Here is a 288,358-nt window from a genome sequence, read left to right as displayed (position 1 = left end):
GAGATGTTATGTTACCAACACATAGAAATGATAAATACACAAGGTGATGGACACTCCAAATACCCTCACTTAGTCACTACACATTCTATGCACGTAGCAAATACTCACATGTAACCTGAGTCTCACTCTGTTGCCCCGGCTGGAGTGCAGTAACGTGATCTAGGCTCACTGCAAGCTCCGCCTCCCGGGTTCACACCATTCTCCGGCCTCAGCCTCCCGAGTAGCTAGGACTACAGGGACCTGCCACTACGCCTGGCTAATTTTTTGTATTTTTAGTATTTTAGTATTTAGCGTTTTGTATATTTAGTATTTTGGTAGTGTTAGCCAGGATGGTCTCGATCTCCTGACCTCACGATCCGCCCGCCTCGGCCTCCTAAAGTGCTGGGATTACAGGCATGAACCACCGCACCCAGCCCTCTTTTTCATTCTGAAGGCTCCCATGTCACCTAAAACTACGACCAAGTAAATTTGTATGCTTTTTTTAATTTCCTATTAAAAACTGTGGAAAAAAAAATAAGAAACCATGTAAAATAAATCTTCTCTGAAGGCTGAGATCAGACCCTAAAGAACAAAAAACATGATTATTTTGTCTAAGCAAGAGATGAAGAACAGACTTAAAGCGACAGCACTTAAAATAAATAAACCAGATCCTAAAATAAAAGATGGTTATAATTTTCTACTGAGAATCTAGTCTTCGACATTTATATTTCAAAATACCTCATTCTTTTTTATTCCTGAATGATCTTGGGACTCCACTGAGAAAGTAGCAACTTAAATTAGATTGGCAGGTGATTAAGGAAATGACCAAATTAATTTTTACCTTCAAAACGGTATCCCGGAAATTCTCAAATTTAAAAATTTATGGAAGCACAAATTGGTACTGCATGTAGACTTGGTGAACTGAAATTAGTCCTTTAAGCAATGAATGAGCATATCTGACAGCCCAGTGCTCCCATCCCAAAATAGCTTTATAGTTCTCAGTTCACCTTCTACATATAGCAACATTGAAAAATTGATTATAAAAATAGTTCTCCAAGGAAAGCCACCTGCTAGTGCTAGTAGTCAAAAAAAAAAAAAAATAGATAAAATAAAGAAGGCTAAGAAAATGATAGCTTTCTAAAGCCATAAAATAGAAGGCTATTTAAAATAGAATAGCCAATAGGCTACATGCTATAATGTGATAGTCATGAATGTGGGCATTTCAAAGTGCTATTAGCTATATCCAATGCTCATGGCAAATGAGGTATCAGGGCAGGGAGGGGTATAAAGAAGTCCAGTTATGGGACTTGTACTGTCTCATATATACATTGGTCTAAAATATCAATTAATTTAGCAGTAGGTTTTTTTTGTTTTTGTTTTTGTTTTTTTTGAGACGGAGTCTCGCTCTGTCGCCCAGGCTGGAGTGCAGTGGCCGGATCTCAGCTCACTGCAAGCTCCGCCTCCCGGGTTTACGCCATTCTCCTGCCTCAGCCTCCCGAGTAGCTGGGACTACAGGCGCCCGCCACCGCGCCCGACTAGTTTTTTGTATTTTTTAGTAGAGACGGGGTTTCATCGTGTTAGCCAGGATGGTCTCGATCTCCTGACCTCGTGATCCGCCCGTCTCGGCCTCCCAAAGTGCTGGGATTACAGGCTTGAGCCACCGCGCCCGGCCTAGCAGTAGGTTTTAAATGCCTCCTTGGTAGAGGAGGACCCTATTCATGAATATTAGATTCTAGAGGTGAATGTAACCATAAATCAAGTGCAGAGAGTGGGAGCAAGTACAATCTTCACATACTGTTATGTTGTGATACAGTGAATTTGAAAAGATTCAGCATATTTGACACTCAATAGTAAAGAAAAATTTAGTGTGGAGGCTTTAGGGGATAATATTGCAAAACAGTGAAAGATACAGTCCTTCTGGAAGATCAAATGAAGAGCAAATACCTGGAAGTTATCTACTACAGCGTCCAACAGGAAACTTCAGAGAACTATTTGGTATTCTCAATAAAATGTATTTTTAAATTTTCTACTATAGAATAATAGAGTACTGCTATCTGGAGAGAACAGGCCAGAATAAGAAATTTAAAATGTGATGAAAATGGTAAATTTGTAAAAAAAAAAAAAAAAAATAGATGAAATGAAAATGAAAAATGTAATGAGACACAGATGAACATGCAGGAGTTTAGGATTCTACTCTGAGAATTCACAGGGGCATACATGTCTGCTCATCAGTTTTCATTATTATTTGCATGTCTTTAGATGGAAATAGGTATACATTTTTAGGATATAAGCCAACCACTTGGTTATAGGGTATATGCGCATTCGATGTTAATAAATACTGTCAAACAATTTCCAAAGTGGCTGTACTAATTTCCATTCCCATCAGCAGTGTATGAGAGTTCCAATTACCCCCATCCTTGATAACACTTGATTTTTACAGTAGCTACTTTTTCAAAACTAGAATGTGTGTGTGTGTGTGTTTATTTGTATCAATTTCTGGTTTTAATTTGCATTTCTCTGATGCCTAGTAAATGTGACCAACATTTTATATGTTTCCTACCCCTTGGACATACTTTCCTGGGTTCACATCTCCCTCTTTCCCCCTCCACATAATAGGCTCCAGTGTATGATGTTCCCCTTCCAGAGTCCAAGTGATCTCATTGTTCAATTCCCATCTATGAGTGAGAACATGTGCTGTTTGGTTTTCTGTTCTTGCGATAGTTTGCTGAGAATGATGGTTTCCAGTTGCATCCATGTCCCTACAAAGGACACAAACTCGTCCTTTTTTATGGCTGCATAGTATTCCATGGTGTATATGTGCCACAGTTTCTTAATCCAGTCTGTCACTGATGGACATTTGGGTTGATTCCAAGTCTTTGCTATTGTGAATAGTGCTGCAATAAACATACATGTGCATGTGTCTTTATAGCAGCATGATTTATAATCCTTTGGGTATATACCCAGGAATGGGATGGCTGGGTCATATGATATTTCTAGTTCTAGATCCTTGAGGAATCGCCATACTGTTTTCCACAATGGTTGAACCAGTTTACAATCCCACCAACAGTGTAAAAGTGTTCCTATTTCTCCACATCCTCTCCAGCACCTGTTGTTTCCTGACTTTTTAATGATTGCCATTCTAAGTGGTGTGAGATGGTATCTCATTGTGGTTTTGATTTGCATTTCTCTGATGGCCAGTGATGATGAGCATTTTTTCATGTGCCTGTTGGCTGTATGCATGTCTTCGTTTGAGAAATGGCTATTCATATCCTTTGCCCACTTTTTGATGGGGTTGTTTGTTTTTTTCTTGTAAATTTGTTTGAGTTCTTTGTAGGTTCTGGATATTAGCCCTTTGTCAGATGAGTAGATTGCAACAATTTTCTCCCATTCTGTAGGTTGCCTGTTTACTCTGATGGTAGTTTCTTTTGCCGTGCAGAAGCTCTTTAGTTTAATTAGATCCCATTTGTCAATTATGGCTTCTGTTGCCGTTGCTTTTGGTGTTTTAGACATGAAGTCCTTGCCCATGCCTATGTCCTGAATGGTATTACCTAGGTTTTCTTCTAGGGTTTTTATGGTTTTAGGTCTAACATTTAAGTCTCTAATCCATCTTGAATTAATTTTCATATAAGGAGAAATAAAATCCTTTACAGACATGCTTAGAGATTTTGTCACCACCAGGCCTGCCCTACAAGAGACCCTGAAGGAAGCACTAAACGTGGAAAGCAACAACCGGTACCAGCCATTGCAAAAACATGCCAAAATGTAAAGAACATCGATGCTAGGAAGAAACTGCATCAACTAACGAGCAAAATAACCAGCTAATATCACAATGACAGGATCAAGTTCACACATAACAATATTAACCTTAAATGTAAATGGACTAAATGGTCCAATTAAAAGACACAGACTGGCAAATTGGATAAAGAGTCAAGACCCATCAGTTTGCTGTATTCAGGAGACCCATCTCACATGCAGAGATACACATAGGCTCAAAATAAAGGGATAGAGGAAGATCTACCAAGCAAATGGAGAACAAAAAAAAGCAGGGGTTGCAATACTAGTCTCTGATAAAACAGACTTTAAACCATCAAAGATCAAAAGAGACAAAGAAGGCCATTACATAATGGTAAAGGGATCAATTCAACAGGAAGAGCTAACTATCCTAAATATATATGCACCCAATACAGGAGCACCCAGATTCATAAAGCAAGTCCTTAAAGACTTACAAAGAGACTTAGACTCCCATACAATAATAATAGGAGTTCTTTATATATTATAAATACAAGTCCCATTCTGAAGCTTGCCTTTTCATTTTAATAATTTTGATGAATACAATTTATCAATTTTTGCTTATAATTGGACCTTTTTGTGTACCATTTTGAATACTATTTAAGAAATTTTTGCCTAGATTTCTTAGGCCAATTGTTTAGCATGTTTTCCCCCTCCCAGATGAAAATTGTCTATATTTTTTGTAAGAGCTTTATTATTTTATCTTGCCTATCAAGATCTATGATTCATCTAGAATTTATTTTTGTGCATCAAGAGTCAAGAGAGACTTTTCTATATTGATATCCAGTTGAACCAACACTATTAGCAATGAAAAACCTTTGACCATCAATATGGTCACCAATCAAATAACCACATATGTGAGTCATCATTGACATTTGTGTGATGTGGAATCTTCTTATCTACTGGTTCTGACCTAAGGCTAATTCCAGTGAATCTAGAACACTTAGTACAATCTTCAGATCACAGTGAAAGTTCATGGAAGCCATGTGACAAATGGAGTTACAACCTAAGTCCACCACACGGTTGGCCCAATGGGATGCTGAACCTATTCCTCAGATATTTTTTTAGTTTCTGTGTATATGGTTGGAATAAACAATCAGCAGCTGAGAAAACATCCACATTGGCTTCCTAATACATTAAGAGTTATTATGCAAAGAAGAGCCAGTGTATCTCCCTCTCCCTACCAAAATATTAAACCAAAAGTAATATATCTTCATGGAAAATTCTGAATTTAATGCTACCATAAATAATTTGAAAGACACAGGATTGATGACTCCTGTCATACCACCATTTGAATCGCCATTTGGTCTATGCAAGAAAACAACTGGAGTTTAGGAGATAGCATTAAATCATTGATAACTAGGTGATGATTTTACTTGGAGCTGCTCTTCCAGATGTGGTCTCTTCACTGTGATCAAATCACAGTTAAAAAAAAAAACCCTATTACTTAGTAGCAGATATTCTGGTAAATGCTTTTTTCAATCCCATGAAACAAAAATTACCATAAATATTTTGGTTTTATTTTAAAATTTATTTTTAACTAATAAATAATAATTGTACATATTCATGGGGTACATAGTGATGTTTTGGTACATATATACTGATCAGATCAGGGTAATTAGTATATCCATCTATCATTTTTTTAAAAAAACATTTTTTCCTGATCCTCTCCTTTGTCCCAGCCTCCACCCTCCAATAGACCCCAGTGTGTGTTGTTCCACAATATGTGTCCATGTGGTCTCATCACTTAGCTCCCACTTATAAGTGAGAACATATTATATTTGGCTTTCTGTTCCTGTGTTACTTCGCTAAGGATAATGACCTCCAGCTCCTTTCATGTCCCTGCAAATGTCATGATCTCATAATTTTTTATGGCTGCACAGCATTCCATGGTGCATATGTACCACATTTTCTTTATCCAGTCTATCATTGATGGGCATTTAGGTTGATTCCATGTCTTAGCATTTAGCATTTTGTTTTCATTTGGTAGGGTCAGAAGCACAACTTTTCAAAAATTTGACACAATGATATCTCACCTCTCCAAAACCAAAGGCTTCACCATCCCATGTGACATTACACTGGTCTACTGTATCCTGCTAAATGAACCTGATAAGCAGGAAGTAGCAGACACCAAGATGCATGCCAACAGATGAAAAACAAATTCTTGAGGAATTGCTACACTGTCTTCCACAATGGTTGAACTAGTTTACACTCCCACCAACAGTGTAAAAGTGTTCCTATTTCTCCACATCTTCTCCAGCACCTGTTGTTTCCTGACTTTTTAATGATTGCCATTCTGACTGGTGTGAGATGGTATCTCATTGTGGTTTTGATTTGCATTTCTCTGATGGCGAGTGATGAGCATTTTTTCATGTGTCTGTTGGCTGCATAAATGTCTTCTTTTGAGAAGTGTCTGTTCATATCCTTTGCCCACTTTTTGATGAGGTTGTTTCATTTTTTCTTGCAAATTTGTTTGAGTTTCTGAATTTGTTTGTAGATTCTGGATATTAGCCCTTTGTCAGATGGGTAGATTGTAAAAATAACCATCATTCTGAGCAAACTATGGCAAGGACAGAAAACCAAACACCACATGTTCTCACTCATAGGTGGGAATTGAACAATGAGAGCACTTGGACACAGGGCGGGGAACATCACACACTGGGGCCTGTCATGGAGTGGGGGGATGGGGGATAGCATTAGGAGATATACCTAATGTAAATGATGAGTTGAGGGTGCAGCACACCAACATGGCACATGTATATATATGTAACAAACCTGCACGTTGTGCACATATACCCTAGAACTTAAATTTTAAAAAAAGAAAAAGAAAAACAAATTCAATGTAGAGGCTGGGTCAGTAAAGTTTCTAAGGAGTCCAATGGTCTGAGTCACACTAGAATATCCCCTTCAACATGAAAGGCAATTTGCTGCACATTAATCTCACCAACGGAGTATTGATCAATTTTTTTGGCCCACTTTAATTTTAAGAGAAACAGGTACCATACTTGGGTATGACATGCTGACCTATTTATTGAGTATTCTAAAAGACTGTCAAACATGAGTGGGCTCAGAGCAAGAGAAGGCTTGTTGTTCATTGTTCATTGCAGAGCATGCCCTCTGCCATTTGAACTTATGACCCAGAAAGTCAGCAGTTCTCAGATTTGCACAATCAGAGTACTGTGTGAAAATTGTAGCAAGCCCCAGTAGAGTCCTCCTAGAGGATTTTGCTGTAATTATTCTTTTACTTAAAACTTTTTGGTGGCTACTGGACCTTGTAGAGAGTCAATGCTTCAGCATGGGCCATCCAATGAACACAAAAGTGGAGTTATCTATCCTGGACTGGGTATTAGCTGATCCTCTTAAGCCATAGTCTAGAGTGCCCAGCAAGACTCCATAATCAAGTGGAAGAGGCATATTATAAAATTGAATTCAAATAGATGTTAAGGCACAAAATATGAGTTTGCTTTCTATTCCCAGTGTGCATACTCCTACTGCAATGTCATGTTGCCAAAAACATGGGGTACACAGTGATATTTTGATACACATAATATCAAAACATAAGGAGGGCCCTACATTAAGTTGATTGAGAAGGAAAATATTTCCTGTTTTAGCAGATAACTCTGGATTATACAAGAGTAAATCAGAATTTCCAATAGCATGTTGTTGCCCACTCTATTCAAAAAGAAAAATGGTCTGAGGTGTGACTCTCATTTATTGGGAAATAGCTAAACTTTGTCCATATATATCTAGATAGATAGATAGATATGTTAAAAAGCTAATAGAGGAATTAATACCTGATTAACACAAAGCAAAAGGACATAAGACAGATAACACAAATAGAAAAATAGCAAAGTGATAGAACTAAGTATACCTGTATCAGTAATTGCATCAAGTGTAAATGGTCTAGATATCCCTAAAGACGGATTAATTTTAAAAAGGAAGACCTGTCTACTGTCTACAGGAAACACACTTCAAGCACAAAGGCATAAATAAATTGAATATAAAAGGATAGAATATCATACAAACACTAATCAAAAGAAAGCCAGAATGGCTATATTAATTTCAGAAAAAAACAACTTTAAGACAAGAAATATTATTAGATCCAAAAAGGAAATTTTATAATGATAAAAGGGTTAATAAATCAGGGAGATATAACAAATATAAAGGTATATGCCCCTAAGAGCTTTAATATACATGAAAGGAATAAAGTTTTTAAAAAAAGGGATAAATGGAGAATTCAAAACATTATTTTATAATATACCGCTTATAGTAATTGATCAAATGACTAGGCAAAATGTCATTAAAGATAAAAAAATATGAAAAACACTATCCACCACTTCAATTTAGTACTATAAATTAAAAGCCTTAAAAGTACACATTTTGATCAAATAATTACATTCCTAAGAATCTAAAGAATCAGAAATATGAACAAACCTGTAACACAAAATATCCGTCTAACTTCATTTCTAATGGTAAGAAATAGATATAACCTAAATTTCTTTTTTTTGTTTTTTAGAGATGGGGTCTCACTATATTGTCCAAGCTGGACCAGAACTCCTGGGCTCAAGTGATGCTCCCAGAGGTATCAGCCTCTCGAGTAGCTGGGTCCACAGGTGTACACCACTGTGCCTGGCTCTAAATTTTTAATAACACTGAATTTTAGGCATTGCAAATGATCATATGTATATACAAACACTAAAAATGTTTACAAAAATATGTTAACCTAAGTATTTTGTCTAACACTATCTGAGAAAAAGGTAAACTTTTAGCAACAGTCATAGGCAGGTAGTGGCGAGGTAAGGGAACTTTGACCTTCTGTAGTTTATATTTCTATATTAAAATTTCAAAATTAAATCTGTATGACTTTTTTAATCAGAAAAAAAGGTATTAAGAAAAAGCAAAATGTGAAATTGAATACACAGAAGAATTAACTATGTAAAGCTTAGCTTGAATACATAAAGAATATGACCCCTTCCCTTAAGAAGCTTAGAACTGTGAGGGCAGCTGAGAGATACTCAAGTATACAGTGATTACAGCTGCCATGAAAGTACATGATGCGGCACCTGCCTGAGATTGGGATGGGAGCAGGTGAGCAGTATGTGGGAGGCTTTGGAGAAACAATCTTTACGGAAAAGCTAAGACAGAGAAAGTTACTCATTTGACCCATCTGCGGCATTTGGCTGTTGACAAATTCCTCCTCCTTAATTTCAAACACTCCTGGTTTCATCTTACATGTCTGACTACTTCTCTGTCTCTTTGATTCGCTCATCTTTTTCTACCTACCTTTAAATCTTGAAGTTCCTCAAAACTTGGTGTGGTAGATTCCAAAAACGGCTACAATGCTAAGTAAATACAGAGATGCTGAGGAAACTGAGATGGCATGGGAGGAGCCTAGAAACAGTATACAATTCTTTCCCCCTTTACAATTTTGAAGTTCTAGATTATTATTATTATTATTATTATTATTATTATTATTATTATTTTGAGATGGAGTCTCATTCTGTTGCCCCAGCTGGAGTGCAATTTGTTATCACAACAATACGCAAACAGGCCAGAAGTGGTGGCTCATGCCTGTAATCCCAGCACGTTGGGAGGCTGAGGCAGGTAGATTACCTCAGGTCAGGAGTTCAAGACCAGCCTGGCCAACATGGTGAAACCCCATCTCTACTAAAAATACAAAAATTAGCCAGGCATGGTGGCGGGCACCTGTGATCTCAGCTACTCAGGAAGCTGAGGCAGGAGAATCGCTTGAAACTGGGAGACAGAGGTTGCAGTGAGCCAAGATCGTGCCACTGCACTCCAGCCTGGGAGACAGAGCCAGACTCCATCTCAAAAAAAAAAAGTTTAAGAAATCAAGTAATATAAAACTAATCATGAAAAGAGGCATCTCTCCTCCACCTGTCTGTACCCCTCTTCTCCTCCACCATCCTCCCGGTGTATTTCTAGCCCAGCTGTAAACTAATCATGATACAGCGTTTCCATCATTAGGAGTGCATTAAGAAAAGTCTTGTAATTACATTTCTTTCTTGTCCCATTTTCTGGATTTTGGAAAAAATTATTAATGCCTCTTTTTTTTTTTTTCCTAATTAGAAAGTCTCACGATCTCCCACATGTTTGCAAATCCTTGTGAAAACTATTTTCTGGGTGGGCAAATGCATCAGATAATCATTTCTAAAACCACACCCTCTCCGTTTTAAATTTTCTGTAGTTAGAGAATGATTTCTGACTCCTGAGGTGGGCAAGCGTGGTTGGCTGGCTTCTCAGGTGGGGAGGTGGGCACAGGACATGGCGTTAGAAGTCTAACAGAAACTTTCAGGTAACCCTCTCTGCTTTTAGTCCCATGACTTACCCTCATCCTCCATGGAGCCTGCTGCTACCAAATCCTGAACAGCTCTCAATTCTCATCAGCAGCGTTGGGTTTCTATCTTCCTCTGTTCTGCTTTCAGTCTTAAAAAAAATGTGTTTACATCTCCTGTCCGTTATTGCCTTTTCTCTTTCTCTAAAATCTTATGGTTTGACTTATTTTACTATCAATTTAGTGAGAATCGGGAAGGGCAGAAAGAGGAATGTCTTCAGTCCATCATTGAACAGCACTCCTATCCTTACCTTTTTAATCAACTTGTACCAAAGTTACCTTTTCTTCCATACAATTCCTTTCTCAGCTACCCATGTACCTGTGTGTGACCCTCCTAACCCATGTAGTCAAGTTCCCACTTCCCTTCTTCCCTCACCTGGCCAATCTTGATCTCCTATTAACCTTTTCCTGTGAAGTAACGTCCTGGACATCAGACGCAGACAAGAAGAAACAAAGGAAACTTGAGAATATTTTGAATATGGTGGTTGTTCTCTGAGAAGCCATCTGGCTCCTTCCCTCAAGGAGAGGCCACTTCCCTAACTCAATGTCCTCAGGAAAAAGTCAGCCTTAGTAACTCACCCATCATCCCTTCATCATGCAGGGCTCCCAGGTCACAATGAGGTCCAGCCAACTGACCTGCAATGCATTCTTATTCCTGGAATGTTGACATCTCCCTGGTAACCATTTCCATGGGTTCTTGCTTGTTTTTGGGTTGCCATTTAATAGAGAATTGAAGGCTGCAAACTTTTCTGGAATTCTTACTGAAATTACTTTCTTTTGGAGACATTATACTAATCCCATTATATAGCAGGCTCAAATTTCTAAAAGGGTCCACATAGTACAAAATACCCACATGTATGCCTATCTTCTGTACCTATACTCACTCCTTGGGTGCCCTCATCCCATTTATGCTTTTACATGCCACCTCTATGCTGGTGGCTCACACATCTATTTCTAAAGTCCTGGCCTCAACATGTGTATATTTGACTATCTACTCTACATTTCTACTTGGCTGTCGAATAGGTATCTCCTAACACAATCAAAACCAAGCTCTCAGTGCAGTGAACTTTAGCTCTGGTAATCTTATCATTATTAGATTATAAAAGATTTTTAAAGTTATTTTATCTGTACATATCACCAGCATCTGAGAAATTGACTGTATTTTGGTTTCTTAGCCATGGACTCATCAGGTATCCGTCTCATCAAGATATCTATCTTAGGACTGTTTTTGGAGGTCCGGGCTTTTATGACCCCATGGTAGATCTCAGGGACTTTTGTTTAAAACAAAAAAACACCAACAACAATAAAAGCAGGTTTTCTGAGCCATATTTGAAAATAGAAAAGGCTGCCAGGTATGGTGGCTCATGCCTGTAATCCCAGCACTTTGAGAGGCTGAGGCAGGCAGATTACCTGAGGTCAGGAGTTCAAGACCAGCCTGGCCAACATGGTGAAACCCTGTCTCTACAAAACATACAAAAATTAACTGGGAATGGTGGTGTATGCCTGTAATCCCAGCTACTTGAGAGGCTGAGGCAGGAGAATCACTTGAGCCTGGGAAGTGGAGGCTGCAGTGACCTGAGATCACGCCACTGCACTCCAGCCTAGGCCACAGAGCAAGACTCTGTCTCAAAAAAACAAAAAAGAAAGAAAAGAAAATAGAGAATGCTTAAAGAGTCGATGTGGGATGTGGAGGTGGAAGGATGGGAGGAAAAATGGTGAGTTCCTCAAGGGGTGTACATACCCCCAGCACTTGGAGATAAACAGAATATATTTAACCATTTATCTTAATTCTAAATATATATTTAAATATTAATATAAATTTCATTTAACATTGTTAAACAATAAAAGTTCTTTCTAAGTATAATTTTAAATGGCTGTTCTGTATGAATCTAATACAATTTACCTTCATCATTTCCCGTTCAGTGGATATTTAACTTGTTTCTATTTTTCACAGTTATGAATGATGCTATAATTAATATATTTTGTGGAAATCTGCATTTTGGATTATTTCCTTAGGATAGATTCTGAGAACTGGAAGTGCCAAATCACACAATATTAACAGTTTGAGAGTTTTCAATACATACAATCAAAGTGTAATACAAGCATGTAATTACAATGTAAAATTTAAACAAGTATGCTCAAGCATTAGACGTTTGCTGTTTGATAATTGCATACTTAAAACAATCTCATTGTTTTATTTTACATTCATCTGATTATTTTTTTGTTGGGGGACAAGGTCTCACTCTAGCATCCAGATTGTAATGCAGTGGTGCAATCAGAGCTCACTGCAGCCTGGACCTCCCAGGTTTAGGCTATTCTGCTGCCTCAGCCTCCTGAGCAGCTCAAACTACAGGCGCGCGTGCTGCCATGCTCGGCTACATTTTTAATTTTTTTGTAGAAATGGGGTCTCGCTATTTTGACTAGGCTGGTCACAAACTCTTGGGCTCAAGTGATCCTCCCGCCTCAGCTTCCCAAAGTGCTGGGATTACAGCATGAGTCACCATTTGAGAGTAAAATTTTTAATGTTTCTTGGGTAATTCTCTGAATTTTTCAGAACTTTCTCTTTTACTGAACTTGAGTCTTAATATATTTTTATTGATTTGTGTGATTTATTTATATACTAAACATGATATTCCCTTAGAGAGTTCTTAAAAATACTTTCCTTCTTTGTTATTGGTGTTTTAGTTGGTATTGTTTTGTTTTAAATTTTTAAGTCTAAACAAGTTTTTAATTTTCTTTAGGTAAGAAATCACATCAATCTGTCTTCTCTTTCATTGTCTTTGGGCTAAATATCCTGTCCAAACTCTGGATCAGAAGACTATTCATTTTTATTTACATTTTGTTTTTAAATGCAGTCTTTTAATCCATCAGAAAACAGGTGAGCATTTAGTAAAATAATTCTAAACAGACTATTTTCTAATTACTTTATAATCATTAAATAATCCTACCCTTTATTACTCATGTCATTTATCAGATAGTACATTTTATTGGTATCAAATTCTTCTGAATTATCATTGTATCTACTTATCTGCCAGTACTGTGCAGATATAATTGCCATGCTTTATAATAGGTAATAAACATTTTCAGTACAATCCAGTAAGCTTGTTTCTGCCTCATTATATTTTTTTCAGCATTTTTTTAATGTTGTTATATTTCACCTGTTTATTCTTCTAAGCCATACTAAAAAAATTGGCAATTTCCAAAAGCAAAAGGAAATCCAATTTAATCTTTATTGTAATTACATTAAAATTTTAAGTAAATTTGGGAAGAATTGACATTTCCACGTTAATCATGCTTTTCTTCAGAAATATTTTATGTGTCTACATCATTCAAATTCTTTTCTGTCTCTCAGATAAATTTCATCATTTTCTCCATAAAGATTCACAGGTTTCATTTTAGTGTTATTCATGGACATTTTCTCTTTTTTGTTGCTATTACAAACGGAATCTTTTTTCTATTTTAACTGCTAACTGGTTACTGCCACAGAAATTAGCCACAATAATTGTAACCACAAAAACTTTTAAAGTAAGTATTAGCAAATGCTCACTCATGTAAAGGAGAACAAAAATCTCTGTAAAATCCTTATTATGCATCTAACTTCAAGAGTTGTAATTTTCTGGTGAATCCTCTAAAATAAACTTTATATACCCCAGTGTAATTAAATAAGTTGATTTGTTCAATTATTTAAGCAATAAACTTTTGGATAAAGTATACTACTTACTAAACCAACCATTATTAGTTCGAATGACTGACCTGGGATCATCAGTTTTGCCAATGATCAGATCACGGAGCCAGTTGTGTACTGAGATTTCTCCTAGTCTGTGATAATAAAGCCATGCAATCTGCTTAAGGAAGAAAGCTTAACTTTTTCTCCTCTCTAATGGGGAAATGCGGGGAAGAGGGCAGGTGTCCCCCTTGTTTGAAGGTGGTATGGTGTCTAAGAGACATGTGCCATACAGAATAAAGGCCAGAATGTGTCCTTTCTCTAAGGGCACTTTTCCCATGAAAATGAAGTAATCTGGGCAGGCTGTCAATGACTGTCAATGGTTACATGTAACAAAATTTCAACTCAACCCAGCTTAAGACAAAAAAAAGCAATTTCTTGACTCCAATCACTGGGAAGCCCAACAGGAGAGCAGGCACACTCAGCCTCCTCCTCTCTCTCCCAGCTTCATCTGCCTCCTCATTTTTCCTTCCTTTCTGCTTGTCTATGCTTCTTCCTTATTGGCTTCACTCTCCAATGGAGATAAATACAGTTTATCTCTAACCCTAAAACTCATGTGTCTTCTCATATATTTGCCATGTGTATTAGTCTGTTCTCATGCTGCTGATAAAGACATACCGGAGACTGGGTAATTTATAAAGGAAAGAGGTTTAATGGACTCACAGTTCCACATGGCTGGGGAGGCCTCACAATCATGGCAGAGGGCAAAGGAGAAGCAAAGTCACATCTTACACGGGAGCAGGAAAGAGGGCTTGTGCAGGGAAATCCCATTTATAAAACCATCAGATCTTGTGAGACTTATTCACTACCACCAGAATACTATGGGGGAAACTGCCCCCATGATTCCATCATCTCCACCTGGTCCCACCCTCGACACGTGAGGATTATTACAATTCAAGGTGAGATTTGGGTGGGGGACACAGCCAGACTATATTACCATGTACTTCTCATTTTCTCTGGTTAACATCTCATTAATACAATAGACCAATATGAAGTTCTGAACAATGTCCAGATAATCCAAGTCCCTTCAGACTGTATTACAACAGAGGGAAAGACAGCACAGTCCAGATGAAAGACCATAAATGCACACTGTTGTTCAATCCACAAAAATTAAAACTGGTTCTCAACTTTCTTCTTGATAATGGAAAGAATACATTCACCATACTGATAGCTGTAGACTATTTATCCAACACTATATTAATGTGTTCTAGCAAAAGAATATCAGGCATTGCAACCACAAATGATGCTACTGTGTGATTACATTTGTGGTAGTCCACCATCATCTACCAGAAATTATTTGGTTTGTGTAAGATTAAAACTGGTGAACTAAATGGAAATATGATGGGAGGACCACTTTCACCTTTTTTAAGTCTTTGCATAGGGGTATTAATCTCTGGAATATACCTAGCTTGCAGTATTTTTTTTTTTATTTACTCTCCTGACCATGAAGTAAGACAGTTTCTAAGGCTTCCAGTTGGCCTCTCCATATAACCTCTCCTCATAACCCAAAGACCAAGAAACCAATATGAGAATGCTACCAACTTCCATATATGTCCATTCTAAGAAGGCTTTTCTTATTTTCTAATATAATCATTGAAAGTTAGAAATTCCACTCTTAGCATTACGTCTTACAATTTTGATGTTGTGGTTTCATTACCATTCCATTTGAAACATTTCCTAACTTGCCTTGCAATTTCATTTGAAACACATGGATTCCTTCTAAGTGTTTCCATTCTAATTAATTATTTTGGAAAAGGGGAAATGACTACTGAGTGGGTTTGTGGATCCTTTCTGAGCTGGACTTGGCCAAGACTCCATTCATTACCTAGATCCCATATGCCATCATTCTGAGAGACATAATAATGCTTTTGGTCCCCAGATATCAATGTCAACTTGGACCCTGTGTCCGAGAGTCTTCAAAATGTTGAGGTATTCCACTTTACACAGTGTGGGGTTTTCCCAGTGCAGCACTACCTGAGTAAACAGCCACCATCTTTTTGGAAAAGAACTTGGAAACTAATTAATGCATACACCTGCCATGGCACTTCTGCATGCTTCCTCACAGGAAAGACTTTCTCCTTCAGTCAGTGTCTGGGAAGTGACTCCATCCAAAAATTGGGCAAGAATGGTGAAATTTTATTGGGTTAACTGCTATTGGACTTCCTGATCATTCATCCTGCTTTATTTTTTTTTTCTTTTTTTCTTTTTTTTTGGTGAGACAGAGTCTCGCTATGCCACCCAGGCTGGAGTGCAGTGGTGTGATCTCGGCTCACTGCAACCTCTACCTCCTGGGTTCCAGTCATTCTCCAGCCTCAGCCTCCCGAGTAGCTGGGACTACAGGCACATGCCACCATGCCCAGTTAATTTTTGTATTTTTAATGGAGACGGGATTTTACCATGTTGGCCAGGATGGTCTCAAATTCCTGACATTGTGATCTGCCCATCTTGGCTTTCCAAAGTGCTAGGATTATAGGCATGAGCCACCACGCCCGCCCCTGATCATTCATCCTGATTTCTTTTGCTTATATATTAACAAATGAAGCAATACTCTTAGCAATGGTCATTTCTCTTTACCCTAGTAACATCATGTGCTATTAAACATTTCCATAGCTCTCTGAAGTTCAAGCCTGCCTGGCTACCATTCCAAGCCTGCTACTTATTGAGAGGTGAAGCCATCTGGACTTCCTGGGTAGAGTGGAGACTTGGAGAACTTTTCTGTCTTACAAGGGGATTGTAAAATGCACCAATCAGTGCTCTGTAGCTAGCAAGAGGTTTGTAAAATGCACCAGTCAGTGCTGTGTAAAAATTCACCAATCAATGCTCTGTAGGTAGAGGTTTGTAAAACGGACCAATCAGCACTCTGTAAAATGGACCAATCAGCAGGACATGGGTGGGGACAAATAAGGGAATAAAAGCTGGCTACCCCAGCCAGCAGCAGCCACCCCCGCCAGGCAACCAGCTGGGGTTTCCTTCCACACTGTGGAAGTTTTGTTTTTTTGCTCTTCACAATAAATCTTGTTGCTGCTCACTCTCTGGGTCCATGCCATCTTTTAGAGCTGTAACACCGCAAAGGTCTATGGCTCCATTCCTGAAGTCAGTGAGACCACGAACCCACCAGAAGGAACCAACTCTGCACACATTATTGCAATAATTGCACCCATTTCACTTTCAATGGGTAAGCAGTGCCACCTGGCCTCCATCTCGAAGGGCAGTTCTGTAACAGTCTCCTGCTATCAGTTCTGACCTACAAAGCTCTCAACAGAGGCCATAGCTGATCCTTTTTTGAATCCTGTGATCTGAACCTTGGATCAGTCTTCAGGGTTGTCCCAGATTGAGGCAAGTTGGCCATGCCTTTGTACCCCTGAATTGACCAGTCATTGACTGCAGACTACACAAACATCCCCAGGAGAAAGTGTAACTTTTGGTGGAGCAGCTCACTTCAGCCCACAATTCCCAAAAAGAGAGGGAGCTGGGAGCTGGAAGCTGGGAGCTGTGACCAGCTAGCACTCCCAGTAGCTGGGACTATGAGAGCCTTGGTACAGAAGCGGGGGATTTGAAAGTGCATGCCAGCATTTACCACAGCAGCATATATTTGAGGAATGGTAAAAAAAAATAAAAAATAAAAAATAAACTATAGTTTTTAGAGGGTAGCAGAAAGAGAAACGCCTTTAAAAAAAAAATTGACCCTGTCTCTACTAAAAATGCAAAAAATTTGCCAGGCGTGGTGGCAGGTGCCTGTAGTTCCAGCTACTCTGGAGGCTGAGGCAGGAGAATGGCGTAAACCCGGGAGGCGGAGTTTGCAGTGAGCTGAGATCCGGCCACTGCACTCCAGCCTGGGCGACTGAGCGAGACTCCGTCTCAAAAAAAAAAAAAAATTCGAATTACAGTCTAGCTCAAGCCAGCTGAAGCCATTTTCATAGAGTTAACAAATAAACAAATTCAAGAGATTAGGGACATAGCTCCGAAGTAGTCACTGAGTAACTCCCAAGGCAGGAAATTTTCTGTGATATTGTGATTTATAACAAGAAATACACATTTGGTCTTCATCTAGGTTCCAAATTTCAGAAGTGATACTTGTCTTTGTATATGTTAATGAGATGACTGATGGTGGGGGTACCCTTGGTAGCCTCGGGATGAGGGTTGATTGCCAGGGGAGCCAACCAAGTGATTGGAGGGTTGGAACTTTCAGCCCCACCCCCTTACCCCCTGGGAGAGGAGAGGGGCTGAAGGATGAGTTGATCACCAATGGCCAATGATTTAATCAACCATGCCTATGCAATGAAGCCTCCATCAAAACCCAAAAGGTCAGTGCCAGGAGAGCTTCTGGGTTGCTGAACGTATCCATATTCCGGAAGAGTGGTGCACCCAGCTCCACAGGGAGGGAAGCTCCTGTGTTCTAGACCCTTCTGAACCTCTCCTATGTATCTCATCTGGCTGTCCCTTTGTATTCTTTAATATATCCTTTGTAATAGCTCAGCAATAGTAAGTAGAGTGCTTCCCTGAGTTTTGAGCCACTCTAGCAAATGTAAAACTGAGGAAAGGGTTATGGGAACCTCCAATTTATAGTCAGTTGTCAGAATTTGCAATTGGCATGAGAAGTGGGAGGCAGCCTTGTGGGACAGATCCCTTAACCTGTGGGTTCTGACTTTCCAGGTAGATAGTGTCAGAGCTGAATCACACTGTAGGACACTCAGTTTCAGAGAATCAGTTGGTGTGGAAGAAAAACCCCACACATCCAGCTCTGTTTTGAGTGTGAGAGTAGCAAAAACAGTTTAGTTTCTCTTATCTCCTGGACCTTTTCTGGAAACATTCTTTCACTTCAGCTTTATGAAGAACTAGGGTATTTGGATTGCACACTGGTGCCCTGAAAGTCCAAAGATGTCCACAGATGTATTTTGATTGGCACACAGTGTTTTCTAAAAATTGAATTTGTTGCAGTTAAAATCAATACATCTTACAATAAAATATAATTGTTGATTTCTCTTGAAAAATTGCAGCTCTAGGAAAACTGGTCGAACAAGAGTACATTTTGAGGAGTAGGCTGCCCTCTCCCCAGTGTTATACTCAAAGGCCAGCACCCAGCCAAACTGGTCAGTCCCTGCTGGTGAAAGCTCTTTTGATTGCCCAGGGCATAACAGATCAGAGTTGGCAGAGGTTCAGGCTGCAGTGAGTTTGCACCACTGAGCAGCCAAGAGCCTGGAGTGTATTTTTTTTTTTTTTATTTCCTAGGCTTGCAAAGCATCCCTAGTAGAATTTGCAAACACTTAGATCCATCTAATTCTTTAAAACCTCTAATCTCTAAAGGCCAACCATGTAAACAGACAGAGGCTGAGACAACATGCCAAGGGTTTAAAGAGAACTGATCACATTTTTGGACAGTCCACAATATCCTCCTTTAAATGTAGTAATAAACAGAAATTATGCTATATCCCATAATGCTGCCTTCTGGGCCAGATTTTTTTTTTTTAATTTCCCCCAGATTATCTCCCACCCTACCATTTAGTATTAAAAGGTGTTTTTTAAGAACTTTTTCATTTTAAATGTGAGCATCTTTATGAAACGAGGAGTAGGACAATCCTCCTGCTCAAAAGAAGGTTGTCACTGGATGCAAAGCATGCTGTGCCATTCAGATTCCTGACATTCATAACTGTGCTGCATACTATGTATAGTTGACCAACGAGTTTTGAGTGACCACGTACTCAAATAGACAGCAAGCATCTTGCCAAAAGGAAATTTAAACGTTAAGAGCAATCACACCTAAATGACGAGGTAGCCAAGTAAGAAATGGCATGCAGAGATTCCCATCATTTAAGACTGGGATTGGGACACAGCCTCCTTAATGTGAACAGGGAAATTTGTGGTTACTTTTATTTTTAACAAAGCGCGTTGGGTTTTCTTCCCTCATCACAGAGAGGGACAAAATTCAAATCCTTGACCATGGTCTGAAACACACATCTCTTGAAATGAACAGCACTCAGAAAACAAACAGTGGCTCAGGCCTGTAATCCCAACACTTCAGGAAGCCAAGGTGGGAGGATCGTTTGAGACCAGGAGTTTGAGATCATCCAGGGAAAAATAATCAGACCCTCGTCTCTACAAAATTTTAAAAAATTAGCGGGGCATGGTGGTGCATGTCTGTAGTCCTAGCTACTGGGGAGACTAATACAGGAGGATCGCTTGAGCCCAGGAGTTCAAGGCTACAGTGAGCTATGACTGCACCACCGCACTCCTGGCTGGGTGACAAAGTGAGACCCTGTCTCTAAAAATAAATAAAAAGAAAAAAATAAAAACAAGCCATCAGGATCTTTATATACAAACCCCAAATGGTGACTAGTAAAGTCTTCATCCTAGGGGCTAGGTAGGTGTTTCCTAATAACCGTGTTTCTTTGGTACTAATGGATTTGGCTGATGCAAGCAGAACAAGGAGAAAGATGATGTGATGCCCTGGGAACACCAGGAAGGATCCCGACATTGGACACTTTCCAATGGTAAGATGAACCCATCTCACTGGAGTCTTGTGGGAATGAGGTAATCAAAATTATGCTATGGCCTATTATGCATAGAAGGATGAACAGATGTTTTTGATCTCCTCGGAGAAGCCAGCACATAGGAAAGGGTGCACACAGCATGCAGTCTCATTTCTGCAGCCTTAATGTGCATCAGTGTCACTCGTGGAGCCAGTCTCTCAGGGTGGGGCCCAGGAATTCACATTTTTTGGCAAACAGCATAGGTGACTCAAATAGAGGTCGTCTATGGACCCTGTTTGCATAAACCTTGCATATAAGTGAACCAGAAGGAAGAACCTTCTAGAAGTTGGGAGCTAAATCTCTAGAGTTTTCCTAGTGACCTACACAGTGTCTGGAAAGCAGAGGAAAGGGATTTGAGACAAAGTGGCTTCTATTTTTTGAGACAGGGGTCTGGCTCTGTTCCTCAGGCTGGACTGCAGTGGCACCATCATGGCTCACCGCAGCCTTGAACTTCCTAGCCAAAGCGATCCTCCTGCCTGGACCTCCCAAAGCAGTGGGATTACAGGGGTGAGTCACCACGCCCAGCCTCAAAGTGGCTTTTTTAAGCATAAAACCTAATTGGCTACATCAGCAGGAGGCCAAGGAGTAAAAATTATCGTGGAAAGAGGTCTAGAGTAAGAATAATGTTGTTGCAGTTCTTGTGTCCCATCATTTCTGACAGAGTAAACTTCAACAAATCATGTTACTATTTGTGTTTCTTTGGACATGATTTTCTCCATGAATAAAATGAGATTAGCCTACAATTTTTAGGTGCCCGGTATTTTCTATTGCTTCCTAACAAATTACCACAAAATTAATGGCTTGTGTATTAGTCCGTTCTCGCACTTCCAGCAAAGACATACCTAAGACTGGGTAATTTATAAAGAAAAAGAGGTTTAATGGACTCACAGTTCCACATGACTAGGGAGGCCTCACAAGAATGGCAGAAGGCGAAGCAGGAGGAAAAGCATGTCCTACATGGTGGCAGGCAAGAGTGTGTGCAGGGGAACTACCCTTTATAAAACCATCAGATCTCATGAGACTTATTCACTATCACAAGTACAGCACAGGAAAGCCCACTGCCATGATTCAGTTACCTCCCACCAGATCCCTCCCACAATACATGGGTACTATGGAGCTACAATTCAAGATGAGATTTGGGTGGAGACACAGTCAAACCATATCAGCTTGAAACAGCAACAGTATATTATCTCACAGATTCTGGTGGCTAGAAGTCGGGGCTTGGCAAGGCTGGGTTATCTGTTCAGAGTCTTACTGAGCTGAAATCAAGGTATCAGCCTGGGCTGCCAACCTAAATTCTAATCTAGAGTTCAGGGTCTTCTTCTGTTATGGACTGAATTGTGTTCCCCCAAAACTCATACATTGAAACCCAGCTCCCAGGGTGACTTATATTTGGAAGTAGGACCTATAAAGAAAAGGACTGGTGTCCTTATATGAAGAGGCGGCAGCCGAATGTGTTATCCCAGCACTTTGGGAGGTTGAGTCAGGAGGATCACTTGAGACCAGGAAGAATTTGAGGTTACAGTGACCTATGATTGTACCACAACACTCCAGCCTGGGTGACAGAGTGAGACTCTGTCTCTAAATAAAATATAAATATTAATGCTTTTTAGAAATAAAAATAAAAAGAGGAGGTGATACCAAAAATAATCTCTCCCCCTTCACTCTCACATGCTGCATGCAGAGGAAAGGCTGCAGGAGGGCATAGCGAAATGGTGTCTGACTGCAAGCCAGGAGGAGAAGACTCACCAGAAATCAACACTGCCAGCACCTTGATTTTGTGCTTCCAGCCTCCAGAACTGTGAATAAACAAATGCCTGTTGTCCAGGCCACCCAGTCTATGGTATCTTGTTATGGCATCACAAGAGGACTAATACATCTTTGAAGCTCACATAGTTGTGGCATAATTCAGTTCCTTGTGGTTGTAAGACTGAGGTTGTTTCTGTGCTGGCTGTCAGTCAGGGGCTGCCCTCAACCCCTAGAAGGCACCTACAATCCTCACCAGGGTCCCTTGCATCTTCAAGTCAGCAGTGGAGAAACTCTCACACACTGAATCCTCTTGGTGCTTCACAACTTTGTCTTCCTCTGTCTCTGACCTCTAGATCTTGATCTAGATCTAGATTTAAAAAGCTTATGTGGTTAGGTAAGTCTCACCCTGATAATCTGTCCACTTTAAGGTCAGCTGATATGGGACCTTAATTACATCTGGACATCTCTCTCTAAGCAGTCCATACATTTGTGTTTAATTAAACCACAGGGAAGAGGTTTAATTCCTGCACCAGGGTGCAGGAATCTTGGGGGCCATGTTAGAATTCTGCCTACCATATACCTTCCAAAAAAAATCAGCTAAGCTCTCATACTGTATAGTTTTATAATGTAAAGAAATTTCTTCATTTTTTATTTCATTTACAATGTCACATTTCTAGCAAACTTAAGATTAGAAACTTTACAATGGTACTGTATAATATGTTTTTCTCCTCAAAAAAATAACATCTGTGGTCATTAGCTTTTTAAAAATTGTTTACTTTGTATTTTCGTGGGTATATAGGTGTATATATGTATGGGGTACAAGATGTATTGATACAGGCATGCAATATGAAATAAACACATCATGGAGAATGGGGCATCCATCCCCTCAAGCATTTATCCTTTGAGTTGCAAATAATCCCATCACACTCTTTAGGCTATTTTTAAATATATAGCTATTATTCACTATAGTCACCCTGATGTGCTATCAGATAGTAGGTCTTATTCATTCTTTCTAATTTTTTGTATCCACCAACCATTCCCACCTCCCCGACATCCCCTACTGTCCTTCCAGTCTCTGGTAACTACCCTTCTACTTTCTATAACCACAAGTTTAATTGTTTTGATTTTTAGATCCCACAAATGAGAACATGCGACATTTGTCTTTCTGTGCCTGACTTATTTAACTTAATGATTTCCAGTTCCATCCATGTTGTTGCAAATGACTGGATCTCATTTTTTTTCATGCCTGAATAGTACTCCATTGTATATATGTACCACATTTTCTTTATCCACACATCTGTTGATGGACACTTAGGTTGCTTCCAAATCTTAGCTGTTGCTTTTTTTTAAAGAGATTAAACACAGTAGAGATTAAACATTAGTAGGGTTTTTTCCCCAAAACCTCAAAAATAAGCAGAGCAATACATTTGGTCTACTAATTTCTATCTTTAAAAGGATAAAACAGAAGATATTTAAAATCATTTGGTCCACTAGTTTTAAAATATTTCTTTAGCTGAGGTATTCTCTAATCAAGTGAAATCCTACATAGAACCCCAGGTAACAATTAGTCTGAAGTAAAAAATGGAGTCCCACTTGGTCCACAGTAAATATAGAAGCACATCTGTGCATAAAAATGATCTGAAAGTCACCAATTTAATTCTACTCCCCTGCTATACTGAGACTTTCAAGTGTAGAGACAGGATATACCTTGTCAAGAGAAGACTCTATTTTAAAATCAGAGGTAAAGTCAAACCTAGAACTCAGATTTCCCAAGTCTTGATTTCAATCATGTCCTTTGCAGTCACCATGTGTAGTAAACTCTGGTTCTTTCCCTGAATATTTCCCCCTCATCAGCTTTATGTATCCATCATATAATTATCGGAAAGGTAGATTAAGTCCACTTACAGAGAGAGAGCCTGATTATTTGAACCTAATCAAGGTAGTCCCTTTACAGTTAACTGGTTAAGGTAAACCAGACCTAAGCCACTATGTAAATATCATTCCTTGGGCCAACATGATTGTGTCAGAAATTAGCATACGACCCCATACAGGCCATTTAGTCCTGAAAGGAACTTTACTGCCGAAGAAAATCCCTGGCTGAGTGCAGTGGCTCACGCCTGTAACCACAACAACTTTGGGAGGCTGAGTCAGGAAGAATTACTTGAGCCCAGGAGTTTGAGACCAGCCCAGGCAACATGGTGAATCTCTATCTCTACAAAAAATACAAAAAAATTAGCTGGGCATCGTGGCACACACCCATAGCCCCAGTCACCTGAGAGACTGAGGTAGGAGAATCACCTGAACCTGGGTGGTTGAGGCTGCAGTGAGCCATGACTGCACCACTGCACTCCAGCCTGGGCAACAGAAATAGACCCTGTCTAAAAACTGAAAGAAGAAAAAAAATTCCTCAGTCTCTTGAATCAATAAAAGCCAGTCCTCACGAAGATTGATGCTAAGCTTTGAAACATCTCAGTATCTAATTAGATTAAGGTAATCAGCCAATCCTGCATGTCTTCCAGAAGCAAAAGTAAATCATCATGACCTGAGAAAGACAACATTGCCCAGCCTCAACTTTATTTTAATTTTTCATGCATCACATAGAGCATTCAACCTAAATTTGCTAGACATCAAATAGACAAGAATTGTCTGTAGTTAAGAAATAAACAGACAACAGAAGTAGACCCATGGAAAACCCAGATATTTCACTTGTTAGACACAATTTTTTAAATAACTGTGGTTGATATATTCAATTTAATAAGGCACGATGGAAACTCTCACAACTGAAAAATATTTTAAAAATCAAATGAAAATTTTGAAACTGAAAACCACAATTATTTATATGACTCAGCTGAAGATAGAATTAATGACAAAGAGATAATGCATAAGAAAATATTTGGAATGGATTATAGAGAGAAAAAACTGGAAAATACAAAGAGAGTTTAAGAAACCTAAGGGATATCATCAAAATGTGTAACAAATATAATTGGGCTTCCAGAATATGAGAGAACAATGGGAATTAAGTGATATTTTATGTCATCGTGCTAAGGATTTTCCAAAAATAATGAAAGACATCAATCTACATCAAAAGGAACTACAAACCCTAAGTAGGATAAATACAAAGAAAGTCATATCTAGGTACATCAAAGTAAAACTGCTGAAAATCAAAGGAGTAAATTTTTAAAGAAACTAAAGTTTAAAAAAAAAGTTTCTGGGCGCAGTGGCTCATGCCTGTAATCCCAGCACTTTGGGAGGCCGAGGTGGGCGGATCATGGGATCAGGAGATTGAGACCATCCTGGCTAACACGGTGAAACCCTGTCTCTACTAAAAATACAAAAAAAAATAGCCAGGTATGGTGGCATGCACCTGTAGTCCTAGCTACTCGGGAGGCTGAGGCAGGAGAATCTCTTGAACCCATGAGGTGGAGCTTACAGTGAGCCGAGATCGCACCACTGCACTCCAGCCTGGGTGACAGAGTAAGACTCCATCTCAAAAAAAAAAAAAAAAAAAAAAAAAAAAAAAAAAAATTACCTTCAAAGGAAAAAGCTTGGACTAACTTTTCAAAAGAAAGAATGGAAGTCAAAAGATGATGGAATATCTTCAAGGTGCTCTAACATAACATTTTATACACAATAAAAATACCTTTTAAAAGTGAAATTCAGTAAACTTATGTTTAAACAAATGAGAATTGAGAAATTTTACTACCAGCAGACCCATAAAACAGGAAAATAGAGAGGGAGAAAGAATGAATTGGAAAAATATAAAACAAATAAGATGATAGATTTTAACACAAATATTTAAGTAGTTATACTAAATTCACGCTGACTAAATATCCAACTACGAGTCAAACATTAGACATATAAACATATAGATTTAAAAAACAAAATAAAACTTTTCTCTATACTCCTTATAAGAGACACATCCTAAGTATAAAGACATAGAAAGGCTTAAAATTCATGCTGACTAAATACTCCAACTGGGAGACAAGCATTAGACATATAAACATATAGATTTAAAAAACAAAATAAAACTTATCTCTATACTCCTTATAAGAGACACATCTTAAGTATAAACACATAGAAAGGCTTAAAGCAAATGCTGTAATTAGATGCACTATGCAAATACTAACCAAAGGAGAGTTCGTATACCTATAGAAATACCATACGAAGGTGACATTCTAGCAACAAGCATAATTACAAGTGAAGCATAATTACAGGCATATAATAACAAAAAGACCATTTTAGCAGGAAGTTGTAACAATTTTAAATGTGTACACACCTATTGATATAACCTAAAAATAGATACATAAAACCTTGACAGAACTAAAAGGAAGTAGACAAATACACAATCATGATGAGATTAACATACCTTGCTGAATCATTGATAGGACAAGCAAACAAAAAATAATCCAAGATAGAAAAATGTGAACACAATTACATGTATCTACTAATATAGAACACTGACCTTAGCAACTACAGAAAAATCATGGAGGACTTCCCAAAATTAAACATAAGCTGGGTCATAGAGCAAGTCTCAAAAATTTCGAAGGATTAAAATCAATATGTTCTCTGATCATAATGAAATTAAACTAGGACTCAATAACAGAAATGCAACTTGAAATTACTCAGTTTTTTCAAATTGAATAACACATTTCGAAATTACCCATGAGTCAAAGAAGAAATAACAAAGTTAGAAAATACTTTTAGCTAAATTAATCATGTTCACAAAGATGCAAACATAATAAAAATTGTGACAAACAGCTAAAACCATACTTAGAAATAAATTTTTAGCCTTAAATAAATATCAGAAAATAAAAGAGACCAAAAAATCAATTATCTTATCCATACAAGGACTCCAGCCATTGAACTTTGGGTCCACCCACATTTGATGTAACCTCATTTTGACTTAATTATATCTGCAAAGAACCTATTTCAACTAAGGTAATATTCACAGGTATGGGGGTTAAAACTTCCACTTATCATTTGGGGGAACATCATTCAACTCACAATACTTAATTGAAAATATGGCCTTTCTGTCACATTTGTGTATAGATTTAATGCTCTCTCAATCAAAATTGGGCCAGATTTGCTGTGGAAATTGACAAGATGATTTGATTATATGGAAATAAAAGGGCCAAGAATAATCAAGGCAATTTGAAAGAAGAAAAAGTCAAAGAGCTTACACACATTCTACAATGTCTAAAAAATGTTGACATGGACAAGCATTAGCAAGAATGGAAGCAAGTGGAGCCCTCACACGCTGCTGTTGGAAGGATAAATAGGAACTATCACTGTGGAAGATTGTTTGGTAATGAGATAACACAAAGAATTGAAAATCACACTTCAAAGATTCAGAGATCTTACCCCACCATCAACAAATAATCACAAGGATACAGGTAATTGTGAGACACAGGAAAAGCAAGGCAAGATGGTTGATTACCAACGCCACTCTCCAGTTTCTTACTTGTCATGGTAGGGGGCCTATAAGTAATGTGTACGTGGCATCGTGTTTACAAATGGAAGCTCTTTTGGTTATGAAACATCTATACTTTATATTCTAATAATTACATTGCTTGGTTGACATTTTCCTGGAATCTATGTTCTGTAAAGACATGCATTCCAGGTACATTCACAAAAAGCAACATAAACTGTTCTAGTATATCCTGCTAAAAAGCATTCCCTAGATAAGGACTCTGCCACTAGTAATTACCATTAAGGTATTTGCCAGGAGGTCTTTCATTAGTGCATTTACTAGATGATTTACCTGAGTCACTTTTCCTTTTTTCCCAGGCATCCTCAATACAGGGAGAAAATTGATTGCAGAATTGCTGCCAACTCTTTCCTTCCCAGGTAGAATTTACAAAAGCTGAACATATGCACAACCTAAATGCTCAGTATGTCCACTCCTATATTCTATTCAACAGTAATTTATTATATGGGCACCAAAACACATGTAGCATGCTTTACACAACAATCCCACTTGTGGTAGGCTAAACTGGAAGCAACACAAATGTCTATCAACAATAAAAAAGAAAAATAAATTGTGGTATATTCATAGATGGAACACTAAATAGCCATGCAAATTAATGAATTATTTCTATACCTAACAACATGGATGAATCTTGAAAACACAATCTTGAGTAAAAGAAACGAAGCATCAAGGAGTGCATACTATATTATACCGTTCAAATAAAGCACCCATGAAAGGCCAAATTAAACTATGGTGTTTTAAGTCAGGTGATGGTTACCTTTAAAGAGTATTAGCAACTTGTTAGGGGAATGGGGGAATGGTAAGAGTTTCCAGGATGCTCATAATATTCCATTTCTTTATATGAGTGGTAGTTACATGAGTGGAATTTCACTTTGTAACAATTTATTGATCAGTATAGATATGATTTGTGTGTTTTTCTAATTAGGCTACCTAATTAGTCCAGGCTCACTCAGAACAATCTCCTTTTTGATTAACTCAAAGTCAACTGATTAGGAACCTCAATTACATCTCCAAAATTCTTCTACCTTTTCCACACAACGTAACATAATCAAAGGAGTGATATTGCATCATATTCGTAGATTTCCCTGCACTCAAGAGGAGGAGATTATACAAGATCATGGGTCACTGGGGATCACCTTGGAATCCTGCCAACCACAAGGGCCATGACTGGGAAAGGCCTCCAAGGGAATGAATTTTTTATGGGGAACTTGTAGAATGAATACAAGATTTCACCAGTATGATGGTTAATTTATGTGTCAGGTTGGCTGGGCTGCAGTGTCCAGATAAATGGCCAAACATTATTCTGGATGTTTCTGTGGCCGTGTTTTTTTTTTTTTTTTTTTTTTTTTTTTTTTTTTTTTTTGAAGCAATTAATGTGTAAATCAGTGGACATTGAGTAAAGGAGATTACCCTCCCTAATGTGGATGGGCATTATCCAATCAGTTGAAGGCCTGAATAGAACAAGACTAACTCCCTCAGACAAGAGGGAATTCTGCAGCAGATGGCCTTCAGATGGCAAAATCAACTCTTCCTTGGATCTCCAGCCTGTGCTGTAGATTTTGGACTTGTAAACCTTCATAATCACATGAGCCAATTCCTTAAAATACAACTTTCTATATACACATGTTGCTATAGCCTGATTGCTTCCTCCCAAAATGCAGAAGTTGAAACTTAATCACCAATATGATAGTATTAAGAGATGGGACAGAGCCCTCAGGAATGAGATTAATGATCTTATAGAAGAGATGCAAGGGAGCTGTTTGGTCCTTGTGCTCTCCTGTCCTTTCCACCATGTGATGACATGGCATTCATCCCTTCCGGAGGAGGCAGCAACAAGGCATCATTTTGAGAGCAGAGAGCAGCCCTCACAAGACATCAAATCTGTTGGTGCCTTGATCTTGGTCTTCCCAGCCTCCAGAACTGTGAGAAATAAATGTCTGTTTTTTATGAATTACCCAGTCTTAGGTATTTTGTTATGCAGCACAAATGTGCTAAGACACACACCCTATTGGTTCTGTTTCTCTGGAGAACCGTAATACAATCAGAAAACAAGTCAAGGGAAGGATTGTGGATGGACAGAACAGCAAATTCAGATACTAGAAGGTAAAAAGAAATATGGTTCTATTGCTTATAAAACAGCAGCGTTCAGTGTAGATGAAAAATAAGCATTCTATGGGGAGCCATGCTGTTATAAGATAGAGAGGTAGAGATAGGTTTTTGTCCACAGTTCCTGGTTCATAACTCCCATATCCCTTGCTACAGTCTTTTGTTATTATGTTGAGTGTATTAGGTTTCAGGGGCAGACCTCAGGAATCTCTTGGGCCTTCTTCTGCCTTCTTTTCACCTGCCCCAAGGCAGGACTCTAATCTTCCCCCAGCTTTCTGATTGTGGGTCTTAAGACCCTTCCCAAAGAGGGTCCTTCCTCATACTCTAAGGGAAAGAATGCTGACACCATGAAGCTTCCATAAAACTCCACGAGGGCTGGGTTTGGAGAGCTTCTAGACAGCTGAACACATGTAGATTCCTGGAGGGTAGTGCCCAGGGAGGGCATGGAAGCTCCACCGTTCCTTTCCCCATACCTCACCCCAGGCATCTCTTCATCTATATCCTTTGTCCTATTAATAAACCGGTAAACCTACGTAAGTGTTTCCCTGAGTTCTGTGAGCCACATCAGCAGATTAATTGAACCCAAAGAAGGGTCATGGGAACCCCAACTTTAAGCTGGTTGGTCAGAAGTTCCAGAGGCCTGGACTTGTAACTGGTACCTGGGAGGTGGTGGGGGGCAGTCTTGGGGACTGAGTTTCCAACCAGTGAGCTCCAACCTGTGCTGAATTGGAGGACGCCTAGCTGTGTCCACTGTGTGATGTGTGGGGGGAAAACTCCCCTATATTTGGGTCACAGAAGTCTTCTTGTATTTTGATGATTGTTGTGGTGGTGGCGTGAGAGCAAAGGAAGACAAAGTTTGAGAAGGGTCTTGCCTACACCTTTCTCAAACAGCAGCAAAAAGATGGGCAACATGGAGAAAACACGACTCTACTAAAAATACAAAAATTGGACGGGCATGGTGGCGCATGCCTGTAGTCCCAACTACTTAGGAGCATGAGGCAGGAGAATTGCTTGAACCCAGGAAGCAGAGATTACAGTGAACAGAGATTGCACCACTGCACTCCAGCCTGGGCAACACAGTGAGACTGCCAGGGAAGGGAAATGAAGGGAAGGAGAGGGGAGGGGGCGGGAGGAGAGGGGAGGAGAGGGGAGGAGAGGGGAGGAGAGGGGAGGAGAGGGGAGGAGAGGGGAGGAGAGGGGAGGGGAGGGGAGGCTACGCAATTTAACCAGAGCTGAGTTATGGGGGATTTTGCCTCCAGACCAAAGAGCTTGGGCTTCATTATTTAGACCAGTGTTCCCCACCATTTGTCTCATCGTGAAAAATACAGAAAATAATATTTGAATAACAGAATGGAGAAAGCTGCTCCAGCTTCCCCAGAACCCACTCAGTTGCTCAGTTTGCTGAGAGTATCATTTTCTTTTCACCCGTAAGAGCCACCAGAAGTCCCAAAGTGCCTTGTACAGGGCTGGGAAGTCATGCCTTCAGCAACGACTAGCCTTTGGATGGGAAACGTTCCCCTCAAGGCAATGCCCAGGGAGTGGGGAATGGGCAGGGGGGCAGGGAATCAAACTCTAGAAAAGAATGTGAGGGATTGTTTTAAAAATATGTTCATCAAAAGGAGTCACGGGTTTGGAAAAATTGAGAAAGGTTACATTCGATATTTTTGCAGAAATACATAAATGCTTACTCAAATCTAAGTGAGGGGCGATAGCATCAAAGAAAGAGCAGAGGATTGAGCTCAGGAGAGCTCCTGCAGCCAGCCATCCACCGCTTCCTCCCCAAAGCCAAGCAGTGTCCCCGGCATAACGGGAGACAGTATCAGCTACTGGTTATGGAGCTCCTACTAAGTAGTCTGCACTGGGCATAGAGCTTGATGCAAGCTGTCTTAGCCTCTCAGCAACAACAGGAGGTAAATTATGATCGGTAGCAGCTTGTAGATGAGGAAACTCATAAAGTAAGTTGTCCAAAAACACCAGCTAGTGAGTGACTTTGCTGGATTGAGGCTGCATTTGTCTGACCCCAGAGGTTGCATTCTTAAATCTGATGCCAAATCCCCACCAAATAATCCCAAGCACCAGCTGTGTGCCTCACAAGTCTAAAGGCTTGATGGCATCATTTCATTCATGCCTCCAGACAACTCCATGCATAGACAGCAGGGCTACATTACAGTTAAGAAGATAGAAAGCACCTTCCCCAAAGATGTAAGTGCCAAAATCAGACCTCAAATTCTGATCTCCCAAAAGTCAAAGTCTGAATTATTTCCATATTTAGTCTTCCTTTTTCAAGCGAGGAAAAAAATAAAAACCCAAATCTGGAGGCTACTAAGCAGACCTGGACTTGCTAATTACGAAGACAGAGTTCGTCCTATGTCTCCCTCCTTTCTCCACATCCTTCCTCACCTTTAGCCTTTTATCTTTACCCATCCCAGACTCATTTCCTTGAAGCACCTATATGCAAAACAATTCATCTAATCCCAGCTACTGGGAAAGCTGAGGCAAGATCACTCGAGCCCAGGAGTCCAAGGCCGCAGTGAGCTATGATCACACCACTGCACTCTAGCCTGGGCAACACAGTGAGACCCCCACCTCTAAAATATTAAAATTTAAAATTTTTAAAAATCCATCTTTTACACCTTGGTATACACTTAAAACAATACCTTTCTAGGGATATTCAATTTTTTTTTTTTTTTTTTGAGACGGAGTCTGGCTCTGTCGCCCAGGCTGGAGTGCAGTGGCCGGATCCCAGCTCACTGCAAGCTCCGCCTCCCGGGTTCACGCCATTCTCCTGCCTCAGCCTCCCGAGCAGCTGGGACTACAGGCGCCCGCCACCTCGCCCGGCTGGGTTTTTGTATTTCTTTTAGTAGAGACGGGGTTTCACCGTGTTAGCCAGGATGGTCTCGATTTCCTGACCTCGTGATCCGCCCGTCTCGGCCTCCCGGTATATTCAATTTTAAGCCTCATTCCAAACTGTGGAATAAACAGCCTCTTCCCTAGTTAGTTAGAGAATTTTAGGCAAAGGTAGGTAGAAATCGACAGGAAAGACTCCAGAAGTTTTGCCATCGATTGTCAACTCAGGTTTCTCTGGCTCTCTGCAATTGGCTAATAATTTTCTAAATAAAAATATTTAATATACATTCATGACAGAAGTTTTGCTTTTTCATTATTCGTTTTCAGGACAATTGGGAATAATGAGAAAAAAATATATTATCTAGTCTTCTGTGTTAGGGCTTCAACTCCCCCAGTATCATTGAAATAGTCCTGAAACATTCACCAAAACAAAACCCTGTTATTCTGCGCTTGGACACAACTTAGGCCTGTGCTGTTTTCTACACTGGTACAAATTCTAGAAATTCTTCTAAACAGAGGAATGTTGGGTGTTCCCAGCTACCGTGGAAAAGATCAGCCTTCCAGAATGCTGGAATCTTTTCTTCTTGTTCTGCTTTAGAGACATTGTCATCATTGCCTTCAGCATGACTTGCCCTTACTGAGAGTCAGGCATTCAATGCACACAACCTTTCATCCTCACACGCCAGAGCAACCTCAGGAATTACGAATTAGCTCATTTTATAACAAGGAATCTGAGACTCCTGCATCGAGAACCTGCCCCCTCTTCCACCTCACTCCAGACTAAGGGGCACATTAGATACATGGCCCTCAGGGGAAAAAGCAACTTGCCTAAATTAAGGAACAAAATTTGATCACTGTAGTTATCTGGCACCTGGTTGTCTAAATGAAGCTTTATTGACTGCTATCTCAAATCAAGTGTCCTGGAGGAGGAGGGCATAAAAAGGCACTAAGCTTGGGTAAGACACACATCACACAGTAAATGCCCAAACTGACTCTTCAAAACAAAGGGTAATTCTTTTTACGTTTCCATCCTCTCATGTATGCACAGAAGCTAATCTTTGCTTCTATTTCCTCCTTTTTATATTCTATTATATATTTACATGTCTTTATAGAATATATTTTTCCATTCTGTTTCCTTGTTACATCGCTTCCTTTTGATAACAATGTCAGAGAAGGAATCGTCTGGTGAGTTGGTTTGTGCATTTGTGAATTGAGCCTGCCCTCCAGTGGTGAACATAGAAACTGCAGACACACACAGGGCATGGTACGAGCTTAGGACATGATAGGTTACGCATGATTTTCCCACAGTCGTTTCTCCTTGTCTCTGCTAATTGCAACTTCCAGCTCCAAGACGAGAAACCATTTCTGGAAAACAGTTCCTTTAATCCCAAAGTGCACTTACCTTTGACTTTGTTGAGAGGAAGAGAGAAAGCAAATGCAGAGTGGGGTTTAATGGGTAGAGATGTCGGTGGAGAGAGTCAGTGCCAAGTTTTAGGTTCCCCTTTCTGCCCTAAACCCTCCTGATATGGTTTGGCTGTGACCCACCCAGATATCATCTCCAGTTGTAGCTCCCATAATTCCCACGTGTTGTGGGAGGAGCCCAGTGGGAGATAATTGAATCCTGACGGTGGTTTCCCCCATACTGTTCTCGTGATAGTGAATAACTCTCACGAGATCTGATTTTTATAAGGTGAAACCCCTTTCACTTTGTTCTCATTCTTTCTTGTCTGCTGCCATATAAGATGTGCCTTTCCCCTTCCGCCGTGACTGTGAGGCCTCCCCTGCCATGTGGAGTTATGAGTCCATTAAACCTTTTTACTTTACAAATTACCCAGTCTCAGGTATGTCTTTATTAGCAGCATCAGAACCGACTAATAATACACCTCCTTTACTTCTGCTATCTCCACGCACCGAGGGTGTCAGCAGATGCCTGTCTGTCAAAACTTCCACCTACTGCCAAACTTTTCCCACCGCCAACCTCCACCTACCACTGCCAGTGCTGCCCAAACAGTCATTCCCTCACTCAATTCCTTGTAAGCACACAGAACTCAAATTCGCCAAACTCATTATCTTTTCCCAAAAACTCATTCCTTCGCTGGGGCTTGCTCTCTCAGCAAATGGTACCATCTAGTCAGCCCATGACCTAGATATCTCACTGTCCCTGGGCGCTCCCATCTGACCAGCATGAGTCCAGCCCAGGAACCACGTGACTGTCCCCAGTTTCCCCATACCTCTCTTTTGCCACTATTAGTAAAGCCCTAAATGATCTTTCTGCCCCTATTCCTCTCCCATATGCATCCCTCACTCTGTTCTCTAGGTTCCTATCCAATTGACTTTGTGCAAATCTGTGTTCCTTCTTGACTTTTTTGGTGAACCATATTAGACAATGCAGCTAGGCATAATTTAAGGGGGGGAACAAAATATTTCTCACAATATGTATGAGATCAACCAAAAAAGTGAAAATGTAGGTGATAAATGTTTGTATGACATAGATGCATGTGTGTATGTGCTGTACATATGCACACACAGGCTCACACATAGGTGCCTCAGAGTGGAAAAGACCTTTCTTAAGATAATACAAATACAGAAGCCATAAGGAGAAGATCAATAAACTTGACTACAGACCAATTTTAAAATTTCATAAAGAAAAATTATATAATAAAGGTATGTGAGGGATTTCTTGGCCAAATATCAGAAGATACACCCTTTCCTTTGGTACATTTTAACATAAATATATGGCAATTAAAAAAAAAAAAACAGAATTCTGAAAGGCATCAGTCAAAATCTAGTATTCAAATGATAACTATCTAAGCAAATTATTATTAAGCAATAATCAGGTGTCACAAAAGCTGCTTTCTCAAACTTCTGCTCAGAGGGGCTCTTTTCATAGATCTGTCTGAATGATGGAGACCTCCTTGCCCCCAACTTAAGAAAGACCAACAGAAACGTCTGTCCACCACCCAAGCCCCAAGGATGAGAATGGTTTCTTCTTACCCAACAGTGAAGTTACCCAACCCCCTTTTAGATTCAAGTAGATAAGGAGGATGAGAGGACATTATAGCTCTTCTTACTAGGCTCACTTAAACTTGAGCTTTGTTTATTTTCTAACAGGGATATTACAGAGTAGTAATTCCTCAACGAGCAAAAGACCTCAGAAATTTGGAGTATATCTTTTTCTTCTGTTATTTTCTCTTCTTATAACTTGAGTAAATTTATTTTTCAGAATGAAATTGTTCAAGTTTTACTCTAAGAACGAAAAATGACAGTCTATGAAGACTCTGTCTCTCCAGGGAAAAAAAGACTGTCAAATGTATGATAAGGCAAAGAAATGTAAAAGGCCAATCCCGCATGCCCTGGCCATTCAGGATTTTTCCATAAAGAGTCTCCTCTCACAAATCCCAAATTGTCAGCTTGAATAACAACCTCTCCATGAGCCCTGAAGGCCCCAGGAGAGGTCTGACCTGACTTAACTACCCACAGACATAACACTGAGAAGTTAAAACACAAGAGAGCCCAGAACAGGGAAACCTTTGACACCAAACTCAAAGGACAAAGCTTAGTAAAAAGCTCTGTAGGAGCCGGGGACAGAAAACTATGCCACGCTTGAGCAGTGACCTCTGGGTAACTTAACCTCTCCTGACAGAAACACTTGATCCCAACAAGATGAGCCCCTCCACGAAAGCAGGAATGGTGGAGGAGAAATTCCCCTCATAACAGCAAAAATTACAATGGAGAAGGCTTCCCTTCACCACTGCCACCAGTAGCACCTCCCAGTTCTCTCACACATACACACACACACAGCCTTTCCTCTTTTACCTCAGCACCATAACAACCAAATTCAACATGGCTGCCTCTCTTAGGGGAGGAAGCCCACAGCATGTCAGGGAACTCTTGCTTCCTCTTTCAACCAACTTCTCCATCCATACCTAATCCTGATTCCTTGGGCTCATGTTGTTGAGATTTGTATACCTAAAGGCTCTGAAGTGACCTAAATTGAATGTTTACTAAATTAACTTCAAGGCCAAACTGCACACTGAGCCAAAACTCACCCTAGCTCTTTCCCATCTCAAATCATGCCCTGCTGCATGGTCTAATCTACCTCACCAAAAAGTTTTCAAGGAACACAAAGAACATTTTTAAACCCCCAAATCCTTCAGCAACTATATAACAAAATATACCAAATTGAAACAGTATGAAGCCCTCCAAGTCGTAAGTGGATAGAGAGAAATCAGGCTCCAGAAATAAGTCTTCTTACATATTATAGCTGAAAAAAAAATTAATCCCCAAACTTTCCCCCTCTCCAAAATTCTTATTCGCTTAGCCTTAGACAGGGGGTCTCACACTGATGCCTCGGAGCGTCAGGCCTCTGTTTCAGGAGACACAGCCTGAAATGTCACAAAACAAGTGCCTTCATCACTTCCCAAGTTGAATTAACCAAACTCAAGTCTCTCCCTTAAACTATCCAAAGAATCAAAGTAAATAGAAAAATAAGACAGCAAGCCCTACCACCCCAGGCACAAACTGTAGAGAACACAAACAAGTAACCAAACCGCACCATAGTTACTCCAAACAAATTATCTTCCCAAAATCTATTTAACACAATCCAGAATCACATTAGGAGAAATATACCATAAAAAGCTAACAGGGGCCAGGCACAGTGGCTCACACCTGTAATGCCAGCACTTTGGGAGGCTGAGGCAGGAAGATGACTTGAGCCCAGGAGTTCAAGACCAGTCTAGACAAGATGGAGAGATCCTAACTCTACAAAAAAAAAAAAAAAAGTTTAAAGCTAATTGTGATGGGATGCACATCTTTTGCGAGGAAGAATAATTCACCTGTACATACTGCATCCTCTCCCAGAAGGACATTTGAAACACCTCTGCCTTCTAACAAAATACATACTTTTTTTTTAAGGTGGTGCCTCCAAGTCTCCAGGTCCTCTCTGAAACTTCCCTGTCCCAGCAATGCCCACCTTATCTATTTTAAAGCTTTTTTTGTTTTTTTGTTTTTTTTTTTTTTTTTTGAGACAGATCCTTGCTGTATCATCTAGGATGGAGTGCAGTGGCGCAATCTCGGCTCACTGCAACCTCCACCTCCCAGGTTCAATCAGTTCTCCCTGCCTCAGCCTCTCCAGTAGCTGGGATTAGTTACCCACCACCACGCCCAGCTAATTTTTGCACTTTTTAGTAGAGATGGCGTTTTGCCATGTTGGCCAGGCTGGCCTTGAACTCCTACCCTCAGGTAATCCTCACACCTCGGCGTACCAAAGTGCTGGGATTAGAGGTATGAGCCACCACGCTAGGCCTATTTTAAAGTCTTTTAATGTCCAGTTTCCCTGTCCCTTTGAGCCTTGTGTTCATGCCACCTTCATACCTAACTGGTTCAGAATTCAGACAGGGAACAGTGACATTGATAAATGGGATGGCCTTCAAACAACAATCTATTAGCCATGGTAAGATCCCCCTTCCCTTCCCAAGCCCCATCTGTAAAGAAACACAGAGATGATATATTTCATATCTGTCTGACCTGCCTTATAAGATCTCAACTTGTCTACTAAGAAAATTCTTTCCTTCCTCCAGCTCAATTAACAACCTTTCCTTAGTTTTCCTTTCGCTTCCCAAGTATTTCCATTCTAAAGTCAAACCCAAAGCCTGATTTTTAAACCGTTCTATTTGTCCTGCAGTTTCAAGACAAACCTGATTCTTCCATTTCCTTTCATTTCCTTCTAAGTTTTAGAGTTTAGAGTAATTCCAATGAATTTATTCTCGGCAGGGCATCGTGGCTCAGGCCTGTAATACCAGCACTTTGGGAGGCTGAGGAGAAAAGATTGCTTGAAGCCAGGAGTTCAAGACCAGCCTGGGCATCACAACAAGATGTTCTCTATACAAAAAAGAAAAACATTAGCCAGGCGTGGTGGCAAGCACCTGTAGTCCTAGCTACTTGAGAGGCTGAGGCGGGAGGATCACTTGAGTCCAAGAGTTTGAGGCAGCAGTGAGCTATGATGGCACCACTGCACTCCAGCCTGGGCAACAGAGCAAGACTCTGCCTCTTAAAACAAAAAAGTTTAATTTTAATTTAAAAAAATTTACTCTCAACTTCAGCATAAAAAGATGAGGTAACCCCTACACTTCGATGACCTTCAGTGACCCTTGAGTTTATAACATTTGACACAAAACAATTGTAAAATGCAATGGTAACAGTAATTAAAGGAAATATGTGGGTTGTATGAGACCCAGCATCTCAAGGGGTAGTTTTTTGCTCCATAAATCAGTTTGTGCATAGGTTTTTCCTCTAGAACTGATGGATCTCTTAAGCATATTTATGGTGTCTCCCCTTAAAGAAAAGACCAATATCTTCCCTTTTTTTATTTCCACCGTTAAGCATAATATCCTACATGTCGAAAAGGCTGTGTGGGGTCAAGCGCGGTGGCTCATGCCTATAATCCCAGCACTTTGGGGAGGCTGAGGCAGGTAGATCACTTGAGTTCAGGAGTTCAAGACCAGCCTGGCCAACATGGCAAAACCTTGTCTCTACTAAAATACAAAAATTAGCCAGGTATGGTGGCAGGTACCTGTAATCCCAGCTACTCGGGAGGCTGAGACAGGAGAATTGCTTGAACCCAGAAGGCAGGTTGCAGTGAGCCAAGGCCATGGCCACTGCACTCCAGACTGGGTGACAGACTGAGACAAAATCTAAAAAAAAAAAAAAAAAAAAAAAAAGGCTCTGTGGACCAGGCATGGCAGCTCAAAGCAGGACTACAGGTGTGAGCTGCCACACCAAGTCCACAGCACTTTGGGAGGCTGAGGGAGGAGGATCACTTGAGTACAGGAGGTTGAGGCTGAAGTGAGCTATGATAGTGCCACTGTGCTTCAGCCAGAGTGACAGAGCAAGGCCCTCTCTCAAAAAAATAAAACGGGAAGAAGAAAGGGCTCCGTGACTTGGGAGGCACCCCTATGCCTCCTAACAACAACTGAAATCTGAGCCCTATATTCTATTGTAACCAATTCTCCCTGCACTTGTCTCTGAGCCGAGAGCAGGGTCTGGTTTCTGCCCAGACAGTAAGTGGTTGCACAACTCGGGAGGGTGCTTTCACCTCAGCAGGACTCGCTTGCCTCAGGTGTAAAATGAGTGGATGGAACTTGAGCTATCTCCAACATCTCTTCCAGCTCTGTGTTGTCAGAAGAATTACTCTTCCATCTTTTAAAGAAGTGCGTTTTTTGTTTTGTTTTGTTTTGAAGAGTCTCGCTCTGTCACCAGGCTAGAGTGCAGTGGTGAGATCTCAGTTCACTGCAACCTCTGCCTCCCGGGTTCAAGCAATTCTCCTGCCTCACCATCCCGAGTAGCTGGGACTACAGGCGTTCACCACCAGACCCGCCTAATTTTTCTATTTTTAGTAAAGACAGGGTTTCACCATATTGGCCAGGCTGGTCTTGAACTCCTGACCTCAAGTGATCCACCTGCCTCGGCCTCCCAAAGTGCTAGGATTATAGGCATGAGCCACCGTACCCGACCAGAAGTGTGCATTTTGACAGTTAAGATATTATACCTGTGGGAAGAATATAAGTCATTGTGCAACTCACATAAGAACTAACTTATTGATTGTTCACGTAGTGCAGTTAGCAGAGCTTCAAAAAGTACGTATGTCATTAGACAGGGAAATATTGAGTTTAAAGTAGGAAAAAGTGGTGCATGAATCTACCCTTCACTAGAAGTGTGGGCAGGCAGCAGGCAGCCTGAGGTGCCCAGTGCTTCAGAAGACTTAGCCAAAGAGGCAGAGGCTCTCAGGGGAAGGTGACATGGAGACCTGGGCCATCCTCATGCTTGGCACAAGTCTACCAAGGGGCAGCCTTAGTTCAGCAAAGAAGAGGGAGTCGAACTATTTACCTCTGACATGACCCAGGAAACTAGCATTTGCAGATTCCCTTCCTTTTTTCTGTAGGTAGGTCAATAATTCTTTCATAACTGTGCTTTTCTGTCTTGGGTTCCTGCACTTTATTGGATCTGACTGTTGCCTTTAATAATTCAGCCCACAGTGGCATCCTCACACAGCTGGGTTCTCTCTAAGTGTTCTATAAATGTACATACTAATATCTATGAGGCTTCTCAGAACACATCTGCTTCCCTGGACCTTCAAACACCCCACCTTGGCGAGAATGCCCTCTCTTCCAATAAAGGACTAGGTGTCACGGCATTTCAAAATACAAGTCCTGGATACACACAGCACACTGTTGGTTCAGGATATCAAAGGGGCTACTGGGGAGAAAAGCTATTAGGGACAGCTGGTGGGCCTGATTCTATAAAAGCAGGGTTAATGGCACATTTATCCAACAGCTAAGATCAGGAATTAAACCTTAATACTCTATAAGAAGAGCAAACAGAAACTCGATCAGGCTTAAAGAAAAATTGTGTTTCACTGAGAAGTGAAAAATAAATCAATTCTTCAATCACATTCACAAAGTTTCCCAGGGAGAAACTCCAGTGGTTTTTTTCTCCTATAGGCCCAAATTGTACTCACTGTACTCAACATGCACAGACACACAGACATGGACACACACATTCACATACACACACACCTACAAAATATTTAAATCCCACCAATTTCATTTACATACTTAATTATACCAGTCAACACTTTAGCTGCTGATAAATGCACAAAGTTGTGTTTCAAATTTTTTTTATTCTCTTTCTTCTTGCAACATTTCTTCTTGAGCACACTGAATGGTGTTTTTGGTTCGGTTTGGTTTGGTTTTTGGAGACAGTCTCTCTCTGTCACTCAGGCTGGAATGTAGTGAAGTGATCACGGCTCACTGCAGCCTCAACCTCTTGGCTCAAGTGATCCTCCCACCTCAGCCTCCTAAGTAGCTGGGACTACCAGTGCACTACCATACCCAGCTAATTTTTATATTTTTATACAGATTAGGCCTCATTCTGCTCCCCTGGCTGGTCTGGAACTCCTGGGCTCAACAATCCTCCTACCTCAGACTTCCAAAGCGCTAAGATGACAGGTGTGAGCCACTGTGCCCAGCTGAGTGGTGTTTTTTTAACCTCACTGAATACTCAAGTAATAGGTCTCTCATCTTCATCAATAAATCAGACCACATTTTTTCCATATAACCAATATGTCTCAATGTAGTGTCCTAGATCACTTCTTACAACCAAAAACTTCTCTCCAGAAGAGGTTTTCCATTAGCTTTAGACTCCATGTAGGATTTTCCTAAAACTCTGATGGAAACTCCAAGACAAATATAGAAAGTGTCTTTCTCCATGTAGGAGATGGAGTCACTTGGAAGAGATACCTGTTAGATGAGAATCTTCATATGGAGGCTTTTACTGTGAGACGGGGAAAGGGAAAATGCTAAATACAACACTCTAAGAGCCCCTCAAAGCAATAAACCCTCTAACATAAAAAGTCACACAACCGGGCTGGACACAGTGGCTCACACCTGTAATCCCAGCACTTTGGGAGGCTGAAGCAGGCAGATCATGAGGTCAGGAGTTCGAGACCAGCCTGACCAACATGGTGAAACCCCATCTCTACTAAAAATACAAAAATTAGTCAGGTGTGGTGGCCATCACCTGTAATCCCAGCTACTCAGGAGGCTGAGGCAGGAGAATCACTTGATGCCAGGAGGCGGAGGTTGCAGTGAGCTAAGATCTCGCCACTGCACTCCAGCCTGGGTGACAGAGCAAGACTGTCTCAAACAAAGGTCACACGACCATGTGCAAATAACCAGAACACACACAGAAATAATCCTACACCAACTCTTACCCAATCGCACATCCATCCACCACCTCAACTCCTTCCTCACGTCCCATCCAGTTGCAAAGACGTGACTGCCATCTGGTATGAAAAGACAATTATGATCTTGATTCCTCCTGGTACCTTCAGACAGCCGAGTTCTTTACATGTTTTCCATGAGTAACACAGAGATATCCATGGGCCTCTGCCAGTCACCCACAGGCAACTCCCTCAACCATTGCACATCAGTGCAAAACACTCAGGACTTGACTTCACTCACTTCCTAGTAAGCCAATCACATGCTAGAGGTAGGATCTTTAAGCCTGCTTATGAAAATAACACCACGGTTTGAACTATTCTTGGCTGAGGAGCCCAGGAAAAGTAACCTCCTTTATAACTTATTAACTAGTTAACATAAAACTTGCATTTTAGGTATCATAGGATTAGGTATAAAACAATGAAGTTAATATTTAAACATTGACGCTCTTACAATCATAAGTAGTCTGACCACCTTTTTAAAAAAAAAAAAAAAAAAAAAAGTCCCTCAGGCTCGAACGCAGTGGCGCCATCATAGCTCACCACAGCCTTGAACCCCTGTCCTCAAGGAATCTTCCCACTCATACCCCGAACTAGCTTGGAGTACAGGTATATGCCACCATGCCTAACTACAGGGATTCACTACATTGTCCAGGCTGGTCTCAAATGCCTGGGCTCACGTGACCCACCCTCCTCAGCTTCCCGAAGTGCTGGAACTACAGGTATGAGCCACCACGCCCAGCCATGTCTTTTCTTTTGGCTTGTAAGTACACACCTTATCTTTTTACAAAATGAGTAGCAGACAAGAAGTAACTCTTAAGCTATATGTTAGTTATATCTGCATGCATGTAAATCAAGTTTCAAATAATGAAATCATTTTAGGTGATCTCACAAGGTTTTTTTTAAAAGCAAACACCTATAATTTGTGATACAATGATGCCCCTAAATTTATACCATTGATAAATTGCTATCTTTGCTAAGATGTTATTTTAAAGTGAAACCTGCTTGTATCAACTAAAAAATAAGAACTAATCACGAACTAGGACCTCTGACAACAAAAGAAAATTCATCTCTCTTATCCTCCACTGCTGGCAGTCATCTCAGAGAAAATGTTTTTGGATTTTAGGTGTAAGAAAATATAGGAAGATCAAAGCAGGAGGATCGCTTGAGACCAGGAGTTCCAGACCAGCCTGGGCAACATAGCAAGACCTTGTTTCCACAAAGAAAAACTTTTTAATTAGCTAGGTGGGTGGCATCCAACTGTAATCCCAGCTACTGAGGAGGCTACAGCAGGAGGATCACTTGACCTAAGAAGTTCAAGGATGCAATGAGTTAGGATCACACCACTGCACTCCAGCCTGGGCAACACAGCAAGACCCTGTCTCAAAAAAAAAAAAAAAGAAAAGAAAAGAAAAGAAAGAAAGAAACTATAGGTAACTCTACTTTTTGCAACTAAAGATACAACAGGAACTTCCCCTGGAGAGCTTCATCATAGCAACACTCCACCAGCAGAAACACCCACCATTCTGAGCCTCAAGGAAACTGAGAAAGACCTGAAAGATAGTTCCCTCCTTGTTGCTGCAAAAGGCTAAAAAAAATAAAAATAGGCCGGGCACAGTGGCTCATGCCTGTAATCCCAGCACTTTGGGAGGCCGAGGCGGGCGGATCACAAGGTCAGAAGATCGAGACCACCCTGGCTAACACAGTGAAACCCCGTCTCTACTAAAAATACAAAATATTAGTCGGGCATGGTGGCGGGCGCCTGTAGTCCCAGCTACTTGGGAGGCTGAGGCAGGAGAATGGTGTGAACCCAGGAGGCGGAGGTTGCAGTGAGCCGAGATCGCGCCCCTGCACTCCAGCCTGGGCGACAGAGCCAGACTTTGTCTCAAAAAAAAAAAAAAATTAATAAATAAAAAAATAAAAATATAAAGCAAAGTTCTGGATCACCCATCCTCACTTCTTTCTAAGGCCTCTTAAAAAGAAGCTTCTTAAGACGTTTGCCCAGTTTAAAACTTTTAATAGTAAATGTTATTTAAAGCTATTTTAGGCCAGGTGCAGTGACTCACACCTGTAATACCGGCACTTTGTGGGGCTAAGGCGATCATATTGCTTGAGCTGAAGAGTTCAAGACTAGCCTGGGCAGCATGGCAAAACCCCGTATCTATAGAATATACAAAAACTAGCCAGGTGTGGTGGCACATGCCTGTAGTCCCAGCTGCTTGGGAGGCTAAAGTGAGAGGATCACTTTGAGCCCAGGAGGTCAAGGCTGAGTGAGCCATGGTTGTGTCGCTGTACCCCAGCCTTGGCAACAGAGTAAGACCCTACTTCAAAAAATAGTAGTAAAATAAAAATAAAGCTATTTTAGAGCACCGTCAGAAGGAATAAAGCTACTGTTTTCACTGCTGCAACTGTCAGAGGCGTTCGAACCAGAGCGACTCCATTTTGAGTGAGGGCTAGGAAAATGAGACTGAGATTTGCTGGGCTGCGTTCCCAGAAAATCAGATATTCCTACTCTCTAGATGTTTATGGTTAAGGGGACAAATGTATAATGTTTACTAAAACAGACCCAGACTTGGGAGTGTCCAGATATTTCGATATCTGGAGAACAAAGGCATTCCTAATTTTGCTTTAAAGATAATAATATCGATTCTTATACAACACAGTAATTAAGAAAATTAATCCTTTATCACATCACCCTTGCATCAGAACACATCTCCCCATATATACGAGTATTGTACCTAAGGTGGAAGCGTTCCTCCTCTTACTTTCAGGTACGTCCTACTCTGTCTATGGAGTAGCTGTCCTTTCACCACCTTACTTCCTTAATAAACTTGCTTTGACTTTGCACTGCAGACTCACCTTGAATTCTTTCTTGTGTGAGATCCAAGAACCCCCTCTTGGGGTCTGGATCAGGTCCCCTTTCCTGTAACACAACTGCTGTTCTGAAGCAACAAGCAGGGGTAGCTGAAGGTGACCTCGAACCGTGTGTTGCTCGAGATCACAGGTTCTGGCTTTGTAAGGCATGGCATGTTAAACCTTACAGCAGATGGCCTGGGCAGTGTCACATCTGCTGAAGACTTTTCCAGTCATCAGTTCCGAGACCAAAGTGTCCATCCAAGAAATGTAAGTTCCAACGCTCTTGGGAAGTGAACCTTCTGGTGACCCTCAGCAGGTGCCAAAATGCACGTTTGTTCTGCAGACAGATTCTCTTCTCATTGCTTTCCTCATGACCTTACCAGGAGAGAGTTTTGAGTTTGGATTGATACATACAAGCTATTGAACAATCGGTGGATTTCAAAGACGTGGAGGTTGGTGACTTACCACTCTCTGAGAGAACATTAGTCTATGCTACATAAACACCCTAGAAAATAGGAGACATCCACAAAGAACCCCAAGAAACAAACATTAAAAGGCAGAAGCCTGCTTCTCCCCAAGAAGTGGGTACTTGTTTGAAAGACAGTGAGTCGTTCAGAAATAAAGATGACTTTCAGATGGAGCCTGAGGGGTTCCCCTGGAATCTGCTTAAAAAAGCTTGAGTGGGCCAGGCGCGGTGGCTCACACCTGTAATCCCAGCACTTTGGGAGGCCGAGGCGGGAGGATCACAAGGTCAGGAGATCAAGACCATCCTGGCTAACACGGTGAAACCCTCGTCTCTACTAAAAATACAAAAAAAATTAGCCAGGTGTAGTGGCGGGCGCCTGTAGTCCCAGCTACTCGGGAGGCTGAGGCAGGAGAATGGCGTAAACCCGGGAGGCGGAGCTTGCAGTGAGCCGAGATCGCGCCACTGCACTCCAGCCTGGGCAACCGAGCAAGACTCCGTCTCAAAAAAAAAAAAGCAAAAAAAAAAGAAAGCAAGCTTGAGAAGCTTGAGGGCCTTAAAAGTGGCCCCAGAAAGGGGAGTCAGTCACTCATTTTCTCATAGATTAAGCACAAGGAAAGCCCTGGCAGGCACCATTTATCATGACAAAAGGCAAGAAAGCCTCTGCTAATTACAGCCCTAGGAGGGAGGCAGCACTCCCTGCCTCTACACTGGGCTGTCACACAAGTGAATCAGCCTCTGCTGTAGCCACCTGGGAGGCAGGTCAGGACCCCCGAAACAGCACTATCTGGAATAGCCTAAGACCAAACGGTGATCAAAGTATGCCCCTCGTATCCCCACAAAGTGCTCTTTCCCTCCTGCTTTTGGCTCCTGAGCAGAAGCAGAACAATGGCTCCTCTCACCTGAGATACAGGGATTTTCTAGTTTGCCTTATTGCTAGGACATTTCCGGGGAAGAAAAAAAAAATCACCTAACTTCCACCTCTATACACTTCACAAGAACAGCTCCAATCCCAATCCACTTCTCTAGCCTGGAACTCACTCCTGAATTCCCAATTCTCTCTCCTGTTTCCAAAGGCAGTCTCTTCTACATTGCTATCTGGATATCTTTTGGTGGGGGAGGGTTGTTGAGGTTTGTTTGTTTTGTTTTGTTTTTGTAGAGACAGGGTCTCCCTATGTTGCCCAGGCTGGCCTCAAACTCCCAGGCTCAAGTGATTGTCCGCCTCGGCCTCCCAAAGTGCTGAGACTACAGGCATGAGCCACTGCACATGCAGTCAAAAATCCACATGTAATTTTTGACTCTCCAAAAACCTAACTACTAGTAGTCTTACTAGAAGCCTTACCAATAACACGAACAGTCCATTAACATATTTTGTATGTTGTATGTATTATATACCATGTTCTTACAATAAAGCAAGCTAGAAAAAAAATGTTACTAAGAAAATCCTGAGAAAGAGAACATGTATTAGCATTCATTAAGTGGAAGTAATCATCCTAAAGGTCTTCATCCTCATCGTCTTCACATTGAGTATGCAGAAGAGGAACAGGAAGAGGGGTTGGTTTTGCTGTCTCCGGGTGACAGAGGCAGAAGGAAACTCAAGCAGGAGTGGACCCTCACAGCTCAAGCTTGTGTTGTTCAAGGGTCAAACCACTTATCATAAATCTGGAAGAAATTTGACACTGATTTCTACCAGGCAGGCCAGCACTTGACACCATGTTGCAGTTAGGGTCTAGGCTGGTTTTCTTCCACTTGTTCTATTATATTTACTCTCAGTCTTTCCCCATACCAATTGAGCTCAGGAGATTGACCCCCATGAGACAACATCAATGGGATCCTTTGCCTTCTGGCTTGTGAGAGGACGAGACCAATGGAAGGCACTGGGGAGTAATAGGGGAGAGGAATAAAGTTAACGGGTTTGTCACATGTTCTCACTCATAAGTAGGAGTTAAACTATGAAAACACATGGACAGAGGGAGGGGAACATCACATACCGGGGCCTGTCGGGGGATGGAGGGCAAGGGGAGGGAGAGCATTAGGATAAATACCTAATGCATGTGGGGCTTAAAACCTAGATGATGGGTTGATAGGTGCAGCAAACCACCATGGCACATGTATACCTATGTAACAAGCCTGCATATTCAGCACATGTATCCCAGAACTTAAAGTAAAATTAAATAAAATTTAAAAAAGAAAGATGGACAAAGGGCCCTAGGCAGTTAATTAGCACAAATAAAATACACACTGCCAATAAACAGAAAGAAAGAAAGAAAGAAAGAAAGAAAGAAAGAAAGAAAGAAAGAAAGAAAGAAAGAAAGAAAGAAAGAAAGAAAGAGAGAGAGAGAGAGAGAGGGAGGGACGGAGGGAGGGAGGGAGGGAGAGAGAGAGAAGGAGGGAGAGAGAGAGGGAGGGAGGGAAAAGAAAAGAAAGAAAGAGAAAGAAAAAAGGGAGGGGAGGCAGAAAGGAAGGAAGGAAAAGAGAGGAAAAAACAAAAATGAGAAAGGTCAGAGGGTTTATTTTTCCTGCTCCCTCCTTTGAGTAGCTTCCTCCTCCTCCCAAAGGCCAGTCTTTGACAGGCTGGTGTCTGCCCAGAGCTTCCCTCTCCAGATCCAGGACCATCCTCCCCTTGCCTTTTCTAGCTGGTGCTGTCAACTCCCCACAGTTACTAACCCGCAGTCCCATATTAGCATCAGCTAGCTTCCTCAAACCTTACCTGCACCTCTAGACATAGTCCCCTATTAAATCCTCTTCCAAATAACTAGTTTGGACATGCCATTTATCTCTTGACAGGACCCTGACTGATAGAGTTATTGTTGCCTGGAGTGAAACCAGGAAAAAGACTTTCAAAACGGGATTCTGGGTTGAGCTTATCATACATATTTGAGAAGCTTGCAAATAACCTCCTTGTTAACCTCCTAGTTAAAAGGAAGTGGGGTTCTAGTAACCCATGGCATGTGTTGTCATCACCATTACTCAGATTATCACAGGTAGGGATGGGATGAACTGCAGGCAGGAGGCAAGTTGCTGAAAAATAAACTGTCTGGGATGTATCATTGCTATGGCAACAATAGTACTTATAAAACATGTAGGGCTCATTATAAAGATTATGGGGGCCAGCTGGCTTTTTCTGATTTCCCTAGAGAGGATATCTAGGGGAAAGAAGAAGCTGGAGTTGGTAATCACTCAACTCAAAACAAACAGATAACCAGGCCAGGCACGGTGACTCACACCTGTAATCCCAACACCTTGGGAAGGCAGGAGGGTCACTTGATCCCAGGAGTTCAAAACCAGCCTAGGCAACATAGACCCTGGCACTACAAAAAAATAAAAATAAAAATGTTTTTAATCAGTCAGGTGTGGTGGTGCACACCTGTGGTCCCAGCTATTCAGGAGGCTGAAGTGGGAGGATTGTTTGAGCCCAAGAATTTGAGGCTGCAGTGAGCCATGATTGTACCACTGCACTCCATCTGGGTGACAGAGCGAGACTGTCTCAGTAGGAAGGAAGGAATGAAGGAAGGAAGGAAGGGAGGGAGGGAGGGAGGGAGGGAGGGAGGGAGGGAGGGAGAGATGGATGGATGGATGGATGTTGGTTAAGAGTCCTTTGTCTTACCCTGTAACAGAATGAATAGCTGAGGCCTGAGAACAAGCCTGTTTTTAGGAGATGTAGAGTTGAAAAACCCACTAAGTGCTTAGTACTATAATGTCTGTTCACCAAGATAAGGGTATTGGCTGGTGATGAAGGAGGGGGAGCCTGAGATAGGGAGGAGGTTGTCTAAGCAATCAGAAATGAGGTTGAGTGCTTTGAACTCCCAGATCTTTTTGAAACTTCCTTAAAAGTGGAATCAATCCCTCCCCACTCTGAGTTTCGCTGCCTTTTTCCTGGGAGAGAAAAAAAAAATTCAATGATAGTACCAGGGGTAGTTGCTTCAAAAATGAATGTTTCTTATGCTCAGGACCACACCAGAGCATCAACCATTCTTGTCTACAAATTCGTGATGAGAGTTTGATCCTAACAGAGACAAGACAAAGAAGTGCAATGTCTCCTACAGGATTCTGAAGGGTATGTATGGGAGTGATTTGAAGGGCATGGCACCAAGAAACTGAAATATATAAAGCTGGTCAGACTGCATGTATTGATATGGGTACATGTAACCCAGAATTAGAATTGAATAAACTGGTTTCAGTGCCAGGAAGTACTGTTGCCAATCTATTGGATTGGTTAACTGAAGCCTGGACTCAACAGTGAGAAGGAGTCAGTGAGGTTAACATGCTAAAAATCCTCTGGTTTACTGTAGAAGGAGGAATCCAAAATCTCAGCGAGGTGGAGATGTTGAAACAGATCTACTATAAGCAACCTACATAGCCCCTCCTACCCTTACCCACTAGAAGGACCTGAGGACACTGCCTTCATCGAGACATTAGGAAATTAAGTAATTCATTGATGAGAGGGGAAGACATTTGTTGGTGGGAAAGGCAGTAATCAGCATCTTTTAAAGATCTGCAGCAGCTCTTCTCCATAAGCCGATGATGATAGAGGGAAATGCTGCAGAAGAACCAATGCTCCCTGGCTTTGGTGGGGAAAATGGGACCCCAGTGTACTGGAGGACAGGCGGCAACCCTGACCACCACAGGCGAGGGGGACACAATGATCACTAAAGCCACAAGAACTAAGTTGTTATCGGAGGATTTAGACTCGTAGGATTCTGGGGTTGTCTAATAGATCGTGGAATCCCTGTCAACGAAAGGGGTGGACAGACTACAAGGATGCTGCTTGGTAATTATAAATGGAAAAATTCCAGGTCTGCTGGGCAGAAACCTCACTCTAGCTGCTGCAGAAAGGAATTCACGGCCTCTTAACCAGTTTCCACACCTAAGCAAGTTCACCTGGTTGGCCCAATGGCTCACACTTGTAATCTCTGTGTTTTGGGAGGCCGAGAGGCAGGAGGATCAGTTGGGCCCAGGAGTTTGAGGCTGCAGTGAGCTTTGATTACATCACTGCACTCCAGCCTGGGCAAGAGAGGGAGACCCTGACTCTAAAAAACAAATACATAGTATATACACCCAAAACTCTTTGACTGAGCAAGAACTTTGAGGAAGGATCCTGCAATGCAGCCACAGAGGTTCACCCTAAATCATCCCCCAGAGGGTCCTACTGCCATTTAAGAGAATATCTGGATATTGCGGAGAGTGAAATACCTGACCTTCTGCATTGTTAGCCAGTCATACTGGCTGTGAAGACCAGAGACCCATTCTATCTACAGTCAGTTCCCTAACCCCAGAATGTAGACTGGGAATAGATATATTTAGCAATTGGTAGACTCCCTACTTTGCTCCTCTGGTCTGCAAAGTGAGGGCTATTTTGGTAGGAAGGGCAGATGGAAACTTCTGGAACTGCTTCAGCCTTTACTGAGATAATAAACCAAACACAATGCTACATCCCCATAATTGCAGCAATAATTGCTGCCATCAAATATTTGAGAAATACAGTGATAATTATTTCATTGTTGTTTTGCTTTTAAAAAAATTACAAAAAACACATACCATAATTTACCATCTTACCCAATTTTAAGCACAGTTAAGTCATGTTATGTAGATTCACATTGTGTGACGGATCTCCAGAACATTTTCATCTTGCAAAACTCAAAGTCTATACCCATAAACAACAACTCCCTATTTCCCCCTTTTCCCAGTCCCTGGAAACCACCATTCTACTTTGTTTCTGTGAACTTGACTACTTTAGACACCCAGGGTGATAATTTTCAACACAACACCATTAAATGCATCTGTTTTCCCAATGCCAAAGCCAGCAAGGGCACAAAGATGACTACAGACTGTCACAAACAGCAGCAGATGGTGACGCAAACCACTGCTGCAATCCAAATGTGGTATCTTCACTAAAGAAAAGTTACACAGCTCCTGGAAATTAGCGTGCACTTAGCAATTTTTTCCATCCTTATTAGCAATATAATCAGAGGTAGTTGCCTTCATATAGTAGAAAGAACAGTATACCTTTACTATCTAGCCTCAGGGCTGTATCTATTTATAGATAGATATAGATACCAATATTCAATAGACAGACAGGGAATAAAAAGACAAAGAAATTAAATGTGGAAAATACAATTTAGTAAAAAAACGAAAGGATCAATCAGGAGATCTAAATCAGAAAAATAGAAATTCTTTGTAAAAAAGGAAATAGAAAATAAATTATCTAGAAGTATTTTTTCAGATTAAAAAGCATGAATTTCTCAATTTAAAATATCCACAATTTTTCATCGACACCATGAAGTTTTTAGGAAAACATACACTAAAGCGCATCATCATGAAATTTCAGAAGCCTGGGGATAAAGAGAAGATCTTAAAAGCCTCCAGAAGGACAAAACAGTTCTGTACACAGGATCAGTAATGAGGATGGTCTCAGACTTCTCAAAATCACTGAATGCTAGAAGGTAATGGAAACTTGTCTTCAAAATTCAAAATTTTCCTTCAAAATTAAGGAAAAAATAATTCTCATCCCTAGCCCCCAGTGTGGCTATGTTTGGGGATGCAGCCTCTAAGAAAGTAATTGAGGTTAAATGAGGTCATTTAGATAGAGCACTGATGTGACAGGATTAGTGTACTTCTAAGAAGAGACACCAGAGAGCTCACTCTTGCTATCTCTGTCCCTGTGTCCACTCATGGAAGAAAGGCTATGTGAGGACACAGCAAGAAGGCAGCCATCTGCAAGACAGTAAGAGAGCCCTCACCAGAAACAGAATCAGCTGGAACTTTGACCTTGGACTTCCAGCCTCCAGAACTGTGAGAAAATAAATAAATGTCTGTTGTTTAAAACACCCAGTCTGTGGTATTCTGTTAAGGCAGCCCGAGCTGACTAATCCAGAGTTGAAACTCATTCAAGTGTAAAAGTAGAATGAAAATATGTTCAAACATGCAAAATCTCAAATTAACCTGTGATATACCCTTTTACAAAAAGTTTCAGGGAGATGTGCTTGACCAAGTATAGCAGTAAACCAAGAAAGGGGAAGGCATGGAATCCAATTCAGGAAGAAGCAAAGGAAATTTCCACTGTGACAGTAGAAGGAAAACCAGTACTCAGACATCTTCTTGGAGAGAACTCATCCAGGTTGGGGCAGGGGAATCTGGGGCTACAGAATGAATGTCACCAGTGGGGGAAATGAAAAAAGAGAGAGAAGGGAGAGAGGAAAAAGGGAGGGTACGCGGGAAGGAGGGAGGGCAGGCAGGCAGGCTGGCCCACTACATTTTAATGTATTGTGGGGAAATTTATATTTTAACAGATACAGTTTGGGACTAAATTAAGTAGGTAAGGCCAAGCATGGTGGCTCACACCTGTAATCCCAGCACTTCGGGAGGCTGAGGTGGGCAGATCACTTGAGGTCAGGAGTTCAAGACCAGCCTGGCCAACATGGTGAAACCCCCTCTCTACTAAAAATACAAAAATTAGCTGGGGGTTTTCGTGGATGACTGTAATCCCAGCTATTCAGGAGGCTGAGGCAGGAGAATCTCTCAAACCCGGGAGGCAGAAGTTGCAGTGAGCCAAGATCATGCCACTGCACTCCTGGGTGACAGAGCGAGACTCCACCTCAAAATAATAATAATAATAATAAATTAAATAGGTAAATAGAAAGGTTAAAAATATAAAACAAATAGTATACTTAATCTATAGAAAGCAAAAAGTTGAATAAAAGTAAATGGAATTATAATACACTACAAGGTACAGCAAGGCAAAGCAATGGATACTATTTACATGGTCATCATGACAAATATTGATTTATCAAACGTGTAGTAATATTGGTAGAATAGGGTGTTACATGTGTGGAGGGGCGGGGGCAAAGTGTAAAAGTATGAAATCCTACCTTCTATCATGGAAATTTGTGGGAAGATAGGAAGAAGAAATAGTGATGTCTATGCATTATTTAGAAATATGGGGTTAAATAGCAAAAAGAATAGCTAAAAGAGTGAAAAAGAGAAGGTAAGGTGGAAAGCAGTCGGGCCTTGCCAAATGTTTTAATTTACATACTCTCAGCTTTTTTTGTTTTTAAATGTAAAAATAATTATAACAGAGCACCAAAGAAAGAGAATCTTCCTTCAGAATTATCAAACAACAATTTTTAATGGTAGAATCTAATCCTTCCTCTTTAAGTTCTAACAGGAACAATGTAGTTGATGGCAATTTTCTAAAAAGAGTAACTCTTTGAGTCCCGATGATTCTTTTACTTAAATAAGCAAGAAGTTTAGCTTTTAGGATTTTTTATTTCAGATATTAAAACATCAGCACAAACACTTGTATTTTTTTTTAACGGGAAAAAAAGAAAAAGGAATTCCCTCTGGTGAATTGTATGGGTTTAAGGCCACAGATCAGGGGTGACAATAATATACAATTGGCCCTGCTATATATTGCTATCAGAAGGTGTTACTCAAGGTCACCTATTCCAACACAAAATCTGAGGTTTTGGTTCCATGTCTAAAAATCCCACATTGTGAGACAATTTGGTTACTGAGGGGTATTTAATACAATCACTTTACCTTGAAGGATTCATCAAAAGCTGGTATTACTTTAATTTAGATGTCTTCTATTTCCCATTTATATTGGAAAGACTAAGGATATCATGATCATACTATACTGTATAGAAACATGGAACTCATGGTCCCATTTGTTTCTGTATTGAAAAAACACCTGCATTTTTTAATTTTATAAATACAAAGAATAAAATTACATCAAAATAGAATAAACAGTGTGCTTCATCCATGAAAACAACTTTTCTAAATCTGACATCTGGCTATGCCCACTACAACTATCTAATACAATCTATGTATCTTCCCCAAATTGGAAACCTAGAACACCATCCATCGACAATTTGTTAGAGTATAATCTCACTATTCTGCCACCCAGAATATTGGTCACAAGCTCAGTATCAAAGCATGATTTCATGGGGAATTGCTTGGTGATAAGAAGATCATTATTTCCTGATGATCAGAGACTAGATGCCAGGACCACATCACCTTTAATCCTCATAGAACGACAAACACTGAATTGTGCGGTGGCATTGTGCCAAACGCTTGCTTGGAAAGCTATAATAAGCAGCTACACAGAAGTCTTTATAATATCCATTTAACAAATTATTGATCAGCACATATTTGTTATAAACCTGATTCTGAAATATTTTTCTAAAAAATGTATAAACAACTTGCTCTGGGATACCATTCATGTATTTTCCCAACGTTCTGCATGCTATGATAAATTCTTAGGCAGTAAGAGTTGGCCCAACTCACGGTACCATCCACTCTCAGCCAGTGAGCAATAGCACACACCACATTGCACCACTGAGTCAATGAGAGTGCTATCTGTGTCGTTATTCCATCTACTTTGTGTTCTAACAGTTTTGACTCATGACAAAAATTGTGCAAGAGGCAGTGCTCAACACTTCTGAACGAAACAAAGGGAGACTATCATGGTGGATGTTAAAGAGGCAATTTTAGGCCAAGCATGGTGGCTTCTTCCTGTAATCCCAGTGCTGTGGGAGGATCTCGAGGCCAGGAGTTTAAGACTAGCCTGGGCAACATAGTAAGACTCCCATGTCTTCCAAAAATATATATCTCTGTATATATTTCCGGGTGCAGTGGTGTGTGCCTGTAGTCCCAGTTACTCAGGAGGCTGAGGTGAGAGGATCCCTTGAGCCCAGGAATTTGAGACTGCAGTGAGCTGTGTTCACACCACTGCACTACAGCCTGTGCAACAGAGAAAGGCATTGTCTATGGCGTGAAAAAAAAAAAAAAGAAAATTCATTGCATCTTAAGTGCTTTCAAAGAAACAACAACAACAACATAAAGAAAGATTGATATATAATCAGAGGTTGCTGAATGCCCTTTTACATTTGCAATGAATTATAATCATGACCATAGACTGACCAAAAATCATCAGCAGAGAATCAAGACTTGTCATGGCTTCACGGCTTCCAGAAAATTTGAAGCAGCCCGATGAGCTATTGCCAGTGAATGATGGAGGGAAAAATGCATCTCCACAGAGACCGTGTTATAATAATCCTGTCTGCCACTGACCAGGTTAGTGCTACCAAATTCAAAACATTAATTTCCCACTACTCTCCAAAAGACAGATACCCAGACAGCAGTGTGAAGAGTGGATAAAGGGTGGCAAGAACTGGAGGCACGATTAACAGTTTGGCTGATTTTTAAAATGGATTTACAATAGGGCTTTTATTAATCACGAGAGATGAAGGTATGCTGCAGTAATAAACTCCAAAATCTCTGATTGAACAAGATAAGGATTAATTTCTCGCTCATGAAAAAGCCAAAGTGTGTTGAAGGTCACACCACTTAAAACTGATGCCTTCCAAGATCTATGCAAAGGGGAAAGAAGAGCTGGAAGAGTGAAGTAGATTACATCACATCCATGACATTCCAATAGCCCGTGCCCCACTGGCCTAACCAAAAAAGAGACTGGAAAATATAGTCCTCCTGTGAACACAGGAAGGAAAAATGGGGTTCATGAGCCTCCATCAGTCTGTATCACATTGATGTTGTTGAGGACATTATTCACTAAGTCAATGCACTGCTCTCTTTGTACATCTCAGTATCAGGAATGGGCAACTCATGTTTAGTAAGGGGACTTGCATTTTCCTTGAGAAGGAATCTAGCTCTGTCACCCAGGCTGGAGCGCAGTGGCACGATCTTGGCTCACTGCCACCTCCGCCTCCCAGGTTCAAGCAATTCTCATGCCTCAGCCTCCAGAGTAGCTGGGACTATAGGCACCCACCAGCATGCCTGGCTAATTTTTTGTATTTTAGCAGAGACAACGTTTCACCATGTTGCCCAGGCTGGTGTCAAACTTCTGACCTCGAGTGATCTGTCTGCCTCGGCCTCTCAAAGTGCTGGGATTATAGGCCTGAGCCACCACGCCTGGCCTGGGACATGTATTTTAGCATATAATTTTACCCCAATATTCCTCTTTCTCTCCCTGCCTACCCCCAATTTCTTCATAAAATGCTTTGTTCTCTTGCTCTTTATTTTTATAAACTATTTTAAGTTATTTGGGAATGAGGTTAAATATCAATGATTTTTTTTTTAAATATGCCAAACTGTTAATCCTGCCTCCATTCCTGTCACCCTTAATCCACTCTTCATACCGCTGTTCGGGTGACATTTTCTAAGAAGCACATTTTCTAGTAAGCTGTTCAACGGATGGCTCCCTACATAGTACAGGATCAAGTGTCAAGTCCTCAGCATGGCACTCCCAGTCCTGGTGATCCAGCATCAGCCTCCCCTTTCTACCCTTATCAACTGTCATTCCCAATTTTGAACCCTGTGCTTCATCCACACATGCACACAAATCTTCCCATGTTGTCTAGAGGTTGGAGTAAAAAAATCTTGCATTTTTTTAATTTTTATTTTAACTTCCAGGGTACATGTGCAGGATGTGCATGTTTGTTACATAAACGTGTGCCATGGTGGTTTGCTGCACCATCAACCCATCACCTAGGTATTACACCCCTCCATGCATTAGCTACTTTTTCTAATGCTCTTCCTCCCCCCACCCCAGCCTCCAACAGGCCCCGGTGTGTGTTGTTCCCTTCCCTGTGTCCATGTGTTCTCATTGTTCAGTTCCCACTTATAAGTAAGAACATGCAGTGTTTGGTTTTCTGTTCCTGCAAGGGTTTGCTGAGGATGATGGCTTCCAGCTCTATCCATGTCCCTGCAAAGGACATGATCTCTTTCCTTTTTATGGCTGCATAGTATTTCATGGTGGATGTGTACCACATTTTCTTTATCCAGTCTATCAATGATGGGCATTGGGGTTGATTCCATGTCTTTGCTATTATGAATAGTGCTGCAATGAACAATGTGTGGATGTATCTTTGTGACAGAATAAATCTTGCAGTTCCTAATCATGACATGCAGTCATACCTCCACATTTGCCTATCATAATCTCTCTCCCTGGAGTACCCCCTTCTGCTTTTTTCCAACTTCAAGACTCATATCTCTACAAAGATTTTTTTTTCCAATGACTCTTCGCACTTTGACTACACCTCTAAGGTAGCCGCTAGCACACTCTACTTGCTATTATGTGTCTAATAGACTTTTCTCCCATGCTAGACAGTGAGCTGCAAAGTCAATGGACAATATTGTATCCATCTTAGAGCCTAGCACAAAGAAACTGTTTAATACATGTCTGGGGGAATGAAAGAATGAATGAAATATAAATGAAGGGAATATATTTATAAAACCTTGAGGATAAAGTACCTGACCCGAGAATAGACCTTGAAGTAGTTGAGATTCAACCACTTGAAGTGCCATTTTGTTATTTATAATAATGCCAAAAATATAAGAGAACCATTAGGGAGTTGTTACAAGTCGGTTAATCACAATGCTTTCAATGTATGTTCTGTTCAGCTCATTAATCTTGGTATTATCATTAGAAGAAAGCCCGCGTGTATGTGGTATGTCTCCAAGGGCAGGAAGGTGGCAAAGGGAGGTGAATCCGAGTGGGTGGAGGGAGGGGAAGGGTGGGAGGAGAAAAAGGTGGGAGGAGGACCAGGTGGGAGGGTGGCAGCTCACTCAGGACCCAGCGGGGCAGCACGATGAGGTGGGTGGCCCTGTTTCTGAACGGCAGCCCCAAGAACGGAAATATCCTCAGATTCTAAGCCTCCTGAAGGATTGTTAGGATTCCACAGACTGGCTGACATTAAATGTTGGAGAGCGGTACTTTACAACTACATGGAGCACTTTAGTGAATAAAGAACCTGACAGTATGCTGGTCCATATGTTTAAGGACAAAGGTGTCTGGGAAATAAGCAAGATCATAGAGGAGCTTTCTTAATTGACCAAAGTCCTGAGTACTTTGAACCCATTTTGAACTACTTGCATCATGGACAGCTCGTTGTAAATGATGGCATTAATTTATTGGGTGTGTTAGAAGAAGCAAGATTTTTTGGTATTTACTCATTGATTGAACACCTAGAAGTGGCAATAAAGAATTCTCAACCACTGGAGGATCATTCACCAATATCCCGAAAGGAATTTGTCCGATTTTTGCTAGCAACTCCAACCAAGTCAGAACTGTGATGCCAGGGTTTGAACTTCAGTGGTGCTGATCTTTCTCGTTTGAACCTTCAATACATTAACTTCAAAATGGCCAATTTAAGCCGCTGCAATCTTGCACATGCAATTCTTTGCTGTGCAAATCTTGAATGAGCTGATCTCTCTGGATCCGTGCTTGACTGTGCAAATCTCCAGGGAGTCAAGATGCTGTTCTAATGCAGAAGGAGCATCCCTGAAACTGTAATTTTGAGGATCCTTCTGGTCTTAAAGCCAATTTAGAAGGTGCTAATCTGAAAGGTGTGGATATGGAGGGAAGTCAGATGACAGGAATTAACCTGAGAGTGGCTACCTTAAAAAATGCAAAGTTGAAGAACTGTAACCTCAGAGGAGCAACTCTGGCAGGAACTGACTTAGAGAAGTGTGATCTCTCTGGGTGTGATCTTCAAGAAGCCAACCTGAGAGGGTCCAACGTGAAGGGAGCTAGATTTGAAGAGATGCTGACACCACTACACATGTCACAACGTGTCAGATGAGAATTTTAGGGGCTGGAGGAAGATGTACAAGATGAAAATGTTTTCCTTATCACTTTTCTTTCTCCACCCACTCAGTTGTCTTGAAGAAATAACACCGTAAGGAAATTAAAAAAAAAAAAAGAAAAGAAAAAAAGAAAACATTTAGAGGATTATGCTTGTTCTCAGCGGTGCATAAGGGAAAAAGCTGACTTTTTTTTCCCATGTTCTGATTTTCAACACAAAAGCACGCATTTAATAGATGTAGGGAAACTAGATATTGCTGCCTTTTGAACGGGGTAGGGGGGTTTATCTGGTTTTATGACCAGGAATAGTATCTATTATATTTGCTTTTAAATAGGTATGATGTGGAAATACCATCTTGGTTTGAGATGCGTTTGAGGATTTTAATTTATGGAAAGCACTACATATGCAATTATAGTTATTGAATACCTAGATGCAGTATCAATATTTAAATTGCTAAAACTTTATGAAAACTTGGAAAAGGTTGTTCAGGTTTATAAATAGCTTTAGTGATCCCTCCCCTCTTTAAATACCTTTCACACCACATGAATATGGTGAGATCAGACTCCCTAAGACTCTTTTCAGGTTCATTTTTAAAATGTTTACTTTTTAGGACAAAACAGTAGCTAAATTAAAGTAATATCCAGTTCTTACTGATTGAGACAGAGTGGAAAGAAAGACATCATTGTACATCACTGTCATTCCAAAGGTACAGTGGGACTCTGGATGGAGGAAGCACTTACCTATCACTACAACACTTATAAGTGAGAATTTCTCAGAATTTCATTCTAGGCAAGTTCCACTCAACGCCAGACCAAGCAATTCTATCTATTTACACTGTTAGCCTAGTTTTCTCATACAATCATCACAAGGATAGGAAGACACTTCAAAACCAAAAAAACAAGGTGCATCATTAATATTCATTTAATTCAAATACCAAATAGTTTATATAGGGCCAGCTTAGAAATAGATACTAAATCCAGAGCTACTGCAATCAAAGCATATATGAATGAAGATGGTAGAGTTGCCTGCTAAAAGGCAACATAATATAATTGCAGCTAGAACCCTACAGTGGGGAATGAGGAATTTTAAACACAGATTTGACTACAGCCACCAAAAAATACATATAAAGTAAAAATAAAGGCATTTGGCTGGTCCAAGAATCACAGTCAGCACCTGTGATTCTTTTACTTATATATTTTTTTAAACAAATTTTGGCCCAATTTTCTTGAGTCATTACCTCTCTGCAGCAGCAGAGGAAGGGCCTGTACCTCCCTACCAATGACCTGGTGTCCTTATTTCTACCCCAAGAGCAGGGATATTAGCTGTGTCCAAATGGATTCTGAACTCTACAGACTCATCAACAGGAGGCAAGTAATCATTGAAAACCACCTGTGTCTCCTTTGGGAGAATGACATATCTTTAGTATTTACATATAATTATTCTTCTATATGTACATATGCAAAGCTTTCCTTAACAGTAAAGGGTACATATGCATGGTGGGAGGAGATCAGACCTTTAAAAGTGAAGGAAAGCAACTTCAGAAATGAATTATTTTCTTTGCTTTTTATTTTTACCAAGACAGAGAAGTATTGTATTGAGAGATAATCTATTTTCATAATCAATATGTGCCTAAATTATATTTAAATCATTTCACTCAATCTATACTATATTTTCAGGAATTACAGAATGTGTTATTCATTCACTTAAAGGTACCTCTGTAGAAATAACCTAAAACTGCAGAAGGATCTGAAAGATCTAAACATAGTGTGCTTAGAAACTGCAGATTTTAGATCTAATGGATACTGCATTAATAAACGATAGAAGAGGAAGAAGAAGAAGAGGAGGAGGAGGAGAAGGAGAAGGAGGAGAAGAAGAAGAAGGAGGGGAAGAAGAAGGAGGGGAAGAAGAAGGAGGGGAAGAAGGGGAAGAAGGGGAAGAAGGGGAAGAAGGGGAAGAAGGGGAAGAAGGGGAAGAAGAAGAAGAAGAAGAAGAAGAAGAAGAAGAAGAAGAAGAAGAAGAAGAAGAAGAAGAAGAAGAAGAAGAAGAAGAAGAAGAAGAAGAGGAGGAGGAGGAGGAGGAGAAGAAGAAGAGGAGGAGGAGGAGGAGGAGGAAGAGGAGGAGGAGGAGGAGGAAGAGGAGGAAGAAGAAGAGGAAGAAGAAGAATAGGAAGAATAGGAAGAAGAAGAAGAAGAAGAAGAAGAAGAAGAAGAAGAAGAAGAAGAAGAAGAAGAAGAAGAAGAAGAAGAAGAAGAAGAAGAGGAGGAGGAGGAGGAGGAGAAGAAGAAGAGGAGGAGGAGGAGGAGGAGGAAGAGGAGGAGGAGGAGGAGGAAGAGGAGGAAGAAGAAGAGGAAGAAGAAGAATAGGAAGAATAGGAAGAAGAAGAAGAAGAAGAAGAAGAAGAAGAAGAAGAAGAAGAAGAAGAAGAAGAAGAAGAAGAAGAAGAAGAAGAAGAAGAAGAAGGAGGAGGAGGAGGAGGAGGAGGAGGAGGAGGAGGAGGAGGAGGAGGAGGAGGAGGAGGAAGAAAGAAGAAGAAAGAAGGAGGAGGAGGAGGAGAGAGAAGAAGAAGAAGAAGAAAGAAGAAGAAGAAAGAAGAAGAAGGAAGAAGAAGAAAGAAGAAGAAAGCCAGCACCTGTTCACAGGTATACTAGGTGATTGTAGCTGGTCTTGAATTCCCTAAAAAGCAGAAATCTGATTCCCAGGGCTGACCATGAAGAACGTTGCAAGGGGCAAAATGATTGTTGTCAGCATTAGACACACTCCTGCCTTCTCACTCCTTTGAGGGATGATGCTAAATGATACTAAGTGTTGGAGAAGGAATGCACTTGACCACCCAAGTCAACCCAGCACTGCATTCTAGTCTCTGCCTTTCTCCAGCAACTGGCTGTGTGTGATCAAGGACATCACTTCTCCCTGGGCCTATTTTTCTCCCCTTAGAATGAAAGGTGCACTAGAGATCTAATTCAAAATGCCAATTTTTATAGCCACACACCCAAATCTTTCTTTGTATTCTCTTTGACAGCAAACTCCTTCCTTGTGTCTCTCTGGAGGGCATTCATTTCGTACTGATTTCTTGCCTCCTTAGGTTTCTGGCCAAGTGGAGTTGAGCACATGGTTGCAATGTCTCTCTGCTTTCTGTCCACCTCCCCCAAAACCCGAGCCCCTAACTTACTCCCTTATTTAAAATCCCTTTTCACTGAATACCATGATAATCTTAGTGATCAGTTTCCATGATGAAAACAATTGCATTCTGTTTCTTAAAGGTTTGGTCCTGTTCATTTTAAAATTTGAGTCAATATTCCATCAGGTCTCTTCCTCTCCTTTGTGGCTCCAGGGGCTGAGGGTGAGAAGGTGAGGGATACTGTAGGGGACACAGTCTGTTCTCACGCACCTCCCCTTCCCTCTTTTCCTTGTATCTGCTCCTTTGGTCTTGGGGTAAAAACAGGAGCAAGAGTGAACTTGGCATTCCCTCCCAAGGCCATTAACTGCCCTCCTAGATCTCTGGTCTTTAGTGTAAGGTAGGGGGGTAGATGCTCCACAGGCCCCTTGGAGAGAGGGCTCATTCCCAAACACATGGGCTCTTAGAGTAACTGGGCCAATTGCTGCTGGCTTTAATGTGCATTAATTTAACCCATAATGTAGCAGCCCAGGGCCTCTGTAGCCCCAATCTCTTCTTCCCTCATGGGCAATTCTTCAGCCAGTAGGCCCTTGTAGTATCCAACTTCCATAGTTGGCAATAACCTGAAGCTTGAGGCAGGGAAACATTGACTTCCTTCCCACCTGCCACAGATCTCTCCCCAGAAAGCCTTTGTCCTGTTCCAATAACACAGCAGCAGCCCAGCAAGTCTGCTAGATAAGCAGATGCCTGCTTAGAGACCCTACTGTACGTTACTTCACTTGTTATTAACTGAACTGTTTGTAAGAATGTAAGGCAGCTTCTTCACTAGTGGTTCTCTTGGGGGCTTGCCTGCCTTGGCTTTGGAAAGAAAAAATCCCCACTTTCCCTCCAGCTTGAGGAGTAGAAGGACAGGAATAGCTTCACATCTCAAACATTGCTGTCCTCCAACAGGCAGCATTCCTCTTCCCCCTCCAGGTCCTCTTCTCATATCCAGAGGAGGGGGGTCAGGAGTTGTGGGAGGCAGTTGGGTCTGTTCTCTGAGTGCTTCCCAGGAAGCCCTGAATGGTGTGGCAGGTCCAGAGCACTAATTGTCCCTCCAACTTAGAGTATAGAATGCTTGCTGTAGTTTTTCCTCAACGTGAGCCTTACTAATCAAATTGAGAAAACAGGATCACGTTCAGCACCCTACAGCATCTTGTTACATATTCATGTATGTTAATACTGCATTAATATCTGACCAGGCCCACACTGATAATCCCAACACTTTGAGAGGCCAAGGCAGGAGGATCGCTTGAGGCCAGGAGTTGGAGACCAGCCTGGGTAACATAGCAAAACCCTGTCTCTACAAACAAATTTAAAATAAATAGTGGTCCCAGCAGTAGTCCCAGCTACCCAGGAGGCTGAGGCAGGAGGACCCCTTGAGGCCAGGAGTTTAAGACTGCAGTAAACTATGACCACACCACTGCACTCCAGCCTGGGCGACAGAGTGAGACCCTGTCTCTAATAAATAATTCTTACAATATTTCATTAATATCTGTCTTCCCTGCTATACTATAAGGCCATGACAACAAGACCCATGTATGTATGCTTTGCTCAAGATTGAACTCCAGCTGCTTAGAATACCTAGCCAAAACAAAATTTTTTAATGTCCAATATTTATTGAATGAATGAGTGAATAAAACTCCTCTTATAGTCATTTTGCCCCTTTACCATAGCTGATTGGACCAGAGCTGGGGACATGACCGAAGAAGAACCAATACATGCCAATATCAATACTATGAGCCAAGCAAATGATATCATGAGAGAACTGGATCCAAAAGACAGGAGAACTAGACAGCCTGTATTGAGTCATTATTGAGTATCTAGAAGGCTGCATGCAGCTCAGATGGGACAGCCATGTGCATGCTAAAATAGAAAATGCTGATCTAGGGCCAGGCACGATGATTTATGCCTATAATTTCAGCACTTTGGGAGGCCAAGGCAGGAGGATCACTTGAGGCCAGGAGTTCTAGACCAGGCTAGGCAACATTACAAGACCCTGACTCTATAAAAAAAAAAAAGAAAAGAAAAGAAAAGGTCCGGGCATGGTGGTTCATGCCTGTAATCTCAGCACTTTCAGAGGCCAAGGCAGGCGGATAGTCTGAGGTCAGGAGTTCAAGACCAGCCTGGCCAGCATGACAAAACCCCACCTCTACTAAAAATACAAAAATTAGCCCGGCACAGTGGCATCTGCTTACAATCCCAGCCACTCGAGAGGCTGAGGCAGAAGAATCGCTTGAACCCAGGAGGTGGAGGTTGCAGTGAGCCCAGATTGCACCACTGCACTCCAGCCTGGACAACAGAGTGAGACTCTGTCTCAAAAAAAAAAAAAAAAAATCAGCCAGGTGTGGTAGCACATGCCTGAGTAGTAGTTTCAGCTCCTCAGGGGGCTAAGCCAGGAAGATCACTTTAGTCCATGCATTCTAGGTTACAGTGAGCTATGATCATGCCACTTCACTCCAGCCTGGGTGACAGAACAAGACCCTGTCTCAAAAAAAAAAAAATGCCAATCATGAAACAGGGAGATTAGGAAAAGCAAAGGAAATAAACTACCTGGCCTCAGAGAAGAAAAGAGAATTCTCTTTCCTGACCCTCTAGTTGTTAGTTTTTAGCATCTATGAGGCCCATATCTACTTTCTCATTCCCTGAGAGAGTCCAGTGTCCTTCCAGTGATTTCTCTTTCAACAGAGTTGGATGCAACTATGGTCCTTGCAACAGACCATGACACTGAGAAATGGTGCTCCATGCCAGTGAATTCTCTAGGTTATTGAACTTGTCATTACTTGAATTGTTTGTAATAATCTTGTCTTTGTAAATGCATCCTACAGATGTATTCTCAGAATTTGCAGAACATAATTTAATATTTTTCTTAATGACTGAGTCACCTGTTATATTAAAGAGATAGTCCTTCAGTCTCCAAATTTGCTGCCAGCTGTCACCAGCAGAGCACCTTTTCTCTTAAAATGGTCCTTCTAATTCATTGCAAAGCTTTTCTTTTGAGGAACCAGCTCTTCAAACTGATTCTACATGGGTGGAGACTCCAACAGGCCACTCTGAGGAAGGGTTTGCTTCTAAATGGATAGGGTTCTTGGCAACATTGGGCTACCAGCTGCACGCTACAGCTTTAAAGCCACACTATCACTGTTCTAAACCATGTCTAATTACCTCCTTCTAGTCCTTCTTCCATTACAAACTTGTTACCTACATGCTCTTTTGCTTTGACTATTAAGAACTCACATACTGCCTGGGCACAGTGGCTCACGGCTATAATACCAGCACTTTGGGAGGTCGAGGCAGGAAGATCACTTGAGGTCAGAAGTTTGAGACTAGCCTGGCCAACATGGTGAAACCCCTCATCTATCAAAAATAATTAGCTGGGTGGGGTGGCGCATGCCTGTAATCCCAGCTACTTGGGAGGCTGAAGCAAGAGAATCACTTGAATCTAGGAGGAGGAGGTTGCTGTGAGCTGAGATCACACCACTGCACTCCAGCCTGAGTGACAGAGTGAGAATCCATCTCAAGAAAAAAAAAAAAAAAAGTATTCACATACTATTAAAGTTCTTTTCTTCAATATCAACCTCCTTTCAATGAAGAGTTGATCTCACTTTCCCAAGGGGCCACCTGGTTGTCTACAGAGAATGAAGCCCAAACCCTAATGCTTCCCTTTCGGAGTCCAAGCTTGATGCCAGCTGGCCTGCCATTAGGCTGCTCAAGTCAGAAATTAATTTTCCCTCCAACCAGCATGCAACTAAGTCCACTAGACATGCTTGCTTTTTTAAAAAAACAAAAAACAACCTTAATAGAGATGCCAAATCCAAACAAATCCTCGAGCTTCTAGGGGCAAAATTAAGCCAAGCTCATTAGCAATGAACCAGGCTCATCCCAACAAGGCTCCTGTTTTCTGATGGGTAGCTTGAGAAAATAAGCTCAAGGACAGCTCAGGACCACCAGGGGTAATCTGAAGGCCAGACCAGGATGCTGACCTCTAGTGTGGTCCTAAAGTCTACCCTCCTTGAAGATCTGGGATATCAGTTATCAGAACCAACGGCTCCAGGACCCAGGGAAATTAGGAGAACACCAGTGGCCCATCGTAAAACCCTCCAGAAACACTTTTACCAGTGTCCACTTTCCATAGGATCCACAATAATGTGAAAACAGGGCTGGTCTCCTAAAGCCCCGAATCAGCCACCATTTTCAGCAGTGTCTGTGCACAAGCTTGTATTTCTAGCTGAGCTGCATTTTCTGCTATTTTCTGCTATCTAGACCATAGGGGAAAAAGTCAGGAACTCATTTCTTCCAATATCACAGCACAATCTGGCCACATCAAGTGAAAGAAAATTCAGAGCCACTAATTGGAACTAAACTGGAATTCATACATATTCCCGTAAACCCCTGAGTCACCAGTCTTAAATCCCATACTGTCACCCTCCAGGTCAGAACTGGCTCTGTATAAGTCGCTGGTACAGACAACCTAAAGCAAAGGAATAAGCCTCAACGCCCTCAGGACACCAGAAGACCCGGGACAATCTGAAACCTAGACATGCCAGTTTTCTGAAATAAAATTTTGAGCTTCCTCAAGGCCAAGGACAAGGCCTCATTTTGCCCCTAAGTCCCAGTCTGGAACACTGAAACAGATCAAGAGTAACTCGATGGACCAAGAGCCAAAGTTTCTGCCTGCTGTAATCTTGAAGTAGAAGCCAGAGTTGCAAATTTCTCTACATATCTAGGTATTTTATAGGATAATTCTTGTAGACTAATAGATCAGAGATATACACGGGCATATATAGAATTTTATTGGCGTATGCAGAATTTCCTGGAGGAATTTTCCCATCAGACAAGGCTGAAAAGGATAGGGTAACTGACATGTGAACATGGCATCATGATGGATGCCAAGTAGATTATGGGATCCACAAAATAGTGCAACATGGGAAGACAGCCTTCCAGAATCAAGGGTCTTGTGCCCAGAAGAGAGATAGAATCAAAGGCATCAACAGGACACTTGAGAAATTAACACCAGAACCTACAGAGATGGGGTGTTGAAAAAGCTCTCCCAGAAGCCATCTGGAGCAAAGGAAGGGACACCTGTGTCAGGCTTGGTGTCTGCTATAGAACCTTCTACCGACTATGTAGGTAGATTTCTCCACTTAAGAACTTCTGAAAATCAGGAGCCCTCATAAATAAAAGTGGATTAGGGCCAGGCATGGTGGCTCATGCCTGTAATCCCAACACTTTGAGAGGCCAAAGCAGGTGGATCACCTGAGGTCAGGAGTTCAAGACCAGCCTGGCCAACATGGTGAAACCCCATCTCTACTAAAAATACAAAATTAGCCAGGCATGGTGGTGTGCACCTGTAATCCAAGCTACTTGGGAGACTGAGGCAGGAGAATTGCTTGAACTCAGGAGGCAGAGGTTGCAATAAGCCAATATTGTGCCACTGCACTCCAGCCTGAGCAACAGAGCTAGACTCCATCTCAAATAATAATAATAATAATAAAGTGGATTAGTATAATAAAAAGATACAGTATTAAACAAAACATATGAGGAAATTATTAAGTCTGGGCATCACCTCTAAACCATGAACTGCTACTTATTTTACTTTAAAGTATTATATAGCATTATGTGCCAGGCACCGTTTCCAAGCGGTTTACAAATGTTAACCCATTTACTCCTCATAACTGTGGAAATAAACAAGACCACCCAAATGAGAAAGCAAATGTGATTCCTGGGATTTGAATGTCGCCTCCAAAACTCACGTTGAAATCGTATTGCTGTCGTAACAGTGTTATGAGGTGACACCTTTAAGAGGTTATTAAGTCATGAGGGCTCTGCCCTCCTGAATGGATTAATGCCGTTATGGTGGGAATGGGTTAGTTATCGCAGGAGTTTGGCCCCTTTTTCTGTCTCACCCTCTTTTGTCCTCCTTTGCCATGTGCTGCTTTCCACTATGTTATGATGCAACAAAAAGGTCTGTCCAAGATGCAGCCCTTCAAACCTGGGCTTCCCAGCCTCCAGGACTGTGAGCCAAATAAACTTCTATTCTTTATAAATTACAGTCTGTGCTATTCTGTTATAACAGCAGAAAGTGGACAAAGACATCTACTTATTCAAAGCTTGCTATAGCAAAGGAGTCAACCACTATCACTTGTGTTTTGGCAGAGACTCAAAGGCATGCAGAAAAATGGCAAAGCTTCATAGTAAAAAGAAGGGACAGCTTCTGGTATGCTCTGATTGGAGGACGTTGGGATGGGGAAGCTATGGGTGGGCTGACTAGGAGCGGAGCATCCTATGGGGAGCATATTTAACTTTCCTTGGTTGGTTGCATATTGGAAGCAGGAACAAAACCTGGGGAAACGTCAGTCATTTATCAAGTCCTGGCCACTTGGGGCCAATTGTTACAGGGGTTATTGTTTGACTTCCTGGACTGTCTGTCAAGAGATCGTGGTCTGATTTCACACAAAGCTGACTTGCTTCATGGACCTAATTGGTTGGTTTTTGGGCTGGTTGCTGCAGACTGTAAGGGTGCTATTTCTGCATGTGGTCTGGCCATTGTCTATTTGTACCTTCAGCCTCTCATAACCCTGTAGAGGAAGTACTACTACTGTGCTCATTTTACAAATGAGGGGAGTGTGGCACGGAGACACAGTAAATAGCAGAGCCAGAACACAAACTAAGGCATTCTGTCCACAGAGTCTATCCCCTTAGCCCCTGCATGAAGGTGCCTCCAATGTGACTTGGTACTGAGTCAGTTCCAGAAATTTATTTTCTATGAGAAAGCTGAGTCTCTGTTCTTCTACCCAGTTGTTTGGGGTTCTACCCACCCATTTTTGTAGCCCAGCCAAAGAGAATCAGAACTTGCCCTTGGCATGCTAAAGCACCATCCTGTGTAATGTATTGTAATGCCAGTAATTTATGAGACTTTTTCTGTTTAGGGGTTTTTAGTTTTGTGTATGATTGACTCCCCTGGCAAGATTAAGAAAAAATAATTTTCACAGGCTGCGTTCCCTGGAGAGACTCTGAAACAGGGATTCATATGCAGTACGTTTATTAGAGAATGCTCGTGGGATTAAGCCCTGTGAAAGGAAGGAGAAGGGACCAGGACTGAGAGAGAAGCTGAGCAGCGATGCAGCCTCAACAAAGGCTTCAGCCCACTCCATGTGTTACCGGTGGAGGGTGTCCAGGTTCTTGGCATTTTGAACAAAGAATTGGACAAAACGCACAAAGCAAGGAAAGAATGAAGCAACAAAAGCAGTGATGTACTGAAAATGAAAGTACACTCCACTGAGTAGGAGCCAGCCCAAGCATAGAGGCTCAAGAGTCCTCTTTACAGAATTTTCTGGGGTTTAAATACTCTCTAAAGGTTTCCCATTGGTTACTTGGTGTATGTCCTAAGTAAATGAAGTAGGGTCTGCAATCAGTCTGATTGGTTGCAGAAAGCAACCAATCAAAGGCTGAAATGAAGTTACAAAGGTTACACCGTAAACAAGAGGCTGATTGGTTGTAGAAAGCAACTAATCAGAGGCTGAAAAGTTACAACGTTGCAATCCTAAGCAACCAATTAAAGATACTTTCAATTTTCCATCTGCCATGCAGTAAAAGGGGTGGGGGGGTTGCGAAGGAAGTAGCCTCTGGTCCTTTTGTTACTTAGGTGTGGAAAATTGGGGCTTTTCTTTGGATTTATTTCTAGGAAGTTGGCGTGAATTGGTCTTGGTTTCTGTGCCTCCAGACCCTATTGTCCTGCCTCACATGAGGTACAATAAAGCCAAAATGGACCTTCAGAACTGTCCTGCGTGGCAGCAGGAGCACCTGGCCTTAGATTCCTCCTAAATTAGTCACTAATGCAGGCTGCCCGCACCGAGAACAGCCATGGGCAATTTCCAGAGGGAGCTGCCAGCTGAGGGCTGTCTTCTGACAACGCTACAGAAAACAGGTGTGGAGTATGTTTATGTGCTGAAAATATTCTCAGAAAGGAAAAGCTTTAATTACTCCTCAGAAACTACAACTAATAAAAAAGAAAGTGCCAATTCCTAGTGGTGTAATTTGGCAGCACTAAGACAGAGAGAATCTTTGAGTGCTGTTGTGGTAACCTTTGGGGTTGAGTGAACCAAGAGAAGTATGAGCCCCAAAATGTCAGGGGTGGTGGAGCAGCCAGTTGGCTTCTTGCCCCAGCCTGTTCCAAAGATGCCTTGGGTACCAGTTTAATCCTCATTCACACCACAAACGTGGTGATTTCCTTACGACCAGTACAAGTGCATGAGACTTAGTTCCTAAACTGGAATTAGACCAGAGCATGAGCCAATCAATAATTTTTTGTAATTTGTGTATCTTATCTGTGATCACATTGAAGAGCCACTTTTCCACCTGCTCTGGGTTTAAATCTTGTGATCTTTGAGTCAGGGTCCTCTCCTTTGAACTCTGGCCAACTCAGGGGCAATCTGAAAAGAGGATGAGAAATTTCCCTGAGAGGAAGGAGGAAGGACAAGGAAATGGCAGAAGGATGGAGTGGGGGGACTGAGAGGAGAAAAGGAAAAGGAGAACAGAAGGAAAATAAGACATTAAAAGACGATGCTTATGCAATGTTCCACCTGAATACAGGGGCAGATTAGAAGACATTACAAGATTCTTTCCTCCTAGTAAGTCTAACAGTAAGTAGGCTTTGCAAGTAATTTCCAGTAGAGACCATATACCTCTCTCTCCATCTACCAAGGCTGGTTGTGTATTTGGGAAACAAAGCATGTTTCTACCCACCAGTGTCCTCCCACTAGAGAACACAGCAAAGCTTTATAATACTTGCTTCCTGTCCCTTTTAGCAGCTAATCTGCAGAAAAATACAAATTACACACTGATAACAAACCCTCTCCACAGATAATAAAGAAAATGGGCCAGGTGCGGTGGTTCGCATCTGTAATGCGGGCATTTTGAGAGGCCGAGGCAGGCAGATCGCCTGAGGTCAGGAGTTCAAGACCAGCCTGGCCAGCATGGTGAAACCCTGTCTGTACTAAAAACACAAAAAAATTAGCTAGGCGTAGTGGTGCACACCTGTAATCCTAGCTACTCAGGAAGATGAGGCATGAGAATCCCTTGAACTTTGGAGCCAGAGGTTGCAGTGGTGCAGAGCCAAGATCGCACCACTGCACTCCGGCCTGGGCAACAGAAGGAGACTTCATGTCAAAAAAAAAAAAAAAAAAAAAAAAGTAAAAGAATAAGAAAACGACTGGGAGACAAACCAGAAAGAGTGATACCCCATAACAACTGAGTAGTGAAAACTGAAAGTATTTTTCAACTCATACTGCAAGTAAAACTATGAAAAAGAATCCCCTTTTCAAGTGATCTGCTCTTTATAACAAAGTGTTAAACACACACATAAAATGCTTAACAGATCAGAAAATAGCTTTGAAAGTTCATATAGGAGTATTTTCATTTTCTCAAAACATTATCTATAAAAAAACTGTATACCATTTGTTGGAGAAAACAGGCTATTTTCAAAAGTTGCAGAGCCTGACATATACCTCTCACTTTCTAAGTATCCTGATAGAAAATCCTTCTATTTTCTGACAGATCCTTTCAGAATGTTAAGCATATGTTTCTTCCAAAAGCACATTACTTTGAAATTGGAATTTTTCCAATCTCACGGGTCTTTTAGCAAAACATTCAGGTCCTCTCGGCCGCCTGCTGACGTAGACAGCTGAAGCCTATAGGCTAAGGCAGGTTTTAGAAATTTGCTTTTTGCACTTACGAGACAGTTAATCCCATATTAATTTGTAATATGTCATTCTTACACAGATTTAGCTAAAACTCAGGAAACCTGAAATTCACACACTGGAAGGATGTTATAAAGTATAGAAGAACCATTTATAACTATAACTCGTTTTATGCAACAGGATAATTTCTTCCTCTTAGTTTTATTGTTTGGAGTTCAGCTTATAAAAGCTTAGAATATATGATGAATACCTACAACGATTAAAAATAACTCAGATGTGTCAAAGATTTGGCAACCAATTAAATATTACTTATACCAAGTTGTTCATTGTGGTCACCTCTGGAGAGAAGGTTTTTCATTTTCCTTTATTTTGGTGTTAGAAGTCTATTTGTTCATTTTCACCTTGCTATAAAGATAATACCCAAGACTGGGTAATTAATAAAGGAAAAAGTTTTAACTTACTCACAGTTCCATATGGTTGGGGAGGCCTCAGGAAACTTGCACTCATGGCAGAAGGCGAAGAAGAAACACGTACCTTCTTCACAAGGCGACGAGAGAGTGTGACGGGGAAAGAGCCCCTTATAAAACCATCAGATCTCGTGAGAACTCACTCGCTATCACGAGAACAGCATGGGGGAACCACCCCTATGATCCAATTACCTCCCACCAGGACCCTCCCTCCACATGTGGGGATTATGGGGATTATAATTTGAAATGAGATTTGGGTCGGGACACAGAGCCAAACCATGTCAAGACCCTCTTTCCTTTTTGCAGGGGAACTTGGATTTTTCTTATTAAGCCATTGAAGTGTTCTTTACATACATGAACTGGAAATTTCACTAAAGACATTTGTAAGGTTAAAGCATTTAGCTAAGAATATGCTGTAAGTTTTCACTGAAGGGGAAAAATATCAACAATTCATAATCCCCTTTTCTTTTAACACTATACTTTTTTTTTTTTCTTTTTTTCCTTGAAACAGAGTCTTGCTTTGCCACCCAGGCTGCAGTGCAGTGGTGCAATCACTTCTCACTGCAACCTCTGCCTCCCGGGCTCAGGTGACCCTCCCACCTCAGCCTCCTCAGTAGCTGGGACTACAGGCACATGCCACCATGCCCAGCTAATTTTTGTATTTTTTGTAGAGATGGGGTTTTGCCATGTTGCCCAGACTGGTCTCAAACTCCTGAGCTCATGTAATCCACCTGCCTCAGCCTCGCACCATCCTTTATTTCTAACACCATCACTAAGTCAGCCTCAGCTGGGGATAATACCATTACTTTCCAAATGTAGCACATTTTGCTTCTCTTTATTTAGAGTTTGATGAGAGTTATGTTGCTATTCCCCTAGACATAAAAAATGAGTTCACTTAGGCAACTCCATTTCCCAGACACCGTAAAATATTACATAAGAAAAACACACTCGTTCCATCAATATTCTGGGACCCTGGGATTTCACAGCCTGGTGTCTCCAATTTAGCAACTTCTCCATCTCAACAATGTCCTGAAATTTTATATGACCTATAACTTGTTCCATTTTGTGCAGTATTATGGATCCCCTGCCAGATATCCCCTGGCAGGAAGGGGCCCTCAGAATAAAATGAAGTACTGTCTCACCAGGAAGGCAAGCTCTGCAGAAAACGCAGGGATAATCAGCGCATGCAGTCTGTCACAGGCAGGGAGGGTAGAAAGAACCGTGGTTTCAACTGTGGTCCTGTTTTCTAAATGCCAGTCTCACAGAGGTGTGCACCCTTGCTGGGTGGTTTGTGATTTTAGTTCCTGAGGATAAGATTTTAATTTTCTTTTTCATCAAGTTTTGAAATGGTATTGGTCCACTTTTCCCAAGAGCACAGAGATGAATATAGATGCAAAAGAGAGAACGGGGCTGGGTGTGGTGGCTCACACCTGTAATCCCAGCACTTTGAAAGGCCAAGGTGGGAGGATCACTTGAGGTCAACAGTTCAAGACCAGCCTGGACAACATAGCAAAACTCTGTCACTACATAAAAATTTAAAAACTAAGCCAGGCACAGTTATGCACACCTGTAGTCCCAGCTACTCAAGAAGCTGAGGAAGGAGGATTGTTTGAGCCCAGGAGGTTGAGGCTGCAGTGAACCTTGATCGTGCCAAAGTTCCAAAACTTAATTTAGCCTTAGATTTTTCTCCATCCCTCAACTTTTACTGGCTTCTGTTTGGAGGTAGGGAAGGGAGTGTGTGGTTCCTCTGTCCCCTTCTCTCTCCCAGCCTACTTCCTCCCCCACTGGGAAGCTTCAGTTCCAGACCTCTCCACGGTCAGAACCACATGGTGGCGAGTGAGGAAGTAAGGGATTCTTGCTGGCCTAGAATTCCCACGTGGGTCTGGCTGTTCATTGCACGTAGATTATGGTGGTGCTTTCCATGGGAACTTCAGAAGTTCCCATGACCTAAAGAATCTCCTACCCACTCCTCCTTCAACCCTTGGGCATCCTCTCTCTGCTGGTCAACCCTGCCCAACAGGACCCAAGAGGATTCCATACCAGACCTCTCCCCTACTTGGCTTAAATGTGTCCACAGGAAATGACCCCACATCCCTTTCCCTGACATTCTCTAGGAAGGCAGGCTGCACCCAGCATGGCAGCAACCCTTCCTGCTCTGTCACCAGAGCAGCTCATTGGCCCTTCTCTGACCCTCTGGAGTTCCCACACAGGTGTGAGACCCCAGTCTTCTGGGTCTCCCTGCTGTGGTAAACACATTTCAAAATGATTCCATTGGCCTCATGGAAGCCCCCACAGGTTGGTGTTAGAAAACAATACCCTCTCAGCCCTTCACCGAAGGGACCATTTATCTGTGCACATGTGTCCACTGATGGATGAATAGATACAGATGATAGATGGATAGGTAAAAGAAACGACATTTACTTAAATGGGATCACATCATTTTTAACAAAACATACTTATTTAATTTCACTTGAATTTCACAGAAGGAAAATGAACTGGAATTGTGAACATCAACTCAATGTTCTTTAGATATTATTTCTTAAAATAGCCTTCAAAGGATGAGAAAAAAGATTGAGGAAAACTTAGTTTTCAGCCATTAGGGTCTTTTTTCTTACATGTTTCCATTTTAAAGATAATTAACTAACTCCCTACTATGAAAGAACACATCCTCCCATATCCTCTCTCCAAACTCCTTAGGCTTTTTTTAGATATATTGTTATTTACATTGTTTAGATTTATGTCACTTACTCCATATTCTCTAATCGTGACTCTTAGTGATTTTAGTAAGAGATATATACTTAAATGGACTCAATGAACTTCCAAGTCATTTTATTACAGCTTCCCTATTCTTTGTTTTGAATCAATTCTTATTTTTCTAGATTCATTGGGAAAAAATTTTCATGGAGGTTGTATTTTCTTCATGCTTTTATATTTATATTTTTAAGGTAACATATGCCAGAAGTCTTTAGTTAAAGGACATCTTTGCGGTGGCTCAAGCCTGTAATCCCAGCACTTTGGGAGGCCGAGACGGGCAGATCACGAGGTCAGGAGATCAAGACTATCCTGGCTAACACGGTGAAACCCCGTCTCTACTAAAAAATACAAAAAACTAGCTGGGCGAGGTAGCGGGCGCCTGTAGTCCCAGCTACAGGGGAGGCTGAGGCAGGAGAATAGCGTAAACCTGAGAGGCGGAGCTTGCAGTGAGCTGAGATCCGGCCACTGCACTCCAGCCTGGGCGACACAGCAAGACTCCGTCTCAAAAAAAAAAAAACAAAAAACAAAAAAACAAAAGGACATCTTTGGCCAGACGTGGTGGCTCATGCCTGTAATCCCAACACTTTGGGGGGCCGAAGCAGGTGGATCACCCCAGGTCTGAGGTTTGAGACCAGCCTGGCCAACATGGTGAAACCCTGTCTTTACCAAAAAGAAAGAAAAAATGAGCCAGGTGTGGTGGTAAGTACCTGTAGTCCTAGCTACTCAGGAGGCTGAGGCAGGAGAATCACTTGAACCCAGGAGGCAGAGGTTGCAGTGAGCCAAGATCGCACCACTGCACTCCAGCCTGGGAGACAGAGGGAGACTCTATCTCAAAAAAAAAATTATTTTAATAAATAAATAAAGGACACCTTCACTGAGTATATATTCTTGAGTCAAAATGTCTTCCCTCAGAATTTCATGGACACTGGAATTTCATTCCATTGTCTTATGGCATTCAATATTGGGGGCAGTGGGGATGTGGGGAGAGCAGCGGGGACCAGTCTGACTTTCCCTTTGTAGGTGATTGGCTTGTTCTGTTAGGATGCAAAATAGAGATAAAGAAACAGGCATAAAGTTTGTCTGAAAAGAATAATTTGAAAGTTATCACAGGAGCTGGGAAAGACAAGGGTCTTCACACAACGGCATCACCAGGGAACGGCTGTTGGTCTAGGCAGGCCCGAAGCATCCTCCACCTCTGTTCTAGGCTGTCTTCCTACAGAGGAGCAAAGGCCTGCGGAAGTATCACCCCAGGGCAAGGCAGTGCCTCTCAGACCCTTGTGGCTGGTGGGGACAGCCCAGATAGAAATCTGTCCCTTTCTGAACGTTCTAACACATGCAACTACTCTAAATAGAATTTAAAAAGAAAATGAAGAACATTTCAATCAAGGCCTATTGGATATCTCTCAGTGGGAATATCCAATTCATCAGAATAATACAGTCTTTAAACATTTGGGACAAATATCACTAAAACTAAAGCAGCAGTTTCTTTGATTCAGGCTTGATTTGAAGAAAATAATGCATATATACCCTCACGAGCCTAAAATTTACCAGTACATTTTATTTAAGGAAAAAAAAAACAAGGCCAGGTGCAGTGGCTCATGCCTGAAATCCCAGCACTTTAGGAGGCTGAGGCGGGAGGATTGCTTGAGGCCAGGAGTTCAAGACCAGTCTGGGCAACAGAGTGAGACCTTGGCTTTACAAAAAATAAACAAAATTAGCCAGACATGGGTGGTGTGTACCTATAGTCCCACCTACTTGGGAGGCTGAGGTGGGAGGATCGTTTGAGCCCAGGAGTTGGAGGCTACAGTGAGTTATGATCGTCCCACTGCACTCCTGGGTGACAGAGCAAGACCACGTCTCAAAAAAGAAAAAAGAAAAGAAAACCATGAGATCTAGGTAGTAGTAATTTTTAATAAGATTTATAAATTGAAATATTGTAATGGATTTCTAATGCAGCTCAAGAAAAAAATCAAGATTAAATAAAAATTGATTCAATATCTACAGTGACAAATTATTATAAAAGTAAGTCTAAGTTGGCCGGGCACAACTTAGGCTTATAACCTCAGCACTTTGGGAGGCCGAGGTGAGTGGATCATTTGAGGTCAGGAGTTGAAGACCAGTCTGGCCAACATGGTCAATGTTTTCCATGTACTTGTTTTAACCACTCAATACTTGTTTTAACCACTCAGGCTGATCCTCTCTGGAGTTACCTGTAATTCCTAGTTGTGGGTTTTCTGTTATCAGGCCACCCTTGCCCAGTCATTTGGCCAGGAGGAGCAGGCTTTTCTTGGAGCTTTTTTCTTCTATGCCCGTTGGTGACTGCAGGTTGGAGCGTCCTGCAGCTCCGTGTCCAGGATATAAGGGAGGTGATAAAGAAATCCAGGGAATTCCCCACTGTGTTGTTTTCCAAGTCCTGAGGTCCCTAAGCAGTCCACCTTCTTCTTTCACCTTTCAGAGCCTCCCACAACTTTCTGTGTTTTGTTCAGAGGTTTTTAGTCATGAGGAAGAGGACCTGAGGAGAATAGGGTCATTCCTTCTTTGGAGCAACCAGAAGTCTGAAAATTTTTGATGTGTAAAATTTAGTTGTTGATATGGCTTTTATATAAATAAGCATTGGTGAGAAAAAAAAAAATCCTGTGAGTGAAGATGTATAAAGTTAGGGAATAGCATACCCTCTGCAAAATATTCCAAACAATGAATTCAAGGAATTATAAATGAATGGAATACTACTCAGCACTATAAAGAAATTATTTATCAAGCCATGAAAAGAAATGGAAGAATCATATTACTAAGTGAAATAAGTCAATTTTGAAAGGCTACCTATTTTATTATTCCATCTCTATGACATCCTGGAAAAAGCAAAACAATGGAGGCAGTAAAAATCTCAGTGATTGCCAGGGCTTACACAGGAAGGAGGGATGAATAAGGTGAGCACAGAGAATTTTTTAGGACAGTGAAACTGTCCTGTATTCTGTATGATACTGTAATGGTCAATACATTTCATCATACATTTGTCAATACCCACAGAACGTAAACACCAAGAGCAAATCCTCATATAAGCTATGGAGCCTCGGAAATAATGCTGTGTTGACATAAGTTCATCGATTGTAACAAACATACCCATCTGGTGGGGGATGTTCATAGGGAGTGTATTAGTCCATTCTCACACTGCTAATAAAGACATACCTGGGACTGGGTAATTTATACAGAAAAGGAGGTTTAATGGTCTTACAGTTCCACATGGCTGGGGAGACCTCACAATCATAATGGAAGACGAAGGAAGAGCAAAGGGACTTCTTATCTGGCACCAGGCAAGAGAAGACTTGTGCAGGGGAACCCCTCTTTATAAAACCATCAGATCTCATGAGACTTATTCACTATCATGAGAACAGCATGGGAAAGATTTGCCCCCATAATCCAATTACCTCACACCGGGTCCCACCCACAACACGTGGGAATTGTGGGAGCTACCATTCAAGATGAGATTTGGTGGGGGACACAGCCAAACATTATCAGGGAGGTACTGCATAGGGGTACTGTTTTTCCAGGAGCACTCTTTACTTTCTTCTCAATTTTGCTGTGAACCTGAAACTGCTATAAAAAATAAAGTCTAGGTGTTTTATATTTTTTATTTTTAAGTGAGCAATAAACAGATGTCAACACTAAGATGAATTAGATACCGAATTATCTGACAAGTAATTTAAACAGATATTATAAAAGTGCTTCAGCAAGTAATTACAAATTCTCTTGAAGTGAAGATTTCAGCAAAAATGGAAGTTATTGAAAAATAACCAAATGGAAATTATAGAATTGAGAAATACAATAATCAAAATTAAAACTGTGTGGTTGGGCTCAATAATAGAGATGATAGAGGATAGAATCAGTGGACTTGAGGGTAGATCAATGGAATTTACCCAGTCTGAACAACAGAGAAAAGAAAGACTGAAATAAAATGAACAGAGAGTCTCAAAGACCAGTGGGACCGTAACAAAAGAGAACATGATATCATTGGAATACTTCAGGAAGAGGAGCAAGACCACAGAACTGAAGAAATTCAGTAAAATTTGGTGGAAGACATAAACCTACAGTTTTAAAAAGCTGCGTGAACTATCATAAGCAGGATAAACTCAAAGAAATTCACACCAAGACATATCATAATTAAACTTGTAAAAACTGAAGACAAAGTCTTGAAGGCAACTAAACAGAAAGCATCCATTACTTATAGGGAAATATCAGTTTGAATGAAAGTGGATTTATCTTCCGAAACCATAAAAGACAGCAGAAAGTGGCATAACAGTTTTCAAGTACTTAGAGAAAAAAGAACTATCACTCACAAATTCCATATTCAGTGAAAATATCCTTCAGGAACAAAGGGGAAATAAAGACATTCTCAGATGAAGAAAAACTGAGAATCTGTTGCTAGCAAATCTTTCCTTAAAGAATGACTAAAGGAAGTTCTTTAAACAGAAAGGAAATGATAACAGAAGAATGCTTTAAACTTTAGAAAAGGAGGAAGAACATCAAAACAGGCAAAGATAGGGGTACACATAATAGATGATCCTGTTCTCCTGAGAGTCTTAAATTATATTCGAAGGTTAAAGACAAAATAACACTATCGGTGTGATGATCAATGAATGTAGAGGAAATAGTTGAGACACGTGTTTTTAAAATGGGAAGGGTAAAGGAATGTAAATGGAGGTAAGTTTTCCACACTTGCCTTCAACTGGAAAAACACTGACACCAGCAGAACGTGACTCTTGACATGTGTATATGGTAACACCTAGAGCAACCACTAAGAAAACTCTACAAAGAGATGTACCCAAAATGCTATAAATAAATCAAGATGAAACCTTAAAAAATTGTAAATAATCCACCCAAAGTGAGAATAGAGGAATAAGAAGCAGAGAAAAGAAACAGAAAACAAATAATAAAATGGCAGACAAGCTTTAACACATATGAAAAGACAAGCTACAAACTAGGAGAAGATATTTACAAACCATGTATTCAACAAAATACTAGTATCTAGAACCTATTTTTTAAATTCTCAAAACTGAACAGTGTTTCAGAAATCCCAGGTCTTCTTTACAGACACGAAGTATTTCACCAAGTAGATATACAGATGGCAAGTAAGTATATGAAAGATGTCGAACATCGTTAGCACTAGTGAACTAAAAATTAAGACCACAGTGATATTGCACTACATACATACTGCATTAGCTAAAATTTAAAAAAAAAAAAAAACTGAGGACATCAAATGCTGGTGAGGATGTAAAGAAACTAGATTATACGCTGCTAGTAGGAATACAAAATCATATAGCCACTCTGGAAAACAGTTTGGCAGTTTCTTATAAAATTAAACATACTATTGCATTCTTTGGCATTGATTCATCTCAGAGAAATGAATAATAGGTTCACACAAAAACCTGTACACAAATGTTCATAGCAGCTTTATTCGTGATAGTTAGAAACTGGGAACAACCCTGATGTTTTTCACCAAGTGACTGATGAAACAAGAAATGCGGCATTCATACCATTGAAAACTAGGTGGTAATGAAAAGAAACAAGCTATTGATACGTGCAACAACTTGGATGAAATCTCCAGGGAATTATGCTGAGTGAAAGAGCCAATCTCAGCTGGGTGTGGTGGCTCATGTCTATAATCCCAGCAATTTGGGAGGCCGAGGCAGGTGGATCACCTGAGGTCAGGAGTTCGAGACCAGCCTGGCCAACATGGTGAAACCTTGTCTCTACTAAAAACACAAAAAAATTAGCCAAGCGTGGTGGCAGGCACCTGTAATCCCAGCTACTTGGGAGGCTGAGGCAGGAGAATTGCTTCAACCGGTGATTGGAGGCGGAGGTTGCAGTGAGCTGAGATCACACCACTGCACTCCAGCCTGGGCGACAGAGTGAGACTCCATCTCAAAAACACAAAAAAAAACCCGAAAACAAACAAAACAAGAAAGAGCCAATCTCAAAGATGAGAAACCATATGATTCTGTTTATATAACATTTTTGAAATGACAAAATTGTAGAAATGGAGAACAGATTAGTGGTTGCCGGGGTGAGGGATGGGGGTGGGGAGAAGGAGGCAGGTATAGCTATAAAAAAGTAACACCAGGATCTTTGTGGTGATGAAAATGTAACTTGACTGTATCAAATGTATCAGTGTCAATATCCTGGTTATTATACTTGTAAAATGCCTCCATTGGAGGAAACTGTATAAGGGAGAACACAGGATTTGAATCTACAATTGTCTTAAAAGTTCAGGCTGGGAGTGGTGGCTCACACCTGTAATCCCAGCACTTTGGGAGGCTGAGGCGGGTGGATCACAAGGTCAAGAGATTGAGACCATCCTGGCCAACATGGTGAAACCTCGTCTCTAGTAAAAATACAACAATTAACTGGGTGTGGTGGCACACACCTGTAGTCCCAGCTACTCAGGAGGCTGAGGCAGGAGAATCGCTTGAACCTGGGAGGCAGAGGTTGCAGTGAGCCAAGATCACGCCACTGCACTCCAGCCTGGCAACAGAGCAAGACTCCATTTCAAAAAAAAAAAAAAAAAAAAGGAGGCGGGGCGCGGTGGCTCATGCCTATAATCGCAGCACTTTGGAAGCCCAAGGCGGGCGAATCACGAGGTCAGGAAATTGAGACCATCCTGGCTAACATGGTGAAATCCCGTCTCTGCTAAAAATACAAAAAAATTAGCCAGGTATGGTGGCGGGCGCCTGTAGTCCCAGCTATTCGGGAGGCTGAGGCAGGAAAATGGCATGAACTCAGGAGGCAGAGCTTGCAGTGAGACAAAATCGTGCCACTGCACTCCAGCCTGGGCAACAGAGCAAGACTCCATCAAAAAAAAAGAAAAGAAAGAAGAAAGAAAGAGAGAGAGAGAGAGAGAAAGAGAGAAAGAGAAAGAGAAAGAGAGAAAGAAAGAAAGAAAGAAAGAAAGAAAGAAAGAAAGAAAGAAAGAAAGAAAGAAAGAAAGAAAGAGAATAAAAGTTCAATAAAACATTTTTCTGAGGGATGGGTTACCCATTCCTATTTATTGGCCTATAGAAAAATTAATGATTCGTTTCTAACCTGAGCACACTGCAATTCCAAGGAGGCTGTTATTCTGGTCCCAGCGAAGGACAGTCAACTTGTTTCAACTCCACAATTGCCAAAATGAATATATATTATAAATAAGTTTTATGTAATGCTTCCTAATCCTAATGGGGCCGCATGAAACCACCACCAATCATGAAAAGACCGGGAGGCTGATAGCTTGTTTTCATACTCTCTTACTAAGGTCAGGAAGAGTAACACCCTCTAAAAAAACATCATTAGTGTGCAAGGTCTAAAAAAACATCATTAGTGTGCAAGGTCTAAAAAAACATAATTAGTGTGCAAGAAGACAACATCCTGCTCTCGGCTGGGTGGCACTTTCGGCAGCACTCAGCTGATGGCTTCTCCTGAAGCTGTTCCTGCCTGGCATCGTTCTCTCATGGTTTTTGTGTGCCTCACTGGTGCTCTTCTCAGTGTCTTTTATAGGCTCTTCCTCTTCTGCCCAACATCTCCATTATGGAAATCTCAGAGCCCACTTCTGTATACAGAGCTCTTCTCTACACATAGTCTCTGCCTGAGTGAGCCCATCTATTTCTCAGCATGTAGATACCACCCTTATGTTGATGGCCTTCAAATTTTCCATATCCTGCCCATACGCCTCTAGCCTGAAGTCCATACTCATATCTCCAGCTTTCTACTCAATTATTTCACAGGCATCTCAACTTTCACATGTCTAAAACTGAAGACATAATTTACACACACAGAGACACATACACAAACCAGCCTGACCAACACGGCAAAACCCTGTCTCTACTAAAAATACAAAAATTACCTGGGCGTGGTGGTAGGTGCCTGTAGCCCCAGCTACTCAGGAGGGTGAGGCACAAGAATCGCTTGAACCCAGGAGGCAGAGGTTGCAGTGAGCCAAGATCGCACCACTGCACTCCAGCCTGGGTGACAGAGCAAGACTCCGTCTCAAAAAAAAAAAAAAAAAAAAAAAAAAAACAAGGAAAAAAAGAAAAAGCATGAGGGCCCATTCTGCTTAGGGGAAGAACGTAAAGTTCCAAGGAGAAGTGAGGGTACAGGAAGAAGGAAAGGAAACTTAAAGCAGAGCACAGCGTACACACACACCCCTGGGAATGTGATGGCCTGAGGAGACTCTGGGGAAAACAGGAATAGCAAGGAGATGGAATTACTTGACGAGGAGTGTGCAGCGGAAACGTCTACACGTGAATACACACCTCCCTGTGGAAATCTTTAGAAAAGTCCACACGGCTCTTACATTCTTACTGTGCGAATACATTCTCTTGAGGGATAATAAGTTCTCTCTTCAAACTAATGTGTGGGCAGGTGGTGGACAGAAGATTCATGCCTTTTTTTTTTTTTTTTTTTTTTTGAGACAAAGTCTTGTTCTGTCACCCAGGCTGGACTGGACTGCAGTGGCACCATCATAGCTTACTGCAGCCTGGAATTCCTTGTCTCAGGCAATCCTCCCACTTCAGACTCCCAAGCAGCTGGGAATACAGATGTGCACCACCATGCCTGGTTTGTTTGTTTATTTATTTATTTATTTATTTAGAGACAGAGTCTCATTCTGTCTTCCAGGCTGCAGTGCAATGGTGCCATCTGGACTTACTGCAACCTCCGCCTTCTGGGTTCAAGCAATTCTCCTGCCTCAGCCTCTCGAGTAGCTGGGATTACAGGCACACATCAGCATGCCTGGCTAATTTTTGTATTTTTAGTAATGACAGGGTCTCACCATGTTGGCCAAGCTGATCTCAAACTCCTGACCTCAAATGATCCACCTGCCTCGGTCTCCCAAAGTGCTGGGATTACAGGAGTGAGTCATGGCAACCAAGCTGAGGATTGGTGTCTTGACACAGAAACAAAGTATATCATAAAAACCTGGGATTCATAAAAATAAAAATAAAAATAAAGTCATGGGGAAATTTCTCCAGTTTTCCAGCATGCACTCAGCAGAGAGTACAAGTTAATTACATTGAGATTATTGAGGAAAGGCAGGAGGTAGCGATCCACCAGCATCTGGGATACACTGTGTGAAGGGAGGAATTTGAAAAAAAATAAAAAAAAAACCTTTCCATCTTCAGGATTAAATTAAAAGAATTTAATCATATTTAGCAGTATCCACATATTTAACACTGTTTGTTGATAGTAAAGTAAAAATTCAAATTATCTGAGGCCCAGCTGAAGTCCTAGCATTCACACAGAGCAAGAAATGACCCAATACACTTCAGCACAACAGAGAGGACCATTCTTCTTGAGAGCAGAGCCACAGTCCTGCTAATAAGAGAAATATTTTTTCTTTATATAGGATTCGACTGTGACGTTTATTTAAAACTTGCCTTATAGGCTGGGCACAGTGGCTCAGGCCTGTAATGCCAGCACTTTGGGAGGCCAAAGCTGGCGGATCACCTGAGGTCCGTAGTTCATGACCAGCCTGGCCAACTTGGCGAAACCCCATCTCTACTAAAAATACAAAAAGTACCCGGGCGTGGTGGCACATGCCTATAATCTCAGCTACTCGGGAGTCTGCGGCAGGAGAATTGCTTGAACCCAGGAGGCGGAGGTTGCAGTGAGCCGAGACCGCGCCATTGCACTCCAGCCTGGGTGGCAGAGTGAGACTCCGTCTCAAAAAAAGAAAAAAAAACCTGCCTTATATACAGTTGATTTGTTGATTGCCTAGCAGCTCTCCACACAGAAAAACTACACTGCAAGTGAATCATTGTTCACCTTCCCTGGACTCCAGCCTGAAAACTTCCGCAGAAGCAAACATACTTTTTCCGTAGGCTCAGGGACATGAAAGATGTACTCAGGTAGGAACCAGGAAAGATCTCTTCTTGTGGAATGGGTATGGATTTCGTGAGGGAAGACAGGGTGTTACTCAAATAAGAATCATAAAGAAGGCAGTATATAAGGCCCAGGGTAGGTCAGGCATTGGCGGCTCATGCCTGTAATCCCAGCACTTTGGGAGGCCAAGGTGGGAGGACTGCTTGAGGCCACGAGTTTGAGACCAGGCTGGGAAACAAAGTGAGACCCCTGGCCGGGCACGGTGGCTCACACCTGTAATCCCAGCACTTTGGGAGGCCGAGGTGGGTGGATCACCTGAGGTTGGGAGTTTGAGACCAAGCTGGCCAACATGGCGAAACCCCATCTCTACTAAAAATATAAAAATTAGCCAGACGTGGTGGCCTGCACCTGTAATCCCAGCTACTCGGGAGGCTGAGGCAAAAGAATCGCTTGAACCCAGGAGACAGAGGTTGCAGTGAGCCAAGATCACACCACTGCCCTCTAGCCTGGGTGACAGAGCCAGACCCCGTCTCAAAAAACAAACAAAAAAAAAAACACAATAAACAAAGTGAGACCCTGTCTCTATAAAAAAGGCCCACGGTAGGAGTCCGAGGGCAGGAGAGGCAAGGGACAGGAAGACCCAATCTTGGAACTGCCTGTAGGACAGCACAGGTCAACCTTTGGGAAGCGAAAAGGAAGGGGATCAAAAATAACCAAAAAGAGAAAAAAAAAAGAAGGAAAAGAGGATCAGCAACATCTGGAAAACACTTGACACCACATTAGAGTTTTCCATTTTGTGTCTGCCTTTGGCACTCGCTTCTGCCAACAGGCTCTAATCAAACACAAACAAAATCCTCCAATTCAGAGAGGCCGGAGCTTAAGCTGATGGAACAAGGACTCAAAGCTTGACCCTACAAGCAACTTAGAAAACAAAATGTACAAAGAGAGAGACACACAGTGCCAACCTCACCTATCATGGGCCAAGTAGAGTCGTTGCTGTGGGAGGCTCCTAATGGGGGTGGTCCAGGCACTTAGAGCAAGAGGCATGGCCTCTGCTGACCTTGGCTGCCACAATAAACACGGAAAAGAAGTCACTTGGCTCAGCTGTGAAGTTCTGGGCCATGCAACTGCCTTGAGCTACAGCTCTCTTGATGCTTCTCACAGTCACCTAGAAATTAAACTGGCAAAATAAAACCACAGAAAAGACAGGCAGCCCTATTTCTCCTTTTCCTAGGACTGAAAGATTAAAACAGAGACTCATAGCTCTCTGAATCTCAAATTCTAACACTGGAAATACTGAAAATTATATACCTATAAGATTAAACTAACAAGGGAAAGTGCCATACTTGTGGCTTAAAAGAAGTAGACCACTGGGAAATGGAAGTATATATTCCCCTATGAGATAACTTTTCTACAGGAAACATACAGAAACCTTCAAAATACCCTATTGCATTATCACTATAATTCAGAAGGATGTTGCATCTTAGATATAGGAGCGATTGGTTTTAGATATAAGCAAAATTGCAGGTGATAGGAAATATAATGGAAGCAGTAAATGAAAGAGTTAGATATCACAGGAAAATCCCGTAGAAAATTGGCAGTTCAACTTGAGAAACTTCCCTGGAACTCAGAGGAGAAAGAGATCATGATGATGGAGGAAAGAAGAGATGTGAAAGGCCATATCACAGTGGCATGGACTAGTCTAGGAGTCACTCAGGTCTGGGTTTGAATCCTGCTCTGCCGCTTGCTAAATAAGCAATCTAGGAAATTATGTAGCCTTCCTAAGCCTTGTTTTCCTCATCTGTAAATTTGAATCAATAATAATAGGACAGGGGGTAGTGGTCACACCTGTAATCCCAGCACTTTGGGAGACTGGAGCGGGAAGACCACTTGAGCCCAGGAGTTTGAGGCTGCAGTGAGCTATGATCACACCACTGCACTCCAGCCTGGGCAACAGAGCAAGATCCTGTACCCAAAAAAAAAAAAATAATTTTTAAGAAGAGTAGTATCTGAGCAATAGGGATTAGTGTAAGATTTAAATGAGAAAAACAGGGTCTGGCACTTAAAAACACCCAATAAATGTTACTGGTAATGCTGTTGTTGGTGCTGATGAAAATGATGATGTGAATGACAATGAGCTTGTAAATATACTTGTAATAAGGATAGCAGAATGAGAGAATGAAGTAGATGGTGCCATAATAAATAAGATGTTTTGGCTACAAGTAATAGCAGACCCACTAAAGCAACTTAACAATAAGGAAACTTGTTAACTCACACACAAAAAAAGAAGTCCCAAGGTAGGGCAGCCTCTCAACCATATCAAGATCTAAATTCTTTCCATTTCTGTATTCTACCAGCTCAGAGAGTCAGCTGCTCCCCTCAAGTTTGCCAGATGGCTTCAACAGCTACAGGCTTTGTATACATCCCCCCACACCAAAATCCACACCAAGACGGACTTTTTCCTCGCATTCCTCTCTCAGAAGCAAAGTAACCTTGTCCAGAAGCACTCCTAACCCAGTGGACTTCCCGCATTGTCTCATAGGTCAAAATTAAGCTCCATGCCTACGCCTAAACAAAGAGAACAGAGAACTGGACTGCTGTGATGTACATTTTGCAGTCTAGGTGCTATAGCACTTGGCATATCATGATTTTCTTCCTTCCTTCCTTCCTTCCTTTCTTCCTTCCTTCCTTTCTTTCTTCCTTCCTTTCTTTTTTGAGACAGAGTCTTACTCTGTTGCCCAGGCTGGAGTGCAATGGCATAGTCTCTGCTCACTGCAACCTCCTCCTCCTGTGTTCAGGAGATTCTCCTGCCTCAGCCTCCTGAGTAGCGGGAACTAAAGGCAGGAGCCACCATGCCCAGCTAATTTTTGTATTTTTAGTAGAGATGGGGTTTTGCCATGTTGGTCAAGCTGGTCTCAAACTCCTGACCTCAAGTGATCCGCCTTCCTCGGCCTCCCCAAATGCTGGGATTACAGCTGTGAGCCACTCCATTCGGCCAGCGTATCATGATTAATATACAAAAGTAGACTTTTGGCAAGCCATATTCTCTGGCTGAAGGTAATGTGTACATTAGCAATGCATTCAGCTGCAAATAACAAAAAACACAGCCAACAGAAGCTGGGCATTCATTTGACTTACATCATCATCAGTCTTGCTGGTACAATGATGCTATTGGGGACACAGATCCTTTCTGTCTTTCTGCCCTGTCATTCTTAGCCTGTTAGATTTTATCCTTATGCTTTCCTTTTCTCGTACCTCCAGATGTAACACTTGGATGTCAGTGAGGAGGAGGGGGAAAGGGCAAAAATGGGTTTTCTGCTGGTAACTCTTTGCCTTTTTAAGAGGGGACTCTGTCTCCAAGGACCTGCATCTCCGTCTCTCTAGATAGAGCCAGGTAACATGCCCTAACTAGCTGCAGGGAATACTTGAGCAATTTTAGCAGGAAAGCGTTGAGAAGTTTTAGCTAGGTAGTTTGCTGCCTTCAACAAAACCCAAGTTCAGTTACTAAAGAAAAACAGAAGAAATGGATGAGACTCGACATCAAAAACGAGTCTAGCACTTTTAGAAGTCAAACCTCTTGCAAATTTAAAATCAGTCTCCTTAGTAATCCCTGGATGTAAGAGGGAGTAAGAACTGTAATACCATCTATACCGATTGCAATAGTCATACTACATGCCCAAGTACACAGAAAGAATCCCACAGTACTCAGAAAAAGATTTAGGACTTTAAGTATTTTTATTGTTAAGTTTTTAAAAAATGAAAATAAATAAATTAATTGAAGAAACTAGAAAAAGAACACAAAATTAATCTATGAAAGCAGTGGTGGGAATTAGTCATGGTAAAAGCAGAAAACAATTAATTGTGAAATTAAAAAGAAATAGAATTGATAAATAAATACCAAGGCTATTCTTTGAAAAGAACAGTAAAAGACACAAATCATAGAAAAGGCAAACCAAGGAAAACTGGAATGAAATGAAAATATGATGAATGAGAAATGGAATATAGTCACAGAGCTAAAGGAAAATTTTTAATTAGGAGAAATATCATTATATAATTTTTAATAATAAATGAAATGATTTTGATCAAACTAGTAATCTCTGTACAGGTATAAATCATCACAACTGACTCAAGGATAAATTATTTTTGAAAACAAAAAAAAAGCAGGAAATATCAATAAAGAAGAAAAACATCTCAATTTTTTAATAGAACTGTGATAGCCATATCCCAGTTTCTTTGGTTTGTACATATGTGCATACATATAAATATGTATGGTTTATTTGGTTTGTACATATGTATAAATATGTACATATGTACAATGATCATTACAAAATATATCAAAATCTCACATAAATATAATTTCAAAAAATATAAATATAAATATTCACGTGATATTTTGATACAAGCATAAAAGTTGTAATGATCAAATCAGGGCAATTAGGATAACCATTATCTCAAGCATTTATCATTTCTTTGTGTGAGGAACTTCCAATTCCACTCTTTTCATTGTTTTGAAATATACAGTAACCAGGCACAGTGGCTCCTACCTGTAATCCCAGCAACTCAGGAGGCTGAGGTGGAAGGATTGCTTGAGCTCCAGAGTTCACGATTAGCTTGGGCAAAGTAGTGAGATCTTGTACCTTAAAAAATAATAATAATAATAATTAGCTGGGCCCACCTAGAGTCCCAGCTACTTGGGAGGCTCAGGCAGGAGGATTGCTGGAGCCCAGGAGTTCAAGGCTGCAGTGAGCTATGATTGCACCACTGCACTCCTACCTGGGGGACAGAACCAGACCCTGTCTAAATAAATAAATAAATAAATAAATAAATAAATAAATTTAATTCAATTACATACAATAGTAAGAGACACTTTTTTACCTCAGTTTGGCAAAATGCAAAAAGGTGATAACACCCAAAACTGATGAGGGTGAAGAAAAGACCACTTTTTGGAGGACAATTTGGTAGTACATTTCAATAGTCTTCAAATGGGAAGGCTTGACCTTGCAAGTCTATAAACAGGTACTTATATCAAGAGGGTTTTTGGGTTTTTTTTTTTTGTTTTCTTTTTTTGAGACAGAGTCTTGCTCTGTCGCCCAGGCTGGAATGCAGTGGCCGGATCTCAGCTCACTGCAAGCTCCGCCTCCCGGGTTTACGCCATTCTCCTGTCTCAGCCTCCTGAGTAGCTGGGACTACAGGCGCCCGCCACCTCGCCCGGCTAGTTTTTTGTATTTTTTTAGTAGAGACGGGGTTTCACCGTGTTAGCCAGGATGGTCTCGATCTCCTGACCTCATGATCCGCCCGTCTCGGCCTCCCAAAGTGCTGGGATTACAGGCTTGAGCCACCGCGCCCGGCCCGGGTTTTTGTTTTTTAAAAGCATTTAAAAGGATGTTCATTGCAGCATTGCTTATAATAGTGAAAAGAAATAGAAAAATTCTAACTATCCAAAAATAGGACATGAGTTGGATAAGGCATGGTACATCATACAACAGAATGCTGTGTGACCATTACAAATGGCGTTGGGGACATGATGAGATATCAAAACATTTTTCAAAGTTGATTTCAAAACAAAACAGCTAACGGGTGCAGTGACTCATGCCTGTAATCGTGAGGCTGCCTGTAATTGGGAGGCTGAAGAGGGCAGATCAACCCACCTATGCTAAAAATACAAAATTAGCCACGTGTGGTGGTGCTTGCCTGTAATCCCAGCTGCTCGGGAGGCTGAGGCGGGAGAATCACTTGAAACCGGGAGGTGGAGATTGCAGTGAGCCAAGATCACCCCATTGCACTCTAGCCTGAGAGACAAGAGCAAAACTTTGTATCAAAACAAAACAAAACAAAACAAAAAACCACCAGCAAAACCCCTATTTGAAACCATGGTTAATTCTGAGTAGGATGATGATAGAAACTCATTTTTCTAATTGAACTTTTAATTTTTTATATTGTATCTGCAACTTTTCATTTAAGGAAAATTAATGAGTACATGAACAGAAAATCCTGCTCAGAAACAGCCTGTTGAGTCAGTTTTACAGGATGATTTGAACAATGAGAGACTCAGGGTGTATTCATCTGTTAGGGCTACCACAACGAAATACCACAGGCTGAGTGACTTAGACAGCAGACATTTATTTTCTCACAGATGCTGGAAGCCCAAGCTAAGGATGTCAGTAGGGTTGGTTTCTTCTGAGGCCTCTCTCCTTGGCTTGCAGATGGCTGTCTTCTCCCTGCATCCTCACTCAGCCTTTCCTCTGTGTCTCTGTCTCTGTCCTAATCTCTTCCTCTAATAAGAACACCAGGCTGGGCACAGGGGCTCACACTTGAAATCCCAGCACTTTGGGAGGCTAAGGCAGGTGAATCACTTGAGGTCAGGAGTTCGAGACCAGCCTGGGCAACACAGTAAAACCCTATCTCTATTAAAAATACAAAAAAAAAAAAAAAAAAAAAAAATTAGCTGAATGTGGTGGCACGTGCCTGTAATCCCAGCTACTCCGGAGGCTGAGGCAGGAGAATCACTTGAACCCAGGAGGCAGAGGTTGCAGTGAACCGAGATTGTGTCACTGCACTCCAGCCTGGGCGACAGAGTGAGACTCCATCTCAAAACAAAAACAAAAACACAAAAACATTAGTCGTACTGGATTAGGACCCACTGTAATGACCTGGTTTTATTTATTTAATTTGTACACATTGATGGAGTACATGTGCAATTTTGCTGCATGCATAGATTGTGTAAGTGGTCAGGTCTAGGCTTTTAGTAATGACCTCATCTTAATTCACTCTTTCAAGAATCTACAGTTACATCCTGAGGCACTGGGGGCTAGGACTTCAAGATCTGAAATGGGGGGAGACACAAGTCCACCCGTAACTCAGGGGTTATCCTGGGAGTTCTGTTATCCCACCTAGGGATGGGTGACCTGGTTCCATTCTAGGATGGTAAGCAGCATGGCACTTACCCTGAGCTTCGGGGGCGCTCTCTGCAGAAGTGCAGTTCTATCTTCAAGGCGCTTTTAAAAAATATTATTATTATTTGAGACAGAGCGGATTACAGTAATGCAATCTCCACTCATTGCAACCTCCACCTCCCAGGTTCAAGTGATTCTCCTCCCTCAGCCTCTGGAGTATCTGGGATTTCAGGCATGCACCACCACAACTGGCTAATTTTTGTATGTTTTGTAGAATTAGGGTTTCGCCATGTTGGCCAGGCTAGTCTTGAACTCCTGACCTCAAGTGATCCACCCTTGCCTCAGCCTCTCAAAGTGTTGGGATTGCAGGCAAGAGCCACTGTACCTGGCTCTTCAAGGCACTTGGAATCCAAGTTTGCAGACTAGAGGAGGCCATGAGATTCATTGAACAAGAATTAAGCATTGCTCTCATTCTGTCTGTGAGGCTGTGGGCTGAGCTCCCTATGTTGGTTAGGGGACAAGGGAGTAGGGAGGAAAGTTAAAACGACAACAACAACAACAACAACAACAACAACAAAACCCTTTTTAGACTAGAGGGAGCCATAGAATTTTCTCACTACAGGTCAAAGGAAGATTTCCAGTTGAGAGCAGAGAAGTCACTTCAATTACACCCCTCACATAGGGACTGACAGACAGACTTTGATTCCAATTCCTGTTCTTCTAATAAATGAATTGAACAAATTCCAGCTTCTCAGTGGCTGGTAGAAACTGGCCCACAGTGGACACCCCTCCCATTCCCTGCAACTCTCAACACATCAGACACATGCCCGAAGCCCAGAGCCTTCTAAAGCTCTGGGTCCTAGACTTGCCTCTGTTGCCTTGAAAAGACACTGTTTCCTTCTATATGATGCAAAGTAGTCATTTCAGGCAAAAATGTCATCCTTAATTGCATACTGCTTTCAAGGCTTTGAAATGTACTCTCAAAAACAAAATCAATTATTGACAAGGCGAAGCCAGTCCTAGAACAGGAAACATTCACTTACTGTCTGTTCCCCCACAAATCAATACATTTTCTCTTTCCCCCCAAAACAATGAATTTTCTCTTTCCCTGCAAATCAACAAATTATCCTTATTGCATTCTGGGTTTCTTCCTGAGCGTGAGCAACACAATGAATGAAGTCCGCGACGTGAGAGTCAGGATTCTCTTTAACATAAAAAAGGTAGAGACAGGCATCTACGAATATGAATTCCCCAAAGCCTGAAGTGTGTTTGTCTGTGTGTGTATACATCTGTGCACATGCAGGTACACACACACACACACACACACACACACACAAATGCCGATAACTGGAAAATGCTGCAACAGGGTGAGTTTGAACAATAAGTCCTGTTATCCTGGTCCTGCAGATATTCAGGACAGCGTTTTGTTCAAGAGTGAAAAGAAGCCACTACCCTAAAGCAAGGAGATGCTAATTCTGTCCAGATTCCCAAACCGCCACTCATCTTTCTTTATCTTGCTATAATGACAACCTCACTCTGATTCACTTTCCTGTTCTTAGGAGGCAGCTCTCCTCCAGTGCAGGAGGAGATCCTACGGCTGCCACCAGGAGCATCGCATTCCCTCCTCTCCATCTTGAGGCCGAGTCTTCCCGGATGTGATCTGCTTATCAGGTGTCTCCTCTAACAGCTCTGAGACCAGCTTCCTCAACTTGCACTGTAATACCAGTGGCTGGTCTGTTTCCGTTGAGTGGGGGCCCTCTTGACTGACAGTTCCTTGGCCCATTCTTTCCCCTTCCCTTGAGAAGTCTACCGTCTAGGGCAGGCATCCCCAGCCTCCGGGCCATGGACCAGTACCAGTCCATGGCCTGTTAGGAACCAGCCGCACAGCAAGAGGTGAGCGGCTTCAACTGTATTTACGGCAGCTCCCCATCCATCACATTACCACTTGAGCTCCGCCTCCTGTCAGATCAGCAGCAGCCTTAGATTCTTATAGGAGCATGAACCCTATTGTGAACTGCGTATGCAAGGGATCTAGGTTGCGTGCTCGTTATGAGAATCTAATGCCTGATGATCTGTCACTGTCTCCCATCACCCTCAAATGGGATCGTCTAGTTGCAGGAAAACAAGCTCAGAGCTCCCACTGATTAGACATTATGGTATGTTATATAATTACTCTATACTACAGTGTAATAATAATAATAATAAGGTACACAATAAATGTATTATAACGCACTTGAATTTTTCCAAAACGATCCCCCCCTCCCCACCCATGATCCGTGGAAAAATTGTCTCCCACAAAACCAGTCCCTGGTGCCAAGAAGGTTGGGACCGCTGGTTTAGGGAATCAGTGGAGTTCTCTCACTGAGGTTACTGCAGGAGGACATCACCAAGGATGGGAGAGAGTTTCCCACAGGATAGTGCAAAGGTGGCCGCGATGGCACCCATAGGTTCCTGGATCCTCCAGGGTCAGCTAGGACTGCACTTGAAGCAACTAAACAGCTATCAACTCCCTTCCCATGGTCTAGCAGATGAGAACTGATTCCTAAACATACATGTGCACTCCTCGGGAGTCTGGAAACACTTGGGAAGGAGAATTGCAAAAAATGACAGAGTTCCTGCCAGTAAGTGCTGGGCTTTCACACCATTGCAATGGCAGCAGGATCGTATTTTCTCATTTGTACTCACGACCCATGAAAACTGTGCATGGCATTGTATTCATTCATTCATCCATACATTTGCTCACTCTACGAAAAAATCACTGAGTTACTACTATGTGCCAGAACCAATTTGTCTCAGTCTGTTTGTGCTGCCACAGACTGCGCAATTTATAAACAACAGTTTATTTCTCATAGTTCTGGAGGCTGGAGGTCCAAGATCAAGGCGCCAGTAGGTTCAGTGTCTGGTGAGGGCTGCTCTCTGCTTCCAAAATGGAGCCCTGTTGCTGTGTCCTTCAGAGGGGACACATGCTGTGTCCTCACATGGCAAAAGGGAAGGAAAGGTGAACTCGCCATTCCTTATAAGAGGACTCAAGTCCTGTTACAAGACCCTAATCCCATCCATGAGGACTCTGCCCTCATGGCCTAATTACCTTCTAAAAGGTTCTTCAACTGTTGTATAGGGGATTAAGTTTCAACATAAATTTTGGGAGGGACACAAACATTCAAAATACCTCTTCCATTCTAGGTATTCGACTGTGAATAAGTCCAAATCCCCACCCTCATCAAATTACATTCTAGTGGGAGAAACAGAGCTATGCTGTCCAATACAATAGCCACCAGCCACCTGTGGCTCTTTCTTTCCTTTCTTTCCTTCCTTCTTCCTTCCTTCTTTCTTTCTTTTTTTTTTTTTTTTTTTTTTTTTTTGACAGAGTATCACTCTTTTGCCCAGGCTGGAGTGAAGTGGCGCAATCTCAGCTCACGGCAACCTCCACCCCCCAGGTTCAAGTGATTCTCCTGCCTCAGCCTTCCGAGTAGCTGGGATTACAGGCACATGCCACCATGCCCGGCTAATTTTTGTATTTTTAGTAGAGATGGGGTTTCACCATGTTGGCCAGGCTGGTCCTGAACCCTTGACCTCAGGTGATCCACCCGCATCGGCCTCCCAAAGTGCTGGGATTACAGGCGTGAGCCAAACACGTTGCTATTTCAAAGTAAATTAATTTAAGTTGCATTCAACTAAAATTGTAGTGTGTCAATTGCACTAGCCACATTATATAGTGCTCAATAGTGACTATACGAATACATGTGGCTCGTGGCTACCATATCAGACAGCACAGAATTATAGAACATTATCACAGAACCTCAGGACCACAGGACACGAGAGGACGGGCTGGGATAGACGGTAGTGGCACTGGAACCGTTTTTGTTATGGTAGTTAAGGAAGGTTTCTCTAGAGAGATGACATTTGAGTGAAGGCCTGAACGATTACACCATTAAAAAAAAAAAATCTAACGATAACCTTAGCAAGAAATGTCAAGGACCTATATGAAAATAATGCTAACATTTTCCTTATTGAACTGAATTTTGAAGGCCAAAGAAATCAAGAAGTGTATCTGGTAGACCTGAAGTCTGGGCAAGGGAGAAAAATGAGTGGAAAGAAAACGAACAAATGTGCAGGCGGGTAGCAGGGTAGCAGGAAGGCCTGAGCCCCAGATCCCCGCCCAGGACACCCCCCGTGCTGCTTGCTGATTCCTGATCTTGACACACCCCACCCTGCACACCACACTCTGGTTCAATCAGTACCTTGTTACTAGCTGGGCACGGTGGCTCATGCCTGTAATCCCAGCACTTTGGGAGGCTGAGATAGGCCTCCAGCCTGGGCGACAGAGCGAGACTCTGTTTAAGAAAAAAAAAAAGAAAAAACAACCTTGATACTCCCCCGCATGCCATTCCATGCCTTTTACGCCCCTGCTCTTCTGGCCTTTCCCCTGTTCTCTACCTGGCTATTTCTTTTCTTTTTCTTTTTTCTTTTTTTTTTTTTTTTCTTTGAGTGGAGTCACTCTGTCATCCAGGCTGGAGTGCAGTGGTGTGATCTCAGCTCACTGCAACCTCCGCCTCCCGGGTTCAAGCAGTTCTCTGGCCTCAGCCTCCTGAGTAGCTGGGATTACAGGCGCATGCCACCACGCTCAGCTAATTTTTTTTTTTTAATTTTTAGTAGAGATGGGGTTTCATCATGTCGGCCACGCTGGTCTCAAACTCCTGACCTCTTCTTTTTTCCTTCTTTCTTTTTTTTAAAGGTAGGGTCTCACTCTGTCGCTCAGGCTGGAGTGCAGTGATGCCATCACGACTCCCTACAGCCTCAACCTCTCAGGCTCAACTGATCCTCCCAACTCAGCCTACAGAGTAGCTGGGACTACAGGCATGCACCACCATACCCAGCTGATTTTTGTATTTTTTGTAGAGACGGTGTTTAATCATGTTGCCCCAGCTGGTCTCAAACTCCTGATTTTGTCAAGCGACCCGCCCACCTCAGCCTCTCAAAGTGCTGGGATTACAGGCATGGCTGCTTCTTATTGACACTCCTTAGATGGTCCAGATATCATCTTCTCAGAAGCCCTTCCTGCTCCAACAGGCTAGGTCTGAGTTCTCTTTCCAGAAGCTGCCCTAAGCCCCAGAGCTACCAAATTTGGAGATTTGGGGAATTTGCATATTTGTCGGAACCAGAAAGCCCATCTATGTAACCGGAATGCCCCGCACACTACACAGGCAGAGCTACTTCCTTCGTGCCGGTTGTCAGGTTTGCTCTTCTCCAGACCAGCTGATGTTAGAAGCTTAAAATCGACTGAGCTCCCCATCTTCCATGACAGAAAGAGACATCCAATGCCCTCACCTGATTCCCCTGATTTTCACATTATTTTGTCCCCCAAAAAACCTGTATTGATAAGTGGATGGACCAAAACCAAACACAACCAAATCAAAATGCTCTTTGATTTTCCAGTGCCGTAAAACCCGAAATGTCCAAATATGACCAGCAGATGGTGCCCTTGAACCAAAGACGTAAAATGTTCACTTCCTCCCCATGTGAGAATGAGTCTAATTAGGGAAAAAGCCGAAAGGCTTTTGGTGGATGTTTAACACAGTATACAATTCACGTGAGTCACTAAAAATAATAAACTGTCCCTATTAGGACCCAAAACAAAGAGGGTCTGGGGGCTTGCCAAATCCCATCCACATTTTCTGTAAGGGTTACAGAGTTCCAGCAGTCGCCTTCCTCCTTGTTCCCCTTGCAAGTTCAGCGCTTCCTCTGCATCTTAAACGTCCCTCCCCTTACTCAGTAAGCCTTGGAGGAAATTTAAAGTGATTTGTATTCTGTGACTTAGTTACCAGATAACTAATTCATGAACCAGAATATTTCATGAACTTCCGGTTATTTGATTATTCCAGTTATGTTCTTTAAAGATCCTGCAATGCCATACCTTTTATCCGTTGTTCATGAAAAGCAAGCATTACTCTGGCACCTCAAGAAATCTAACCCCGTGCCCTTGAACATGAAAATTATCTAACTCCCCTTTCTTTAACCAAATCAGTAGGCAGCCTTCAGACTGTAACGTGGCTTTCCTGATAGCTTTTCTATGGGCAAAGGATGAGAACAGCTGGCTTTTATTATTCCTATGCTGTGCTAAATGCTGCATCACATTCAATTCTCCAATGACTTTAGCTAAGCCTCTATTTCCTCTTCCACACAATGGTGTTAATAAAAGAGACTTAGAGTGGATCGACTTGCTCAAAGCTGCAGTTACATGTGGTCAAACTCAGGCTAATTCCACAGCTCAACCCTCGCCTTCTCAGCAAGGCGTTTCCTGTCCCAAATTGAAATAGTCCAAACCCCTTCCCTGCTGTGTCCTCTATCGTTTTATCACCATCTAAAGAAGAATGTTTCACTTTTTTTGTTTGTTGCTGTATTCCAGCACCTACAACAGTGCCTGGCACATAGTAAGTGCTCAATAAATATTTGTTGAATATTTACTTCCGTCTCTGTCAACTTGGATAATGAGTCTGAATCTGCACCTGTAACAAGGATCCACTGGGGGTGCTGACACCACAGATTTTTAACCAAGGTCAGTAAAGGGCCACACACCAGACTGCTGTGATTTTGCCAAGTAGTTGCCTGCCAAGTGTTATCTAGAGAGAGGCTGCTTCTCTCTGGACACCCAGCCACTGACGCTGTGCCGTTTCTGTCTGCTATTTCCCTAGCGACAGCTGAGGGAATACCAACCATGTGTGACAGCCACTGTTAAATGGTCTACAGGCATTGTGTCTAATCCCAGCAACGTCTCTGAGTGTTACAAACGAGGCTCAGAGTGTCTAACTCACCTGTCCAAAGTCACCTAGCTAGGAGATGGCAGAGCTGTGGACTTTACTGGAAGTGTGACTGACTGCTAAGGTCCAGGGTAGTAATAAAGGGATGCCATGTGGTCCATAGGATTGGAGACCAGATACAACCTGGACATCTTAACAGAGGCCAACATGAAGGGTAACTGGTCCAAGGACCAGATGGGATTGCGGATGTCAGTGGATACTTCATAGGAGGCAGAGATGATGAGGGTCCCTGTGCGTCCCTAGTTGCCAAAGCTTTGACCAGAATCCCACAGCACTTAGGCCTCCCCATTCATTGATTCATTCATGTGTTTACTTATTCAACAGATACTGACTGAGTTCCTGCTGTGTGCCAGGCTTTCTTCCAGGTGCTAAAGACACAGCAGTGAAAAAAACGGACAAAACTCCCTGCTATCAAGGAGCTTACAGTTTAGTAGAGGGAGATCATATATCAGTATCATAAATAAGTATTGGAACAGGTAAGAGAATGGGATAGGGCATGAAGATTTTAAGTAAGTTACTACTCATCGTATAGTTCATTTGAATAGACTGGAAGGAGTTGGCGTAGTTTGCCTGTGGTTATCTGGGGGAACAGCAGAGCAGGTGAAAAGACAAGTCAGGGCAAATGCATGTCACTTGGGGGGCACTACTTGGCGAAATCACATTCTCCCCTAAGACGTAGCATGTCTGGTGTCTTCTAGGAACAGTACAGGGTCTGGTATGGCTGGAGCAGAGGGAAGGACAGGGAGATGGCGTGAGACCAAGATGGTAGGAGATGAGTCCGAGAGGGACTGAGGACAGATCCCAGCAGGGCCTGCAGGCCTCTGTCAGAGCTTCAGGTTTTACTCACAGGAAGAGGAGGAGGAGGGGGAACCTTGAAGTGATCCAGCCTAGCCAAAATAAACCAAGATGACATTTTTTTTTTTTTTTTTTTTTTTTTTTACTATCAGGAGGAACTGGGGTTTAAAATAGAGATTTCTGGGCAGGTATGGTGACTTACACCTGCAATCCCAGCACTTTGGGAGACCTAGGTGGGAGGATCACTTGAGGCCAAGAGTTCAAGTCCAGCCTGGGCAACACAGCAAGATCCTATGTCTACAAAGAATTTAAAAATTAGCCAGGAGTGGTGGTATGCGCCTGCAGTCCCAGCTACGCAGGAGGCTGAGATAAGAGGACTGCTTGAGCCCAGGAGTTCAAGGCTGCAGTGAGCTATGATTGCATCACTGCAACTCTAGCTTGGGCAACACAGTGAGACCCTATCTCTAAAAACTAAATAAAAGTGACTTCTGAGATATGGAAAGTAAAAGCAACATTTCTGAGTTGTTGAATTTGAAGCTTGTGGAATTCTATCTACCACGTACATAAAGATAATATTTTACTTTTATTTTGCAAAATGTCTAGGAGGGAAGAAAATCTTTCCTCCTATAAAATCCACACATGGCTCTGACAGGCAATTCTAATAAGCTTGTTAGTCATCGTGTTCAACAAATAGCTTTTCGTTGTTGGGTTGAGCTTTTGTTTTGTTGCAATTTCATAAATTTAGCACCACTAGGGGAGGCTGGCACCAACATGTGATAAAAACATTGACTTAAGTTTCTTTTCTCATGTCTGCTTTTGCAAAGTTTAATAGTTTGGAAAGGACTCCAAATGAGTAATTAATGGATAAGTAGGGATCTCCCTCTCTGAAGAAAATGTACATGCCTGTTATTTTGTAACAAACGAACATAGATATGAATCATGGAGTAAAACATATTGCTATGTGGCTGTTTGTCTAGACCACTGGGTCTCACCAACTGTTGAGTTGGTATTGGATCACTTGAGCCCAGGAGTTTGAAACCAGCCTAGGCAACATAGTGAAACCCTGTCTCTAAAAAAAAAATTTTTTTTTGTTTTTAATTAGCCAGGCATGGTGATGTGCACCTGTGGTCCCAGCTACTCAGAAGGCTGAGGTAGGAAGAACATTTGAGTCCAAGAGTTTGAGACTGCAGTGAACCTTGATCATGCCACTGCACTCCAGCCTGGGTGTCAGCCTGGGTGTCAGCTCTCTCCAAAAAAAAAAAAAAAAAAAAAAGACTTGGTATTGAATGAATGGTGTGTGGCTGTAGTCAGACAAACTTAGTGAGAAGACGAGGAAGGCAAAACAAACAAACAAACAAACAAAAAAACTAGTGAGCAAAAATAAGGGTAAGATATATTGGTCCACTGTATCAATATTGGTTAAAAAAAAATCATGCATTTTAGTCTTTAAAAAGTGGAAGTAAAATTGTATATAACAGGAAACCAGGAAGGAAACACAGAGAACAGTGGAAGCTCACTGAGGTCCTTGTGTCCAAGAGAACAGACAGGGCCACCTCTAATATATTTTTGGAACCCAAGACAAAGGAACAAATAGAAGCCCAAATATGAAATATTTAAACATGTCAGGCTAACTCCATTTAAATACATTCTATCCTCCTACCTAGACAAATATATAACAACCTGGAAGACCAGATTTGAATTGCAGATTTGAATGCTCGTATTCCTTAGGATTCTGTCCTGTTGGTGCAGGGAGAATCAGCCCATGGACACAACCCACTCCTCCTCCTCTGGCTTCACTCTGCACCACCAAGAGGCTCCTGTGCCTACGGACACTCAGCCTGGACATCAAGCCTTGTCCATAAACCTCCACAAACAGCCATTCTTTGACCATCTTTTGTTGGAGGCCGAAAGAGTGAGGGTCGTGATCAACTCAGTAAACCACTGGAGGCTATATGAGTAAACAGCAAACTGTTCTCATGAAAGCAGGTTGTCAGCAAACTGACAAACTGTGTCTGCCGCCCAGAAGGAATGCCGAGGGCAGTCATGCCTCAGGTGCAAGTGTTTCTTGTGATCAGGCACATCTGAAGCCTGTTAACGATAATGTGAACCTGTGATCAATCCAGCAGCTGACCAATCGTTACCTCTTCATCCCTGCTCTTTCTACCCAATAAATACAAAGGGCTGTAGAAGCTCAGGGCGGCTGCCTTTGCTCACTAGAAGCAGTGAGCCCTCTTCTTCCCTGGGTCCCTTTCTTTAAAACAGTTACTTTTGTCTTAAGTTTTCATTTCTGCTTTCATCCCCCTTCGTTCAGTTTCATAGTAACTGTCACAGTCTTTCAGACCAGAAACGAACTTATCAGATGGGGAAACAAGGCCAGAAGCCCCTGCAGCCCCTGAAGGCAAGGCGTGTTTGGGCCAGGCATTCTGGGGCATGGTCTAGAGAATGGAGACAGGTGTGAGCCAGTGAGCACATCCCCTGGCTCCAAAGATTCTTCGCCTCATGGAAAAGGTAGAGGACGTCCTCTCATGAAGGCTCAGCTGCTGGGGAGTTTAACGGAAGTAGGTAGTCAGGTCCATGGCAGCACCAGGATGAGCACCCACTGGTGTCACACAGCTCTCCCAGCCTCAGGACTGGAAAGGATTCAGTCCACCTCTGCAGCTTTTCCTTAATTATTTGGGGGCCAAGACATCTAACATACCCCAGGAAACCTAGACCAATAGTTCCCTTGAGGTCCAAGAATCTCCTTAAAATCCTTCACATTCATATCCTTGCCCTGGGGCTTTCCAGCCCTCCAGCCAGCACCCTAAGATCCTGCTTGCCTGCCAGTTGATGGCTCAAGAGAGGTGTATGGAGGTTGACATTCAGAACGGAGGGAAAGCAAATGTAATGGTTGCCCATCATTCCAGAAAGCCCTGCCTACTTTATATTTTATAAAAGCAGGGCCATGTGTTGTGGCTCATGCCTGTAATCCCAGTGCTTTGGGAGGCTGAGGCAAGAGTTTGAGACTCATCTGGGCAACACAGAAAGACCCCATCTCTACAAAAAAATTAGCTGGGTGTGATGGCACATGCCTGTCATCTCAGTACTCAGAGGCTGAGGCTACTTGATTGCTTGAGTCCAGGAGTTTGAGGCTGCAGTGAGCTATGATCACACCACTGCACTTCAGTCTGGTGAGAGTGAGATCCTGCCTCTAAAAATAAGTAAACAAATCAATAGGTTGGGTATGGTGGCTCATGCCTGTAATCCCAGCTCTTTGGAAGGTTAAGGCGGGAGGATCACTCGATCCCAGGAGCTCATGACCTGTCTGGACAACATAGGGAGACCCCATCTCTATTTTTTAAAAAGTTTTTAAAACTTAAAATAAATGCAATATATATTTAACAAATACAGAGACTACAGAAACTTAAACAGCTGGCCCTTCTGCCCTTCTGATTGAGGTGGGAGGATCACTTAAGCCCAGGAGTTAGAGACCAGCCAGGGTAACAAATGGAGTCCCTGTCTCTATTCTTTTATAAAGTTCTTAAAATTTTAACTAAAAGAATAAATGCAATATATATTGATTTGATTTAAAATACATGGAGATTATAAAAATTTAAATATCCCTTCCACCCTTCCAATTCCACTCCCCTGAAATAACAAATGTTAATGATTAGGAATGTTTCAGTCTATAACTTAAAAAAAAAAAAAAAATTGTGCAAATCCTTCACAGGATCTCCTCTTTTTTTCATTCAGAGTCCATTTTTTCTCATATCTTATTATGTGAAGTAAATGTTTTCTTTAAAATGTTTTGTTTCTTATAGAAAAGGTTTTTTGTGGATGTTTTTTCATTGAATCTTCAGAGTAAATCTGTCCCTCTTAAGCATGAGATCCGTGTTGAGTTTTCTTCTATTTATTCCATCTTTCATGCATCTAGCATGTTGTCTTGCATGCTACAAATGCAAATGTTTACTGAATGAAGACATAAATAAGTATAATACATACTTGTCAATTTTAAACATTGAGTTAGAAAATATAGCTGATTGTGAGGCTAAAGTTTAATTAATTTTCTGAGACACAATTAAAGTTCTGGGTTTAATGAATCGATATTAATAGAATTAATAGAGTAACTGTAGTAATTTAGTACTAATTAAGAGTAACCTATTAGATACCTTTCTCTTGCAAGTGAAATCTGTTTAAATACTTCTATGCAATAACAAAGTTAAACATTCATATGAAATATCTCCAATAGTAAGGGCAAATACCTTTCAAATGGTAGGGTCTCTACTTAAAAATCACAAGCAGATACTAATTTTTCAATGATACGTTTTACATTGGAGTCACAAGAGTAATCTGTTACCTGAGTAAGATAAATTATCTCAAGCATTACAAATGCTTAAATATCAAATATGTACTTATTATTTCTTAAACCTAACACATTACTACCAAAGGCTTAATTTATTCTATATTCTACTTATGTCTACATTTTCTCAAGGTTTAAACACATTTACCCAGTAAGGAAACAAGTACATTATCTCAAATGATTTCGAGATTACGTTCCCAACCAAAATCTGGTAAATACCTTCTCAGATAGCTGAGACTGCTGAAGTCAGCTACCCCATCAAGGTTGTAACTAACCTTCTTCACTGTTTTTCTGTGGTTTTGCAATTCTTTTCCATAAGATACTTGAAGTCTATTAAGCTCAAAAACTACTTTGAGTTCATTCCATTGGATCTTTCATGCTCTTAATTGCATGCAACCTATTTGAACAGGAAGAATCCTATATTCTTTTCTCATTCTGTCTGGTAGGGATACAGCTTTTTTGAATTCCAGGTAACAGTCAGGGCTTTGTCTGACTCTATGGTCACAGGCTACACCTGGGGAATTCGCCTTCCGTTCACCTGTTCCTGTATAAATATTCCGTAACGTGCCGAGGTGGTTCTGGCCCAGCTACTTGCACCTGGTGATGAGGCAGGTGCAAAAAGACAGAACCTCCAAACACACTCAGGTGGTAGGGAGCGAGGGGAGGGAAACTTGGAAGGTAACAAGTTGGTGCAAGTTATTGCTGTTTTTACCTTTACTTTTAAGCCCCGCCCCCACCGGACCTGGGAAAGGAAGGAGAGGGGGCCTCTTCTGACTCCACTCCCCAAGGGGAGGGGGGTTTGCCTCTGAACGTGGCAAGCATGACCAGGTTTGGATCTAGGGCGCTGGGGTCCTGGTGGTGCTCCAGTGGGCCCCCTCCCTACCCCTGTGACTTGTCCAACCTCCCTCTACCTTCAAATGACAAGTTCGCCCCCCGCCCCAGTCCCCAGTGACGAATCCAGCCGCGCTCCCATTCTTCACACAGGGTGGGGACAGACTTTCAAAGACTCGGAGATCCCACGGGTGCGGGTTGGAGACCTTACTCTGCCGGTTCCCAGTTCCCTTACCCTGAGTACACGACTTATGCTCCATTTAATTTTCCATAAGAAATCGCTCTCATGTACTTGTTCTGTGTCATTACTTCTAATGGCAAAATCACCAATTACTTTTGTTACCAGTGGAGGGTGTCCAGGTTCTTGGTGTCTTGAACGAAGAATTGGACAAAATACACAAAGCAAGGAAAGAATGAAGCCACAAAATCAGACATTACTGAAAATAAAGTACCCTCCACAGGCTCCGGGACTCAAGAACCAATGGGAGGCTGAAGTGAAACAACCAATCAGAGGCTGAAGTGAAGTCACAAAGGTTACCCCCTATGCAAGCATCTGATTGGTTGTGGAAAACAACCAATCAGAGGCTAAAGTGAAGTTACAGTTACATTTCTAGGCAGACAAGACTTGGCCTGCAGTCTGATTGGTCACAAAGTTACATTCCTACGCAGAAAGCAACAGAGGTACTTTCAATTTTCCATCTGCCACGCAGAAATGTGGCGGGGAGGGGCGGTTGCAAAAGGAGTAGCCATCTGGTCCTTTTGTTATTTAGGTGTGGAAAATTGGGGTTTTCCTTTGGATTTAGTTCTAGGAAGTCAGTGTGAATCGGCCTTGGTTTCCCTGCGTCCAGACCCTATTCTCCTGCCTCACTTTTGCACCAACCTAATACAACAACCCATACAGAACTTAAAGATCCAGGAAGCCTCTGCCTCCATCCAGGAGCTGCTTCATCCTCTACTCTGTGTAACTACCTCTGAGATTCCATATCCTTTGAGATTAAAAACACTTTACATCTTCTGTGTCTGTTGACGGGTCTTTCCACCAGTTACATCACTGTGCTTCTGTGGCAACTGAATACAACTGGAAGTGAAAAACAACTCCTCATTCAAATGTTTCTGAAATATTCAGAGGTAGGGCTCATTTCAGGAAAGGCATGAACCAGCAGCTCAGCAGGCCACACACCTACGCCAGATCCAACGCTGTTACTAGGGACTAGCTTAGATGAGGTCACAGGTGCCAATCCAATATCCAGGTGGGTATTACTCTCCTTGGAATGAACCCCAACAAAAATCAAGAGCCACAAGAAATGGAGAAAGAGAGAATTTATGCTGGGAAGGCATAAAGTCCACTACAGATAACATAAACAACAACAACAACAAAATTCTCTCTCTTCCCCTCTGGCTATGTATATGGCATGAGACTATACCATATTTCATTTCAAGAATGTTCAAAGCAGCTGGGCATAGCGGTGCACGCCTATACTCCCGCCTACTCAGCAGGCTGAGGCAGAAGTATCACATGAGCCCAGGAATTCAAGGCTATAGCATGCTATGATCATGCCTGGGAATAGCCACTGCACTCCAACCTGGGCAACACAGCAAGATCCTGACTCATTTTTTTTAAAAAAGGTCAAAGCAGTGCTGTTGAAAACAGAAAAAAACTGAAAGCAACTTTAATGTCCAACAATATGAAGTAAGGTACATAATTCATGGTATACCTTTATAATAAAACATTACATCAGCATTTCTCAATCTTTTAGGTCTGAGAACCCCTCTATACTCTCACAAAAAAAATCACTGAGGACCCCAAAGAGCTTTTTTTTTTTTTTTTTTTTTTTTTTTGAGACGGAGTCTCACGCTGTTGCCCAGGCTGGAGTGCAGTGGCGCGATCTCGGCTCACTGCAAGCTCCGCCTCCCGGGTTCCCGCCATTCTCCTGCCTCAGCCTCCTGAGTAGCTGGGACTACAGGCGCCCGCCACAGCGCCCGGCTAATTTTTTGTATTTTTAGTAGAGACGGGGTTTCACTGTGGTCTCGATCTCCTGACCTTGTGATCCGCCCGCCTCGGCCTCCCAAAGTGCTGGGATTACAGGCTTGAGCCACCGCGCCCGGCCTGAGCTTTTGTTAATGTGGGTTGTATCTATCACTACCACTTTTGTCTGGCTTAACAGAAGTGGCTGGATTCTCAGATCTGCTTCTGCGTTCAATCCATTTTGATATGCTGTTTTGGCTGAAGTATATGAAAAAGATCTGACTTTACACGGGCACGTAGCTGGGAAAGAGAAGAGTATTTTAATAGCTTGTTCAGATAACGGTGGACGTTCTTCTCCAAAATTTTACCAAAACCTGGACAAGTGATAGTTTCTTAAAGATTAGTTGCCGTGTGTAATCTGAAACTGTATCAAAAACTTTTTCATACTCTGTTATATTCAAATCCACTGGTCCATCTTGTCCTCTGAACAGATCTTTTACCCAGTCATGATTTCTTTTTTTAGTTTTGAGATGGAGTCTTGCTCTGTCGCCAGGCTGGAGTGCAGTGGCACAAGCTCAGCTCACTGCAATCTCCGCCTTCTGGGTTCAAGCAATTCTCCTGCCTCAGCCTCCCAAGTAGCTGGGATTTCAGGCGTGTACCAATACACCCAGCTAATTTTTGTATTTTTAGTAGAGACAGGGTTTCACCATGTTGGCCAGGGTGGTCTCGATCTCCTGACCTCATGATCCGTCCGCCTCAGCCTCCCAAAGTGCTAGGATTACAGACGTGAACGACCGCGCACGGTCTCAGTCATGATTTCTTAACATCACATATTAGTCATCCAGAACATGCTGATTCACTGAGTTATAAGGATCTTCTAAACACAGAAAAAAATATTTACATAATATCAAAAACTCACATTTGTTAATTACTATCCATCTCATTAGAAAAGGTTTTATGTAAGACTGTGCATGATGGCTCACACCTGTAATCCCACTATTATGGGAGACTGAGGCAGGAGGACTGCTTGAGGCCAGGAGTTCAAGACCAGCCTGGGCAACCTAGAGACCTCATCTCTACAAAACATAAAAAGAAAAAATTAGCAGGCCATGGTGGTATGCACCTGTAGTTTCAGCTACTCAGAGGCTGAGGTGGGAGGATAAGAAAGAAAGAGAGACAGACAGAGGGGGCAGGGTGAGGAGGGGAGAGAGAGAGAAAGACAGAGAGAAGTCTTTATGTTAAGGAAAGCTGTCAAGCTTCCAGTGGAGGAATACAACTTTTCCAAAATCATACATTTTGCTAGAAATCTCCAATTTTATCATTGGCACAACAAATACCATCAGTTGTTTTCCGTGAAGAGGCCATCTTAGTTCAATTTTGAGAAAATGTCTGCCAAACATCCAAATCTAAATAACCAATCATCGTTTTTCGTCATTCTTTTCAGTGAAAATGGCATTCCATGAAAAAAAAGCAGCAAATTCAATTGGCAACTCAAATAAACAAGTGCTTCTCCTGGAGACAGCCTCGTACCTAGGCATGCAGCAGATGTGTCTGTGCGTACTTGCTACTCCATCACACAGGATATTCACAGGGTACTGCAGATGCACACACAACAGCATGCAAATGCAGAAGCCATGGCTGGAGAACTACATATCACATATTTAATAGGCGCCACTACCTTCTGGTAATGGAATGCAGAAAAATGGGAATATACGAGACTTTTATATTTTACCTAAAAACAAGTGAATATAAAAAAGTCTGGTGGGATACACAAAAGAGGTTGACTGTGATTAGCTACTAGTAAAATTATGAATGATTTTTATTTTCATTTTTCTCACTTCCCTGGATTTTCTAGTTCTTCTATGACAGATATATTTGTTTCTTAACAAGATATTTTTATTTACAAAAAAGCCAATCAAAGGCTTTGAAATGTATAGTGAACTGCTTAAAGTTAAATAACCATAGTTTGCCCAACTCTGTGTCACAGTACAGGTTTTAAATTAAGTCACGTGTGCTACATAAGAGAGATTAGAATCAAATTCTGACATCCTTGAAAAATAAAGGTACTTAAAGTAATTAAGTAAATGAAAGCTAAAAAATATATATCTATAATATTCAGCGTGAAAATCATTGTTTTATTATTTGAAAAATAATAGAAATTGTATATACAAAATGTACAGTTGCCTAGTGCAATTGGTATCCATTTTACATTTTTTTACATTTTTTTCCCCTAGTTAATGGCACCCAAAATGTGGTTTCATTTTCACTGGCCTGGTTAACTAATACCATTTAACAATGTGTTTAAGAGCTTCTTCAAAAGATAGTAAAGACAATTTGTAAAATAACTATGCTTTCTTACATTTACAAAACAGAATTTTGATAATATATGAGTATTTTATATCACATAATTACCATGTAACTACTAATCTGTTGTCTATATCAAATCACAGCACATAACATTTTCCAAATACACTGTTTTAATAAAGAGATTAGAAAATAGGACAGTAACAGTTTCTTAAAGCAATCTTACAGGAAGTCTAATTTAATATTGTTAGGTAATGTACTCACGTAGCCTCCCAGAAGACCCAGAAACTTTACGTGAATTGCGGAAGGCTGATTTAAGATGCTAGTTCTTCAATAAACAGTGAACTCTGTAATCAGAATCATTTTTAAGTCAAAATACTATTCCTTACTCTTCAGAAATAAAATATAACTCTCCTCTTGTAATACAGCAAGAAACATAATTGTTCCGGTAATTGCCAGCTTAACTAAAAAGGCCTCCCCTTTTCGTTTTGTCCATTAATTTCTTGCTGGTGTGACTTCCTTTGGCAAACCACATAGGTAATCGTCTCTTTCTCTCTGCAGATGAAGTCTATAGGAAATAGAAAGAAAAAGAAATCAAATCTTTGTACTACTGAGAAGGGGTATTAGTTGCAAACAAGTAACATAGGTTCCTGAATATACACCCATCCTTTCTCCTCCATCCAAAAAAAAAAAAAAAAAACAAATTAGTGGTTATCTATATAATTTATTTCTGGATCAAAAAGTAAATAAATATAAGAGATATAAAATTACTACATCATTTCTTTAGGCAATTACTTGCCATCTCATCATATAGTCTTAGACACTCAAGACACCTCATTCAGTAAGTAAAAATCTAGACATTATTTCAGATCTATATCCCATGGTGTACTTGCTTTGAGTTGACCAAAATGGTGAATTTAATGTTTTGAGGAAGGAACATGCCTGGGCATGTATACATACACAAAGAGTTATATTATGCATGTGAAAAGAATATAGCTTCTAACATCTACAATGGGAGGTAGACAGACTTGTCCAATCAGCACCCTGTAGAGTGGCCAAGGCATAGTATGCTTAATAAACATTTGCTAAATAAATGGAAAAAATAAAAGTTTCTTGTCTCATAGACTCATCTGAGAATCACTATAGATCCACTTCCCAGAAAAAAAGAGAAATATACACGTGCACACTTTCGCACACATTTCAGCAGCTCACGTGTCAAAGAGCCTCTAAACCTCAGGTTAAACATCCTTGAAAAAAAATAATTTAAGGCTGGGTGAGGTGGGTCATGCCTGCAGTCCCAACACTTTGGGAGGATTATTGGAGCCCAGGAGGTCAAGGCTGCAGTGAGCTATAGTCATGCCACTGCACTCCAGTCTGGGCTGCGTAAGACCCCGTCTCAAACAAAACAAAACAAAACAAAAAACAAAACAAACAAACAAAAAAGGTAGTGTTTGGGTACAATACCATCTGCACATGAAAAAGAATTAAATAATTTTAAGTAAGTGTTTCATAAGCCTACAGTGGCATACATTTGTGTTATCTCAGAGTACTAGATCCTCAGGATAACATAACAGAGAAATCATTCCATCACGAGTACATCCTGGAATCCAGAGTTAATTTGGGGTTATTATTAATAAAAGTAATTGAGAGATTTTATGAGAAGTTTGGCCTTATCTAAGGTACAATGTGTCTGTTAGCCTAAAATACAAAAATACCATTTATTCCATTTCAAGAATGAAGACTATCTAGATATTGTTCATCAGCTGCTTGCTATGTTTGATTATATTTTCTATGTTTAAAAAAGGCTTTGAAATATTTAACAGTAGGAAAACAGCAAAAGATCCTTGGCAGAACACTCTGAAACTTCATATTTAAAAAAGGTAAAAACTTAGCTGTTCCAGCTTAAGTAAAAAAAATCCAGGGTAGAAAAAAGGGCTTTGTACACATCAGCAAAGGCTAAAGAAAAAACTGGCTAAGATTGCAACTTTGTTCCTAGGTACCCAACTGCAAGCAGGGAAGAGAAAATCAAAAGAATGGATGAGACTTATACACACTGTAAGATACTATGACTTAGAAATAATAAATATTGGGGATATAAGGTGGCATACAGAAAAGGCATTTTGCATTTTTCTAATGATCCGTGATGTTGAGCTTTTTTTCATGTTTGTTGGCTACATAAATGTCTTCTTTCGAGATGTGTCTGATCAAGTCCTTTGCCCACATTTTAATGTTTTTTTTTTTTCTTGTAAATTTGTTTAGGTTCCTTGTAGATCCTGGATATTGGACCTTTGTCAGATGGATAGATTGCAAAAATTTTCTCCAACTCTGCCAAAAGAGGAGGACATCTGAACAGTAATAAAGCAGAGGAAGAAACCCTAAGTCATGTTGTATGTAGCCTAATACCATGGAGTAGCATAGACTTTGAAATCAGGCAGAACCAGGTTTGAACTTTAATTGAGCCACTTGCTAAATGTATGACCTTATTATGCATGTTACTTAAGCTTCAATGTCTTCACAGAGAAATGGAAATAATAGTACATAACATCACTGAATTATTTGGAGTTAAATAAGAATAAATGTAAAATAGCGAAATCCTAATTTCTTCTTCATACTCATTAATTGGTAGCTAATATCATTTCAAGTCTTCTGTATTTCTATAAACATGATCATCAGCATTTATAGTGGAATTGTAATAATGATCTCATTTCATTGAAAAAAGGGGGAAATACTTACACTGAGTGTGTCTTTCGAGTGTCAACAGTAAATTATTTGAAGAAGTGTTCAGTATGAGATCTAAGTTACCTAATAGAAACAATGTCTTCCAGTGTCTATTTCCTTCCTCAGTAGACTACTAAAATTCCCAGCAACAAAATTTTAAGGGCCTCTTTACATCTTTTTAATACTCCCAACTCTGTTACCAAGCTATTACCATTAAGTTATGAACAGGAAACATCAACTCATTTGCTGATTATATGTGCACATACAGATGAAGCAAATACAGAAATATGTAAGTTACGTTCACATTTAATTTCATTTATAAACAAGGTCAATCCATATATTTAGTTACCAAGCCTGATGCATTTGTCATGAAAACTATTTTCATAAATCAATTTTACCTGTGAATCAGCATCTGTAAATAAATATTCTACAAAACTATTTGTATAAAATATTGTGTATCTTAATTTGTAATCAAACTCAGTGATCAAGCAGGAAATGTCACACATTCTCTCTTATACAGTCAGGAAAAATAAGAAGAAAAAAAAAGGCACAGGACGAGAGGTACTGGGAAGACGGTGGCGGCAGCAGCAGCAGCAGAGCTTTTAATCTTTCTGAATTCCAGAATTAAGACAGAAGTAGATAGTAAAACCCCAAATCCATTGTCAACATTTACAATAAAACCAAGTGTAAAGGTGTCCTTGGGAAACTAAAATTGTAACAATGTAGGGGCAAACCACCAACAGCAATTAAGACCTGCACAGTACTGACATCTGTACGGGAGAAAGCAGAGGCAAGCAGTGTCCAATAACAAGAGAACCCCAAGATAGCCCACAGGCAAACACTGGGAAGACAGATTAATGAGAGATTAATCTGATAATAGCATCTGAAAATGGGAGAGCTTTTGTCCAAGCCAATAGCGAGTACAACGAATCCACAGTGATCTCTTAGGTGAAGAGCGCAGCTGGCTACTCTGAACCCTGGGACTAGCCGAGGCTGCCTTCTAGGAGAAGGCTCCACATTCAGGAGAAATCACTGGGGTTAAATCAAAACCAAGCAGGACAGGTACAACAGAGACTAAAGGGAGACAAAGCCTAGATAAAAATGGCAGAGTAGATTTCATAAACCAAGTTTCCATATTTTAGACATTATACAAAAACATTAGAGACAGATGTGAAATTGGGAAAATCATCCTGAACCATGCCTTCTTTTGAAAGTACAGGAAAACTAATCTCATATGAAAACGAGCAAAAGAAAAGTATCAAGGTCAAATCTTTGACACCAGAAAGACTTGCTTAGATACAGAATAAAACTGTAGTCTTTCAAAATGAACTGGAAAACATTAGGAAAATTATCTAAAACACAAAAAGATGTCACAAATCAAAATTAGAAAAATTCAAAACTGGGGAAAACTGAGGGGGAAAACTGAGGAAAGAATCAGAAATAAAAGAAAAAAATGACAGAAGTCTTCAGTTAATAAGGTTGCTCCTTTGGTAAAACTAAAATAAAATAATATCTCTCTATATAAATAAACAAAGAATTTTTAAATCCAGAACCTTTAAAAAATAATTTAAAAATAAGTGAATACAAAGCTATGTGGAATACAGAAATAAATACAACTAATTATGTTAAAAGAGAAATAGAAGGTGAAAAGGAAGAAAAAAATTTAAAGAGAAATGAAGAAATAAAAAGAATGCATGAAAAGTGACAAATATTGAAGCTGGGTAAAGAAGATCCAACATACATGTATAGCAGAAGTTCCTGAAGAAGAAATACAAAGTAATGGAACAAAATACTAAAAAGTATGATTTAAGAAAACTTTATAGAACATTTTTATAAAAACTATCATTTAAGAAAACTTTCCAAAAATAAAAGAATACTAAATATTTAAAGAATCCACCATGTACCTATGGATATTGAATCCGAATTATCAATGCCAAGACATCATCTTTCTGTTAAACAAAGACATGATTGAGCTTCTATCTTAATAGCAAACAGAAGAGATGTAAACATAACAATACGTCAACTAATAAAAAGAATTTGTTCTAATGACTTTATCCTTTGTCAGAAGCCTCATAATTATAAATGAAACAGACTAAGGGATATAAATCAGGTCAGTAGAGAAGATGAACGTTAACATATGACAGAGTCTGAAAGTAGGCCTCCAACACTCTACAGAAATCAGCTTTTCATAAAGGGAGGCTGATGAAGACAGATGCTTTGGATGACTCACTCACCTCTACTTCCCAGCCCCAACACTGTTGTTCCCCTAAATGGGAAAAAGGGGCCAAATAAGGTAGACCTTTTAGAATCCAGTAAGTTTAGTAAAATTTCTTCCCACCCAAACCCCCACAATATCCCCCATTCTCTTGTTGACATGTAATGTTACTGAAATAGGAGAAAAGCAAAAATGGCAATATATAGTTAAAATTTTACTACAAATGTGCTTCTATATTGAGGAAAAATAGTAAGTTACACCTTTTCCTGTATTGACAGGTTGAAGCTGGGAAAAAATAAGAGGGTCTTAGGCATTTGGTATAGATTACAGAAACAGAAGGCTGAGCATTAGAAGCTAAATTTCATTACCTCCACCCAAAATATGTTTTCTTTAATGTTCCTCTTACAGCTAGTTCAGTTATGAACAATATAAAGATTTCCAACTAATTAAGTTTCATTAGATTATCTAGGACATGACTCTATATAGATTTAACTCAAGTACAGAATTTAAAAAGACCAGCTCCCCTTATTTTTAAGCAATTCAAAAAAGTAGCAGTTTAATTGCCAAACAGCCTATAAAGATTACCTTAGAACTAAAGTGTAATTCCTAATTCTCTAATACAAATAATCACCACCACCTACTGCCACATTGAATTTACCAACTAAGAATTTAAACAATTTTTTAGTTAATCATTTCAAAAACATTTATAATGGAGTCATGTAATTTTAGACCTGGAAGATACCGAAGGTCAAATTTTTAAATTTATGCCATTATTTAAGAGTCATATTACTAAATAATACTCTCTGATTGCTATTTATCTCATGCCATACAAAGAGCAATTATTTTTGAAGCATTTGATTTTAATAAAACATACCATCTAACATAATACTAAATTTGTAATCTATCTATGATCATGCAAAAGCACTAGGAAATGCTGAGAGCCACAAGCAACAGTAATTCTTGTACCTCAGATATTCATATCATAGTAACAGACGATGATGAATGACAGAATGATAATAAACCAGTCTGGGAGGTATTTATAACACAATTTGTTTTCACTTTCATTAACTACATAAACTGCCATATGCTTAAATTCATTAACTATACATCCAAAAGGAAGATTTTTCCAGGCTATATGGTCAATATGAGGTACAGGTAAAATTTAAGCTGACATTCTACACAGTAAGCTAAACAGATGGACTAAACATCCCTTTAACTGTCTGTTTTTAAAAAATCACTTTTCTCAGATCATATTTATGAAAAGTAAAGGAAATGTGGCCCATAGAGAAAGTAATCATATCAGAATTCATAACAGTTCAAAAAATACAGCATTCTAGTACTAGGATATGCAAATTGAAGAAACTGACACTATATGAAAATTCTCTATATAATTAACAGCTTGGTATTGATGCCTACTTCTTCCTTGCTTCTCTTAGAACTTGAAGAGATCTCTTCAGAACTGGGAAAATATCTCCTTTTGTTGACATCACATGAAGGCTGAAGTCTGCTGTCAGTACCATGTTTAAGGATCGCAATTGCCATGTGGATAAGGTATGTGTCAATGTTTTCAGGAACTAACATTCTGATTAGGTTAATTTTACTCATATCTGTAAAAGATAAAAAAAAAACTCCATTTCAAAATAAATTACAGAGAACATTTTAGAAAACGTATCAGCTAGAAATAGTGAAATATTCTGTAGAAAGGAAGGAGGAGGGTTGCCAAAGAAGTTTCCTCTTTCAAATGCCTATAGCCTTAGGGAACGGAAATGGAGTAAAAACTCCACTCGGGTATCACTATCACCTGAAGCCCCTGCCTCCAAGGTCCAAAGTCAGGTCAGTACTATTGACACCGCATAAATTGTGTTTCAAACTGTCTTTTGTGGGCTGCCATGAGAGTCAAAACAACCATTCATAGAATTGCTCTAAAGGAAATTGTGTTTCCAATTCCAAATACCAATTATAATTAGATTTCTCTTAAAATAATTTATTCTGATCACTTGCTGGCCTTTTGCCTAAGATCAAGTATAATAATGATTTATTCTTTAAGTAGAAGCTAATCGTACTTGTAAATAAGATTCTAATAAAAAGGATTCTTTCAATGGCTATTACTGTAATAACAAGAGACATAAATGATTTTAAATGCACATTAACTAGATGAGATTTCTGGGAACATATTTCTTATTTTCAGAATCAAGAAACTTTACATTTTTTTGCAACTCAACAGAACTAATTCAGACTGTGTCAATTTCTTGACACCTTCTAAAATTATGTAGCACCCTCCTATAGGCAAGCCAATAATTATGTTTCAGCACTTCCTTCCAACATCACGTTTTTCTGCAATGCTCCAGAGTGCGGTAAACCCAAGCAGTTTAGAACCTACCCATTCACCTTCACCTAATTTACAAAACATATCCAACATTTGACACCCAACTCAAATCAGTGATCAGAAACCAAGTATTTTTCAAATGACAACCTGAAAAGACGTTCTTTAAATTATTAGTTTTCAGGTTTATATTTTCCTTTCTTCTAAAGATTAGCTTGCTACTCCAAGACTCCTCAAAACACTGCAGTTTAAAAAGCAAAAAACAAAACAAAATAAAACAAAAAACAGGAAGAGAAAGTTAGGCAGCTAATATAAACTAGGTCAGTGGGTTAACTAATTAAAGTTTCAAAATCTTAAAAAGGAAAAGATCACCTCTATACATAGTAAAATCAGCAACGTGACTATCTTATCTCTCAACCAAACTAAAATTGTATTTGTCCCTTGATCATTATATCATCCTAATAATGTCAAAATTCCCCCAATTTTACTATTTCATCATTTTTTAATGGCTGAGGAGTATTCTGTTGTATGTGTGTATCCAAATTTACTTTGAGTTCCCTTTTATTTGTCTTCAAATTTTAAAATACGTTTGGAACACCTTGGGCACATTAGTCCACTTTGTTCAACGGTAAATTTTACAAAAGCTAAACACAGATCAAGTATTTCCAGTTAAAATTTAGCATCAGAAGATATGTTGTATATATAAAGTACATACCTGATTACAAAGGCTTATTACAGAAAAAAGTACATAAAATATCTCATTAATAATTTTCAGATTGATTACATGTTGAAATGATAAAATTTTAAATATAGTAGACTAAATTATATTATCGAAATAAATTGCATCCATTTACTTTTTAAAATGTGGCTACTAGAAAATGTAAAATTGCATATGTAGCTCGCATTATATTTCTACTGATAGTGCTGTTTTAGAAAGACCATATAAATTTTCCCACACTCAAAACCAAGTAATATACCACTACATTGCATTAAATTCATTTTCTTCCATGGGTATTTAGAAATTAGATAAATAAACTATGGATGATTAATTTCTTCATACTATAAATGTGACATTTATAAACCAAGTTTTTAGGGAAAAATCACACAAGCTTGAGCTATTATCGTGTAATGGGCTAAACAAATTAATTTTAAAAGAAAAAATAAGATATTTCATTCACTTTTGAATCACTTTATTTCTAAAATTAGAATGTCTTTTGTTCATAAAATGATGATGCATAAACATCCGCTTATGGTGTTAAACCACTATTAATGATTTAAAGTTAAATGTATAAGGTTAATTTCTAGATATAATTTAAAAATTCATATATTTTTCTAATACATTTCTACAAGTACCCTTTATATTTCTATGGTAAATTCATCCTGCATTTTATACATATGCAAATAAGTGGCATTTAGCTTTACAGGTGCATCTCATTCTGCTCTAACTTCCCATGTAAATAAGTGCTGAAAATATCTACCGCAGAATTCATGACAACACTGGCTACACGCCTTCAGTGTTTTCAAAGAGATCATATTACCCTTACTTCTGTAGTAGATCCCTTGGAAGCCACTCTTAATTTTCCAGTTACATGCACATTAAGAATGGGAGAATAAAATTAATCAAAATACTATCTAGGTACCTCATTCAATGCCTTAATTTATTATTAAGCATAGTTCGAATCCCAAATCCATAAACAGAGTTTAAAATTATATAAACAAGGACAAACGAAAAGAATACAAAGGTACAAAGCTCCTTTAAATATGAACAGTTTTCCAGACAAAACCTACTTAACAAATAAGAGTATGAAATTAATAGCTATGTTTTCTCAATTCATAATTACTCTATTTTTAGGTAAAGATTGTGTCATAATAAAATACAGGAAACTTCTCAATTCAGGATTGTACAAAGTTTAGATTTAATCAAACTCGTTCTTTAAAACTCTAAATTATTGTGGCATGGCAACAGTTAAATAAAATATGAAAATAGCATGTCTGAATCATTATTATAGTATGTATATCCTCATTCCTTATTATCATTTATAATCCAACAATGTTTTCTCCAGTAAGAGAACAAAAGGTATTTTATAAAGAAAAAACAAGAATCCAAAAGCACAATCTCACATCCATAAATGATAGTTTAATGATTGAGTGTACTATCAAAAGAAATAAAAGAGGGCTGGGCTCAGTGGCTCACACCTGTAATCCCAGCACTTAGGCAGGCTGAGGTGGGAGGATCACTTGAGACTAAGGGGTTCAAGACTAGGCTGGGCAATGTAGTGAGACCCCACCTCTACAAAAAATATTTGAAAATTAGCCAGGTGTGGTCCCAGCTACTTGGAAGGCTGAAGTGGAAGGCTTGCTTGAGTCCAGGAGTTCAAGGGTGTAGTAAGCTATGATTGTGCCACTGCACTCCAGCCTGGGCAACAGAGTGAGACCTTGTCTCAAAAAAAAAAAAAAAAAAAAAGCTCATGGTTATCACAACCTTCTTAACCTCCTCTATTCTAGATTTAAAAGTAGGCTACAAAAACATACTTTTTCATATTATATGTGCAACCTACAGACAGTGTATTAACAGAACAATAAGTTTTTAGTAAGTATATCTTAAGAATTTTTCACCATTATATTCTGCTTGATTTTAATATTTCTTACTTTAAAAAGTTATCTAACATCAAAAATGGAAATTGCAAATCTTAGAATGTAGAGGGTACTAGATATGGTAAGGGGTAAAGACACTCAATAAATAAAGATATGAAACTGATTATAAATAAGTTAATTTGTTTCACTCATCGAGTTTATATACCCATATCCTATATCAGGATTAGAAATTACGTATTTCTTTCCTTTAAGTTAACTGGCAATACAACTTTAACATGAGTAAAAAGAGAAACTTGTTCAGTCATTAATCTTAGACATGGTATTAAAACAGTTTTATAACTCTCTAGGCCTCACATTCCTTATCTCCAAAACAGGGTGGGATAGGAAAGGGAAAGTGTAATGGTTTCCCTAAATCTAAAGTTCCATAACTTTGTGCCTACATGATTTAGAAAGCAAATTAACAGTGCTTCAATTCTTTACCATGGGCAAATAAAACAGATGTTGTCAATACGTGGCTGAATAATATAATATGAAATTTTCCTTTACCATTTCCCTCTGCCCATAATGAAGTGATGTTAGAATGTCCATTTAGGACATTCAGGAATATATGCCCAAGAATTCTTTAGTGCGAATGAGCACACATGCGTGCGTGCACACACACACACACACACCATTACAACCGGTTTGAGTTCTTAAATTGTATGTCTCTATAAAATACATATTGGGGAACATTCTTTCTTATATACTTATTAAGTTCATGTATTCTTAAGTGCCTATTAAAAATGGCAAACTATACAAATAATCATATTTAAAGGGTATATTTAAGACACCATAAAACTTTACCATCTGTGTCTTCAGTCATCATCATCATCATCATATTCACCACCACCATTTGCTATTACCAGTGTGCCAAAGCTTTCTGAACAGTATCTAATTTAAAGTCATACACCACATAATGATGTTTCAGTCAACCATGGGCAGCCAACAGGAACAAGTATCCATTAGATTATCACACAGCTGAAAAGTTCCTATCACCTAGTGACATCATAGCCATCATAACATCACAATGCAAAGCATCACCCATGTGTTTGTGGTGGTAATGGTGTAAACAAACTCACTTTGCTGCCCGCTGTGTAAAAGTCTAGTATATACAGTACATAATACTTAAAAATGATAACAAATGACTATGTTACTATGTTTATGTGTTTGCTATATTATACACTTTATAAATATTTTTTAGAAGTTCATCGTAAAACAAGTAGGCCCTTCTGGAGGTATCCAGAAGAAGGCATTGTTATCATAGGAGATGACAGCCCCATGCATGTGACTGCCCCTGAAGACCTTCTGGTGGGACAAGATGTGGAGGTGGAAGACAGTGAGACTGATGATCCTGAGCCCATGTAGGCCTAGTCTAATGTGTGGGTTTGTGTCTTGGTTTTTAACAAAAAAAAAAATGTGAAAAGTAAAAACGAATTTAACAAAATCAAAAACAGAAAAAAGCTTAGAGAAGAAGGATATAAAGAAAATATATTTGTACAGCTGTACAATATGTTTGTATTTTAAGCTAAGTGTTATTACAAAAGAGTAAAAAGATTTTAATTCATAAAGAAAAATCATTACAGTAAGCTAAGGTTAATTTATTATTGGTGAAAGAAGAAAATTTTTTTAACTTTTATTTTAGTTTCAAGGGTACATATGAAGGTACATTATACAGATAGATTCGTATCAGAGGGGTGAGTGTGGCCTAAGTGCACAGGGTTTATAAAGTCTACAGCAGTGCACAGTCCTAGGTCTTCACATTCACTCACCACTCACTCACTGACTCACACAGAGCAACTCCCAGGGTGCAAGCTCCATTCGCCGTAAGTGCCCTATACAGATGTACCCTTTTGTATATTTTTTTTGAGACAGAGTCTCACTCTGTCTCCCAGTTTGGAGTGCAGTGGCACAATCTTGGCTCACTGCAACCTCCACCTCCTGGGTTCAAGCAATTCTCCTGCCTCAGCCTCCCAAGTAGCTGGGATTACAGGCACCTACCACCACGCCTGGCTAATTTTTGTATTTTTAGTAGAGACGGGGTTTCACCATGTTGGCCAGGCTGGTCTTGAACTCCTGACCTCAGGTGATCCGCCCACCTCGGCCTCCCAAAGTACTGGGATTACAAGTGTGAGCCACCATGCCTGGCCTTTTTAAAAAAATCTGTTACACTGTATTTCTACTGGGCCTTTTCTATGTTTCACTATGTTTATATGCACAAATACCACTGTGTTATAATTGCCTACAGTATTCACTAAAGTCACATGCTGTACAGATTTGAAGACAGGAGCTATACCATACAGCCTAGATGTGTCGTAGGCTACACCATCTAAGATTAAGTCCACTCTGTGAGGTTCCCATAAGATGAAATCGCCTAACAACACATTTCTCAGAATTCATCCCCATCATCAAGCAACGCATGACTATATTTCTCACAATTCTATAAGAGAGGCAATATTAATTCTCCCTGTCTTAGAGATGAGGAAATTGAGGATTAGGGAAATTGGATCACTTGATGGAGGCCACATAACAATGAAATGCTAGAGCCAAGGTCTAAATACAGATCTGTCTATTACCAAAGCCTTTGCTCTTACAGACTAGACCAACACCACCTGTAAGTTTCAGGATATAAAGAAGGCAGCTAAATAATAGCAGAAATGCCAATAGAAAAAAAAAAAAAGGTTGGCGGAGGGAACTGCACAAATTCTTTTCTTCTTTTTTTTTTGAGACAGAGTCTCACCCTGTTGTCCAGACTGTAGTACAATGAGGCAATCTCGGCTCACTACAACCTCCTCCACCTCCCAGGGGGGTTCAAGCGATTCTCCTGCCTCAGCCTCCCAAGTAGCTGGGATTACAGGTGTGTGCCACCAAGCCCAGCTAATTTTGGTATTTTTAGTAGAAACGGGGTTTCACCATGTTGGTCAGGCTCGTCTCTAACTCTTGACCTCAGTGACCTGCCTGTCTCGTCTTCCCAAAGTGCTGGGATTACAGGCGTAAGCCACCGTGCCCGGCCTGCACAAATTCTTTCAGAGAATACTCAACCTACTGCTCAGCCTACTACTCAACATCTCATCGAAAGATGCAAATTGCTTTAAGTCCTGAGAGACAGTACATTTCTAAAGGAAAAAAAATTCCAGACTATAAGCATGAAGAAGACATTTGAGTCTTTGGCTTTCTCTAAAACGCTATCTCATTCTGCACTGGAGAAACAGAGGTTTCGACAACCATAAATCTAATCCTACAAAGTAGTTACTATTTTCCTCTCTCTGCCTTGATTTCTGAAGTTAGGAAGATCAGAAGGTGACCAGGAAAGTTGGCCAGCTTTCTCATAAGATGCCTCTCTAACCTACCTTGGATGTTTTACAGCTTAGCTCAGGATTTGGCTAATTTAACCCTGAAATGCTAACTTATTAACTTACATGGTTAATTCATAAGTATCACATAGATAAATACTCAGATTAGCATGACTACATCCATTCCTTACATACACATCTGCATGGGAAGTTATCAGAAAACTAGGAAGTGATATATAAGCAGAATTCGTTGTTAAGAGTATTCCTCAAATATAAATTTTTCCCAATTTTTAATGTCTTTCATTTCTTCTTGTTCAGATGACATTAGGTAATTTTTCTCCTTTTACCCTTATTGTGGTAACATTTAAAGATTTTTCCAATCTTGAGTCATTCTAGCATTCCTGCACAAACTAGAACTTGTCAGGGTGCAAGATCTTTTTTTTTTTTTTTGAGAGAGTCTCACTCTGTCACTCAGGCTGAAGTGCAGTGGCACGATCTTGGCTCACTGCAACCTCCGCCTCCCTGGTTCAAGCGATTCTCCTGCCTCAGTCTCCTGTAGCTGGGATTACAGGCACGTGCCAACACTGCTGGCTAATTTTTGTATTTTTAGTAGAGACAGGGTTTCACCATGTTGGCCAGGCTGGTCTTGAACTCCTGACCTCAAGTCATCTGCCCGTCTCAGCCTCCCAAAGTGCTGGGATTACAGGTGTGAACCACCACGCCTGGCGCAATATCTTTTTTATATATATAATTTTTGGGGGGAAGGGATTTATTGTGCTTATGGGTGGCTTTGGTCTTTTAATTTTCCATCTCAGACCTTTATTTTCTGATTTTATCATAATTTTTTAAAATTATAACTTTTACTTTAGATTCAGGTAGTACATGGGCAGGTTTGTTACATTCGTATATTGCAGGATGCTGAGGTTTGAGGTACAATTGATCCCATCACCCAGATAGTGAGCATAGTACCCAACATGCAGTTTTTCAACCACTGTCCCTTCCCACCTTTTCAACCATTGTTCCTTCCCTCCCCTCAGTAGTCCCCAGTGTCTACTGTTACTTTTTTTTTTTTTTTTCTTTTTGAGACAGGTTCTCACTCTGTCACTCACGCTGGAGCGCAGTGGCATGATCACAGCTCATTGTAACCTCAAACTCCTGAGCTCAAGCACTCCTCCTGCTTCAGTCTCCCGAGTAGCTGGGACTATAGGTATACACCACCACGTCTGGCTAATTTTCTTATTTTTTGTAGAGATGGGGGTCACACTATGTTGCTCAGGCTGGTCTTGAACTCCTGAGCTCAAGGAATCCTTCCATCTAGGTATCCCGAAGTGCTGGGATTATGACACAAGCCACCACACCCAGCCTGTTCTCATTTTTATATCCATATGCACCAACTTTAGCTCCTGCTTATAAGAAAGAACATGCAGTATTTGGTTTTCTATTTCAAACATGACATTGACATAACTTATAAACAGGTTATTTATGTACTATACTTGAAGTCCCCTGGCCACTCCCCCGCATCCCTGGAACTTAGATGAGCACTACTCCAACTTGGCTCCGTGTCTTTCCTTTCCCTGTGCATCCACCGTGATCAATGGAAGTGAAGGAGGTGTTCGTTCTTTAGACCTTCAGTCAAGTCATGCTCAAGCCTAGAAATAATCCTGTCTTCTAAGTGACTTATTTTTGCTCAGATCTATTTAAGCACAGTATTGACTGTGCTTTCAGAGAGTGATTTTCCAAATTCTCAGGGGGAATTATTCACAAGTTGTTCACAAGTGGGAAAAACTTCAAGGTAGTAAAAAGTATCTGCACTGCAGCTTTGGAGATGAGGCTTTTGGGATGGCCACTGCTCTATCCTAACAGTCTAAAGAAATTTATCAGATTTATTGAGTTATAAGACCCCAAGTTTGTATTTACACATCTAGGAGAGAAAATCCTCTAACGTATCTCCTATTTATTTCTGTTACCAAAAAAAAAAAAAAGATAATAATTTAAAATATTTCTACAAGGCAAGCAAAGGGGCTTGCTCTCTGCAGCACAGCTGAGGTTCTGCAGCAAAGTGACAGGAAATCCTTCTACACAGCAGCCCACAGAACTTGGTCTGTCCCTTCCATGTCACAGTAACTGACACCAATGACTGTGTTGATTAGAAAGGCTACTCAAGTGAAACCAATGACAAGGACTCAGAAAGGTTTAGGGAAGAACTAGGAGTCAGGAAGCTACTGGGAATGAATGTGGAGAAAAATATGGTTTTTGCAAGTGATGAGGTAGAAATTAGAAAAAATGAAAGCACTGTTTTGGATGGCAGGGAAGGTGTAACCTTAAGCTGAAAAGGAAAATAAAAATTTCTCAGTGTATTGGCCAGGTGCCATGGCTCACACCTGTAATCCCAGCACTTTGGGAGGCTGAGGTGGGCGGATCATCTGAGGTCAGGAGTTCGAGATCTGCCTGGCCAACATGGAAAACCCTGACTCTATCAAAAGATACAAAAATAGCTAGGCATGGTGGCATGCGCCTGTAGTCCCAGCTATTCAGGAGGCTGAGGCAAGAGAATCGCTTGAACCCAGGAGGTGGAGGTTGCAGTGAGCCAAGATCACACCACTGCACTCCAGCCTAGGCAACAGAGCAAGACTCTGTCTCAAAAAAACAAACAAAACAAAAGAATTTCTCAGTATATTTTCCTCTGAGTGATAATGGGAAGAAAGACTGTTTTCCTAAAACAAGAAAAAGAATCACAAAAGGTTTTCATAATAGCATAAAGGATTAGTGCTGTTAAAAGTGAAAAATATTAGTAGATTGCTTGTTTACTTCGTCAAGTCATTAAGGGTGCAGAGGCAGGCCATGCTTCTCACCTGAGTTGATGGGAGGGTTTCGGATAACATCAGCAATAATCTTCTGAACCTCTGGAGTCAGGCCTGCTCGCTCCAAATCAAGGGGGCAGCCAGCTTTCACCGCTTGGGATAAGTGCATGCCAATCGTCATGAGAGGCAGAATCCTGCTCTCAGCTATGCTCTTCTAGAGAAAGAACAGCAAAAGAACCCAGTGAATTTTAAAAGTGTCCACTCTACTCATGGAAAGAAAATGTCCAAAACATTCAGGTAGTAAATGCTCAGTGTGAAATAAACAATGAACTAAACCTTTACTTAAACTTTTCATTTTCAGAATTTCTTTAAAACTACCCCCATTATAGTTCTCCATAGGTTCTACTTTTTATACTTATTAAACTGTATTGAATAAAACAAAATCACCCAGCTTTATCGAAGAATTCAATCCTCGTCCCTCTCTATTCACTTTAGAAAACCATTAGTGGCAGAGAAGTCATTCTCTGTAAGTCTAACAGTTGTTACGACCTTCTGAAAACACAGTAAACTGTAACCCAATACTCTATACACTTGAAATAACACGTGATGGTTTGGTTACACGAATTTCCAAGAAGACAAATCCTAAAATGCTTAGCGATAACATAAGGCTCCAGATGCATTCTATAAAAGGTTCCTGAGAAGACTCTAATAGGTGTTTGAAATTGGCTCTATTCATAAAATAATAATAACCACAGTTCCACAAGGGGTGTCAGCATTTTCCTACCATTGAACTTCACATGAACAGTGCTACATATTTATATGGTTCTTTAAACAAATGTGGCTGCAAATACATTTCAGATACTTATTAGGTAAAACATTCTTTTAAACACCCAGAAAGCTTAGTCACTCAGCTCTAACTTATTTCATGATCCTCTCTTTCAATACATTTTCAAAGTCTGAATTTAGACTGTATTTGCATGAATGTTGACACTTTCACAGAATACAGCATTTAAGGCAAAGTTTTTCATCCTTCAAAGGGAGGTTTTAAATTACTTTCATTAAATGTCTACTAGAAAAGTGTGCACCATGTGTGCATAACATCAGGGTTATTTGATAGCAGGTTTCAAATTACCTCCAACTAATTGTAGTATTGCTCCTGATTAATTAGTCCTAAGCATGTTTAATTCTGTGGTTAACTGGCAAGACTCTCTCAGACTCCTGGGAGGTAAGAATAATTATACCACCATATCACACAATAAAATACAACCAAATAATACCAAAAGCCACAAATGAAGATATAACAGTCTTCACATTTTTAACCATGAATACACACACTAATACATGAAATCCTGTATTACAACTGAGCATTAGAATACACTTTATTCGGAAAATTTGGAGCCAATACCAAATTTTCTTAGTAACTGTTTTCATTTCTACTATACATACATGGTCAAATTAGGTATATACAGGCATTTTTAACATGTACATAGAAGTTATTATTTACATAAGAAATTGAACTTAAAATTCCCATTATGTGTTCTATTTCAAAAATAGTATAATGGAATTATTTGGTTTCTTGGGCAATGGTTTTTGTAAGGAACTTTAAGAAACATGACTGTCAAATTAAAACATTTATTCAGTAAGTAAGATAAGTTATGGACTGTTTATTCTTATTTATTTTAAATGATAAAACCTGAACAAAAGGTGTGTGATACAGGCACTAGTGGATGGAACCAGAGACAATAGAAAAGCAGGCATTGGACCATATCTGTTGTTACAAATCAACTAAATGTCAAGAGGATGAGAATTCAAATTAAACTTACCTGTAAGTCTCATTTTGTCACATTCCATTAAAAACTTACTCTCCATTTTGTATACAAAAAAACCTCAGCAGCCTTAAAGATTTATCTTAGATCAATGAAGAAACATTACATATGGTCTTTTTTTTTTTTTTTTTTTTTTTTGGAGACCAAGGCTTGTTTGGTCGCCCAGGATGGAATGCAGTGGTGCAATCTCAGCTCACTACAACCTTGCAACCTCTGCCTCCTGGATTCATGCGATTCCCGTGTCTCAGCCTCCTAAGTATCTGGGATTACAGGCACGTGTCACTACGCCTGGCTAATTTTTGTATTTTTAGTAGAGACAGGGTCTCCCTATGTTGTCCAGCTGGTCTCAATTCCCTGACCTCAAACGATCTGCTTGCCTCAGCCTCCCAAAGTGCTGGGATTACAGGCATGAGCCACCACACCCGGCCTACATATGGTCATTTGTTACAGCAATTAGATTGTTTTCAAAGAGCATCAAAACAGTACTAGAAGAGATAGAATGAAAAGCAAGTTTTTAAAAACCTATTTCCAGTTGTTTGGCTATGCTTCCAGAGATCCAGTATGTATTTTTTGTACACATACAAGAATATGTGACTATATAAGCATGCATATGCACACACATACATTTACGTTTGTTTTTCTCACTGTTTTGCACCTTCCTTTTTCTTAATGCATCTTGAGGTTGTTTCTTAACACCGTGAATATTTATAGTTTTTAAACTATTAGTCCCATTTTAAAATATGGCTGAGGCAGTATCCCTGAGCTATAAATGTGTTTATCAGTACCCCGATACAACCTCTAGAAGATATTCATGGCCAAACTAAACTTGCTGCTATTACTTAACAGGGAGGCTTAACAGAAAAAGAAAACGTTCTCTTTTAAAATTAAACTGAGATTTATTGTAGAGTTGGAGGAAATTATCCCAAGTCAGAGCTTTAATACTAAACAGCTGATAAAACACAAGTTTAAATAAACTAAAAAAATTCCCTGTAACTTGAAAGTCACACTTACCAAAGGCATCTTCTTTTCTTGGAATAAAGAGTATGTGATGGCCATAGACTGTGAAAGTGTGCATATTTTATTTTTTGCTACCAGACTCATCTTCTGTTCTTCTTGAGGTTCTGTACTTGAAAAGAGGTCTGTCTACAGAATTTTAAATGTAGCACAAATGATCAATAATATCAATATAACAATAGAATATAAATATGATCATTAGCCATTAAGAAAAAAATAAACACAAGTTAAACCTATAAGCAACAAATAATTCCCTTTTTATAGGGAGCTCAAAAAGAAGTTGGATTTTTAACGTATTGATTTAAAAAAGTAAAACAATGCTAGAGCACACAAATTTAATTTTTAACAAAATATTTGTAATAACAAACATTTCCTAGTCTTCTCTTTAACCAATAAGCAGGACTAAAAAAGGAAGTATAATGGGAACCACTCTGTCTTTAAGTAAGTCCCCAATCCCTGGAAGTGAATAATGAATGAATGAATGAATGAATGAATGAATGAATGAATGAATGAACGAACGAACGAACAAACAAACAGAATCACTATTCAATTTTAGGTACTATAACCACTAATACATCATAAGGAAATATATCATAACACTCTCTCTGCATATCTAATTCTAAATGATACACCCCAACTAGAAATCTAAGTATTCTATAAAATCTTAAATATGGTTCCTTAAGAAATGTTTAAAAGAAAAAATGGGGAACGACTGAAAAACAAGATTAATAAAAAAATAATGGAATCTTTTTAAAGGCTGAAATAAAGGTAAAGAGATGGACAACTTTTTTTTTTAACTACACATATAAGGTAGATTAAAACAACATACTATAGCCATAATAAAACCTGTAACAAACTAAATTAATAATTTAAAGAAGTGCCTCGTCTCTTGATGAATGCTATTGGTATCATTTTTATAAGGTTATTTATCATGTGGTCCACTATATTATGTATACATATATGAGGAAACGTATCTATGAACTTTTCTTTTGGAAAGAAGTTCATTTTTTGTTTCCATACTGTGTTATTAGGGAGTTTAAGAAATTTATTAGTTGAGTATTAATTTACTGTTTGGTGAGAAACATAAATATTTCTCTTTTACTTTTTACATGCTATATAGATGATGTCTAATGTTAGAATTTGAATTATCTGACCCAAGGCAATAAAACGTGCTTGCCAAACCTTTTGGGGGATTACATTTTACATGGGGAAGAATCTCAGAGCTAAACTCTCACATCAACACAAAAGACAGTTTCAATCAAATAACCCTAGCAGCGGAGATTTCATGTTCTGAGCATATGGTGGGTCTAATAAAACACTCCCAGGTGTTACATGCTTCTGTTTCTCTTTTACAGTTTCAGAATAGCTGCATTTTGCAATCTGTAGAAATCCTATCAAGACAAAATATGTATTTACTGAGGAAGCATTGTTGGCTCTTCAGACTGGTCACCCCACTATGGCAACGCCATGGTCTAGGCCAGCATTTCAGTCCTCATCCATGCAATCTCAAAAGTCTAATGTGTCTTATTACAGGGTAGTTGGGTTTTGGGGAGTAGAGTTGCACTACCCATCTGTTGAACTTGGTTTTATGTGTATGTGTGTATAAATATCAGTGTATACACTAGAAAACAAATTCATTAACTTATGAGCCATACAACTGGACAGTTTCACTTGCCCCAACCAGTATGTTCTGTCCTATAGAAGAGTTATATAGGAAGCCAGCTCACCTGAAAGTTTGAGAATATAACAAAGACACCTTTTTTTTTTTCCTATCACTCAAGTTGGAGTATTGTGGCACAATGATGGCTCACTGCAGCCTCAAATCCCCGGGCTCAAGCAATCCTCCTGCCTAAGCATCCTAAGTAGCTGGGATTACAGGATAACACCACCATGCCTGGCTAATTTTAAAAAATTGTTTTTGTAGAGGTGGGGTCTCGCCATGTTGCCCAGGTTGTTTTCTAATTCCTGGCCTCAGGCAGCCTGCCTGCCTTGGCCTGCCAAAGTGCTGGAATTACAGGCACAAGGGATTGCACCTCGCCATAAGGGAACTTCTGATAGTGCCTTAAGTAGTCTCTTAACAAAGATTAAGTTGAGGCATTCTCCTTGCCAATCAAACTATAATATTCAAATCTAGTTAGCGAAAATGTCTTTTTATCTAAAGAGTGCTTAGGTAAGCTTTGCCAACTTTTGTCCTTATTGTCTTTTCTATTATATCTTCCTATAACTGACCACTCATCTTTTTTTTTTAAGGTTTATTGTGGGATATATCAAACATATAACACAAGTCGAGAGAGTAAGACGGGCATCACCCAGTTTCAGCAACTGTCATTCATAGCCAATCTTATTTCATGAACACCCTCAGGTATTTTCTAACTACTCTGCCCTTACCCCTGGATTTTTTTTAAATAAATAATATTTGTACATATTTACGCCATATATGTTCATACAGTCTTTTTTATTTTTTTTGACACGGAATCTCACTCTGTCACCCAGGCTGGAGTGCAGTGGCACAATCTCGGCTCACTGTAATCTCCGCCTCCCGGCTTCATGCCATTCTCCTGCTTCACCTTCCCAAGTAGCTGGGACTAGAGTATGATTTGATTAGATTTTTGTTTACTAGAATCACATTGTAGCCCTTCCTTCCTAAGAGTATTATTTCAGATTACTTTGCCAAGTATTTTGGATATCCCTAAACCCTTTAATTGTACATTTGTGGATTGTATCATTACTTTGTTCCATAAATTCTCAAAATTCTCAAAAAAATGTATTTATATAAAAATATTTTAGCATATTTTTCCTAAATGGACATCTTAATGCACTTAATATATGTGTCATATTTGTAATTTTTAATGTGTATTGTGACAGCAAGAAATTTTACTTCAAAATTTAAAAAATATATTAAAGGCTAATGAAACTCATGAATAACAAAACTTGCTTAATAAACATTAAAATTGACATTTCAAAAAATAAATGATTTCAATTTGCAGAATAACCCAAGTATAATTTCTAATCACAGAAATTAGCAGTCATCTTCTCTATCCAGAAGGTTCATAAAGGTTTTATACCCATCCCTTGAGGAATTTACCTTTTCCCCTACTTCAGTTTCCTCTCCTGAAGGGGAGTTAGGAGAAATCATTCATTCATTATTCAATAATATCACTAATCATGAAAGAAGATACTACTGTCAAGTGTCCAAAGAGAGGGAACTTACTCAATCACCACTGGTAGGTATGATATTCTTCCCAAACCATTAAGACATTATCATTTTATTTCCAAAAACTCAGTAAGAAATAAGAATTTTCACATGATGTCTTATATAACAGTATGAAAAAGAAAATTTAAAGTTGCCAAAGACATTCTATATCAAAAGAGGGAAATGCTACATTCGAAAAGCAGAAGGGTTTTCTACTTATAGTTAGAGAAAGATTTTTCTAAAGTAGGATCCAACTGTGCCTGCCCAAAGCTTCCAGGAGCTTCTTGGAAGTAAAAAATAATCCCTTAATATTGTCTTGAATGTATTTAACTCTTTCAATGTTTTATACTTATCCCATGTCTTCTATTTTTCTAATGTCATCTGTTGTTTCCCGGATGTGGGGGAGGAAATGTCATTTCCATTGTGTAGTTGAGGAAATGGAGACCCAAGGAAATCAAAGGATATGTTCAGGTTCACCAGGTGAACAACTGTAAGGAAAAATTAAAGTCCTGATTCTGAGACTCCAAGTCCAGTAGTCTGCCCTCTATTCCCCACTGCCTCACCTTCTGCAGAGTATACATCATAGAGTCTGCTACGTGGAGTTTAGAGAAAATCCCAAATGATCTTTCTGGAAATGGTCACTTATGGCAGAACAGGCAATAATAAAAGGATATGAAGGAAACACTATTAAAACTGAAGAGAATAATATGAAATCCATGTACTATCAAAAGACAGCATTACTGGAAGGGGAGGGAGATTAGAGAATATGCTAAACCAAAAGCAAGTGGCTGAGCTCCTGACCAACTCATAGCAAGGATAACTTTCCAGCTTTAATTTCCAACTACCATATTTGAATGTAAAATTATAATTTATCAACCTAAAATAATGTTTCCAATTTAAAAGCAAAACCTCCCAATGAAATAGAAAGACATCAGCAGCCTGGACAACTACTTTTTAGTATCATCTTTAAAAGTAGATAACTGACATGTTTTTACGACAGATTGACTGTAAAAACAATCTAAATTCATTTTCTAAGTGTCCAGTATGGAAATGCAAAGAAAGTGAGAAAATGTTGCTTCTGAAGGGTACTTTTGAAATGGTTACAAAAAATGCTTATTCTCTAAGAGCTCCTGCAAACCACAGTATTTTACCTGAACACTATTTGTTTGGCAGAAATGTTTGATGACTTCCAACAGAGGGGCCAACATGGCAGCTTTGCCTTCAGAAACACCATCAATCCTTTTTATGTTTTCAACTGTAGTTGGTCTGTGTTTAACAACAACAAAAAGGTCAAGAAACCACTGAAACAGTATCACTCCAGCAATATAGCTGATGTTCAGCTTCATAATGATTCTCTAAATGTATAGTTTTTCCAACAACCAAAACAATGTATAATACAACTAATCATGTTTTATAATTTCTTTCTTTGCTTACCACCATTTAAAGACTTGTGCTTTTACCAACTTATGAATAAAAACACTATTGTCCCCATCACCACAAAAACACACTGTTAACTGTTAAACAGGACATTATCATAAAGGAACAGGTTAACATATCAAATATTCATTTTATTACTGATTTTATTATTATCTTTATAGTCATGAAAAGGAAAATTATGAGGCTCTAACTGGGAACAACTAAGAGGTTAAGAAAATCTCAAAAGAAAGTCTCATTCATTATTTTCTTCTACAAAGTGTTTACCAGTAACAGTGTATCTGCCAATTCCTTCAGACTTTTAACTCAATATTTCTTATTGTGTCCAATATCCAAGAACACATTCGATGCCCTCCTTCCTTCTAAAAATCTGCCGATCTAATGATTACTCCTTTTCATTAAATATCTCCTCTGGGCCAGGTGCGATGGCTCATGCCTGTAATCCCAACACTTTGGGAGGCCGGGACAGGTGGATTGCCTGAGCTCAGGAGTTCAAGACCTGCCTGGACAACACAGTGAAACCTCATCTCTACTAAAATACAAAAAATTAGCCGGGGGTGGCGGTGCACGCCTGTGGTCCCAGCTATTCTGGAGGCTGAGGCAGAATTGCTTGAACCCAGGAGGCAGAGGTTGCAGTGAGCCGAGATTGTGCCACTGCCCTCCAGCCTAGGTGATAGAGTAAGACTCAGTCCCAAATATATATATATATATATCTCCTGAATAGTAAAGTATGGTCTTAGAATACTTATTAACAACAGAATTAGTGTCAGATATAGCACTGTGTAATGTCATTAGAAAATTCCGCACTCAAGTAATATCTATTGGATGCAATTTAGTGACAGAAACAATTTTTTTTTAAATTATACTTTAAGTTCTAGGGTACACATGCACAATGTACAGGTTTGTTACATATGTATACATGACAGAAACAATTTTTTAAAAGGAAGCAAAAGATGAATACAATTACCAAGCAACTATTCTTGGGAAATAACTTCTTCTAAATGTTTAATGATCACCCCGTGTTTACGAGGCATTGTGCTAGGTGCTTATGGGAGACACACAAAAAGATGAGGAGCTAATACCTTTATTCGGAGTTTAAAATCTAGAAGATATAATAATACACGTTTACCACTAATTACAAAAAACTAAAATATAGCATTGTGTGGTAAGTGCCAGAGAAGCATCTTTAGAATTCATCTGAAAGTCCTCTATGAATTCAAGAGAGAGGAATTACTTCGCCAATAAGATCATGAAATACCTTCTCATAGTCTTTATAGTAATAAAACAAGATCTTAAAGAATTTCTTAAAAGGAGTTTTGAGGAATCAAGGAAACTACAAGGAGAAGCAACACTGAAAATAAATATATGGAAGTTGAAAATGGGTCTTCAACAAGTGGTAAACAACCCAGGTAAGATTGTTTCAAATTCTGTAACTTAGATGGAAAAGCAAGTTCATAAATGGAGGGCCTTGAATTCCAAGCTAGAAAGAAACCATTTAAGCAGAAGTAAGACATGATAAAGGAAGATTTAGTTTGGTACTCATATACTGGATGAAACAGAGAGAGAGAATGAAGGGTTAATAGTTAAGAGGCTTCTGCAACATGCCAAGGGAAAACAGTCAGAACTAATGAGGTGTCATTAAGGAGGAGGAGGAAGGCATAGACAGGCAACAAGGAACCCATTTTACAAAAGGTATGAAAAGTATTTAAATAAGAAAAAGAGGCCGGGTGCGGTGGCTCAAGCCTGTAATCCCAGCACTTTGGGAGGCCGAGATGGGCGGATCACAAGGTCAGGAGATCGAGACCATCCTGGCTAACATGGTGAAACCCCGTCTCTACTAAAAATACAAAAAACTAGCCGGGTGAGGTGGCGGGCGCCTGTAGTCCCAGCTACTCGGGAGGCTGAGGCAGGAGAAAGGCGTAAACCCGGGAAGTGGAGCTTGCAGTGAGCTGAGATCCAGCCACTGCACTCCAGCCTGGGCGACAGAGTGAGACTCCGTCTCAAAAAAAAAACAAAAAAACAAAAAAAAAAAAAAAAAAAAAATAAGAAAAAGAGGTCAGGCACAGTGGCTTACACCTGTAGTGCCAGCACTTTGGAGACTGGGGCGAGAAGACTGCCTAAGCTTAGGAGCTGGAGACCAGCCTGGGCAATATGACAAAACCCTGTCTGTACAAAATATACAAATATTAGCTGAGCAGGGTGGCATGTTCTGTAGTCACAGCTACTCGGGAGGCTGAGGTGGGAGGATAGCTTGAGCCCAGGAGGTCAAGGCTGCAGTGAGCAGTGATCGCACCACTATACTCCAGCCTGGGCAACAGAGTGAGACCTGTCTTCAGAAAAAAAGGAAGAAGGAGAAGGAGAAGGAGGAGAAAAAAGAAGAAGAAGGAGAAGAAGGAGGAGGAGGAGGAGAGGGAGGAGGAGAAGGAGGAGAAGGAGGAGGAGGAGGAGGAGGAGAGGGAGGAGAAGGAGAAGAAGGAGGAGGAGAAGAAGGAGGAGGAGAAGGAGGAGGAGGACAAGGAGAAGAAGAAGAAGGAGAAGGAGGAGAAGAAGGAGGAGGAGGAGGAGAGGGAGGAGGAGAAGGAGGAGGAGGAGAAGAAGGAGGAGGAGGAGAAGGAGGAGGAGGAGGAGGAGAGGGAGGAGAAGGAGAAGAAGGAGGAGGAGAAGAAGGAGGAGGAGAAGAAGGAGGAGGAGGACAAGGAGAAGAAGAAGAAGGAGAAGGAGGAGAAGAAGGAGGAGGAGGAGAAGAAGGAGGAGGAGGAGGAGGAGGAGAAGAAGGAGGAGGAGGAGAAGAAGGAGGAGAAGAAGGAGGGAGAAGGAGGGAGAAGAAGGAGGGAGAAGAGAGAAGGGAGAAGGGAAAAGGAAGAAGGAAGAAGGAGGAAGGAAGAAGAAGAAAGAAGAAAGTAGAAGAAGAAGAAGAGGAGGAGGAGGAGGAGGAGGAAAAGGTTTTATGTTGGAGGACAGAAAATTCAGATCAGAGGTTTTAAGCATTAGGAACCTCTGACTAGGAATGTGATGGTATGATAATCAAAAAGAATTCAAAAAGAGGAATTTCGGCATTTGAATAAAATGCAGGGTGGGTAGATAATGAGTTAGATTTTATATATATTGAATATGATTGCTGAAAACGTAACTGGTTTTTATTCATATAGAAATGTGGTACTAAAGCTTGGCAAAGAGATAAGCATCGCAGGGGGAATTTGAGTCACCTCCCAGATGTGACAGTGGAAGCTATGGTCATATTATCAACTTGGATAAATTTTGTTAGAAGGAAATAAATGAGAACACATGCAAAAGATAGTTTACCTCATTTTGGCCATATCCACCAGTATCTTGTTTGTTGCCAGAATAGCTGGGGGAACATCCATTTTATTGGCATGTTTCTGCCTAGCTTCTACCAATTTGCCATATAACACAGTCTGAACAAAAAACAAAGAAACAACTCAATACTTTTAAAAATGTACTTAAAAGATCCAGTCCTTTATTTTTAGAGCTTCAGATCCCACATTTTTCCTTAGAATGAATATAAACTGAAATATAAACTCAGATTCTTAGCTTAAGAACAATTTTTAAAATACTGGCAAAATACATGCATAGAATCATAACTACCCTATCATAAACTAATTACCTTTTTACAAAAGCCTTACCTGAGTCTCCTGCTCTTGTGCCGAAATAACAGGTTCTGAGGAACTGTAAGATTTTTCTGGTGCCTGCACCATGATACTAAAATATTTAAAAGAAAATAAATAATAAAAGCTTTTCTTTCTCCTCATTTACTTTCTATTTCATCTCCTAAATGAGAATGTCTTTCCAAATCAGTACCAACATTTACTCTTCATGATACCAGTAAGGTAATTTGTTATTTAAAAGACAACAGCCTAGATTTAAAAAATTTTGGATCAAATACATTCATTATAATGGTAAAGTTAAAATTGCCATTTGAGTTCATCACAAAATTGCTGTGTTTTAAAAAGAGCATTTGTTCCATTCTCTTCCTCAACCAACTGCTTTTGAAAGAAAATATGACACGTTAACATCTTTCAACTTACTGGGATACAACAGGTTTTAACCAAGATTTCTTAATCTACTGGGATACAATTTATGATCCTTGTTATAACATCATGGATTTTTAGCTGGTGGGGAAGAAGAAACAAGAAGAGAACAAGAAGCATTCTTAGAAATTAAAAATTTGATAACTAAAATTAAAATGTCACTAGGTGGGAGGGGATAAAAGTCAAGCAACACTCCAAATGAGCAAACAAACAATGAGAGACTGAAATAGGAAAAAAGAAAATTAGTAAAAGGAACACTAAAAACCAAGAAAAGAACACAAAGACAATCACTAACATGAGGAAAAAAATAAAGGTAGCGGGTGGTCATAATAACATGGCTGGGTTAGTAGCATGCATATAATATTTGCGTAGTTATAATAATAGAAATACAATATTGTCATATTGTTATTATATTTAAAAATATATAAATGAATTATTAATATGATGAAATATAATTATATTGGCGGAGGAATGAAGGAGGGGAAATCTACCGTGATAGGAGGTGAGTAGAAAATTTCTAAAATTGGTAAGTCAAAAAAATAGTATTCTAAGCATATCATTCAGAAATAAAAAGGCACAGGCCAGAGAAATCAGCTGAAAGATTTAAAGATGACAGCCTCTATGAACAATAGCAAAGTGAGTTTGGGAAGAGTGTGGGCTGGTATGCTTGTCGTAAGCCATTAATTTCCAATTAACTTTTTCAATCAAGTATAGGTATTATTTTAAGGAAAATTTCAATACATTTTAAAATAATAGTTATTGATATATAAGCATCCTGCTGCTCACTTCTGTACACTAAGCCCATATATTTAAATTAATTTCTGGACTATTCCACAGGTATCCCAAACTCAGTGTGTCTATCACTAAACTCTTGATTTTAATGAGAATCAACTTCTTCCAAATTCCTATTAATAATGATATTTTTACTTACTTTCATGAATCACAAATATTCTTCATGACATCCAGAATAGAGAATATTTTCCAGAAGGTTTTCTGGAAAACCTCTTAAAAACCTTTCTCTGATAATCACTATCTACAGAAGCTAAAGCATTACAAAATGTATTTCTTAAATAACAATACTTGAAAGGTTAATGTACTTCTTGATCCATGAGCTACAGAATGGATGTTGAGTTAGCAGGCATGAAGACAACATTAATCTCCTTGTATGTCTCCATTGCAGCTCTTGGTGACTAAGTGTTGTCAATGAGCAGTAATATTTTGAAAGGAATCTTTTGTCTAAGCAGGTTTCAACAATGGGCTTAAAGTATTCAGTAAACTATGCTTTAAAGAGGTATCAAGACTTTGTTGTTACATGTATGTAGCACAGGAAGAGTAGATATAGCCTAATTGTTAAGGGCCATAGGATTTTCAGAATGCTAAATGAGCACTGGCTTCAACTTAAAGTCACCAGCTGTATCAGCCTCTAGCAAGAGTCAGCTTGTCCTTTGAAGCTTTGAAGCCAGGCATTGACTTCTCTCAAGCTATGAAAGTACTAGACAGCTTCTTCTTCTGGTAGAAAGTATTTGGTCTACATTCAAAGTCTGTAAGTGCAGGTACCTTCATCGATGATCTTAGCTAGATCTTCTGGATAACTTGCTACAGCTTCTATACCAGCACTTGCTGTTTCACTTTGCAGTTTTATGTTATGGAGATGGCTTCTTTCCTTAAACGTCATGAACCAACCTCTGCTGGCCTCAAACTTCTATTCTGCAGCTTCCTCACCTCTCTCAGCTTTCAGAGAATTGAAGAGAGTTAGGGCTTTGCTCTGGATTAGTCTTTGGCTCAAGGGAATGTTGTGGCTGGTTTGATCTCCTATAAAGACCACTAAAACTGTCTCCATATCAGCAAAAAGGGTGCTTTGCTTTCTTATCATTGGTGTATTCACTGGGGTAGCATTTTTAATTTCCTTCAGGATCTTTTGCCTTTGGAAACTGTTTGGTGCAAGAGGCCTAGCTTTTGGCCTATCTCAGCTTTTAAAATGGCTTCCTCACTAAGCTTAATCATTTTTAGCTTTTGATTTAAAGTGAGAGACATGTGAATCTTCCTTTCACTTAAACACTTAGAGATGGGCCAGGTGCAGCGGCTCACACCTGTAATCCCAGCACTTCGGGAGGCCAAGGCGGGGGATCACTTGAGGTCAGGAGTTCAAGACCAGTCTGGCCAACATGGCAAAACCCCATCTCTACTAAAAATGCAAAAATTAGCCAGGCATGGTGGCAGGCATCTGTAGCCCCAGCAACTCAGGAAGCTGAGATGGGAGAATCGCTTGAACCCGGGAGGTGGAGGTTGCAGTGAGCCGACATTGCGCCGCTGCACTCCAGCCTGAACGACAGAGTGAGACTCAGTCTTGAGAAAACAAACAAACAAACACTCAGAGACTATTATAGAGTTATTAATTGGCCTAATTTCAATTTTGTTGTATCTCAGGGAACAGGGAAGCCCAAAGAGGGAGAGAAATGGTGAATGGCCGGTCAAGCAGCACTCAGAACTCATATAACACTTAAGTTTGCTGCCTTATGTGGGCATGGTTAATGGTACCCCAAAACAATTACAATAGAAACATCAAAGATCACCAATCATAGATCACTATAATAGATATGATAACAATGAAAACGTTTGAAATATTGCAAGAACTACCAAACTATAACACAAAGACATGACAACAGGACATGCTGTTGGAAAATGGGGCTAACACGATCTGTTTGGCGCAGGGTCGCCACAAACCTTCAATTTGTAAGAAATGCAGTATCTGCAAGTCACAATAAAGCAAGGCACAATAAAACAAAGCAGGCCTGTATATATTTCACGCAAATAAAAATAAATAGTGTCCTGATGCTAGAGGTAGGCAAATATAGATTTGAAAGCCAGCTCGGCCATAAGCTATAAGCTCTTGAACAAGTTAGTCAACTTCTTAACCCCTGGTATCTTCAACTATAAAATGGTGATAAATAATAACAGCTATTAAGCTCTTGTAGGAATTAAATGAGACATCACATATAAAGCTCTCAGCATTTAACATAATGCCTGACAAACAGTAATATCCAAGAAGTGTTAGCTATTAAATTAACATTATTATTTTGTAGCTCACTTTGATCATTCTAATACTGAAAGGCTTATGTTTTAAATTTAACTTCCTTTTGCCAGTGAAATAGCCCAACATCTGACAGTCCTTTCTCTTTAGAAAAAAAGTACTCATAAAGTAAGTATAGAACATAGAAATATGGAACTCCGTACCTTTTTTTAGAAATGTTACTCCCAGAAGAAACCTTATCACATGGTTTGTAAGAATATAACTTCTCCAAGTTAGACTGCATTTAAACATATAAAGGTCCATTAAAAAAAGAAGTTTCAAAAACCTTGTAAATGCGAAGAAAATAAGAAACAAAAATCTCACAATCACAATTTTTTCTTTGCATAATCAAGCCATCAAATAAATCACCTGAGAACAACCTCCTAAATTATCCGTTTCTAAAGTTCTAAAGGTAGTTAGAAACGCAATCCAATGTCTTATCCCTCCCAAAACTATAGAAAATAAATCATCAAAAGAATGCTCTAATATATAGCAAGTGCCAAAGTTATAAAAACAATTCAATTACATTCTGCATACTTTAATAAAGCAGAAAAAGTTCACCAGAAAATGTAATTCACTATACTTGCCTATTATTCCAGTGTTCTGATCAGCTGAAGTCTGCCAGTGGATTAGTATTTAATCTGTAATAGTTATCTAAGATCTTAGATCAAAAAAAGCAAGAAAGTATGTGAGTGTGGGTGTGTGTGTGTGTGTGTGTGTGTGTGTGAGAGACAGAAAGAGAGAGAGAATGTGTGTGTGTGTGTGTGTGTGTGTGTAGCTCTAATAAGAACACTTAGGAATCAGGCTTATTTTTTGATCAACTATAAGTATTATAACGTGTGAACACTCTAAGCCAAATGAGTTAGAAGATAGGTTTAAAAGAACCCAAATAAATTCCTTTCTCAAATACTTCCAATTCTTTATTAGCCCCAGAAATTATATACCATATATTCTAGTCTGTTCACATCACTTCTCTTGCCAAATTTTATGTTTTGTTATATATGCAATTTTCTCTTTAATTGGAAGGGAATTAAAATATAAAATTTTAAACAGAAGTTGAATCAATAAAGAATGAAATATATAGGAACAACTTCTTTAAAACAAACCTTCTTCTCTGCAGTTAATTCAACTGGTACTTGATTATAAGAATGCTCTTTGGTGCCTGAAGATACAGTTCTCGAGCTGAAAAATAATAAAATTAAATTATCTCAAATGTTAAGATGCAAGTATCTAATTCATGAATCATCATACTCCACTCTCAGAAAGATGAATAAGATATTACCCTTTTAGAACCGGCAATTTTTAAAACTGACTTTTTTCCAGAAAAAGCTCTAGAAGCTTTAAAAAGTTTGAAAGAGAAAACTCACAAGTGATCAATGCCTGTAAAGGTATAAAAAAGTAAGCAACAAATGTATTCCCTCCCTTTCCACTTCTACACGTGAGAAGTAAATACGATATATGGATTCCTCAACATTGATTTCAACACTGCTTCTTTAATCAATGAGAAAGAAGCTTTCTAAATACCATGGTCAGCTACTTCCCATCAACCAAGAAAGTGTTCTGGCTGGAAGCGGTGGATCATGACTGCAATCCCAGTAGTTTGGGAGGCTGAGGTAGGAGGATCACTTGAGCTCAAGACCAGCCTAGGAAAGACCCTGTCTATATACAAAAAATTAAAATATATTAGCTGGGCATAGTAGTGCATGTCTATAGTCCCAGGTACTAAGGTGGCTGAGGATTACTTGGGCCCAAGAGATCGAGGCTGCAGTGAGCTATGATCGCACCACTGCACTCCAGCTTGAGAGACACAGAGAGACCCTGTCTCTTAAAAAAGAAAAGTGCTCTATGACTTATCCTTTCCTCACAGATCCCTTCCCCCAAACTGACTAAAACAGGCATACAAAAACAAACAGGTAATTCATTTTACTTGTGAGAGGCCTATAAACTGGTGTAATTTGAATCACATAAATAGCAACAAAAAACCCAGAAGTTACAAGAAAAAAACTGAAAAATGAACCTAGGCAGAAGAAACTTCTTTGGACACAATTCTTCATTAGCTTGAAGGATGAGGCTCTGGGATTCCCTATTAGCTTTATGAAGCCAATTTCTACCCTATTAAAAACAAAAAGGATCTTTTAATACAGAGTGGGAAACAAAATTAAGTCAAACAGGCAGACTCCTATACTGTTTACCTTTTCCGTAAGGGTGCAAATCTTTATAAATTTGTTAGACCCAGAAACTTCTACCAAGAATCCCTCAATGATGAGCTGACGGGAAAAAGCCTTCCACCAACTCTCTGTTTGATCCTTGCCAGTGCCAAACAAACTGTGCTTGCGATATTGATCTGCAAGACGCTGAGAATTCTGAAATTAAAATAAAATCATTATCTAAAAATGCTAATTTAAACATACAGGTTAAGTAAAACACAGACTTGTCTATTGATTCTTTGGATTTACACTAAATTTCAGCTTTAAAAACATACAAAAATGTTATACCCATCGTGCTCATTCTGAACACTCAACTCACAAATAAATACATTATCAAAATAATGTTCCTTTTGTGTCTTAAATAATGGCAGGAAATTTCACATATAATTCAATGTTTGGAACACTTAGCTTTTGTTATTTAGACCTCTTAGCAAACTCACGTTATTGTTTGAAACAGTGATCAAAATCCTACAGTTTGAGACTAGAACCATGAGAATTATATAAAACGCAATGTGTCATGCCTGTAATTCCAGCACTTTGGGAAGCCAAGGTGGGCAGATCACAAGGTCAGGAGATCGAGACCATCCTGGCTAACATGGTGAAACCCCGTCTCTACTAAAAATACAAAAAATTAGCTGAGTGTAGTGGCGGGCGCCTGTAGTCCCAGCTGCTCAGGAGGCTGAGGCAGGAGGACGGCGTGAATCTGAGAGGTGGAGCTTGCAGTGAGCCGAGATCACGCCACTGCACTCCAGCCTGGGCGACAGAGCGAGACTCCATCTCAAAAACCAAACAAACAAACAAACAAAAGCAATGCAAACCAATAGCTACTCATCCATGAGTGCAGTGCAACAACTCACAGCTTCCAATGCATTTTTGTTTTTACTGTGCTTTCGCATATGATACACTGTAAAGTTTACTTAATCATTTATAATTTAGCTGCTTCACTGAGAAAGACCAGGAAAAGAAGGTGCATGCTAAATAGCTGATGGTTTCGACGTATGTTTTCCTAAGTGAAGGGAGAATTCCTATGGGAGGCTCTTCACAGCCATCAAGTTCTAGAAATGTTAAGAAAGCTAGTCTGTCACATGCAATTCTGTTTTCCTCTAACAGAGAGACCTCTCCAGCTTTCACTCCCTATAAAAGTACTTTTTCATTCACTTTGTCCTCTTACTGCCTCTTTCATTCATCCTACATTTAAATACTACTTTTAAATATATATACAAGTTTATGGGCCAGGCACAGTGGTTCATGCCTGTAATCCCAACACTTTGGGAGGATCACTTAAGCTCAGGAGTTCAAGACCATCCTGGGCAACACAGTGAGTCCCCTATCTCTACAAAAATAAAAAATAAAAAATTAGCAAAGTGTGGTGGTGTGTACCTGTTGTCCCAGCTACTCAGGAGGCTGAAGCGGGAGCTGAGGCAGGAGAATCGTTTGAGCTCAGGAGATCAAGACTGCAGTGAGCTATGATGACACCACTGCACTCCAGACTGAGCAAAAACAAAAACAAACAAAAAAAAGGAAGTATACAAACATAGAGCTTTATGGAAAATTACTTTTATTTAATGTTATTTGTGGTGAATGTGGCTGACTGTAATTCAAGGGTCCTTCTACCTTCCATCCACTATGAATTCTTCCACTGCAGAATCTGGGACAGTACAAATACTAGTTCCCAAACTCCCTTTCAGCTAGGGTTCTGGGTTCTGTATATTTGCATGACAGGTATAAGCAGGAAGTGAGGCCAAGGCTATTCCTCTGCTGTTTCTGCTGGCATGCATGATTGTGGAGGTATTTAATTTTTATAAGAAAGTATTAGCAAAGAACCCAGCACACAATGACATGCTTCGTAAGTATCAACAGGCACCATTTTGTGGTTACAAATTATAGCAGGTTCACACTGGTTTACAGAGCATGCAAAGGTAGAACCTTCCTGATTATTACAGCTTCCTACTCAATGCAGTTTGGGGTTACGTGCTGTAGTGGAAGCTTCCCAAGTTGACAAATGGCTTCTTGATCACAGAAGAGGCCACAGTTCCCTTGGTGAACTATTTTACAGTGGAACCTTATCAACAATATTATAAGCCATTTAATACCGAGTAATAAATACCTTTCTGCTTAAATTCACTAGAATGATTATGAGCAACTTAAATTTCTATATAAAAATGCAATCTAAAATTTTAGAAAAAGGCAGACTATAACTCAACATTTTTACATTTCATATATACCCTAACAAAGGTTTAATAGTCAATTAAAAATCCAGGGATCAAAATTAAAAGGATACATAAAATGAGTTGCAGCAAACTTAACTAAGGCAACTATAGGGCTATTACAAGCATACTGGTTTTAGTGAATTGATGAAATCATTATGATTACAGGTTTATCTTTTTGAATGTTAAAAACGCGAATACAAGCCTTCTAAAACAGAACAAGAACGATATACTTAAATGTAAACATACATTGCTTTAATATCTGAGAATCTTCCCAAGTATATGAATGAAAACAAAAATAAATCACATCATAAATGTTAATATGCTTATGTCATTTATTACTATTTCTAAGGTGTAGGTTTGCCAAAAAATAGGCTAAATAAGGGTGATCTTTCACAAAAAGGAAGGTAGGATGAAATTAGGTAAAGCAGGGTAAGTTCTCAACAGAGACAAATAGAGCAGTGCCTATATATTGGATTTAAAACATAGGCTTCTGATAGGCATAGTTAAGAGAATCTGTACCATGCTCTCCTAAATCTTAACAATAAAAATAGAATAGACTTTTTTAATAGCTAAGGAATGAATTTTAGTGTCCTGATGATTCTATTTATTAAAATATGATCAGAACAAGATTTAGAGAAATATAAACACCCAGGTACAATCTGGCACCTTCTTCCTTGTTAACAAGACCTGTCTGTGCTAACCCTGACTTAGGGTTGATTTGAGTAGAACGTTTAAAAGTCAACCATATGTAGCATAAACAAGTCTAGAGATCAAATGTATGACATGAGAATTACAGTTAATACAAATGTACTGTATTTGGGATTCCTGCTAAATGAGTAGATTTCAGCTGCTTTTGCCACAAAAACAAGAAAATGGTTAACAATGTAAGATGATGGATATGTTAGTTTCATTATAGTAATCATTTTACTATATATAGGTAACCTGTAACATTATACTGTGTACTTTAAATATACATAATATAATTTATTTTTATAAGTAAAATAAGATAAAACATCATAGAATTTCAGAGCTGGAGGGAATGCTGGAGCTCTTTGATCTATCTTAGTCATTTTTACCCATATTGTTAACAAATTAACAGAGGTTCAAAGATGTTAAATGGTAGTCTAATGTCTCACGGTGTACCTATACTAAAGCTAGGACTAGAACATAGGCCTCCAGATGACTAGTTCTAATTTTTTTTTTTTTTTTGAGACAGGGTCTCTCTTTGTCACCCAAGCTGGAGTGCAGATGTGTCATCATAGCTCACCATAGCCTCAATCTCCTGGACTCAAGGATCCTCCCACCTCAGCATCCCAAGTAGCTGAGACTACAGATGTATTCCACGATGCCCGCTAATATTTTTTAAATTTTTTTTGTACAGATAGGGTCTCACTATGTGGCCTAGACTGGTCTTGAACTCCTAGGCTTGAGAGATCCTCATGCCTTGGTCTCCCAAAGTGCTGGGATTACAGGCATAACAGCTAATTTTTTCTTCTTATACCACATGCGTGCACAAGCATCCACACGTACCGCTCCCCACACCCAATATACATACATGTGGGGGCTCTTGAGCTACATTACCTGCATTCAAGCCATAGCTCTGGCAAGTTACTTATCTTCTATTTTCTCATCTAATATGCATATATATTCATTTTTATCTCTTGAGGATACTATGAAGATTAAGTCCATAACCAGGACAAAGCCTGGCTCAGTAATATTAATCTGCTTTTTATTAGTTAACAGCTGATCCTTTAACTCAACCTGAATTTCTTAATCTAAGAGTAAAAAGCATGACTTGGTATCTAGTCGGGTTTCCTTCCCTGGAACACTTGGTAATGGTACTCTACATCTGCTAGGGGTTACCTCTGTAGTAGGAGATTCTATTCCTTGCAAACTAGTAACACCAAAGGTATAAGTTCCCTAACTAGAATCACTAGCTCTCTAAATACTAAAAATTACTCTTCTGGCTTTTCCTTTCCTAAGCATTAAAAACCCATATATTAGGATGAAACAATGAGGTTTTATCTGATCAGTAGGGATTAACTGTCCCTTCCCCTCATGATCAATAACTATGAAAACTGTGTACTATGTGAATAAATTTACATTGTCTTGTTTCCATGGCAATCACCATGAAAAGGATGATATACCTTTGCTTTAAAACAAAGTATCTTTGTTTTAAAGGAATCATATTACGTTTTCAACTAGGAATCCAAACTAAAACAAGTAGCATTTTAAAAAATAATAATAATTAAAACATAATACAGTAAGAATTTTCAACAACAAATGCTTAATGATTTCTCACTCTGAACAAGGCCTTCTCTGTTAATTGCTTAAATGTTGTAGTTAACTTAATTTTGTAGGTTGTCCACCGATAGAGTAAAAACTGCCTACGATGAGAAAGCTGCTATACAGAACACAGCTTAGGGATTTGGGCATTCATTCATTCATCATTCATTCATTCAAGATAGGGTATTGCTCTGTCACCCAGGCTGGAGTGCAGTGGTGTAATCATGGCTCACTGCAGTCCTGAATTCCTAGATTCAATCAATCCTCCCACCTCAACCTCCCACAAGGAGGACTACATGCACACATCACCACTCGGCTTTTTAAATTTTTTTTGTAGAGATGGAGTCTCGCTATGTTGCCCAGGCTCATCTTGAACTCCTGGTCTCGAGCAATCCTCCCACCTCGGCTTCCCAAAGTGCTGAAATTACAGGTGTGAGCCACCATGTCCACTGGGCATAACAATACAAATTTAAAACTGCATGTTACAGCACAACAAATAGAAAAGACACTAGACTAGCAGGCAGGAAAGTCATTTGCTCATCCTGACTCTGGCACAAAGTAACAGTATGACCCAGGGCAGGTCATTCAGCTTTTACTTTAACTCAATCTCAACTACAGTAAAATCAGGCAATAGGGTTAAATAGTCTTTTTGCCAGTGTTAGCTCTAAGCAGGTATACTTCTGTGGGATGCCATCTCAAAAAGAGAAATTTTCAGGCCAGGCACAGTGACTAACGCCTGTAATCCTAATACCTCGGGAAGCCAAGGTGGGCCGATCACTTGAGGCCAGGGTTTCAAGACCAGGCTGGGAAACATAGGCAGACCCTGTCTCTACAAAAAAGTTAGCTGGGCATGGTGGCACGCACCTGTAGTCCCACGTACTCGGGAGGCCAAGGAAGTAGGATCGCTTGAACTGGAAACTTTGAGGCTGCTGTGACCTATGATCACGCCACTGTACTCCAGAGCCTGGGTGACATATCTCATTCTTTCCCTTTATAAACCAGGTGGAAAAATAAGGATCACTAAAACTGACATATCATGGAATGTGGAAATCTAATTGATCGGTGAATGTTAGAATAAAGAGAACTGACTGGCCAGGGTACCTGACCCAACATATCAGTTTCTGATAAAAGCGAAGTCTTTACACCAGTATCTGACAGAAAAAAAGAAGAAAAAGAGGAGAAGGGAAGGGAAGGGAAGGGAGGGGAGGGGAGGGGAGGGGAGGGGAGGGGAGGGGAGGGGAGGGGAGGGGAGGGGAGGGGAGAAAGAGAGAGGAGAGGAAAAGAAGACTTGCCACTTCTCCATATTAACCTCTTTAAAAGTCACAACTGCTTTCTGTACTGTGAATGCCACATTCTTCTCCACCCTTCCTCCCTCATTCTTCTCTGAATGACTGTCCAAATAGACAGTATCACACCAAAATCTACCATATATTCCACAAAAACAGGAAGTTCTAGTTATACCTTCACAGGTACTCCTCTGATTTCTCTAAACACCCTCTCTCTTCAGAACTTCAATAACATTTATATCTATTAACATGTCCCTTATCTGGTTCTCTGCTACATTACACTTATTTCTTCTTAAGTAACACCTTCCATACTAGACGAGGCGTCTCATCTAATTTAGCTTTGAATTCCCCCACAAAATGCAATACAGTGCCTTTTACAAAAATACATGTTTAATAACTAGTGGAAAAAATAGCCATAAACTCCAACTCAAGAAATTTTAAACTCAGCCTGGCACAGTGACTCTCAGTGCTTTGGGAGGCCAAGGGTAGGAGGATCACTTGAGCCCAGGAGTTTGAAACAGGCAGGGCAACAAGCGGAGACCCCATACCTACAAAAAAATTAAAAAATAAAAAAAACAGCTGGGTGTGGTGGCACCTGTGGTCCCAACTACTCTGGAGGCTGAGGTGGGAGGACTGCTTGAACCCAGGAGTTCAAGGCTGCAGCAAGCTATGATCACACCACTGCATTCCACCCTGGGCAACTCCTAAGTTTTTAAACTACAAAAAGTCCATAGCTACTGTTAAAAACACTTTAACTTTTTTGGGGGACAGGGAAGGCAGGGTGGGGGTGCTTTTTCCCAGTCACTACAGGCCAAAGAAGCTCACAGTTACAACTTTAGGGCTTCAGAAAGTCATTGTGAACTATAATTCCATGTGCAAAATAAAACCAAAAGATAGTGATAATTATCTCTAGGAGTATATTTCATTCAGGTGAAATAGCTTGTCTAGAAAACAGGATGGATAATCCTCTCCCGTTAGATAGTTTGAAAATTACAAGAGTGATTAAAACTACCAATAGTTTCAACAAATGTCTATAGTCAAATCACGTATCATCAAAACTACCGTCTAATTCTAGTGCCACGACAAGATTTGGCATTCTGCTAATGTGATCAGAAAAGAAGTTTCATTTAATCTCTCAGTTATGCAAATTAATGAGTGTGGTTTTATTTTCTAATCTATAAAATTAAGGTCATTGTATATCTTATCACATATTTATACAGAATGCTTAAAGATTTTTATATAGTAAGTTGTTTAGACAGCTAAAACAAAGTTCCTTAAGTAATACCTTTACTGTTTAATTTCTAATCAAACTTGCAGCTTAAAAACAAAATTTTAAACTCTATTCACAAACTCTTAGATAGGCTACATAACGGTTTATACTATTTAGAAAAAATCTTGTGTAAGAGAGAATTATACAACCGGGCTCAGTGGCTCATGCCTGTAATCCCAGCACTTCGGGAGGCCGAGGTGGGCAGATCACAAAGTCAGGAGATTGAGACCATCCTGGCTAACACAGTGAAACCCCATCTCTACTAAAAATACAAAAAATTAGCCGGGCATGGTGGTGGGTGCCTGTAGTCCCAGCTACTTGGGAGGCTGAGGCAGGAGAATGGCATGAACCCGGGAGGTGGAGCGTGCAGTGAGCCAAGATCACACCACTGCACTCCAGCCTAGGTGACAAAGCAAGACTCCATCTCAAAAAAAAAAAAAAAAAAAAAATTAAAAAAAAAAAGAGAGATAATTATATGCTGCTACTATATGTTACATATTTAATCTCTTTAAACTCCAATTATTCCCAATTTAAAATGTTTATTTTACAGATCAAAATCACATACAAAGATATTAATTTTTCCTAAGTTGGTTAAAGGGAACATTTTACTAAATTCTCAAAGGAATTATAATGATAATTTTAAAAACAATATCCCAGGATACCAAGATCACTGAAATGGGGAGAAAAAAAAATTGCCTTATTTTCATTGCATTTAGTGTCTACAGATTTTCATTAAGTGGTACTTTTAGAAAAGTTTTACTTTTGTCTAGCAAGGGTACTATAATATTTCACAAAGGATAAACTTCTTAATTTGAGGACTCCCAGAAGAGACTGTCAGTATAAGTGGTCTGATTTGGTTTTTTAATAGGTGAAATCTGATCTCTCTTGTGGCCAGTTCAAGTTTGTCAAGGAGCCTACTTAGACTTATTTGTTGATATTGGATATGGCTGGATTATAGCAAATTAAAACAAAAATAATTTTTATAAATTATACATTCAACTGGGATACAAAGGTTTTGAAGGTGATAGAGACAGAATGCATTTTCATAGATCTCAATTATATTTAAGCTGTCCCTTACAACTAAAATTCTTGTTATAAAAAATACAGTTTCACTCACAGCACCTAAAATAGTTCCTTAGGCAACACTTCTACTATTAAATTTCTAATCCAACTTGTGATTTACAAACAAAATGTTAAACTCCATTTAGAATCTAAAAACATCAGTACATGAAAAATCAACAGAAGTTTTCAATATATTTCATTAAAAGTATTTCACAACTAATTTAATAAGTATGTTCCTTTTTAAAAATACAAACTCAGAAAGTATTTACATGAAGCATTCAAGTATATCACAAATAAATGCTTACCTATTCTACATTAGAAATGAGAATTTTAATCTCTAAAGTATATTTTAATAAGTATGCATATTTGCAAAGTATCCTATCTCTCGCTCTTGATTTATTCAGCCAATATCAGTGCGTAATACTTAGCTTTGCTTTATATACTTCTAAATCGGGGGAAAAAATCATATAAAGAAAAGGACTACAGAACAAGCTCTTGGACTGCAAGGGTCCGATCTTATTCACATTTGTACCTGTGGTTGTTTAGGAGAATACTGGAACATCAATTACTCCAAAAAAAGTAGATGAATTTAACTGATTATTTATTCATTAGTAAAGGCAAAAACCACTATTTTCTTATAACTTTAAATACTTCCAATAGGAAACAGAAGGAAAAATAAATATGTCCCAAATATTGTTATTGAAATTAGACATTTACAAAATAATCCCTATAACTAAACTTTTCCTTGAAGAATTTAGTAGTTTTCTGGACAAAACGACAATTTTGTTTTACCTGTCCCTTGACACAATGAAAGTTAACTTTTCCTAATTATCCTAAGCAAGACGAGTCTAGGGATTCACACCAATGCAATGTGATAAACTAACACAATGCTTCTAGACTGAGCTGCAGAGCTGAACATAGTCTTGGAACATGAAAACAGCAGAAGATGCCATACACACGGGTTTTATCCAAAGTAACAAATGTAGTGTTTAACAGGAACTTAGTAAGATTCTGTGAGTTCCTAGTAACCCATCTGAAGTCAAAGCTACACTCATAATACTGCAAACCTCTGAAGAAAGTGTAATATAAGTAAAAGAAGATCTATGAAGGGAATTCACAGGTATACTTACAGATCCTCGGAGAAATAAAATTGGAAGCCCAATTCCAAATTTTCCCCCTAAGATATCCACAGCAGACAAAAGCTGAAATGCTTGTGGACCAAAGTCCCAGGATGTATCCTCTGAGTCATCCATGGAATAGCAATGACCCAATCTAAATAAAAACAATAACATATGAAGAAAGCTTAGCCAAGGCATGTATCTTTAGAAATCAAAAGATTTAGCATAACAATTAGCCAAGTAAAAAATCTCAAATGCGCCAACTGCTTCAGAAGCTACGAATAAAGTTCATTATACCCGAGTATGTAAATATCAAAAATATGAACAATAAACTATTGTAGCATAACAGTTATGTTATGTTGATGGTTCTCAATCCTAGTGCCCTAGAAGCAAGTTTCATGGGAGGTACCTCAGACCACAGAAAGGAATGATGTTAATAACAGTACAAGCAAGCACAGTTGCTATATTTATAGCTAGAACAGCTGCACTTACTTGACCAATTATATAAATATTGGACTTTAGTGTTAAAGGTGTGTCGCAAAAAAAGATTTGTTGGCCGGGCGCGGTGGCTCACGCCTGTAATCCCAGCACTTTGGGAGGCCGAGGCGGGCGGATCACAAGGTCAGGAGATCGAGACCACGGTGAAACCCCGTCTCTACTAAAAATACAAAAAATTAGCCGGGCGCGGTTGTGGGCGCCTGTAGTCCCAGCTACTCGGGAGGCTGAGGCAGGAGAATGGCGTGAACCCGGGAGGCGGAGCTTGCAGTGAGCCGAGATCGCGCCACTGCACTCCAGCCTGGGCTGGGCGACAGAGTGAGACTCCGTCTCAAAAAAAAAAAAAAAAAGATTTGTTGCAAACAAACAAACAAAAAGGCTTTCAGCTTAGAAAAAACACATCTCAGTTGCTGCCTCTTCTGGCACTCCTGGTGCTATTCAGGGATTCACTCATTTGGGGCAGACCTGGTACCTCTTTTGTGAAGCAGCAGCTGAGGAGACTGCCACACTCACCAGGGTCCACAAAAAGCCCAAGGAAAGAGTCAAGACTGAGAACAAGGATAACGTTCATTTGAAGGTGGTGGAGCAGGATGGCACTGTGGTGCAGTTTGAGATGAAGAGCCATGCACCACTTAGTAAACCAATGAAAGCCTATTGTGAGGGACAGGGTTTGTCAATGAGGCAGATCAGGTTTCAATTTGACAGGTAGCCAATCAACGAACCAGACATATCTGTACATTTGGAAGTGAGGCTTAAGATAAAACTGATGTGTTCCAGCAGCAGACATGGAGATGTCTACTAAAAGGGGGACGGGCTACTTTACTGCAGAACTGTGCTCTTCCAGACCAAGAATACAGTCTCAATTAGAAAGCTGTAATTTGGCCAGGCGTGGTGGCTCACGCCTGTAATCCCAGCATTTTGGGAAGTTGAGGTGGGTGGATCACTTGGGGTCAGGCGTTTGAGACCAGCCTGGTCAACGTGGTGAAACCCCATCTCTACTAAAAATACAAAAATTAGCCAGGCATGGTGGCATGCACCTGTAATCCCAGCTACTCGGGAGGCTGAGGCAGGAGAATGGCTTAAACCTGACAGGTGGAGGTTGCAGTGAGCCAAATCACACTACTACACTCCAGCCTGGGTGACAAGAGCAAAACTCCCTCTTAAAAAAAAAAAAAAAAAAAAAGGAAAAAAAAAGAAAGTTGCAGTTTGGTTCCACCACATCCTGACTACATAGAGTTTTCTCTATTCTTTCATTTCCCCCTTCCTCCTCCTTTTATTGCACATAAAGTATCTGGTGTATGTACACAAGCACACATTGCTTTGCTTTTTTTCTTTTTAAACTAAATAGATAATAGTATGTTTAGATTGACTTCGAATGGAGATGGGGTGGGGAAAAGAAGCATTGGTTCTGTGAAAAGACTCCCTTTGTCCCCTAGTGGCCTGCTCATTCAGCTCTTATCTTTATACTCCAGGATGTTATTTTGCTGTCACAGTTTTAGCAAAAAACAATACAAAAATCTTTGCATACCTTGTTCAATTGGAGAATTTTAACGTTTTTCATTAATCATTGTAAAACCAAGGACAATTTTACAACCGTTTTTATGTAGCTGTTATGTGTGGGGCAATCTGTCTTTAAGTAGAAATAAATTACTCTAGTAATAATAACTCCAAGATAGTTTTCCCTTATTCAAGTGTCTTGTTTAAATAAACTTCTTGTTTAAAATGAAAAAAAAAACACCCAAATCCTATGCTATAAATTGTTAAACACTAATGACTGTAAAATAACATGAATATTATAAACCTTTCATTTAGTAGATTTAGAAGTTAAATTCCTAAGTCACCCTTTGGGTAGATCTGAAATTATCATAAATTCAAATGAGAATTATTTAAGTAGGTTGAGAACAAAATCACTCATTAAAGAAAATCTACTATAGAGTTCAACTACCTAATTCAATTGCTTTCCTTAGAGTATCTTTGAAATAGCAATAAGAATGCATTCAATATCCAGATATAATAATGTTTGGGGAAAAAACTACGCTTAGGTTTATTCTCCTATTCTAATCTCTTTAGTGAGATGCTTAGCTGATAAATTTTCTTTTCAATTATGGGTATTTCAAGCTATCAAACTCCCACAAAGTACTGTTCATGCTGCCTCTTACCAGATTTTTTGTTGTTATTGTTAAAATTTTGTAGAGATGGGGTCTCATTATATTGCCCAGACTGGTCTTGAACTCCTGGCCTCAACTGATCCTCTCTCCTCAATCTCCCAAAGAGCTGGAATGACAGGTGTGAGCCATTGGGCCCTTTTACCAGTTTTTTTTGTTTTGTTTTTTGTTTTCCTTTTTTTTGAGACAGAGTGTCGCTCTGTTTCCAGGCTGGAGTGCAGTGGCCCAATCACTCACTGCAACCTCTGCCTCCCGGGTTCAAGCGATTCTCCTGCCTCAGCCTCCAGAGTAGCTGGGACTACAGGCGCCCGCCACCACGCCTGGCTAATTTTTTGCATTTTTAGTAGAGACGGGGTTTCACCGTGTTAGCCAGGATGGTCTCGATCTCCTGACCTCGTGATCCACCCGCCTCGGCCTCCCAAAGTGCTGGGATTACAGGCATGAGCCACTGCGCCCAGCCCAATACATAAGTTTTCAGAAAAATTCCATGCATGTTTAAGGAGGGAAGTCTTTCAGGCTTCTCAATCAGTGTGCTTACAAACAAGTGAGTTGTAAGTGTGCTGAAAGGTTAATCACTCCAGATCTTAGGGTTTTGGACAGAAACTGAACTCTGACAATTAGCTCAGTGTGTTACATACACATATCATTTGCTATGTGGGTCATGAAGTAAAAACACTGGAGACACACTGCTATAGTTGCTTGTGTACTAAGATAAGTGTACTAATCTTTGGATTGTTTACCCTAACAATAACAAAAAATTATATCAAATTCTTCCACTTTGATGGTGGATTTATTGATTTCTCCACCTCTTCTGTCAGTTTTGTGCTTTATGTATTTGCTGGATTTTTAAGTTTTTTTTTTTTTTAATAGAGATGGGGTCCTGCTATGTTGCCCAGGCTGTTCTCAAAGTCTTGGGTTCCAGCAATCCTCCTGCCTCGGCCTTCCAAAGTGCTGGGACTACAGGTGTGAGCCTCCACACCCAGACAAGTTTTTTAAAATTATTATTCATTTATTTTTTATGTGAGACAGAGTCTTACTCTGATGCCCAGCCTGGAGCATAGTGGTGCCATCACAGCTCACTGCAACTGCAGTCTTGACCTTCCAGGTTCAAGCGATCTTCCCACCTCAGCCTCCAGAGTAGCTGGGACTAGAGGCACATGACATGACACTATGCCTAGCTAATTTTATTTTATTTTATTTTTTACTTTTGTAGAGACACAGTCTCGCTTTTTTGCCCAGACTGGCCTCAAAAATCCTGGTCTCAAGTGATCCTCCCACCTCAGCCTCCCAAAGTACCGATACTACAAGTGTGAGTCACTGCACCAGGCAAGTTACTTCGTTGGTTGTGTGTGTGTGTGTGTGTGTGTGTGTGTTTTTCAAAGGTGCATAGAACAATTCTGTCTTTTTAGTGAAGGAACTATTTGCCATTACACAGAGAACAACTCCATCCCTAATAATGCTTCTTTTGTCTTACAGTAATGCAGATATTGAACTTATGTATGTAGCTAACCCAACTAGGTAAATAATTTGTTTTTATTTTATTTTTTCAATTAACATAGGCAAATTGGTTGTATGTATGTGTAAAGTTCTACAAATTTTAAGACATCCATAGATTCATCTAACTCCCATTACAATCAGGGCACGACAAATCTATCACTCCAAAATACTGCCTTGTACTATCCTTTGGAATCATACCTTCTCCCTCCCCCTAATCTCTGATAACCACTGATCTTTTCTTCATCCCTCTAGTATAGTTTTATGTCTCAAAGAGTATTATATAAATGTAATCGTGCTATAGAATTGGTATTATTTTGTCTTCTGAATGTTTGGTAGAATTTGTCATTGAAACTCTTTGGGCTAGGGAATTTTATTTTCAGAGATTTTTAACATAGAATTCAATCCCTGTAATGGTTGTAACGCTATGTAGGTTATCTAATTCAGTGTAAGTTTAATTAGCTTGAGATTATCAAAAAATTGATCCATTTCGTCTAGATTATTAAAGTTATGTTCTGAGTTTTTCAGTGTTCCTTTATCATCCCTGGTAATACCTGGGGGGTCTGTAGTGAAATTCCCTCTTTCATTCCTGGTCTTGGTCTTCCGTGTCTCTTCTCTTTCTGTCAGTCTTGTTAGAAGTTCATATCATTTTTGTTGATCTTCACATAGAATGAGCTTTTGAGTTCTTTGATTTTTCTCTATTGTTTTTCCATTTTCTATTCATTGACAATGAATGCTGCATGCTGCTTGGTTTGTTTTTATTTTTATTTATTTTTTGACATAGGGTCCCACTCTGTCACCCAGACTGGAGAACAGTGGTATGACCATAGCTTTTCTATTCATTGACTTATGTTCTTTATTATTTCCTTCTGTTTGCTTCCTTTTAATTTATTTTGCTCTTATTTGCTTGTTGCTTAAGATGGAAGTTTAGGTATTGATTTAAGACCTTTCTTCTTTTATAATATAGGTATTTAATACTATAAATTTCCTTCTCAGTATTGCATTAGCTGCATCTCACACATTTTGTATTTTCATTTCATTCAGTTCAAAACATTTTCTGATTTGCCTTGAGACTTCCTTTTTGACTCATGCATTTATTTAGATGTGTGTTATTTAATTTCTAAGGTTTAGAGACTTTTTTGTTATTTTTCTGTTATTGCTTTCTAGTTTAATTCCATTCTAGTGAAAAAATATACAAATACAAGATTCTTAAATTTGTTAAGATTTATGACTCTGAATATGATCCCTGTTCATGAATATTGCATCTGCACTTGAAAAGAATGTGTACTCTACTGTTGTTGGGTAGAATGTTCTATAAAAGTCAATGAGATCCAGCATGTTGATAGTCCTGTTCATTGCTTCTATCTTCTTACTGATTTTTTGGTCTGTTAGTTTTATTGATTATTGAGAGATGTTGGCAGTCACCAAATTTAACTGTAGGTTTCTCTATTTCTCCTTTTGGTTCTGTCAGTCTTTTTGTTAAGTAGATATATATATATATATGTATATATATATACATATATATATCTCTACATATACGTGTGTGTGTGTGTGTATATATATATTTAGGATGATGTCCTCTTGGTCGTGATGATTAATATTATGCATGAACTTGGCTAGCCTATGATGTTCAGTTGTTTGGTCAAACACTAACCTAGATGTTGCTGTAAAATACTTTGTAGACGTGATTAGCATTCACAATCAGTTCACTTTAAGCATAGATTACTGTCAGTAATGTGGGTGGGCCTCATCCACTCAGTGGCAGGAATAAAGGGTAAAAACTAGGTTTGCTAGAGAAGAAATTCTGCCTCAAGACTGCAACATCACCTCTTGCCTGAATTTCCAGCCTATTGACCTGCTCTACAAATTTCAGACTTGCCAACCCTCACAATTTCATGAACTAATTCTTCAAAATCAGTCCCCTCATCCCTCTCTCCCTACATTTGTTCTTCCTCTCCCCCGCATATATAGCATATATATATGTGTGTGTGTATATATATATGTATATATATGATATCAATGGTCCTGTTTCTCTGGTGAACCCTGACTGATACATTGGTAAAATGATTCTTTTACATTATATAGTATCCTTCTTTATCCTGATAATATTCTTTGCTCCAAAGTCTCCATTGTCTGATATTAAAGTAACAACTTCAGCTTCCTTTTGATTAATGTTTTCATGGAATGTAATGTTTCATTCTTTTTTAAACTTATCTATGTAATTATAGTGGATTTCTTGTGGACAACATATAGAACAGGGTCATGTTTTTAAACCAATTCTTACAACGTACGCCTTTAAATAATATTTTAGGTCATTTACATTTAATATAACTATTGATATGTTTTGATGTAGGCCTACCATTTTATTGCTTTATCTATTTTTGAAGCAAAGTACTTTAATATTGTTTGCTTTCTCTTATATCTAAATATATTCCTTGTTTTGTTTAAAAAACTGAAATACTTATCATTCAACAAAAATTCAATTAAATATGAAAAGGAAGAGAAACAAAGACTTTTAGAATGTCCATGTATAATAAGAAATCTTTACCTGGACCTGCAATTATCACAGCATTTTTCAGTTCCCGTAATTCCCAAGGAGGCTTTTTGTACTTGTTTGTCCTCAAAATGAGACAAGATGATTCTACGCAAGACAAAATTTTAAATTAAAAAAAAGAACAGAAACATATATGTTAAGTTCATTCCTGAAAATAATGAGGTAAAATCATCATTAATTGATTCACTTGGGACCTCATTATTTGACTTCAGTTTATTCAGACACAAAGAAGTTAGCCTTAAAAATTCAGCACGCATATGACAGCAACAAAATATTTTTTCAAAATACGGACAACTATTTAGCCAAATTGTTTTCTTAAAAGAGCATCATTCATAAATCCATGTTATTGGCATAAAATAAATAATACATACTGTCTCCTACATCTGCTAGAATGAAGATATTTTTCCATCTTTGCCATCATCTTTAATTTGTATAATCGAAACTTCTCATTACGTATCTCAGTAAGGAGATGCCTGTTGATTAAAAACATCACAGGAATATGTAAAACTGTATTGGCAACTTTCCTACTTTTTATATACTTATTTATTACTATTTATTTTTCATTACCTACAAAACCCACACCCCATCAAGATAAAAAACATTTCTAGCATCTCAGAAAGTTCTGTTATATTCCTTTCCAGTCAATGCCCCCAACAAGAGGTAAACATTTTTCTGATGTTATAAAAATTGTTTTTGAAAAACTTCCTGTGTCCAAGTATCAATTCTTTAGCTGCTTTGAAAAAGTATCATAAACTCTAAGGTTTTTCATTTCAATTTACATGTCATATACTTTTTGGATTCAAATAAGGCTTCTACAATTTATTAATTTTTACCTTTTCCCAGTAAAAAGGTAATTCTTTATTTTATTTTGTATGAGAAACTAAAAGCATTGATGTAAGGAATACTGAAAGAAGCTCAAATTTGACCTTTATCTCTATCAGCTCTTCAGGACTTCTTGCCCTCCAAAACTGTCTCTTAGTATTATGGGTTATTATGGGACACCAGTAAAGTATTAGAATTAAGTTCCTTTCTCAATCAATTATAACTGATTTGTTTGCCATATCAAATTTATTCAAAATTGTTAAATAACATTAAAGAGGTGTTTGTGTTTTTTAAAGTCAATGCTGCCATAATTCATCGTGACTCTGTTAATTTCTAGTCTTCTGTGAAGAGAGCCCATGAATAGCAAATATCAGATGACAACAATCTCCCAAACAGCTTTGCATATCTTTGCAAGAAAAAAGTCCATGTTAACTAGGTTTCAGATATTTCAAAAGAAAGCAATGATTTACTTGTAATATCTAAGGGACAGCATTAGTAAAATCCCCATCAAAATAAATTTCGCTCACTAATAATTTGACTATTCAACCTTCTGACTGATTAAATACCTCTGTATAATTCTCAAGGAGTTCTGGAAAGTCTGAAGACACAAATGATCCGTTATTCAAAAACATTCTTGTCATCTGAAACCACCAGCCACCATGCCCTTCCATGTAATTATCCCCAAAGTCTCTTCCAACTGTTGACTCTAGCTCCTAGGTTAACCATATACAGTTCCTCCTTATTCACAAGGGATACATTCCAAGACCTCCAGTGGATGCCTGAAGCCACAGAATAGTACCAAATCCTGTATGTATTATGTTTTTTCCTATATGTATATACCTATGAAAAAGTTTAATTTATAAATTAGGCACAGTACTCTTGTGCTTTGGGGCCATTCTTAAGTAAAATAAGCGTTACTTGAACACAAACACTGCAATACTGCAACAAGTGACTAACAGACAGGGAGTAAATACAACGTGAATGCACCGGACAAAGGGATGATTCTAAGGGAGTCGAAGCTGATTGAGTAGGATGGCACAAAATTTCATTACACTACTCAAAACCACCACTGATTTAAAACTTTAAAAGAAATAATTAAACTGATTTAATTATTTCTGGAATTTTCTATTTAACATTTTGGACGTGGGTGTAACTAAAACTACAGAAAGTGAAAATGCAGGTAAGGGGGCCCACTGTAATCTCATTCTTTCTACCTCAAGGAATAAAAATCAGTTCTTTTTTGCTTTATTTTATTTGTTTTGTTCACCTCGTTTCCCTCCTATAGAAAAAAAACAAGAAAACTAACGCCCACACTCTCAGAACTGGATCCTTCCCTGTATTTGGTTCAGATGACCTACATTTAACTAATCTCATCAGTGTCAGGACAAATTTGAGAAAACAAAACTATAACTCTTAAAACAAATAAATAAATAAATACGTATTCTTCTTTTGGGACTACAAAAATAAGTCCGGTATTCCACAGAAAAAAACAATTTGAAAATAAGAAAAATTCTAAATCATTCATGGAAATCATTTGGATCCAGTGAAAGATCTATTGGACCGAGATTATTTTGCAAATTATTCTCTCTTAAAAAAAGATTACAATAACTTTGGGGTTTGACTATTTAAGGTAACAACAAATGCAGACATTGGGACTTTGCCTGTGGTATGAATTCTGCAATTAAAAATATAAATTTACATGAAGATTACATGATGACTGGACAAGTTTCTTCTCTCAGTGATAAGAATTATGGCATAAGATAGAGTCTAAAAATTTTCTGAGTAACTGACCTTTCCAGGTGAGAACCAGCAACTTCATTTATTCTTAGACTTTCTAGTTTTTTCTAGAAGAGTTGTCACCAGGATGATACAGAGCCCTCCTGAATCCTTGCTCAATTCTTTCTTATCCTGATTAATCCTGTAGTTTTAGTTTCCTCAGGATTGATGCAAAGGGTAACCTGTCTGTACTCAAAATTCAAGTCTGGGTTTCTGGCACCACTATTTGATTTGAATCACTGTTACTTCCTATTAAATCTTAATGAGATAACCATTTAAAATATCTTTTAAGACCCAGAGAAACAAGAATTGTATTTATTGATGAACCTTCAAATGCACAGTATAAAACTGGATATTAATGTCCTCAGTACCTTTAACAAAATACACAAATAAAATCAGAACTGGTAGGAATCAACTTATGTTTGATATATTCCATATTTAATAGTAACATGCACAGCTGTGTTCTATCCCAATTATTTAAATTAGTTCATAAGAAGCTTGACAGATACAACTGTCTAAAGGAAAACAAGAATTGTTCTGTACAAAAAAAGGATAGTTTTGTCATCTTCTATATTAAGGAAAAGCTACTGACTACTCAGAAGGAAAACCTTAAAATTTGCATCAAACATTTTTACCTAATTAATTCCTATTCTTCTTTCAGATCTGAACCATCACTTCCACAAAGAAGCCTTATCTGAACTTTTTAACTTGGGAAATACCACACAACATTATATATTCTTACTACTCAATACAATTTCCCCTTCATAACACTTAACACAATTATAATTTTAAATATGTTGCATGATTCCTTTTTTAAAAACTTTTGATTGTTAACATTTTCAAACACAAAAGGAGAACAGTAAAATGAAGCCTATGTATCCATAGTTATGTGATTCTCTAAAGAACTACCATTCCCATTATACTGAATTCTGTGGAAGCAGGTACTTTGCTTTTCTTTACTGTTATATCTCCCACACATAGCATAGTTCATGGAACACAGTGGACACTCAAAAACACATTGTTTAATAATGCATAAAAACAAAAACTGTACTGGGAGGCACTCTCTGATCATTTTACTAAAATAAGCTAATATGTCCATTCAAGATCTCAACGTATTCAGCTACACAAAGGTGTACTCTGAAAATACTTCATCAGCTTGGCAGCCCCACTGGTTACCATGTATAGGTTTTTCTCCTGAGATTCTTTTTCCTATGGATGAAGGAACAAAGTTGGTAAATGCTGCCCAGAAATCTTTTCAAGATAATGTTTTCCTTTACAATAAAAATGTCATAGAACTTAAGCGCCAACAAACTACTTGTTGAGTACTTAAGTAGCATGGCTCTCCTGTACTTAGATATTGAACACTTAATATTGATTTATGGCAGTCTATCAGTACAGTGCAACACAATGATTCACACACAGTCAAGGAGAACTGTTAATGGTCTCACGGAACTAACCAAGGAAACAAATAGTAACAAGAGTCAAACAGGGATTGAGAGAAGTCCTCTGGAATAATCACCACTGAAGCATGGGAAGAAAGAATCAGTAACAAAATCAGTGGTAGCTGAAGTAACTATGGCTGAAGACATGGCAACTTGACAGGATCTGAGAAGGGGAAAAGAACTTGTTCATTAATGCACAATGGTAGGAAAGTATTCCATAGGATCTCTGTTACAGGCCCAAGTATTGTCCTGATTTAGTTAATTCCTCACACTAAGGCATGGTGAAATTAGCTCATCTCCTCCAAGTGGCAACTCTTACCACAAATGTTCTTCCTCCATGTCCTCTGGATTTGGGGAGGTTTATTTTTTTCTTTTTTTTTTTTTACTTTAAATGCACTCACAAATTACTTGGAATACTGGAAATAGCCTCTAACACTTTCAAGGTTTATATGGAAAGAAAGAAATCTGCAAGAGTAAAAACAATAAATGCTTTTTTACCTATTTAAGTTAATGTCTGCAGGAGCCCAGAGGATATGACAAGAACTTTGAAGTCCATCACGACCAGCTCTACCAATCTCCTGATAATATGATTCCATTTCCTTAGGAGCACCGTAATGAATGACTTGGCGGATGTCAGCTTTATTAATGCCCATTCCAAAAGCTATGGTAGCTATGACACACTGAGAATAAATCACAACACAGTTTGACAAACATATTTAGTGGAATGAAAACCTTATATTTATACCTTTTTGGAAAAGTAATTTGTTCATTAACTTAAGTCCCTGGTACAAAATGGAATTTAATGTGATTTCGACTATCATTTATAGATTATCTACCTGCCTGATTTACAGATTAAGGACTGGTGACTAGAAATGAGGTTTCTGTTCACTCTCTATAAAAAATAATAAATAAAGTGGTTTATCTGAACTTCTATGAACACAAGACACAAAAGAGCCTCAAAATATTTATTGTATTAAAGAAAACTTTTGCATTATAACGAAGTTGCAAGTGTCCTTACCTGATTGCAGAGCATCTTAACATTCTCTAATATTAACCTAAGATGGAAGTTTCTCATTAAAGATGGTGGGATGAAACATGATGCATTATCTCTGCATCTTTAAGAGGGTAAAATTGATAGAATGTCTCATATCTATGAATATACTGAGGTAAATTTACACCTTTGTGGGAAATTTTAGGGAAGAATTAGTGAGAAGACATAGAAATTTTTTTCTTAGGTATTAACAATAAAAATACAAATAGATAAGAAAAAAATAGCCATAATATACTACATGGCTCAGGGATTATAAAAAGCATTTACAGAGTAATAATTATGTAAATCGTATACACTGATCTAGCCAAAATCATGATATAAACATATTAGGAGGAAAGGGGGTTAGAAATACATGGACAAGGTAAGAAAAAAGGGCAGTAAAGAATGTGAAAGAGAGCTAACCTTTCATCTTTCAGAGAGAGGAGTCGATAGATAATGCCTACAACTAACACACAAATAAACAAAAAATTAAATAGGAGCCATGTATGTAAACTATGGCGCGATATAGTGGTAAAGTACCAAAAGAATCAGCTAAAAAGGTTGGGAGTTGGAAATAGAAGTGGGAAAGACATGAGGCCTTGAAGCTTTTCACTATAAGCACAGTAGACCTATTTGTATGCCATTTCATAAAGAAAGATTACATGCTAAGTGGACCAGGAATACGAAAGGAAGAAAAAAGAAGGAAAGAAGAAAAGAAAGGAGGGAGGAAAGGAGGAAATGCTGAATAAGTAAAAGAAAGTATGACAAACATGAGAAAAAAGTAAATATAGAAATGAGTATCATACTAAGTAAAAGCTCTGGCTGTATGAGACTCAGCAATTTTGTTATATTTAAGAGTCAATAAGCAACAAAATAATAATTCTAATTTTAATTATGTAATATTATTTTTAGGTGAGATACACCTATTTTACAGACATGATTTTCAAACTATCCTTATAAACTCTCAGGTGTAAAGATATTTTATCAAATAATTTATTCACAACATCATTCCTAAAAAGAAAGGACTCAAGGCATCTTGAAAGGGGAAATTGAATACAAAAAGACACAAAACTAATAAAAGTGAGGAGTAAAAGTAAAAATGAATGGTTAAGACTAAAAACGCCTATCTGCATGCAAATGTGGTTGGAACTGGTTACAAAAATAAGAAAAGTATACTTTTTTCTAAAATTAGAAAATCTAAGATTCTAAGCATCACTCAGTCTAAGACATTAAGAGCTACGGGGTCACCTCCACTTTTAGACCCACACTAAGGTATTATAGCAACTGTAAAAACACACCAAAGTGAACATCTAGAATTCTCTACATTATGCACTCAGTAGGTATTCAATTCTCGGTAGCAAGTAATCAATTGCAGGAACACCTGACCTTTCTAGATAGATGATGAAACGTATTTTCATCATCTTTACAAAGTGTTTGAGAACTTTCAATGCAAATATGAAGCTTCTGAATTCTTTATAACGGCCAAGTAGGAGTACATTGGGCCAGCTGTCAGATAAAACAGAGTATCTGATATCCACGTAGGGAGAAAAAAACAGTATCAATTTTTAAATTTTCGTAATGTGGAAAAAAATTAGTGGAATCCTGCCACAGAAAGGGAAAATACCATGACATATACACGCATGTACTCTTCCAGAAAATGATCACTGTGAAGTTTCCTAAGCCATTTTTCAAAGCATTAATGTTTTAATGAAGCTGTGTATTGGCAGGAAAATCAGGCGCATCCAACGAAGTCTCCTGTCACAACGTAACATGAATAAAGATTGTACTCTTTCATGTTCTGGGAGATGTTTTACTTTAAATGAATAATTACTAATACATTAAGATAGAAGAAACCATTGGTCAGTTAATGGCTTGAAGACTGATTAAGATTCAGTAGTAGCAATAGCAGCTAATAAATGTTATTTGACAATATTCAAGACACTGAAATAACAGAACAAAAATATAAACACTGAAGAATTTGGATAAAATTTCTATTCTAAACCGCTGTGAATGGTATTCCTATCTTTGGAAAGAAGGGAAAGAGAGACTAGATGCTTTCAGGTGGGTATGCATTACAGTATGACTATGTGTAGTGAACTTTAGAGACAGTGAACATGAACCATGCTTAAGCTTTTCAACAACATTAGCTAAGGGTGGATAACAACTAGATATCAGAAAGAGAGATGGATAGAGAGGAAATGGATGACCGGTGGGACAGAAAATGCGAGAGCTGACTTTAAATTCTTAACTTCAGGGGAAGGCTCTTACCCGGACTTATAGTGACAGAGTGAGGATTTCATGTTGACAGTGTCAAGTTGTTGACTTAAACCTACTCATGTGCCTTGAACTTAAATCCTCCAAAATAAATCCTCTATGACACCCACTGAGCCACTCCAATCAGGACAGGAACTATAGAATTTCACAATAACTGCATCGATACCCTCTCCCTTCTTCAGTGTCTCTTCTTCAAATCAATCCAACTTATTGCTGCCAGTCTCATGTTTCTATAATCCCATTACCTTGTTTAAAAACACAGAGTAATACATCATGATAATCTTCAAATGATTCTTCGGCACTCCAAGGATTATAAGATCCCAATAGGCAGTGTCTTCAAGGTCTGGAGACTCTTGGACCTCCTTTTCCCTCAAATTAACTTCAGCCAGAGTTATTCTACTTTAATCTGTTTTACCTATTACATAAAATTGTATTTAAACTAAAAATTCTAAGGCTAAAGTAGTCAGGGAAAACTAACAGGTATATGATACTAAGCCCAGACTGCTTCTTTGCAAGTGTTAAAGCCATCTATAACCTGGCCAACCAACCCACTCAACTGTTCTCTCAAGTCTCCAACTGTTCCACCCTGCCTCTTTGTGCCATTCCTACCCCACATTCTGTTTCCCTCCAACCATTCCAAACCAGTCACAATTTCCTGAGCCCAGTATGTGTTCTCATATCAAAGTGTCTTTGCACCTGTTAGTCCTTCTTCCTGGAATTCTATGACCAATTCCTTTCCCCTCATCACCTACAGGTCTGGCATACTTAAAAACTTCTATTTACATGTTTGGACTCTAACTGATTTTTCCTGGATGGACCACCCCCATTACACAACCACCCTGACAGAGCTATTCCTCCCTCCTCTGTGCACCTAAGCACTAGGTACAGATTGCTATTTACACCAATCTGCAAGTTTGTTCTCCCACACTTATCAGAGGGACTGCTTTATGTTCAACACAAAGAAAGTATCCAATAAAGATCTGGTAAATAAACATTTGAGAAATATCTACTTCCACTATGAACAATGGAGAGCAATGATGATTGATCCTCATACCTGAATTTCATCTCTCACAAACCTATGATGAACGTCTTTCCTTCTGCTAAAACTCATGCCCGCATGGTATGTTTCACAGGATAGATTCAGTTTCCTAAGTTCAGCTGTAACTTGTTCTGTCATTTTTCTAGAAGGACAGTAGATGATTGTTGGACCTTCAAATTCCCAGTGGGAACTAAAGAAAAAGAAGAACAAAACAGCAAACATATATATTGTATATATGCTTCAGACCAGTTTGGGTTTTATCTTATTTAATTTTTCTACTTTCTAAAGAAAAGACTAAAGGAAGAAAGCCTATCAAAAATAATTATATATTTAAGTGCATGAAAATTTAAAACACTATAGAGAATCAAATGTCCAAATGAATGGTGTGAAGTCCCCAAAACTCACGTTTTGACAGTTTCAGTTCAAATTAAAGCTAAAACCAGAAGCAAATTTATTTGTTTTAGCTGAAACCTTGATAAAAACTTTTAAACAACAGACACAAATACTTTGGGGAATGCAAGGCACCAGATTAACAATTAGTCTGGTGAGAGTTTACAAAGGAGTATGTATAAAACTTGTTACAATGTTCTTATTCTCTCATGATAATAAAGTTGAGTTTCTAAATGTTTACTAAAGCAAGAGCTTTCTTATAATATTGAAAGATTGCATTTACAGTTCAAAGAAGTATTTACTAGTAATCTTGAGACTGAATGTTATAGAAAACATCTATTAGAATGTATTTTGTAGAAACTTGTGCTTCTTTATTAAAAGTGTAAACAATTTCCATAGAAGTATAAACAATTTAAAAGTTCAATTTCCATGGAATATTTTACTTAATGCCTAAAAATATTCATTTACATAGCTGCATTCATTTATGCTGACAATATAAAAAAGACTATAGTATTTTAGATTTAGGAAAAGTTATTTAATTTCAATTGCATATAACTTTTGATCCAATTTCAATTTTAGGATTCTAATTTACAAAAATATTTGCTTATTGGCCAAAAGATAAATGCAAACAAATATTTACTGCAACACTATAATAGTAAAAAGTAATCTAAATGTTCATCATTATCTATATTCATACGGTGAAATATTAAGCAAACATTTAAAAATTAAACATTAAAAAAATTGTAAAACCTTTAAGGACTATGGCAAAAGCCACTGAAAACTTAAGCAGAGGAAAAACGGCAATAATTTCACTACAAGAGTCATACTAAATAAACTGCTCAAATCTATTTTTGACAGCAACCGAATGGGCTTCAATATCAAAAATTCACAGTAAACTACTTAATGGAGTGAAAAAATACAAGTTTTTTTTTAGTGTATAAAAATCTTATTTTAAGGCCGGGCACAGTGGCTCACACCTGTAATCCCAGCACTTTGGGATGCCAAGGCGGGTGAATCACCTGAGCTCAGAAGTTCGAGGACAGCCTGGCCAACATGGTGAAACCCTGTCTCTACTAAAAATACAAAAACTAGCAGGGCATGGTGTCATGAGCCTGTAATCCCAGCTACCCAGGAGGTCGAGGCAGGAGAATTGCTGGAACCCAGGAGGCAGAGGCTGCAGTGAGCCAAGTTCCCGCCACTGCATTCCAGCCTGGGCAACAGAGCAAGACTCCATGTCAAAAAAAAAAAAAAAAAAAAAAATCTTATTTTACAAACCTGTTTTCAAAGAAGAAAAAACTACTCACCAAAACCTAGATATTGTAATATCCTATATATTAAGACTTTAATTTAAGAAAAGGCAATATATTGAAATATAGTAAAGAGAGCAAAGATACTTTAAATGAAAAAAAAATTGCAGAAATAATGGATATAGTATGCAACTATTTCTGTATCAACTTAACAACAACAAAAAAACTACAACTGTATATATGCACAGCAGGAGAGTCAGAGAAAGGAAGTCTACATAACTAAATGCCAAAATACCAACAGTGATCACAACTGAGGAATGGAATTGGAAAATTGGAGTCCTTTTCAGTTTATATGCAAGTGTTGTTCAAATTGATATTGACTATATACCACTCTTTTTTTAAAAAAGGTGGAAAATATGTAAAAATTTGAACTTATGTAACAGATAAATCAAAAGAGTAAAAATTCCTACTACAAAAGAAGTCATTACTTTGCCAAGTGATTTGGCTAAAGACTGTTATTTCCTCTTAATTTTCTGAGGGGAGAAAATTCTAATCTAATCTAACCACTAAATTATATGAGAGATTCATCTATCTCACTTATATGTATTATGAATATATTATAATTAAGATTTTAACAAAATAGGGTTAGTTTAAGAAACACCTTAGCTCAATGGATTAAAAAAACATGAATACTGATAAACAAATTACAGGAATTTGGCAGAGTTAAAGTAAGGGAAGAAGATGGAAATAACAGACAATGTTCTGAAGCCTTAATTACCCTCTATCTCACGGCTCATTAAAAGGAAAGTTTCTGTTCACCTAAGATCTGTAGAAAGTGTTCTGACTCTCAATGGTTTCCGGCTGTCCTAAGTCTTCTTGGAGGATTAAAAATGGGTATAAAAATCTTTCTTGATCTGCTTCAAAAAAAAATTTCATACTAAATATCAAGATCTTTGATAGTGTTGAATGTTACACTGAGTCTGCTCTTTATTTCCTAGTAAAGAGGTCCAGAAAGGTATTCCAGACTGAAGGATGTGTTCGCAGTCAACAATTTGTACGCAGACAATAATTTGTAAACTGTGCATTGAAAGCAACAAGGAGCACCAGGGAGAGGGGATATCTTTGGAGAAATTATAATAGTCTGGGCTAAAGAGTAACAAAGACCTCAATTAGCAGAGTCAACATGAAAAACAGTGAGAAAGAAACATTTGCATAGGATATTATAAGAGGACCACGATGCCAGAAAAACAGAACAATATTACACACCAAAAAAGGTAAATCGCTTTAAAAAGGAGAGTGTTATTATAAGGGAAAGTGCCATAGAGACTGAACAGGATCAAAGATTAGGAGGAGATAATGATCTGACTGTGGAGACTAACCTAGGACAAATAGCCTTCTTCAAAAGAACTTTTCCTCTTTAGGATGAAAGGGAAGTGAAACATAATGAGTACTCACTTCAGAGAGCACTAGAACAGCCAGAACACTCAGAATATATTCAATCCATTCTTGTTTTATTTTGAATACAGGACAAGAAAGCCAGGAGCAAATCCTACATTTAAATTATTCCTTAAGGTCCTCAAGAATAACTCCAGGATTTTCTTAGCCTAGCATCAATCTTCCCTTTACAGGAAAACACCCATGATGTTCTTTAAACTCTATTTGTCTATGCTTGTTTTGTGTTTGTATTGGTAGAAGAAGTTTTTCTTTTTTTTTCTTTTTTTTTTTTTTTGAGATGGGGTCTTGCTCTGTCACCCAGCCTGGAGTACAGTGATGTGATCTCAGCTCACTGCAGCCCCAACATCCTGGGCTCAAATGATCCTCCCACCTCAGCCTCCCAAATAGCTGGGACTACAGGCATACACCACCATGCCCAGCTAATTTTCATATTTTTTGTAGAGACAGGGATTCACCATGTTGCCCAGGCTGGTCTCAAACTCCTGGTCTCAAGTGATCCTCCCACGTCTGCCTCCCAAAGTGCTGGGATTATGGGTGTGACACACCATGACTGGACAAGAAGCATTTATTTTAATGTTTAAAATTATAAACTGGCCGGGTGCAGTAACCAACAACTGTAATTCCAGCACTTTGGGAGGCCAACACAGGTGGATCACTTGAGGTCAGGAGTTTGAGATCAGCCTGAACACCATGGTGAAACCCCGTCTCCACTAAAAAATACAAAAATTAGCCTGGCATGGTGGCGCACACCTGCAATTTCAGCTACTTGGGAGACTGAGGCAGGAGAATAGCTTGAACCCAGGAGGTGGAGGTTGTAGTGAGTCGGGATTGCGCCACTGCATTCAACCTGAGTGACAGAGAAAGACGCTGTCTCAAATAGTAAATAAAGGCTCATAAAAAGTAAAATAAAGGCTTTTGAAAATTTCTTAACATACATATTTAAAATGCCTTTAAACAAAATAAACAGAAAAAAAGTACTAATGTCAGTTTCCTCATCAGTAAAATGAAAATAATAGGTAACTTACTGATGAGTAGTTATAGGGATTAAATTAGATCATTTATATAAAGCGCCTACAATAGTCCTTGGAACACAATACAGGCTCCAATGTGTTTGTAAGATAACCTTTTCCAAGCTCCTTAAGACTGAAGTCATGTAATTAGTAAACTAGGCAGAATTCAGATGAAAGAGTCATTTTATGTTTGCTTGTTTACTTGTCAATCATTAAGAGTATATGTCCTAGCCAGGCATGGTGGTGCGAGCCTGTAGTTCCAGCTACTTGGGAGACTGAGGCAGGAGGACTGCTTGAACCCAGGAGTTTGAGGCTGCAGTGGGTTGTGATCACACCACTGCACTCCAGCCTGGACGACAGTGAGACCTTGTCTCTATAAATAAATAAATAAAAATTTTAAAAACAAAAATAAACAGTATTCGCCCTGTTTAAGCAACAGAATGGGGTATTAAGATATTAGAAGAATTAGTTTCTGCTTTTAAAAATAGACTATTCTCAACCACTGAGTTGATTATATAACATCATGCTTGACTTGAACCAAAACTAGGTGGAATTTGAAATACGTTAAATATGCATTAGAAGAAAACTGTAAAATACATAACTTGTTAAAAAAAAAAAAAAAAAAAAAAGGAAATCATTACCAAAATTCATCAACCATTAAATCCTTACCTTGTTGTTTTGACAAGAAATGGCTGCAGATCCTGAAGGATATTCCCTGTTTTTCGCCTAACTTCTAAATACAGGTTTGGTCGATCAAAACCAGTACAGATGATCTGAGGATTTCTCAGATTTAAGCAACGTACAATGTCTTCCCGGATTGAAGAAGTTGCAGTGGCAGTAAGTGCAACAATTGGAACCTGAATGATGTAAAACTGTTATTTTAAAAAGGAAAGAGCCCACTCATTCCCGACATGTGTATTGCTTTCTTACAAAGAGACTGGTAGGACAACAGTCAGAAGTACAATGTCAAAGACGCAACTGTAAAATTTTTTGTAAAGAAAAATATCTCCCTACTAACTTGTTTCTCAGGCTCCTGGATACAATATTTACTTTTTAAAAATCAGAAATCATTTAAATAAAACATTAAATCCATGAGGTTTCCAAATGCAATTTACCTTGTCTTATTAAATTAAGCCTACCTATTAGCTATCTACTGCTCCATTTATTATTTTTTAACATTTATTACATTTGAAATGGTGCTGATATAAGCAGGAAGTAAATTATGCCTTATATTTGATTAATGGATAATTACAAATTATAAACTCTCACTGAAAATCTAACTACATAAAGCAATGGTCTTTTTTTTTTTTTTTTGGCCTCCTATTTTAAATATATAGGTTTATGTCTTCACAAATCTAGAAGCAAAGCTCCAATGACCCAGATAACCTCTCTTCAGTGGTACTGAGATAATCAATAACATACTATATATAGGAAATATGTATAAATGAAACATGTATGATTAATTGATTGCTAGCAAAGACTTCTTGACTGGATTAGCAGACAGAGCAGGACACTCAGCAGTTATCAGGAAAAACACGAATATGTCATCTTCCAGAAATCCCCTAAAACTAGATCTCATATTTTTATCCTATTATAGGAAATTACATGTAACTATGGTATTGTTTCATAATCAGAAAAAGTGGACTGTCTTACAGCTGTTTCTAAATTATCAGCTATTCTATCACCAAGAATATAACTTTCTTAAAAATATTCTTTTTGGCTCATGACAGATACAGGAAACAATATTCTCATAAAATAGCTCTTCAGATGCACTGCATCTATTTTACAAACCAACTATCACAATTATCTTGTATATAAGTGGAAATGTATGTGCAATTTACCAATTTGCAAAGAAGCAATTCTAGAATATGACTCAAAATTAAAACAAGATCACTTTATTAAAAATTATAAACTACTTTTTCAATCACTATAACTTCACTGAAATAAAAACTCAATCTCCAAACTCACATTAAAAAAAAAAATCAATTAAGTTTGAGAGTAGGTTTTTTCAAATTAAAAAAATTAAATCAAAACGAATGTGACAAGGTAATTAGCATCATTTTTGCATTCTTTATCCTTAAATTTTGTGACACTATTTGAAAAGGCAACCCCAAAATTAATTTCATTGGTTTGTGGCTTAAAATCAGATTGTTCTCTGAATTTACAGTGCCTGCCTAGCAACTTAAAGAGGAACAAGCTAATCTATAAAGAGGTTGGTTTCTCTAATCAACCCCCAACATGGGTGTATTCGTGTTAACACACAGGTTTTAACAAATGTAAGACTGAAACTAAGGGAAGTTTAAAAATTAGAGGTTCTTAGAACATGCACATTCTCAGTCTCATAGTAAAGCACTTTCACCAGTTTAAGTGTTTTGGTCAAATAATTTATATAAATACACTAATAAAATACTTGTTTAATTGCATATTAAAAACAGTGATTTTCAGGATACAGTCCATAAGAAAAGAGGGTTGGGTTTGTTTCTAAGCAATATAATGTATAAGTGGGCAGGTAATATATTTATGAAAATGAGGAAGTAAGCATGAAACATGACGTATCTTTAAGAAGTTAACAGAAAAACCAGGCAAAACAATGGCACCACAGTGGAAAAAATCTGTTTTGGAATCAGATTGTTTGAGTTGAAATCCTGTTTTTGCCACTTACTAGATGTGAGATTTTTGAGCTCTTTATTTAACTCTCTAAGCTTCAGTTTCCTCATCTATAAAATGGCTACAATAACAGTGCCATCTCATAAAGTTATGAATATCAAGTGAGATAAAACATGCAAAGTGCTGTAATGCATCAAATATAGTAAGCGCTCAAAAAGTTTCAACTTTTACAAATATTGTCATTAAAATAAAAAAAAAGAATTCTATATAAGAACTTCAGAGACATGAGTACTACTCCCCGATTTGCAACTGACATTTGCAAGGGCTGCTCTTTCAGCAAAAAAAAAAAAAAAAAAAAATGAGATGGAGAGGGCTGTATGATGTGTTAGACCCATCTTGCTACCAGAAATTCCCTATTCCAGCAATCTGGTAACGGTGAAAATCACTATAAATTTACTCTTTTGCCTCAACATTCTAGAAAGATATAGCTCAGAATGTTGCTTCTAGAATTAGAAAATAAAGTAATAGAATATATTAAAAATTAATGATAAACTTCCACTTCAGCAATGAATAGGACCTTTTCTCTTGTAAGTATGTGGCATTTTATGACATTTAAAATATATAAACTAGAGTGAAGCTTAAAAACAACACACAGTCAGGCTATGAGAAGGGTGACAATACATCCTCATTTGCCGGGACATTCCCAGTTTATGCCTGCAGTCATGGCATAATTATTAACAGCTTGAACTCTTTAATTTTCAGAAGCAAACTATTTCGGGTAATAAATTATACTGTCACTTAGTTCTTAACTCACAAAATGTATTCTTTAAGTTGACAGGTCTTAATTTCTTTTTAACAGGCAGCAAGTTTTGCTAAATCAAACAACCAAATATAAATTAATCTTCCTAAATTTATAGTAACAGATTTATGACTATAAATTTAGGAAGATCTTAGACATATACTTCAATGGTGTAGTCCCCACAGATTGAGAAAAGTGTAAGTATTCCACCTGCTTCTAAATTCAGGTCATGTTGCTAATTCTAACTTTGTACTCCATAACATCACACATACTTCATTCATTCACGCACTCATTCTAAATAGTTACTGAGTACCTACTATGTGCTGATCTTTGTAATAGGTACTGGGGAGAAAGTAACAGAAAAACCCCACATGTCTCATGGACTTCACAGTTCCTCTTACCTGAAATGTAAATAGCTTTAAGACTGATGCAAAGCTTTCTGCCTGCCTGTTCTTTCTCAACACCCACTTTGTCTGATTCCCTCCAAATAGGAATCTTTGTGCCAAACAGCTTAGTCATCTCTGCTGTTTTTGAACTTATTGAAATAATATGGTGTGAAACATTCTAGGTTTATAGTAGTTATCCTAGTATAACTGGAATCAGAAGAAGAAAAAAAGCACCAAGAACAGTGAAAAAAAATGATAGTGCTATAACCACCAGGTGGCATGTCTCACCATTTAGCTAATAAAGAGGGTTCTTGAAAACACCAGGGGAAAAAGGTTTTCTCAGCCATTGCTCGGCCAACACGCTCCCTGCACTGGAGGCCCAACAGAAGGAACGAGCTTTATTAATCCTCCCAAGACATGAAAATGATCCAATGACATCCATGGCCAGACATAATACAAGATTTAATTCAAGCTAAAAAATGTTTAAGAACTGTATAAAATATTTAAAACTCCTTTAACACAATCCTTCTAGAATCAAAGGCCTAGGAAAGGATTACAGAAAGTAATCTTCCTAGTTTCCAAAAGCTTATTTTAAACCATTCTAAATTAATGGAAATCAGTCCTCCAGGTGCACTGTGCCTAGCGACTTTCACCACAGAAATCCCTTCTAAACATGTACTACTAACACTGTTCATCTTTTTGTATTATTTGTACCACTTCATAATACCATATTTTGTTTGGTACTATTACTTCTACTGTTATAGGTATGAATCTAGACTCCTTTACTGAACTATGAGCTACTTGAGGGCAGAAATTACATTTTATGCCTCTTTCAAATCATTTGCTTGTATGGTGTAGCTATTTATGGCCCAACTCTATACTGCCCACTACCTGTTTTGGAAAGTCCCTTTACTAATTCTCAGCTTTCTCATCAGAATTCATTCATTCATTCACCCCGTTATATATTGAGCACCTCCTATAAGCCAGGTATTGTTCTAGATTTTATAAACCAACAGTCAAAAACTCCTCCCTACAAAGAATATTCCAGTGAAGAAGAACTCCCAGAAAATTAACAAAATATAACACAGTAAGTTAAACAGTGATAGTGCTATTTTTAAAAAAGCAAAGGTTCAGGAGTAATGTTGAATGATGGGGGAGGGGGAACTAATCTGATATTTCAAATATGGCAGCCCAGAAGGCCTAAATGCAAAACATCTGAGAGAAGTGGGGGAGAACATGCACAGATAATGTGGGGGAAACGTATTCAGGGAAAGGAAGCAGCAGGCACAAAGCCCAGGCGCTGGAGCATGCCTGGAATGTCCAAAGAAAAACAAAGAGGGTGATGTGGCTGAATCCAGTGAATGAGGAGACAAGGAGGAGAGAATGAGGTCAGAGGGAAAATGGAAGTGGCTTTTGCCTTTATTTAGAGGGAAATGGCATGCTACTAGGTGGTTCTGAGCAGAAGACATGATCTATCTGACTTCATTTTTAAAGTATCACTCTGGACGCTGTGTTGAAACAGAATGAGGGATGGGAAGAGTGAAAGCAGGAGGCTCTAAGGAGATGGTGGCTTTTACCTGGGGAATGACAGGGATCGAGAGAGAAATGATTTAATCCTGCATATATTCTGAAGACCTCACGAGATTTCCTTACTGTTTAAATAAACAGTGGAGTGTGAGAAAAAGAGAAAAAATTGAGGAAAACTCCAAAATTTTGGCCAATGGAGTTGCTGTTAAACAAGATGGAGAAGAGTGAGGAAAGAGCAGATCTGGAGTGCTACGCAGAAGTCAGTTAGGAAGAGGTTAAGTTTGAGACACCTTTTGGTCATCTCACCAGAGGCATGTTGAGTAGTTACATAGATGTGTGCCTGTGTGTACACACATATATGTACATATATTCTACTAAATAGCTAAAATGAACAAATAGTGACAACACCAAATGCTGGCAAAGAGGCAAAAACAACTGGATCACTCATATACTGCTGATATCAGTCTATGATGGAGATAAAAATTTGGGAGTTCTCAGCATAGGCTTGGTATTTAAAACTGCAGGCTGGGCGTGGTGGCTCACATCTGTAATCCCAGCACTTTGGAAGGCCAAGGCAAGTGGATCACCTGAGGTCAGGAGTTCGAGACCAGCCTGGCCACTATGGTGAAACACCATCTCTACTAAAAATACAAAAATTAGCTGGGCATGGTGGTGCCTGCCTGTAATCCCAGCTACTCGGGAGGCTGAGGCAGGAGAATCACTCGAACCCTAGAGGCAGAGGTTGCAGTGAGCTGAGATCATGCCATTGCACTCCAGCCTGGGCAACAAGAGTGAAACTCTATGTCAAAAATAAAAAAATAAATAAAATAAAATAAAATTGTATATTAGGTGAAATGACCAAGAAAATGAGTACAAAGGTAGGTCCAAAGACTAAGGTTTCTGGAAGGCCAACATTAAAAGGGCAGGGAGATGAGAAGAAACAGGAGACTGAGAATAAAGAGACAGTAAGGAAAGAAGAAATCCAGGAGTGTGTGCTGTCCTATGTGACTACTGAAGAATTATTTCAAGAAGTAGTATGAAGATTTTAATAGCTACCTTGTTGAACCATGATACAAAAATCTGACCCAAGGTCACCCACATCACTGGAGCTCAAGTCACATGGCTTGATTTTCCCTCAGTATAAACTTGCTAACTAGTATATTTAATTTCTTTTTGGTTTGTTCTGTTTTAATATCTGCTCCAACTAAACTCTGTGAGATAAGCTAACAAAAGACACTATTTTTGAGATTCCTCTCAATTTGCTATCTATAAGCAAGATTAATGAGCAATGAAATTGAACTAGACAATCTACCAAAAGAATAACAAACAATTTCTAACACAGTTTACTCACAAAACTGGGAAATCCTGGGCTCAGAAGGCACCACTGCCTCACTACTACCAAGAAAACTTAAACATAAGTCAACTTTATTTATTCATTCAAAATTAATATAACAGGCTAGAGAACCCAGAAATAGACCTAGACAAATACACCCAAATGACTTGCAACAAAGGGGCAAATGCAATTTAACAAGGGAAGGGCAGCCTGTTCAACAAAGGGTCTGCAGTAATTTAACATCTATTGGGAAAACAATGAACCTTGACTTAAACCTCACATCTTATACAAAATTTAACTCAAAATGGATCACAGACCTAAAACATAAAACTGTAACAATTTTAGGAAAGAACCATAGGAGAAAATCTTCAGGATCTAGGGCTAGGTGAAGAGCACAATCCATAAACGAAAAAATGATAAACTGGATTTCACTAAAATGTAAAATATGTACTCTGTGAAAGACATGATAAAAAGAATGAAAAGACAAGCTACAAAATGAAAGAAATATTTGAAACCACGTATCTGACCAAGGACTCGTTTCTACAATGTAGTTTTTAAACTCTTAAAACTCAACAGAAAAAAACAAGCACTCCAATTATATAAAGAATTTCACCGGAGGCAAATTAGCATATGAAAAGACATTCAACATCATTAGCCACGAGAGAAATGCAAATTAAAAGTGAGATACCACTCGACACCTATCAAAATGGCTAAAATAAAAAACAGTTGCAACAACAAACGGTGGCAAGGATAACTAGATCATTCACACACTGCTGACAGGAATGTAAAATGCTATAGCCACTTTGGAAAACAGTTTGGCAATTCCTTAAAAACTAAAAATACACTCCTGGCCATTTATCCCAGAGAAATGAAAACTTTTATATTTTCAGGTTGTTTAGCCATTCACCTATTGAAGAACTTTTGAGATACACACAAATGTTCATAGCATCTTTATTCATAATAGTCAAAAACTGGAAAGCAACCCAAAAGTTCTTCAACAGGTGAACAGTTAAACTGTAGTACAACCATACCATGGAATACTCTGTAATAATAAAAAGGAACAGACTTCCAAAAAACAAGTCACGTGGTACTTAATGGCATTTCTGTCAATGACAGACCACATGTAGAACAGTGGTCCCATAAGATTATAATGAAGCTGAAAAATTCCTATCACCAGGTGATGTCATAGCCGCCATAATGTCTTAGCACAAGGCACTGCTCACGTTTGTAGTAATGCTGCTATCAATAAACCTACTGTCCTGCCAGTCATTAAAAAGTATTGCACATACAATTATGTACAGTATATAACTTGATGAATAATAAACAAGTATGTTACTGGTTCACATATTTACCTATACCCTTTTCCATTATTTTAGAGTATACTCCTTCTACATATTCATTTTCTAAAGTCAACTGTAAAACAGCCTCAAGCAGGTCCTTCAGGAGGTATCTAGGAGAAGGCATTGTTATCACAGATGACAGCTCCACGAGTGTTACTGCCCCTAAAGAACTTCCAGTGGGACAAGATGTGGAGGTGGAAGACAGCAATACTGATGATCCTGACCCTGTGTAGGTCTAGGCTGATATGTGTGTTTGTATTTTAGTTTTTAACAAAAAAGTTTAAAAAATAAAAATAAAATTTTAAAATAAAGGCTTATGGAATGCATTAATCAAGGAAGAAAAAATTTTGTAGAGCCGTACAATGTGTTTATGTTTTAATCGAAGAGTTATTACAAGAGTCCAAAGTCAAAAAGTGTTTTAGGTTTATGAATCAAAATTACAGTAAGTTGAGATTAATTTATTATTAAAGGAAGAAAATTTTTAAAGAAAAATTCAAAATAAATTCAGTGTAGACTAAGTGTACAATATGTATAAAGCCTACAGTAGTGTAGAGTAATGTCCTAGGCCTTCACATTCACTCACCACTCACTCACTCACTCAGAGCAACTTCCAATCCTACAAGCTCCATTTGCAGGAAGCACCCTATACAGGTATACCATCTTTTATCTTTTATACTGTATTTTTACTGTGCCTTTTCTACATTAGATATGTTTAGACACACAAATACTTACCATTGTATTACAATTGCCTGCAGTATTCGTTACAGTAACATGCTGGATAGGTTTACAGCCTAGGAGCAATAGGCTCTACCATACAGCCTAGGTATGCAGTAAGCTTTATCATGCAAGTTTGTGTAAGTGCATGTTCAGATAACCACGAAATGTCCTAAGAACACATTTCTCAGAACATATCCCTGTTGTTAAGCAACACATGACCACAAACAACTTGAATGGATCTCAAGGTAATTATGTTGAGTGAAAAAAACTAATTCCAAAAGGTGACAAATTGCATGATTCCATGTATATAACATTCTTGAAATAAAATTTTAGAGCGTGAGACCAGATTTGTGGTTGCCAGTGGCTAGCGCCAGGGGTGGGAAGAACAGCTCCAGGGAGCTTTGTGGTAAGGGAACATTTGGTATCCTGACTGCAGTGGTAGTTACACAAATGTACATGAGATTAAACTGTATAGAACAATACACACACCATGCAAAAGAATACTTACAAAACTGGAGAAATAAGAATAAACTGTAGATACTGTACAAATGTCATATTCCTAGTTTTGATACTGTACTATAGTCATGCAAGATGATACTGTTCAGGAAACTGGGTGAAAGGTACATAGGACCTCTCTATACGTTTTTTTTTGTTTTTGTTTTACAACTTCTTGTGAATTTACAATTTTCAAAATAAAAAATAAAACAGTGCTAGTACTGTGGGTTTTTAAACCATTCATGTAAATATGCCAATCATGTAGAATATTCATGTAAAAATTTGTTTTGTTTTGTTTTTTGGAGACAAGAGTTTCACTCTTGTCGCCCAGGCTGGAGTGCAATGGCACGATCTTGGCTCACTGCAACCTCCGCCTCCTGAGTTGAAGCGGTTCTCCTGCTTCAGCCTCCCGAGTAGCTGGGATTACAGGCACCTGCCACCACGCCCAGATAATTTTTGTATTTTTAGTAGAGACAGGGTTTCACCACGTTGACCAGGCTGGCTTCGAACTCCTGACCTCAGGTGATCCGCCCACCTTGGCCTCCCAAAGTGCTGGGATTACAGGCGTGAGTCCCGGCGCCTGGTCAAAATTTGCTATTTTTTATAATAGGGAAGAAAGGGAAATTCTAATACTGAAATCTTTAATAAAATCTCTGTAGAATAGTTCAAACTTTAGGTTTTCAATGTGATACAATAAGGGGTAACCGGGATTTCACAGCATCCTAGAGTAAAAGGATATATGGATGAAAGATCACTGAGAAGACATTTGGACAAATATGGCCCACAGCCTGTTTTGTTATGGCCCACCAGTGAAAAATGTAACCCTTTACATTTTTAAAGGTTTACTAAAAGAAAAAAGAGAGAGAGAGAGGAATATGTGATACAGACTACATGTGGCCTATAAAGCTTGAAATATTTATTACCTGGTCCTTTCAAAAAAGGTTTGTCAAGTCTTGTTCTACTGTATTCCTCAATAGATTATATGCCAACTTCAGAATTTTTTTAAAAATAGTTCTCTTTTCACATTATCCATTTGCTCTTTTATAGCGAAGTCTCCAGCTTTTTTACCACTCCCCAATTCTGAATGCTCTCCTTAGTAAGAATGTAATTTCGGGACATCAGACTTGGCAAAGCTTACCATTGGGAGTGCTGTCTTTAGGGAGCCCAACTTCCTGAATGAATTCCTAAAATCATGCCCCCACTCAGAAATACAGTGAGCCTCATCCACAGCAATGAGTGTAATACCTATAAAAAAGAAAAACACGTAAAGGAAAACATAAAGCTTAAAAGGAAAAAATAAACTCATCTACATCTCCGAAGGAGAACAAATAACCAAAATCAAAGTATTTGGTTCCTATAAAAACAGAAGCATAAATACCATCATATTAAGACAAAAAATCATTATGGGAAATAGGGAGAGGGGAGATATATGAATAAAAGGCTTAAGAATTTTAAAAGGAAATATTTATGTATTAATCCAAAGAAGACATTTATTGGATCTCAGCTTTCATCACTATTCCTTGGAGAGATGAATTGCTTACTGCGACTTTGTCTCCAAAACTATCCACCTGCATTTCTCTTTGGTAATACCTTCAATTTTGTCTCATGCATTAGCTATTAAAAGAGATAAAAAGAGCCAGCAAATTTCTACTGAAATTAACTGCATTGCCACACATCATATTGCAAAGAGTCCTCTGAAATGCCAGTATCAGAGCACAGGAGGACAGCCACATTTTCTAATGTAAAATGGTATGGGAAGAGCTAAATCACATGATGTACAAAGTAGGTAAGAAGAAACGTAATTTGTTCTTTCTTCCTGTAGAAGCCTCTCTGCTCTGCCCCCACACCAGACACACACACTGAAGCAGAATCAACAGTGTGTTGTAATGCATGTCAGAACAATGTCTTCAGATTTTTCAAAGTAGTAACAGTCGTGCTTTTGCCCTCAATTAACAAACTGATACATAAGAATAAGTTTTTCCTTCAATGAGTATGATCATTCTTTGATACTTCTCTGAGCATTAATAATGTTCAGACACTAAGAGGAGGATGATTAAAAAGCTCTAAAGTCAGACTGCCCAGATGCAGAACTTGGCTCCACCACCTGTCATGTGTATTACCTTCAGCAAGTTACTTAAGCTTTCCAAGTCTCAGTCCTCTCACAAGTAAAATGTGGACAATAATAGTACCTAACATTTTATAGATGCTCTAAAGATTAAATTATATCATTCACATAAAATGCTAAAATAGGGCCTGGCACACACACAGAAAAATTGCTACTACTCCTATTATGGTTAATAAATATCTATTATTATCCAAACACTTTTCTAGCAATAAAAAGACTAATAAAATACAATCCATGACCTGAGGAGTTCACAATTCTAAAAGAGGAGACAGACATGCAAATAAACAATTACAATTCATTGACATTACAAGTTACAACAGTCTTAAGACAGTGTGGAGGAGAAAGAAAGCCAAAAAAAAAAACCTACTAAACATAGGGGCAAAGTCAGTTATTTGTATCAAAATTCTCTGGGTACTACTGAGTGGCTGGCAAAAATTCAATATTATCACTATAATTATTTTGGCTTTTGAAACTAAACCTGAGTGACTGATTGATTTTTCCCTCCTTCCTTCCTTCCTTCCTTCCTCCCTTCATTCCTTCTCTCTCTCTTTCTTTCGTAAGTAGGACTATAACAGGTACCATGCTTAGCTCATTTTTTTTTTCAGAGATGGGGTCTCACACTGTTGCCCAGGCTGGTCTCGAACTCCTGGGTGGAAGCAATACTCCTACTTCAGCTCAGATTTTAAATTAAATAGGTTGAAACAGAGATGACGGTCTCTTTTACTTTAAAACTTTCCTTTTTTTAAAAGCTTTAGTTACAGGTTTGACAAAGTAGCTTTTAATGGAGCTAAACCTTATCCCTCAAAATCAGTTTAGACAAGCTTTTGCCAACATTCACTTAAGTTAAAAGTCTGGTTGGTAAGGAGTCTCCCTATAAAACTATGTTTGCTCTTTCTGTTAAAAATCCAGACTACTTAAGTAATTTAACATTTACTGAAAAATGAGGAATCTGATTAGCTAAATGTCAGACTGCTGTACAAATAACATCCTGCGTATATTCATTTTTGCAAGCATTGTACAATTTCCCGCAACAAAAGGCAAAGGAAAATATTTCAAAAATAATTTTTATTTAATTTATCCCTTTTTATTCAACACTGAGTCAACCAGAGAACATTTTCATCCATCATAAGCAAAGTACACTGCTCTAATAATTGCAGTGTTCAAAATTCACCCATTACAAAAAAATAAAAATAGAGTTTTAACTACTTGTCAAAAGTATTAAGTATTTGTTTAAATACTTAAGCTTATTATTCATTTAACACTATCACAGAAACAAAGCAAACAGTAAAAACGTACCCAGACCACTATAGACATAGACCCTAGCTTTTGCAATACAACCATGAAATTTATATATAGGGTAGTTATTCTTAATTCAAAGTGAAATATTCACAAGAACTTCACACAACCTAATAGGAAACATATCAAATTAATTGTTCATTAAAGGCAAAAAATATAGTATGTCAATAAGGGAGTTTAGGAGCTCATAAATGTACTCGTTGCTAATATATTTAATGAAATGTTAATTGCTGCCCTCATTCTGTTGTTGGTTTTAACACATACCAAAAAAGATACAAGTTTGTTTTCATTATATTGTTGGAAAAATTATCAAATGCTTTCCTACAGTTATATGAAAGTAACCGTTAAACGAGACGTTGCAATTTGAAAACCTAACCTATCTGGAATTATTTCAATACATAATTATATAACAAGATCATATGATATTGAAAAATTAAATTTGGTTAGGTCAACTGAAAGTGTGAAATAGGGGCATTTGCAAGAGGAGCCATGATTGCAATTCTTGGATAGTTGAGCCTAACCACCAAGAAGAAAAAAAAATTCTTTTTTGAGGCATGATCTCGCTCTGTTGCCCAGGATGGAGTGCAGTAGTGTAATCTCGGCTCACCACAGCCTCCATCTCCCAGGCTCAAACAATCCCCCTACCTCAGCGTCCCAAGTAGCTTGGACTACAGGCATGCACCACCAGGCTCGGCCAATTTTTTAAAAAATTCTTTGTAGAGACGAGGTCTCACTATACTGAGGCTTAAAATATTTTTAAGAACAAAAAAAAGTGCTATCAGCTTTTGACTAATTCTATATTTACACTTTCTAGGAAATAAACTCTGACATATCCAAGTTTTTGGTTTTTGTAATAAATCAAACTCACTAGTGGCAACTAATCAAAGGTACTGTGGTTTCCAACCCTGGCTATACATCAGAATCACCTGTGAGAAGCCACCAATGCCAGGTGCCACCCCACGCCTGTTAAATCAGAATTTTCAAGGTTGGGGGTTGGTTACCTACATTTTTTTTAAGTTTGAAAAGTGATTCTTATGAACAAAGAGAGTACAAAACTACTACATTGACTTAATTTAGATACAGAACATGAAAAATAAGTAAATTAAAATTTCATAGAACCTAGGATTCAACATTCATTCAACAATATGTTTAAGTGCCTATGTGCCAAGCACACTGCATTGGGGAAACATAAATTTTAAGAAGTGGTATTTTTCCCTTGAAAAGTGTATAGCCTAGCAGAAGAAAACAGATATATAAACAGGCAATTATGCTAACAGAGCCTAATTTCTGTAGCAAAAGGAATTATAGAGTATCATGGGATAAGATAGGTGAAACGCCCAATTAGAGAGTCAGATTTCCTGGAGGAAGTAATGTTTGAAATAAATTTTAACAGAAGTGAAATCCAGTGTCCATCCATAGGTTTAACTTTAAAGATTAACTCAGTAAGTATTTACAAAGATCTTTCTTTACCACTTACCAATATCAGCCTCGAGTTGCTGGAGTAGGCCTATGTTACCTGAACAGTATTCTGGAGTTATGTATACAATCCGGTATTTGCCTCTGCAAAAACAAACAAAACAAAAAGAAAAAAAAAAAAAAAAGAAAGGAAACATATTAACAATAAAGAAAACAATCATCTCAAGGAATTACAACTTAAAATCAAAATACCTGATGAATGTTTAAATACTTTATGTCACGAAAATCTAAAAGATGGCTATATACATACAGAGAATGCTTACCTCTTCAGAGAGAAAAATGAGGATGACTCACTAAAGACTACATATAAAAAGAAAGCCCTATTGCATTTTCCAAACCCAATTCCAGTCTCTTCCTAAGGGCTGGCTAATTTCTTTTAAGTGGGATCTATGAGACATTCCTTTATCCTTAATACAAAATTCAATATACACTTATGCTAGCTTGAGTTAACTTCTATTCTGGGTAGACAGAATCCTAATTAAGACACTGTTTGTAATAAGGCTAGGTCTGGGGCAAAATATTTACAGAGTCTGTGCTCCATTCTATGAAATGAAGACCTAGATCAAGCCAAATGTAATGAAACTTAATTTTCTATATGAAAAGACTTTAAAAGCATTCACCTGTCCATTCAACAGATGTTTAAGTGTCTACTGTGCGCTAGGCACTGTGCTTTCACAAGGAATCAAATATTAACAAAACAGATATGCCTTTACCTTTATGAAATTAACATTGTATTCTAATTAACATAGGAAACAGTATAAAGAATAAGGTCTGATGTCAAACTGCCCAGTTCTACTTCTTACAAGGTAAGTGATGTTAGCCAAGTTACTTTAGCATGCTCAGTTTCTTTGGTATAAAATAGTGACAATAATTATCAAGACAGCTATTGTTTCGATATCTAGATTCAAGGTAAACGCAATCAAAATCCCAGCAGGCATTTTGGTTGAAAAGGTGATGCTGACATGCTCACAGAAATACAAAGGACATAGAATAGCCAGAAAAACTCTGAAAGAAAAGAACAAAGCTAGAGGCCTTGCACTATCTGATTTCCAGGTTTATTATAAAGCTACAGTAATCAAGACACCAATCAAGACAGACATAGATCCACCAAACACAGAATAGAGAGTGCAGCAAATGACCCACATATATGCAGTCAATTTATTTTTGACAAAGGTACAAAGTCAATTCAGTGTAAAAGCATAGTCTTTTTTAAAAATGGAGCTGGAACAATAGGTGAAAAATATATAAACTGTAATCAATATCTCCTACAATAGACAACATTTACTAAAAATTAATCATAAATCTAAATGTAAAACTTAAAACTATAAAACTTTTAGGAGAAAAAATAAAAGCAAATCTTTGTAACCTTGGGTCAAAACACTAAAAGCAAAAATCCCTAAAAGAACAAATCGACAAACTGGACTTTATCAAAATGAAAAACGGCTGCTCTTCAAAAGAACTGTGTGGAAAGTATGAAAAGTCATAAACTAGGAGAAAATGTTTTTAAAGCATATATCAAATAAAGAATTTATATTCAGAATATAGAAATGACTATCAAAACTCAATAAGTAAAAAGAATAAGCAGAAGATTTGAACAGACACTTCCTCAAAGAAGATATACAGATGGCCAGTAAGTGTATGAAAATATGTTCAATATAATTAGTCATTAGGGAAAAGCAAACTAAAAATAAAATGAGATACTATTAGAATGGCTTAAATTAAAGATCAGCTAGACTAAGTGATGGCAAGGATGGGGAGGAACTGGACCTCTCATACACTGCTGGTGGGAACATCCCATGATACAATCACTCTCAAAAGCTTGGTAGTTTCTTAAACAAAGAATTAGCATATAGTCTAGTAATTCCACTCTTAGGCATATATGCAAAAGCGTTGAAAATGTATGTTCATAAAAAAATTGGTACACAAATGTTCATAGCACCATTATTCATAACAGCCAAAAAGGAAAAAACCCAAATGTCCATCCCTGATGAACGAATTTTTTAAAATGTGTATGCCCATACTATGGAATATTATTCAGTCATAAAAAAAGACTAAATGAAGTACTGATATGATTATGCTAAGAAGAAGCCAGATACAAAAGACCATGTACTATATGAGTTCATTTATAGACATATCCAGAATAGGCAAATCATAGAGACAGAAAATAGACTAGTGGTTGGAAGTGGGTAGAACAGAGACAAAAGGCCAGGCAGATTGGCTCACGCCTGTAATCCCAGTGTTCTGGAAGGCTGAAGTGGGACAATTACTTGAGCCCAGGAGTTTGAGAACAACCTAGGCAACAGAGCAAAATCTCATCTCTATTAAAAATAAAACAAATTAGCCAGGTATGGTAACTTGTGCCTACAGTTCCAGCACTCAGGAGACTGAGGTGGAAAGATCGATTGAGCCCAGGAAATCAAGGCTGCAGTGAACCATGATCATGCCAGTGCACTCCAGCCCGGGCGACAGAGGGAGACCCTGTCTCAGAAAAAAAGAAAAGAAAAGAAAAGGGACAATAGGGAATGACCACATAATGGGTACGGAAATTCTTTTGGGAGTTAGGAAAATGTTCTGGAATTAATATATATTAATATTATATATAATATATATTATACAGTATTACTATATATTATATAGTAATAATGTTATATATTATATATTATACTATATATTATTACTACACCAAAACCCACTGGACTTTAGTAACGATTAAAATGGTAAAAGTGGCCGGGCACAGTGGCTCATACCTATAATCCCAGCACTTTGGGAGGCCGAGGAGGGCAGATCATGAGGTCAGGAGATAGAGACCATTCCTGCCTAACACGGTGAAACCCCGTCTCTACTAAAAATATTTTTAAAATATATAAAAAAAATTAGCCGGGCATGGTGGCAGACACCTGTAGTCCCAGCTACTTGGGAGGCTGAGGCAGGAGAATGGCGTGAACCTAGGGGATGGAGCTTGCAGTGAGCCGAGATCAAGCCACTGTGCTCCAGCTTGGGCAACAGAGCAAGACTCCATCTCAAAATAAAATAAAATTTAAAAATGGTAAAAGTTATGTTCTGTGAATTTTATCTCAATTAGAAAAAACAAAGTTAAACATATATCCATCACATGTTCCAGTCATTCCATTTCTTCATATAAAATCAATAAAATGAAAACATATGTCCATATGAAGACTTATATATGAATGTTCACAGCAGCTTTATTTGTAATAACTCAAAACTGGAAACAATCCAAATGTCTATCAGGTGAATGGATAAACAAGTTGTTGGATATCCATAAAATGTAATCCACTTAACAATAAGAGGAATGAACTATTACTCAATGTAATAACACGGATGAATCTCAAAATAATTATACTGCATTATTTAAACCAGACAAAAAAAAAGAGCACATAAAATATGATTGACTCCGTGTATACATAATTTTAGAAAACGCAAACTAGTCTATGGTAACAGGAAGAAGATCAGCAATTACCTGGTGACTGGGATTGAAACAAAAAAGTAAACTTTGTGGGTGATGAATATGTTCATTAACTGGATTGTGATGATGGTTTCGTGAGTGCATAACTGTGCCAAAACTTACCAAATTATACTTTCTTAGCATATAAAATTTATTGTAAGTCAATTACACCTCAATAAAGGTGATTTAAAATGCTTAGAAAAAAGAAAGCATGTTCACAAAAAAGATTTTTATAAGGATGTGTATAGCAGCTTTATTAGAAACAGTCCAAAACTAGAAAAATAGCCTAGGTGTCTATCAATAAGAAAATGTAAAAACAAACTGTGCTATATTCAATGAAATACAATAAAATAACACTCAGATATTTTAAAAAACAAACAAACAAACAAACAACTATGCCAAGTGCAGTGGTTCACGCCTGTAATCCCGGCACTTTGGAAGGCCAAGGCAGGAGGATCGCTTTCTCATTTTTCTCAGAAAAAACAAAGTTAAACATATATCCACCACAGGATCCAGTCATCCCACTCCTTGATATTATCAATAAAATGAAAACATATGTCCATACAAAGACTTATATGTGAATGTTCATAGCAGCTTTATTTGTAATAATCCAAAACTGGAAGCAATCCTGAGGTCAGGAGTTCAAGACCAGCCTGGGCAACCAAGGAAGCTCCTGTCTCTACAAAAAATTTAATAATTAGCCAGGCATGGTGGAACATGCCTGTAGCCCTAGGTACTTGGGAGGCAGGAGGATAGGTTGAGCCCACAAGTTAGAGGCTGCAGTAAGCTATGATTGCACCACTGTACTCTAGCCTGGGTGACAGGACACGGTGTCTCTAAAAAAACAAAAACAAAACAAAACAAAACCAAAAACTACTGATACATGCAACAGCATGGAAGAATCTCAGAAACATTACACCAAATGAAAGAAGTCTCACACAAAAGAGTTCATATTGTGCGAACACATTTATACGGCATTCTACCAAACTATGGCAGAGAAAATCAGAGCAGAGGCTTGCCTAGGATGGAGGATGGAAGGACAGACTGGGGAGAGACATGAAGAAACTTTCTAGAGTGTCAGTAATATTCTGTATCTTGTCAGAGGTTTGGTTTACATCTTTGTATGTATTTATCAAAACTCAGTAAATACATGTGTATCTCATGTGTATGTATATACTAATATGTATGTAAAGAAAGCAGCTGCTTAATGGGCAGGGGTGTTCTTTTGGGAGTGATGAAAATGTTCTAAATTAGAACATGCATATATATGCATATATATTAATATATGTGTGTGTATGTATATGTATGTGTATATATGTTTGTGTGTGTGTACATATATATACACACAGGCACACAAAATGGGTGTGTGTATGTGTGGCTGAGATGATATTCTCCTTAGGAATTACATCATGATAGAATTGGTTGGGCAAGAGACCTAGAATCCAGTCCCTGATCAGTCAGTCATTGAGTGACTTCGGGCAAATTACTTGTCTCTGATCCTCAGTTTTCTCATCTATAAAATGAGATAAATCTTGATACTCTCCAACTTCTCTTCCAAAACCAAAATTTTTATAATTCTATGACTACAATGCGAATCTTATAGCCCAAGAACTGAGAATAACAGATTTCTTCAAGTTTGAAGAATTTAAAAAGTAACAGTCCTGCAAAGGTACTATAAAAAGAAAGTGCATTTTAAAATCATGGACTTTTTTTCAGGCATTTAATAAAATTTGTTTGTGTACAAAAGTCTCTCATATACCACAGACATCTGACCACATGATTAGAAATCACAGAAATTACTCACAACTTCCTCAGCAACATGTAATTCACCCATGTAACAAACTTGCTCATGCAGCCCCATGAATCCAAAATAAAAGTTGAGGGAAAAAAAATTACTCACAATTTAATGTCTGTTAGAACATTTTCTGACTGTGCTGATCCAAGGAAGCAAGTTGGGATGTTGGACATTCTATAAGAAGAAAAACAAATATTCTGGCCCCATGTACACATTACACATATCAATATGATTCTTAAGTGAGCAAGAATAAAGAAATATAATAATGTATACTCTGATTCTTTGCTAGAACCTATTCCTTCTATCTAACTGTATGTTTGTACTCATTAACCAACAGTAGGGTAACTATAGTTAACAACAATAATACTGTATATTTCAAAGCAACTCGAAGAAAAGATTAGAAATGTTCCCAGCACAAAGAAATGATAAATGTTCAAGCTGATGAAGATGAACAAATGCCCTGATTTGATCAAGTGTATTTGATATGAGTGTATCAAAATACTACAGTACCCCATGAATATGTAAAGATATTATGTATCAATTTAAAAACAGATTGCAAGCTCAGGTTGAAGAAGGAAAAATTTTTCATAGATAAAAAATATACTTCCATGTATACACTTCTTATCAAGCTAAAAAGCAAGCATAATAGAAACAAAATAATTTTGAGATATTCAATGTAAACCAGCATAAAGTAATAATGTTTTTTAAAAGAATTTTATCAGGGCCACCTGATAGCTTTGAATTACAGAGAACACAAGAAAGAAGATAAGCTCTTCCACTAAAGTGTCATTTATTACTAATAAAGATAAAGCAATACCTGCAGAAATGTGTTATTGTGAACTAGATTTTAACATGCATGATGGATCAGATGTTTCATCCGCAGAAGAAAAAAAGAGGGTGATGTTGCAGCAATGATAACATGACTTACTTAAGCTGTAGCACTTGGTCTTCCATCAGAGAAATAAGGGGAGAGATGACAAGGCCAATCTTGCCTACATAAACAGGTGGATACTGGAAGCACAAACTCTTTCCATATCCTTGAAATGAAAAAAATACGCTCATAGAAATAAAAATAAACCTTTGACGCTTTCATTTCTTTTTACAATGTACTTATACAGATGAATGGTCAATACTAGTATGCTATCTTTCTAAAAGTTAATTGATACATAAATCTGAGCATCTGTTCTCTGTTCACTCTCTTCTATATTTTACATCATTTGTAGTTGCATTTGTATTTTGAGAGTTTAATGAAAGATTATTTCAAACTCTTCATGCTTTATTTTTAAAGGATTAGGTTATTTGCTTAAATACAACTTACCAGTTGCCATGACAGCAACATTATCTCTTCTTTCTTCCAATACTGAATGAATCACTTTCCATTGAACTCTTGAAGGTAAAAAGCAAAAAGCTATTTTGTTTTATTAATAAGAAACCCAAGGTACAAATTAAAATCCATTCAATTTTTCATTTCCTTTAATAGAATTTATTTTCGAACTTCATACATAAATCTGCACAAACTTGGAACTTTAAAACAATGAATGCCATTTGACCAACCTTCCATTCAAGCTAACTAACAACTACCATTTGGTATATGTATTAAATTTCATTACATACATCTAAAGTAAAAAACAGATTCTAAGTTTCATACTAGATATCCAAAAGAATCAATACTTCAAAATAATAAGAGAAATGTTCCAGGGACAAGAACTGACTGAAAAGGGAAATGAGGGAACTCTGTGAGGTGATGATAATGATATCTCTTGATAACAATTTGGGTTACATGGGAATGCACATGTATACTTAAAATTTGCAAATGTACACTTAAAAAGTTTTTATTTCCTTATGTGCAAATTTTACATCAAAAGAAAAAACTGTAAGTAAATATTTAACTCGTTAATAATTTACATGCTGAAATCCTTAGGCGGAAGCGTAATGGTGTCCTCAATTGACCCTGAGATGCATATTAAAACTGGAATGAATTAATGGATGGATAGAGAGTTGATACGTGATAAAACAAGTATAGTAATGATAGTAGAATTTAGGTGGTGGGAATACAGACATGCACAGAAAAAAAATTCTTTCAACTTTACTACATCTTAGAAAATTTTCTTAATATCATGGGAAAAACCAATTGGAGAGGTGGTCTTCTGGCATGCTGTTAATGACCTATTCTTAACTAAGTGCTGGCTACAGGGTGCCCAGTTTATGAAAATTCATTGATCTCTACACCATGCGCACTTTTCTGTATGTAAGACATAAATAAAAAATGTTTAAGATCAAAAGAAAAGAGGAAAGAAATACTTCAGTGGATTACATTTTAAATTCTCAGAATAGGAAAAATCCAGTCTAGATTTTCATATGCTTATTAGTTTTATTCACATTTACTTGTTCATCTCATTCTTATTCATCTCATTTAATCCTTACAAAAATGTGCCCGCTAGATGTAAACATATTTTGAGTACATTAAAATAGATAAGATTATCACTATTCCTCAAATTGTTGTATTAAGAACTTCTAGTACATCTGCATGTTCTGGGTAATATACACAAAACAGGCACATAGACACTCATTTAATGAAAAACAAGTCAGTATTAAATTAACACTTTTTTATAAGTATCTTTAAACAAGTTTCTACTCAGAACTGCTCAGTTAAAGGAAAACCATTTCTCCTCACTTATAAAAAACAATTTGCAGAAATGAATTTTATACAAATTATCACTTTGAAATAATTTTGTAGTCACACAGAAAAAACAGTGTGGCATGTATAACCATAAAGAGAATACTAAATATGTGATTTGATTAACTGAGATTATACTCACGGTTTAAAACTGGAATGGCCAAAGTACATCTTGAGGCAAGTAACTTGCTCTTCATTGGGTGCTGGCAACAAAGAGTCTTGAAATAAAATAAAATGGGCATTTATGTTCAAATAGAAAAATACCACATAGAGGGAGAAAACAGGTCATTTCATTGGCTTCTTTGAAAGAATACAGTGATAGCTATCATGGGTTAATGTTTTCTATTTTTCAATTTCAATATAAATTGGTCTTCTGGGTACCATATATGACACTTGGATTACTTTTAAGTATTAGAATTTTGTTGTGATTCACACTTTGCCAGGACTATTAAAAAAAAAAAAAAAAAACTGATGTTTTAGAATCAGGAATACTTCTAAAGGCTAACATTTAGATGTTATAACATAACAATCCAAATGTGATAATATAACCAACCTTCAATTAATGGTAATCAGAAATTACATTAGTGCTACACTAAAAAAGTCCACAGATAAAATAAAATCTTTGTTTTAGTTACCTAAAGCTAAATGTAGTTACACCTAAATTTAGTTACCAAAATCTCATTTAGTTTAGTTACCTAAATCTAATTTAGTTAGGAAAAGATAGTTACCTACATCTTTGGTCAAAATTCTAACAGCACAGCACAATGAAGTTATGTTAGCTCTGCCCAACTCACTTTCCCTGTCCACAGTGAGCTTGAAAGATTCCTGAGTAGCCAAGAAAGGGCAATACAAAGAATCAAGATAATTTACCATGAAACAATGAAAGTTCATTATTAGAGTTCTCAGCTTTAATAATTCTAAATGAGAACTATAATGATTTGGAGAAATCACATCTGTATTTAATACAAAAAAACAAAGGGAAAGGTATTTTTATTATCATAATGCAACTATTACTCTATTTTTGTAAGTAGTAAGATTGTGCTTTATGGAGACAAAAGCACTAAGGAGACAAAAGCTTATAAGGATCCAATAATTATATGCCACAAAATCCCTGACCTCCAAACCATCCAAAACTGGATCCTAAGTTAAATTCAGTGGTAGGAATCACAGGTGAGTCATTTCAAACACACTCCAGTGCTTACCCTTATCATCATCTTCTTCCTCTTCATTAGCTTCATTTTCATCATCTTCTTCTTCTTTAGTTGGAAGACCCAGATTTCTTTCCATATCTAAGCATTTAGAATGAGTTGGTTCTACCGTGCCACTATTGAGGTTTTCTAAAGACTGAAAGTTTAAAAGAAATTTTAAAAGCAAAACCACTGACAGTGTCGTATCTTTTTCACCAAACACAAAAGGACTATTATTAACAGGGCCTACAATTTTGTTGAAAGCTGGCAGATGTGCAAGCCATACTACAAAAGAACATGTGTGCTCCAGTTTAAATATGTGCTCATGAATGGTTTCTAAGGCGCAAGGCCAAAGATGGAACATTTCCAGCATAAACAAGGCTCATTAATACCATATAATAAACTGCCCCTGGGGAAAGCTATCATAAATTTTACATTTGGATAATTTAAAACATTTTTTCTTTATTGCACTTCAATATTTTCGATTCCCAAGTAGTAAATGTGGATTTTAATGTTATTTTTGTAACAAGTTTCTCTATATCATGTGTCAGTCACATTATTTTTAAATAAGGCTGAAACGATAAGCAAACAATAAATGTGCTTTGGAATTCTCAAAACAACAAAAGATTCCAATCATTTTAGAAAAGGAATTTTACAAACGTGAAATGAAGTTATTTGTTTTTATTTTGGCTTGACAGTATCTGACATTCTCCCCTAAATAAAGATTATCTATTTCAAGAATATTTCAAAATTGTTTCATCTATAACATTCTTTAACCATGAAGAGACAGGAAGACTTTATTAAACTACAGTTTTTGCTTTCTCTTTTTATTAAACCTTTATTTAATATTTTCATTTTGAAGGTTTTTTTTTAAAAAGTATGTTCATTTCAAGCCTGAAGGCAAAAAAAAGAAGTGCTTCTGTTTCTGTTTGTTTTATTTTATTCAAGTCCACACACATACTTAGAATGCATTTTTAAAATAGAGTTCTCTAATATGGGCATCCAGGTTGCTTTCTAAGAGATTTAACATATATGTTTGTAGACGTCCACAAGTTTCCTATAAATATACTATCGGAACAGTACTTCTCAGAGAAATGGATAATTAATAACAAAATACAATTCAGTATTTATGTTCTAGTTTTACTGTTAGCTAATATTTATTAAACACTTACTAAATGTCAGGCTCTCTACTAAACTCTTTACAAGCAACATCTTAAATAATAATTATAAAACTGAGTATCAAAGATGCTAAGAAACTTCCCCAAAGTCACACAGCTACTAACTGGAAAAGCTGGGATTCAAACCTACATCTGAATTCACAATCTAGTCTTTTTTGTTGTTTAATTGAGACAGGGTCTCACTCTGTCACCCAGGCTGGAGTGCAGTGGCATGGTCACAGCTAACTGCAGCCTCAACCTCCCCAGGCTCAGGTGATCCTCCCACCTCAGCCTCCCAAGTAGCTGGGACTACAGGCGCACGCCACCACACCCAGTCAATTCTTGTATTCTTCTGTAGAGACGGGGTTTTGCCATGTTGCCCAGGCTGGTCTCAAACTCCTGGAATGAAGTGATCCTACTGCCTCGGCCTCCCAAAGTGCTGAGATTACATGACTGAGCCACCATGCCTGGCCCTAGAATATACATTCTTACTCACTACTTGGCCTCAAAACTAAAAAAGTCAGGAAATTAATCTCATTTCATAAAAATAAAAAAACTCATCAACCTAAAGATTAGGAATAAAAAAAATGCATAATGGTGAACCTCTGTGTTTTTCTTCATTTTTTACTTAATTTAGCTACACTGGCTTTTCTTATTATACATCTTTGGTTCATAACACCTGACAAAGAAATTAGAGGTAAAGGAATAGAAAATATATAAATTACAAACTAGTATGTTCAATCTCGATAATAAATGAGAGTAAAACTGAACCATTTAATCCATTTGAAAATTATATAAAATACCCATAGTAAATAATACCAAAGGAAGAAAAGATGATTATTGAATGTATAAAAACAAAACTTCCAAATAAAAACGGATACACATGAATTGGAAGAAAGGAAATGCAACTTCAATACTGGAGAGCTGAATTGCTACCCATATTCCAGGAAAAAATTACAAGAAAGTAACACAAGAAGGAACACAGGGCTGGATGCAGCGGCTCATGCCTGCAATCCCAGCACATTGGGAGGCTGAGGCCAGGGGATCACTTGAGCCCAGGAGTTTAAGACCACCCTGGGCAACATGGTGAAACCCCATCTCTACAAAAAATACAAAAATAAGCCAGATGTGGTGGTGCATGCCTGCAATCCCAGCTACTCGGGAGGCTCATGCAGAAGGATCACTTGAGCCCAGGAGGTGAAGGTTGCAGTGAGCCGAGATGGCGCAACTGCACTCCAGCCTGGGTGACAGAGTGAGACCCTATTTCAAAATAAAAAACAAGAAGGAACAAAGAAAGCACATTTAAAATTAGTATATTACCTCTAACCCATTATTCACAGACTACGTAAAAGAAACATGAACTGGAAAATGTGAAATCTAATGTTACGTAATTACTAGCAATTTTATTGTGGTGGAACCTGGTTTAGAATTAGTTAATATTTTACTTAATTAAATGTGCTTTGGAAAGAACTTGAAGTAATGTTTTTGTAATTGTAAACATACCTTAAGCATCTCCATTTCTAAATCTTCATCACTCTCAATTACATAGGATGTATCGTTTTCATTATTAGTGGGAGATAAATGCTTTTAAAAAAAGTATTCAGCATTAATTTCCAGTATAATTGACTTCATATCCTCTTTTCTGCAGAATAAAGCTCCTATGTACTAGATATCTTTAGACAACTTCCTCTTCCCTAATGAATATATAACATATATTTACATGTTTATATGATAGATAAAAAAAGAAGAGAGAGAAGAATGAGCAAAGAAAGAACCAAAGAGAAAGAAAGTAATACAGTTAGGAATACAAAGTTAGATAAAGAGACAAAATAAAATCCCTGCTCTAAACAAGAATACAAAATGACAAGTTCAACTCAGGTTAAACAATGTCAAACTATGTCTCCCAAACTTTTTGAGTATGAGAACTCTTCACAACGTTGAAAAATGCCGTACAAAGAACAACAGTTGTTCTTTGACATCCACTGATTTAAAAAGATTGCAAAAAACTACTATGATTGTAATATCTTTAAATAAATCAGTATTTTACCAATAGCATTCTCTATATCATTGAAAAGTAGTGTCAGAGATGTTATTTATTCAGTCTATTGCCAATGTTTGGGTATGAGGAAACTTTTCAATAATTTGGCAATCTCCAGGAACTAAGTGTCCAACAAGATGGGATCCCCCACAAAAATCCATAGAAAGAAAACTCTCAAAAAATGCCAAACATTTAAACAGAAAGTAGGAAAAGGAAGTACAGCCTTCATTAACCTGCAAAATGTAAGCAATAAAAAAAATTGAAAATAAACTTTTTACTAGGAAGAAAAGTTTTTTTTTAAGTTATTTTACTTCTTATTTAATAAAGAAAACAATACTAATAATTAGTACCCAATAAAAATGGCAATAATTGGTGTAAAAGATGGCAGTCAAATCATGAAATCCAAGGCCAGGTGCGGTGGCTCACACCTGTAATCCCAGCACTTTGGGAGGCCAAGGCGGGTGGATCACTTGAGGTCAGGAATTCGAGACCAGCATGGATAACATGTTGAAACCCTGTCTCTACTAAAAACATAAAAATTATCCAGGCATGATGGTGCATGCCCATAATCCCAGCTACTTGGGAGGCTCATGCAGAAGGATCACTTGAGCCCAGGAGGTGAAGGTTGCAGTGAGCCGAGATGGCGCAACTGCACTCCAGCCTGGGTGACAGAGTGAGACCCTATTTCAAAATAAAAAACAAGAAGGAACAAGAAAAGCACTTTTAAAATTAGTATATTATCTCTAACCCATTATTTATAGACTACGTAAAAGAAAAATGAATTGGAAAATGTGAAATCTAATGTTACGTAATTACTAGCAATTTTATTGTGGTGGAACCTGGTTTAGAATTAGTTAATATTTTACTTAATTAAATGTGCTTTGGAAAGAACTTGAAGTAATGTTTTTGTAATTGTAAACATACCTTAAGCATCTCCATTTCTAAATCTTCATCACTCTCAATTACATAGGACGTATCGTTTTCATTATTAGTGGGAGACAAATGCTTTAAAAAAAGTATTAAGCATTAATTTCCAGTATAATTGACTTCATATCCTCTTTTCTGCAGAATAAAGCTCCTATGTACTAGATATCTTTAGACAACTTCCTCTTCCCTAATGAATATATAACATATATTTACATGTTTATGTGATAGATAAAAAAGGGAGAGAAGAATGAACAAAGAAACAGAGAACCAAAGAGAACGAAAGAAATATAGTTAGGAATACAAAGTTAGATAAAGAGACAAAATAAAATCCCTGCTCTAAACAAGAATACAAAATGACAAGTTCAACTCAGGTTAAACAATGTCAAACTGTGTCTCCCAAACTTTTTGAGTATAAGAACTCTTCACAACGTTGAAAAATGCCGTACAAAGAACAATAGTAGTTCTTTGACATCCACTGATTTAAAAAAGATTGCAAAAAACTACTATGATTGTAGTATCTTTAAATAAATCAGTATTTTACCAATAGCATTCTCTATATCATTGAAAAGTAGTGTCAGAGATGTTATTTATTCAGTCTATTGCCAATGTTTGGGTATGAGGAAACTTTTCAATAATTTGGCAATCTCCAGGAACTAAGCGTCCAACAAGATGGGATTCCGCGACAAAAATCCATAGAAAGAAAACCCTCAAAAAATGCCAAATATTTAAACAGGAAGTAGGAAAAAGAAGTACAGCCTTTATTAACCTGCAAAATTTAAGCAATAAAAAAAACTGAAAATAAGCTTTTTACTAGGAAAAAAAGTTCTATTTTTTAAAAGTTCTTTTACTTCTTATTTAATGAATAAAGAAAACAATACTAATAATTGGTACCCAATAAAAAATGGCAATAATTGGTGTAAAAGATGTCAGCCAAATCACGAAATCTAAGGCCAGGTGCAGTGACTCACACCTGTAATCCCAGCACTTTGGGAGGCCAAGGCAGGCGGATCACTTGAGGTCAGGAGTTCGAGATCAGCATGGCCAACATGGTGAAACCCCGTCTCTACTAAAAATACAAAAATTAGCCAGGTGTGGTGGCGGGTACCTATAATCCCAGCTACTTGGGAGGCTGAGGTAGGAGAATCACTTGAATTAGGGAGGCGGAGGTTTCAGTGAGCTGAGATTGTGCCACTGCACTCCAGCTTGGGCGACAGAGCTAGATTCCATCTCAAAAAAAAAAAAAAAAGTCATGAAATCCTGGTAATTCTATAATACTATATGAAACATATCACTTAAAGTGTATACCTAATAAAAATTCCTAGAATATCAAAGGGAAATGCAGATGTTAGCAAAAACTGATATTTCCCAAAAGGGGAACATCCTTTATGAATGGTTGGTATGAGAATATTTTGAAAATCATTTTAAAATGAAATGCATGTATATACTGATGGAAGTGATTACTAATAGTTACCAAAATATAGATAATTGCTCAAATACTAAAATTATTGTTGCCATTAGAAAAATGATGGTGAAATAACTCTAATTAAATGGTCAAATCTAATCTTTTTTTTTTTTTTTTTTTGAGACGGAGTCTTGCTCTTTCGCCCAGGCTAGGGTGTAGTGGTGCAATCTCAGCTCACTGCAAGCTCCGCCTCTTGGGTTCACACTATTCTCCTGCCTCAGCCTCCTGAATAGCTGGGGCTACAGGCGCGCACCACCACGTCCGGCTAATTTTTTTGGATTTTTAGTAGAGACGGGGTTTCACCGTGTGAGCCAGGATGGTCTCGAGCTCCTGACCTTGTGATCTGCCCACCTTGGCCTCCCAAAGTGCTGGGATTACAGGCGTAAGCCACTGCGCCTGGCCTCAAATCTAATTTTTTTAAAAACTTATTTATCGTGAAATGAAATATAAAATTTCAGAGAATATAGGCAACAAGTAATTTTGTAAACTAATGAAAAACAAATGAGAAATTAAGAAATTAATTTAATGAAGAAGTTAAGGGAAAAAAATCTGACTCTGAGATGACAGTAAAACTATAGTGTCAGGCAAAAGCATCAGGAGTTTATTAGAAACCCTCTTACATGAGCAAGTAAAGAAATTCTGGACCAGGCACAGTGACCCACACTTATAATCCCAACACTTTGGGAGGTCAAGGAAGGTGGATCACTTGAGTCCAGGAGTTGGAGACCAGTCTGGGCAACAGAGCGAAACCCCATCTCTACAAAAAATTACAAAAATCAGCTGAGTGTAGTGGCCCAGGCCTGTGTTCCCAGCTACTAGGGAGGCTGAGGTGAAAGGATCACTTAAGCCCAGGAGTTGAAGGCTGCAGGCAGCCAAGATCGCACCACTGCACTCCAGCTGGGGTGACAGAGCAAGACCCTGTCTCAAAAAAAAAAGAAAAAAGAAAAAAAGTCTGTATAAAGAAATAAAATACACCCCCAAAAATCAAAGTCAGAAGAGTAAACACTAGTAGATATGAAGAGAATCCACAAAAAGCAGAGATATTATGAAAAAAGCATACGAAATTATAAAATAGTGAACTACTACAAATGTCTGTTGACACTATAAAATCTTTCCACTACACAATGCTGCACATCATACTAAGTCAGGAGCAGCAAACTATGGCTCACAAGCCAAATATGGCCCACTATCTGTTTTTATAGATAAAGTTTCATTGAAACACAGACAGGCACAATTGTTTACATTTGTCTGTGGCTGCTTTCACACTACAATAGCAGAACTGAGTAACTGCCACAGAGACTGAATGTCCCACAAAGCCTAAAATATTTACTATCTGCCCCTTTACAGGAATAAAGTCAGCCAGACCCTACTAATAACTAAAAATGTGCTTCCTCTTTATTTAGTACCTCAGTAGATTTATAAGCAATATCACTAAGATATTTTTCCTGAGCCTGCTGTTCCAAAATTTGGAGTTCATGTTCTGTAATATCTAACGACATCAAACAAGCTCTTTCCATATTCTCTTTCAATTTATTGTCTTCTACTCCTTCTTCAAATCCATCTTCTTTTCGTTCCACTTTATTTCCAAGTACATCTTCTCCACCATGTTTAGCTAAATGATCAAGTGTTGGGTCCCATGTTTCATCTTCAACATTAATAAAAATTTTATGTTCTCCAATTTGTTTCTGTTGTACTCCCCCAGTAGTTGAATCTTCAAAGGATAATAAGTTTAAATTATTGCTAGGCCTCAGTTCAGTCTCAATGTTAGTAGACCCAATTATCATCTTCCTCAGTGAATACAGATTTTCTGAAATATCCTTTAGTAAGATAGAAACTCTAAAAAAAATAGAAAGATTAATTGAACTTTAATTGCATTAACTATAAGGACAAATTGTGAAGCATTTTAATAAGTAAAAGCTTTCTAAGTTGACCTTCACTTAAAAGATCAATAGTATTAAGACTGTTCTTCATTCCCTAATGCCCACATATAATTACAGCTTACAGGCTACTCTCTAGCATCGAGGCACTTCTGTACCAACAGTTGACTTGTATGTTTACTAAGAGTCAGTAGTGCTTGATCCCAAATTTGTTTATGCCAACTATATATTTTTTGTTGATTAATTTGATTAATTTAATTAATGTAAAGTAAGTTGATGATACATGATCACCAAAAAAAAAAAAAAAAAAAAACTATTTCATTAAATTCTAAGTTGAATATACAGAAAGATTCTTTAAATTTCTTTTTTGTTAAAAAAAAAAAAAAAGGTGTTTGATAAACTATGATAAAAGAACCCTAAAAGTCTCAAGGAAAATCATAATGCCTAGGACTCTACACTAAGATTACTTCAAGTGTCTTAATTTTTCACTCTGTCTTAAAGAATTGGAAATTGTAGATGGTACACTATAGGTGTGGTTTAAACAAGAAACACCATGCAGAACTCCAAAGAGCTGGCCTGTATATAACGAAAAAGCCTTGACATATACAAAAAGATTGGGAACAAACAAACATTAACATTTTAAGTTAAAAGAAAATTTGGGGCGGGCGCAGTGGCTCATGCCTGTAATCCCAGCACTTTGGGAGGCTGAGGCGGGTAAATCACTTGAGGTCAGGAGTTCGAGACCAGTCTTGCCAACATGACAAAACCCTGTCTCTACTAAAAATATAAAACTTAGCCAGACGTGGTGGCACGTGCCTGTAATCTCAACTACTCAGGAGGCTGAGGCAGGAGAACCACTTGAATCCCGTAGGCAGAGGTCCCAGTGAACTGAGGTAATGCCACTGCATTCCAGCTTGGGCAACAAGAGCAATATTCCATCTCAAAAAAGAAAGAAAATTTGATGATCCCGTTTTCCTAATTGTTTCACTTCACTGATCAATTACTAGTCCCAACTGGAACAAGTAAGAGTGTTTGTGCTCTAATTTGAAAATGATGCTGTTTTGCATCTCCAAAAATCTCGAAACTCTACATTTTTGGAACAGAAAAAATCAATTTCCCATCAGTAGGCAAATATAACAAGTGAGAAAATATGGATAGGATGCATATAAATAAATATGAGCTGAATTTCTTAGCTCCTTAATTGCAGCTGCTAATGTATAACATTTTAACTAAGTAAGTTTAAATGACTATATTATAACCCAACCTAGTTAGTTGGAATGGAAAACGACTGCTAGAGTGTAAAATGAGGCACAACATCTTGTCTATTTGTTGTAGAGCTTATTAAAGTACTTCATAAAAGCAGAAATTAGTGGAAGTGAAGGGATTATGATAGGCAGGGACATGTTTTACTCCTTAATTAGTGATTTTGTTTAGGTCTTCTAATATTTATATATTTAATATCAATGCTTAATAAAATCTGACATGCCTTTTAAAATTTTATACTAATGACTCAAGTAAAAATTTGATCCTTCAGGGGAATAAACTACCAAAAGTGCTAAGTGGTTTCATGCGTTATTTCCAGTTACTTCTATCACTGAAAACACCACTCCAAAGTTGGGCTCAAGCTTAAGTAGACAAAGTCTACATTAACACAAACAAAATCAAGAGCAAAATTAAATTCAAAAACTAAAAACACACTAATGTTATCTAATTTAAACATTCTAAAATTCTATAAATCTTATAAAGAACTTTTAGCCTTACATGCAGCCACTCAAATGTTAAAATTACATGCAAATAGTTTAGTAGGAACAGGTATGTGATACAGTTTAATTGTTACATGGACAGGAAATGGTGTCACATACAAAACAGCAACAGTGGCACAGATTGACTATCAAGAGTGTAAGGGCTCATTTATCAGGCCCTGACATCAGGGAATATAACATGTGTTATATAAGATAACTAATATTTACTCTAACAAATACCAAGGCTGTCCTGCCTTCTTCAGTAAGGCACAGTGTACTTTTCCTTCTTCTTCAGGATTGTTATTATGCATATTAGTAGCCTGCAGACAGCCTTAGCACCCAGGAGAATGTCAAGTACACGACAGCAATAGAAGAGATATATACTGAATTTAAATCAGTGACTAAGCAGTACTATACACTGCCAATACCTTCAGAGTCCACTGAAGCATAAAGCTGCTCCCTTCTGTAACAAACTTCAAACCGTTCTATTTTAAGAGTTCTTAGTTCGAATTTTTATAGTTTTGTTCACTCTTTCACAGATTGTCAGCTGTCACTTCCACCTACTGTCATGTGCATATCATTAGTTATTTACACCATTTTCACTTTAACTCGGTACCCAAGCTTGTCAAGCAAAACGTGGCCTCATGCACTCCACTGGAAATGCAGAAAGTAAGCTGGAATACATGCTTATAGCATTATTTTGACTGCTCAGAGGTCTTTTTCGTTCTCTCCTGGTTCTGAGGTGTCATCTAGATACATTAGATATTACTGTGGACTGGTTACAAAGAACATGAAATAAGAGACTAATTATTGTTTTCACACTAAAACTTCGCAAGACCCAGTTTTTCCCATTCCCAAGTTTTAAGAAAACCCATTTAGCTTCAATATGTAAAAAATAATTATATAAATTGATAATTCTTGTCATACCCAACTAAATCAGAGTCAAGGGCCAAGAGAAAAAAAGCACTCAAGGCACATAACATTACTTTAAGAATATAATTTTCTGGGAGCCTACTTTCTGAAACTGCCTATTATAACCTAAAACCAGTTTTATCTAATAGATACTGAAACAACTGCTGCAACTCTAAGACTAGTTTTACCCACCACAGTCACTAACCAATTCAGAGCTTCCAACTCACCAAAATTTACTAGTGCCAAAGAACTTTCTGGAAAAACAATACGTAACATTTTCCTTTTTATATAACCTCCAAACTTCTCTTCGTTGTTCAGAGATACCAAAGACCACCCAGTCTGTGTATATGTCCCAAATTTAATTCTTGCTTCCCAAATAAAACATTTTCAATTTAATGATCTGTCTCTATATTTTACTTGACTTCAACAGATATTACAAAGCAAAGCATTAAGCATATGTGATTTACATCCAGTAGATATTTTAATTGCTAGTACAAAAATCTGAAATGCATGTAAAAGTCACGTAAAAGGTGACTGCTCTAATTTCATGGAGGGAAAAATGTATAAATGAGTAAGAAATAGCTTTACTAGTATCCTCCCCCATTTAAAGTTATATCTTTCAGGCCGGGCGTGGTGGCTCACGCCTATAATCCCAGCACTTTCGGAGGCTGAGGCGGGCAGATCATGAGGTGAGGAGATCAAGACCATCCTGGCTAACATGGTGAAACCCCGTCTCTACTAAAAATAAAAAAAAATAGACGGGCGTGGTGGCGGGTGCCTGTAGTCCCAGCTACTCGGGAGGCTAAGGCAGGAGAATGGCGTGAACCCGGAAGGCAGAGCTTGCAGTGAGCCGAGACTGTGCCACTGCACTCCAGCCTTGGCGACAGAGCGAGACTCCGTCCCAAAAAAAAAAAAAAAAGTTACATCTTTCAGAAATTCTCCAAGTTGCATTAAAAATTACCAAAACAGGGCCAGGCGTGGTGCCTCACGCCTGTAATCCCAGCACTTTGGGAGGCCGAAGCGGGTGGATCGTGAGGTCAGGAAATTGAGACCATCCTGGCTAACACGGTGAAACTCCGTCTCTACTAAAAATAGAAAAAAATCAGCCAGTCATGATGGCGGGTGCCTGTAGTCCCAGCTACTCAGGAGGCTGAGGCAGGAGAATGGCCTGAACCTGGGAGGCGGAGGTTGCAGTGAGCTGAGATTGCACCACTACACTTCAGCCTGGGCGACAGAGCCAGACGCCATCTCAAAAAAAAAAGAAAGAAAGAAAAAGAAAAAAAAAAAAACCAAAACAAATTCTAGGGGGACGGTCATTACTTTGACAAAAAAGCTAAATTTATATATCATGGTTTTAAATCTCAATCAAATCTATCACAAATCTTATCCAGAAAAGCATACATTAACTGCACTTTTTCAGTCAGAATTCTTTCTATTTCAAGTAAGAGTTTCACATTTCTACAAAGTATTTTTTGGCCCAAAATTACGTTACCACATTCTAATTGTTCATTGTTCCAGAGCATTCCTGCTTTTAGAGATTTAACAAGGAAGTCATCCTGCAATTAAGGCCAGGACAAGGTCTGATTCCAAAAAGACACAGCACCTGTATTCCAAGATCTATTAATCTGTATAACATTTGATCCAACTTTTTTAAGTTACCTAGTGCTTTAGCTATAAAAGAATCTCTAAAATTGCAATGTCTTTTGTTCTAATAATCTATTTAATTAAGTAGAATTCTTAAGTAATAATCAGATAATAACAGAAAATGAGGCTACTAAGTATGAAGTTGCTTTTGGTCACTATAGATTTCAAGTGACCAAACTATAAATGTTATCAAATGAAAGATACTCATTAACAGAAAGAAAATGACAACTTTGAATCTTAAATATTTTCCTTAATGTATACTTATTTTGCTTTCACAAAAAATATAATATAGATATAATTTCAAAATGTATAATATGAATACAATTTCTATTCCTTTGTTTCATAAAACATCGTACAAAGCAGACAGAAAAGGCTTAAACCTTTGGATTCACTATTTAACAACTGGAAAGATAGCTCTCAAATTTATGCATCAGTCTGTGTGTGGGTATTCAAGCAAATTTCTATGAGTCAACCTTAATAAATAGTATTCTTCACAAACAGGAAAATGTAATTTAAAAAAAACAGAATTGATTTAAATTCAAAAAAAAAAACGGTAATATTTAACCTCTGTGGGTTTTCCAATTTACTGAAAGCATCAGGAAGATGCTTAGCCAGATCCATCACTTCCTCAGAGATTGAAGTCAACTGTTTGTTCATGTCGCTAAGTAGGATTTCTTCCTCTAGGAGAAAAAAAAAAAAAATCAATATTAATTTTCAAACCACAAAGCAGAGATATTCATTCAGCCACTTCATTAAATAATATTAGGGCTCAAATTTTCATTTTCTTTCCTTAAATGAATTCCAACAAAAAGACCTTCTTATTCAATCCCCAATTTGCCTCAGTTGCTTTTCCTCTCTTTCAAATTTGTACTGTTTCAATTTAAAGTAAATTACAAATGATCTGCAGTCATATGTATTATAACCCAGCAGTTATTGGCCTAGGCAGAAGAAGGTGGAAATGAGAATCTGAACCCGTCTGTACTATTGCAAAATCAGAAGTCAGTATAACACCATGTATGCTGCTACTTAATAATACTGTTTAGTAAGCACAGCCTTCTCCAACAGTCATCCCTCATGCCTTCATTCCCAGTCATCACCAAAATAAAATGCAAGCCCTTCCTTTTTTTTTTGAGACAGAGTCTCACTCTGTCGCCCAGGCTGGAGTGCAGTGGCGCGATCTCGGCTCACTGCAACCTCCACCTCCCGGCTTCAAGCGATTCTCATTCCCTAGCCCCCGGAGTAGCTGGGACTACAGGCATGTGCCACCATGCCCAGCTAATTTTTTTTTTTTTTTTTTTTTGTATTTCTAGTAGAGACAGTGTTTCGCCATGGTGGCCAGGCTGGTCTCCAACTTCCGGCCTCAAGTGATCCGCCCACCTTGGCCTTCCAAACTGCTGGGATTACAGGCATGAGCTACCAACCCGGTCAAAATAAAATGTAAGCCTTCCTAATCAGTGATCATCTTCCAAATTCTCAACTTCATCCTGCCTGGTACATCATTTGCCATCAACAGCACAAAGCCTGCCCTGCTTTACCAAACACTTCCCCTGCTTAGAATTTATTCATCATCATTTCTCTTGTCCTTCAAAAGCTCATCTCCTCTGAAGCCTATGAGATAGAGCTACATAACCTGCTATTTGTGATTACTACAGTTATCTTGTCATCTCCAAACTGCATCCTTTCATCCCTTAGAGATCTTAACGCCTGATTCATTAACTGACTTTCCCTCCACTACTATTCCTGTGATAACTGCCAGTGACTTCAACATCCACAGGCCAGTTCCTTGACCCCTGCATTTCCGACAATCTTTTCTTCAACAGACCTTAGCCACTCCATTCCACAGTCATACTGTTGACCTTATAACTGCCAATAAAATCACCACTTCCAGACTTCAACTGTAAGCCTTCCACCCTGAGAACACCAGCATACCTATCTTTCCTTCCAGCATGCTTTCCCCAACAATACTTTGACACTTGCAGAACCAAATGCATTGATCCTATCACCTTTTCCTTACCTATCGCCCTCCCTACTCCCACTCCCCACTGAGCCTTCCATTTCTCTCTTACCCACAATAATCATTCCTTTGTATCTATAGACTCTCAACTCCTTTGCTCTTCCCTCCCTCCATGGTAATTACCTGGCAAAACCTCTACTCTTAATAAAACCCACTTTTTTTTTTTTTACCTACCTGAGGCCTACACCCAAGCAGTTGAATATAGTTGAAAATAAAGCACATCGATGATGACACAAGTTATTTTAAACTCAGGACACAGATTTCAAACGCACCCTCAGCCCTGACTGTTAATTCTTCTGTTTCCCACTCTCAAAATGACTATTTCAAACATCTTCCTTTCTTTGTGAACCTCCAACACCTGTGAGAACAACTTCACCTCTTATTTCACTAAGAAAAATAAAACAATAAGAGAATTACCTCATCTTCCCACTTTTCAATTTGCTATTCAGTCTTCAGATCTCTACTCCCATTTATAGCAAAATTCCTTGAAAGAGTTGTCTATACTCACTCTCTCAAATTTTCTGCTCCCATTTCCTCCCAAACCAACTCCAACTAAGTTTTCACCCAAATCAGTAGAGCAAAGCTGCTTTTGAAAAGGTTACTGATGGGCCGGGCGTGGTGGCTCAGGCCTGTAATCCTAGCACTTGCAAGGCCAAGGCGGGTGGATCATGAGGTCAAGAGATCTAGAGCACCCTGGCTAACATGGTGAAACCCCATCTCTCCTAAAAATACAAAAAAATTAGCCAGGTGTGGTGGCCGGCGCCTGTAGTCCCAGCTACTCGGGAGGCTGAGGCAGCAAAACAGCGTGAACCCAAGAGGCGGAGCTTGCAGCGAGCCGAGATTGTGCCACTGCACTCCAGCATGGGCGACTGAGCAAGACTCTGTCTCAAAAAAAAAAAAAAGAAAAGAAAAAGTTATTGATGGCCTCTACACCATCCAACCTAACTTAATTCTAGACTCTCATCTTACTCAACTTCTCCAAATGATTTAAAGCAACTGACAACTTCTTCCTATTTAAAACATTTTCTTCAGGTGGCTTCAGAACTAAACACCTCCTGTACTTCCCTCCTTCATTAGTGGTCCTCCCAGTCCTCTTTGCTGCTCTCTCCTCATCTTCCCAACCTCTAAATGCTGGTGTGCCTTTGAGGTCAATATCACGTCTATTCTTTATTTCATTCACTCCCTATTTTATCTCATTCAGTCTCACTGCTTTAACTACCATCGGATCTGAATTACATCTCCAACCTCAACCTTGAACTTTGGGATCATATTTCCAACTAAGACATTCTCTTGGATACCAATAATCATCTAAAACTTAGGATATGCAACTCTGAAATCTAAAGTTTTCTCACCCAAACCTGTTCTTCTCATAATCTGTCCACTATAACTGACCTTTCCATTCATCAGATGATCTGACCAAAATATCTTAACGTTCTATCAATCTTCACACCTCACCCCTTACAGAGAATTCATCAGCAAATCCCTCACAATATATATCTTCCAAATATCTACAGAAGCTACCACTTCTCATCACCTCTATTGCTACCAGTCTAATCCAAACAATTATTGTCTATTGCCTGGGCTGTTACAATAGCCTCCAAACTCTCTGCCAAAATGCCCTGGGGCTAAACATTTTTCCTTTTACGACAACCAGAAAAATCTTTCTAAAATAAAATTTTAATTATATAATTATTCTGCTCCAAACCCCCTATGGGTTTCCCATCACCCATCATCGTATTTATTTTCATTAATAAGAAATGAAGTCAGATCCACAGCCTACAAGGCCCTATGTGATGTGGCCCAAGTTCCTTTTCTAGCCTCATTTCCTGCCACTCTTACCCTCACTCATTTCATTCAGTTATATGCACTGTTCCTCCAAACAAGCCAGCCAATCACCCTAGGAGGTTTTGCACTTTCTTCCCTCTAATCCTGCTATGGTCTTCCTTCAGATAACCACACGGCTCCCTCACTTCACCCAAAGGAAATGAAGGGGTGTGGTTCGTTTGGCTTGTAAATTTTCCCAAGCAACTCTAACAGTGCCTGACACATAAGCACCCAACAAATAAGTGTTATATGAATCAATAAACATTCCCTTTCCAAACTAACCTGCTAGAAGAACAGTTGTTTACACATGCCTTAGTTATTTCTAAAACAACTAAAACAAGCTTCCAAGAAAATGTTGTTTTCAAGCCAGACGCAGTGGCCTGAAACCCAAGGTATTCAGGAGGCTGAGGCAGGAGGATCGCTTGAGGCCATGAGTCTGAGCCAGGCTGGGCAACATAATGAGAACCTGTCTCTGTTTCCACATTCCTTAGGTCTAACTTACTCCTCTATTCACATTAATATGATTTCCTCCTACCTCATTCTCTTGCTATGGTTATAGGACCTTCATGTTAACAAAGACTGTGGACTCTTCTCTGTTTGAACAGCATATGCTCCAAATGACCACTCCTCAAAACACTCCTTTGCTACCCAGTACAGCAAAGCTATTGTTTAAAAGATGACAAATGATCGGCGCATTGCCAAATCTAATGATGAATTCTAAGTCCTCAGTTTCTCAAACTCTCAGCAGAATTTAAAACAGTTGATAGCATCCTCCTACTTAAAACATGTTCTTCACTTGGCTTTCTGCACACCACACCTCCTAATTTCCTCGATGTCTATGGCAACTCCTTTGGTGTCCCCTCCTCCACACAAATGTTCAACACTAAGAGTTCCTCAGGATTCTCAGTCCAAACTCTCTTAACTCAAACTGTCCTCTGCGCTACAGCCAACACAACTAATTCTTGCACCACCTCCACTTTGCTATCTTACAGGTCTCTCTCCCTTAACATACCTAAAATCAACTGTGTGACAATGCATCCCAAAATCTTGCTCTTCCTCAATGCTTTTCATTCCCGTTGCTTATGCCAACAACACAGGAATGATCCTTGACATGTGTCTTTCATCATTACCTCAAATTCCGTTGGTTTATTAAACGTATTTTGAGGCGGGGCATAGTGGCTCAATGCTTGCTCTATTAAATGTATTTTGAGGTCAGGTGTGGTAGCTCACGCCTATAATTCCAGCACTTTGGGAGGCTGAGGTGGGCGGAGGACTTGAGACCAGGAGTTCAAGACCAGCCTGGCCAACATGGCGAAACCCCATCTCCACTAAACATATAAAAATTAGCTGGGTGTGGTAGCAGGTGCCTGTAATCCCAGTTACTCAGGAGGCTGAGGCAGGAGAATCGCTTGAACCCAGGAGGTAGAAGATGCGGTAAGCCGAGATCACATCTAGCCTGGGTGACAGAGCAAGACTCAAGAAAAGAAAAAAAAAAAAAATTAATTTTGAATCTGTCAACTTCTCTCCATTCTCAACACAATTAACCGATTCAAGTTGCCATTACCTCTCACTTGGATTATTGTCACAGCCTCCCAAAAGATATTCCTACTGTGACTCCTGCCTTCCTCCTACCATTCGTTTTTTATTCTAGAGCCCAAGTTCTTCTTTTTTTTAATGTAATTCATTGCTGTGTTTAAAACCCTCAGTCACTTCGATTGCTCTTGGGAGGAGATATAAACTTCTTACCATGGCCCATCTGCTTTCCTTTTTCTGCTTCACCTTCATCCGCCCAGTCCTATTCAATGTTCTACTGAACTACTTTCAATTACCTATAGACACCATAATTTCTCTTACCTCTGAAACTTGGCGCCTGTAATTTCCTGTACCCATTCTTTCCTATACTCTTCAGCTAGCTAACTTTTTTTTTTTTGAGACAGAGTCTCACTCTTGTCATGCAGGCTGGAGTGCAATGGTGCAATCTCAGCTCACTACAACCTCCGCCTCCCAGATTAAAGCGATTCTCCTGCCTCAATCTCCCAAGTAGCTGGGATTACAGGCGCCCATTACCACATCCAGCTAGTTTTTTGTATTTTTAGTAGAGATGGTGTTTGACCATTTTGGCCAGGCTGGTCTCGAACTCCTGACCTCAGGTGATCTACCCACCTTGGCCTCCCGAAGTGCTAGGATTACAGGCATGAGCCACTGCGCCCGGCCTTAGCTAACTCTTGCTCAGGTTTCAGGTCTGGCTTTTACCTGCACTTTCTCCAGGAAATATTCTATAATATTTCCCCCAATATGTGTCAGATGCCTCTTGGTGTGCTAACTACTGTACCTTGTTTTCCCATGACGTAAGACTCATCTCCCTGCAATTGCTTTTTTCACTCATCTATATCCCCAATAAAACTGTAGGCCCCTCAGGAAACAGACTATGCCTGGCTTGTTCACTAATGTATTCCCATATTGTAAAATGCTCAGCAATATTTAATAAATGAGTAAATGTATCTTTAACTACTATATCATTTGGTGTTTATTAGCTACCATCTTGGGAATAAGTCAATGGGAAAACAATGTGTAAACATTCTTTTATGTTCTAATCTTTTTATCCTTTAACAAGAAGAAAAAAACAGTCTAATAATAAAAAGCGAAAGAGAAAAGTGATCATTTGAAAATATCATCCATATGTACATGAAGAAAATTAGAGAACAGTGATGCTGATACTTCTGGCTAAATAACAGAAAGGAAGGGAGGGAGGAAGGAAGGCAAAAAGATGGTATTCTTGGTTATTAGGTTGGTGCAAAAGTAACTGTGGTTTTTGCCATTAAAAATTACCAAAACCATAATTGTTTTTGCACCAAACTAATACAATTCACTGGAATCTGAGTCAAGATGTCACAATATACTCACATATATAACGTAATAAAGGGAAAAAAAAGTGAAGGTCAAATAATGTAGTATTACAATGTAGCATTACAATGACAGGTACACAGATACCAGGACTTCCAGTATTGTGTTATTAATATGTATTACTTTAGTGAAAAATATAGTAAACATTCCTTGGAAGCATTTTCATCAAAATTGCACATGTAACAAAATTGTACATGTAACCTACATGCAATTCCACAAACCATAAAGCCAAAAATTCATAAATCTCCTCTGTTGAATTTTAGTTTTATTATGAGTTAAATAAGTTCTTACATACTGTTTCCCTAATCAGCTTAAAAAACCTATCACCTGCCTCAGTTAATTAACATACAGTCATTCCTCTGTATCCTTGAGGGATTGGTTCCAGGAACCTCCCCATCACTGATATCAAATCCATAGATGATCAAGTCTCTTACATAAAATGCTGCAGTATTTGCATATAACCTATACACATTATCCTGTATACTTTAAATCATCTCCAGATTTCTTATAATACCTTATACAATGCCTACACATCACTTCATTCATATGGATTCAGTGTGGTACTCCACGCAGTAAATTCAACTTTTCCTTTTTTAAACTGTGAATTTTTTTTTTTCCGGCTGGAATGTTCTCAATCTGCGATTGGCTGAACCCACAGATGCAGAACCCAGGGATATGGAGGCTGACTCTAAGTTACAGCCACAAGACCTCTGACTACAGAGAACCAGCAGGCATTCATCAGAAGTGGCTCTCCAGGGAGGGGAAGTAAGAATAAAGACTCTTCTACCTTAACATACAAAGGAGGACCTGCCACCCACAGAGGCTCTGAATCCCTTCTCAATGACAATTATAAAGAATATCATATCATTTTATATGAGGCAGTCATGCCATATTTTTAAGAGTATTTAGCAAAATGGTCTAATTTAATTAACATCTTAACAAACACAATCATTTAAAACCGCCAAAAAGAAACTACAAGAATAGTGATAACTTTATTATCAATACAGATGTTTTGAATAGTTTGTCCCTTTAGGTGTTCACAATTATTCTATAAAACAGACACTATGCTAGTATCCACATTCCACCCTTGGAGAAACAGGTACATCCCAGGTCACATGGCTGGGATTCACATTGGTCTGTGCAACAAAAAGCCTGGGCTCACCCACTCCACTACGTGGCTCCTTCTGCACTCACTGGCCTATCAAGACCTCTAAAAACAGCACTGAGTTTGGATGACATGTCCATTATTTTTAGAGAAAAATCACAGAAAAAAATTAGAAATGTAAACCAGTATGTTAGAAAGCACTGTAAAATGCTCAACAATATTTAATAAATGAATAAATATATCTTTACCTACTTTCTCATTTAGTGTTTATTAGCTACCATCTTGGGGATAAGCCATCTCATATGTTTTAAAGTATTATATAGAAAGCATTTCAAATACTTATAGCAAGGACGTATCATCTCCAGACTGGGAGAAAGCTGGCTGTGTCACTGCTATTATGAAAGCCACAAAGCCCCAATTCTAGAAGCCAAATACATAGCAATGCTACAAAGTAAAAGAAGTAAGGGCTGCTTTGCCACAAGTAACAAAGATGAAACACTAATCTTGGGCCCTGATGGATCCCACCCTAATGTCAGGAATACTCAGACATTCAAGAAGTTACAGCACTGAATGCTTTGCAAATATGTGAATATTATCTTTTTGGAGATAACCCTCACAAAAGAGTGAATTCACATTTTATTTATGGATCTTAACATACCTTTATTTATAGCAAACCTTTGCACAGCATCATCCAAAATTTCTAAATTTCGGTAAATAATAAAACCAGCCTATAAAAAAACAGAAAAATTTAAAAAGTGTCCTAAAGATCACTGAAATAAAACAGTAAGTCCCATCTTCAGAAAAATCGAAGAGAATGATTCGCAAAGCACCCAAACATGGAATTCAACCTATTATGTGACACAAATATCAATATGTCCTCATTTAATAATCATACCAATTGTGAAAATTGAGAAAGTAAGCTGCCTACGCCTTAAAAGTTTGTTTTCACTTTTTCACACTCAATATTACACACAATATCCAAATAAAATAACCTATAACGGAATCTAACAAAATGCAATCTAGTGAGAGAAATCCTATTTAAATCAGCTGAGAATGTTAGTCAGTATATGAAGAGTCCTCCTTCTAAGTCCTGTTAACAAGAACAATCAAGTCACATTGATTTTTCATGAATAAAAATGCTACAGAACTTGTGCTAGCTCTCAGCAAGTTTGGGGATATCTTTTAAAGGAAAATTATCATCCAATTTTCCTAACAAAAGTGAATTGTTGCTGGTTACAATTCAAAGGAGTTTCCATTCCTTTGATAGATGCAAAGGAGAAACAATAAAATATTCATCTACAAATGATAGCATGAATTAGGAGAAAACAAATTCACTGTGGAATAAAATACGTTTCTTAAAAAACACACAATAGTGCTAGATATAAAGAAAAGCCCAGATTTCACTACATACAAACATGTAAATATAAAAATATATCTAATGGCAGCAACAAGCTAAATTTGGAGGCAATTTTTCTAAAATTTCACCACATTTTATGTATAAATATAGGAAATAAGGCCAGTTTGAAAATAGAAACTGTACTATAATTATTTTCATTCTGAATTGTTTATATATCAAATCCATCATCAGTACTATTTGTGCTTGCTCAGCCTGGGTTTCTTAGCCTTTCATGTTTTCAGCAAGTTCACATTTTTTTTTACATACAAATTAGACATTAATTTGGCTTCATGACAATGAAAATAACTAGCATTGAACAATCTGTTGATTGGTACTTGCTAACTAATATCGAGAATGAACAGTTTCACTAAATGTCTTCCTAAGCATTTTTCAATGCCAAATTGATATAAAATATTTTGGTAGAGTTTCTGCCACTACTACAATAAAATTTTTCTAAAGTCATTTATAATAATGTTTTTAAAACACATCACAATTTCTAAAGATCTTTAAGCACGTACATAAGCATCAGTGGCTGCATACAGTTTCTGGTCCTCAGTGAGAGGAAATTTACTCCAATTGCTACAGCGGATAGACTTGTCTTTCAGAAGCTGTTTACCTAAGAGGTGTTTAACCAGACCGCTGAGGCTCCAGGTCTCTGTACATTTCAACTAGAAATGATGAAAAAGCAACACAGTAAAAATCAGTTCCTGTTTTCAGGTATTAACAAATGACATCAAATGAACATACCACAGATAAAATTAGGAAATGTTATACCAAAATACAACCCACAGACAGCCTTCAACCAATTCCCTGTCACTAAAAGCCTCATATGCAGTCCACATTGTAAGAATTTAATTCTAGAATTTCCCTAATGTAGGTATTAAAATTCTTGGACTTTAAAAGTACTGTTCATGAAAAAAAGCTGGTTAGTAGTCTTTCTACCTCCCAGCCAAATGAATAGTTGGCTAAATATGAGAATTTAATTTAATGACTTCATTAATAAAATATGTGAAATATAGGTGATGGAACTGAGAGCCAAACTTCCACTAAGAGCACTGTAACACAAGAGCTCCATTATGCTCTCCTTTAAATTAAAAAAAAAATTTTTTTTGAGTTACTGGTATAAATGTATTAAAAATATACACCTAAAACACAATTTTACATTTGCAAATATATGAATGTGAAAGAGTACCAAGAACTGGGAGGAAGGGAAGGAGAAGGCTTGCTTAAATAAACTGTATGTAATCCCAGCACTTTGGGAGGCCGAAGCAGGTGGATCACACGGTCAGGAGATCAAGACCATCCTGGCTAACACGGTGAAACCCCGCCTCTACTAAACAAAATACAAAAAATTAGCTGGGTGTGGTGGCACGCCTGTAGTCCCAGCTACTTGTGGGGCTGAGGCAGGAGAATCACTTGAACCCAGGAGGCAAAGTTTTCAGTGAGCCAAGATTGCACCACTGCACTCCAGCCCAGGCAACAGAGCAAGACTGTGTCTCAAAAAGAAAAAAAAAGAAAGAAAGGAAGAAAGAAACTGTATGCTGGCCAGGTGCAGTGGCTTATGCCTGTAATCTCAGCAGTTTGGGAGGCCAAGGCAGGCAGATGACCTGAGGTGAGGAGTTCGAGATCAGCCTGACCAACATGGAGAAACCCCATCTCTACTAAAAACACAAAATTAGCCAGGCTTGGTGGCGCATGCCTGTAACCCCAGCTACTCAGGAGGCTGAGGCAGGAGAATCACTTAAACCCGGGAGGTGGAGGTTGCAGTGAGCCGAGATCGTACCATTGCACTCCAGCCTGGGCAACAAGAGCAAAACTCCATCTCAGGGAAAAAAAAAAAAAAAAAAAAAAAAAAACTGTATGCCAAGACAGTGGATTAGAACTAAAGGTTTTCCATTGTGGAAGGCTATGTAGCAATTCCTCAAAGACCTAAAGAAAGAAATACTATTTACCCCAGCAATCCCACTACTGGGTATATACCAAAAGGAATATAAATCATTCTGTTACAAAGACACATGCACGCATATGTTCACTGCAGCACTATTTACAATAGCAAAGACATGGAATCAGCCTAGATGCCCATCAATGATAGACTGCATTAAAAAAAAAAAAAATGTGGTACATATATATCATGGAATAGTATGGAATAGTATGCAGCCATTAAAAAAAAAAAAACAAGATCATGTTCTTTGCAGGGACAGGGATGGCATTGGAGGCCATTATCCTTAGCAAACTCATGCAGGAACAGAAAAGCAAATACCGTATGTTCTCACTTGTAAGTGAGATCTAAATGATAAGAACACATGGACACATAGAGGGGAACAACACACACTGTGGGTGGTGGAGAGTGGGAGAAGGGAGGAAGAGAATCAGGAAAAATAACTAATGGGTACTAGGCTTAATACCTGGGTGATAACCTGTACAATAAACCCCCATGACACAAGTTTACCTATGTAACAAACATGCACATGTACCCCTGATCATGAAACAAAAATTAAAAAAAAAAAAAAAACTAAACTAAAGGTTTTCATTATAGAACATTCACTTGGAACTTTTTTATTGCTACAAAAACATTATATAACTTAAACTATTTTTTCAAAAACTCTAACATTCAGATAGAAAGTACATTCTGTGCAACACAAAATTATCTTCATTATGAAAATTGTATATATATTGATTTTACCTTTTTATTGGCAACATCTGTCAACTCCACAAAATTCTTCAATTTGATATCAAAGTCACGTAGAAGTTTCCACTGATCTCCTTCAATTCCTACACCTGCCTTTTTAATTGCTTTATTTTCAAGCAACATTTTTAATCCCTGGGGGAAAACTGTAACATTTTCTTGTTATTTCCGTAAGTTCTGTCAAGTATGATGGATTTATGTCCTACTTCTTATACATACCAGGTTTATGTTTAAATTTGTATTTAACAGTAATCTTAAATTCAGAAACACATTCACCTTGAGTATGTCTTAACTAAAGCAAATGGTCCTGATTGATAAATGACAAGAAAAAATAATCAGTTTCAATGCCACTCCTGCTAGCAATAGCAGTATATATCCTGGTCAGTTAGCCCCTTACAATTTCAGTTTTCTCTTCTCTAAAACAGAAAAAATGTCAATGCCTCACAGGTATGTTGTGAAAATTAAATAAAACAAGGAATGCGAGTGAATCAGGTAGAACATAAATACTTAAATAAATTTAAGATAATGAGAGAATGGCCAGCTAATAAAAGAACTTAATTTTATAGGGATAAAGTTGACATATTACAATTATCAGCCATAAAAAAATGAAATGAAGAGACACCAACCTGACATGGAAGAAATGTGGAACAAGTAACATTTGCTCTCAGAAACACACAACTGAATTAGCGCAACTTTGCCAAGTTTCCCTTTATTGTATAATGGTGGCCACTCCATGTCAAATCCCACGACATCCCCATCTGATAGACTCATGCTAAGGGGGGAAAAATCGTGTAAATTAATTATGTTAAAAATTTAAACTTCTGTATAATTAAAGACATAATTCAAAAATTAAAAGGCAATCACAGACAAGTTATCTGCAGCACATACAACTGATAATGAACAGCCAGAAAATATGTAAAATTGCTTGAAAAATAAGTATGAAAAGACAAATTATTCAGCAGAAAAATGGAGAAAAATATGAACAGGTAATTCCCAAAAGAAAATCCAAATGACCTATAAATCCAAAAGATATGGCCAGGTGCGGTGGTTTGCCCCTGTAATCTCAGCACTTTGGGAGGTCAAGGCAGGAGGACTGCTTGAGACTAGGAGTTTAAGACCAACCTGTGCAACACAGCACGTCTCTACCAAAAAAAAAAATTAAAAATTAACTGGGTGTGGTGGCACACACCTGTAGTCCCAGCTACTCAGGAAGCTGGAGCAGGAGGATCACTTGAGTCCAGGAGTTCAAGGTTAACGTGAGCTATGATCACATCACTGCACTTCAGCCTGGGTAAAAGTACAAGACCCTGTCTCCAAGAAAAACAAAAATAAAAAATAAATTTTAAAAATCCAAAAAAAAATGTGAAGACACTGCTTCTCACTAGAAGTCAAAGAAATGCAAATTAAGTCTACATGATTTCACATCTATCTGACTGGTAAAAATTAAAGTTTCAGAATACCAAGTGTTAAAAGGATATCTATCAGTGGGGAATGTATAAATTGGTAAAATCCTTTTGGAAGAAAACTTTGACAATAACAATATCTAGTTGAAGGTGCATAAACACTATGGCCCGGCAAGTTTTGTCACAAATAAATGAAACCCTCAGATGTGTACAAACAGACATGTTTAAGAATGTGCATTGCAACACTGTTCCTACTGGCAAAACTTAGAAACAAACTAAATTTCCATTAACAAGAGAATGGACTGAACCAGCTGTTGCATAAGGAAACATTGTAAGATGTAACAGTTAAAATGTAACTACGCAGATCAACAAGAAAAATTCTCAAAAACATAGTGTTGAGTAAAAAAGACAAGTTACAGAGTACACATAGTTTGTTAGCATTTTTTAAAGTTTTTAAATGGGCAAAATAACATTATATAATATTTTCAGATATAAAATTATTAAGTACTATTATAAAAACCATGTGAGCAGCCAGTGGCTCACGCCTGTAATCCCAGTGCTTTGAGAGACCAAGGCAGGAGGATCACTTGAAGCCAGGAGTTCAAAACTAGCCTAGGCAACATAGTGAGACCCTGTCTTTAAAAAATATAAATAAATAAATTAGCCAGGCATGGCAGCACATACCGGTAGTTCTAGCTACTTGAGAGGCTGAGGTGAAAGGATCACATGAGCCCGTAAGGTTGAGGCTGCATTGAGTATGATCTCACCACCGCACTCCAGCCTGGATAACGGAGCAAGACCCTGTTTTTATTAAAAAGGGAAAAAAAAATGCACAGAACTCATAGAAGTTATCTCAGAGGGGCACAGGGGGAGAATCAGAAAGAACAAACATGGGGCTTCAGCTGTATTTTAATGTTTCATTTCTTGATAAAGAACTGAAGAAAACAGGCCAGGCGCAGTGGCTGACGCCTGTAATCCCAACGCTTTGGGGGGCCAAGGCAGGCAGATTGCTTGAGTCCAGGAATTCAAGAGCAACCTGGGCAACATGGCAAAAACCCCATCTCTATAAAAAAATACATATAAAAATTATTCGGGCGTGGTGGTGCATGCCTGTAGTCCCATCTACTCAGGAGGCTGAGGTGGGAGGATTACTTGAGCCCAAGAGGCGGAGGTTGCAGTGAACCAAGATCACACCACTGTCACTCCAGCACGAGCAACAGAGTAAGACCCTATTAAAAAAAAAAAAAAAAAATTGAAGAAAATTAAGATTTGATAAACAAAGTGGGAGGAATATGCATATTTATTATATTGCTATCTATTGTTGTTGATACTTGCTTATTTAACAGTTGTTAAAAATTGAAAATATATTTAAAAAATAAAAGAAACTCAACTTCTGCTTCAGGCCAACATTATAACAAGGGAGGCCAGACTCACCCTCCCACCACAAACAAATCTAAACTTGGACAAAACATATAAAACAACTGTTTCGGATACTAGACAACAGGCAGTACAGGACTATGATCTCCAAGGGAAAGGAAATGAAGGGTGAACCTTAACAGTTGCCCCACGTTCTTCCTGGGACCCATTGCAGACAACAGAACAGGGAGAAGAATCACAAGGAGAGCACTGAGTTGGGGAGACAGAGTTCAGAGCCCTGGAAGCTGAAGGACCTGGAACTGCTGGGGTAGAGTTCTGGAGAGGAGGAAGCTAGGCAGGAAAAGAGCTCCGGAAATCTTCCTAAGGGACTCCTTTGGTCTTTGCAGAATATGAAGACAAGCATGCATAGACCATTACTCTATGGGGCCGGGCAAATAACCATAAGCTGAACGATTCTCAGGACGGACTTACACAAAGGTAAGAGGCATTAAAGCTCTGAAAAGTCAGAGAACATATGGCTGATCACCAGAGGCAATCAACAAAGACTCCAGAAGGGTCACATCTTATTAGAAGGCTAAATTACCCTTAGACTAAAGGCAAATGTGGACCTTCCCTGATCAAGCTTGAAAATAAGCTTCAAAACATAAAGTTGATCTTCAAGTAACTTAGATGTCTGACAAAGTTCCTTTCTTTAAAGGAAAACAATAAAGTCTAACATTCTGCAAAGTAAAATCACAATGCCTAATCTTAAAAAAAAAAAAATTAACAGCTGTAAGAATAAACAGGAAAATATGACCCAAAACCAGGAGAAAAATCATCCAACAGAAAGAAAAAAATCCTAGAATAATGGAATTAACAGACAAGTACATTAAAACAGCTATTAAAAATATGCTAAATATATTTAAGAATTTCAAAAGAAACATGAATAATGAGAGCTAAAATGGAAAGAAAAAAAAAAAAGAACCAAATGGAACTTCTAGAGATAAACAAAATAATGTAGTATCTAAAAAAGAAATTCACAGGATGGTATAAACAAACCAGACACTATAGAAGAAAAAAATATAAGTGAACTTGAAGACATAGGAAACGAAACTATTGAAGCTATTCAAAATGAAGCACAGAAAGAAGAAAAGGAGGAAAGAAAAAAAGACTAAAAGGAAACAGCCTCGGTGGCCTGCAACACAGTATCAAGCAATCAAACTTGTGTGTACTAAGAGTCCCAGAAAGTAAAAAGAATAACAGGATAGGAGGAAAAAAGATCTGAAGACATTTTTCAAATTTGACTAAAGGTATAAGTCCACGGATCAAAAAAATTCAATGAACTCCAAGCCAAATAAACACCAACCACATTACACAAGGGCACATCATAATCAAATTGTTGGAAATATGTGGTAGCAAAAATTTAAGGTATCTAGAGGAAGGGAAAGCAAACACAAAAACTCTGCCTGCCTTTTATAAAATACATAGAAGTCATCAAAACTACAATTCTTCAAGTCACTTTTGCTAAATGCCTTCAGAAATGACATACTGTAGCAAGGCTGAAGGTAACATGGTAGAGTTAATATGTAATCATAAACAACAGATTTTACCTCCTCTGTGAACTAATTCAGTATAATGAATCCCAAAGTGGCCAGATAACTATAGTAGAAGTAAAAACACTTGAATGTTATTTCTAGCTTATATCTACACCAGTAGACCATTAATAAATAGGTTAACTTACCTCTGCCTTTTGTTTGTTTGTCTGTCTGTCTGAGACAGGGTCTTGCCCTGTTGCCCAGGCTGGAGAGCAGTGGTGTGATCAAGGCTCACTGCAGCCTCAACCTCTTGGGCCCAAAACCTAGGCCTCCTGAGTAGCTAGGACCACAGACACCTGGATAATTTTTAAATTTTTTTTTATAGAGATGGGGTCTCACTATGGCTGGTCTCAAACTCCTGGGCTCAAGCGATCCTCCTGCCTTGGCCTCCCAAAGTGTAGGGATTATAGGCATTAGCCACTGTGCCCAGCACCTCTGCTTTTTTTAACCCAATATGTAACAAATTTTTTCCTTTTTTTAAAGAAAAAAAAGACAGGTATAACAACTTCAAAAAAGATCTGAATGAATTCCTTATTACTTCTGTTTTATGCTTTGAGGGCCTTGGATTGCATTATTGCAGTCCTAATTTTACAAGGCAACCTTTAAAAATACTAACAGACATTTCTGTTTTTTGTGTGTTTGCGGGTTAGATTTTTGTTTTTTTGTTGTTGTTGCTGAGACGGAGTCTTGCTCTGTCGCCCAGGCTGGAGTGCAATGGCACAATCTTGGCTCACTGTAACCTCCACCTCCCGGGTTCAAGCAATTCTCCTGCTTCAGCCTCCTGAGCAGCTGAGACTACAGGCGCCCACCATCACACCTGGGTAATTTTTTGTATTTTTAGTAGAGACGGGGTTTCACCATGTTAGCCGGGATGGTCTCGATCTCCTGACCTCGTGATCTACCCGCCTCGGCCTCCCAAAGTGCTGGGATTACAGGCCTGAGCCACCGTTATCTGGCCTCTAATGTTTAGTGAGAACATTTTTTAAGGATCATTTGTTAGAATTGTTGCTAATTAAACACAACAGAGCCAATCACAGCCATTATTCAATATTACTATGTTGATTATTTTTAATGAAATATAAAGGTGCATTTAAAGGTTAAATAATTTTTGCATTTTTTCCCTAAATTGGTAAAATAAACACAATATGTTCAGTAGCTCTATATATAACATCTTAAGTACTAAAAGTTAAAAAAACTGTCGTGCTCACTTCAGCAGCACATATACTAAAAAAGTTAAAAAAACTGTCTAAAGTAATAGAAAAGCATATGCATGAACAAACTGACAGATTACAAATTAATTCAGTGACTATTTTTTATTTGAAACGTAAAACTTGGTGATAGTCTATACATAGAAATAATTATCTATTGAACACACCTCAACTGTAAAACTCAGTATATTCACAAATATTACAATATTACCATAATAGTACCTTCTAAGGGTCCAAATTCAAATGAAATCAGGAAATTCAAATCACTTACCAAATATCTTCTGACAGGAAAGAGCAATCACTAGCGTCATAACTATACACAATGGATCCAGTGAATTCTAAGAAGGGGAGGTCGTCTTCAAAAACACTCTTCCGAACACATGCCTTGAGTTTAGTAAATTTCAAAACAGGCACAAAGTTCACATCAAATAACAAATGTTCACTGAAATAATAAAGTTCACTGAAGCATTCAATTTATAGTTCTAAGTTTTATCAATTAATGTTTTATAAACTAATGAAGTCATAAAGAAAACTAAACAAAGAAAAAGCCATCCCATTGTAAAATTATTTCTCCTAACAAGTTTATCTTTAAACCTCTAATCCCATTTTCATAAAAGCATTTATTTTCCTGAGTTTTTTTTTCTGGTAATTATATTCATATTGTAGCTGTAAGAATAATGTTGCCTTAAAATGCTTAAGGCTGGCTGGCAAACAAAAAATTCAACAAAGGTAATGTTGTCTAAATTATCTGAACTAGAACAAACTGGTAAAGTCAACCATGCAAACTGAATATAAAAAGAGAAAATGTACAGTAAGAATTCTCATTTTGTAAACCCAATTAAAGTTTATTCCAGTTTACCCTTTCAACAACTAGGTCCTGGTGCATTTAGACAACAGTAACTCTGACCTAAACAATGACTTGAAGTTTACAAGTAACAACTGACTCTTCGCACAGTCAAATATAAATTAAATTTCCCACCTAAAAGAATAGTCAATAAACAACATACCTTTCTTTCTTCTACAGCACATCTTTTATTCTGCACATTCATCCATTCAGGACATTTCCGCTGCCGTGAAGTTGTTTCCAATTTTTTTTCATTCATCTTTGAAATGTCCTATTTACAGAGTCCAAAAAAACAATGTCTTCATGGGTAAATACAAAACAATATCTGAAAAAAACTGAGAGGTAGTACTGTCGATATGAATGAAAACCAAACATACATATTTAAAGTAAGTTATGACACCTAGGTCCAAGCATAAGTTATAAGAGCTAGAATTACAAAAGAAAACAGATACAATATGCTGCATCTAATAATTATACATTTATTATTTCTTCCTCTTAAAACAAATCAGCCATTTTAATTGACTTGTATAATTCTGACAGTTTCAAAATTCTATTATTCTATGACTTTGATTCTTAAGAATAACCTCACCTCACTATGAATGAAAATCCTTGGGTATATGAATTATTATGAATTCCTGACATTTTAAATTTTCTACATGATTATTCTGTCTTAAGATCTAAGTAAATTCAGCAAAACTATTAGATTTATTCACAAGTCTACTTAAAGATTTAATTTTGAAGACAGATAATAGCTCTTCTACATTAAGGATTTTTATTTTGCTCCTTGCCTAGTAAGTGAACAAATTTCCCTAAGAATGAGTTTTTTAGAGGATTTTTTAAAAATCTGTTAATATCTTTGAGGGCACCCCTCAATGTAAACCAAAATTCAAGTATAATTAAAGAAAATACAGTGAATAACAATCTCCCAAAGGTGGTGTGTGCATTAAAAAATAATAATAATAACATATTTGTTTTGTTAATAGTAAAATGGATCCATACCCTGATATGACTCATACTAAATTGAAATAGCCTTAGCTCAAGGCTTAGTTCTTAGTAAATTCCTCAAACTTCAACCTTAGTTCCTATTACTTTAGCTTTCTAATAAGGAGGTAGCAGTTTTTTTGTTTTTTGGTTTTTGTGTTTGAGATGGAGTCTTACTGTGTTGCCCAGGCTGGAGTGCAGTGGCATGATCTCGGCTCTCTGCAAGCTCTGCCTCCTGGGTTCACACCATTCTCCTGCCTCAGCCTCCTAAGTAGCTGGGACTACAGGCGCCCACCACCACACCCAGCTAATTTTTTGTATTTTTTAGTAGAGAGGGGGTTTCACCGTGTTAGCCAGGATGGTCTCGATCTCCTGACCTCATGATCTGCCCACCTCAGCCTCCCAAAGTGCTAGGATTACAAGCGTGAGCCACCACGCCCAGCCAAGGAGGTAGCAGTTTTTAACGTAACACTGAAGAGTCTCATGATGAAACAGGATGTTAATGTTAACTACACTATTTATGATTTGAGAATAGTCTGTTGTATTTGATATTTAACAATATAAATTCTGACAAAATTAAACAATACACAGCAACTATTCCAAGCATGAATCAGAAACTGAAAATACCGATAATTTATGGAACAAAAAATTTTAAAGATGACTTTATCAAACACATTTTCCATTTAGAACAAACTCCAACAAACTATTGTACATTGGGAAGGAAAGGGTTAACAGAGCAGGTTTGTAACTCATTCTTTAACCACTGGGGGAGAGAGAATGAAAGACCTCCACCAAAGTTCCCAGTAAACATCCCAATGACATCAAACCAGAAGGCAGCTTACTAAGGGTCTTTATTAGTAGAAAAATACCAAACAGTCCATATCTAGAAAATGTTAGCAAGAAAGAGTTCAACTATCTAGATTGTTTATTGTTAATGAGCCTGGAGATTGTTTATTGTTAATGAGCCTGGAATTATGGATTTATTAATTTATGCTTGAAAATGTGGGGTAGTCAAATAAAGCACATAATTAAAAATAATAATACAGGAGTCCCAATATCAAAACAACTTCCTTTGTGCAATGTTTTTGCATATATTGCTTAAAACTAGTGTGTTAATACAAAACTACAACGTGTCCTAATGCAGAAGAAAGGTACATTTTTGTAATTTATATCTCACGGTTTGGGACTCAAAAAAAGAATGTTCTATCTGCGATTGGTGCTTGCTTATATTCACTGAATCATGATCAAAGTTTGCCCATGGGTACAACTCAACTCTTGGGGTTGCCACATGCATCATATGTAGTGAAAAAATATGTCAAATATATATGCTTTATGAACTGTAAAGCATTTTATATATGTCACTGGTTATCAATAAGTGTATATTTTGTCACAAATTCAAAATCCTTGACAGGAGAAGTCAAAAGTTGATCCCAGATTATATATGTAAAATCAGTTCTTAATCTTAAAATATATATTTATAAAGCTGGAAAACAAGTTTCTGCTATACGTAGAGTAGATCTCATTGGCAAAATGCCAGAAAACTGAGGTTTCCACAAATAACACAAACTTTATAAAAACACCTGTAGACTTCTGAAATTTTGTAATTCATTTACACTGCCAAAACAGAAATAAACTTCAGTAACTCTTTCCTTCTATCTATAACACTAAAATCATTTTAATTCAAAATATGTAATTTTTAGATGTAAATACTCTTTTGCATGCAAAATTCTATCTAGATACTTCCAGGCAAAGAACTTGAACGTAAATTTGTTTACAAACCTAACATCTTTGTCAAATTTACTTATATCTTGGGATAGATAAAAAGCACATCGAAAATTAATGTTGTGGAATAACTTGCAATAGGGAAATCCCTTGCCATACATGAGGATTGTAATTCCTGATGAGGTAAAGGTTATTCCTGGTCAAATTCACAGTATAAAATAATTTTTTATTTACATACGTACTCGCTATGTCGTTCAGCATGTATGACTTTGACAGGTCTTTTTCTAAAGTCATGTGTTTTAGCTTCTGCACAGCAAATCAGTGTGAACAGACAACCTACAGAATGGGAGAAAATTTTTGCGATCTATCCATCTGACAAAGGTCTAATATCCAGAATCTACAAGGAACTCAAACAAATTTACAAGAAAAAAAAAATCCCATTAAAAAGTGGGCAGAGGACGTGAACAGACACTTCTCAAAAAGAGACATTTATGCAACCATGAAACATGAAAAAAAAAACTCAACGTCACTTATCACTAGAGAAATACAAATATTTTTGGTATACAAATCAAAATCACAATGAGATACCCTCTCATGCCAGTCAGAATGGCGTATATTAAAAAGTCAAGAAACAACAGGTGCTGGCAAGGCTGTGGAGAAATAGGAATGCTTTTACACTGTTGGTGGGAATGTAAACTAGTTCAACCATTGTGGAAGACAGTGGAGCAATTCCTCAAAGACCTAGAACCGGAAATACCATTTGACCCTGCAATCCCATTACTGAGTATATACCCAAAGGAATATAAATCATCCTATTATAAAGATACAAGCACATGCATGTTCACTGCAGCACTATTCACAAGAGCAAAGACATGGAAACAACCCCAATGCCCATCAATGACAGACTAGATAAAGAAAATGTGATACATATGCAATGGAATACTATGCAGCCATAAAAAGGAAGAAGATCATGTCCTTTGCAGGGACATGGATGGAGCTGGAACCCATTATCCTCAGCAAACTAACAAAGGAATAGAAAACCAAATACTACATGTTCTTACTTATAAGTGGGAGCTGAACAATGAGAATATATGGGGAACGACACACACTGGGTCCTGGAGGTGGGACAGCATCAGGAAAAACAGCTAATGTATGTGGGGCTTAATACCTAGGTGATAGATTGATAGGTGCAGCAAACCACCATGGCACACATTTACCTATGTAACAAATCTGCACGTCCTGCACATGTATCCTGGAACTTAAAATAAAATTAATTTTTTTAAAAAACATGTATTTTATCACTTCATAATGCTTCATATTGTACCTTTAAAGGATTTTAAACCCCCCTTTAAAATAACGTATTATGAGTTGCTTTGGTTTGGACTTTTCCTGAAATCTTATCTGTCTACCACTATCTACAATTTTTCAACCTTTATCATTATTTTAAAGGCTGTCCGGAATTTTTGTTGTTGTTGTTTTGTTGCTTAATTTTGGTTTTGGCCAGGCACAGTGGCTCATGCCTGAAATCCTAGTACTTTGGGAGGCTGAAGCAGGAGGACTGATTGAGGGCAGGAGTTCAAGACTAACTTGGTCAACATAGTGAGATCCCATCTCATATTAAAAAAAAAAATTGTTTTTTATTTTGAATGGCTTAATCGGAATATGTTTGTCTTTCAGTACGGAAATGAAAATTAATCTCATTCACAGGTGGTACAAAAAGTTTTTTTTCCCTTTCACTTTACTTTCATTACTTTCTTCAGTTTCCTCTTTTTCTTTTTCCATTTTTTTCTGACTTGATGAAATTATCATGCATTCCCTTTTTCCTCATTATTCATGTTAAAATGCACTGGGTTTATGCTACACTCTACTCCTGACCAAGATTTTTTAACAATGTTTTCTTTGAATTCTACGTAGCAACCACTACAAAGAAGCAAATGGCAAAAGAGAAGGCTTTGCTCTCATAGACTGAAAACTCCTTTTTCACCATTAACCAGTATTCCAACAACTTAGTCTCTTCAAATTGTATGTATTTCAAGGGTGCAAAAATTCTTTAAGTCTAATAGCTTCTCCTTTTCTTTAATTAGGAAATATGTTAATTTATTCAGATGATTTAAGCTTCGAGTAAACTTGAGCTTTTTTACATCAAGTATTTCAAAATAATACTAAAGTTTTGTCACAGACGCACACTGACTTTCCTCTACTAGCACTATTAATCTTCTTTAGGATTCAAATAACACCAATTAAACATCACTTATAAAACCATTTTAACTTCACTTTTCCAAAGCTGAATTTTTGCTCTGAATCCATAAACTCTGTCACATACCTTAATGTATTTTCCACATGATCATTGCATTTTTTTATAGAGTGAATTCAAGCACTCAAAATGTCAGTTAAGGATACCACTTTTTGAAGTCAATAACTACACTTCAACAAATCTGCAAAGTAAGAATCACTCACATGGAATAATTTAAATGTTTTCTTTTCGCTTATAAACCTTCCTTTGGACTGTCCACATAATCACATAATCAGTAATAAAATAGCTCATCGCATTTCTTCACCTAAAGGTGAAAAGAAGGTACTGTAGGAGCTTAGATTTAGTTAGGCTCACCATTTGAATTTTCAATGTAATCATTTAATGTGAAATTCCAAACCACAGGCAAGTTTTAATTTACAACTGCTTCTGCATGAATAAGACAACCTGTTACTTGGAATAAAGTTTTAGATTGAACTTAATGTAAAGCTTTTATATCTTCCTGTCATTACCTGTCCCAAACTTCCACTCTGTTTCCATAGTATCTTGTATGTTTCAAAGTATTCATTTATCTCTTCGAATATTTCATCCCCAGTTGGTTTGGGAACTTCTCTTTGCCAAGCAAATAATGTCTTCCAGTTCTTCAGGGATTCTATACAGTCTTCAAACTGAGAATCATTACAAAAGTTTATGAATTCATATCTGAAACGAATGCCTTTTTGATTAAATAATTTTCTGGATTAGTGTTGTGTCTATGTCATTCCACAAATCTTCAATGTATCTTCTAATAGAATAATTGAAAATGGCAGCTCTTCAATTTCCCTTGCCTCATTGGTCTCAAACATAGTGTTCCAAACAGGCAGGAAAAAAATAGCAGCCTCAGTAACCCAGCAAGGTACCTGGGATTCATTAATTGTGCAACCCTATAACTAGCTTCTTGAGCTCAATCTGATTATCATGTCTATCAACCTCATAATAATAAATTATGGCTAAATAATTAAGTATGGTACATCCATAAAACAGAACACTACACAATCATTAAAAATAATGTTCTTATAAATATTCAAGTGAAAAAAGCAAATTAAAAAATTAAGGAGCAGGAGCTCATGTGTGTAATCCCAGCACTTTGGGAGACCAAGACAGGCAGATGATTTGAAGTCAGGGGTTTGAGATCAGCCTGGGCATATGGCAAAACCCCGTCTCTACTAAAAATACAAAAATTAGGGGGACATGATGGTGCATGCCTGTAATCCCAGTTACTTGGGAGGCTGAGGCACAAGCAGCACTTGAGCCCAGGAGGCAGAGGTCGCATTGAGCTGAAATCTTGCCACTGCACTCCACCCTGGGCAACAGAACAAGACTGTCTCAAAAAGAAAATTAGACTCTAATTGTATAAACTAAATACGCATGTATGTTTGTATGCAAGTCTGGAGCAATGTATACCAAAACATTAGTGGTTATTTCACAATTGCAAATGGTTTTTCATATTCTTCTTTATACTTTTCTATATATTCTAACTTTTCTCTAAGAACATGTGTTCCTTTTAACAATCAGGGGACAAAAGTATGTCAATAAAATGAAAAAGTAATTTTTTAATGAATAATCAAGGCTACATTTTTTCATACTATAGAACAAGGGCCAGCAAATTTTTTCTCTAAAGGGCTATATGGTAAATATTCTAGGCTTTACGGGCCAGATGATCTTTGTCAAAACTACTCAAGTTTGTCACTATAGCACAGAAGTCATAAACAATACTTAAGCATAACAACGTTACAATGAAATTTTACCTACAAACACTGAAAGCTGGATTTATTTAAATTTCATAAAATATTCTTCTTCTTTTGACTTTTCAACCACTGAAAAATGTAGAAACCATTCAGTACATAGTACAAAAACAAGCAGCAAGTCAAACATGACCCACTGGACACCTTACCAACTTCTACTACAGAACACAGATAAAATGCTCTAAAACTGAAAGTTCAAGGCTGGCGTTATTAACAACCCAATGTAGTGATTTTTAATCTCCATAATGCATTCTAAAATATCAATAAGATATGAAACTTCTCGGTGAAGGCTTTTTGATAAATTAGTTGCAAAATGGTCCTCATGACAGCTAAACGAGTGGACCTACTCCATAAGGTTGGTAATATCAGTCAATTAAATGCTAAGAGATTATCTGTCAAAACTGTGAACTCTGTTTTGGAAGAAATTCATCTTAAGTGATTCTATTTGACAGCATTTAGATATTGGGACAAGTTGTCTGCTGAAGTAATTTCTAGTTCATGTCAATAGAAATCACGCCAGTAAGATTTTAGTTAGAACAAATTTAGAAAAATTAAGACCAATTACATTCCAAATTAGCTAAGAAAGGGTAGCTTTTTAATCACTTAACTTTTAAACCATACTCTACATCACTCTGATAAGAGTAGAAATTCACCTCAAGAGAACCGCATTTTCCACTTAGAATAGTGTCATCTTCTAGAAAATAGACAGATTTAATACCAGTCTCAAGAGGCCAGTCTCAAGACAAAGTTGGGTTTTGGTGGATGAACTCAGATATTTCTTTGTTCATAAAACCTCTAACTAGGTAAGGAAATTAATACCTACTGTTACCATGGTAACTGACTTCCCTAATTGCTTGAGGGCTAAACTGAATAAAGTATCCCACTCTTTTTGAAAAGCACTAAAAGAAAAAAAAAATTGTCAAGTTACATGACACATATGGATAATAATCTGAAGTTGAGGAAAAAATTATTAGTTAAATAATGCAATGCTTAACTGTGCTAGCCAGTTAAAGGGTTTAATGTGGAAAAATTTCCACTTACTATTTAAAACAGTTCAATTCTATTTTATTCAAAATATGTAAAGGTTAATGTGATGAAATACACTGTTTTATAAATACTTATTACAATAAAAACGCAAGAATATTTATAATTACTCTGAAATTTGCTAACAAAATATTCCAAAAGAACAGTTGCAATACTTAAGTTATAATTTCAATTTTTCACACTGGGCATGTATGCAAATTTTACAAATATCCATTGAATTTCACAATGTTTCTCTGAGGAAGAAAGCTGTATCTACATCACTTTGCACAAAGGAAAACTAATAACTAAGACTAGCTGATTTTGCAAAAGTTATGCAGACTGCTCTAGCGTTGAAAATTATACTATGAAGAAGCAGGAAGTAGAGTGGAAAGAAGCCTGGACTGAAAGTCAGAAAACCTAGGTTCCAATGCTGCTTTGTGTCAAAAAAGAAAAAAAAAAAGTATCCAAAACTTAGACAAAGAGAGGGCAGTATGTCATTTCAATGTCATATAGGAGCACAAGCTCACCCAACGATTATCAGTATTTCATTAGGGGACATATCTTTATTTGACTGGTTATTTATTAATGATTTTAAAACTCAGACTCTAATATCCACATGTTAAATAATAAATTTTGGTCTCATAAAGGTGTAACTGAATCTTGTCGAGTAAAAAAGATAACCTCAAAGTCTATGGTTTTTATTGCCCTATAGCACAGCTTTGTATCTAACCTAGCAATCTTATTCCCAACTTTTTCCTCCAAAGTCTATATTTATCTTTGCACCTCTCTGAACCAAAGCTGTCATCCTGCTGGTTCCCTCATCAACACGACACATATGACATGTGTTCTTTCTATATTTGTACAAGAATTATCTTTAAATTATTTGGAAAATTCTGCTTTGACACTTGGTCACTTAGCATCCATGTGACCTTGGACAAGTCACTTTATTTTTCTAAATTTTCATTGCCTCATTTGTAAAATGAGATTATGTTCCCATTATTATATTACCTGTCTTATGATATCATATCATTCCTATATATTATAATATTTGCTTTCTTGACCACAAGATTAACGTAAAGACGACAGCAATACACATGATGTCACTTCTTTTCAACTATAATTACACATGAGTTGGAATGATGACAGGACTAGTGATAGGTCTTTTACTTCTATTGTACCTCATTCCCTATAGTATACTGGGATCCCATTAGAGAGGGCAAGAATCTGTAGGTACAGATAAAAATAGCCAATCCATATGAATTACATAAGATATATAAATTCACTGACAGCTAATTAAGCACTGAAGTACTTTATAGGTAGAATATTCTTTTTAATTACAAATTCAAACAAAGAAGAGAAAATGGATTCATTTATCCAATGCTTCTTTCTTACCCATTGGACCTCACTCAAAAAAAGTACTGAATTTCGAAACACATCTCTTTTTTTTTTTTGAGACAGAGTCTAGCTCTGTTGCTCAATCATAGCTCACTGCAGCCTCAATCTCCTCAGGCTTAAGCAATCCTCCCACCCAAGCCTCCCAAGTAGCAGGGACTAGAGGACTACAGGCACATGCCACCATGCCCAGCTAATTTTTGTATTTTTTGTAGAAATGGAGTTTCACCATGTTGCCCAGGCTGGTCTTGAACTCCTGGCCTCAAGCAATCCTCCCTACCTCAGCCTCCCAATGTGCTGAGATTACAGGCGTGAGCTACCGTGCTGGGCCTATTTTCTTTCTCTTTAACTATACTGCACAAACTATATTTAGGAGGTTTCCAACTATAGTCTGACAACAGAAATTCATATACTTATCTAACTTTTCATGTGTGTGGAAAAGAATATTAAAAAGAGATTTCAAGGATAAGTTACAAGATTGGATTAGTAAGTGTTTTCCAAATATTCTGACACAGAAAGATTACAAAACCAAAGCAGCTTAAGTACTCCAGCAATTCAGTTTGGTGGTCAACATCCTAATTTTGATTAGAATCTTTCGGTTTCACCAACACAATTATGTTATTTTTACTGAGAAGCAGCTTCTAGTCAAAAAAGCCTTTCATTTTTAACAAAAAACGCAATAAACTTTTAAAAAATTCTAGGCTTGATTTCTTCTATTATGTTACATATTTTCTGAAAATGTAACCTTGCACATTGAGTTTTTATACTTACCTATATACTAGTAACTAATTTATACATATATATACCCACACATGCATATATACACACACACAGTGTATCTAGATACATAAACATGTAAATAATCTATAGTTTATTGCAGAAGATATCATTTATAAGGTATTCTCCTGTATGGTTTTTGAGAATTTCTTTCTACTTTTCTATGAACCAAAAGGAAGAAGAGGTAGAGGAAAACAGAGAAAAACCAAAGAATGCATGCCAAAGCCCTCATTAAATTCTCTAATTAAAGAAGCTGATCAAGGCTTTCATGAATCTACTACTACATTTCTGCTCATCTTAATTTCCCTCCAAACAGCCCAAGCAAGCAAACCAGAAAAGCTAAATAAAACCACCCATTCATAGCTTGGTTAACCATAGTAAGATGATGTAATTTTTAAAAGTAGTAGAATGATTTTTGAGAGACCTGTTTCTGTATAGGTATCTAACAATTTTTCCTAACTGTCAAATGTTATATAAAGCACAATTTTGTACTAATCAAACCAAGTGAAATAAACTGTAAATGGAATCAAACAAATAAACACAATAAAACGCCATTAATTTTAGTTAGCAACAAGGGTAAAGGATAAAAGCCACGTTCTTTGCTGTGTCATAGTGCGAAGCCGCACTGCCCATAAACCAGGAACATCACTTGACCTGAACTGAATCCATGGCACAGCGAAGTGCTGTACAACTGGATTTCACTACCCAACTGAATAATTCATTATTTTTAATGAATTTCCTCTGTTCTCTAAGTAGCTATAGCCAGTCAGCTGAAATCAACCATTATAAACTGGGAAACTGCAGAGAAAGTTTTCAAGTAACTCAATTTAAAAACTTGCTTAGGCTATTTTTCCTTTTATATTTATTACTGTTACTTTATATGGCCTGAGATAAAATTTTATAGGACTCATTAGTAAGTGGATGTTGACAGTTGCCTTGCCAGCATCCGTTCCACCCTGGACCCTTTCTACAGTACCTATAAATTTCATTCAGGTAAAGATCAGTTACCCACAAAGCCAATGTTCAATATGTTTTAAGGAAGGTGTCCCACTCCCAGCCCACAGTAGAGCCAGTGGTCTAAAGGTAATCCAATTCCTCTTACTGCAACGATGATTCAGAAACTCAGCCCTGGCTGAATGTAGTGGTACGTGCCAGTAATCTCAGCACTTTGGGAGGCTGAGGCAGGAGGATGGCTTGAGTCTAGGAGTTCAAGACCAACCTGGGCAACATGGCAAACCCTGCCTCTACAGAAAGTACAAAAATGAGCCAGATGCGATGGCACACATCTTTAGTCCCAGCTACTTGAGAGATTGAGGTGGGAGGATCGGTTGAGTCCAGGGGTTCGAGGCTGCAGTGGACCATGATCGCACCACTGCACTACAGCCTAGGTGAGAGTGAGACCTTGTTTCAAAAAAAAAAAAAAAAAATCAGCATTGCCAGGTAGAAAGAGAAATGCATAAATTTTACAATAAGACCAATTTAAGTATAGAAGGAAGAGAGAAAGGTAAAAGTGGAGACTGGGTAAAAAAGAAACTGGAAAATTAACACACAATTCTGTTAAGCAGTCACAAATTTACCTAATGCAAATCTTCCATAGTAAGTTCCAATATAGTCTCTTCGGACAGGATAAGTTTATGTAATATGAATAAGAAGAAAAATCAGCAATTTTGTGATTGTGCAATTCCTGGAAGGAAAAAAGTTATCCTCCAGTCTAACTATTTTTCTACTGTACTTCAGAGACTCCGTTTTATGAATGAACAGCAAAAGCAAGTCAGGTACCAATAGATGATGTCTCCTGCTTCACATCAAAACTTCCAGGAGGAGCTACAAAGCTTTGATATTTTTTTCTGATGGGTTCTATTATTCTTATTACAGACTACGAAGATCTCATACCTCTATCTTCTTGGTTTCAAACACAGCTAAAGAGAAGGTAAATTTCTGCCCTCTGCTGAGGAGCTAGCCTAAAACACTAACAGTAGAAGAGATCAGAAAAATGCAGAGATAAGAACAATAGAGTTAGAAAGAAACAGACGCTGGAAGTAGGCTCAGGAGGGAAGGTCATTGTTCTCCTTTTTTTGGAGAACATTAAATTATTCTAATTTCTTATTTCCCCATGAAGAAACTGTTCAAAAGCCATCCTCTTTCTTAATCCTCCCTCATATTAAGCATTTTATCAAAGGAAAGAAAAAAACCACCTTTAAGAGTCTGATTGCTATCACTAACCAGCTTTTACAAAAGATAAGCCTAATGTTTATCAAAGTTCCAAAGTCTCCTAAAATAAAAAACTTTTCCACAGTATCTCTTTGAGGACAGGTAATTTTATCTATTTGTTTAACAGGAGCAAATAAGGTAACCAGATTCAAAATAAGGATACTCAAATTATTTTTATCCTAAGATAAATTATTATCCTATCTCATTTTTATATATGAGACAGAATGGAATACAATTATATCCAAGTCCAAATTATACAATTATATCCAAAATTGATATCCAAAATCAGTAACAGCAAAAATGACAACCTACCTGGGAATAAACCTAACATAAAATATATAAGATCCATTTTAAAGACAACTAGCAAATTTTATTAAGACAGTTAAAAAAGGACTGGATAAGACACACTGAGTTCCTGCATAGCCAGACCCAAAACTGTAAATATATTAATTAAATCAATACACTCAAGAAGCAATACCGAGAAAAAATGTCAGCAGAATTTTTCATCGAACCACATGAGTTTACATTAAAGTTCACTGGGAAGAGAAAATACTCAAGAGCAGCAAATTTTTTTTTGAAAAACAAGACCAACAAGGGAAAATTCACCCTACTAAATACAAAACTTTTAAAACTACAGTAATTAAAATAATGTGTACCAGGCGAGGTGGCTCACACCTATAATCCCAGCACTTTCGGAGGCTGAGGCGGGCGGATCACCTGAGGTCAGGAGTTCGAGACCAGCCTGGCCAACACGGTGAAACCCCGTCTCTATTAAAAATACAAAAATTAGTCAGGCATGGTAGCGGGTGCTGTAATCCCAGCTACTAGAGAGGCTAAGGCAGGAGAATTGCTTGAACCTGGGAGGTGGAGGTTGCTGTGAGCAGAGGCGGCACCACTGCACTCCAGCCTGGGCAATAAGAGCAAGACTCCCAGTCAAAAAAAAAAAAAAATTAGTGTGGAATTAGTGTAAAAATACAAAAACAGATCAGAACATAACATGTCTAATGCCATATTGAGAAAACCTTGAAGACTTCAGAGACTATGGAAGGTGGTGAATATGTTAATTTGTTTGACTGTAGGAATCGTTTCACTATGTATACATGTATCAAAACATCATGTTGTACACCTTAAATACATACAATAAATAAAACTTGCCATGTTCAGAAATAGATCCATGTGAATATGGAAATCTGACATATGATGAAGGAGGCAGGTCTTGTCTTTGAGAAAGAACAAGTTATTCAATAAATGAGGCCAAAAAACTGGTTATAACTTTGATATATCATTATCAGCAAAAATTTAAAAGACTGACCACATGCAGTAATCACGAGAGAAGAAACTGGCATCACCATTTTGAAAGATGTTTCATAGAAGGCATCAAAATTTTAAATCTGCATAACCTTCAAGTTAGTAATTACATCTATCCTATGGAAATATTTGCACATATGCACAAAGATGTACATAAAGGATGTTCATTACATCCCTTTGTAAAAGCAAAAACACAGGAAGCAGTTATAGGGTAAATTAACAGGTAAATAAACAATGACACATCCATAAGATGGCACATACTAAGCTGCCAGTAGAAGAATAAAATAGAACTACACGTATTAAGATCATTCTCTAAGATAAATGCTAAGTAAAACAGGGGGAAAACGAAGTGTCAGTGGTAGTTTAAATTTTAAAATAGAAAATGAAACTGGCCGGGCACAGCGGCTCACACTGTAATCCCAGAACTTTGGGAGGCCAAGGAGGGCAGATCACAAAGTCAAGAGTTTGAGACCAGCCTGACCAACATGGTAAAATCCCATCTCTACTAAAAATACAAAAATTAGCAGAGCGTGGTGGTGCGCGCCTATAATCCCAGCTGCTCAGGAAGCTGAGGCAGGAGAATCGCTTGAACCCGGGAGGTGGAGGTTGCACTGAGCTGAAAACATGCTACTGCACTCCAATCTGGGTGACAGAGTGAGACTCCATCTCAACGTTTCAAAAAAAAAAGAAAAGAAAATTAAATTCTATGTATATATAAATGCAAAGAACAATCCAGGAGGACCCTCAGACAGGGTAAGTTTACATAATACAAACAAGAAGAAAAATCAGATATTTTGTAATTGTGGATTTCCTGGAAGGAAAAAAGTTATCTTATAGTCTAATTATTTTTCTACTGTACTTCAATGACTCAGTTTTATGAATGAACAGCAAAAGCAGGTCAGGTACCAATTAATAGGGGCCCCTACTGGTAAGTGAATGGGATTGAGGTCAGGTATATGAAAGAGGAGTTTCAATACTCTATAATTTCTCAGTAAGCAGGCTCCCCCCTCCCCTACTTCCTGTCTACATCTTTCTTGCTATCTGAGAGTACTACGAAGGGCTTCTGTAAGTAATAAAGTAAATAACAGTCTATATTTTTTCAAATTGGAGTCCTGAGGTTAAACATACCTCAGGGTTTTAGTAAAGTCAAGCATAGGAGGAGGAAAAAGAGGCTGATTACCTTAACACTAAGAAAGAAGATGATAACGATCCATTGTGTACAATAAATTTCAATAGCATCCTAATCTCCATTCAGCCCTCCTCACCCTATCCCAAAATGTATAACAGCAAAGTTTTATGGATGGAATTGACCTCATCACCAAGACTACAGGTGAAATCCAAGTGTCTTAAGGCCAACAGGAAAATCTAATTCCCCTTGCTATACAACTGATTCAAGGATAGGAGCTATGACCCAGGTCTCAGCTCTCTAACCTCCATCTCCTGGCCATAATTATTGGTTCCAAGGCAGTTCAAGTGCAACAAAGCTCAGGACTCTCCTTCTCTGGTGAGGGAAAAGGTGCTTTTGCTGCTGTTAGATGTAGTCATGGTTGGTGCAAGTAGCCATCTTATAAGCATACAAGAAACCACCCTGAAGGTGGTTTCATAGAAGAGGGCCAAGAATAAGGCCAAAAATTGGTAGATCCCTGAGTGAACTTGCCTGAAGTCCACTCTACCTCAGATGTCTCCATTAAATAGACCAATAAATAACTTTTTATTGCTAAAGTCAGTTTGACTTTGGTTTTTCCATTACTTGCAACTGAAGCCACCCTTGTTGACAGGATGGGATAATTAAAATGTAATACCACTTCTTGATCTGATTTTTTGAAGATTGTATAGAATTCCATTTTCTTTATCTATTGTAATTTATTTAACAATTCCCTATTGATGACAATTAACTTGCTTGTGAATTTCACCAAAAATAATGTTCAATGAATACCCTTGTGGATATGTGGGTATTGTTAGGCATTCCTATTCTTGCTATAGGACAGATTCCTAGATAAGAAACTACTAGGACATAGAGTACTTCTCTGCTTACCTTCTCACCAATAAATTATTCACAATAGTATGCTAACCCCAAAAGGTAAAACTAGACAAAGCAGCAGCCCACACAGAAAGCCAAGAGAAACCTCCACAGTAGCAGGGTTAAACTAAACCACTGGTGAAGGATTTCAATCTGACAACTATGAAAAGGCGCTTTAAGGCACCTACTACTCCTACAAGAAGAGTCTGATCAAAGAATAGAAGTCCATGAAGGGTTGACTGTTAGTTCCAATATAACCACATGTAATTCAACACCTAACTTTGTGGTGTTAGATATAAATGAAATTGATGGTATTTGAGTGTTAATGGACCACTATCATCACCATGACCATCACCATCAAAACTATAGCCATTAATATCTACATTCTACCCTTTCCCCACTCCTTGTCTAGTAGATCACAATCTTTGATGTATAATATCCAAGGGAGATAGTGCCTCCCAGTCTTCTGACCAGCTCTCCTCCAGTGATCTCGTCTGTATCCTGCTCCACCCATTTATTCCTACAAAGATACTATGTTATTACCAATGACTAAATCCTTCCATAATCTCAATTCCATATATCCCACTCTACAACCAACACCTTCTGTTTTTCAAGTTCATTCCTCTAGAAACTCAATTCCAACAATCTTTTGACCTAACTGGGACCTTTAAGGGTCCTGCTACCATATCATTGTCTTCATCCACTTGGGCAGTCCTTAATTCTCTTCTCGACCAGTTTAAATTCCAAGTTGATAGCCACTTCCTTGCATACTCCCTCAAATTCATTGCCCTTCTGGCTTTATCACTATCTCCTGGCAAAACTCTAATCCTGAATAAAAAAGAACCTTTACCTACTCTGCCTGTACCTATGCAGCTGAATGAATGTAGCAGGTGAAAAACATAACCATTTTGACTGGTCTCACCTTAAATTTGTGACCACCAGCCCCAGGTGGGCCCTTAGTGCTTCCTAGCAATCCTACAACTTTTCCCTAATCTATTTACTATCCTCCCCTCCTAAGACTATTTTATACCTTCTCTTCTCCACTTAAACTTCATATCTCCTCCACCGATCATCACTCTTAGCTGATGATCTTGCTTCTGGTTTCATTAGAACCAATCAAAAATGAATTTCCACAAGCTCTTACCCTGAAATCTATTCACATAATTATATCTGTACCCACATACTCTACTGTGGTGGTTAATTTTACGTGTCAATTTGAGTGGGCCATGGGGTGCCCAGATATTTGGTTAAACATTATTCTGGGTGTGTCTGTGAGAGTGTTTCTAGGTGAGACTAACATTTGATTCAGTAGACTGAGTAAAGCAGATTGCCCTCCCTAATGTGGGTGGGCCTTCGATTTGTTGAAGGCCTGAATAAATAAAAAGGCTAAGTATGGGAAGATTTGCTCCCTCTGCCTGTCTTTGAGCTACGACATTGGTCTTCTCCTGCCTTCAGACTTGGACTCAGACTGGAACTTACACCATAGGCTCCCTGGTTCTCAGACCTTCACAACTGGACTGGAATTATACCATTAGCTCCCGTGGGTATATCTCCTGGCAGATCTTAAGACTTTTATAATCTCTTTATAGATACAGAGACAGAGATACAGACAGAGATGGACACAGAGATATAAAGATCTCCTATTGGTTCTGTTTCTCAGGAGAACCCTAATATATCTACCTTTTCTTATGTAACTATGGATGAACTATCTGTACTCCTACATCCAACCTCTCCATGTGTGCAAACCTCTCATCTACTCAAAGACATTTTCTCAAAGACATCTACTCAAAGACATTTTCCCATCTCCTATATCATCAACTTTTTCCTCTCTACTAGTCTGCCAGAAAAGACCCATCAACATACATCTAATTTTTCCCAACTAAAAAAAAGAAAAAAGAAAAAAAAAAAACCTCAACTTTTGGCTAACTGCTCCATTATTATTCTCCCTATTATAGGAAAACTACTCAAAAGAGTCATCTACACTAGCATCTCCGTTTCCACTCCTTTAATCCTCTCCTAAACCCACTGTAACCACTCCGCTCCACTAAAAGGGCTCATGTCAAGGTTTCCAATGACTTTTATGTTGTCAAATCCTATAGCCAATTCTCAACTCTCATCTGAGTCAATGCACCAGCAGTAAGTGACACAATTAATCACACCCATCTTCTTGAAACACTTTACCAGGCCTCTGTTATAATTCGAGTCTCCATCTATATCAGTAACAACCCCTTTTCAGTATACTCTGCTTGCTGCTCCTTCTTACCTCCCTAATCTCTAAACATCACAGCATTCCAGGATACAAGTCACAGACCTGTTCTCTTCTCCCTCTGCACTCACTCTCTTAGAGAGCACAGTCAGTCTGCTGGCTTTTAAATTAGCTGTTATACACAAAACTTCCAAAGTTATATAAATAGCCTAGACCATACCTCTTAACTTCAAACTTTGATAGCCAATTATTTACTGGATATTTGAATCTCTAATTGGCATATTCCACTCAACAGATATAAAGTTTCCCCAAACTGCTCCTTTTGTATATTTCCCATCTTAGTAAGTCACCTACATCTTTCTGGTTGCTCATGCCAAAAGCCTTGGATTCATCCTGACTCATCTCCTCCTTTCACATTCTGCATCTAATCTGTCAGCAAATACTGTTGGTTCTATCTTCAAAACAAAGCCAGAATTCTACCTCCTCTCACCACTTCCGCTGCTACAACGCTGGTTCAAGCCATATTACCTTTTACCTGCTTTTCTGTTTGGTCTATGCTCAAAACAGCAGCAGTGATTCCATTACAAGATAACTCAATTTAAAGGACTATATAACATGAGCTACTGAAATTTACCCCAGAAAGGCAAGGGTGGTTCAATATAAGAAAATTAATCAATATAACACATTACATTAAGATAAGGGAGGCAAAATATCACATGATCATCTCAATTGACAAAGAAAAGGTATTTGACAAAATCCAACATAATTTCATGATAAAAACTCAGACAACTAAGAATAAAAGCGTATTTCCTCAACATGATAAAGGGCATTTATGAAAACCCACGGCTAACACCATACTTAATGGTAAAAGACTGAAAGCTTTCCACCTAAGATAGGAAGCAAGACAAAGATACCCACTTTCACCACTGCTTTTCAATATCGTATTGAAGTTCTAGCCAAAGAAATTCGACATGGAAAAGAAATAAAAAGCAACCATAATGGACAGGAAGAAGTAAAACTATCTCTATATACAGATGACATAATCCCATATAAAAATCTCAAAGAAAGCTACTAGATCTAATAAGTAAATTCAACAAAGTTTCAGAGTACAACATCAACACTGAAATATCAGCTGTTGTTATACACCAGAAATGAACAATCTGAAAGGAAAGTAAGAAAGTAACTGCATTTACTATAGCAGCTAAAAGAATAAAATACCAAGGAATAAATTTAACCAAGGAGGTGAAAAACGCGTACTCTGAAAACTACAGAACGCTGCTGAAAGAAATTAGAGAAAACACCAATAACTGGAAAGATATCCCATGTTCATGCATAGAAAGACTTGATATTGTTAAGATGTCAATACTACCCAAAGTTACCTACAGATTCACTGCAATCCCTATCAAAAGGCTTTTCTGCAGAAATGGAAAAGGTGATCCTCAAATTCAGAATTGCAAGGGACCCCCAAATAGCCAATATAATCTTGAAAAAGAAGAATAAACTTGGAGGGCTCATGTTTCCTAATTTCTAAACTTACTACAAAGCTACAGTAATCAAAACAGTGTGGTAGAGGCATAAAGACAGAAATATAAATAAAATAGAATAGAATTGAAATTCCAGAAGTAAATCCATACATTTATGACCAATTGATTTTTGACAAGGGTGCCAAGTCCATTCAGTGGGAAAGAATACTCTTCAACAGGTGGTGCTGGGACAACTGGATATCCATATGCAAAAGAGTGAAGCTGGACCCCTACCTCACACCATATACAAAAATAACTTAAAATGTATCAAAATAATATATAAGAATTAACTCAAAACGCCAATAGAAAAACTAAAACTATAAAACTATTAAAAGAAAACATGGCAGAAAATCTTCACGGCCTTGGATTTGGGAATTAGGTATGACACCAAAAGCATAGGCAACAAAAGAAAAAATAGATAAACTGGACTCTATAAAAATGTAAAAGTGAATCAAAGAACAATATCAAAAAGTGAAGAAAACCCACAAAATGGGAGAAATTATTTGCAAATCTTATATCCAATAAGGGTTTAATATTCAAAGTATATAAAGCTCTCCTACAATTCAAAAGAAAAAAAAAACTCAAATAAAAAATGGCAAAGGACTTAATAGACAGTTCCCCAAAGAAGATATATAATGGCCAATAAGCACATTAAAAGATACTCAACATCATTAGTCATTAAAGAAATACAAAACAAAACCACACTAAGATACCACTTCCCACCACCTACCAGGATAGCTATAATTTTTTAAAAAGGAAATTAATTTTTGGTGAGTATACGGAGAACTGGAACACTTGTACACTGCTCCCATGGAAAACCAGTTTTAGCAGTTCCTTAAAAAGCTAAACCAAAAGCTTACCACATGACCCAGCAAGTCCACTCGTAGCTATATTCCCAAAAGAATTGAAAACAGAAACTCAAACATTCTTGTACACCAATGTTAATAACAGCATTATTCACAACAGCCAAAAGGTAGAAACAACCTAAGTGTCCATCAACATATGAATAAACAAATATGGCATATATATAATATAAACAGTGGAATATCATTCAGTCATAAAAAGAAATCGAGTTCTGATACATGCCACAACATGGGTGGACCCTGAAAACATTATCCTTACAAAAGACCCTGAATAGCCAAAGCAATCTTGAGCTAAAAGAACAAAGCTAGAGGTATCACACTACCTGACTTCAAAATATACTAAACTCTAGTTATCAAAACAGCACAGTACTGGCATAAAGAGACACACAGATAATAAAACAGAATAGAGACCCAAGAAATAAAACCACACATTTATAGCCAACTGATTTTTGACAAAAGAGCCAAGAACCCACAATGGGGAAAGGTCAGGCTCTTCAATAAGTGGTGTTGGGAAAACTGGATAACCATATGCAAAAGAATGAAACTAGTCAATCATCTCTCACCACATATAGAATCAACTCAAAATGGATTAAAGACTTAAATGTAAGACCTAAAACCATGAAACCACTTGAAGAAAACACAGGAAAAAAGCTCCCTAACATTGGTCAGGGCTAGCAGTTCCCAACCCTTGGGCCACAGATCAGTACCAGTTCGTGGCCTGTTAGGAACCAGGCCACAAAGCACTAGGTGAGCAGCAGGCAAGCATGCGAAGCTTCATTTTTATTTACAGCTCCTCCACATTCCTGAGCTCCACCTCCCCTGTCACATCAGCAGTGGCATTAGATTCTCATAAGAGCGCAAACCCTACGGTGAATTGCACATGCAAGGGATCTAGGTTGTACACTCCTTAGGAGAACCTAATGCCTTATAATCTGTCACTGTCTCCCATAACTCCCAGATAGGACCCTCAAGTTTCAGGAAAACAAGCTCAGGGCTCCCACTGATCCTACATTACAGTGAATTGTATAATTATTTCATTATATATTACAATGTAATAATAATAGAACCAAAATGCACAATAAATGAAATGCACTTGAATCATCCTGAAACCATCCCCTCCCTCCTCAAATGGAAAAATTGCCTTTGATGAAACCAGTCCTTGGTACCAAAAAGGTTGGGGACCGCTGGTCTGGGCAATGATTTTTTGGATATGACCTCAAAAGCAAAGGCAACAAAAGCAAAAATAGACAAAGGAATTACATCAAAATAAAATGCTTCTCTGCATAGCAAATTCAACAGAGTGAAGACAGAATCTACAGAATCGGATAAAATATTTGCAAACTATACATTTGATAAGACGTTAATTTCCAAAATGTTTAAGGATGTCAAACAACTCAATAGCAAAAAAAAAAAGTATTTAAAAAATGAGCAAAAGACCTGAATAGACATTTCTCAAAAGGAGATATACAAATAACCAACAGGTATATTAAACATTGCTCATCAATAACCATCATGGAAATGTAAATCAAAATCACAATGAGATATCACCTCACATCTGTTAGAATGGCTATTACCAAAAAGACAAAAGATAAGTGTTGGCGAGGATGTGGAGAAAAGGGAACTCCTTCCTCACTGTTGGTGGGAATGTAAATTACTACCATTATGGAAATAACTCAATATATTAAACGTAGAACTACAAGCGAGTCCAGCAAATCCACTAGTGGGTATATATGTAAGGGAAATGAAATCAGTATGTCAAAGAGCTATCTGCACTTCCATGTTTCCCGCAGCACTATTCAACAATAGCCAGAATATGGAATCAAGCTAACTGTCCATCAACAGATGAGTGGATAAAGAAAATGTGATATACATCAATAATGGAATATTATTAAGCCATAATAAAGAATGAAATCCTGTCATTTGCAGCAACATGAATGGAACTGGAAGACATTCTGTTAAGTGAAATAAGCCAGGCACGTAAAGACAAGTATCGCATGTTGTCACTTATATGTGGGAGCTAAAAAATTTGATGTCACTGAGGTAGTAAGTAGAATGGTGATTACCAGAGGCTGGGGTGGGTGGGTGGTGGGAATGAAGAGAGGTTGTTAATGAGTACAAAAATACAGTTAGATAGAAGGAATGTTATAGGGTTTGATAGCTATATAGAGACAAAAAAATAGGTAAGTGATTGCCTAGGAAAGCAGGTGGGATTGAGTACTAATGGTTATGGAGTTTCTCTTTTGGGTGATGAAAAAGTTCTAAAGGTGATAGTGATAAAGGCTGTACAACTCTGAAGACAAACTAAAAACCATTGTATTGCACACTTTAAATGGGTGAACCGTATGCTATATTAATTCTATCCCAATAAAGCTGTTTAAAAAAAAAAAAAAAAAAAAAGAATGCTAAGTGGAATTTGCCAGATACAAAAAAGACAAATATTATATGATTCCACTTATGTAGAATATCTAGAATAGGCAAATTTGTAGAGGAAGAATGTACATTTGAAGTCACTAAGGGCTGGGTGGATGAGGCAATGGGGAGTTAGTGCTTAAAAGTTACAGTTTCTGTCTGAAGTCATTAAAGTCTTGGAAATAGCGGTGGTGATGATTTCACAACATGATGAGTGTAATTAATGTCACTAAACTGAACACCTAAAAATGGTTAATATGGCAAATTTTATGATATCTTACCACAATTTTTTAGAAACATAATTCAGATCACGTTTCCCTAACAACTCTCCAACAGCTTCCCATCTCCCTCAGAATGAAAGCCCAAATTTTCAATATAGCCCATAAAGTCCTACATATTCTGGCCCCATTCCCTTTCTGGCCTGACCTCTGACCTCCTCTCCGCTGGGCTCCAGCTCACTAGGCCTCTTAAGTTGCTCTCTGAATATAAAGAGGCAGGTTCCCCCAGGGCCTTTGCACTTTCTTCTCCTCCAGAGAGCCTCAAGGTAAGTTCTCTCACTTCCTTGAGCTCTGGACTCAAAAATTCCCTTCTCAGTGTGGTCTTCCCTGACCACTTATTGTACAACTGCAGCCCCCTACAGCCCTCCACCCCCAACACACACACACTCTTCATCTCCCTTTCCTTTTTAATTTCCATTTTCACCTTATGTCACCCTATACATTTTATTTTTTGCCTGTCTCTGTCCACTAAAATGTAAGCTCCAAAAGGAGAGAGATGTTTGTCTGTTCTGTTCATTGTTGGTATCTCTAGTGCCTAGAGCAGTCCTTAATAAACATTTGTTGGATTAATAAAGGGAGACCACTGTGGGCAAAAAAAAGTAGAAAATAAAATTTTAGCTGAAGAATGGAAGCCCCTTTAAATTATCAGGCCCAGAGAGGCATTAGAATGAAAAAACAGTCCCATCTCACTCCCTGCTTGAGCCGGATAATTATCTCTTAAAGCCCACCTGCTATGTGTGCTCTAGACTGGTACCAAGTAGCCATAAAATGCCATATGCTGGACACGATAACTCATACCCTATGAGTTACAGTGTACAGCCAATCACCAAGCAATGGTATCTCTGTAAACCAATAACAATTCCTGACCAACTTTGTCTCAGCCCACTCCTTCCCTTCGCCTTTAAAAATCTGCTTGTAACCAAGGGCTGAAGGAGCACTCCCCAAGGCAACTGGGATATGAGTCCTGGGCAACTGCCCTCATTTTGGCTAAAGTAAACACTTTAAATTAAAATTTTGTGCCCCGGCCTCTTCCTTTTAGGTCGACACCACTATTCAATGACATCAAGATCTGAACTGTCCTACTTATCCCAATCTTCCACCCCTAAAAAGAAATGTACCAAACCATAAAAAGCCTGAAGTACTCCGACTTACAGACTCCTGTATTAGCATCCTAAGAATTATATCACCCTCTTCAACAGGGAGTAGTATTTTTCATATCAAACCTAGCCGGAGAACAACTGACATTCAACTAGGAAAAAAAAGAAAATCCATTAAGGACTGAGCGATTTGAACTCAAAAATATCCATCATCACTTGCTAAATCATAGACAGCAGGTTATTTCCCTCGACTTTACTGTGCAGACCTGGAGTGGCTCAATTTCTGCCATAAGGCCGTACCGGAAAGACAGCAACCTAAGCGCGCAGGGTAAACATCAGGCTGGGGCCGGGAATGGCAGGGAAACACTTTTTGAATGGCGGAAGCTCCGACAGACGCCTTTCCTGGCTGCTCCCGAGGGGAAAAGGAAAGGTAGAATGTCTGTTTTTTCCGGAATCTCCCAAACACAGCCCAGGGGCCTGCTCCGCGGGCCTAAGCACCTCCACGTGTCTCAGAAGCCTAGCACTATAGATACCCGGGGCACCGAGCTGGCAAAACGGAAATGGGAAGACACTTTACCCTGAGAAGATAAAGTCCAACAGGTCTTCTCCTTCAGCCGGATGACTGTGGAGCGCCACCACAAGCAGGGCCTGCAACCCAAGCATCCAGGCTAGACAACAAATCAGCAAACTTCATTCCCGCGCTGCACAATACACGCCGGCGCGTCCCCGGCGCACACAGTACACATCAGCTCCCGGAGACTGACCCGACCCGCCCCTCCAGCCCCGTCCCCGCCCCCGCTCCTGCCCCACCCCTTTCCCCGCCCCCGGCCCGGCTCGCCTTTCGCGCGGCGCTGCAGCCCTCCCACCACAGCCCATCCAGCCCCGCCCAGCGCGCCGCGGTACGCATGCGCGGAGGCCCTCACTGCCGCTGAGCTCCTCGGGAAGTGTAGTCTCCTTGCAGGTGCCGCTGGGCCGCCAGAGTCCCGCATCCCGGTGGAATCCGGAGAAGTGAGAACACTCCCTCTACCTGGTCCTCGTTCGCACCTCTTCACAACTGTCCAGTCCCCTCGCACTCCCGTTGCTCCCCACACACCGGGCTTCCGTCAGGGCGTGCACTGAGGAAGAGCGGAGACCCCCTCTTCCCCTCAGCCGCCTGTGCCGGGGGAGGCGGGGTCCATCGCCCGACCCCGCCGTCGCTCTCCCCGCCTCCCCTCCCCTCCCCTCCCCTCCTGGCGGGTGTGGGGCCGGTGTCCGAAGCCCGGCAGCGGCCCCCGCAGCGGCCGCAGGAGGGGCGGCGGCGGTGGGCGCCGCGGGCGATGCCCCTGCCCGGCTGCTCCGGCGGGGGGCAGTGCGAGCGGCGGCGGCGGGGGAGGAGGCGGGGGGCGGCGGCTGCGGCGGCTGCAGCAGAGGGGCCGAGAGCTGGCGGCGGCGGCGGCGGTGGTCGTGAAGGGCATCGGCGGCGGCGGTGATGGCAGAGATGATGTGAGTGCCCGCCGGCTGGGGACCCGGGGTCGCGGAACGCGGGACGGGCGGCGGCGGCGTGCGGGAGCGGCCCCGGGGGCGGCAGAGGGATGCGGGGAGCGCGGGCAGAGCCGGAGCGGCGGCCGCCAACCGGCCGGCAGGAGCTGGAGCCCCGCGCTGCGGCGCCGGGGGAGCCGGGCCGGGCGTGGGGGTCGCGGGCGGCGGCGGGGGCGGCCAGGCCGAGGGGCGTCTGCGATTGTTCTCAACACCCCTCCCCCACCCCACCCCGTGTGTCTGTTTGTCACTTGCAGCTGAAGATGGAAAGAGCCAGGCGAAGGGGAGGCGGCGGCGGCCGCGGCCGCGGAGGCAAGAATGTAGGGGGCTCTGGCCTAAGCAAGAGTAGACTCTATCCCCAGGCCCAGCACTCCCACTACCCCCACTACGCGGCCTCAGCCACCCCTAATCAGGCCGGGGGCGCAGCCGAAATCCAGGAGCTGGCCTCCAAACGAGTGGACATCCAGAAAAAGAGGTTTTACCTAGACGTGAAGCAAAGCTCCCGGGGCCGCTTCCTAAAGATAGCCGAAGTCTGGATAGGGAGAGGCCGGCAGGACAACATCAGAAAGAGTAAACTGACCCTCTCCCTGTCTGTGGCAGCGGAGCTGAAGGACTGTCTAGGGGACTTCATCGAGCACTATGCCCACCTGGGCCTGAAAGGCCACCGGCAAGAGCATGGCCACAGCAAAGAGCAAGGCTCCAGGAGGAGACAGAAGCACTCGGCACCCTCCCCACCAGTCTCGGTGGGGTCTGAAGAGCATCCTCACAGTGTCCTGAAAACAGACTATATCGAGAGGGACAATAGGAAATATTACCTAGACCTAAAGGAAAATCAGCGGGGTCGCTTCCTACGGATTAGACAAACGATGATGCGGGGGACTGGCATGATAGGTTATTTTGGCCACAGTTTGGGCCAAGAACAGACTATTGTCCTCCCAGCACAAGGAATGATTGAGTTTCGTGATGCCCTGGTTCAGCTGATTGAAGACTATGGCGAAGGAGACATAGAAGAACGAAGAGGTGGAGACGATGACCCACTAGAACTCCCAGAGGGGACTTCTTTCAGAGTGGACAATAAAAGGTTCTACTTTGATGTGGGCTCTAATAAATATGGAATTTTCCTGAAGGTAAGTGAGGTGAGACCACCTTACCGTAATACTATTACTGTTCCATTCAAAGCTTGGACAAGGTTTGGGGAGAATTTTATCAAGTATGAAGAAGAGATGAGGAAAATTTGCAACAGCCATAAAGAAAAGAGAATGGATGGCAGAAAGGCCAGTGGTGAAGAACAAGAATGCCTCGACTAGAGTGAAATTGAACTCCATCAGGCAAAATTTAAAATCACAAATTGGCTAAAAGTACTGATCCATTATCCTTTGAAGAAGTTTTTCCTCTTTTTTGGCCCGTTGTTACTAGTAATACCTCTAGTAGTTGATACTTCAAGAAGTCTGATTCTCATGTTATGTTACACATAGATCACTATAATTCTTACGGGAATTCCAACCTTCCCAGAGCTAAATAGTTTAGCTGCTTCAACTGCTCCAGACTATTGAAGTATGCAAATCAGCACAAAATGTGACATTCTGACATTCTAAATACCATAACTAAGATTTACATTGCACTATGACATAATCCTGAAAAAAGATACATATACTTAAATGGAAGTGTGACTTTCTATTTAACAAATTCCCCTAAAAGTATTTCAATCCCACTTCATTAAAAGCTGCTAAGCTTACCTGTAGGGCAGTTACCACAGAAACAGATATTGACCTCCAGTATATATAAATATATTTACTTATAAAAGGACAAGTAGATGTATATTGTCCATTGGATAACTGAATATTTATACCATCAAAGGATCAAATCTTATCTAATTAAACCTTAAAAATACAGTGTCATAATATTTCTTAAGAATACTATAGTGTTCTATAATTTCAAACTTTGTGGTAACCCTACATTTTATAGTTACCATATCAAAGCCATGGGAGAGTTTTAATTGGTTATTCTAAGTTTAGTTACAATCCCTTCTTTACCTCTACTTAATGTTCTTTATGTTTTTATTGACTTTCCAAAGTTTCAGGAATTACTTTTATGCCACATTGAGTGGGAGGCTTCATCCAATGGCTTTGCTATGGAAATCTTGGTGTTTTAGCTTTTCATGCTAATTTGAAGATTGCGAGAGGTTTCTTCCCCAAAATAGATCATGGACTCAAGGTGTTATACTTTATGCTTCTTCTTTAACACTATTCCAGAAGGGTTGGTGCACCAATTAACTGATATAAAAATATACCTGTAATAATATATTTTAGTAGCACTTTTGCAATTGCTACCCTTAAAACCATGTCAACACTTCCAGTATAAACCTGAATTTTACAGGTGTTTTAATTCCGGAGGGGGTGGGGATTTTTTTTTTCTAAAAAGAATTTAGAATACAAATTTCCAGTCTGAGAAAAATATTATTTGAAGATTGGTTATAAATATATTTGAAAGGAAAATTCAGGCATTTTCCAAGGTGCTCTTTCTGACTTTACACAAGACTCACCCATTTACCTGTATTAAAAATTACTTTCCAGGAAGTGCCACAGCAATTTTTCAACACCTAAGCAATTTTTTAAACAAGTGGGTATAGTGTTATATGTGTACCAACCCATCCTGTATTAACTGACTGAAATTACATCTATTCAGCTATATCTTCTTCTGAATGAAATTATTGTCTTTTATCTTGGCTTTATTCACCTCCTACACAGTAAGTCCATCTAATCATATTTAAGAGCCAGAACACTGATTTCAACCCCCAAATATTACTCTCATTGATGAGAGCTGGCTGCATGGATTCAAATCAGAATGTAGCTCTTCTTTTATATGCCAAAAGTAATTTAAAATTATATCAGCAATTTTTTTCTTCCAGAGGTTTGTCCCCCAGTACATTTACCTGAGGTCACTAAGAAAACTTGATGGTATGAATTAAAAAAATTAATTTCATTGGTTTATGTTACTTAAGAACAAGCAATCAGTAACCCCGACATATATACTGGTGTTGGTTTACAGATCGTATTTCACATTTCCTCTAGTAGCGTGAAGGAATCTCATTAGTTCATTATAACTGTGGACCATCTGGATCACTATAGAACAACTGAAGGTTAGGAGATAATGTTAGTACTAGAGCTAATAGCACATGGTGGGTGTTGAGACTCTAAAAGTAGCAAGGATTTTTAAACAGTCCTAACTGTAAAATAACTATGTAGGCTTGCTAAAAAAAGTAGTTTTTGGTCTATGAAGGAGTGATGTGCACTTGAATTACTGTACTACTGATTGTTATTGCTGCCCATCATAGTGCCTATTAATAATAATCAACCTGTCAGATTTTGGCAAACTGGAGCTGTGAATATTCTAGTATTTGATTGTTCCTATCGCTATTGCTATGAGTGTATACTCTCTCTTAAAGTCTTCCTTTCTAAAATATTTATATCCATTAGGTCTAAATGATTTCCTTTTACCTTTTGGGTCTGATAAGATTTGAGTATGTGTCTATATCTATATATATACACACACATATATGTATATGCATATATGTGTGTGTATACATACATACAATACCATGTCAGACTTAAAGATAAATATCTTTAACTCATTGTATATAAACACTATTAAATTTAGTTTTCCATTAATTATTTAAGTAAAGAATTAGTTAAGCAGCCAGATTTTCTACCTTGTATGTATAGTTCAAAGTTTTTACCATCTCAAAGCTGCAGATTAAATAGATGCATATATACTGGCAATTGAATATACTCTAAAATTATTAAGCCTTCTGCCAGTCCTTTTGTTTCATTTTTTTCATAATCATTGAAAAATGAGAAGATGCTATGATTTTTTGATACTTAAAATTCCCAAGAATTCATTAGCCATAATTAAATATGATCCAGTTCAAAACTCTGGTCTTAGGACATGTATTGCCATGTATCTTATAAAATAAGCTACTATTCTTATCTGTGCAATATTCACTTTATTTATTGTCATTTGTAACATACATGGAGCTGCAAGTGTTCATGGTATCCTTCAAAATAACAGAAACCCTGCCTTGAAGACATTAAACTCTTAAGGCAACTGGAAGTTAGAAGTTAAAAAATGAGCATGAAAGTTAGTAACCAAAAGTACTAGTTCACTGTATAATTCTAAAACACTGATGATGTTTGCACATAATAATCCAAGCATAATGTGGTGCAGGCTCAAAACTGTAGTAATATAAGCTAATAGTATGAAATTTGGAAACGGGTTCCTCTTGATAGTTGGCAGTGTGCTCCTAGCAATTGAAAGCAGCACTAATCTGTTGCTTATATGCAAAAGATGCAATGTATTATAAAGATATTAAAGTTCTGCTACATTTTATAATTTTCCTTATTAAAACCCCAAACTGCCATGTCCCTGAAACTTGAGTCAAACACAAGCTTATTTGCACTAAAGAGCATGGCCAAAAAAATAAATGACAGGGTGGAAAAGCTAGTTGGAACCTCTTGAAATAATTGGTTCTGATAGGAGAATTTCACATTTGTCTATTTGAAAGCTATATGGTCCAGGCAGACAATCTGTCAGTTCACTAATTTAATAATGCACTTTACCTTTTGTATATAGAAGATGTACATTTATGCCACTTGACAGGTGGGATGTGTTTCAATAACTATGTAGCTAGAATCTATAAGGTGATCTCTTGCATGCATATGTTTGTGTTGGAACTGTTGTTGTAACAGGTTTCCATTAAATCAGTATAATGGAGAAGGGTAGAAGATGCTTTTGAAACAAATCCCAGTATATTTAACAAATAATTTTAAAGTAGAGTTCACATTTGGTGTCTTAAGAACTAGAATAAATAAAATACTATTTCCAACCCAAATTCGTATTACAGTTGAGACTGTATTTAGTTGAGATTCCCCATAATGCCCTGACAGTTAATTTGGGGAATTTGTCCAGACCAAATTTTTTTCAATCATTGTTTCATTGTTGATATATGTTTAAGTAATGAATAAATATGCAGTACATAATATTATACTCAAATTAAAAGTGTGGTTAGCTGATGTGGCATTATTTAAAGATCACTCAGACTAAAGAAATAAGGTTTCAAGTTAAGGAAATGCAAGGAACCTATGAACAGTCACTAACACAAATATGATATCTCAGAATTCACAGAAGTACTAACCTTCACCAACTAAAAAGGGTATTGGGAGATTTAGTGTATCCTTCCATCTTAAAAGCTTCTTAAGATGTACATTTGAAAACTAGATAACTGTTACTTAATAATACTTTACTGAGAAACACTGTGTACTAACAATTCATCAAGAGTGTGCTATATTTACTGCGTTCATTTTATATCTATAGATAAGAATACATTATATAGTCATCCTACCTTAATATAATCATGTATTTATATTGTAATTTTGCAAATATTTTCCATAAAATAAACATTTATCTGAGCTGCACAATTTGAAGAGGATGAAATTGGAATACACCCTCAGATGCTCATTTTAAATAAGCAGCTACCATTGAAAGCTGATGTATGTATTATCATTCCTTTAAATTTGGGTTTGTGGTATATATTAATATTTAAATGAATAGGACTTAATTTGAATTTTAAGTGGTTTTCTGAAAATAATTTTTTCATAAGTGTGAGCTTTTTTTCCTGCTTATCTCCAAATGTTTTTCATTGGAACTATTTATGAACTCCTATTCAAAGCTTTATGTAAGGGGTTTGCTTAGTCACCACTTAGTTTGAAGTCTGTCTTTACTAAAATACCAAACATCTTTGACAACATACAAAGAGGAGTTAACATTGATTCTATGCCTACAGAATAATACAGGTGTAATATTTATCACTGCCTGAAAAGGATCTTAAAATCCTTCTGAAATTTCCTTAAATGTTTCTTGAATTTCAAAGAGAAATGGTGGCTAATGGCTAGCCCATCAGAGAAAGAGAGTAAGTATGATAACATGCTGTTGATACAACCCATAGTCCACCATACTGTAGCAATGAAGTTCAGGGAAAATGTGCTTTTCCCAACTTAATATCATGTGAAAATTGGGTTTTCAGATTACAGTAACTCTGTCATAAAGAAAATATACCCAAATTTAGTAGGTAGAGCTTAGAAAAATAATATATGTATAAGTATATATTTTCATGTATAGTGGAAAAAATCCATAGTTGTTATTAATTTGACATGCTATTTTAAATCATTTAAATTTATTTTGGTAATGAGATTTTAATCACTATTTTTGAATGGGGAAAAACATACACATAGTACAAAATGGAAACAGTACAGATGGGTAGAGGGTGAAAAGTAGCAACCAATGTTAGCAATTTCTTGTGTATCCTTCTAGGGTTACTCTGCATATATAAGTATATGTGTATTTTATATATATATATATTCTTTTTAAAAACATACAGATGAAAACGTATTATATATACTATCTTGTACCTAGTAGGTTCAATTTCAGATCTGTCATTTTAAGTGACTTTTTTTTACCTTAGATATCATACTTGAGCTAGTTAACATATCACTTAATTTGAAATATATTACTATACCAAGGAAATATCAAGGAAATTTTGAATGAATCCCATTGGTATTTACTTAAAATGCAAATATATGTGTATTTTAAATATACAAATATTCAGTTTATCCTACTAGTTTCCCTTCCCTCTTCCTAGCCATCTTGCCTTCCTATATTCCCCTCACAAATATATTAGTCTTTTTCCTGAAGTAATGCAGTTCAGGAGTGCCAGGATATTAAATAATTTAACCAAGTGTTATCTTAAACTGTGTTCTCTAATGAAAAACACCCATATTTAAAAGCTTTAATAAAGTATCACTTTCAATTTTTACTAATTCTGTTACTATTATCTTTATCCAAAGACCTTGCCATTATAAAAGCAAATGAGTATCAGAACTTAGTGAAAAGGTATGTTATAATTCTTTTGAAATACTTTATTAACATGAAGCCTTTATCTTTATGAGAAAGGTATAACGTTCATTTAGCAACCTCATCAAATCCAAGTTTAAGCAAATAGGTAACTCTAGACCCGATTGTTTAAAGCTTTGATTTTTCACTGAAGGACCAAAAGTCTGTCAGTAGTCTTGGGACCAAAGGTGCTGAGATGATTTGGGGAATGAGTAAAAATTGGGGTGCTATGAGGTTACAAGTACAGCTAAACTGTCTCCACTCTCTGCTGGAAGAATATGAAATGGTCAATATAATTTTTAATGAAGTTAGCATTATTACTATTCCTATAAACATAAACAAAGCTGCTTTAATAGTTTTGTGAGCACTCCTCCCCCAAAATCATAATTCTCATTTCATTCCCATCAAGAGTGCATTTTGATATGACTTTTCTATTGACCACCAAGAAAAAATTATCTGAAAAATGGAAGATCCCATACTTGAGTCCTGAAAGATGCTATCTAATTATGAATTAAAGCAACCAGAGTAAAAGATCCAATACAATTGTAAATATCTTTTAAAATGTGGGTTGAGGAAGAAGAATTTTTTCTCATGGATTGGTATCCATGAATTTTATGAACATGTCATAAGGTTTACAAATTTAAAGCATTGCTTTAAACTTTAGAATAATAACTCTATATTTGGTAGCATAATGTCCTGTTTACAAAATGAGAGAGGTGTTAAAAGATAAGATCCTCTTAAACATATTTTAAAAGCATAAAAGAGTTTGCTCCCTTTATTTTCATGCTGAATAATTCATTATAAAATTCATTAAAAATTCATCTTTAGGAATGAATTTTGCTTAAACTTAGGCTGAAAAATATTAATAATTTCCCATCCTTAATTGAAGAGTTTCCCATGTTGGTGCTTTCTGGTAAATTATATTTTTCAAACTTTATGTTCTTTTGAATATTTCTTATGAAAAATTACATATTTTTATTGGGGCCAGTGACATCCACCACTAAATAAAAACATAATGAATTAGTGCTGCTATAGTGAAGTTACTTTGTGATACGAATATGAAGAAGAAAAACTCATTTAAATGAAATATATACTTTCCTGTTTAATATTGTTAACTTATTTATGATTAAGTAGCAGTTCTCTGTCTTCACACTTTACCCTCTTAAACTTAATTTTTGCAAAAAATTGTTCTGTTCGGTTTTCATTTTCCTAGGGAAAGGGAAAAATAGTCCCTAATGAAAAGTGTTTATAGTATTTAAAAGAGTTGCTCAAAGTGTAAGATTGGGGGAAAAAAGCTTATGTTGGTTTTTTTGTCTTTATCAAAATAATGGTATAAATCTGATTATCTTATTTGATCTGATTAAAGTCAGGATTTATTTTATCAGAAACTTTTATATTCAAAACATATTTATTATTTTATTTTTCTTAAAGAAAATGATTCTCTTGGATAATACAGAAATCTTCAGGATTTTGTTGTGGATTCGATGGGTTGTTGCCTAGAGGTAGCAAACAGAAAAGAAGAAATAGAAAAGAGAAATACAGTGGCTGATTATTTTGCCTGTCCATAACAAAATTCATCTAAGAGAAATAAGTCATTGTCAGAACTCAATCTCTGTTAACCTTTAAAAAAGCATTTGAGAAAGAATAATAAGATTAATTCTGCCAAGGTGTGGCCTGACCCTGAGTAAATCACTCAACTTCTGTTGGATGATTTCCTCATGTGAAAGATGAATAGCATTGTGCTGGAAGCTAAGGTTCCCTCCTACTCTAAACATTTAAAATTCTGTATCAGTGGACTGTGAAAGGAAAAATAGATGGATAATACCAGAGTTGGGAAGTGTGAGAGTTTATCTGTTTACATTAAAAACAACTATAATGATGCAGCAACCTGTGGTGATACCCAACGGAACAATGCAAAAAATGTCAGTTTTATAATATGTATGTATTTCTTTAGCCACGCAAAATAAAATTTTGTTTCTAGTCCTTATTAAGACCAAGTTGTTGTACACTAACTACATAACTACCCTAAACTTTAATTTTTTAAAAGAAATATTTTTTAAATATTGATTATGTCCCATCTCTTTATTATATCCAATATCTCATTATTTGGAAGGAGCATTGCTTGTTTCTGAATATTCTGTAATCATTTTTTATATTCTGCATGGCAAAGGAATTTTACAGATGAATATCACTTCCTGAAATGCCATTGTTCCTAAAATAACCATAAATCACATTGCCAAATAATACTGCAGCTGTCATGGTAGTGGTCCCTACTGTCTTCAATTCCTTCTTGTTGATCCTGTCGAATATCCTATGCTAGAAATAATGATGTCTGACAAAGACCTTCGGGAAGGATACTGACCTGTGAACAGTATGGTTCTGTTTTAGAGGACCTGTAACTAGTATGGTATGCAAAGGTTAACCATCTAATGGTTTGGGGGGTTTTTTTAGCCTTAAGAAACGTCAAAGGATGGTGATTGGAAGAGAGAAGAAGCAGCACACAAGGTTTTTGTCTTAGAAGCATTTATTTATTTATTTACTTATTTATTATTACTATTTTGTTTTTTTTTTTGAGATGGAGTCTCACTCTGTCACCCAGGCTGGAGTGTATGTATTTAAGCAAAGAAGCATGTATTTAAGAACCCCAGTCCTCAACTATGCAGTGCCCCACCACTGCCAGTGGAGAGGATTAAAAAAGAGTGACCCATTTCTCCCTAGACCTCTCTTCTGGTGCCTGTTTATCAAAGACTCCATTTAGGAGTAACTTAAGTGTATTTTGAAGTGCATATGCATGTGTATTTTGCTAATTTCAAAAGTTTCTGTGCACATAAATTCCATTACGGAAACATTCCATATGATAACTAATCTTTGCCCTGGTGGTGGTTCAAAATTGCAATTTGGTTGGTCTGTTTTCAACAAATTCTATAGAATGAATTGGCTGTTGTTAGAAAATGTTTTCTGTCTTTTCTCCTCCCTCTCCTCAAAATAGCAGATACATTTTAAATCCTTGATTGCTTCTTTTTCAGTGGTGTTTGAAATCTAAGTGGGATTTGAGAGAATACTTTCTACAGAAGTGCCATTTTGTAGAAACTTTCCTCAGCTTCCCATCAGATATTCTAAGCAACTTTACCAAAAGAACTCACCTATGTGCCAAAACTACTGAGCAAAATAAAACAACAGAACCATAGGAAAATGATGTAGGAATAAGAATAAAGATATATACAGACACCTAAATTCTCAACATTCCTTATCGTTTGCTAATTTACTTCAGAGACTACTGTATTTTATTTCTAAGTTCTTCAAACTATCAATGTGATTTATTCCAGTGATTTGTCAGTCTAGAATTTCAATAGAACAAAATCTTTTGCTGCTTAGTAAATGTGCCAAAAAGGGCATCTCATGTTATACAGTTGTAAAAATAGAATTCTAAAATTCCATTCATTATAATCCTCTTTCCTTCTTCCCTCCTGCACACTGTACCCTATTGGAAGTGGGTAAGGGCATTAATTTCGTTCACTATCACATGGACCCACTCCATCCTATTTATTTGTTCAGAAGACAATTGAAACACAATAGAGACCAGAGCTGCTCTTTGAAAATCTAGAAATTGCCCTGTGGCTAGATCTATAGACTCTAAGAAAGAAGGGCTACTACTTCACTGAACTATTCTCCACACTCTTGCCATGTTTCTATATAAGAGTTTAAGATGAATAGAAAACCAATTTGACTTGGGATGACATGAACTGAAAGGTCAGTTACTCCAACTTTTCAACACACAGTGCATCTTCAGAAAAATATTTTTTACTAGCGTGACTGACAGGTAATTTCAGAAATGAATTTAGGCTGAGCGTGCGTGGTGGCTCATGCCTGTAATCCCAGCACTTTGGGAGGCCAATGCGGGTGGATCACTTGAGGTCAGGAGTTCAAGATCAGCCTGACCAACATGGTGAAACCCCTTCTCTACTAAAAATACCAAAATTAGCCAGGCTTGGTGGTGCACTCCTGTAAACCCAGCTACTCAGAAGGCTGAGACAGGAGAATCGCTTGAACCCAGGAGGCGGAGGTTGCAGTGAGCTGAGATGGCACCACTGCACTCCCGCCTGAGCAACAGAGTGACATACCATCTCAAAAAAAAAGAAAAGAAAAGAAATGAATTTGGTCCCTAGAGAAGCTTCACCATGACCATTTTAATAGAGAAGGTGGTAAGAAAAGGAAGAGTTGATTAAGATTTATTAGTAGTAATAACTATTACTTATTGACCACCCACTGTATACTAGACATAGCTGGGCCCCTTATAACTACTATTCCTAATCCTTATAACAACCCTATTATCATCCCCATTTTCATTTTCATATGATTTTCCAGAGGTTTTTAAACTGGTTCGGAATTTCAGAATTAATGTATTTGAACGCAAATTTACACCAAAGCCAAAGATTGTGCCCATTCAGTTAGGCCAAACTGCCTTTCAGACTTCCTATGAAGCTGATCCTTCCAACTCTAATAAAGCACAGTCTATCCCCGGTCGCCACTATACATCTGCCTCAGCTTACTAGGAATTATTTTATCCAAAACCATCCCCCATATGTGGGACTAGTCTCACCAAAGAGACGCTTGGCTTATGTGAGGATTCCGTTGGTTAAAGTTGGTGCTAATACATACAAGTTATTTGATCTTTAGTTTACAGATAAAACCTCTAATCCTGATCAACTATTTCCAATAAATGTCATAATTTTTTAAAGGGATCAGATCACAAGAATGTGGAAGAGCTTCACAGTCTCATCCCTAGGGGCAGAGAGGAGGCAAATTACTATTCACCATGGGTCTACAATTTCATTTTCATGAACCAAAAACAACTGGTTATCTTAGTTTCAAAATAAATCTTACCAGTATTTTTGGAAGTTTTATTGATTTCTTACAACTTTTTCCTGCCATCTTATTGATGTCTCACAACTTTTCCTGCCATAGTCCTCCCTACATCATTCCTCTCATTTTCATATTTAATTACCAAATTTCCTCCTCTTTCTCTTAATTCCAGTGGAATAAACAGATAATTGCTTCATTTACAGATACATATTTTTCCCCATTACTATAGGGCACTAATTTTCAAACTTCAGTGTGAATACAAATCACCTCAGTGGTTTGTTAAACCACAGATTGCTGGCCCCAGCTCAGAGTTTCTATTCAGTAGGACTGGTAGGGTGGGGAGAGGACCAAGAATGTGAAATTCTAACAGCCCCGAGAAGAGTGGATGCTATGATCTAGGGGGACCGCACTCTAAGAACCACATTGCTCTTAGCTGATGAGATTTTTACCTTAGCTACAAAAGATAGTGATGGAAAAACTCAGTCAAAACAACTAGGGTATCTGGGTAGAAAGAAGAGACTCTGAGAGCTACTCCTTCTGCCTTGACAAGCTTACAAATCTTGAAACAAGCAACTTTTTAAATAAGTTGACCATGGTTTTGGAAAAAATTATTTTCTTGTCTTTTTAATAACCTTTCTGATTCCCTCTCCTTTTTCAACAGCTATCTTGAGAAAAATCAGATAGGAATTAACAGTTATGAAACCTCATGTGAAAAGCTCAGCTTTTAAATATATGGAGACTGATGCATATTTTTAATTTATTATGTAATTATGGTATATAAATCTTGGTAAAGCAAAGTGAACAATTTATCTACTTAAGAATTATTAATACAAGTTTAATGACTATTAAATATTAGGACTTGCAAGATCTTGGAATTAATTTAGTCCCTTAGTTTTCCATTTTGCAACATACATCATGTAGCTCAAATGGTTCATAATTACTAGAATAAGCTAAGTAAACAGAATTTAAAGGCTAGAGCTTAAAATGCTGATTATGTCTTAAGATATATAAATGGTGAGAAATATACTAATTTCCTCTAAAAGCGTGTAGTGTTTTTACCATCTTCATGTATACTCTCTGTACGTATAGAATGGAGGAACTATATACTGTAGTGTGTTTACAGTACCTTTTTTTGTCTGCAATCTCTGCCTCCCAGGTTCAAGCAATTCTCCAGCCTCAGCCTCCTGAGTAGCTGGGATTACAGGCGTGTGCCACCACTCCCAGCTAATTTTTGTATTGTTAGTAGAAACAGGGTTTTGCCATGTTGGCCAGGCTGGTCTCGAACTCCTGACCTCAGGTGATCTGCCCGCTTTGGCCTCCCAAAGTGGTGGGATTACAGGCATGAGCCACCACTCCCGGCCTACAGTACTTTTCTTTAGATTAACAATTGAACTCATTGCTTTAAAATTAGAGATATTGGCTGGGCCCAGTGGCTCACACCTGTAATCCCAACACGTTAGGAAGTGGAGGCAAGCAGATCATGTGAGGTCAGGAGTTCGAGATCAGTTTGACCTACATAGTGAAACCCCATCTCTACTAAAATACAAAAATTAGCCAGGCATGTAGGCAGGCTCCTGTAATTCCAGCTACTCCGGAGGCTAAGGCAAGAGAATCACTTGAACCCAGGAGGTGGAGGTTGCAGTGAGCCAAGATTGCCCCACTCCACTCCAGCCTGGGCAACAGAGCAAGACTCCCTATCAAAAAAGAAAAAAAATTAGAGGTGTTTCACCTGAACACTCATTGAGCCCACTTTCTATAACTAACATATTTTTAAATAATTTATTCTATGCTTGCCAACCTTGTAGATATTCTGTACTATAATTAATATGTTGATCAAAATTAATAAAACCATATTTTTTTGAGATGGGGTCTCACTGTGTCGCCCAGGCTGGAGTGCAGTGGTGCAATTTTGGCTCACTGCAAGCTGTGCCTCCTGGGTTTACGCAATTCTCCTGCCTCAGCCTCCCGAGTAGCTGGGACTACAGGCGCCCGCCACCACACCCAGCTAATTTTTTCTATTTTTTAGTAGAGATGGGGTTTCACCGTGTTAGCCAGGATGGTCTCGATCTCCTGACCTCATGGTCCGCCCGCCTTGGCCTCCCAATAATAAAACCATATTTGTATTGAAATCTATATAATATCTATAACTGTATATAAACCTTAATGCTATCATTCTAGTGGATTACATCCTATTGAAGTATTAAATTAATTCATACGTAGACATTTGGCAGTTCTGCAAGTTCATTGACTTCTCTTAACAGCTACTACCTTTGAATGATTAGCACTCCAGAACACTGAATTAGTTCCTAATTGTGAAAATGATTAACTAACTGCTGACATAACAGAGATAGTCACAAACTCAAATGGATCATTATAGGTAATGTAACTTTTTTAAGAATTCTCTATTCATTTGTATTATGGCTACAAGATACATTTTAGATTTAAAAAATTAAGTGTTAGAATTATACTTTGAGTAGGCTTCAGGCAGAATAAATTTATAGTAGACTTCAGCTCAACATTAGGGCAAACTTTAAGGATTGCGTGACTTCTCTGCTCCTGGAATTATTTAAGGTAGAGACTAGGCACGCACTGAATGTGGGATGCATAAAGGGAATTAAAAAATCAGAAAAGGTGAATTGTTATGGCTCAAAGATTCTTCTCCACTCCAAGGGATTCAGAATTTATTGGAAATAATCATTGGAACTTTTGCCTTCAGGGCCTTCTGTTAATTTACTGGTTTGGATAAAGAAGTGTGATTTCAAATTTTCTAATATTATTGTGAAAACATATAAAGAAAAAAGTCCTTCTTCCCATCCTTTGTTATTGCAGAACAACATAAGAACTAGGTTTTAAATTTTCATGAACTTTATTAATTAAATGACTAGTTAAATAGTATTTATGAAATTTATTCTGCAAGATTAAGTCTACCTTTTATAATTTTCAAAGAAACTTTTCACTTTCAGTCTTTTTTCAAAAAAGATTGTATGAAGGAATAAATTTAGTATTTGTAGTGCTATTTCAAAAGTACCTGCTATAGATTTATTTAGAAAGACATAAAAGCCATTAGGGTAAATTGGAAAACCAAATTATTGGATATTATCAAATTTTTTCTTTATAAAAATTCAGATTAAATTCTGTTTAAAAGTCGAAACATCTGTAATATCTTTCTGCATTTTTTCTTGCACTGCTCAATTCAGGTGGAAAGAAGCAACATCGTTTGCTAATTTCATCTTAAATTTTTTGCTTTAAACAAGTTTCCAAGTAAGTTCGTTATTGTTACAAATGCAATCATATCTAAATTCAGGACCCTGTTAATTCATATGAAACTCGATTCTCCCGGTACTGTCCACTTTTTTCGTGTTACTTCTTCTAATCATCTCTGCTTTCTTGTGATACTGTAACATTTCCAGATTTCAAGTGGGCAAATAGTAGCTTTTATGGAGAGATCTGAGTGGTTTAGATGTTATCACACAAACATCTATAAACTATATTGCACATTTCTAAATATTTGGCTAAGCAAATTTTAGTCCTCCACATAAATATTACATACATGTTATATATAATAGATATGGATATATAGTCTCTCTTATAGAGAGTATGTGTAATATATGTTAAACATATATATTGCACATGCATATATATACAATTTTTTACATATATGTAAAAAATTTTAAAAGAGATCCCAATCCTATTCACCTTTTTCTTGTCCCTCAAGAAGTAGTGGCAAATTGGTTTCATCTCGCTTGTATCTACAATTGATTGGCTGCCCTAAAGTGCTGTGTTCATATCTACAGGGAGAGGGAAAAAACAGCATTCATGCCAAGTATTTGCTATTTGTCATTCCTGCTTTAGAGACGTGAAAGTTCTCATTGTAGCTCTAAAAATTTCTAGCTTAGCCAGATAGCTGGCAGTTGCAGCACAAACTACCATGTGACTCACCTGGAATGTGTCTCTTCTAATATGTGAAAGAGATTGTTTGAAATCTCTTTCCTTTTTTCTTTTTTTCTTTTGATCGTCTCTCCTTTAAAAGAGCAGAGCATCTCCACTATGCCTCTGAGAAACTAGAAGAATGATGGCCATGATGATGTCATCAAAGACACTCTTAAGTATTAAACTCTACATTTGCTTCTAATGAGTTCTGACCCCCATTAAAATGACAGCAGTTGCATCCTTTAAAATTTAGTCCAGTGATTCTCAAATATTAGTGTGCAGGTGTATTAAATAAAAATATAGGTTTGGTCCCCATCCTCGGATATTCTGATTTGATTGGTTCAAGACAGGGGTTCAGAAATTGGCATTTTTCGTTGTCTTACTCATTCTGATACAAGTGGTCTGGAAGCCCCTCTTTGTCATTGACTTAGACTGTGGACTTGCATTCTTTTTTTGTTTATTTCTTGTTAGACTTGCATTCTTTCTTCCATATCATTTTTCCAACAGAAATTGCTTAAATTTTAAATACTCTCAGTCATAACACCATGGGATGATGATTTTTTGGTTACAATATTAATAAGTAGTATCTGGGGCTCACTTTATTTTATATATTTATTTATCTGCCTATTTATTTATTTATTTTTGAGACAGAGACTCACTCTGTTGCTCAGGCTGGGGTGCAGTGGTGCGATCTCAGCTCACTGCAACCTCCACCTCCCAGGTTTAAGTGATTCTCATGCCTCAGCCTCCTGAGTGGCTGGGACTACAGGCATGTGCCACCATGCCTGGCTAATTTTTGTATTTTTTAGAGACAGGGTTTCACCATGTTGGCCAGGCTGGTCTCAGACTCCTAGCCTCAGGTGACCTGCCCGCCTTGGCCTCCCAAGTGCTAGAATTACAGGTGTGAGCTACTGCGCCCAGCCTTGGTTTGCTTTGCTTGTTTGTTTTTGTTGTTGTTTGTTTGTTTGTTTGTTTTTTGAGATGGAGTCTCACTCTGTCCCCCTGGCTGGAGTGCAGTGACACGATCTCACTGCAAGCTCCGCCTCCCGGCATCACGCCATTCTCCTGCCTCAACCTCCTGAGTAGCTGGGACCAAAGGTGCATGCCACCATGCCTGGCTAATTTTTGTATTTTTTGTAGTGACAGCATCTCTTTATGTTGCCCCAGCTGGTGTTAAAGTCCTGGGCTCAAGCATTTCTCCCACCTCAGCCTCCCAAAGTGTTGGGATTACAGGCGTCAGGCACTGCACCCGGCCAGGGCTCACTTTAAACACAGAGAAGCTAAATGCATAAATCCAGGTGTTTAAGATTTTATATACTATCGTATTGGCCAGCTTTCTGGGCAGTGATTCCTGGAAATGCCAGTTTCTCACCCGCCTCCTAAACTCACGTTCTGTCTATCTGATCTTACTTGACATCAGTCCACTGGTTTCATACTCCCTGGATTTCACAACCAAACATTCAGAGTCTCTAGAGCCAGGCGACTGGTCTTTCAGTCTCAAAAGTTGACCCTGTAAGTCTCAAATGACATTTCTCAGCCTCTTTTTTTAAAATATATATACAGTATAAACCTATCATTTATCAGGAATAGAAAAAATTTGCCTTAGTCCATCTAGTCAGTCTTTGAATGCCTCACTTCTGGTGGTTGCGTGTTTTTTTGTTTGTTTGTTTGTTTGTTTGTTTGTTTTCAGTTGTGGTAAAAAAATGCGTAGCATAAAATTTACCATCTTAACCATTTCTAAGGGTTCAGTAATGTTGTGTTCAATAGCGTTAAGTATATTCACCTTGTCATGCAACCAATCTCCAGAACTTTTTTGTCCTCCAAAACTGAAAAGCTATATCCATTAAACAACTCCCCGTCTTCCTTTCCCCCAAGCCTGGCAACTACCATTACGCTTTCTTCTCAACCTTTTCTTTAAGCAAGATATTTTCTTAACCCTTCTCCCATCCATAATGGGTTTACAGTTATTGCTATTTAGCTCTCCAGGTATAAACTTTATCTCCTGTATTGTTAGAATTCTCACATGCAAAAAGATTTACAATTACAAAGCAATTGTGCTTGTATTAAGATAAGATATACTTATAATCTTTGAGTGAAGGTATTTTATCCTGGAAGCTTTTCCACTGATTTACAGTGGGAGGTAAGCCTTTATTCCTCTTGAGACCTATGGAACTCACTTTATGCTTCCTGGCTGGTTTGTTATTTTATTTGTTTGTTGAAGGTTTAAGGCTAGAGTTACTGGGGCAATTAGGCTTCAATCCTAGAATTTCCTTGGCTTTTTCCTGTGTACATTCTAAGACTGTGTTAACATAACACATTATAACGTAAGTAGTAGATTGGAAGTTTTTCTAGAATTTGACAAATTAATGTTTACTAAATGATTTCATAATCTTTGTTTATTCAGTATAAAACTGTTTACCTTTAAACAACCTTATTAGAAACACAATTTGGGAGGAAATAGGTAAAAAATAAAAATGTATTTTTCTGCAAATGAACTGTTTCAAATGTTATTTTCAAAATCTTTGGCAGTAAGAAAATACTCAACCTGAGCAATACATTTTTTAAACTCTTATTCTATAAAAGTTTTTCTTTTGAAATGTTTGTCTTCCTCTGTTATTAAAATTTTTAAAGAAATGAATAAAAGCTTAAAGTCTTATAAGCAATATACATCTAAATAACCAAAAATGCTATAATTATGAGTATGCTGCTTATGATCTTCCCATAGGGAAAAAAAATCTCTCTTTTCTTAGCCTAAATTATTTTAGAGCTAGCACAAAAACTGATTGATCATGACTCTTGGATAATGATAACTAAGTCTTGGTTTCATGAATTTAACAATTTATATCAGTGCTACCTTATGAGTTTTTCACACAAATGCTATTTGTATTGAATCATTTTAAATAATTCCATAATCTGAAATAATTCAGTTTTTTTTTTTTTAAATTTTTTTTTGAGACGGAGTCTCGCTCTGTCTCCCAGGCTGGAGTGCAGTGGTGGGATCTCAGCTCACTGCAAGCTCCGCCTCCCGGGTCCACACCATTCTCCTGCCTCAGCCTCCCGAGTAGCTGGGACTACAGGCACCCGCCACCTTGCCCGGCTAGTTTTTTTTGTATTTTTTAGTAGAGACGGGGTTTCACCGTGTTAGCCAGGATGGTCTCGATCTCCTGACCTCATGATCCACCCGTCTCGGCCTCCCAAAGTGCTGGGATTACAGGCTTGAGCCACGGCACCTGGCCTAATTCAGATTTTTTTAATGATCTGCTGCAACATATTGGTATTACTGAATCTCATTTTTTCTTTGATTTCCATTATAAAATTAGAAATATTTTCTGGGGGAAAAAAATACTCCTTGAGTTGAAAAGATTTAGTGAAGGTGTTGTGTTGCAGCTGATTCAGTAATGTTCCAGGCAATTACCTTTTTTTGTTTTCAGTGTTCCCCTCACTATTTAAGATCTTTCCTCACTGATCACCATATCACCCCGAAATCACAGAAGTTTATTTAATGTCATGCATTGGTCAGAGCACGTGATGCCAGAACTTAACCTCCCCTCAATTTGCAGCTTCTAACCTAAGCTGGACACTAATATTTTGCCAGTAGGAACCTTTTTTTTGAGACAGTTTCACTTTTGTTGCCCAGGCTGGAGTGCAGTGGCATGACCTCGGTTCACTGCAACCTCCACTTCCTGGGTTCAAGTGATTCTCCTGCTTCAGCCTCCTGAATAACTGGGATTACAGGCGCCCATCACCATGCCTGGCTAATTTTGTATTTTTAGTAGAGACGGGGTTTCACCATGTTGGCCAGGCTAGTCTCAAACTCTTGACCTCAGATAATCCGCCTGCCTCAGTCTCCCAAAGTGCTGGGATTACAGGAGTGAGCCATGGCACCTGGCCAGGAACCTTTATATAGTACAATGAATTCCAGCCTGAAAACTCCCCAAGTTCTGAGCCTTTATTTAATAAATATTTACCTAATATATCAATTATTATATTAAACTTACTTAGAATGAAGAATGCCTGTAAGATTTATAATGACTAAAGTTAGTTTGCATTATTGTTCTTCAAGCGTTATTCAACTGTACTCCTCTTTAAGCAAGTTTTTGGGTCACTAGGTAACTGTGATTTGGTTTGTTGATCACCATTTATTGTTTGACTCATTTTTTCAAAGACCCAAGTATTATATTTAATGACATACCAAGCTGTAATTCAAGCAGTGCCCTCTATTAAGGTGATTTGCATCTGACTTGAGGCATATTAAATAAAATCTACATTTTATTTGATGCAAATGTTTTAAATTTTATATGAAAAAATCAATCTTGGGTAAACAGAACTTGATTCTTAAATTAGATTCTTAATAACTCAATTCTAAATGATTAGGAAATTTGTCACAAAATAACTATAAAGTGAATGTGAATGATAAATTACTCAGTATATCTATGCTATAATAAACCCCAAAAAATTAGTTGTGTATTATTTGGACTACTATTTCAATCATTCAGAAAATTGTGTTAAAAAATCCTTGCAGTCTTGCCGCTGACCTCATGGTGTGCAGTAGTGTGGTACAGAGGTGATGCACTGTCTTTCAGAAGCCTTGGATCTATGCCTTCTAGGTGGGCCTGGGGCAAGTCATTTAACCTCTGTGGACCTCAGCTTGCTTATCCATAAATTGAGGAAATTGGATCAGAGTGACGATCTCTAAGAACCCCTTCAATTTCTGTATCCCTGAAGTCAGTGAAGCGTCTCTTAAAGTTAGTTTCTACTTTCTTCTTTGGCCTTTTCTCATTTCCTCCCACTCTCCTTGGTTTCATCTCTCATCTGACATTTATTGACCATCCTTTCCTTCTTGGCATAGTTCATATTTAGTTATGGCCACTTTACAGTGTTGCAGTATGCCGCTTCTCTGCCTAATTTGCCCGGTTCCCTTTTTTACCCTGCCATTTAATTTAACATATAAATTATCTTGGAACTAACACAAAAACTAGTTGATTGTGATATATTGTATATATAATCAGTAAGACTTATCTTTTGGCCCTGTACACAAAAGTTTTAAATAGGCAATTCTTCCAGTTCCAAGAGATTTTTTTAGACACAACCTAAAACTTGATAGAGTATATTTTAAACTTAAGTTTCCCATATGAAAAATCCTATCTCCTTAACTTGAATTTCAGTTTAAACGCAGAGACTGTTTCTTCCTCTTTTGTATTCGCCTCTCAACCTTGCGCTGGGCTGATTACTTAAATCATCTCTTTTCACTTAATCACCAGTATTCCTGTTCCTGTTTTGTCTTTGAAATCTCGTTGCTTCAGGATCACAATACTTAACAGACAAATCTAAATGGCAACAATTGTTAATGAAAGTGATAGTTTTAAAATGTAACAAAAAATGCTATGTCATCTTTATTTCAAAGATGACTCACAATTAAGGGATGTTTTGTTGCCTGCACACCCTAAATTTTATTTCAGAAATATTCTTTCCCTTGCTTAATGGATAAGTGATGCTGTTCCTCTACTCATTCAAGGGACATTGAGTGGCTACTTTTTGCCAGGCTCTGTGCTAGGGACTAGGGATACAGTAACTTAGGAAAGACAAATATTTCACTGCCGTTAGCTTTAAGTGTGCCATGTCCAAAGTTACTTGATTCAAAGCAGCTTTTGGAGCCTAATTACAGTATCATTTTGTTCATTCAACAGATAAGTATTTGATTATCTGCCATGTGCCAGACAGTGTGTTGGTATATATGGAAGTGTATTTGAAGCTATCTAGTATAAAATGCTATGCATTATTTTTCCCTTAACAAGTTATCCTTTAAATATGATTAACTATCTACATACTGTCATAGTGTCAAAATATATTTCATTGATGCAGATTTAGAGAAATACAATGATACTATTTTAAACAATAATTCTGTCTTCCTCATTCCAAATCTGCCTTGATGTCCTAGGGTGAAAATAACTATTCTGTTTCATCTCATGTGCCATTGTGTTCAAGTGGTAATGACTACCTGAGTCTAGGTTGGAGATGATTGTGAAGCTCCATTCAAGCCCATGGTAAAAGACTGTGATGATTTCTGTATGTTGATGGGCAGTTAGATGAGGAAAGGAAGGGGTAGTTATATACATGTCACATGTTAGCCCTTCCTGCCCCAGGCTTTTGTATTCATCCTCACTTTAATTTTATTTCACTCTCATTGCATATGCAATATATTCACAAATTCTTTTTCTCCTCATATGTTTGGATTGACAAAAATCCATCAGTGTTCTCAGCTATGATGACTATCTCACCAATGTCTTAGCCAACCAAATGAGATATTACTGACACCTCTGTGTTAGTAAATCCACAGTTGTAATAATTTTCACTATAGAGACACTGCAATGAAGACAATTAATAGATAAATTCAGTTAATCATGAGTACAAAAAATTTGTCCTGAAAGTTTTCCATAACTGGTCATTAATTATGAAATATTTTCTAATTCAATTAAATATAAAAAGAATGTGTAATTTTAAATTATAATAATTTACATATAGGTTAAAATCTTTTTCTAAGTTCTTTCATCTATTATACCTCATTGTACCCTGATGAAACTCCTGATTTAGATTAGTTCAACATGACTATCCCTACTTAACAGTTGAAGAAAACCAAAGCCCAGCAGGTGAAATGATTTGCTGTAATCACTTAGCTGCCTAATGAAAATACCAGGGTTTTAACAAGCCCACTGCTCATTGAAGCCTTTTATATTAATAATAACATAGAAATTTAAAGAGGTAAACTTGAAATCAAAATTTGGCAAAATTAAGCATATATGTTTATAGCTCATTTAAAGAGTTTTTTGAAATGCAATCTCAGTATTTTTTTTGCTTTCATCACATCTTTAGACTCAATTCTGCACTCAGTACACTGTTGGTTTTGGCCCTGGCAGAAGGCCTAGCAACTCATTACATTGGTGCTCATGTCTGTGCACCAGCTGCTTGCCGTCCTCAGCCTCTGCCTCAAACTCTGAGCCTTTGTCCTCTGTGCTTAAGACTCCCTGCCTGAGCTTCCCACCGTAGCTAATCTTCCAGAATTTGACCTTTCCTCACCTGTTAACCCAAATCTTGTCATGGCACCTGCATTGAAGAATAGCCCTCCAAAAGTGATATCGTTTAGAGGATTTAAGAGGTAAAACTACTTCATTTGCATAATTTTGGTTAATTAAACATCTAGTAAATCTTTTCCCTGCATTCTTTTTTTAATTTATTTTTTATTTTTTCGAGACAGGGTCTTGCTGTGTCACCCAGGCTGGAGTGCAGTGGTGCGGTGTCGGCTCACTGCAGCCTTGACTTCCAGGGCTTACGTGATCTTCCGGCCTCGGCCTCCCGAGTAGCTGGGACTACAGGCGTGCACCACCACGCCCAGCTATTTTTTCTATTTTTTGTGGACACGGAGTCTCACTATGTTGCCTAGGCTGGTTTACCCTCTACATGCTTATGAACAAGAGATAAATGACCACATAATAAGTTAGAAGCAGACTTTTTCAGAAACCTGTTTGAAAGGAATGATCCAGGTTTTATGAAACCTACTCAAGAACCCACTGTTCTTCGTCTTCATCAGTACCATGATTACAGTTGTTGACAGTGAAGGCCCTAGAGCACTGCAGTGTTCTCATTTGCGCATGCAAAATTTAATCATGTTTATTAAGCTGTATTTATTAAAGCAGAAAATCAAAATAATACATATTAGAAATATTTCCGTTTCAATAGGATTAAAAGCATACTATTACCTAGGAATTGCTGTTAAGTAAATGACTTCGCTCCCTGACATTCCCAGTTAACCATGGTTTTGTAGCACTACTGAGGAACTAGCAGACTAAATTCTGAATTCTTACATGCAGATTGAATTATTCTGGTGGTTTTTTTGTGTGTGTTTTTCGTTTTTTTAGAGACAAGGTCTCTGTCACCCAGGCTAGAGTGCAGTGGTGCAATCTCAGCTCACTACAACCTCCACCTCCGGGGTTCAAGTGCTTCTCCCACCCCAGCCCCCCCGAGTAGCTGGGGCTACAGGTGCACGCCACCACGCCCAGCTAATTTTTGTATTTTTTGACAGAGATAGGGTTTCACCATGTTGGCCAGACTGGTGTTGAACTCCTGACCTCAAGTGATCCACCCATCTTGACCTCCCAAAGTGCTGGAATTACAAGTGAGCCACTGCGCCTGACTGAATTATTCTGTTTCTGTATTTATGGCCATAAAAGTTTCAGATTGGCTTAATCCGCACAAATTATCATATAGTTATAAACGTAAAAGTCAGATCGATACGGCTAAGATTATCAAGGAGGAGCTTGATAGGAGTTCCACACTTGCCTTTTGCCAGGAGAAGAAAACAACAATGATTTTAATCCACTTCCTCTACCCCCTTAAGCAATAGCAGTAATTTCAGCTGTATTTTTAGGTATTGGATCCCTGAAAGTTATCAGGCAATCTCAGTGGCCTACTATAAAGTGTAAACAGAACAGACCTTGGTGTCAGCCAGTCCTGGGTTCAAGTCCAAATTCTGTCCTTTATTGTATAATTTGGAGCAGTTTATATAACTGTATAGAGTTGTGAGAATTTATTCACTCATCATTCATTGTATATTTATCAATCACCTACTATGTGCTGGGCAATCTTCAAAGTTCAGAGGATTATATTGATAACAAAATGTAAGGTTCCCTGCCCTCACAGAACCTAGAGTCAACCAGAATTCTCTTAAAAAAGTTAAATGCTACTGGGCGCAGTGGCTCACACCTGTAATCCCAGTGCTTTGGAAGGCCGAGGCGGGTGGATCACCTGAGATCAGGCATTCAAGACCAGCCTCCCCAACATGGTGAAACCCCATCTTTACTAAAAATACAAAAATTAACCAGGCATGGTGGCGCGCAGCTGTAATCCCAGCTACTAGGGAGGCTGAGGCAGGAGAATTGCTTGAACCCAGGAGGCGGAGGTTGCAGTGGCAGTGAGCCGAGATCCTGCCACTGTGCTCCAGGCTGGGCAACAAAGCAAGATTTCATCTCAGAAAAAAAGAAAGTTAAATGCCTTCAGGTACATAAAGCTGTTAACAAAATGTCATGTAATCAAAGCATTTAGCAAATATTAATTAACGTCATTATTAATTCTTTTCAACCCACAGAACGGATGGTTCCCTGGAAAGTATAACAAAATTATGCAAAATTCAAACGGAGCCTCCTTTTACCATCAGAACCTTTAGGTGTAGCAGCTGCAAGGGAATTGGGCTGCTTATAATCTCACGAAACTGTTTTCAGTCAAATATAAAAGTGCACAATTGTGCAGGCAAAAATTTCTTGCACAGGAAACAAAAAGCACTAATTATAAAAGAAAAAGACAATACATTAGACTCCATCAAAATTAAAATTTCCTACTCATCAAAAGACACCATTAAGAAAATGCATAAACTCTCCACAGACTGGAAAATAATTGAAGCATAGTTTTATTCTAGAGGAAATCAGAACAGCTTTGTTTTTTTCTTTTTTAAAAAAACATAATCATTACGCTGTCTGCATGATTGGGGGACCAATTGCTCCAGCGCTAAAAGGATTACATTCACCTATTTCCTAGTACCTACAGTTTTTCTCATCTAGATCTACCATTGACTTTGATCGTTTTTTGGCTGAAGGTGTGTTTGGGGGTAATATAACACTCTCATTTTACAAGAGATAGAACAAATATTTGTATGACTTTGACATCAGTTAACTAGTCGTTTCAGAACTTGAACTAGACGTTATTAAGTGGTCCTTCCACTGTTCAGTGTCTGTTTCTCTAATTACACTGATTTGGCTTCAAAATCAGTGAGATTATATAGGCGTCATTCCGAATATTTGTTTTTATCCTTCAACTAGAAGAGTTTTCTCACCTCTTTATTTTCAAGTTGAAAGCATTATTATAAGAGTATGTTCATGGGTCATTTGACTCTGAAAAAAAATAGCTTTTTGAAGGTTGATGCGCACTTCAATCTTCAATTTCAGGATAGTAAGGAACCATTATAATTTAAGCCCCAGTGACTGTCATAAACAGCTTTTACCCGACCACCATCTTAATACTGAGATTTTCCTCTTTCTTATTTGAACATATTTTTTCTATCATCTAGCTCTTAGAACGCGATTTTCCTTTGATACTAATGATTCCTCTCACTCTCAGAAATGTTGACATGAAATACCACATGACTGTCGTTTTTGTTGATCCCAAAACTTTTTATTGTTCACTCTAGAGAAGCAGATAATGTCCTTTAGTGTCACTAATTGAATTTTTAAAAGGAAGACTTGATAGCTAAGAATCTGTAGTATCAATTTATCATTTTTACAGTTGGGTCAAGATATATTTATGCAATTTTTATGTTAATAATAACATAATAGCAGTAGCAATATAATGTATGGCTTGGGAGTTTCAGAGCTTTTTAAAAAAAACTAAGTATTGTGCCTATGCTTTTCCTTTTTAACCATATTGAATGTGTAATGTTGAGTTAGAAGACACTGTGAGGTAAGAAATGGCAATTCAAGGGGAATGAGAACATTCGTTTATTTATTCAACAAATCTATATTGAGTTCCTCCAGCATTGTACTAGGGAAATTGCTCACTACTTTTATTTTTCCCCTCTAACCTAAGGTGGAGATGATAATGAATAGTAAAATTACATGTTTTAGATGTGTTTGTATGTTATAGGTGGATTTGGGATAGCAAATGCCTTTGGTGGGTTTCACTTGGAATTACAAAACGAAGTAAATTAGAGAAATAATTGTCTGACTTCTGATGATAGGGTTTCTTTTGCTTTTTTGTTTTGTTTTGTTTTTTGTTTTTTTGAGACGGAGCTATTCTCCTGCCTCAGCCTCCTGAGTAGCCGGGACTACAGGCGCCCACCACCACACCCGGCTAATTTTTGTATTTTTTAGTAGAGAAGGGGTTTCACCATATTGGCCATGGCTGGTCTCAATCTCCTGACCTTGTGATCCACCCCCCTCGGCCTCCCAAAGTGCTGGGATTACAGCCATGAGCCACCACGCCTGGCCTTCTGATGACGGTTTTAATTTTGTAGATGAATATTTGGCATGACGTGGATAAATTCTGTCGAGGTCATTACTGTTTTCTTCTCAAAACCAATAGAATTTTCTCACTTATTTATTTTTAGAATTGTCAGATAGTGTAATAAGTTATTTCTGTAGGAAACTGGGAATTCATTGGATATTTGACTCTGAATGTAACCTCTTTAAAGCTGATGAACGAGTGGTCCCTTAGATTTGAAGTGGTAAGTTAGTCATAAGTTAGGCTCCCAGACACTGGCATTCAACATGATTTTAAAGTGTGATAGACCATATATACACTTGACTGTGCACCAAGCAGCATAAGGTAAAATCTTGTTTCCTTCCCACCTAAAAGTTTTAAGTGCATCAGTCTCCTTTCTCTACTCATGGTGTCTTATTGCTCCACTAGTAGCCCCGATATAAAACCCGTGTCCTCCGTAGAGAATTAGTCATGAATCCCTTTCCAGAGCATATTGTTCTCTGCGTGGTGGTTTGAAGGGAGAAGTTTTGAAATGAAAAAAAAAAAGAAAAACAAAAATGCCAAGGAGCTTCTGATGCCTTAGAAGGAATGTTGTGTTTCATTGTAATGCATTTTAACATTTTTATTAAGATATAATTTAATGAAATGCTCAGATCTTAGCATGTCATGCAGTCAGATTCGATGAATTTGAAGACACATTTCTGTCACCCTAGAAAGTTCCCATGTACCCCTCCCTGGTCAACACTCCCCCGACCCTGACTTCCAAAAGCAACCACTGAGCAGATTTTTGTCACCACAGGTTAGTTTTGTCTATTCTGGAATCCCCTGTTAATTGCATGTATTTTTGTTTTGTTTTGTTTTGTTTTGTTTTGTTTTGGTGACAGGATCTCACTCTCACCCAGGCTGAGGTGCAGCGGCACGATCTCAGCTCGCTGCAACCTCTACCCCCCAGGTTTAAGCAATTCTCATGCCTCAGCCTCCCAAGTAGCTGGGACTACAGGCACATGCCAGCACGCCCAGCTAACTTTTGTAGTTTTTGTAGAGATGAGGTTTCATTATGTTGCCCAGGCTGGTCTCAAACTCCTGAGCTCAGGTGATCTGCCCATCTCAGCCTCCTAAAGTGCTAGGATTACGGGCCTGAGCCACCATGCCTGGTCTGCATGTATTTTTCTCTGTTTGGCTTATTTCACTCAACATAATAATTTTGAGATTGTCCATGTTTTTGAGTCCGTCAGTAGAGTGTTTCTTTTATTGCTGATGATACTTTTTTAAAACAGGCAAGAAATAAGCAGATCGTCACTGAAGATCTTGATTGACACGTAACTACTATTAAAATCATGGCAGCAAACCTGTAGTAAGAATGCAGGGGGAGAAAATATCCTCTTATATTAATATTAAGTGACAGTACTTCTAACATCTGAACAACTTTCCCACCTTAATTAGCGTTATATGCATCAAGAGCTACTCTTTTGAAAGACTGAATTATTAAAAACGGAACCTGAGTTCACATCAGCAATTGTAACAGCCATAAAACTATTACTCTTTCCGTCGCTTTATAGTTCTGCTTTGACTTCAGAAACTAGTTGTGAAAAATAATCCCATTTAAGGATATTCTTTTTTTTTTTTTTTTTTTTTGAGACAGAGTCTTGCTCTGTTGCCCAGTCTGGAGTGCAGTGGCACAATTTTGGCTCACTGTAACTGCAACCTCCGCCTCCCAGGTTCAAGCAATTCTCCTGCCTCAGCCTTCCTAGTAGCTGGCACCTGCCACCACGCCCAGCTAATTTCTGTATTTTTAGTAGAGATGGGGTTTCACCATGTTAGCCAGGCTGGTCTCCAACTCCTGACCTCAAGTGATCCACCCACCTCGGGCTTCCAAAGAAGTGCTGGGATTACCTGCATGAGCCACTGTGCCCAGCCAAGGATATTCTTCTTATAGTATCTCCATTATCAAAACATGCTGGAAAGAATGCTTTACTTGTTTATCAATGTGATGATGCCTCAGGAGGTTTTATGCCCTCTTAAAATTATGTAATTTAGACCTGATGAACTCAGTTTTATTATTAGAAACTCATTTTGATCTGTAATTTCAAGCAAATATTATATAAATGAAACAAGAGTAGATACAGTAACAGCAGCATCCAGATTGCATTTTTGTTCTTCTGAAAGTCCTAATTAAATTGTTTGTCATGTTATGCAAAGATTCACTGAGATTCTGGGGAGTGGCAGTAAATTTAAGCAAAGATTATGCTGTGATTCTGGGGAGCCATAGTGAATTGTATACCAACAAATCTAAAGGGTGAATTTTTACTTTCTGCTTATTGTCTTTTTCAAGAAAATTCTATAGTTACCAAAAAAGTGGCTGAATTTCGACATAATAAAGGAGAGGATTGAGCTGGCCTTTGGCTAGTCCACCCCCATTCTTACCATCTTCACCTTCAAGACTGAAATAAGGAGCTGCAGGAGTACAAAGGGATCCCAAAACATTGTCACATACCAACAGCCATTTTCTTACTTTTACAAATAGTTAATATGGCCTGTTTTTTTTTTTTTTTTTTTTTTTTTTTTTTTTGAGATGGCGTCTTGCTCTGTCACCCAGGTTGGAGTGCAGTGGGGCAATCTTAGTTCATTGCAACCTCCACCTCCAAGGTTCAGGTGATTCTCTTGCCTCAGCCTCCCAAGTAGCTGGGATTACAAGTGGGCACCACTATGCCTGGCTAATGTTTGTATTTTTAGTAGAGATGGGGTTTTGCCATGTTGGCCAGGCTGGTCTCAAACTCCTGACGTCAATGATCTGCCCACTGTGGCCTCCCAAAGTGCTGGGATGACAGGTGTGAGGCACCGTGCCCGGCCAGTTTTCTATATTTATACAATTATTCAGCCAGAAAAAAATAGCAGCCATATAGTACTATAATGCTTATATCACTTCAGTGGGAAAAGAAAAATAATGGTATGCAAAAGAAATAAGAAATGTAGCCTGATTACTGAGAGAACACTGATAAAGTTTCAGATTATTCCCGTTGTTGAAATACTTCTCATTCGCTTTTCTCATTTCCTTCACCTCCCACTGAAATACCTGCGCTTTCCTTTTCCCCTGTCATACTTAACTTTTTTCTTCAGGTTCCTAAGTTGTTTTACCATCTTCATATTTCATTCTGATAATTCCAAAAATACTTAAATGAATCTTCCCTTTAACATGACCTACTTTAGTGTAGAATTTGGCCTAAGTCTCATTTCTCATACAAAAGCAGTTACATTTGAATTACTAAGAGAATCTTGTTGGTATAATTTAACCCAGAAAGGCAGCTTACAGTGCTGTCATACTAAGCCTCAAGGATATATCTTCTCAAGATTGATAAGTGCTTTTGAGCAATCGCTCAAAAGTATGAATTGAAGTCTCTAAACAGTTCATTATCGTTTTGGTTGTAGTAATTAATTTTAATTAACTGCTGATAATGTTTGTTTCCAGATGAAAAAATGAGGATATGGTCTTTGTTCCCATTTGAATATGAACAGTGCTATCCATTTAATGTTAGAAAGGTAAAAGAGATCTCGGCCGGGCACGGTGGCTCATGCCTGTAATCCTAGCACTTTGGGAGGCCGAGGCAAGTGGATCACCTGAGATCAAGAGTTCGAGACCAGCCTGGCCAACATGGTGAAGCACCGTCTCTACTAAAAATACAAAAATTAGCCAGGCATGGTGGCGGGTGCCTGTAATCCCAGCTACTTGGGAGGCTGAGCCAGGAGAATCATTTGAACCCAGAAGGCAGAGGTTGCAGTGGGCCGAGATCACGCTATTGCACCCCAGCCTGGGCTTCAGACAGAGACCCTGTCTCAAGAAAAATAAAAATAAAATAAAATATTTTACATGGTATCTTTGCAAAAGGAGTAATGGTGGTTTAAAGAAAATGTTTAATACAGTTGTTCAAGAGTTCCAAAACATCAAACTTTTTGGATTCAACTATCCTTTTCTTAAAAAAAAAAAAAATCTATTTTGAATACTGTACAGATTCCCATCTTATCAGAGGAAGAACTAGTTAGCATAATATAGAATTTTAGAGCTAGAAGAGACTTTCAACATCATCAAGTCTTACCTCTCAGTATTCAATAGTTCAATATAATTATTACCTTTTTACAGGTCTTAGCTTTCCTGCCCTAATTTCCAAAACAACGAAGAACCAGTAGTCCCCAGATCCACTTTGTGTATATGTGTAATTGTCTTTTAATTCCCTCTGATATTCTCCATATTCATGCTAATGATTGCAGCTCTGAGGATTATTTCCTTGATTCATTATGCCTGAATTAGCTTAAGAAAAGAATAGTCTACCAGATGCACAACTTTTAATTTAAATGCTTGGCAAAGGTAAAGATGAGTAATTCAGAGTTTTAGAAGTAGTTGTAGTAATAGTCAATTATGTCATTGGTACTCTGGAAAATATATCATATGGTTTTTGCCATAACGATTCAGGAGTGAGTAATACTACCCTATTCAAGAGTAATACTACCCGATTCAAGAGTACCATTTCAAGAGTGAGTAATACTATCCTATTCTTTAAGACAAGTAATACTACCCATCCCATTGTATGGGTGAAGCCAAAGTGAACCAGCACAGCTTTTTGTGGGGGTTAGGGGTAGGAGAGTGTTACAGTGAAGTTCTTTGTTTCTGTTTTCTCACTCTCATTTCTCATTCATTCTTTAAATCAATAGATATTTATTTTGCCTGTGGTATGAGCTAACAGTTTCTCTGGGTCTGGATAATATAGCAGACAACAAGATCCAGTCTTTGGTCCCAAAGAGCATACAGCATAGGTTCTCACAACATGGACAATGCTAGATAACTGCCCAGAGAGCAGAGAAGTTACATAGGATCATTATCAACCTGTGCACCTGAACCACTGCACAAGCAATGTATTAACTTTGCCTTGTTCATTGGGATACAGTGAGAAATAACTGTTATAATTCGTTGTGAAGCATTTTGGAAATGGAAAGAGCTACAAAGCAGCTGAATAAAAGAAAACAATATTAAATTATAGGGTGGAAATGATTCTCATAGGTATGTTCAGTATTTATGTCAACACTGTAGGACCACTACCACGTTAAAGCTATTTTAGGTAAATACAGTTGCCTAGCTTTTACAAAGTTGAGAAAATACCTGTGTGTATTAACAAGATAAACTGTGGAATCTTATATTATTTTGGGTATTACGTGAGCTAAATATAGTTGGAATATCATACATACTATGAAGTTTCTATAAATCTGCAGCTTCTATTAAGAGTTTCTGTATTTCAATGTTTATCAGAAGTATTTCTCCAATATTTAAATGCTGAAACTATCCAAGACTATTATTCACAAACAATGGATTATATTCTAATACTCAGAAACTGTAGGAAGGTTTGTTAAATAAGATGAATCTGTCCTGTGATTAACCTACCAGTATGTTGGGTTTGGGGGAGCTATCAGTGATTTATCATGCCTGATCTTTTCTGATTTTAGTTATGTTTTTAAAGTTTGTTAATTCTCTCAGAAGATGAGGATGCCAATTTATATCCCATTGTACACCCTCAAAAGATGAATTCATAGAATGGGCCATATCTTTAAGATGCTTTTATATAGTCATTCTTATACCTAAGATTCAGATGCTCAAGGAAGGGACCCATTTAGACAGTTATTTAATGTTCTTTGACTATGAACTAATCCTAATTTTAACTTTAGTACTTTTATGTTCCTACCAGCTTTCACCCTAATTAAATGGGGCACTACACCACAGAGGTTAGCCTGTGGCATAGCAGAGCCCAGGTCATCTGTCACAGAGAATCATAATCTTACATTCTGTCTCTCCTCTGAACAATATAACTTTGGGGTGGGGGAGAATCTTAATTTATAATGAGGCAACTCTAGTTTTATCACACTCAGAAACAACAAAAATATTCAAAATTTAACTTTCTGTGCATTCCATTTATTTGCAAATATATATCAATGTGATTATTACATGAGTAAGAGATCTTCATTTTTTATTGTCATCCCTGATTTGCCAAATTAGGTAATACAGAGAACCTCCACACAGTTGCATATTATTTTACTTGTTCCACATGTTGGTGCTTTGTTCTCTACTGTCCTTTTGTCATTATATTATCTCTGAACATTTCCATTTAGTGTTTCTATTTAGAGTAAAGAAATAGAAGCATGAAAATTAATAACCCATGCATCAGACATTTTTGCTGGACTTTATAGGAATAACCAGTTAAGGCTAGAAACTTCAGTGTTTAATACTGTTTTCAAAACTTGATTGTTACATATATTGTCAGTTCAGTGATTGAAGACAAGATGTATATGTAGACAAATAGATAAAAACAGGGTAATTAAACCAGTGTGGGGTTTTTTTTTTATTTTAAAGGAAAACACATGTGACTTATGTGCATTGCATGGCAGAGTATTACTAAAATTTGCCTAAACAAACCATCATGATGTTTTCAGGTTGTATGGTAATGCTTTGACTATAGAGTACTTGGATTGGAATCCTCATAATCACAAAGGCTCTTAACAGTTGTTTAAAACAAAAAACAAAGACTATACTGTTTCTAGAAAGTATCATCTTCTTGGTTATATTTGTGCTAAATGTATGAATCTGTACTATACCGGTATGAAAAAGTAAAACTGTATATGTATTTAGATTTTGAAAAGTAGCATTGTGCATTTTAGAAAAACATTTGGCAACTTGTGGCACTTTGGTAAAGGAATGTGCAATTATAAAGGTTAATGCCATTTGATTTTTTTTCTAATTCCCAGTAATTATTCTTACTAGGCTTTAGAGTCAAAACCAAACCCAATTTTAAGACTAGCACTTTTTTCCTACTGGTAATTCCTGTTTTTGTAATTACATGGAATGTTTAACTTAAACCATTCTTTGCAATGAGTTTTAGCTTTCCTCCTCTATCCTAACTTCAAAACCTTTAACTTAAGAACCATTTTAAATTAATCCAGTGGTAACCAGAAGAATATTTTAAGTATCATGACCACTTAATCTTGTGCCTGATTTTAGTAATTTTCTGATAAAAATAACTGAATTACTGGAAAAGAATATTCAAACATTTTAATTAGTTTTCATTGGTCATAAATAATTGAGTAGTTGATGTCCATATAGTCATAATTTATCTAAACTCTGGAGCTGCCAAGGCAACTAAGTACACAGAAGTGCTTAAAACACACCCATATCCCCTAAAGAGAAATGACAAGACTTGGAAGAATCAGAATTCTGTATTATTATGGGTATCACATATATATAAGCTATTTTTTATATATATATACACACATACACGTACATTCTATTAGGTTACCAGTATTTTACTGTCATGCACCCATGGGTAGTAGAAGCAAAATAAAAATAAATATAAATGCTTAACTTTAGATGTTGGCACCAATATAGATTATGCATAAGCTGTTGCAATAAAAAATATTCATTGTGCCTGTACCTGAAAAATTTACTAGGTTTTCTCTGGCCTTTTTTGTTTAGGCCTGCATGATCATTTTAAATGTATAGATAGCAGGATATATGAATGAATGGATAAAATGATGGCTCTGTTTGCCATGGGATTAAAAATTCTGTTGAATTTTCTGAGGGGCATTGGCTGCTGTATATTACATCATAAACTTATTGTTCACAAGCAACATGAGTCTATCACAGCATTTAGAAATTTTTTTCCCACAAAGTGAATTCAGAATTGACAATTCAAATTTGTAATTTTAAGCTGCTAATTATTAAAATTTATTAATATCTTATGGATTGAAGATTACACGAAATAAAAGCTACAAAAGAATGCTAATTAATAACATAACTCCATATACTATCAAACTTCTGATAGCATTGAGTTTCTTATAAAGCCTTAAAATATTTTAATGATAAATTAATTACCTGGAAAAGAAGGCACTTTATTACCTTGAACTAGCTATTCGTCTGTATAGAATATGTCAAAAATCCCTTAAATTATTCTTTATCCTTTTATAAATTTATCCTAGTTACATGTTTTTCTAAAGCCTCTTATAGTATAATGTGTCAATTCAAACTATTGTAACTTAACAGAAAAATTGTTAACGATATAACCAATGAACAATACAGACATAAAACTCAAGAATAACAAAAGAACATGTGATAATAAGACTGTTAGTCTAAGTTAGTCTACAATCATTTGAGATTTTAAAATGTCAGATTTGAAGAGTTTTTCATTGAACAATTTTTGGACAGTTTTTATTTTTAAATCTTACTTTTAATTGGTACTACCTTGTCTTGAAATGTTGATCAAAGGTAAAGGCAATCATTAAGCCGGTCCCTTATAATTCAATTTTGCTTTAGTTGAGATTTTTTAGTGTAATTCTAAAACATTAAAACATCCGTTTGTTTCTTTTTTGCTCAAGTCAGCCACACCTGGTGAACTATCAAATTTAAATCATCAACCTGGATGTGCTGCTGTGTATAGCTGTTTCCTCTTCAGAAAATTAGTACTTGATTTATACAAAGAATTTAGTTCAGCAGAAAAAGCATAGGATAATTTTTTCAAAAGGGTTCAACCCTCTCAAGTTAAACCTTAACATCTTTCTGACATTCATAAGGATAGGCTTTTATCCAAGAAATGTTTTCAACAGAAAAATATTTCAAAGTGGACAAACTCCACTTTCTTTTTTGCTTGAGGGGCAGTACACTTTTACAAAAACACATTTTTCTATAAGTTTCCTTATCTTTAAGTCATTCTCTGTGGTGGCCATTTTTCCATCTCTAATTTTAAATGTTTTGCTAACTGTACATGCAGTTTCCTAGACAGTCTGATCATTACATGATATAGAAAGGAGTCAAGTTTATCAGAGGTCTGTCCTTCAGAGGTCTGTCCTTGTGAAGGGGAGAGACCAAACACAAATTCCATGTCAGTTGTTTTGGTTTGGTTCTTTGTTTTCTTTTAAAAATAGGATATATTAACCCAAAGGTGTGTTAATGTCATGGCATGAACAATCTTCAATGTAGACCTATTGAGTATTTTGTGATGCTGAGTAACAGACGTTTCTCAACTCTCTGTGATGCTAAATATTTTCCTTAGGAAGTTTTGTTTAATGTTAGATTGTTGTTCTGAAAGATGTTGGTCCTAGTGGGATTTTTTAAAACTTGGAAAACAAATAAACGCATGTATTACAAATATAGAAATGGTGAATTGTAAACTTACCATATAGTACTGATTTCTATTTTCAAAAATGTTTTGCTGTTAAATATATACAACATAAAATTGCTGCCGTACTGTAATTGAGTACTTTTTCCTAAATGACCCTGTTATCACTATTCCAGAATTAGAAGTTGGGCAGATACATGATTGATTCATGTGTCTGCATAGATGCTTCAAGGTATATTCTTCTCTTGGTGAGTAAAATTATATTTTCCTTGGCATCAATGTATTGAGATCTGAATATACCTGTATCTATCGATCCTTATTACACATTTCTTATGCAGTAGCTTCAAATATGCCAAAATTGGCCTAGACACAACTAAAAATTGAGGGTTTGTTACATGCTTTCTAACAGAAAGGTTTTCAACGAGTTTAATTATGGGTTTGTACTGTGAAAATAGTGGAACTCCCTTGAAAACTTCATGTTTGCTAAATTCAAATTAATATTTTTTCTTTAGCTCACAAATTACCCCAAATCCAGAGAGAATATCAACCTTTTTCACTGTTGTCAAATCAAGCATAAGGAACAGCCCCATGATACTACAAAAACAGTTGAGGAATAAGGAATAAATCTCTTATGTTACACCTCAGAATAAAGGCATTCGGTGAAAGAAATGAACTGAAGTTCATCATGAATGTAAGCCCTCAGTACTTGACATTCCTCCACAGAAGGGAAGACAAATATCAACACCACTGGCATCATTTCCAAACTGATCTTATGTGGAATAATTTCCACCACATTGAAGTACTTTTCGACTCTATCCAGTTTTTGGGTTTTGTTTTTTTTTTTTCATTCATCAAGCCTTTCTGTTTTCAAACCACCATTTGTCAGCCTTGAGGTAGAGAGACGTATAGATTTGAAAATACTTTCTTAAGAGATCATGTAACTATATAACTCTGAATTTAAAAATTGAGGGGGAGGGATAATTTCAACCCACTGCCTCTTACCAGAAACATTTTTTTAAATCTGTAACTGCTTTAGTGTTAACAGGGTACAAGGTGGTTTTTGTCCCGTATTGTTCTTAAAAGATTCTCATTTATTGTGATTGTATTGTACTGTATGAAAACAAATCATAAATTGCCTTGTATTGTTTATAATAGACCATACCACGTACTACTTCAGTTTTTATGTTCCAAGTTTTTCAGTGATGCATGTTAACAGTTAGGTCCTAAAATTCTGTGGTGCTAATTCTCCCATACCCAATGGTGCTTTTGTGGATGCTAACTGCACACATGCTGAACAAAGCTTGAAGTTTAAAACTTTCCTCCCTTCCTCTGTTTATATGAAGTAAAATAAAATAACTTGAATTTGTCTCAAAGTATCACTGACAATCTAATAAACTTGTTTATATGTGTGATTAGTTTGGATTCTTAATTATTTTACAGAAAGCATCTCAGCTCTGTTGGACCCCAAAAGTTGATTTTGTGTTTATTTCATTATATCATTTGTGCCCCCCAATTCATGGTATCTTTATAAATTTAAATGCAGTTTGTCTGGCTTCCAAAATCATGTTTAGGTAGGATCTACAGAAACTAGACCTATCAGAACTGGAAATGAGTAAGTTGAGAAGATCAAAAATGTGCCAATCCAGTCTATTACAGTGCCTTTATCTATTTTGTAATTTATTAATAAGGTTTTAGCACCTGGTTGAGCCAGGAGATAACATTTGCATGAAAGCAAGTATGCCTTCAAAACCTTTATTGCAACTCAAATGACATTGAAAAGGCCATTTCTATATGCTGATATTAAAAGTTCACTCCCCATGTATGAAAATAGTGACAAAAAATTAATTTTGAATTTTCCAGGACAAACTGACATCATATGCCAGAATGTCATAATAGATAAACTCATGGCAATGGTTTTATTGGATTTTTAGCTTCTGCATCTCTATTAAATCACAACAGAAGGCCACGTGAACCTGCCAATATCTTCATGAGGGCAGAGGGCTGTTTCTCCCAAGCCAGAGATAAACTCAATATAAAGGCACTACGTAAATTTGCATTCCAACCTTGGTACTTTGCCTAACTCATGGGTAATGTTAAAATTTGAAAAGAAAAAATGGAAACAAATGTATTAAAGCTCCTTGAGCAACAATCATTGACCTTAAATAGAAGATGATCAAACCTATTGGTCTAATAATCTAGCAGGTATGATTACTGAAATGATAGTCCCATACTACTATGGTTCTTTATTATATAAAGAATTTCAGGCCCAGTAATTTTTGCCTCAACTAGCTGTTAAATTGTGTCTAACTTCTAACATCAGAAAATGAAGTTTAGAGAATAGTGCCAATGTGAACTTAAGCTTACTTCTGTGACTATCTGAAATAAATGCAATATTTACTAAATCACAGCCTCTCACCAAAGATATTTCTACAATATATTTTTGTAACTACCTTAACTGTATTCCATTTTGTGAAAACTGGTAAATAATAAATGTGCTACAAATTAATTCCACATTTTCTTTTGGAAGAAAAATCTGTTTAATCTACATGAAAATATCTCTAATTTTACACCCGCAGTCAACCAGATTTCTGTATTAATTTTCATCGTTTGTCCCATCAAAAAGATTATCCTGAAAAATGCTTCTCAGCTTTCATTGGTAGTAGCGAAATTTTTAAAAAATCTTAGCCTTAAATAACATGAATATACTTTGTAAGTTTAGTTCCTCTATAAAAATAATGTAGTCCCTCTCTAAGTGAAACCATTTTTAAATTACATAATTACATCTATTTTTATAGCTTTATTAGCATTATTTTGGTAAGTTGTCTTCTCTGTTCCTAAAACAGTAATTTTCCCTTAGAGATCTTATGCTCAAGGTGTTTTCCCTAAATCCTTACGGGAAAGCATTTTCAAAAACAGACCTAAATGTTCTCTTTCCAGTAAGGAAACTCTTTTATAATAAATTCTATGTACACTAAAAGCATAACAGTACTTGTATTAGGGAAGTAATTTTTCTCATCAGAAATTGCTTTGAGTTTAAAAATGGCCAATAATAAAAAAAAAAAAAAAGCCAATCTGCAGTCTACATCATTTCAGATTTGTCTTCATGAGATCTTTTTAAAAAACTGTTGAACTAGGTGCATACTGACTTACACCAGGACTAAAGTTATTTTTCTTAACTCCTACTTTATCCTTTATCCTTGGCAGGGATTCAAGGGAGGTGAAAAGACTCTTGGAAAATAACTAAAAAGTAATACAATACACACAAAATAAGGGAGTGGTAGTTCATAGGACTGAATAAATCATGAAATGCAGTGAACTCAGCGCTACACATATTCTGCCAAATTGTTCTCGTCTTACACTTTTCGTGAAGCAAGTTTCCCATCATAAAAGACTTAACAGAACACTGGCACGTGAAGATCAAAAGGACTGAATGAAAAGGCTGGCCC

General features: G+C 38.2%; 2 protein-coding genes and 1 pseudogene across 32 annotated transcripts; 2 read left to right on the top strand and 1 right to left on the bottom strand.

Moving 5' to 3' along the window:
* The first annotated feature begins 55,611 nt into the window (after nt 1-55,611).
* LOC696565 (BTB/POZ domain-containing protein KCTD9 pseudogene) lies at nt 55,612-59,339 on the top strand (annotated as a pseudogene).
* A 49,601-nt stretch (nt 59,340-108,940) lies between these two features.
* WRN (WRN RecQ like helicase) lies at nt 108,941-248,208 on the bottom strand. Of its 30 annotated transcripts, none has more exons than XM_077943400.1 (37): nt 248,069-248,208; nt 229,113-229,268; nt 223,810-223,981; nt 223,074-223,186; nt 217,867-218,012; nt 217,238-217,386; nt 215,073-215,222; nt 213,817-213,886; nt 205,877-205,991; nt 200,543-200,972; nt 197,672-197,752; nt 196,213-196,293; nt 193,568-193,709; nt 192,508-192,583; nt 191,007-191,074; nt 190,617-190,725; nt 189,794-189,862; nt 184,432-184,514; nt 180,672-180,778; nt 170,999-171,186; nt 166,243-166,417; nt 162,383-162,564; nt 158,216-158,317; nt 157,839-157,931; nt 151,149-151,290; nt 141,890-142,060; nt 141,715-141,809; nt 140,804-140,879; nt 139,862-139,935; nt 136,223-136,298; nt 135,882-135,994; nt 132,296-132,410; nt 127,949-128,080; nt 125,163-125,325; nt 115,480-115,670; nt 114,083-114,133; nt 108,941-109,698 (listed from the first exon to the last, which is right to left on the bottom strand). In XM_077943400.1, exons 3-37 carry the CDS (start codon nt 223,903-223,905, stop codon nt 109,591-109,593), a joined length of 4,332 nt encoding a protein of 1,443 aa, XP_077799526.1. In that variant the 5' UTR covers nt 223,906-223,981; nt 229,113-229,268; nt 248,069-248,208; the 3' UTR covers nt 108,941-109,590. The 30 variants fall into 30 exon arrangements, 27 of the variants coding, with proteins under 27 accessions (XP_077799526.1, XP_028708381.2, XP_077799529.1 ...); XM_028852548.2 differs by having other exon boundaries at nt 114,083-114,114; XM_077943403.1 differs by having other exon boundaries at nt 223,810-223,917.
* A 732-nt stretch (nt 248,209-248,940) lies between these two features.
* On the top strand, nt 248,941-286,324 carry PURG (purine rich element binding protein G). Of its 2 annotated transcripts, XM_015145122.3 has the most exons (3): nt 248,941-248,973; nt 249,264-250,133; nt 285,425-286,324. In XM_015145122.3, exons 2-3 carry the CDS (start codon nt 249,270-249,272, stop codon nt 285,527-285,529), a joined length of 969 nt encoding a protein of 322 aa, XP_015000608.1. In that variant the 5' UTR covers nt 248,941-248,973; nt 249,264-249,269; the 3' UTR covers nt 285,530-286,324. The 2 variants fall into 2 exon arrangements, with proteins under 2 accessions (XP_015000608.1, XP_015000607.1); XM_015145121.3 differs by lacking the exon at nt 285,425-286,324 and having other exon boundaries at nt 249,264-253,876.
* The last annotated feature ends 2,034 nt before the right edge of the window (nt 286,325-288,358 follow it).

Source organism: Macaca mulatta, chromosome 8 (assembly GCF_049350105.2).
Source record: "Macaca mulatta isolate MMU2019108-1 chromosome 8, T2T-MMU8v2.0, whole genome shotgun sequence".
NCBI lineage: Eukaryota > Metazoa > Chordata > Mammalia > Primates > Cercopithecidae > Macaca > Macaca mulatta.
This window is presented reverse-complemented; position numbering and strand designations above follow the sequence as displayed.

Bases quoted from the DNA above. Each gene is read 5' to 3' on its own strand.
- WRN (XM_077943400.1), bottom strand. From the start codon at position 223,905: ATGAATGAAAAAAAATTGGAAACAACTTCACGGCAGCGGAAATGTCCT. The intron at 205,992-213,816 runs GTATGTTAAGAT...TTTTTCTCCTAG, and splicing joins AAGGTTTGCTATAAATAAAG to AGGAAGAAATCCTACTTAGC. The intron at 139,936-140,803 runs GTTTGTTTTAAA...GTTTAAATGCAG, and splicing joins AATTAACTGCAGAGAAGAAG to TCTAACTTGGAGAAGTTATA.
- PURG (XM_015145121.3), top strand. From the start codon at position 249,270: ATGGAAAGAGCCAGGCGAAGGGGAGGCGGCGGCGGCCGCGGCCGCGGA.